This window comes from Ceratotherium simum, chromosome 21, assembly GCF_057802395.1.
Source record: "Ceratotherium simum simum isolate JZ-2026a chromosome 21, ASM5780239v1, whole genome shotgun sequence".
Classification (NCBI taxonomy): domain Eukaryota; kingdom Metazoa; phylum Chordata; class Mammalia; order Perissodactyla; family Rhinocerotidae; genus Ceratotherium; species Ceratotherium simum.
Genome location: NC_141920.1, coordinates 14,392,103 through 14,680,460, shown reverse-complemented (window position 1 = coordinate 14,680,460; position 288,358 = coordinate 14,392,103). Strand labels below are relative to the sequence as shown.

General features: G+C 47.2%; 1 protein-coding gene and 1 pseudogene across 2 annotated transcripts; both read left to right on the top strand.

Annotated features, from left to right (window-relative positions):
- The first annotated feature begins 95,299 nt into the window (after positions 1-95,299).
- Positions 95,300-273,690, top strand: EYA2 (EYA transcriptional coactivator and phosphatase 2). Of its 2 annotated transcripts, XM_087444873.1 has the most exons (15): positions 95,300-95,453; positions 108,545-108,590; positions 111,999-112,141; positions 121,197-121,313; positions 172,815-172,882; positions 174,095-174,272; positions 185,154-185,296; positions 191,196-191,279; positions 227,324-227,413; positions 250,697-250,755; positions 255,518-255,678; positions 259,429-259,543; positions 260,508-260,629; positions 265,204-265,304; positions 273,316-273,690. In XM_087444873.1, the coding sequence occupies exons 1-15, from the start codon at positions 95,300-95,302 to the stop codon at positions 273,394-273,396; spliced, it is 1,662 nt and encodes a 553-aa protein (XP_087300999.1). In that variant the 3' UTR covers positions 273,397-273,690. The 2 variants fall into 2 exon arrangements, with proteins under 2 accessions (XP_087300999.1, XP_087301000.1); XM_087444874.1 differs by lacking the exons at positions 259,429-259,543; positions 260,508-260,629 and having other exon boundaries at positions 95,345-95,453.
- LOC147914203 (small ribosomal subunit protein uS2 pseudogene) lies at positions 252,413-253,274 on the top strand (annotated as a pseudogene).
- Positions 273,691-288,358: the final 14,668 nt, after the last annotated feature.

Genomic DNA, 288,358 nt, shown 5'->3' with positions numbered 1-288,358 from the left:
AGTGTTAATGCCTTGTAGAATTCCCTCCCCTAGTGTAGGGGGCACTTGTGACTTGCTTCTAGCCAATAGAACTTGGCAAACGTGGTGGGATGTCACTTTCTTAATTAGGTTGCACTACATGGCAATGGTGACGGGAGTCGTTCCTGTGATTTTTATATATAGCAAATCTCATTTCTGCAATTTTATATATATATATAAATTATATATATTCAATAATATATATTCGGTAATATATACGTGTAATTTATATATATATCATCACAGGAATTTTATATATAATAAAATTCACAGGAATTTTATACACAAAATATGTATATAAAGATTTTATATACAAAATAAGTATATAAAGATTTTATATACAAAATAAGTATATAAAGATTTTATATACACCTGTGTGTGACCCCATCTCACTAGCATGCACTGCAGTAAGAGAGATTCTAGCCTTGAAAAAGCAAACAGCTATGTGTGAACTGCCTATGGTGAGTGTGAGCTCCCTATGGTGGATGTGAGCTCCCTATGGTGACTGTGAGCTCCCTGTGGTGACTATGAACTCCCTATGGTGGATGTGAGCTCCCTGTGGTGACTGTGAACTCCCTATGGTGGATGTGAGCTCCCTGTGGTGACTGTGAACTCCCTATGGTGGATGTGAGCTCCCTGTGGTGACTGTGAGTGCCCTATGGTGGATGCGAGCTCCCTATGGTGACTGTGAGCTCCCTGTGGTGACTGTGACCTCCCTGTGGTGACTGTGAGCTCCCTGTGGTGACCGTGAGTGCCCTATGGTGGATGTGAGCTCCCTATGGTGACTGTGAGCTCCCTGTGGTGAGTGTGAGCTCCCTATGGTGACTGTGAACTCCCTGTGGTGGATGTGAGCTGCCTATGGTGAGCTGAACTGCCTATGGTGAGGACCACATGGCCGGAAACTGCAGGTGGCCTCTGGGATCTGACAGCAGCCTCCAGCTAATGGCCTTTAAGGATCTGGGCCCTCAGTCCTACAGCCACAAGGAAAGAATTGTGCCAACACCCTGAATGAGCTTGGGGCTGGGTCCTTCCCTAGTAGTTAAGCCTCCGGGTGAAAACGCAGCCTGACCATGCCTTTACTGCAGCCTAGACACTGTGCAGAGGACCCAGGTAAGGTGCCTGGACTCCTGACCCACAGAAACTGTGAGCTAGTGAGTGTGTGTTGTTTTAAGCCACTTAGTTTGTGATGATTTGTTACAGAACAATAGGAAACGACTACAAATTTCATTTGTGAGGACTTTTGCAAAATGTGTCTAATCATAGAATTCTAATACTCAGACAGACTTCAGTCTTACTCCTTCCTTTTACAGAGGAGCAACTGGGAATCAGAAATGGGAACAGTCACACAGTAAGGTAGTGACGCCAACCTAAAAAGTAAATTGGCCAGTTGTTTTACCCACGAAATGAGTTTATTCAGGAACAACCAAAAGAATTGCAACTCAGGACATGCAGGCCGTGGCTGACCATAGGCAATCCAGAGACACAAAGGAAGGGACTTTCTTTTATAGAGGAAACGGGGGAGTTGGGAGGGCACAATGAACAAAGAGCCCACTGGAGGAAGCTGGGAGTCCTAAGTGTAGGTGTTACCAATTGAATTTTCTCCCCAGCCAGGGAGAGACCCGAGGAAGGGTCTCTTGTCCTTCTTCTTGGGGTTCTTCCTCTGTTCGGTGTCGCAACTTTGAACCCAGACCGAAGCTGAGCGTTCATTAGCACAAGCTTTATTCAATGGCCAAAGATTGAAGAAGTGGGAACTGAGTTCACAAATCAACTTCTCAGCTCTTGGGGTGATTAAGCAGCTGTTATAAGGGGTCAAGGTAAAGAAAGGGAGGAATATTCATAGGTGTTTGGGGAACTGGGTAGGCTTTTTGGGGGAACAAGGGTGCCACCTCTTTTCTTTCCGTCTGTGGTTATATCCTGCCCTTGGCACAGCAGTTGTAAACTGTCATGGCACCCATGGGTGTGTTCCATAATATGGTAATATATTACAATGAGCGTATAATGAGCTGCAGGGGGGGCTATGTCAGGTCAAGTCAGATTGCCTTGTTGCCTTCAACCGGTTTCAACTATATGTCTCAGCCATCTCCTCCTTCCTCCCTATAAAGAGAACGTGTTAGGCTTGTTCTGAGCAGGGTTATGGGTAACGTCTCATGGGGTGAGTGGGCCAGGTAACACAGGGGCTTCTCATTGGCTGAGTTGCTACAATCTCTCATTGGCTGGCCTGTTGTGACAGAGAGAGAAATCTTCCTTCCTCCTGCTGGGCAGGACAGTAGAAAACACCTTCCTGTCAGAGATGCAATCATTTGTCCCTTCCTGTTGGGAGTAATTGACTGATGTGTGGTAGGGCGTGAGGGCTCCCCCTACAGGCCCTCCCGACTCCAATTTAGTGCCCCTTTCTTTTGTTAATTTCACAGTGATAAAGCCAGGAACCTGGAATCCTGTCTCCTGGGAAATGGATTTTGTCAAAAATCACATACCTAAAAGTAGAATAATGATAGCTAGCATTTTATTATGTGCCGGATCTGTGCTATGTACTTTGCATATATTATATCTTGTAACCTAAAATAACTTCTTTTTAAAAAATGATTGGTTTTACAATTTATTTTTAAGTACCCCAGTAATATATTAATATATTATCATCATTAAAAAAATCAAAGAATACAAATAAAATGAAGTTTCTCTTGGCCCTTCTTGTACCCTTCCTCTAAAACCAATCCCCTTCCCTTTAAGTAACCACTGGTATTAACTTTATGTGTACATTTCCAGAGTATATGGTGGGCGGGGTGAGGGTGGGGGGCAAAAGGAGGGAAGGCAGGAGGGAAGAAGAGTTGTGTGTGTTTTGTGGGTTTTTTTTTTATGTAAATGAGACCATGTTTTTTTGGTTTTTTTTTTTTATTTCATTTATTTATTTTTTCCCCCAAAGCCCCAGTAGATAGCTGTACGTCATAGTTGCACATCCTTCTAGTTGCTGTATGTGGGACGCAGCGTCAGCATGGCCGGAGGAGCGGTGCATTAGTGCGTGCCCGGGATCCGAACCCCGGGCCGTCAGCAGCAGAGGGCGCGCATTTAACCGCTAAGCCACGGGGCCGGCCCAGCTAGTTTTTTTATTTTGTAATTCCTCTTCATTTACTGATATATCCTGGACATTTTTATGAACATGTACCTCTTCTTCATTCTTTTTAACTGCTGCATAGAATTTTTGTACTCTTAACTTATTTAACCAATTTCCTATTGGTTTAACTAGTTTCCAATTTTTTGCTATTATAATACTTTGATGAAAATCCTTATATATGCTTCCTTGTGCCCCATCTGACTTCTTTTCGAAGGTAGGTAAATAGAAGTTGAATTTCTGGGGGTGAAAGAAATTTTTCTTTAAGTTTATTTTTCTTTAAGTATATATGAATATACATAAAATTTCAAAAAAGAATATAAATACAAATAAATTTAAAATATACACACACGCACATATATATATATATATATATATATATATATATATATATATATATATATATATATATATATAGTGAGGAAGATCAGCCCTATGCTAACATCTGCCAGTCCTCGTCTTATTTGCCAAGGAAGACTGGCCCTGGGCTAACGTCTGTGCCCATCTTGCTCTACTTTATATGGGACGCCACTGCAGCATGGCTCAACAAGCGGTGTGTCAGTGCGCGCCAGGGATCCGAACCGGCGAACCTTGGGCCGCCGCAGTGGAGCGTGCACACTTAACCACTTGCACCACCGGGACAGCCCCATATATATATATTTTTATTGTTTAACTTGCCTCTAAGAAGGCTGATGTAGGGCCGGCCCGGTGGCTTAGCGGTTGAGTGCGTGCGCTCCGCTACTGGCAGCCCGGGTTCGGATCCCGGGCGTGCACGGACGCACCGCTTCTCCGGCCATGCTGAGGCCGAGTCCCACATACAGCAACTAGAAGGATGTGCAGCTATGATACACAACTATCTACTGGGGCTTTGGGGAAAAGAAAAAGGGGAGGAGGATTGGCAATAGATGTTAGCTCAGAGCCGGTCTTCCTCAGCAAAAAGAGGAGGATTAGCACGGATGTTAGCTCAGGGCTGATCTTCCTCACAAAAAAAAAAAAAAGAAGACTGATCTATCTCCCAATATTTTATGAGCATATCCATTTCCTTACAACTTCCCCCAAAACTGGTTACTATTAATCTTTTTTATGTTTACTAACCTGCAAGTACAAAAGGATATTCCAGTGTGTTTTATTTTGGATATTCCTGATTTTTAACAAGGTTGAGCAACTTTTTTAGTGTTTATTGGCCATTTCTCCTTCACAGTTTATCAATCGCATAGTCATACGTTTATTCACTAGTATACTGGTTGTGTGTCTTTTTCTTACTGATTTGTAGGAACTCTTAATAAATGTATCTGGAACTATTAATAGTTTATCTGTTTTGTATCTAACAGATGTTTCTTCTAAACTGTCCCTTGTCTTTTAATTTGGCTTCTTTTATCTTTTGGTATAAAAAAGTCTTAAACCTTTTGTAGTAAAATGGTTGATCTTCTTCATTATGAATTTGGGTCTTTTTGTTTGTTATGTTTGTGTTGTTTTATCTTGCTCAAAGAAGGCCTTCCTGTCCCAATGTTATAGAAATAGTCCCATGTTATTTTTCTAGTATCTTTATGCTTCCTTATTTTTTTAATGTGTATCTTTTATTACACTGAATTTAATGCCTGAAGAGAGGTAAGAATTAGCCTTTCCCAATAGGGAGCCACTTGTTCCAACAGCATTGAGTAATCATACTTTCCCCACTGAGCCACGCAAATTTGCATAAATGTGTGTTGTTCCTAGACTCTATATTCTATTACATTGATCTGTTTGTCTCTTTATGCCAACACTTCTCAGTTTTAATTATCATAGCTCCTTTATCTATTTTGATATCTGGTGAGGTAATTTGTTATTCATTTTCAAGATGTTCTTGTCAAACATTTCCTCTTTCAGATGAATTATAGGATCAGCTTATCACACTCATAAATACTGATGTAAGTGTCTGTATGTGTATATGGGTCTGTGTGTATATACATCTGTATGTATACATATATACGTATATGCATCTATGTGTGTATATGCGTCTGTATGTGTAAATGTGTCTGTATGTGTATGTGTATGTAGCTTTGTCCACTGAGGGGGTCTGAGAGCAGAGACACAACAGTAGCAATGAACACACTTAGTGTCCGGATCTTGGTTTCTAAAAATAATTTTCCACTGAAAGGCACCAGAGACTTTTGGAGAAATGACTAATTCCAGGACTGGGTCAAGACAAGTAGAAGACGGACCTGAACATCTTGTTGGGCCAGAAAGGAAGGAAGTGCTCAAAGAATGATGGGGACATATCAAATGGACACAGAAGCCAGCATGAGGGGGCTCCCCCGGCCGTATCTGGGACAATCTGGACGTGAAAATAAATAAGATAATAACAGATTATACCCATTGAATTAAAGAGTATGAATAAATAAGTTACTAAATGGAAAGTTTGATGAGGAACAGGATATGTACATAGTCTCAAAGTATATCCCCACAAAATGCTTATTAATTACTAAGGAAAAAAAGAGTAACTTGATAGTGAAGCCTGGCAGGCACCACCTTAATTAGGCATCATAGTTAATATCACCATTAATGGGACAAATAGAAAACACGTGCTATGAACTACATGTCATCACTTGTATGGTATTCTTGCCAAAGATGCATAACCTGAATTTAATCATGAGAAAACATCAGATTGATCTAAATGAGGGACATTCTGCAAATAACTGGTATTTTAATAGAATATTATATAATATATAATAACATTATAGTATTATGTATTATATATTATATAATATATAATTTTACATACAGTATATTATAGTATACAGTCTATATACTATATATTGGAATACATCATTGTTTTCTTTTAAAATACATATTATATTTTCTTTTAAAATGTATTTTTTTGTATATATGTATGTTTTCTTTTCTAAGATATAAATCCTCCTGGATCTTTTGTTTTGTTTTTTTTGGTGAGGAAGATTAGCCCTGAGCTAACATCCGTTTGCAATCTCCTCTTTTTTGCTGAGGAAGACTGGCCCTGGGCTAACATCTGTGCCCATTCTCCTCCACTTTATATGGGACACCGCCACAGCATGGCTTGATAAGTGGTGCATAGGTCCGCGCCAGGGATCTGAACCTGCAAACCCCGGGCCGCCGAAGTGGAGCGTGCGAACTTAACCACTACACCACCGGGCCAGCCCCCCTCTTGGATCTTTTTAATATACAAATTCTTCCAGTTCTCTGAATATTTATAAGTATGTGTGTATACACATATATTCTTTTAAAAATATATAAACACTGTTACTCATACTAGTTATGACATTCTACAAACTACACATCCCATACATATAGATTCTCCTCCTTCTTAAGTATTCTAAAATATGGGTACACCAGGTCATCGAGCCATTTCTGTTTGATTACCATTTAGTTTGTTTCCATCTTTTTACTCCTCTATGCCAGGCTTGATGAACATCTTGCACACGCTCATTGTAGACTACTTTATGTGTTTCTACACATAAAGAGGAGACAGGTAATAGCATTCCTGGGTCACACTTTACATTTTAACAGATATTTCCAAATTTCCCTCTTATATGGTCATACCAATTCAAGCTTACAAGGAATGTTTCACAAGAGAAATCATGATGCACACAAAACTCAAAAACCTGTAAAGTTTAATGTTGAAATTGGGAGAGACTGATAGCTGTCACTCAGTACCTGTTCTCCCTTTCTGCCATAGTAATAGAATATTTAGTTTGGCAGTGTCTGCCAAGATGAAGTGTACATTTCCCAAATTCCCATGCAACTAGGTATGGTCATATCATTAAGGTCTGGCCAATAGGATGTGAATGCAGACGATGTGTTCAACTTCTGGGCAGTTCCCTTAGGAGAAAAGAGTTAGCCTTACAGCTCTTTTCCCTCTTCCTGCTGGCTGAAATGCAGATGTGATGACTGGAGTTAGGGCAGCCATCCTGGACTACAAAATTGAAGCCACTTGATGATGGCAAAGCAACAAAACAGAAAGACCTTGGATCCCAGATGATTGTGGAGCCACCAAACTGGCCATTAACTGCCTACTCAGACTTTTAAGTAAGAAAAAAAATGTATCAAATAGAAGCCACTTTGGGAGGAGGTCTTTTTGTCACGGCAGCCAAACTGATGTCCTAAATAATACAGTCACTGAATGCTGAAAGAGAATTATCTGGTAAAGAAAGTAGTCATTTCAAATTGGGGAGATTATTAAAAGATTATTTTATTTGATCTTCCCAACAAGTCTATGAGGAGGCAAGTTTGTATATTGGTATTTAACTTCCATGAATGTTGTAGATTGTTAAAAATGCTTATTGTACAACTATTTTATTCCCCTTGGGATTCTTCTACACTGTTAGAGAGGGCAGGCCAAGGGGTTCAGCTCTGCTGAAGGAATCGGGGGAAAATGTGGTCCAAACCAACTGGGGTTTTGGCAATGAATGCACATTTGTTCACCAGTTTAGCATTTGTTTAGATTCCACTGTTTTGAAAAATTAAGTGGTTCAGTATTTTAAATTTGTTCCTAAGCCCAGTGTAACGAATGACCTTGCTTCTCCTTAGGTCACTGAAAAGAATTTTCTTGTGTTTGTGGCTAATTCCTCAATGGCAGAGGCCCAAATAAAGGCACAGGAGGGACACTGAGGTCAAAAATAAACACGAGATGACAGAAGGGTCCTGGATTTCCTGTGGCTTGTTCCATTTCCAGTCATCCACACTGTTATATGTGAGTTTGGGTGGTTTTTGTATACAGAATAAGCCGTACACAAATTCTAGAAAATAATTTTGAATTACCAAATGTACAATTTACCCAACTTAGTTTTCCCCCTTTAGTTTTTAAGTCTCCTTTTCGAATCTATTGTTCTATTTCTAAGAACAGAATAACAAAAATCAGCCATTGTCTTTAAGGAAATCATTGACTAATGTTTGGTCCCATTTATAAGCTTAGCTGATTAAAAGTCTTCAACGTTTTTAAACTGCATTTCTAAATTTGATATTCTGGATTTTCTTTGCAAGTACATTAACTGTCCAACATTTGTACTAACTCAATCCATTTTTATAAATCTAATAAATCATGCTTACACAGCAAATCTTAAATTCTCTTTAGTGTTCCAATGATTGCATATAAACCTAGTAAGACTCCCATTGAAAAACTGCACATTTAAGCAATGACTCAACTATATTTTAAATTATAATCAACAAGTCTGACCAACACGTTACTCTAACAGCCTAAGTCTCTTAAACGTGTCTCTTACAGTATGTAAATTACAGATTCCTTTTAACAAAAAAATATTAACATGATGATTTTGACCCTGTCAAGTATTTCCACATTTGTTTGTGAATCTTATCTCAGTTAAAATATGCTTACTGATAAAATTGCTTTCCCATTTAGGACATTTCTGTAATTAACTCTAGATATTCCTGGGGTTTAAAGATGCTTACCTTCTAGGGAAACTATTGTCTTCAGGTAGCTGAGGTCACTGCCAAGTAGACTTTTTAACCTGGGATCCGTGGTTACAATTCATGGGGTCTGCAAACTTGGATGGAAAAAAAGTATCTTTATGTTCACCAACCTCTAAATGAAATTTAGCATCCCCTTCAAATACCAATGTGGCAACAAACCACGTAGCATTAGCAGGACTTGTGACTCTGTCACCGACAGAAATCACAGGTATTTTCATATCACATTATGGGTGTTGCGAATATCTTGAAATATCTTTTATACTCATCACTACTTTGAAATTATGGAAGTGATTAGCCCTGCTGCTAGATCTTATTATTTAATGCATTAATAAAGAAGCTAGGGCCAGCCCCGTGGCTTGGCGGTTAAGTGCACGCGCTCTGCTGCTGGCAGCCCGGGTTCGGATCCCGGGCGCGCACCGACGCACCGCTTCTCCGGCCATGCTGAGGCCACGTCCCACATACAGCAACTAGAAGGATGTGCAACTATGACATACAACTATCTACTGGGGCTTTGGGGAAAAAAAAAAGGAGGATGATTGGTAATAGATGTTAGCTCAGAGCCAGTCTTCCTCCTCAAAAAGAGGAGGATTAGCATGGATGTTAGCTCAGGGCTGATCTTCCTCACAAAAAAAAAAAAAAAAAGAAGCTCATATGACTGTATCACAATATTTTAATATTTATTGAAGTATAATAAACTGGAAATATTTAAAGTGTTAAATTTTATTATTTTTGACATATATATACACACCACAAAAACGTTACTACAATCAAGACACTGGACTTTTCCATCACCCCCAACAGTTTCTTTGTGCCCCTTGTAATCCATCCTTCCCCTACACCCAACCGTGGGCAAGCGTTGCTTTGCTGTCTGTCACTATAAATTAATTTGCATTTTTGAGAATTTTACATAAATGGAATCAGGCATTGAGTCTTTTTCTTAGGGGGAGGGGGTCTGGCATTTTCATTCAAGGTAAGGATTTTGACATTCTTCCATGTTGTGTATGTATCATACATTCCTTTTATTCCTTTTTATTGCTGAGTAGCAATCCATCGGTAGCATATACCACATTTGTTTATTCATTTACCTGCTGATGAACAGTTACACTGTTTCCAATTTTTAGCTGTTACAAATAAACTTGCTGTTAATATTCATATACAAATCTTTGTGCGGATTTGTGTTTTCCTTTCTCTAGGGTGTCAAATGACTGGGTCTTACGGTAGGGAATTTTTAACTTTTTAAGAAACTGCCAAACTGTTTTCCAAAGTGGTTGTACCATCTCACCTTCCCACCAGCAGGGTATGAGGGTCTAGTTGCTCCACATCCTCGCCAGCATTTGGTGTGGTCAGTTTTTTTAATTTCAGCCAGTCTAATGGATGTGTGGTGGTATTTCATTTTAGTTTAGCATTTCCCTGATGACTAATGATGTTGAGCATCTCTTTATGTGCTTATTGGCCATTCATATATCTTCTTTTTTGAAATGAACCAAAAAATTTTTAAAATTTGGTTCAAAATTTTTGCCCATTTCTTTTTTGTTATTTGTCTTCTTAGTATTGAGTTATAGAATTTCTTCCTATATTTGTCATCTATTCCTTATATGTTTTTTTATATCTGTCTGATAGATGTATTACATTTCTCCCAGACTGCAGCTTGCCTTGTATTTTCTCAGTTTTGTCTTTTGAAGAACAAAAGTTTTACATTTTGATGAAGTCAAATTTATCACTGTTTTCTTGCATGGTTTGTACCTTTTTCTGTTCTAAGAAACCTTCACCTAACCCAACGTTGCCATGATTTTCTCCTGTGTTGTCTTCTAGAAGTTTTATGGTGTTAGGCTTTACATTTAGGTCTGTGATCCATCCTGGGTTGACTTTGTGTATAATGTGAAGTAACAGTCTATGTTCGTTTTTTTCTTATCAGTATTCAGTTTTCCAGCACCATGTGTGCATTATACACATTTTTGTGTATTAAGAGCATTATTCCGAGATGTCCTTAGGCTTCATCAGACTGCCAAAGAGGTCCCTGGCACTAGTTCTATTGTTCTAGAGATTCCAGCAGACTAAGAGACAAAGAACTGCAGACATCCAGGAAAAGTGTTCTCAATATCCACGTAGGAATCCATGATATCATCCCACCTGGTTTGGGGAGACCCTTTCTCAACACCATGAGGTTGCATAACAACCAGAGATTGGGCCAGAGCACGGACTGGAGTCTCGCCAGCAATGTGGACCGAACGCCCTGAACCGTACTGAGATGTGTTATGTGGATGATTTCATAACTTCAGAAAGGGCTGCTCACAGCCCCTTGTCCGCTCATGTAAGTTTGCAACTGCCTCCCATGTGATCATCTGATTAAATATCACGTCTTTGGTCATCCTGCTTAGGATGGAGTGGCAGGGAGGCCATCTGTCCCGGTTTGCTGGGGACAATCCTGGTTTATGCTGTATTATTAAGAATGTCCCTTTCCCTCTCAAAAGTGTTCCACTCACAAAAGGTCTCTGGACCTTTGAACTTGAGGGACTCCTACAGTCTCTTCAGATACCCTCTATGTCTTCAGGACCACAAACACTTTTAGAATTTAGAACAAGGTACGGTTGAATTCTGGAGCTCACTGATGTCTCTCAGTCAGCACTTCCAAGATCGTTCCCCTGATACATACCGATCATATGTATGTATCACCATCAACGATAATATATTCAGCTAAAAGCAAGGAGAAAAGAGAAGCCAAATGTATTTAAAAGCCATAAATCTTGTCATCCTATTTGCTTTTTCTCTCTAGAGACAAAAGAAAGCAAGAAGTGGCAGGTCTTTGAAGGAAATGACAAGCAGATGAGGGGTAGAAATTCTTGAGTTTAATGTTGGAAAGCCGGCCTGGCCCCCGCTTGGCTGCGAGAACCTGCTTGGAGCCATATATATGTTCTTCACGTCAGAATCGATTTGAAAGCTGCGCATGACTGAAAGATCTGGGCAGTCCCATCAAGGCTGTTGCTCCATTGTTGGATTTTATAATCAACAGGCAAGAGCTTCATCTCATTCTCCTCTCATTTGGCACCTTCTCTGTGGTCTCCTAACTGGTCCCTGAAGGGAAGAATGGACTTCAGCCATCCGGGTTACTCTCAATTCCCCATCTTTGAATAGTCAGGGTTTTCCTGAAGAACAAATAGAAAGAGAGAGCATAAAAGAAAAAGAGAAGAAGAAAATTTTGACCTCATCTTGAGCTCTTTTCTGGTTTTTAGAAGATTGGGCTTCTCAAACATCTTTATTTCTGTTTATTTATTTCAGGGTGGATGGTAAAGGAAATTAGAAAGGGCGGCATGAGTGTGGTCATTTTGTGTGTGCAGCATCAGAACCCAGACCGTGTTGTTTGTATCTGTCGTTCATTCATCAACTGTTGATTGAGGGTCTACTCATGCAGCGGACACTGTTCTAGGCACTGGGAATACAGCCATGAACAAAACAGTCAAGTCCCTGCTCACATGGAGCTGATATTCCAGTGGGGGAGACAAACAATGACCAGATAAACAGCTAAATATGTGATGTAGTGTCATGGAGGGATATATGCGCTGGGTGAGCAGGATGGAGGACAGCGCGACAAGGATGCTGTTGGACAGAGTGGTCAGGGCGGGGCCTCCCTGGAGTGGAGACATTTGCGCAGAGCCCTGAATGGAGTGAGAGTAAAAACCACGGACTGGGCTGCCCGGTTGCTTAGCGGACTGGGCTGCCCGGTGGCTTAGCGGTTAAGTGCGCACGCTCTGCTACTGGCCGCCTGGGTTCGGATCCCGGGGGCACACCGACTCACTGCTTCTCCGGCCATGCTGAGGCCGCATCCCACATACAGCAACAAGAAGGATGTGCAACTATGACATACAATTATCTACTGGGGCTTTGGGGAAAAAAAAGGAGGAGGATTGGCAATAGATGTTAGCTCAGAGCCGGTCTTCCTCAGCAAAAAGAGGAGGATTAGCATGGATGTTAGCTCAGGGCTGATCTTCCTCACAAAAAGCAAACAAACACGGGACTATGTCAGGGAAGGGTGGTGCAGGCGAGGGAACAGCCGCTCTCCACGTGGGAATAAGCATCTCCCACTGAACATTGGGGATCCTGAAATGCTGATGCTCTGCCTGAAAATGCACCCAAGAGTTGATTTCCTGTTATTTTAAATGGGAAAAATTATAATGCATGACATGTCACCCCAAGCCCCAAAACAATTTCCTAAAATGGAACTAAACACTTAAAATGCCTACCAACCATCAAACTAGCTTGTTAGGATAAAAAATGCTTAAAGCACGGCTTCCTAATCCATCATCAAACAATTCCTCAAGTTTTCAACAAATAGTTGATGTGTGCGTGGTGACACGGCCACATCAATTTCACATCCCCTTCTTTGCTTTGTGGTGGTTTTTTCAAAATGTGGTTCTGATGTTCTCTCAATAGTAGTTGAAATGTTACTTTCCCTGTGTGTTATTTTGATAGAAATGGTACATCGAGTCTTGGGGATACAGATATAAGTTTTTCTGTATAAATACTGGTCAGATGATTGTGAGACACATGCCTTCTACGAAGTTTGGGAATTAAATACAAAGAGGCAGTCTACTGGGAAACTATTTACCAGAGAGATGTCCAGATTGTGCCTGTATTTGTGTTCTTGGGTTAGGAAGGATGTGAGGCTTTTTGGCTTTCTTTTGGTTTTCATTTGGTGAAGGGGTATTTTATATTTCGTGTCTTTGCAACACACCCCCTGCCCGACCCCCATATCCCCACTGTATCACATACTGCCTCTTTTATAAGGACCATGGGGAAACTTTTCTCCTGTATCAATATCAGGCAAAGTTTTGATTTGTTCAATTAGTTCTGTTTGCTTCTATCTTATAGACATTGAGAATCATGAACACAGTGAAGCACTTTAAAATCCATGGTTTTCAATCTTGACTCTGAAGAGCTTTGGAAGTCTCTTCAAGACCCCTTACGAGTGCCCACAGGAGAAAGGTGTGAGGCATGAGGCTGGGGCTGGGATCCCTCACCTCCTTTTTCCACGCTGAGCTTCCGTGCATGCTTGCTTTTGAACAAAAGAAAATTTGAAAGCCACTGATGTAATTGATCGCATTTTCCTCTTTGCATTGGCTGCCAGGAAGCTCAGCATTTAATTCTCAGTCCACTCCTGACAAGTGCTCAGGACCTCCTAGCCCACATTTTGTGTGCAAACCTCACCCTTGACTTTCTTTTCTTTTCCTCCCCATGTTTCCCTTTCACTGCTTTTCTTGTTTTCTTTATTCTACAGCCATATATATATTTTTGCATGCTGCCTCAAATCCTTTTTGGAAAGAGCCAAGGTTTAAATGAATGCATTTTTAAAAATGGAATACTTTTCTGTAGAGGAGATCTTTCAGGTGGGAAAGGAATGTGTACAGAAATAAGGCATGATTTGACATGGAGAATACACGTGTGTTTGCAGGATAAGTATATACATGTTGGTTAGTTGTGAAGTGCGTAGTTTTCAAAGTTAAGCTGGTTTTCTGGCTTTAGAGAACATTTACTTGGAAGACTGTAGGGGGAAAAATGCTTTACCCCGGGGTAGGCATGTCTGTGGTCTACACTCCAAAGAATCTACTTTATGGTTTAGCATGTTCAGATCTTGTCTGGCATTATTTTGCTGGTCATTATGAAATGAGGGCAAATTCTTAACAAAAAGAAATCAAGATAAAGAAAGAGACGGAAAGGGGGCGCTCCTACATAGGAAGGTGGCTGGATTTTAAGCGGCCTTGAGTAAGAACCGGGAGCTTAAGTCCTATCTCAGTTTCTACCTCATCTGCTGTGAACCTGTAATCAAAGTCCTCCTTCTTCCAAAGATGGAGACTGACCCTCTGCTGAACACTGAAATCAACCCAGGAGCTCTGAAAAATACTGATGCCTCAGTCCCACCCCGAGAGCCTGGTTTAATTGGTCTAGGGTGAGGCCTGAGCATGGGGATTTTTAAAAGCCCCCCTGGAGATTCTAACGTGCAGCCAAGGTTGAGAACCACAGCCCTAAGAGAAGGAAAGAATAAAATTAATAAGCACCTGCCTCCTCGTATCTCTCAGGGGGCCTTGGGGTGTGGCTGCGATTTATGAGATTATGAGATAATGGGCCAGATTCTGGTGAAGGAGTCAAACGGTTTGAAGGAAACCGATTAACCCTTTGTATCCCATAGAGTACCCTTAGTTAATAGACGTCCTTCAACCTTTTCCCCAGGATCTGCAGGAAGAAACACGTTTCACATCCTTACCCCGCACACACACACACTCTCACTGCACACAATTCACTTGATATTTCCTAGTCCAGTCTCTTCCCTTAGGGAAAACAATTTTTGCTTACTACCATTGTTTAAACAACATTATATTAAGGCTCATGGGCCAAGATAAATTAGATACCTCTGGAGAGCATTAAGAGGCTCCATTTATAATGATTTGGAGCCTTTTGCAAAGACGCTGTGGGAAGTGAAGTCGTGTGTACAGTAATAGTATTTGTTGAGCAATTGTTGGTGCCAGCTACAGTCATAGCAGAAAGTGTTTTATGAGCAGATGTGAGGGAATTGTCACAATAATAATATTACGAGATGGGTACCGTTATCTCCATTTTAGAGATGAGAAAATCAAGACCAAGTACCTATGTTACGTTCTGCATCTAGAAGCAGAAGAGTCATCTTCAGCCAGGAGCAGCAGGTCTAACGCTTACCTGGCTCATGGGAGGAGAACAGCCATGTACCGAATACACTGCTTCCCGCTGAAGTTTTGGGATTAGAAAGGGGACAGAAGAAGCTACGACCAGAGGGGGATCCGGGTAGAGTGGGGCCTGCTGCATATATAATTTGGGGACCCTATTTAAGAAAAAGAATACAATGCTATGGATCCAAATTGAGGTCCAAATGTAAATATTTCTTTGAATTAAGAAATCACAACAAATTCAGATATTACGAAGCTGAAAAATACCATAAACGTTACAAAATTCCCAACTCAACTTTCCCTCAGCTGGATCCCCGAATGCCAGTGGCCACTCCCCCTCATCCTACTCAAGATCAAGGGCGACAGCGGAGAATCAGAGTGGCAAGAGAGGGTGCTCTCTGCTGATCGCAGCTCAATGTGGAAAGCAAATGACTTCGGGAAATTTTAGGTGAACAGGTGACCATGTGAACACAGTTCTAGGCCCTTTCTAGGGGCTACGCCAGGGCCTTATAAAGGGGTGCAGCAAGCGAGGGGCCGGGGAGCTGAAGCTTCAGCGGCTTCCCAGGCACCCTACAACTGGAGCTGAAGGCTCTGTATTTCATCTCAACCGCAAGCGCTTTGACGTCAGCTGGACCTGAATGTCAGCCCTGGCTTAGCCCCTCTCTGCCTTCGAGGTTGGACTCCATCACTTGTAAAATGGGCACGCTCAGAGCGTCTACCTTTGTGTCTCTTTTGAGGATTAAATGAGATAAGAAAGGCACGCTGGATGAGCTTAGGGTTGGCGGATTTAGCAAAGAAAAATATAGGGCACTCAGTTCAACTGGAATTTCAGAGAAACAGTGAATAATTTTTGAGTACAAGTAGGTACCGCCTATCGCACAGGACACATTATATTAACACCTATTTCTTGTTTCTCTGAAATTCAGATCTATCTGGGCGTCCTGTATTTTATTGAGCTTCACAAATGGCAGCAGTTGGTCTTATTTTTGGACTGAAGGATCCTAGGTGTTCCACCCACTGAGTTCATAAACATCAGAGAGAGGGTGAGAGGGAGAAAAGTATTTCAGACTCCAGTCGAGACAGTTTATTGTGGGGAAGATTGAAAGAGGTGGCCGTGAGAGGACGAGGTAAGGGGGTGCCTTAATTTGAGGGTGTGTGTGGAAGGGGTTGTACCACTGACTTTGGGAAAGCCAGTTAAATTCTTGGGACCTCAGTTTCCCTATCTGTAAAATGGGTGAAAGGTAGGGGGCGATCCCTGAACTCTCCTCCCGCAGATATCACCAGCAGTGGCACTTTCTCATAATACAGATGTCACCTCCTCAGAGAGGTCCTCCCTGACTACTCTAAGATTACCGTCCCCGCGCCCCCAGCACATGATGTTTTCCCCTCCACAGTGATCACCACTTTCTGAAATAGTCTTGCTTCTTCATTTGATTGTTTATGGTCTGTCCCCCCATGTGAACGTAAGTTACAGGAGGGCAGAAAACTAGTCTGTCTGATTCTAGCTGAATCTCCCATGAGCTGTACCTGGCACAGTGCATGCTCAATATATGTGGAATGGATGAATAGGTGGGTGAACAAATGAATGAATGAATGAATGAAGGCCAGGGTAATTGTTGAAGTTCCTTCCAGGCACTCTTTCTTCTCTCTGGGGCCATGCCCGCTCGCAGAGGGAGGAGGTGTGCGTGTCGGTGGGTGGAGAGGAGGCCGGGCCCTCGCCGCCTCCACGGCCGGCGAGAGCGAGCGCGCTCGGCTGGGCTGCAGGCGCACAGAGCGGCGCGGCGGCAGCTGCAGGGCCGGAGCCCCGCGCCCCGCGTCCAGCCGCCGGGGGTGTGCGCCCGCGGAGCCCAGCGCCGCGCCTCGGCGCCCCCACGCGCCCGCGGGGCGGCGCGGGGACCCGGGCGGGGGCAGAGGGAGGGCCCGGCCGAGGGAGGGGAAGGGGCCGGTCCTCCCCGCGCAGGCAGCGGCCGCGGCAGCCCAGGAGGCGGCGGCGGCGGCAGCGGCAGCGGCAACGGGCCCGCTGCAGTAGCCCGGCCGCGTCGGACCCGCGCCCGCCCGCCCGCACCGCGCCGGGGCGCCCTCTCCACTGCGCGCGGTGAGTACCTCCCGCGGCGCCCGCCCCGGGCGGCCCGCCGGGATTCGCCTGGCCCGGGTGGACGCGGACCCCTCACCTTGCGCCTGCCTCCCGCACTCGCCGAGCGGGGGCCTCCGCAGCTGTCCGGGCGCTCCGGCGCGCACGGGCCGGATCGGGGTGCCCGGGGCTCCCAGGGCCCCTCAGGCACACGGGCAGCGGGGACAGCGGGCAGAGCCTGTCTGGAGAAAGTCCTTCCCAGGCTCCGGGCCTCAGTTTCCCCGTGCGCTTGCGGGGGAATGACCCCGAAGTTTGCACTCCCGCGCGCGGGACAAGTGCATGGCGCGCAGGCGGTATAGACGCGGCTGGGTCCTCTGCCTTTGGTCTGTTTTATGGCCCGAGTGGTTTGCGATGGGGGACGCTCTCCCAATCGGACCGAAGAGGCGCCGGGAGCCGGGAGACAAACTCACGCCCTCGGGCGCTGTTTATGGGGTAACCGGGGAGCAGGCGGCTGGAATCCTTGGGATGGGGCTGGAACTGCCGCCGAGCCTTGTCTTTCCAGCTACATTTCTTTTTTAAAGCCCATTTGCGCTCGGCCTGCGCTGGTCCAGCTCTCCGGCTTTGTACCGGAGCCGGCGTCCTGGCGCTTGCTGAAGTTGGAGTCGAAACTTAAAAAACTTTACATCCCAAGGATGTTTAGAAGGAAGCGAGGGTTTTGTTGTGATGGGAGAAAGTGGAGAAGGGAATTGTTTTTTAGCCTTGCAGCCTGGAGGTTAAGCGGCCGTGCCGGCCCTAGGTCCTTAAATGTATTTCCTGCCCCCAAATAAATAGTTTATAAGCTCAAGGAATAATGGGAAAGCTTGACTGGTAAAAAATGCTCGCATCACAAAATGCTCCACGCGCATTTCTCAGCTGTTGCAAGTGGAGCGTCTGGTGGTGCGAGGTTCCTGCTTCCCCAAGGCGAAGCCTAGGCTAGGAGTTGACAGCGTGCACGCTGCTGCGTTCTGAATTCTTTCTAAAAAGCAAGACTGATATGCTGCATTTTTATGGATACCGTGTTCTTTTCTTTCCCCTTTCCCCAAAATGTAATGTAATCTTTAATTACTTTTTTTGTAACTTTGAGATATAAATCACCCCCGGTGGAGGTACCTTTTAATTACGAAGTGCAGTGAGACGAGTGAACATCGGGGTTGGGTGTTGTTAGCAAGACAGAGGGAAGTGGAATGATTTACAAACATCAAGTCGGAATTTGAGTGCTGAATTAGGTTTGAGTTAGGGAGCTCCCTTCCAAAGGAAATTATAACCAGCGGACAATTGTATTTCAAACCGAATTTATTAATTTCATGAGCCCCTTCTTGCTCAAGTGAATTTCTACTTCCAGAATATGAGTACTGAACAAGTAGCCGCATTACTAGCCTCTTGCCCTTTTGGAGAGAGAGAGAGAACCTCCTTTTAAAAATAATCCTTGTGAAACAATCTTTTGGGCAACTTTACCCAAGAAATGTTAATTTTTTTCCGCTTTTCTTTCCCCATCACCTTAAACCCCTTCATCTTTATACTTCCTTGCATTTAGACATCCTCAGACTAGGGAAAGTTAATAAATAATTTATATAACAAATGATGATTGTTTGAATCTTGCTTTATTTAGACTAAGCATAAAATCTTGTTTGTATTCAACATCGCCTTGCCTTTGGAGGATATTCTACATTTTTCGATTTCGACCAATGCAGCTAGATCTGAAAGGAACTGAACTTTTTCTAAGCAGTTCATATGTCCCATACATAGTTAGTAGTTACCCCGTTCTTCTCATGTAACTTTAGCTTCACAATATTTTTAACCATTTTGTCTTAAAGGAATTGGCATTTTTCCTTCCTCTCGAAATAGCTCACCCAGTGTAGTGGCTGTGTGTCTGAGAATACTCTATAAACACGTAAATCTCTTTCCTAATATTAAATAACCAAAGGAAATAAAATAAATAAAATAAAAAGATGTTATCCCAATACTTTGGGGTTTTTAAAAAACAGATGTTTTAATCACTGAAGTTTTAGAATCTTCTTTTCATGCCTTTTGTGTTGTATTAAACACATCATAAAGAGATATGATTTGTTGACTTGTTATAGGATTACCATTTGGCAAAAACACCCAAGACACGCTGTTTCAAATACGAGGTATTTCTTCTGCTTTAAATTGCATGGAAGAGATTGCAAGCCTTGTTCCAGACGGATAAATTGATAAAATGCTAGCTGCTGTTGGGAGAACGGAATAGTCCTTAGCAAAAACTCTCTGTGGTGGAGCTAAGTACATTTCAAATTAGGTCGAGCAAGCTGTTGAGACCCCGGCAGTTTGTGAGAAAGTATACACAGTCCAGGCACGTCCACTTTAAGACATTTTTGGTTCCCTCATGACAAGATGACTCCTTTCCCACAAGAAGAAACTGTTTCCTTATTTTTTCAGTTACTTTTCCAAAGATAACTTGTGTCGGGCGCAAGAGACCAGAGTTATGCAAAAATCCAACCGTAACCAGCTCAGAACGAGAACTCATTCTTGCTCCTTCCACCAGATGTTTTTTAGGTGTCCTCAGCTGGAATGCCCAGTTTGAAACTAATTAGACCAGCAATAAACTCCTTGTATAATAAAATCGCAGGCCGTTATGGTGCATAAGTGGGGTTCCCAGCGGCTCATGACAGATGCCTCGGCAGAGAGAGCCCGTGGCTGTCAGGGGAAAATGAAGGGAATGGAAATGTCTTGTTTAGACATTTGCCTGACCTTAAAGATCCACTAGATATCCACGCACAGCACATTATCTTCTGTAAGGGATGGCTGGGGTTTTGTCTTTGCTGGGCAGGCCTCCTTAACACAAAAATGCTTGGGGAAGAAATAAAAGCATAAAAATCAGGCAGTAATTAGACTCCACAGGTCTACAGTGTATATGCTGTGTGTTTGAGTGCTGAGTGTGTGTGTGTGTGTGTGTGTGTGTGTGTGTGTGTAGGCTGGGTGAGAAGAGGTTTCCTCTCGCTTAGGCACAGATAAAATGCAAGGCCGTCTGGCCTGACATGAATTCCTTGGGAGAGAGAAGACCTTTCTCCCCCAAAGATTTTTTATAAAGGAAGAATTCGCCTAATTATGTAGTTCTCCTTATCTGTGGGGTTGGTGGAGGTGAAGTGGCTAGTTATTCAGTTACCTCCAAAGGCTGAACCTTCTGACTCTTGCCAAGACTGGGTTTTGTTGATGGAAGGAAACTTTCTTTCTAGCTAGCTGCTCTGAAAAAGGAGTTGGTGGACTCCGCTCAAAAGGAATCTCTTTACAGAGAATTAACCCCAGAGTTGAGAAAACACAGCCTGTTGACAGAACACACACACACACTCACACACACTCCCCACAATGCCTCGCTCTCCCCACCTTCCTCCCTCACCCCTACCCCCCAGGATCACAACAGCTTCTGAATGGCCCACTTCTTTCCCCTTTATCGTTTGTGGCGGCTCACAGAGTCCCAACATACAAACAAAAAGAAGATTCTGGTAAGGAAACAATTAGCAGAGAATTCACTTGAGACAATGCTTCATTTTCGCTATTTGAAGATCTTAACTGGGCTAATGGTGTTTGAGTAACACCTCTTCTAATCCAAGGATAAACCCCCTCAGTCAGGTGGCAAAAAGTTGAAGTGACTGGCTGGGACCCACTTGTCTCAATGAGTCAGAGGGGCAGGTACACGTACTTCCTTGCGTGAGATTTAAAATCAGTTTCAAAGTGTGAAAGTACCTCCCAGGTGTATTTAGGGGAAAGAGGAGGAGGGAAGTCACAGGCTTTTAAATTCCTTTTTCCTGCTTTTTTTTTCCTTTTTGCTCACTTTCGTTATATTGGTGCGTTTGCCTATCTCTCCACTTACAAATGATATCTTTGTATTTAATAATGATGAAAATCGCTGCCATTTTTTGAGCACTTGTAGGCCAGGCCTGAAGTCAACTCTTGACGTGTATTTTTAGGATGGGTCCTCACAACAACCCTTTGGGTTAGGAATTAATGTTGTTGTTATTATCCCAACTTTGTTAACAAGGAAACTGAGTCAGGAGAGGCCAGAAAGCAAGTGAAGCCGGGATCTAAGCCCTCGGACTGCTAGACTGTGCCTTATCCATGTGCTAGGAAAACCTTGGCTTGGAGAACATTTCTGCTCTGTGTCCCTTAGAGAGAGATGCTGAATTTGGATGGTTTTAAATGCGGGGAACACAATTATTTTCTGACTCTGCCGTGATGTTTTTTGCTGTTGTTGTTTTAAACGAAAGAAAACTCGTATTAAGTATTTAGAAAACACAACTACAAGCCTTTGTGAGTCATGATAGTTAGCAGGTTGTGTGTGGTTCTGTAAAGGAAAATGACTGTTTATTTACCAGGGCTAATTTGATTTGTGCCTTCGATGCTCTAATGCTACGCATTTCAGTTCCTAAAAAGAGACAATAAATTTACCGGTAGTGGCAGGGCCCTAAAATGTTACGGTAGGCAGTCCAAGTCAAGTTTTCTGGAAGGTGCTGGATTGCTATGGGTGGGTTGTTGTTTGGGAGCTGAATTGTAAACATTTGGAGAGCGAAGAATAATTTGGAACAGGTGGTCCCAAGAGTCAGGTAACCAGAACAATTTATCTTCGCCACTTTGAAGGTTAAGGGAGGCCGCCGGTTGCCTGAATCTGGGACAGGCGGGCTGAGGGTCGTGGGGGCTGCAGGGGCCCTCACTTTGGGGTGCAGCCTGGCAGGATGGATGAGAGGGTCCCTGCACACAGTCCCGGGTCTACAGAAAGTGGGAGCTTCCTCATCGCTGTCATCGCCCCTCTGATGGTACTGGTGAGGGCGCAGCTGTGTCTGCTCCTGTTTTTTTGGAAAAGTCTGCCTCTGCTTTCAGATATATGCAGAATTTTAAAACAGGAATGTAGATGAACAGATAGCCAGGGAGACAGGTTTGCTTCTTACCAGTTTTGGGAATGTGCACATGGGCCGTCTGCCTGACAATGCCAATTGAGACATATTTAAATGCACAAAGGATTTAAAAGGGGTTGGAAATTATTTTGTCATTTAGTGTCAATAGTGTTGTGTCAATAACAAGAAAATGTGTGTGATTTCAATGGCATTGGATTTTTTCCCTCTATTTTCCTTTTGAGCATCTAATCAAGTTAGATTTTTAAAATATGTGTGTTCCCAGATGTAACTTATCCGTACATATCTACTCACAATCATTCCGAGGAGAAATGTCAACTCTCTGTGAATTTAACTAAAGGAAAAATGATAAAATCGACATATTTTTTTCCCCAAAGAATGAGGAACTGGCGGGTCCTCCTACTGTAGGAATATAACAACTTACTTTTGTCTCGCATCAGCTGAATCTGTCAGTTCAACTTTCTTTTCTATTCTTCTCCCAAGGACGGTCTTTCATAACTGAAATGTACAGTGTATTAGCCAAAAGACATTTTAATTTTGTAAAGAAAATTCATGCCAGAGACAGCCGGGTCTGTTTCAACCATTATTGTTTCTGTATCGTGCATACTTTGGGTTTCATGGTAAGATGTGGGTTTGCCAAGAAAGAAAATTACAGCAAGAAACTATGTTGAAAACATATACACTTCTGTTTAAGAAATGGGAAAAACACGGAGAAATTCCACACAGTAATTGCTTTAACGTGAGTTTTAAGTGTCATTGTTTGACTTATTTCAGAAAGTCCCTCTTAGCTAATTCTCACAGATGCCGTTACCAAATATCTCACCTTAAAAATGGCAAGCGTTGGTCTTAACTTGGATGATCTTTGAGACTTTAAGAGAGATCCTTAGCCCTAGTGGAAACATTCCAAATTTTTAGATTGTGCAGGCCGTTTTTTTTTTAAGGTTACTTAGATATCGATTTTATTTTTTTGACCCAAAATAAGAAAACACGGGGAATTCTCAAAAGCTTTTTACAGGCTGCTATTATGAGAAGAGAAGCCAAACCAACATGTATTAGGTCATGAGCTTAAAGTGCATAAATAAGCCCTATGAAGGTCACCAAAACAGGGCGAAAACCACCCGTTCTCCTTACCTCGGCCAAGTCTAAATTCCTGCCTGTTGGATATGTTTGGTTGGAGTGGACACAGAAAGGGGGATTCTGAGCCCACGGTTGAAAAATCTCGATTTGATTTGGGTCCTGGGGACAACTGAAGACATTCTCGGGGTAAAGTGAGATGGGAGGGCCAAAATCCCCTCCTTCAGATCACCCCCTCACTGCTCGGGAGAAAAGGCAGGTTCTGGGGCCACCTTTTACTCCAAAGCAGATGTTTCATTCCTGGTGTTTGGAAATGCGGAAGCCAGAGGTGGAAAATGTCTTGTGTTCCTTCTGGTCAATTTCTTCACCTCCCATCCCCTTCCTGTAGTAACTTTGTGGTTAAGGTATTAATAGTTTGCAAAACAATTTTTTATTCTAGCAAGATGTATGTGTTTTTAGCATTTGAGATGCACCGTTGTATGTGTTTTTAGCATTTGGGGTGCACCGTATAAGTACAGACCTTTAGGTCTTCCTTGCTTGGCAGCTCCCTGAAATACAGAGAGACGGAGAGAGTGCCCACTGCGTCCCCGAGTTTGGTACCAACTCCGGCGCTGATGGAAACTCCATGTAGGGAGAAAACCTCCATTTAGGAGAGACAGCAAGGGTGTCAATGCAGATAGGTTATTTTCTTTCGTGGGTGTGTATTATTTGCACGTATGCGGACTTTTTGTTTCTGGGTGTTCTAGAAATGTTTGTCTCTCCAGCAGAGGTCTGAATGCCCTTCTTGGTTGGGAAGGGGGTTGAGGGGAAGGAGCACAGGGGGTGGATTCCTGCCCCTCTGGCCTTTTGTGTGACTGGTGCTGTAGGGGGAAGCGGTGACTCCCTGCTTGGATGGTGTTGTGTGGTATAACAAGTTGTGACTTGCTGCTTGTGTTGTAAACAGAGTTTTGGCCCCATCAGCCATGAAAAACAAGGGGAGCCAAGAAGATTATCCACCTCGGGTCTCCGATGGGCCTGAGCTCTCTGGTGCTCTCCTCTTGCTAAAGAGACCACACTCCCTGCAGACTTTCATTTTGGGGTGTGGAGGAGGGGGGTGAGGGGAAGAAAGAATGTCTTAAAGTCAGCGAATGTCAGAAATGCTCCAAATATATTCCGCATGGCTCTGGCACCCACAAAAAAGACAAATGACAGAAGAATAGAGAAGCAGGCTTTTGTTTTGGGGGGTGGGCAGAGAGATTGGGGGCCTTGCTAGTGGTTTGATCTAGAGTGGAGAATTTTCTGACACCTTGGGACCCCTGGAATGCCGAGCTGGAGTGTCTTTAGGAAACTGATTTTGAAAATGTTGTCTTTTCCTGCAGCTTTGCTGTCATTTCTCTGTGCTTATTTTTACTGAATTAGAGTTTTTTTGGTTTATTTTTAAGGAAACACAAGACTTGGTTGGGAATAACAAGTGGCCTGTATTTATTGAACACCTACTATATCAGGCACTGTGCTAAGTAAACACTTATATTTCTGTCTCTGAAAACTTTAGATGGAACGTGCTATTATTGTTATTATTCCTGTTTTACAGATATGAGAACTGAATCTCAGGGAGGTGCAGTAACTTGTCGAGGGTTACATGGCTTGTGTCACAACCAAGACTGAACCCAGTTTTGATTCCTAACCACTAGGATATCCAGCCAGTCCCTCTACATGTCTGTCTTGGAGAACTAGATTTTAAAGTCAGTCTCCACTGGTTTTGCCTTCGGGATGTTAACCGATGGTCAGGTTCAAAAACTGGGCTCAGAAATAAGAGACATCCACCAATTCCCAGAATCTTCAGCCTGTCTTTGTAGAAGTAAGTGAAAGGTGAGAGTTGGAATCTATTGAAATGGGGGCTGCATCACTGCCGTTAGCTGGTCTAAGCCCTTGCCTGTGGTTGTTTTTGAGCTAAAGTAGCCGAGTTGAGTAGTTACTACAGAGATCTCATGGCCTGCAAAGCCTAAAATATTTTCTCTCTGGCCCTTTACAGAGTGTTTGCTGAGCTGTTGCAATATGACAAGACAAATTTTATGGACAAGGAAGAACGTGCACTTGGGACATTTCATATACCATTTCACTGATTTGTTATTTATCGAGTGCCTCCCATGTGCCTAATACATTGCACGGTGATGGGAGAAAATTACAGATGCATTCATTCTTTCACTCATTTATTCAGCAGTATTTATTGAGCTGTGTTCTAGGCGCTGGGCTAATTACTGGGGATTCAGAGGCAGGAAGGACCCAATCTGGCACCTCTGATGGCAGAATCCCAGTGTGCCTTCACCAAAATCGCACTGCCTCTACTTTCCCGTTGAGGATTCAGAGGGCAGTGACGTGACTTCTTGAACTTTCCAGTGTTCAAGCAGCAGGGTGGAGAAAAAGACCCAACTCTGCAGACGTCCACCCAAAGAAGCCACGCCTAATTCAATAAGAGCAGTACCTTGGCTTCTGTGCCTAGAACTGCATCAGGCAAAGCCCACGGCCCTCTCCCCCCTCAGACAGATGACAGCCTTCTGCCTCCCTTAGGAGGTGGCGGGGAACAAGTAGGAGTCGGGGAATCAGATTTCCCGAACTTAAGCCTTGGCTCTGACTTACAGCCTGGAGATTAATAGCATGAACCCAGGAGACAGGCTGCTTGGGGTCAAATCCCCGCTCAGCGTTAACCAGCTATTTAACTTTGGGCAAGTTACCAAACTTTTCCGTGCCTCAGGTTCGTCACCTGTAAAACAGGGTGGATAATAGTGTGCCTTCCTCAAAGAGTTACTGTGGGGGTAGATCAATTAATAAACATGAAATGTTTGAAATAGTTGAATTATATCAGTGTCAGTCACCGCTTGATTATTATTATTATTATTTACAAGCTGTGTGACCCTAGGCAAAGGACTTAGGCTCTCTGGATCTCAATTTCCCCTCTATAAAAGGGGGATGATGATAATAATAACAATGATAACTGCTTCAAAGGGCCGTTGTGAGAATTTAAATGAGGTAATAGCCGTAAAACACTTTGCTGTGCTAAGCCAGCTACGGTTACCGTTGAGGTAATGGGGAATTGCATACTGGGCCAGTGATGTAAATTAAGCTGTTGGTCAGTCGAGTCCCTTTTCAATATCAGGAGAATGGAGGGCGGTGGTTAATAGCACAGGCCCTGAACTCAGACAGATCTGCTCTGAGCCTTAAGTCTACCACTCACCGACTATGCCATCTCGGGCTAGAGGCTGACCCTCACCACTTCCCAGACTGTGGAAGCTACGGTGGCTGTCCCCTGGGTGGTTGTGAGGGTTGGAAGAGGTGGCCGGCATACAGCACATCCCAGGGTGTTTGGCACATAGTAAGCACTCAATAAATGGTAGCTTGTATTATTATCACTCTACTCCTTGCTGTACCCCCGCCCCCAAGAAAGCACTGAACATTAGTAGATTTTAATGTGAAAATAAAAGAACACATTTTAAAACTGCCAAACAGATTTAAAATAATATTCATTAAACAAAATTAAAATAGTCTATTAAAGCCAGACGTTGGGCTCAGACCAAGTTTTTATAACCCAAGCTTAAAGGCCAAAGTCCCCCAGCCACGATGGGGCCATTGTGATTGAACTTGAGACTTCGACGCTGCTATTGAGCCGTCTTGAAAATGTACATTTCCCTGTTAAAATAAAAGAGAAGTCATGGGAAGAAAAAAATGAGGTTCTTGCTCACCCCAACAAACCTTGATGAATTGAAAAAGAAAAACAAAAGATTTCTCATTTTCCTCCTGCTACCTTATCCTGCCAAAGACACATGGCCCCCTCCTAACCCCAGCGTTGAAATGGTACCCACTCAGAATGTTCCAGATCTACAAGCTAACCTAGTCTAAATTCTGGTCTTCACCGTTACAGATGGTGGTGTATCATGGAGAGCTGGGATTTGGGGGCCCAAATGCCCAGGTTCAAATCCCAGCTCTGTCCTGCCTAGCCGTGCCTCAGTTTCCCTATTCACAGATCAGAGATAAAATGCCTACTGCATAGGGCTGTGCCGAGAGTATGTAAGAGTTAGCTATCAATGTTTAAACCTCATGCTATTATCTAATGAATGAAACTTCCCCAGACTACTGGCACTTTGAAGAATTAAAGTATACAGATATGACTTTATTGGAGAGTTTTGAATCAAAATAATCTTGATATTCAGGGAGGGAAAATGGGGAGGAAAGAAGTGGATTTAATAATCTCTCACAGGAGTTATGATGTGCCAGACACTTTTAAAGCTCACTTAATCCTCTCCAAAAAAAAAAAAAAAAGTCCCGAGCCAGCCCTGATGGTCTGGTGGTTCAAGTTCGGCACACTCCGCTTCAGCGGCCCGGGTTCAGTTCCCAGGCGCAGAACCACACCACCTGTCTGTCAGTAGCCATGCTGTGGCGGTGGCTCACATAGAAGAACCAGAACGACTTATAATTAGGATACAGAACTGGGTACTGGGGCTTTGGGGAGGGGGAAAAAAAGAGAGAGAGGAAGATTGGCAACAGATGTTAGCTCAGAGTGAATCTTCCCCAGCAAAAAAATAAAATAAAATAAAATCCCAGACGTACATGTGTCTGGGATTTAACAAACGGGGAAGCGGAAGCTTGGACAGGTCATGTGGCGGCCCAGTGACCAATGACATTCTTCTCCAGGGCTCTCTGACCCAAGTCCAGCTGCATGCAGCCCTCCTGGAACAAGCACACGGCCAATCGCAGAGACTCCCCCTGAGCGACTGGCTATTTAGGGGCTATTCTCACATGTCAGTGGCATCCTTCGTCTTCAAGGAGCCTGAGTCTTTGCGGCCTTTTACCTGCCCGTCCACTGAGAATGAGTGGACTTCTTCTCGAATAACAAATGGAAAAAGTAACGGCGATGGGTTGTGATCTCCTTCTCTGGGTCACATTCTTTTAAGAGCCTCTGAGGTTTCTTGCCAGCCAGGGGGGAGTGACCTCCTCGGACCAGGCCAGCCCTTGGCTGTGAGGTGGGGCCACGAGGCGGAGGTGTGGGAGGTTGGGCAGCTGTTGGGGAGGGCGTGGGATGGGCTCTCCACTCCATCACCCACCTGCTGTGTGACGCTGGGCAGGTCACTCGAGCCCTCTGAGCCCAGACTCTTCACCAGCTCATGGGACCGATGTCGTCTATATGGGATTTGTCATACAGCCTAGATACACTGAGGGGTGGGAACACATTCTGCGTATTCTGAGAGTGGTGTTCTTGGGGTGTCGTGGAATTGCATCTGCTCCCAGAAGTACTCAAAGAAGGGGGTGTAGGTGCAGCCTACTTGCTCCTGGGAATATTCCTGACTGTTCTTCAGGTAGCTACAGTCTTGGGACTTTATACATTCTGGAAGAATCTATTAGTCTCTGAAGGGCAGTCTTTTTAATGGGATGTGTACCCTTTCGGCACTAACTTAAAACATGCATGAACATTTTTTTTAGAGTTCTGTCTTTATTATGCATATAAAGCTTTTCAAACAAATGGTTTCACATGTTTTTACTACTTAAGATAAAAATGGTTTAAAAATCAAGTCCATCAGGTGATTACTTACTAGCAGAGGTGACACACAGGGCAGAATTCATGAGTGAAGTTTGAGAAACACACATCTGAAGATGTGAAAATTTCCCCGAGATCTATTTATTTAAAGGAAATTGTTTACTTCTAAAGCTCGTCCCTGCAAGCTGCTTATAACAAATGCCCAAAATAACCAGAACCTTCTACAAACCAGAATTGCAATTCTGCACTCTGTTCTCAGGAGAATAAGATGAAGCAAGTGAGATCTCTCAAAGATGTCAGTCAAGTCGTCTCAGAGCACATTAGTGTCTGGGCACATTTATTTCATGTCTCATATCTTCAAAAGGAGAACGGCCAGCCTTTGAATGAATACAGTGTTAATAAAAATGACCTCTGAGTGCTTACTCTGTGCCAGGATCTGTGCTGAATGATTATAGACATCAACTTCTTTATTCCTCACAACAGTTCTATGAAGGAAGTGCTATTGGTATCCCCATTCTCGATGAGGAAAGTAAGGCACAGAGAGGTTAAGTGACTTGTTCAAGGTCACACAGCGAGTAAGCAGCAGAGCCAGGCTTTATGCAGGAGTATGGTTCAGAGGTTCTCTTCGTAACCCCTGCTCCCTGCCTCTTTAACCACCGTAGAAGGAATTAAACTTACCTTCTCTTTGACCCTCACTTAACTGGACAATTAATTAATTAGGGACAGGCACTAGAGGGAAACACAGAGACGTTAGTCTTAGCTGTAACCGTTCCTTTGCTGCAAGGATGTATTCACGTGTTCTCTTAGCTATTCGAGTATTCTATGAGCCTCAGGTGCAGCCCAGTGCGGGGTGACGAGCTGGTCTGTCCAGGGTCAATGCCAGAGTCCATGACGTACAAGCTTCGTGAGCTTGGGTTTAGGTGACTTCTTCCCGCCTCAGTGTCCTCGTTTGTGAAGTGAACCCGCATCCTAAGAGCTGACAACTGTGACCCGCGGAGGAGAACGCCTGACACACAGCGGGTGACTGTTAAATGCTGTTAGTACCTGCGGAGGAAGAAGTGACCACAGAAACCGTGTCGCCTGTCGGGGACAGATGCAGCCCGGTACAGTTTGGAGTGAAGAGACGGGAAAAGGACCTGGGACGTGGCACAAGCTGGACGAGAGCTCAGGCTTTTCCGATGACTTGAGAGAGGGCCAGAGACGCTGGCTGTCCTCGTCCCCACGTGAGAAGCTGCCAGGACACCGAGCCCCGGGAAGAGCTGGGGACTTGGGGCAGCGTGGCTCAGAGGCCAGGAAGAACGCTTGAGAAAAACCCCGAGCGCTTGGCTGTGCGAACGCCAACATCGCCCTGGGCTCTGATTCCACGATTTTCATTTCTATTCTCGTTCCCTTTCTTCTGTCGTGGAAAACGTCTTTTTCTCCAGAAGTGTCTGCCTGGTTTTCAGTGACAAGGTGGGCAGACTTTCTGGGTTTGCCTCATTTCATCTTCCTTGTCCCCCTCACCACCCTCCTCCTCCATTTCCTCTTGAATGTGAAAAACTGAACTGCTTCATTCATTCATTCATTCATTCATTCAAAAATAGGTATTGAGCACCAGCTGCGTACCAGGCATTATTCTGGACACGGGGAATACAGTAGAGAGAGGAAAAAAAAAAATCTACTGCTGCCTGGAGCTGCAATTAAGTGGAGAAAGACCCAAAATAAACACTGAAATATGTCAAGTACACAGGGTGTCAGATGGTGGTAAGCCTGTGGGGAAAAATCAAGAGAAGGTGGATAGAAGGTGCCTGGGTGGGGAGGCCTCACGAGCAGGCAGCCTCTGAGCACAGCGCTGAAGGGGTGAGGGGGCCCTGCTGATGTCTGGGGAAGAACATTCTAGAGATAAGAAACGGCAAGTGCAAAGCCTTGAGATGGGAGCAGCCTGGAGGCTAGTGTGACTGGGGAAAGGTTGAGGGGGGGTGAGGTCATGGTGGAGGGGCCCCATTGAGGGGGGACTTGCTCAGAATCTAGCAGCCATTCTGTGTCAATCAGACAAAAGTAGTATAATTTTTAAATGATTTAAAAAAAAAAAAATACACAGGACCTAAATCTGAACTCAATAACTGCAAACTCAGATACCCAAAGTGGCCAGATAGGTAACGAAGTTAATGAATGGGGCAGGGTAATTAACCCGGAGGAATGTGGGCTCTGTGTTCTGATTTTTCAAGACACTGAAATCTGGATTTTTGTAAGAAATGTCTCGGTTTTTAAATCACCACGAGGAACCACCACAATGCACGTCCGGCTCACGGTTTGTGACTGCTCTCCCAAATATCGCCAGAGACCCTGGGAATCTAATTTCAGTGAAAAGGCATTAATAAGCCTTTCTCTTACTTTCTCTTTTCTTTTCTTTTTCCTAATTCCTGACCAGAAGGATGCCAAGAGATGCTAAAAATTGTTTCCAGGAAAAAGTAGGACTTGAATCTCATGGGGATGGGAGCTGAGGCGTCTTCCAAGGAGCAATCAGTTTGCTTCATTTTTATGTCTTTCTCAGGCCTTTTCCCTGATCACCCCTCATCATGGGTAATGGCAGCATGGTCCAAATCCATCCTCCTTCGGGTTTTCATTAGCTTCGTGATGATTATTTTTTTGTCATCTGGGGTTGATTTAGGAGTGGTGAAATGTTTGCAGGTTTCGTAAATGGTTGTCAGCCACTGTTTAGAATGGCAAAGAACTTCTTGTGTTGTTCTCCTTGCAAGGACTGGGGTGGTAGTTTCCAACGGCCACAGACGTGAAAGGGGAGAAAAGGGAGGCCTTGAGGGATTCCACACAAGGGGACTGGAAAGTTGAGTAATTAGGCAGGGACGCTGGGGTACAAGGGTGAAGAAAGCTCTCAGAACCTGGGATGCTCAGTCTGACAACAATGAATTCATAGTCGGCCTTCTTGACCCCAAAGCTGGAGTTAAGCAAAAACCCAGCCAAGGGGCCACATAGCTGTTGAGATTGTTCTGGATTAAGTCACAGAAAACTTATTTCTGAATTGGTTTAAGTAAAAAGGAAATTCATTGACTTGGGGAAATGAAAAGATCTGGGGAAATCAAGTTTCAGGTATGGCTGGTTCAAGCACTCGAATGTAGGTGATGTACCCCTCTCTTAATTAACTCCTGTTCAGGAGGATTCTGTACTTTGTCATGGGCCACCTCTGGGACTAGGGATGGAGTGGGAGAAAGATAGATTCTCAAACTGAAGTCAACAACATTTGCTAGAAATAAGGGGTGGACTGGTTCCTTGTGGATCCCAAAACTGCATTGTAATGCCCCTCTAGATATGCTTTGTCCACCCCTCTTTTCTTGGACTACAGTGCCATTTGTGAAATTTGTAGTTTTTCCAGGCACCGTGCTACGCTCTTTGTGTGTATCATCTCCTTTTCTCCTCAAATACTCCTGTGAGCTTGGTACTTGTAAGACATGCTGCTATTGTGCTTCCCGCACGCTCTTTCCCACAGGCCTAGAGGATTATCTTTTATTTCAAGTAACGGTGTTCAGGGGAGGGTCGTGGCATCTCGTACACAAAAGCACTCAATATTTGGGACACTCCAGCCAAGTATGGGAGATGCACCGGACTTTGGAGGGAAAGTTGGAAATGACTCAGTATCACTTGGAGTGGATGGAGTGGTCCCCGCTGTGCTGTGCTGACATTCCTGGGCCTCTGATGATCAGCCTGTCTCCTTTCCTCCTCTGAGCTTTACCCTCCATTGTTACCTCCACTGGACTTTTTCATGTCCCACCAGTGGCACTGCGGTAACATCTGATGCAACACAGAGGTTGCAAGCCGGCTGCCAAGCTGCGTTTTGTTTGGTCTGCAGAACGTTTAAAATAGAAAATGGAGCCAACATTTGAAAATCTGAACATTTCACACAAAAATGCAGATTTCTGGCTTCCATGAAAAAATCAGAAGATCTGTCAACACTGTTGCCACATTTCCACGTGGCTGCAATTGACGGGAGCTGGGAAATGACTGTCCCTTTTAGATGGATGAGTTCTCCCTTCACTGCAGTCCCCATCGCTCTCTATTGTCTCCCTGACACTGGGGCTCAGGGTTAGTTGCCATTGACCATTGGGATGATGCTGTTGGCTGTCCTACAGTAGATTTAAGAGAGAAAGGAAATCTCTCCTATATCCAGGTCTCCATCAAAAGTATGGAAATGAATATAAACCAAGTTGGTCAATAGTATGAAGAAAAATGAGAGAAAGCGTGTGTCTTCGGGTAAGTCAAGATTTCTCGATCTCAGCACTATTAACATTCGGGGTTGAACAATTCTTTCTTGTGGAGGTCTGTCTGTGCATTATGGGAGGGTATTTAACAGGCCCCATATGGACCATACCCCTTTCAGAAGTAAATAGCTCACTGGGCTCCAGGCGCCCGCCACCAGTTTGGTACAAAGAGTTACCATAAGTGAGAAAAACCGTCCTTGCTCCGAATTGCGCCCTGGCGGGCCCGGCATTGGCAGTAAAGGTTATGAGTTGGCTGATTTTGATTTAATCATAGGTGAACTTGCCAACCATTGAGGCTGTTTATGACTGCCTGTCTAAGATGTTATAGAAGGAATTCAGCATTGGAGGAGAGGTTAAACCATCTTAAAGAGTCTTTGGAGAATTTTCTTAACTCTTAGCTGTGAGAGGCGGTGGTGGATGCTACTTTGAAAAGTCTTGCGAACAGTAGGTTCTGCTATGGAGTGTGGGCAGCGGTCAAGGCTTGTGGGAGAGCAGGGACCAGATGACCCCTGGATGCCTCCTCGGCAGTTCTCTGAGCTGCAGCACGAAGAGTGAATTTCCCCAAGGCTGGTTCAGTACGTTGCCTGCAGCGTCTTCGCAGCTGGTAACAGTGGTCTGCGATGGAAACCCAAGGGGGCATGAATGTCCGGGGAGGGCAACCAGCCGCCTAGGCTAGTGCTGTGTCCCATGCAGTGTTTTCCTTTTAACCTTTCACCTGTGCTCCAAATATGTTGTGTCCGAAATACTGTCCTTGACTAGTATGGTGTCCCATACTAACAGTCATAGGTGCCATTCATCCATTCAGTACATGGTTATTGAACACCTGCTCGGAGGCAGCCTCTGTTCCAGGCCCGTGGCAGGCAGCTGAGAGTAAAACTGACCAACTCCTTGCCCTCATGGAGCTGGTTTTTTTCACGGGAGGGAAATGGACCAGAAACAAGAACACAAGCAAATACGTATACATATAGCGTGTGACAGGGCGTTAAGTGCTATGGAGAAAAACAGAGCAGGGAGGGAGAATAGGGACTGTTGGGGTGGAGCAGGGAAGAGGGGTGTTTTAAAATTTCATTTAAAATGGAGTGGTCACCGCAGTGGTGGCTGGTCATGGGCTCTCTGGAAGTAAAAGGCGTTGATTTGTAGCCGCTTCCCGCGGTGTCGGTACACTCCCACCGTAGCCGATGTGAATGGCTTAACAACCAGCTCACAAAATTCACGCCAGTTTAACAGTCATCACGTGCAGGCTGGTCCAGCCGGGTACACCCCTGCCAGGAAGGCCTCACTGAACCGTCAGGCAGAAGAGCACACAGGAGAGCCCTGGGTGGGACTGTGTCTGGTGTGTTCGGGAACAGCCAGTTGTAGCTGGAGCAGCCTGGGGTGGGGGCAGGAGACATGACCAGGGAGGTAGCCAGAGGCAGTGATGCAGGGCATTTTATGATGGGGTCGGATTTTTGGCTTCTACTCTGAGTGAGGTGGGAGCCACCACCGGAGGGCTCCAAGCAGAGGAGGGACAGGACCTGACAGGTTTCGCGGAATCCCTCTGGCTGCCGTGAGCACAGACTGCAGAGGCGGAGCAGGGAAACCCATCAGGAGGCTGGTTAGGTCAGAGGTGATGGTGACTCGGCCGGGGGTGGCAGCTGGGATGGTGAGACATGGTTGGATTCTGGATATGTACTGAAGACGGAGCCAGTAGGATTTGCTGAGGGAATGGATCTGGAAAGTGATACCAAGGATCCTAGGGGACTCCAAGGTTGCTGGCCTGAGCTTCAGGGAGGATGGAGCTGCCGTTTCCTGAGACGGGGAGGCCGGGGGAGCAGCAGGTTGGGAGGGAAGGTTAGGAGCACCTTCTATGAGCCTGCCCTGGAGCAAGTGCTTAAATGTAGCACCTCCTTCCCTGCTCACACGTGGGCTCTTTCATAAGCATTCTAGACAGGCTGTCACAGCGACTCGAGGAGGTTCAACAGCATGCCCCAGAGGGCCCGCTGCAGCACAGCCAGGCCAGGACTCCCACCCCTCCACCACTCTGCTCTCCCACCATGCCTTCTTGGCTCTCCTGGCCCCACTTCTCCTCTTTGTTTTGAGGAAATGGAGGCAGAGGAAATGCGAAGGACCCAACCGAGGAACCGAGACCCTCTGCCTTGTTCAGACGGGGCTCCCCAGTGGTTGCTTCAGGCGCAGGTCGCTTCTACTCAGTGGATCCGTCGCCGCTCTCTTTCCATGACAAGTGTGTTGGATTAACCCCATGAAGATTAACATTCCATAGCAGAACTTAGACTTAAAAAAAAAAATTAGTAGTCAATAGCTTAGAAGGCTTTGGTTGTGTGCAGACATAGGTTTAAATCCAGACCCCTCACTTGATAGCTTTACCTGCCTGAGCCTCAGTTTTTCATCTGTGGAGTGGGTGTATTAGTGTTCCTCTCGATTAAATGAGATAATGCACATAAGGCGCTGAGCACTGGCCCGGCCCGGAGTCCACACTCGGCAAATGGGGGGCATCTCATGATCACGTGTCAACCAAGACAAAATCCAATATGGTTTACACTGCAGATATTTGGGCAGTTAGAACTGCAATTCGGGAGATGCAGATTCAGGTGGAAACCCAGAATGTGCTCCAAGGAGGACAAAGGAGGCGAGGGTTTATGAAGGCAGAAAGAGACAAATCTCACAGGTTGTTTTGCAGAATTTGTGATCGATGCCGGCAACAACTGTTACTTCTTGGCTATAGGTGATGGGTTGCTGAGGCTCTCTCTAAAGCAGAAAGTTCTTCTCTATGGGAGTAAGCATAGTTCTTGAAAGAAGGTCAAGATGGCAGCATGGTGGCATAGTTCGAAAGTGACATTCCATGTGAGTAGAGATGTGGTGTGTGTGCATGAGCCCCATTTCCTTAATGGCCTCCCAGCTCCGTTTTAGAAGGCTTGACATACATTACTCCATTTTGTTATGGCTGTCCACACGTGACTGAGAGAGGGAATTAGAAAGTTGGGTTTAATTTTAGGCAAAGGCTGACTTACTTTCGAGGCTGGGGTGGGGCCAGGGGGTCGTGAGGCACCTGTTCCCCGAGGGCTTTGTGGTCGGGCCTTTTGTTATTTTTTTCCTTTATTTCGGGTACTGGAGGTTGGAGGCCTCCATCTGTGTCCGCCGAGCTCACCAGGCGGCGGATCCCCGGCCATTCTCTGCTCCTCGGGCCCCCGGAGGAGCAGACCTCAGCCCTGCAGGCTCCCGTCCTGCGTTGTCACTTGTCGAAGGCGGAACGGCATGTTCTCTCAACAAGCAGATCCCCAGATGTGAGCCCATTCCGGGCTGCCACGTTTCTCCTGATGAAATTCCTCACTTGGTGTGTTGTGTTTTTTTAAAAACACGCCCACTGCCTCCAAAAACCTCAGCTGGGGAAGAGAAACATTTCTCGTTGAATTGCCGGTTTTTGAAATGGTGTCAAATTATGCCCCACTTTCGTGGCCTAGATACGCCACTCTTTCCACTTACTGCTTTCGTGGAGGGGCCTAGGTGGCAGAGCGTGGAGATTTTCTAGGCCAGCCCCTGCATTTTACAGGCGGGAAAACTGAGGCTCCGAGAGGCCAAGGGGGAGTGTCCCACACTAAGTTGGTCTCAGAGCCTGGGCCAGACCCAGATCTCTGGATTCCAGACCCGTTTTCTTCCTCCTTTATCAGAGGTCACAAACGGGCAGGCTGTGGCCACCTCTGCCCCACAGATGTGCTTTCTTTGGCCTGAGAGTGTTTTAATTTGAGTGAGTTGCCAGCATCTAAAAATCGGGAGATTCCATATAAAACCCCAGATTTCTGGCTTCTCTCGGACCATTGGGAGATCTGCCAAATGAGGTCTGCATTCCTGCATGGTGACAATCGAGGATCTCAGTAACAGCCACTCCCTTTAGCCAGCGCACATCTTCAGTTAGCCACAGTCCCCACCCCTCCCTCTTGTGTCCCTGGACACTGGGGCTGAATGTCATTTGCCATCATAGAACCTCCCTTCCTGGTTCTTTCATGGTGAAGTTAAGAGAAAAGTAAAATATTTCTTAAACTTGTGTCTTTATCAAATATGAAGAAACAAAAGATGAACCAAAATGGCTACTTATTTAAAAACTAATGGAACAAAGCATTATTTCTTTGTGACAAGGAAGAAAATTTCTATGGATTTAATATGCAAACAGAATACATCAGTGTCGAAATAGCTGGCCCACTTCACTCGCTGACGCTCCCTTCCCTTCTCTGCCGGCGTTACATTAGTGACCCCTGCATGCCAGGGCTGTAGTTTCCACTCATTTTTTTTGTTAAGACAAAATTAAACTTCTTTGACCTAAATCTGCCCCACTTCTCTGAAACTCGAAATGCTATTAAACCAAATTAAGAAGTTTAAAAAATTTTAAGTAATCTTTAATTGCTTAAGAAAGAGCGAGTATGAGTGAGTGTGCGTGTGTGTGTGTGTGCGTGCGCGCTGTGCATATATGTGTGTGTTCTTGATTTATGGGATTTCCCCTGAAGAGAACTGGATGAAAGTGTTTTTCCCTGGCTCTGGGAATGGCATTTCTGGACTTTGCTGCAAATCTAAGCCAATGTGCAAAGCCAGGGTGGTTTTAATATCCTTGAATGGTATATCAGTGAGTTGGGTTAAGGTCGGGTTAAGACCGACTTTCCTTCTCCCTGGGGCATTCTGGGGGGCTCCTGGAGAGAAGAACTGGGGATACCAGGTTTTAAAAATGATCATCACTCTCTTTCCAGGAGAGTTGACCAAGAGAGAAGAGACTGGCATTTTCAGAATACCTGCTGTGTGCCAGAATTTCATGTGCAGATTCTCTTTCTGCGAGCTCTGGGACTTTTAAAAATACTGATATGTTCATTTTAGTGTGTGTTAAGAAAAAACAGAGAGTAATAACCTATAAAGTACATAAATCAGTAGTTTTTCTTAGAACAAGGCTCAATTTATTTAAGGGGGAAAAGAGTCCATTGAAAGGAAAACATATAAACAGTATAGGCAGCTTGTGGTTGTGACAAAACCATGAATGACTGATTTGATTTAATCCTCACAATACTCAGGAGTGCTCAGGTGTCAGCCCACTCATAAGTTTGTAACCCGTCCTATGGTCTTGTACTTCCTCAGAGCACTTAAAGTTGTCATTAAATACTGAATTGTGTGATCTTTTGCATAATTCTTTCTGACTCCTTTGAACTAGGAGGTGCCCCCCATTTCGTTGTTGTATTCCCAGCATCCCGCAGAGTGCCAAGCAAACAGTAGGTGCTCAAGAAATGACAGGGGATGAATGCATGGACACCCCACAAGGCAAGAATTGCTGTCCCCATTTTATAGATGAGGAAATTGAGGTTCAGAGGGGCTAAGTGACTCGGTTCAGGTGTCGTAACAAGGATACAGCAAAGGCAAGATTCGAACTCATGACTCGCAGCTACACAAAGCCTGTGGACTTTTTGCCAAACACCGAAACATGGAACTCAGGTCAGACAGGACAGCTGACCCATAGCAGAGTGAGGGAAATGAAGGGGAAGCAGAGAGTTTCACAGAGCGAGGCTGGTTCAATTTAAAGAACGGTCTATTTGTATTTCCTTTCCATTTTAAGGGTCACGTGTTTTCTTTTTATGGCTATAAAACTTCTCATTGTTGTTTTTAAGCACTTTACTTGGCAAATGAAATGGCGGCCTCTTTGTGTGGGTTCTCCCAGTTTTTCTTGTTTCTGAGATTTTCTAGTTGGTGGGATCCTGGAGTCTGAGAATCCTCAGACAACTTCAGTTTCCTCTTGAGATGCTAACAGGTCAGTCCGCGAGATCCCTGACCCCTACTTTGACTTCCCTCAGATTCACTTCACATTTCCCCTTCTCGGGGCTGAGGGCGGGCGTGTCTCCCTCACTCCAGGCACCAGTGACACAAGGACAGAAACCAGAGCGGTGTCACCAGGACTTGTCCTCAGACCCATCCAGACGGCCAGAGCCTGCCCAGAGCCGGTTGTCCAGGAGGGCGTGACCCTCAATCCCTCTGGGGGAGACAGGAGCCGAGGGGGATGCCTGTGGTTGACACGGATTCTCTTCCTGGGCTCTGCTCACATGTTTCGGCTTCAGCACAATGCAGATTTTCTTTTCCTTTTCTAGACCAATCCAGAGCCTGCTCCATAACAGTTATTCGTAACTACCCGCTCTTCAAGGTTTCACCTCTGAATGTCTGCCCACTGTTGACCCCCGGTCACTTCTTCCCGGCTTGGAGCCTGGCCAGGTGCCACCTCTCCACACCCTGCCGGGACATTTAGCTGTGACCAAACCTTGGCTGGCTTTTTTGTCTTCTAGCCTTGTTGAGACATAATTGACATACATCACTGTCTAAGTGTAAGGCGTACAGCATCATGGTTTCATTTACATGTATTGTGAAATGATTACCACGATAGGTTCGGCTAACATCCATCTTCTCATACACATACAATAAAAAGAAAAGAAAAAAGAAAAGAAAAAAGGAAAAAATTTTCTCCTTGTGATGAGAACTCTTAGGATTTACTCTCTTAACTTTCCTATACACCATACAGCTGGCATCACGTTGTACATTACATCCCCAGTACTTATCTGTCTTATAACTGGAAGTTTGTACCTTTTGACCCCCTGCCTCCCATTCCCTTCCCCCTCAACTCTGCCTCTAGTAACACAAGTCTGATCTTCTTTTCTATGAGTTTGGTTTTTTTTTTTTTTAGATTCCATATATAAGTGAGATCATACAGTATTTGTCTTATTTGTCTTTCTCTGGCTGATTTCACGTAGCATAATGCCCTTGAGGTCTATTCGTGTTGTCACAAATGGTGGGATTTCCTCATTTTTTATGGCTGAATAATATTCCATTATATATATATATACACACACAACTTCTTTATCCATTTATCCATCAGTGACACTTAGGTTGTTTCCAAGTCTTGGCTATTGTGAGTAATTTGACTGGCTTTTCACTGGGCAGACTCCGGGGTGGGGAAGCTGTGACAACCGCTGTGGAGACTTGAGGCTGGAAATACCCTGGCCCTCCCCTCAAAGAGTATAGAGCCTAGTAGGTGAGACAAGACAGGCCCAGATATTAACTTGGGACTCGGTTCCAGGTCCAGTGCTGAGGGCTGGAGAACAACCTCTTATTCTAAGGACACCATAACTTATCTTCTCTCCTTTTTCAGTCCTCTGTCATGGATGATGCTGAGCACCCATTCTGTCTCCTGCTTTTCCTTTCTGGCTCCCACCACACGTCCAGGCCATCACCTTACTCCCCAGTGCCAGGTGGAGACCTATGACCCACGTAGAGTCTACCCCCAGTTCCAGGTGTAGACGCAGGCAATCACGGCATTCCACCCGCCCACCCTCAGGGACTGGGGCAGGCACAGGCACGTGACTCAGGTTGAGTGGAACCCCGTCCTGGGAACTTTGCTGGAGTAGCTAGAGAGGTGCCCTCTTTGCTCTGGCTGGCTCACCTAGTGGGATGTGGCCATCTTGCTGGGAGGAGGCAACTCGGAGGAAAACAGAGCTGAGACGTGGATCAAAAGAGTCCTGATGACATTGCTTGAGCACCTGGATCCAGCTGCTCCTGCAGCTGGATACCACGGGTTCTTCAATTATTTTTCGTTTACTTAAGAAAGTTTGAATGGACTTTCCCATTCAAATCCATAAATCCATTGAATGGATTTATACAGTTGGCTCCATTTACTGCGTTGCCCTGCTCCCTCTAATCATCATAAACTCCCTTTCATTTCCGAAGCCCTCTTGAAAGCCTTTCCATAGCGACTGGACTCACTTCCTCAAGACCGTGTTGGCCTGATTTTGTTGATGAGGGGTCTGAGGCACAGAAGGGAAGTGAAGCAACTTAGCTTTTTTCCCCTTGGAGCACCCTCACCAACTTTCAGTTTGGAAAAGAAGAAGAGTATTTTAATATTTTAATTTAAAATATTTTATTTATTAAAATATTATATTTATAATATTTTACAATTTAAAATATTTTAGTATTTTTAATATCCAAGGCACCTGTACCCCAGGGGAGGGGAGTGCATGAACAATCAGAGAGAGGTCGGCGAAGACCGTAACAGCATCACAGAGTCATAGTAAGGTAATACTAATAGTAATTTTAGATGCCTAGGAAACTTCTGGAAGATGGGAGAGGAAATAGTTAACTGTGATTACCTAAGGGACGTGGCATGGGGAGGGAGGAGATTTTTATTTTCCACCTTATATACTCTACTATACATTCTGAAAATGTTTACTAGGGGCATGCGTTGTTTTATATTCAAATAAACAGTGAATTTTTAAATGTGACCATGGCTGGCTTTCCTCTAGGACGATTGGAGCATTACATAGTGATTACAAACCATTGAAAAAATACGAATGCATGAGTCTTTGCAGATAATAAATAGATAAGTAAATAAACAGGAGAAAGGGAGGTTTCTTGTTTACAGTAGAATGACAGGGCCAGCTGGAAATGTGGAGGGAGGGCTGGGTTGAAAACTCACCGTGTTGCAACCATTATGGTAGAGATTGGCTCGTTCAAGGGTCAGCCATGGATTCTAAAGCCAGGATGGGGGATGTTGATGAGGAGCAGGATATTTGCATGCTCTTAAGGGATCTCCCCACAGATGGCTCATTAATTTCAAGGGGAAAAACAGTCACTGTACGGTGGCAAAATCAGACATCCATTGACTGGGTCATCGGTATTAACATCATCGCTGAGGGGAGGGTCGCTGTGTGACACCCTGAGAAGGGCACGCCATCTCCATGTAGTGTTCTGGCCGAGAATGCACGACCTGAATCTCATCAGGAGGAACAGCAGACAAACCCAGAATGTGGAACATTCTGTTTCAGTACAAGGCACCTTATTCTTCAATGTCAATGTTGTACAAGACAGAGGAAAGGTGAGGACACTCAACTGCAGTGTCTGATTCTAGACTGGATGCTGTGTAGGAAGGGGAACCCTATGAGGACGTTACTAGCTGACAGATTGTAGCACAGAGAGTGGATTAGATAAACTACTGCATTGGTGTTGCATTTACTGCCGTTGACAATTGTCCTGTGATTATGTAAGAGTGTCCTTATTCTTAGGGAATGCACACTGAAGTATTTAGGAGTGAAGGGCCGTGATGTATGTAACTTACTCTTAAATGGTTCAGAAAAAAAAAACATGAATGTGTGTGTGTGTGTGTGTGTGTGTGGAGAGAGAGAACAGTTGATAAATCAAATGAAATGAGATGCTCACAGCAGATGCCTCTTGGTAAAAGATATATAAGTGTTTTTTGTACTAGTAACTTTGAAATTGTTTCCAAATAAAAAGTATAAAAGATTACTACCAGCAATATATATATATATTCTCATAATAATAGTAGTGCCTGGCATTTATTAAACAGCAAGATACAGGCACATTATATCATTTGCTCCTCAGAGACCTCTAACATCAGGCATGGTTAACATGCTCATTTTCACAGAAGATGAAACAGAAGCTCAGGGAGGTGAAGGTGCCCCAGGACCCACGTGAGTCAGTAGCAAAGCAGTATCCTCACATAAGTCAATATCTTTCCAGAACCCACACTCTTATCTACTACACCAGTATGTCTCAAAGCATGGGACACCCATGTGATGGCTTTTCAGTGTTATACCAACAGAGCACTGGACAACGTTAAATCACATAGTGAATTTTAAAAATCAAATTTCCATTCACTTTCAAATCTTTTAAATCCAGAAGAAAGTTCCAAGTTGGTGCTAGGTGGTGGTGAAGACTGTGCACTTGCTGATTGTCCTTGAATAACAGAGTCCCCAGGCAGGCGGCGGGCTCTGGAGAGACTGAACCTCTTGCCTGTGGGTTCATCATATTTTTGTGTGTGTGTGTGAGGAAGATCAGCCCTGAGCTAACATCCATGCTAATCCTCCTCTTTTTGCTGAGGAAGACCGGCTCTGAGCTAACATCTATTGCCAATCCTCCTCCTTTTTTTTTGCCCCCAAAGCCCCAGTAGATAGTTATCATAGTTGCACATCCTTCTAGTTGCTGTATGTGGGACGCGGCCTCAGCATGGCCGGAGAAGCGGTGCGTCGGTGCGCGCCCGGGATCCGAACCCGGGCTGCCAGTAGCGGAGCGCGCGCACTCAACTGCTAAGCCACGGGGCCGCCCGCTCATCATATTTATTTTTCTAACTGCCTTCTTTTTTTGGCAGTGATTTATATTTGTGATTTAAAAACACTTCCTTTTTAGGTATATTAATTTAAGTTTATTTTTAAGTTTTAAAAAGCAAATCAATTTAAAGAAAATATTAAGGGAGTGACAGTGGCATGTGTCGGGGGACACGAATACGGCAGAGTTTGGGAAGGACTAAGGTTTGAGCAGCTGCAGATGAAAGCTCTTCTCAAGTTCATGATATTTGGGTCAAGGTGATACTTTCTCACCAGTGGTCCCTACTTTCTTAACACTATCATTTAGGAAGGCCCTAATTGGGTCATTTTCTCCATTCCTTTGTCCCTTCCTTCAAGGCTGTGACTGGAGTAACTGAGCCCTCTGTCTCTCGCCAATATATGACATTTCCATTGTTTCACATCCTTAATTTCCAGAATCTGGAGGAACGAGGCAGAGCAGTGTTAGACTGGAAATTCAGAGGGAAGACTCTGTATTAGTTTTCTAGGGCTGCTATAACAAAATACCACAAACTTAGTGGCTTAAAACAACGGAAATATGTTCTCTCTGGAGGCTAGAAGCCCAAAGTCGAGGTGTCAGCAAGGCCATGCTCCCACTGAGACCTTGCCTCTTCCAGCTGCCGGTGGTGGCCGCCCATCCCTGGTGTTCCTCAGCTTGTAACTGCATCGCTGTGGTCTCCGCCTCTGTGATCCCATGGTGTCCTCCCCGTGTGTCTCCACACGGCCATCTTCTTACAGGGACACCCGCCATATTGGATTGAGGGCCCACCCCACTCCACTATGACCTCATCTTAACTGATTACATCTGCAAAGACTCTATTTCCAGATAACGTCACATTCTGAGGTACTGGCGGTGAGGACTTCAACACACCTTTTTGAAGGACAGAATTCAGTCCCTGAATTTATGATTTATTCAAAAACTCAAGGGATGGGAAAGAAAAGATTGGTGACTGGCCCTATGTAAAAATAAAACACGTCAGCATAGCAAGAACGCCGTATGCAAAATTGAAAGACAAATGACAAACTGGGAAGAATATTTTCAGTTCTTATCACAGAAAAGAGGCGGTTTCTCTAACATAAAATAGAGTTCCTAGAATTTGATAAGAAAACAATAACAGGAATCTGTTAGAAAAATGGATGAAAGATATGAACAGGCAATTCACAGAAAGGAAATACAAATGGCTCTTAAATATGTGAAAAGATGTTCAGTCGCACTTAAAATAAGACATATGCAATTAAAACTGTACCCAGGAGATTGGCAAAAATTCCAGAATTTGTTAACACGCTCTGCTAGTGAGGCTGTGGGGAAACACGCACTCACATCTGTTGCTGGTGAGAGTGTGTATCTGTGGGGTTCTTTTGCAGGGCAGTTTGGCAGGGTCCATCCAAATTCCAAATGCACCCACTTTTTAACCTAGTCATCCCACTTCCAGGAATTTATTGCAATTGTCCATGTGCTGAGTAGCATATGGAGGTCTTTATTGTAGCATTCTTTGTAACAACAGAAGTTTGGGAACAATCCTAATGCTCACAGATAGAGAACTGCACAGATTGTGGTGTACCCATACGGTGGAATACTATGCAGCTGTAAAAATGACAATACTCTCTCAGCACTAATTTGGTAAAAACCTCCAGAAAAATATTACAAAGAGGAAGTGATACAGCATGCTACTTTTCATTAAAAGAAAAGGGGGGAGTGGAGTGAATAGGAATATATATTCGTATTTGCTTCTATTTACATAAAGGAATTTTGAAAGGATACACAGGAAACTAATGAAAGTGGCTATGAGGGGATAGCGGGATGGGAAGGAGACTTTTTTACTATTTTCCTTTATAATTTTAATTTTTGAATCATGTAAATATAGAATCTGTTTTAAAAATTCAATCAAAACTAAATACAAGGTAGGGGCTGGCCGGGTGGCGCAGTGCTTAAGTTCGCGCCCTCTGCTTCGGCGGCCTGGGGATCACAGGTTTGGATCCCAGGTGCACACTGACACACCACTTGTCAGGCCATGCTGTGGTGGCGTCCCACATACAAAATAGAGGAGGATGGGCACGGATGTTAGCTCAGGGCCGATCTTCCTCAGCAAAAAAGAGGAGGATTGGCAACAGATGTTAGCTTATGGCTAATCTTCCTCGGCAAATAAATACATACATACATACATGCATACATACATAAATAAATGTAAATATATATATAAGGCCTTGGTAGGGGAAAGGTTACCATGGTTGCTGCATGTTGTTGCTTTGCACGTCCTGGGTTCTTTATCCTCGGGGTGGTCCTTCCTAGCTGTTCTGGGAGAGAGCATGCGCCATGGGATACCTGAGACTAATAAATAAGTTCAGGTCATTTGGGGCCCGCAGTGGACCAGTTCACAGGGCATGCGATCGCTGTGTCTTGGGCAAGAAAGTGGGCCTCTCTTCAGCTACCATCATTTTGCTTTATTGTCGCCAAGCAGTGCCTCGGGGAGGGAGCCCCTTGACCTGTGTGTCTGCTGACGCACAGAAGGTCTGAAACTCGGTGAAGTCTGGGAGCAGAGCTGGCGCGGTGTGCTTGGTTGGAATCTGCCGAAGCCCATTGTCTCAGTCAGGAAAATCACCAGATGCTGGTGAGCAGATGGCCTTGCAGAGGAACAGGTGCCCAGCGAATAGTGTGACATCCGAGCCCCCCTGGGAATTCCCGCTGCAGCGGGGGAGGCTGTGTGGCACAGTGGGTCAGTGCTGTAGCGTCAGAGCTGAATTCCCTGCGTGCATACCCTCGAACTGAACGTGTGACCTTGGGCAAGTCACTTAATCTTGAACTCTAAGATGTATCATCTATAAAATGGGTGTGTTGATAGGACCTCACTCCCAGGGTTTGTGAAGATCAAGTGAGGTAATGCATAAAGTACACATAGCAGGTTTTCAATCAATAAACACTTACAATTATTACCAGTAATATTGACAGATAATACTTACCTTGCATTTGCTGTGCTGCAGGCACTGTTCTGAGCCCTTCCCGTGTATTTACTCTGTCCTGCAACTCCGTAAAGCAGGTACTTTAATTAGTGTCACTTTCCAGATGAAGAAACTGAGGTGTAGAAGGCAGATGTCTTGCCCAGGATTGCACAGCTCTGAAGTGGAGGAAGTGGCATTTGAACCCAGGCGGTCCAGTGCAGAGACTGCTCTTATTGGCTTCATCCTTCTGTTCAGTGAGTTCAGAGACATGAGTTTGAATGAATGGAAAAAGGGGAACTTGAAACTGTCAGCAGAAGTCTGCTGTAGGCGTGAGTCTCTGATCTTTCAAGAACTGCTTTAGCCACTTTTAAACCCCATGAGCTTTAATTTTGTCCTATATAAATGGGGATGAGAAGAGTAATAACATCGACTATTTATTGGGCACCTGCTAGGTGTCAGGCGCTGTGACGAGTGCTTTACATGTCTCATTAGCTCCTCACTTGAGTGCGGTCAGTACTGTTGTCGCCATTTGGTAGATGAGAAGACTGAGGTTCAGAGAGGTTCACAGTCTTAGGCAGCCAGTTCGTGGCAGAGAGAGGATTTGAAGCCCAGTCTTGTTGATTCCAGAGCCTGGATCCGTCACCACCCCCTGGCCTGTGCCCTCGGGGAGCTGTCTCCGGGATGAGAGCTGCGCTTTGTGGGGTGCCTGGCACACGGCACTGGGCATGTGAAATCACCAGCGCTCGGGGCGGTGATGTTACATTGGCTCATGAAAAATTGACCTCAGCTGTGTTGGGGTCTCCCTTTCCTCCTCTGCCAGGTCAGGATGCTGATGGGAGGGGCGCTTTCAGGGACGGCTTTGTGGAAGGGGTTCTAGAAGGTTGTGTGGCCCGGAAGCGGCACTGCGCTGATGTCAGGGGCCTCTAGCTCTGAACTACAAGCAAATTCCTCCCTCCAACAAGAGCACATTGTGTCCTGGCCCTGCTCTCCTACCCAGGCTGCTTTACATGCAGGTCTTGCTGCCAACAACTACTTTTAGCAAGGGCAGACTATCATAAGGAGAGAAATTTGTGAGAAAATAGCAAAATGGAAGCATTGTTCCTGAGGGTTTGGAGCAGGCTCAGGGAACGGTAGGGTGGGAGAGGCCTGGAGACGTGCTTTGCCATCACAAATAAGTTGTACAGAAAATAATAACAATAATAAAAAAGTCACTTAAAGGTTTCCCTTAAAGCTGAAAGGAAGAGAGGGCAGGCCAAACTACCCGTTGAAGGGTCGGGATCCCATAGTCCTCTGGAAGCTCATCTGAGGGAGCCAGGGCGTGTCTGGAGAAGGAAGATCACGCCTGGAGGCTGGAAGAAGTGCATTGCGATTGGTGGAGTGATCTTTAGTGTTGGATGTCAGGCAGGAGAATAAACTTGTGGGTGGAGAGTGTAAAGGAGAAAAGCCACTTTTTGAGGAAATTAGAGTTCTCAGGAATGAGCTAGGATCATATGATAAAAGGTTGCGAGGCAAGTTCCAGCTCCACAGGAGTTAGAGCTTTTAATGCTGCAAGGCGGCTCCCTCATGCAGCAGCGAGTGGACCGTCCCCAGAAGCATTCAAGCAGAGCCTGGGTGATGACACAAGTGTTCCAGCTTTGAGCAAGGACGCAGGACTTGAGCAGAGGTTCACAAACACTGGTCCGTGTGCCGGGGCACAGAGGACTGAGGAGTGAGGTTACAGTCCAAAAACTGAAATTGCTGTTTATTTCAAGGACTGTCCCCGAGACTCTGTCCTTCCTATATTTGGGTGTTCCAGTGTCCTTTATAAAATTGCCAGTGGGTGGAATGCAAAAGTCTGGAAATACCAGGATTAGATAATGTCCAGATCTTTTCCATTGCTAAGATTCTGTGATTCTAGGAAAATATGCTTCTGATTTGGGTGAAACAGGAGAGGGGAAGCGCCTGTAATATCAAACTTCTTGACACATCAAGAAATGGCTGCGTCAGCATAGTAGCTAGAGATGTGGAGCTCATTACCAGAAGGAACAGCTAAAAAAGTTGACAGTGGTTGCCCCTGGAGAACTGGGCTGGAGGTGAGATTTCTCTTAAGTATCAATTCTATATTACTATATGAATTTTAAAATCACATACCTGTATTATATGATCTTTGATAAAAATAAAAGACGGATGATAATAGCTGCCATTTATTGGGTTCCATGCTAAGAGCTTTTCATATATTATTGCATTTGATTAATCCCATCTTCCAGATGAGCAGACAGGCTCAGAGAGGTGAATTGACTTGCTTGGTCTACAGAGAGGGTGACCATCAGGTTTTGTTGACTTGAGAACCCAAGTCAGACTCATATGCACGATGCTCTGTGGTCCCTGCCCAGGGGGAGACTTCTGTGAGGTTTGAGGAGAGAGACAGGACAGAGAGTGAGTGATGCTGCAGGAAGGGCCAGAAGGTCACCGGAAGAGAGATGACGACGAAAAAGGAGGTTGCGGTTTGGTTTCTAGATTGTACATTGTTAGAAAATCTGCAGAGAAGGCGCAGGTGCAGTTTAAAAGAGAAAGTGATAAACAATTGCACAGGACACTTTTGTCCTTTTCGCCTTTCATTTTGGACTTGGTGGGAGAGAAGCAGACCAGGAGAAAGCAAACTGGTGAAGAGTCTACTCTGTGCCTGGCTCTGTGCCAGACCCTTATGTAAATATCAGCCCATCTAGTCCTCACCTTGACCGAGAAACAATGGTATTTACTCTAGAGCTCACTTGGGAACGCCTGCCACAGGGTTTCTCTGCCTCACACTGTGGACGTTTGGGGTAATTCTGTCCTGGGGGGCTGAGTACTGTTGGATATTTAGCAGCATCCTTGGCCTCTATCCACCTGATGCCAGTAGCATCTCAACCCCTCAAGTTGTGACAACCAAAAATGTTTCCAGGGCCGGCCCCGTGGCTTAGCGGTTAAGTGCGCACACTCCGCTGCTGGCGGCCCGGGTTCGGATCCTGGGCGCGCACCGACGCACCGCTTCTCCAGCCCTGCTGAGGCTGCGTCCCACATACAGCAACTAGAAGGATGTACAGCTATGACATACAACTATCTACTGGGGCTTTGGGGGAAAAAATAAATAAATAAAATTTAAAAAAAAACATTTAAAAAAAAAAATGTTTCCAGACACGGCCAAATGCCTCCAGGAAGGCAAGACCACCCCCAGCTGAGAACCACTGGCGTCATGTGACTGGGTGTGTCATATGTATTGTCTTTAATTGCCTGGCCAACTAGCAGTCATGATGTCCACTTTATAGATGAGAAAACTGAGGCTGAGAGAAGGGGAGGGATTCGTCCAGGGTCACGGAGTTGTTAGTAGTAAAGCTGAGAGTCGAGTCAAGTCTTTTCAATGCCAAACTTTCTAGAAAACCAGCTGGTGAAGATGTGGGCCTGGACTTGACCCCAGGCTGGCACTAAAATGCAGATTGAATCTTTTCTTTTCTTTCTTTTTTTTTTTTTGGTGAGGAAGATTGGCCCTGAGCTAACGTCCGTGTGCATCTTCCTCTATCTTGTATGTGGGACGCCACCACAGCATGGCTTGATGAGCAGTACATAGGTCCATGCCCAGGATCCAAACCTGCGAACCCCAGGCCACCGAAGTGGAGTGCACGAACCCAAACACTATGCCACTGGGCCAGCCCCTGAATCTTTTCTTTTTTAGCAGCAGTGGATGTCGTAGAGGAGGTGCTGGTGTTTCATTACGTTTTTAAAAGTAGGCTGGACAGCACCAAATGCTGGCGAGGATGTGGAGCAACAGGAACTCTCATTCATTGCTGGTGGGAATGCAAAATGGTGCAGCCACTTTGGAAGACAGTTTTGCAGTTTCTTACAAAACTAAACATACTCTTACCATATGATACAGCAATTATGCTCCTCGGTATTTACCCAAAGGAGTTGAAAACTTACGTCCACACAAAAACCTACATAATGTGGATGTTTATAGCAGCTTTATTTGTCATTCCCACAACTTGGAAGCAACCAAGATGTCCTTGAGTAGGTGAATGGATAAACAGACTGTGGAATATTGTTTAGCACTAAAAAGAAATGAGCGGGGCCGGCCCCGTGGCATAGCAGTTAAGTGCGCGCGCTCTGCTGCTGGCGGCCTGGGTTCGGATCCCGGGCGTGCACCGACGCACCACTTGTCAGGCCATGCTGTGGCGGCGTCCCATATAAAGTGGAGGAAGATGGGCACAGATGTTAGCCCAGGGCCAGTCTTCCTCAGCAAAAAGAGGAGGATTGGCATGGATGTTAGCTCAGGGCTGATCTTCCTCACAAAAAAATAAAAAAGAGAGAGGGAGGGAGGGAGGAAGGAAGAAAGGAAAGAAAGGAAGAAAGCAATGAGCTATCAAGCCATGAAAAGACATGGAGAAACCTTAAATGCGTATTACAAAGTGTAAGAAGCCAATCACATACTGTGTGATTCCAACTATATGACATTCTGTAAAAGGCAAAACTATGGAGACAGTACAAAGATCTGTGGTTGCCAGGGGTTGAGGGAAGGAGGGATGAATAGACGGAGCACAGAGGAGCTTTATGGCAGTGAAACTGCTCTCTGTGATTCTATAATGATGGGTACATGTCATTATACGTTTGTCCAAACCCATAGAATGTACACCACCAGGAGTGAACCCTAATGTAAACCATGGATTTCGGGTGATAATGATGTGTCAATGCAGTTTCATTGATTGTAACAAATATACCACTCTGGTGGGATGTTGACGGTGGAAGCGGCCATGCATGTGTAGGTGCAAGGGATATATGGGAAATCTCTGTACCATTCTCTCAATTTTGCTGTGAACCTAAACTGCTCTAAAAAAATAAAGTCTTTAAAAAAAAAAGAGGCTGGTAGCATGGTGGCTGAGAGCATGAGTTCTGAAGCCAAATGCCTTTATTCAATCCACTTACCAGCTCCGAAACCTTGGTGTGTTACTTAACATTGCTGGGCCTCAGTATTCTTCTCTGTAGAATGGGGCTAATGATATTACCTTCTCATAGGGTTGTTGTGAAGATTAAATGAGATCGTGTGAGTAAACAGTGCCTGGCAGGTAGATATTCAGCGTCAATAAATATGAGCTGTTATTCTTAATTGTAAGCTTTTAAATCCGTTCCACATACTCAGACCTGGAACTCGGACCCCAGTGACGTATTTCAGGGCACCATCTCTGAAGTGGCTGACTCTGCTTCTTTGCAGTTGAGCCCTGGGGTTGCAATTTGGGTCGATTTTTCGCTGACCACTGAGCAATCATCTCCGGGCTGTAGGAGTAGCCGGATTTGGCTTGAGTGTCGCCAGGAGAAGCGATCCAAGCCAATGAAGCGTTCGCCTTCCCCACCAATAGGAGTCTCAGGAGAATTATGGAAATATCTTTGCACATGGAAGAGATTAATTCATGTGGCCACAAATAGCTCGAACACTGTGTCCTCAGTGCTGTGATCTCGTATCCCCTGAAATTTACTCAAGGTGCCAGCTCGGCAGCCAGAAAAGCCACAGGGCTGCCTTAACTACCCAGTGTGCCTAGCTGGGGGACCTCTCAGGAATCGGGGGGGCGGGATGAGATTAAGTAGTTGGATTGTTTTTTTAATTTCACCCCCCCATATCCTACTTCTGCCCTCCCACACATCAGTCAAATGGACTTGTGTAGCCCCCTCGTTCCCACCTCCAGGGCTTTGTCCGCCTAGTTCCCACCTGGTATACCCTCTTTTTATTCCCATGACCACCTTGCAGTGTCCACGTGGTTAAATACTAGCATCCTTCAAGCCCGGTGCCACCACCTCTACCTCCCCCCAGCAGGCCACGCATGGTTTTAGAGGGTGTGGGATCTGGAATGGGTTTAAACCCCAGCTCTACTAAGGACAGGCAAGGGGCTTACGTTCTGGGAACCTCAATTTCTGCCTCTGTAGAATGGGAAGACTGATGGGTACCTTCCTCATGGGGTCATTAGAGATTTAAATGAGGGAGGGCGTCCTAGGTGCTTGGCTCTGTGCTGGGAGTGTCGTAAGGACTCAATAGACGTTAGCTCCCGGCAGGTGAGGCAGAAAGGGACCCGTTTGGATAGCTGGGGCGGCAGAAGAACATCGGAAGAGGAGCGAGGGAGTGCCCTGTGCTCACACAGTCCCTAAGCAGTGGCGCCGGCAGCTGCTGGTTGGCGGGCCACACCTCCATGAATTTGGCGGGTAAGGAGACAACGCATCACCGTGGATTTAGACAGCAACATCAGCATGAGGAGCATGAGGAGCGTGGGGTCAGCTCCGGCATGCCTCGTCCCACAGGGCTCTTCCTTTTCCCAAAGGCTCCTCCATAGTCACAGCGTTGACTCTCGCTGGTCCAGATTAGGTCGTGTGCCCCTCCCTGAGCCAATCAGATGGCCAGGAATGGGACAAGGCTCTGATTGGCCAGGCTTGGAACATGTGCTCCTCCCTGAACCAATCACAGTGGCTGGGGATGAAACAAGGAAGGCTCTGATTGGCCAGGCTTTGGACATGTGCCCATCCCTGAACCAATCACGGTGGCTGATGGGACAAGGCTCTGATTGGCCAGGCTTGGGACATGTGCTCATCCCTTCATACATGGTGGGTGATCACTCCATCCAAATGATGTGGGTGGAGAGAGAAGAAGAAGTGGTTCTCCAAAGGAAAGTTGTGATACTGTTAGACAAGAAGAGATGGATGGTAGACAGGTACAGACAACAGGTGTTTGTCCATTAAACCCTCAAAGAACATGGTTCATTTCAGCCTGTTATGTGGACTGGATGAGAGTTCATCCTGTGGGACAGAGGAACTGGAGTGGGGGAAGGGAATCTCAGGCAGAGAGAACAGCAGGAGCAAAGGCCCAGAGGCATAAATGGCATGTTAGGACACATCAAGGTGCTCACATGAGTGGAGCACAGGGAATTGGGTGGTCGAGCAAGGTTGGAGAATTGAGCAGGAGCCAGGACACCAGAGGCCTTGTATGTCAAGTGATTCAGCGAGGAAAGGGCTGTGGCCCAATTGGTGTTTTAGAATTTATTCATTCATCTGATACATATTTGCTGCACACCTTATGTGAATAAACAAAGCCCCTGGTTATGTTCTCATGATACCCAAGGGCAGTGGTAGGAGATCAGGCTGGAGACGCTGAGTTTGGAGGCAGGAAGGCCAGGGGGAGGCTGGTGCACCAGTCCAGGCGGGAGAGGAGAGACTTAGCTGAGGTGTAGAGCACGTTTCCCCTGAATCCCAGCTCTACTCAAAGCCAAACCTGCACTCCGTAGAGGGAGTTGCTTGGGGCAGAGTTCCAGGCTCCTGTTTGATGCCCCTCAGGGCAGCCTGCTGGGAACAGTTTGTAGCATCTGCTTGCAGAGGCTGTCACCCACAGAATTACTCAGCCTAGATTTGAATCCTTGCTGCTGCATGTGCTACTGGCTGTGTGACCTTCACTCTCTCCTCTGTCTGCTTCATTAAATGGCTTAGTGATAGCACCTATCTTGTGGGGTTGTTGTGAGGATGAAATGGGACTGCGCTTGCAAAATGCTCGGCACATAAGAAATGCTGAACAAATGGTAATGTTATTAATTACTGTTATTATTATGACTGTCTTCAGGGCACCCCCCCCCACATTCATCCTCCTGTCTTGGAAAACGGGGACCGTGATAGATAGCATGGACCTTAGCGGAGAGGTAAATCACTTAGTGGCTGTGTGACTTTGGGCAAATGACGTCACCTCTCTGTGCCTCGGATTCCTCATCTGTAAAAACAGGGCTAATATTAGTCCCTGCTTAAAGGGCTGCTATATGAATTAAATAAATCACGTTAAGTGCTTAGAAGAGTTCCTGGCACATAGCATGCTCTCAATATATGTCAAATAAATAAATAGTAGTAGCAGTATATGTTTAATGAGTAGAAGTGATAGTGATAATTAAGTGAGGTTGTGACATAATAAGGGCTTATTAAATAGTGGCTATTATCAGTATCATCATTTTCCAATCAGATACTTTGAGGGGAAATGACAGCATTTGGTTTTGGGGACAAAAGGGACACCATTTCCTCTCACAAAGGCTGATGCCTTTCTCCCCATGACACGTGGATATTAAATATTGCTCCTTGGGTGAGGTGAAAAGACATCAATTGAGGAAAACTGCCCCAAACCCTCTCCAGGCAAGATGGGAGAATGAGGCTGGTTCCTCCCCCGACCCACTTGTCCCAGAATAACCAGACAGGCATCCCCCACGCCCCCTGACAGTTCTGTTGCTCCCAGAATGCAACTCTAGCCAGTGTTTCAGTTTCCTGACTTGAGGATTTCTTTTTTCCCTTGTGCCTGGAATAATTTGTGGCTCTGTTTACAAGAGTAAAGCTTTTGTGATCAACCTCACTCGGGTCCCAGAAGCAGAGATGCTTGTAAAATGGTTTGGAAAGGTCAGTTGAGGGGAGAGTCCAAAGTGATTTTAAGTGGCCCAGCTAAGTGCCAGGCCGAATGGGGAGCCTTTTAATTTATGATAGTCTTGCTCTGTGAAGAAAAAGACAACACCGCTCTGGAGCAGTTTGACTGCAAAGTAATAAATCCCTTTGTGTATATAAAAAGTACAGACGTATCTAGCTCACGTTTCAGAAGGAAAAAAATCTCTGCTGGTTGGGGCATTGGGTTGAACTCATGTACATGAACCTATAGGAGGAACTTCCTGGAGAATAAGGATTTTATAATCTGTATACATTTTTAACTTATAAGGATTTGATCCGAGACTGAGATCACAACTTCCAAAGCTGTGTAACCTTAAGCAAGTTACTTCACCTCTCTGTGCCTCAATTGAAAAGAATAGTAATACTAGTTTCTAGGGTTTTTATAAGGATTAAACGGATTACTAGACATAAGGCAGTTAGAACAGAGCCTGGGACAGTGGACACACTTGGTAAGGTTAATTACTATTACCTTATACAAACTTTTGTTTGGGGATTGGTGGCAGTTTTCCATCTGACACACAGAAAACCAGTCTAGAGAACGACCTTGTTTGTAACAGAAACCTATAATTGTTTCTCTCTCCTTGGTTTTCTACACTTGAGAGTCCAATGCACGTATTTCATCATGCTTTGATTTTTTTTTTTCTTTTTTAATCCAGCCTTTTAGGACATGCTTCCAGGAAGGCATTTTGGAATTCTTGAATTCCAGAGAGATTTTTCTGGCCACATGAGCTAGCAGAGGAACTCTTCAAAACCAAGAGGAGCTTGCAAACCACTGGTTAGAAAACTGACTCTTTCATTCATCCATTTGTTCTACAAATATTTCTTGCAGGCTTACTATTTGCCAGGTCTCTGTGCTAGGCTCAGGTACAAAATGAACACGATGTAGTAAAGCGGACTCTTTGGGGAACCAGGCCCTGATTTAAGAGCTGTACATACGTCAATCCATTTAACCATCAGCACGATCCTATGAGATAGATGCTATTTTCCTCCCCATTATACAGATGAGAAAACTGAGACACAGAGAGGTGAAGTAACCCCAAGGGCACAGAACTGGTAAATAGAGTCCAGATTCAAACCCAAGCAGCCTGGCTCCAAAGTCTATACTCTTCTCTTTTTCTCTCCAGTTTTTTAATTGAGAAAATATCAAACCTACAGAAAATTTATCAGTATGGTACAATGAACATACACCTGTCCCATGGATTCACCAGTTGTTAGAAGTCTGCCACATTTGCTTTATCACTCTTTCTCTATAAATTTTTGCTGAACCATTTGAGAGTTACTTCCAGACATCCTGATTCTTCACCCCTAAATATTTCAGTGTGTGTAGTAGTTATCGATTGCTGCATAACAAATGACCCCCAAATTTAATGGCTAAAAAACCCCAAATGTTTATTATATCACAGTGCTGTGGGGCAGGAATCTGGATGCAGCTTAGCTGGGTCCTCTGCTTCAGAGCTTCTCACTAGTCTGGAATCGAGGTGTTGGCTGGGGCTCCTCTCATGTTGGGCGTTGTTGAGCTCACGAACGTGGCTGTTGGTGGGAGGCCTCAGCTCCTCTCCCCGTGGGTCTCTTTGTGACATATCAGCTGGCTTCCCCCAAAGCAAGTGATGAGAGAGAGAGGGGGGTGGGAGGGACAACGAGGCACCAAGAAGGCAAGATGGAAGCCACAGTCTTTATAACCTAATCTCAGACGTGACATATGTTCACTTCTACCAAATTCTATTGGTCACACAGACCAACCCTAATACCATGTTGGAGGGGACCTCACAGGGGTGTGAGGACCAAGAAGCAGAGATCACTGGGGCCTCTTGGATACTGGTGACCACAGTGTGTATCTCCTAAGAACAAGGACGTTCTCCTGCACAACCCCAATACTATTATCACACTCAGGACATTTATTATTAATACCATACTACTCTCTACTAATATTCAGTCCATCCTCAGAGTTCCCTAGTTGTCTCCATAATGTCTTTTTTATCAGATTTTTGATCATGTTCAGTCCAGGCTCTAGTTTAGGATCCTGCCTTGTACTTGCTAGTCATATCTCTTTAGTCTCCTTGAATCTGGGGCAGGTCCTCAGGTTTTTTTGATCGTTTGTGTGTTTTTGTTTTGTCTTTCAAAACATTGGCATTTTTTGAAGAATCCAGGCCAGTGATTTTGCATAATGTTCTCCTCAGAGTGCAATGGGCAGACTTTGGAGGGGACAGAGGAGGGACAGAGGGACAGTCAGAGGCTGTGCATCATTCCAGCAAGACATGAGGGTGTGTCCTGAACTAAGTATTGGCCTTGGGAGGGAGAGGAGGGGATAGATGGGAGAAAAATCTAGAAGGTGTAGTCTCCTTCTGATTGTGGAAGTGAGAAGGAGCTGGGGAGAGGGAAGTGGTCAGATTTAGGAACAGAAGGGTGCGGGGAGGACAAAGTGTCTTTAAGAAGTAGGGGTGTGGAGGTGGGGGCTGTTGTCTGGAATTCTGGGCATCAGCTCGTGGTACTTACAGCAACGTGAGGATGGGAACTGCTCCTTCATGGACAAGTTAATCATGTGGCTCAGAGTCTGCCTCTCCAGGGAGGGGTAATCGCTGTAGTGTTTAGGACTCGGCAGCCCACTGCCTGGGTTTAAGCTCCAGTGCTGCTCCACCGGGCAAGTTGTTCAAAGGGTCTTTGCGATGGGCATACCTTGCCTCATAGGAGTGCTGTGAAGGGAACCAGGTCATTGGTTCTTCCAGACGTGCCATTCCAGGCCAGGCCCAGAGAGACGGCGGAGGTTTGGGGCAGGCTGACATTCCTTCCTCTTCTTTTGGTCACTTGCCTTGGTTTCCCCTCGAGGAGCCCCTCACCCACTCTCATGGGTGCTCTTGCCTCTGTTGTCATTCTGTGTGTTGTACTGTTTCTTTATTTTTTCTGTTACCCCATAGTTTCATGATGAGCTCATACATCTCTCTCTGCTACTGGGCTGTAAGTTGCCAGTCCAGGTCCATTCGGCCTTCTTGACACGAGAACATAGTGATTTCCTTTTGGGAAACCCTCCCTCCCTACTCTCAGTCCCCGTGGTTCAGGAGGAGCTGACTCCCCTCCCCACCATAGACCCAGGCTTGACTCAGATCTGGCCAATGAGTGCACAGCATCACTGTGGTGACTGTGATTGGTTCAGGGATGGGCACATGACCCAAGCTGAGCCAATCAGAATAATTCCTGGATTTTAGCTGGCACTATTAGGAGAAAGGTACTATTTTACTGCTGGCAGGGGTTGCAGGGGGTCAAGCTGAAAGTGCCAAGGAACATCTTTCCCAACGGTCTGGAGGAGAGGATCCCCAAAAATGAAGGCAACATGAAGGAAAGCAAAACTAAGAGAGAGAGGGAGAGAGGTAATGAGTTTATTAATTTTCAAATCCCTTGATCAAGCTATGTCTGAAGCTAGCTACTCCTAAGGTTTCCAGTTATGTGAGTCAGTAAGCTCCCCTTTTTACTTAAACCACTTTGAGCTGAATTTCCTGTCATTTGCAGTGGAAAATGTCCTTACTAATACACGCATCTGCCAGGGAAAGAGAATGATTTACAGTAAATCTTTACCACAGAAACTAATTTGTTTGCAGCCGAGTTTGCTATGAGAAAGCAGGGCTGATATTCTTAGACATCGGAGTTCTTTGCTTTCTGCCTTCTATTTGTAAGAGATGGTGCAGCGAAAACTCTAGCCTTGCTACCTTGCATACTGGGTTTGCCCCCGCCCCGGGAAGTTTATCAATAAATGGGTTGTCCCATTTATTATTGCTAGGGTCTTGGGTAAGTCAGTTAACCTCTCTGAGTCTCAGTGTCCTCATCTGTAAAATGGATATATTGTTGAGATGTGAAGTTTGAGGGGAGAGTAAAATAAGATAATATGTGTTAAACAGGGAACAGTCCTGGATATATAGTAAGAGTTCAATAAAATTTAGCGATTTGTAATTATTATTAGATGAAAGATCTACTACGTGCCCAATCTTGTGCAAGGATCTATAAGAAGATACTCGGAAAGTATGATATGCCCACCCTGGTATCCCAGAAATCTTCATGGAGGAGAAAAGGCTTGATCTGGCCTGTTAGGGACTCACCCAAATTTAAAAACATAAGTAAATAGATAGAGGGCTTCCTGGACAGAATGGGCAGAAACACAAATCAATAGTCAGAGCTAACATTTATTGAACACTTGCTGTGTACAGGAGTGGTTGTAAGTGCTTCCCTCCGTCCCCTCTTATAATACTAACAGCCCTGGAGGGTGGGTCTCATGATTCACCATTTTACAGATGAGCACACCGAAGCACAGAGAGGTTAAATCATTTGCCCAAGATCTCTTTGGTCTTAAGTGGGGACCCAGGATTGAGTCCCCCCGGGGGTGTCTGGATCCAGAGTCCACATTCTTCACCACTCTGCAAATACTACTATTACTAATAAAAAAATAAATGAAAATAACAGCAATTACTGAGGTCACACAGTTTATAGGCACAAGTCCAAACCTCGAATGGTGGTAAGGATATAAAAGAACAGGCACGAAGATCGTCCATTTAGTCAGGGCTCAGGCCCAGCTGGCTCGGCCTCTGGCCCTCGAGGGGTTAAACGCCTTGTTCTGTGCGGGTGGCCAGGCCCAAGCCAAGGACTCTGGGCGGGGGAGGCAACAGGCCGTCAGAGGGAGCAGGGAGAGCTCCAGGCGGCTGGTGGCACTGGGGGCTGTGGCCGGCTGTCCCCTGCTGACCAGGCCGGAGCAGCCCAGGCCTCTCACGGGCGAGGCCCCCACAGCTGAGGGCGGGGAATGGGGCGAGCCGGTGACCCTGGGGGGAAAGCTCTGTCTGCCGGCCCCTCAGCCTCCTGACTCGCCATCTGCCTCGCCACCTGGCAGCGCCATTTCTGATGGTTCCCTTTGGTGTCAACAACTACGCAGTGAGCGGTGGGAGCTGGGTAAGACGTCCCGTCTTCCCCGAGCCCTGAGCCTGCCGGCTGCCCAGTGTGTTTGGGGGAGAAGGCCGGTCAGGGGGCACCAGCGGGGAGACCAGCATATGCCCCGTGGTGCGGTGGGAGGAGCTGTGGGTTCAAATCCTGGCTCTGGCCCTCCTCAGCTCTGTGGCCTGGGCAGGCTCTTTAATCCTTCTGGGGCTCAGTTTCTAAATCCCTAAAATAGGCTGATACTATCTACCTGCCAGGGCTGTGGTGCACAAATAAATGCATAGCGACGTGTCGAGCGCCCAGAACACTCCAGTAAGCAGTATAAGAGAAGTGGTTTAGCACAGTGGTTAAGAGTAGAGGCTCTGCCACCTACCAGCTGTGTGACATGGAACAGGTTGCGTCCCCTCTCTGTGCCTCAGTTTCCTCATTTGTAACATGGAGATACCCCTACCTCAAAGGCTTGTCCCAAGGATTAAATGAAATATTATGAAAGCCCTTGGAGCTTAGTGGTGAGTTCACGATAGACATCAGTTCTTAATGTTAGGACAGCGCTTGTCGATCCTGGAGTGATCGTTACTAGCGTTCTTATTAACATTCTTTCTAGAACGTTCCTCACCAAGGAGGGGGCAGTGGAGAATCTGAGGAAAAGTGCCATTTTATAACAGAAAAACCCTCTTAGAGAAGAGTTGGGGAGTGGAGCAAAGGGCCCGCTAATATCTGGGGACGCTTCTCATGTAGTCGAGAGAACCTGGGAGTTGAGTTCATCCAACAGCTCAAAGGCCTCCAGCAACCGGCTGCACAGCTTCAAAGATGTACCCACGCGGTCAAGCATAACACCCCCGGGCACTGGGGCGAGACTCGCTGGGCTCCAGTCCCCTCTCTGGCACTAGCAGTGTGACCTTGGGGAAGGGCCAGCGACTTAACCTCCCCAAGCCAGGTTCCCTCATCTGTAGATGAGGACACCGGTAGACCTGCCTCACGGGGAGGATTCCGTGAGTTAATCCACGTGGAGCAGCGCTCCCCAACCAGGGGTGGCTTTGCCCCCCAGGGGACATTTAACAGTGTCTGCAGACTTGTTTAGTTGTCACAACTGCAGGGAAGATGCTACAGGATCTGGTGGGTAGAGGCCAGGGATGCTGCTAAACATCCTACAGTGCCCGGAACAGCCCCACAACAAAGAATGATCCAGCCCCAAATGTCAGGGGTGTCAACAGAAATCCTGACCTAGCATACGGCCCTGAGCACAGTGACCATAAGCAGTAAGTACTTGTGTTTATCGAGTGACTAAATGAACTTGCTCTCTCCAAGTCTCAGCTTCTGCTGGCATGGAGAGAATGTATATACCTCACAGATTTGTCATGAGACTCGAGGAGAAAAATCCACCAAAGCGCCCAGCTCCAGGCACGGCCCTCTCTGGGCCTGGTAAGTGTTGTCAGCTGTTGAATGAATGTTGCAACCAGGGGCCACGGGGAGTCCTGGATCTGGGATGTGGGCAGAAAGGCTCACCCAGGAGGCCGGCTTGTGCGCAGCATGAATTTCTTCTAGTTCAAACTGTTTTCTCCCTGAAAGATTTCAAGCGTGACGTATACCCAAACAAAAAATGATGGCAGCAAAGTGCGCAGAGGGAAGCCAGAATCGATTTGGTCCCCGGTGACGCCTCCTTGATAATTTCCGAAGCTGTAAGAATTTTAAGGGAAACTTAATCCACATGTTGTTGCCTCATTTGCGCATAATTCGTCAAAATGCCTTTCTGTAACAGAACCTCTCGGTGGCTTGGAGCCCTCCGCACACTTTTATTTTGATCTTTTGCTGCTCACTCATGTTCTCTCTCTCTCCTTGTCTCTCATTAAAAAGATGCATTTTCTCTCAAGTACAGGAAGTGGGCTTGTGCCAGAAACAAACAGGGTGGATGCTGAAGGCTCCCGGGGTTGTCATGGAGCCTCCAAGCCCTGGGCCCCGAGTGAACTTGTGACTCGGAGCCTCCTCCCTGCTCTGTCGTCTCTGGCTGGCCCGGGGGAGCCTCAGGAGCAGCCAAGACAGGGAGGTGAGTGTGTGTGAGGACAGGGGTCGGGGCTGGGGACAAGGTGCCCAAAGGTCCCTTCCAGTGGTGGGCGTCTCTGATTCTGTGGCAGGTTTGTGAGGGCTGCACTAGCTTCGGGCCAATGGCAGCCTCACTCTCCTCATCTGAGCAATGGGATAGTGAGGGGGCTGTTCAGAGGGTTGGGCCCCTGAGGAGGGGGACACAGAGTGTGCATCGGGCACCTGGCACTGCAAGGTGAGGGCTCAGAGCTTCATGCCTGCTATGTATTGAGAAGAGATGTCAGCTAGGAAAGGAGAGGAGCATAAATGATAAAGATGCTGCATTTACCATGTCCTGGCTATTCACTTGGTTCTTAGAAAAGAACATGCCTCCTGCAGGTAGCAGTGGGAAGGTCCCTCCTTTATCTGGGGGCCTTCGCCTCTCTGGGCCTTGGTTTCCTCATCTGTAAAATGGGGATAGTTATGGTATCTGCACCATTGGGGATTGTGGATTAAAAGAGATCTTCTGTGTACAGCGCTTAGAACAGTGCCTGCTGTTTCCTCAGTGCGGTGGAAGTGAGCCAGCCCTGGGGGTCTAGTGGTTAAGATTTGGTGCTCTCACTGCCGCAGCCCGGGTTCGTGCCCCTGTCAGGGAACCACACTACCTGTCTGTCAGTTGTCACACTGTGGTGGCTGAGTGTTGCTGTGACGCTGAAAGCTGTGCCACTGGGGCTTCAAATACCAGCAGGGTCCCCCACGGTGGACAGGTGTCAGCGGAGCCTCCAGAGTAAGACAGACTAGGAAGGACCTGGCCACCCACTTCCGAAAAAATTGGCCATGAAAACTGTATGAACAGCCGCAAGCATTGTCTGATACGGCACCAGAAGGTGCGAGGATGGCGCGAAAAGACCGGGCAGGGTTCTGCTCTGCTGCCCACAGGGTCGCTAGGAGTCGGAATCCACTCCACGGCACTACCAGTAACAATGTACGAGTTGGCCGCGTCGACAGGGAGGCTGGACTCGCGGTGATCATCTGGTGGATTTTTAGAAAACCTCAAGCTCCCTGTTTTTAACCAGCTCCAAGCACCCTGGAGAGTTCAGCCACCTCTCCCACACCTCGGTGTTTCTGTTCTGTAGGAGGGGAGTTATCCCACCTGCCGTCCGCTGAGTCCCCACGGATGGCCGCCTGGTGTCGGCCGAGCCCCGGGGGCTCTGCAGAAGTGCTGACAGATGATCCACGTGCTGCAGTGCTCCTCGGGGACCTGGGAAGCTCGGGTGTGTGTAGACTTTTCCTGCCTCCACTCAGTCATCGTTTGGGCATTTGCTGATTTTGGACGGGACCCGCCAGGCCCTTCTGGGTGTGTTGCAGGAAGGGAATGCATCGTTGCTCCCATCTGCCTAGTCAGCTTTTGCAGCAAGCTCTTGATATGACGATTGTGTGTTTTGGTTTAGCTTTTCAGACCATCTGCAGGCTTTGCCACAGAGGGCGCAGCTGCTGGGACAATCTGATCAAGCCATCAGTTGCCAACAGTGGCCCTGGCGAGGTCTCGCAGTGTTGAAGACACTGGGCCGTTCCACTGTGGCTCGTGGTGGGACCAGCCAGCGTTCCAGGGGCTGACTCAGAACTCAGGCAGGGCTGGCACAGAACACCCTGAGCACTGAGGGTCTGGAGAATAAGTGGTGACCTCAGGATCTGGGTCCTGTTTCCCATGGGAGTTAGAGTCTCCATGGCCGAGGTTGTCTTTCTCCAGTGTCTGCTTGTACTTGAACTTCTTCCTGCTCTGGCCCTCGCCCACTGGGTCCCTGTAGGACGGTCAAACCCTTGGCCAAGTCGGGCCATCGGGAGTGAGAGCTGCTCCCTCCTTACTTCTAAGCTCAAAACCCTGGGAAGTCCTGCCCCTGGAGACGAGGTGCGTGGCTTTGTGTTTTATTACTATTTATTGTTCTTGTTATTTGAACGTTTATAGCGCACGTCTTAGCTGTGAACTCATTTCTTGAGCGTCACTGTGGTCAGAATCTCTCCAGGGTGCAGGGCCAGGGGTTACTTTGATTCGTTTTTGGCTTTCGTCCTATTTACTTTATTAAAAATATCATTCTCCTTGGGGCTCCCTTTGTTCTAAGGACTTTTCTGGATAAGGCCCTAGGTCCACCCTGAGCCCCTAAACACCATCGTTTGAACGTGAGCCTTGGCATGTGTGAGGCCGTGTCGGCCAGGAATCAGCAAACATTTTCTGTAAAGAGCTCGATAGTAAATATTTTGGGCTTTGCGGTTCGGATGGTCTCTGTTGCAACTGCTTGACTTTACTGTCAATGCATGAAATCAGCCACAGACAACATGTAAACGAATAAAACTTTATTTACAAACACAGACAGCAGCTGGAATTTGGCCCACGGGCCGTGGTTTACTGACCCCTAATGTAGATGATGGGAGCTTTGTTCTAACAGGAGCTCATCTTTAGTTCTCTCAGGGATCTAAAATGGAAGTCCTTCCTGTATTTCAGCCAGTTTCAACCTCTTTGCTCTACCCTAGAGCAGGCTTTGGCAAACTTCAACCCACAAGTCAACTCTGGCCAGCCACCTATTTTGTAAATAAAGTTTTATTGGAACACAGCCATGCGTCCTCACTTCTGTATCCTTTCCCTCTACATCAGTGGAGTTGAGAAGTTGCAACAGATACCTCTTGGCCCCCAAAGCCTAAAATATTTACTTTCTGGCTCTTTACAGAAAATGTTCACTGACTCCTGCCCTAGAGAGGTGGAGAATGGCTGGAAAACACCCTTTTCTTCCACATGAAGAACGTTCAAACTGACCCCTCCAAATTCACCTCCTTAGACCTTTTCTCCCAAGCTCTCTTGTCTTGTCATCCAAGTATTTTAGATGCTCTTTTGGGGACCCTAAGTTTTTTCCGAAGTTCTAGACCCCTGCATTTAGACACTTTTTAACCATGATTCTCAGTAAGAAACATATTTATTACAACATTGTAATGACATAAAAAAGAAACACATGCATGCACATAGACATACCCCCCCACATACAAAACACACACATAAATAAAAGTTTCAAGAAACAATACTTACTCTTACTGTGTGCAGCACACACTCATATTTTCTATTGATATCAGTCAGGATGGGCTTGACTCTGCTGTGGTAACAAATACCCCCAAATCTGAGTGACTTTAAAATAACAGACATTTATTTATTGCCCCTACTCTGTGTCGCTCCTGGGTCACCTGAGGACTCTGAAGCTACAGAACATCCCACGCTGGCTCTCCAAGCGTCTATCTAGAAGGGTCACTCATCATATCCTTTAACACTTCTTTGGCCAAAGCAGTTCATATGACCATAACTGTAAACAGGGTGAGGAAGTGCAGTCTTGCTGTGGACCCAAAAGATAAACCTGAAATATTTGGTGAACAGCATTCCTAACTACCATGTGAGTTATCCCAAAGACAAGGTTTTAAATTGCTGTTGACACTTGAGACCCTGTTTTTAGGGCTTAAGGATTCAACTTGAAAATGTACTGTAATGTGCTTTGGTATAAAGTAATATCAAAAACATACATGACCTAGCTTCTTTAATGGAAAAATCGGAAGTTAACAGTGAAATCAGGGAGTAGGGAGGGTTTAATACTTTAGAAACTGTCCTGCTAGGTATGAGAATGTTGGGCCAAACCTACTCTCATAGTCAAGACTTTTAGTTACAAGTGACAGAAAACCCAATTCAAACTGGTTTAATGAGTAAAGGGAATTTATGGACCGAAGGCCCTGAGTCCAGGATTATCTTCATTCAGGTGTAGCTGGATCAAGGCTCAGATGATGCAATCAAGATTCCACACTCACTCTACAAAAGTCTCATGCCAGGTCAGCCCCACTGATGTGGAAGCAGGGCGTCCTAAAACTTTGTGCCCCTCTGTTCATTGTCTGTGTCCTCCACTAGAATGTCGACTCCAGGAGGGCTGACACTTTGTTTTGTTTACTGTACCATTCCCAAACCCAGAACAGTACTTGGCACGTAGTAAAAGTTCAATAAATACTTGTGGAAGGAGGGAAGGAGAGAGAGGGGGAGGGAGGCAGGCAGGAAGGAAGGAAGGAGGACAATTAAGAAAAATAAAATCAGTAAATTCAGGAGCTTACGGTAAAGGAGCAATCTTGCAACCCACACAGCTGTGTTTCTCTCTAAATTCCAACTCATTTTGACTTGTGGTTTATGGACAAAAGATTTGCGTAGCAAACAGGCTCCAGGCAGCCAGCTCCCTTTGAGGGAACACATTAATATGATTTTTATGCTGCCTCTTTCCAGAAATACCGTGCTGATGAGTGACCTATGTTAAAACAACAGCAATAATATAAACAGATGCTCCTTCCTCCAAGCTGGTGAGCAACCACAGAAACTCTTATGCGTTGTTCCTCAAACGCCAAGAAACACCCAGAGCCCACCTCTTCCTCCTCATGGTCTCGTTCCAGCCTTGAACAGAGCTCTGGGTTCACATCAACCCTGAGCTGGCCCCACAGGGCAGTGGGCTGTGATGACGCTCAGTTCCTACTATGAGGCGTGCGCGGTGCCAGGGGGAGGCTGGGCTGGTGGTCTGTGGGCTGAACATTTTTGACAGAGGACTTACTCTAGGTTTTTTTGTTTGTTTGTTTGCCTTGATTTGGGGGTGGGGAAGAAGCAATAACAGTACCTTTGGTTACTCTAAAGGTCAGAATGGAAAGTCGGCATGTCCTGCGGGCCTGTTCTGGGCCTGGGTTGATTTCCTGGTGCCTGCTGGATGAGCAGAGGGCGGTGGGTTTTTCTTTTTCGTTTCTCTTCTTTTCATTCTTTTGCTGTATTTTTCATGTTCTTCAACGCTTGTTCATGCAGTCATCATACATTTAACGAGCACCTACTGTGTGTCAGCCAGGCCCCAGCCTGGCATTTAGAGTCTGAAGATGCATAAGAACTCCCCTCAACAAATTCCACTTCACCAGCACTTTTTTTTTCCTTTATGGGTTTTATTTTTCATTACAAAAGTAATTAACATGTTTATCCTAAAATGTTAAGATGTCACTGAAGGATATAAAGTAAAAAGTGGATGGTCCTCATGTCCCCTCTTCCTACATGATCTCCATTAACTGTGGGATGTGCACACTTGCAGATGTGTTTTAATATATACACAAGCCATCCTACAAATTCATATCGTTTTCTTTTTACAAAAATGGGATCAGACTTTACACACCGTAACTTACTATTTTCCACTTTTAAATCGTGGACGTTTTTCCATGTCAGCGCATCTCGCTCTCATCTGCCTGATTACTAATAGTGGTTTATTTGTGGATATAGCGTAATCTTTATTTGTCCTGTGTTGGGCACCTAGTACAAGGATCAGCACACTTTTTCTGTAAAGGGCCAGATAGTAAATAGTTATGGCTTTGCGGGCCGTACAGTCTCCATTGCAACTGCTCCGCTCTGACACCACAGTGTGAAAGCAGCCATAGATGGTATGTAAACCAGGGGCGTGGCTGTGTTTCAATAACACTTTATTTACAAATTAGGCAGTGAACCAGATTTGACCTTCAGGCCATAGTTTGCCAACCCCTGACCTTTTAGTCTCCTGCATCTTTCTCTATACTCCTGTGTTCCTAAACAGAGGATTTTGGTTTGGTTTGAGTTGAGTTTGGTTTGATTTGGGTTTTTTTGGGAGAAAGGGTGAAGGAAAGGAAGAATCACTGATTGTTTTTTTAAAATAATGTGTTACACATGCTTAGCATCTTTTTTTCCCCCTTCAATGATATTATGGAATTGCCTCTAAGACAACTAGAATAACTCTTACTTATTGTTTTCAAGGGCTGCATAAAATTCCGTTGTGTGGAGAGACTGTCTGTATTGGTTAAGGTAATGCTAGCTGCTGTAACAAATAAGTCCTATAGTCTCAGGGCTTAACACAATCACAACTGATTTCTCACTCATGTAAAGACCAGTAACAGTGTTCCTGGTAGAATAGTGCCCTGCATGTGGTCCACCAGGGACTCAGGCTCCTTTCATTGTGTAGTTGTGCTTCCTCTAGTGCCTCAGAGGCGAGTCCAGTCAGCAGGTAGATGAGAAAAGAGAGGGAACAATCAAGTGTTAGAGTCTTTACAGGCCAGGCCTATGTATTGTGAATGTCATTTCTGCTCGTGGTCCATTGGCCAGAACTCAGTTATTGGCCCCACCTAACTGTGATGGGGGGCTGGGAAATAGTCTAGATCTCCGTTCAGAAGGAAGAAAAGCTGGATTTTGATGAGCACATAAGCATCTCCTCCTCAAGAGTTAAATGACTTAGTTGAGATAAAGCGGTTACCCCCCCGGCCTGGTGTGGAGGACGCCCTCGACGAGTGCTACCCCCGTTATCACAAACATCTCTCCCTGTGCTGTTCTGATCCTGTGATGCTCTTAGACCGATCGTGGGCTCTTCGCCCCTGCACACAGCTGTGCTTCTCCCTCCTTCTCTGCTGCTTCTGGTCATTTCTCAACTGCGAAGCTGAATTGTTGAAACCTGTCAGAATTTCACTGTAAAAATTAGTCAGTTCCAGGTGTAGTAGACTGAATATGCCCCCAAAGATAGCCGGTCCTAATCACTAGAGCCTGTAAGTGTTACCTTATGTGGCAAAGACTTGGCAAACGTGATTAAGTTAAGGATCTTGAGAGGGAGATATTATCCTGGATTATCTGGATGGGCCCCAAATGCCGTCACCAGTGTTCCTATAAGAGAGAGGCAGAGGGAGATTGCACACACACACACACACACACACACACACACACACGAGAAGGCAATGTGAAGAAGCAGCAGAGAGTGGTGTGGGGATGCTGGCCTTGAGGATTGGAGTGACGCTGCCGCAGTCCAAGGAGCACCGGCAGCCCCCAGGAGCCGGAAGAGGCAAGGAAGGAGTCTCCCCTGTAACCTCCAGAGGGAGCATGGCCCTGCTGACACCTTGATTTTCCCCCAGTGATCCTAATTTCAGACTCCTGGCCTCCAGAACTGTGACAGAATGAATTTCTGTCATTTAAGCCACCGAGTTTGTAATACCTTGTTATAATAGCCACGGACAGCTAATATATCAAGAAGGTTTCTGGGGGTCTCTTATGAACAAAATACATAAGCATCTAACTTGGATCTGTCCCAAACCGGATCCCCTGCCCTCCCCACGCAGTGTCCTCCTGTGGGCTGTGAACTCACCATCAGCTCACGGCTCACGCTGGAAGCCCTGGAGTCTCGCTGGCCTCCTCCCACCCCCTCGCCTCTTGCGTCTACTTGCATCCATGGCTAAGTTTTGTCAGAGTGGCTCAGAGACAGCTCTAGATCCCCCGAAACTTTGTTCTCACCATCACACCCTTAGTTGCAGTGTTGGCGTTTTTTGCCTGAACTAGAACTTCAGTCTACTAAACGGGTCCCCCTGCCCGCACCCGGGGCCTCCCTGCACGCCACCCGCCACGCTGCTGCCTGGGTGCAGTTCTCCAGAATTGCTCCTCTGCCCAGCATTCCCCATGGGCTCTCCGGCTCCCGGGGGAGAAAATCCAGGCGCCCAGACAAGCATCGGAAGTGCCCTCATTTCTCGCCAACTCCCAATCGTGACGGAGATGAGCTAGGCAGGGACACAAAACGTGCCTGGTTGCAGTAAAACTTCATGATTTTTGATGCATCTGAGCCCATGTTTTCTATAATTATCAGAAAAACATGAATGTATTTAGTTTTTCACTGACGGTTGATGTGAAGGCAGTAGCCTTATAGAAATAAGAGATAACATTCCCATGGGGGCCCCTCCTTTCTTCCTTGCCACCCAACACGTACAGTCACGTGTCACTTAACGATGGGATCCGTTCTGAGAAATGAATTGTTAATCAATTTCATTGTTGTGCGAACACCATAGAGTGTACTTACACAGACCTACGTGGTAGAGCCTACTACACACCTGGGCTACATGGTGCTAGTCTTATGGGACCCCCATCATATGTGCAGTCCGTCCTTGACTGAAATGTCCCTGTGCGGCACATCACTGTAGTAGATGCTCAAAAAATAAGTGTGGAATGGATGAATAAATACATGAAAAACGGATCTGACCGAGTCAAGGAGATTTTCTAATTACATTTGCATCTGTCACTGTGTACGATAAAATCCTTCCCCTTAGCTCAGAGTTTCTCGGCCTCAGCACTAGGGAGATTTGGGGCTGGAGGATTCTTTGTTGTGTGGGGCTGTCCTGTGCGTTGCCAATGCCATGCTGGGTGCCGGTAGCCCTCCTCCCCAGTCTGACAACCAAAGATGTCTCCAGACATTGCCCAGTGTCCCCTGGGGGCACAGTCGCCCCCATCACTGCTTAGGTGATGGTAGTGAGGTGCTGTCTCTCCATCCCCTGCCACAGGGTCCTCTCCTTCCTCCTGCGTCACTCTGCTACCTGTACCCCCAACACACACACACACACACACACACACGTGCGCACACATAGCTCCCTCAACTGCCCCCACTCTGACATATAAAAGTGTCAGAGAATAAAGGGTCTTTCTTACCCTCCCCCACCGTCCTTTTAGTGAACCCAGTCCCCGGCTGCCATCGAGGGCGTCTCTTCTCTCTGCAAGTCCCCAAGCATCCCATCCCATTGAAGTCAGCAGGAAATCCAGATGCAGAGGGGTGTGGCGCCCGGAAGTGTCGGAAAGTGCGGCCTCGAGTTTTTCTTTGCCTTCTGAAATCTTGGGAAGGGGTTGTGTGGAAAGAGTTGCAAGAAGGCAACTTTAAAAAGGGCCCTCGGGCCGCACCTGCCAGATTCAGGCTGAGTCAGGCAGCCCGAGCTCAGGGCCAGGGCTGCAACGCGCCCAAGGTCTGTTTTGATTTGTTTTGTTTTTCTATCGGTATTATTCTGGGGAATAATAATATTGAGTTTGGCTATCGAGCACTCACTGTGCACTCCGGCAAATCACTTGGCGTGTATTCACTCCTTTCACCCCACAACAACCCTGGAGGTGGGTACTTTTATTGTCCCATTTTACAGCTGAGGAAATGGAGGCCGAGAGAGACACCTTGTCCAAGGATGCTCCGAGGAGGAGGAGCAGCTGGGATTTGATCTAAGGACTGCCTTCTTCCAGATGGTAATAATAAAAGTAGCTAAGATTTACTGATGTATTTACCGAGGGCCAGGTAGTGTCGAGCGTGCTTTCTGTGCGTTAGTTTATTTAATCCTCCCAGCCACCCTATGAGCTAGATACCTTTACGATTCTCATTGTTGGGTGAGGGAACTGAGGCACAGGGAGGTTAAGTGACCTGCCCAAGGTCACATGGCTGCACTCCAATAGTCCAGCTCTGAAGCCCTACACTGTAGTGCAGGGGTGGGCAAACCGTGTCTCAAGGACCGGATTCGGCCCACTGCTTGTTTTTGTAAATAAAGTTTTATTGAGACACGGCCATGCCCATTCATTTACATGTAGCTGCTTTTGAACTACAACCACAGAGTTGAGCAAGTGCAACAGAGACGGTACGACCCACAAAGCCTAAAATATTTACAGAAAATGTTTGCTGACCTCTGCTCTAGGGCCTTCCCTGATTACCATTCTGCCATCTGAGCTGTGAGACCCCACAGCCTGCTGGATTTGGAGGGTATTTTGTAGGTTTAAACAAGCGAGCATTTTGGCAGCTGCTGGAAGAAAGCCAGCATCCTTGGAGGTGCTGCGGAGGTGCCCTGGGAAGGCCGACCTCTCATCTCCATCGTGTTTCCTGGAGGTTTGGTTTAGATTGAGCCAGCAACATGTGTGCAGATACCCTCCTCCGCCCTGCAGGAAGGGAGAGGGACATAACGATGTCTAAGACTCTTTCCCCTCGGCTCATTTAATTTCAGGCAAGCAAACAAATAAACAAGTACAGGAACTACTTTAGATCGTCTTAAGTGCTCTGGAGGAAATGAACAGGATGACTTGTTAGACCTAGGAGTTCTCCATACTCATTGGAGATTTTTTTTTTTTTTTTTTTTTTAATGCTGATGTTCAGACCTCACCCCCAGAAATGTCTAATTCCGTTGATCTGAAGTGGGGCCTGGGTGTTGTTTTTTTTTTGTTGAACTCCCAAGGTGGTTCTAATGTGCAGAGAGGCCTGAAGGTGCCTCAGTGGTGATGGCAAGGCAACGTTCCGTGGATGAGCAGGCAGCCTCCCTGAGGAGGTAGTCTTTGGCTAAGCCAGATGGACAAGCAGGGAGAGTGCTCCAGCAGTGGGAGCAGCATGTACAAAGGCCCAGTGGCAAGAGGGAATATGATGCAGGAGGTTCAGCATGACCAGAACTTGGGCTGAGCGGAAGAGGTGGGGAGAGATGAGGCTGAAGGGCTGCCAGGGCCTGGGTCTGAGAGCTCTTAAACCAGTGTTGTTCGGACTACAGGCCTTAACGCATCAGTGGGTCGTGAAGTCAGTTTGGTGGGCCACAGCCAGCACTGGGAAGAAAACAAAAAAGAATAGAATAGAAAATACTTGTGTGTGTCGCATGTGAGGTCAATGTGGTTTCTTGAAACTTTTATTTCAAGTTTTATAAAGGTGAACCCTGCACTGCGTTGTAAATGTGTTTCTTACCGTGAGTCTCAGTCAGAGATTTTGAAAGCCGCTGTTTTTAGCCCCTGTGAAAGTTTGAAATTTAGCCAAAGGCAATGGGGAGCCATTAAGGAGGTTTTAATGGGGGCATGACAAGGTCAGATTTATGTTTAAAAATCGCACTCCCGCAGCGTGGAGAACAGAGTGGGGGAGGTGGGCAGTGGAGCCTGGGGGGTTCCCCGGGGGTGCTGGAGTCAGTCGTCGGTCATCAGGGAGTGTTGGTGAGACCTGAGTTGTGCCGGTGCACAGACGGCCCGCAGGTAGCCGTTGAAGGGACTCATGTCCCCACAGGAGTGCCAGGGAGTGGAGGGGCTGAGGGTTGAAAGCTTGAGTTTCAGGTTCTGCCTCCCACCCTCCCTGGGGAGCCCTGCCCCCGACTCGTCACCTTTCCTGTGGCCCAGGTGCTGCAGGCACGACAGACACTGGGCTCTTCTTTGAACACCTGCTCTTTGCCAGACACCCTGCGAAATGCTTCCAAGTACTAACTCGTTTAAGACCCTCACGACAACGCCATTGGCAGGTACTATTATCCCCATTTTACAGATGAGGAAACTGAGGCCCAGAGAGGGTAAAGGACTTGCCCAAGGTCACCGCTGTCGTCAAGTTGCATTGCTGGGACTCCAGCCAGGCAGTGCGCCTCCAGAGTCTAGCTCTCCAGCGTCTGCAGTGGTTACGTGGGAGCCAAATTGCCTGAGCGTGAATTTAGCCAGTAATAGTAGCTGAGGGTCGTCACGAGGGTTCCGTGAGCAGTACGTTCAGTGAGTAGTTCACTTAGAACAGTGACTGACGGGAGCTTAGTAAATGCTAGAAAAATGATAGCTATTGGCACTGCTACCTCCCCCAACTTGATACAGCAAGTAAGTAGCAGAGCTGGGGCTCAAACCACATAACTGGTGAACGAGACGGCAGCTCCAGCTGCCAGGGTTCGAATCCCGCCTCTGCCACTTGCCCTCTGGGCAGCTCTTGTCATGAGGCATCCATGTCTAAGTCCTTAGCACCGAGCCTGGTGACCCCTTTCTAAGCGTGAGCCGTTGGTCCTCCTGTTCAAGGTCAGATAGGAGTACAAGCGCCAAGACCGGAGCTCGAGTCACAGCCAGCTCGGACCTGAGCAATGAAAGCCCAGTTTAAAAGGGGCCAAGGCACCCAATTTGGTTTCTCTTCTGGCCTCTCAAATCCTCCGTCTTTTCTCCCCACCCCTACCCCCCAACAGTGGGGCCAAGTTGGAGTGTCAGGCCCAGTGGGGCCGACAGGGGCCCGGGGCGCCCCGGAGCCTCGGGAGGGGCAGCCTCGGAGAAGGCTGCAGAGTCCCAGCCGCCACACGGCCGCTCCGCTGCCGGGGCCCCCGTGCTGCCCGGCTCCCGAGTGTGACCCAGTGTGCCTTCTTCCTGTCGCGTCTCAGAGAACTGTTTTCCTTGGCGTGGGACGGAGACAGGTGACCCCACCTGGTTGCTTCGGGCCCAGGCTTGTTCAGCCTCCTAGACACTCTTGGTCTTGGCCTCTTGACTTCCCCGGGTTGGCACAGCCTCGCCCGCCTTGGCTCCCGCCCGCCATGCCGTTCCCTGCGAGTACGAGTGGCCCTTTCTAGAACGTGTTTGTCCGGTCAAGGTTGACGGACTTCCCAAGCCACCATCTGTTGACTTTTGTGGGAGACTCTGGCTGGTTGCTGCGACGTTTCTCTCAAGACTCATCTTCTCTCTTGGGGTGTGGAGTCGGCTCAGCAAGTGGGGAAACGGGCCGTGTTCACAGGATCGTGTCGGAAGAGAAAGCCAGCCAGTGCCTGTGTTGGGACTCGGCAAGTGAAAGAATTATAATTCCATAGACATGGCGCTGGTGGCTGTTTAGAGAACTTTGAAACACAATATACAAACAAACTCCTTAACAACCAGGATACCAACAAGGCAAGCTCTTGCAGTCTCTTAAATTGTATTCATTCATTCATTCAGCAAACATTTATCCCGCACGTATGCCGTGCCAGGCGCTGTTCTGTGCACGAGGGAGAGAGCAGGAACGATCTAGCTATGAACTCTCTCCTTGGGGGGCGTGTTAAGGTCTCGAGCAGCGCTGTTCTATAGAAATGGAACGTGGGCTAGAGATGTGAGCCACATGTGTAATTCTAAATTATCTAGTAGCCGCATTAAGAAATATAAAGAGAAACAAGTGAAATTAATGTTAATAATATATTTGAACCCAAGATATCAAAAAATATTATCATTTCAACATATAATCAATATTTTTAAGATTACTAGTGCATTATTTTACATTTTTTTTTGTACTGAGTCTTTGAGATCTGGGATGTGTTTGGACACATCTCGATTTGGATGAGCCATGTTTCAAGAGCTCAAGAGCCTCATGGGGCTCTTGGTTACTCTGAGGGGCCTAACAGGAGAGGTGAGCATTACACAACTTAATACTCAGCTAATTATTAATTGCAATGGTAATACATGCCATAAATGAAAAGTTCAGGGTGTAGCAAAAACTGCTCCAGTAAGGGAGGGTGGTGGTGGTCAGGGAAGACTTCCTGGAGGCAGTGACATTGTGACGTTTATGCAGAAACCTAAAGGTGAGGGAGTGAGGATGAGCATCAAGGGCAGAGGGAACAACTGTGCATAGAGCCCAACGCGGCAAGGAGCTTGCTGCTTTGGAGGGGCCACAGGTAGAATGCTGGTGTTGCTGGGGGGTTGAGACATGAGGGATGTGATGTGACAGTGACAGGAGCCAGGTCACCCAAAGCACCCAGCGTGTGTCTGTGCAGGGTGAGGCTGCGCTCAGAATGGCAGCTGGCACTGGAGAGGCGGCCACGGCTCGCAGTTATTTCACTCTCGGGAAGGTTGGCGTGGCCGGGTGTGTGGGATGCCTCCAGCACAGCCCTTGCCGATGGCTCAGCCAACAGCCATGGCTCCTCTTCCCGACCAGCAGAGCCCCGATCTTCTTTAGTTGGCCTTGTACTCAGGCCAGAGGGATGAAGGATGATTAGACTCAGCCCCTTTACCATGATCCAGTTCTGACCCATGAGACATAGGGGATGTCTGCTGGAGGATGCTGGGAGAGATGTTCCTCTGAGATAAAGTGAAGGGGGCATGTGAGGGGAGCCCTCTTTTCCACTTCCCTCCTCCCTGCTTTGGATAGGGTCATGTCAGGTTGTGTTGCTTGGAGCTGTGGCTCATGACGTCTTGGGACCATAGGGGAGGCCAAGAAATACGCAGAGATGTTCGCCTGGGCCCTTGACATTGTTGAGCGTCCTGGGCCACCACTGCCAGAGGCCTTGTGAGTCGCAATAATGCGTGTCTGTACCGTTTACCGTGATGTGCGTGGTGTGGATGAGCAAACATTTACTAACACTGTGTGCCAGGCATTCCTCAAAGCGCTTGATTTCACGCTGTCCTCTCAGCATCTCTTACCCGTGTCGTGCAGGTGAGCTGGGATTCACACTCAGGTTTTTTGGCCGTTTTTAACCACCATGCTATCCTGCCTGTCCGTTTTTTTTGTTTGTTTGTTTTTTGACGAGGAAGATTAGCCCTGAGCTAACATCTGTTGCCAATCCTCCTCTTTTTCCTGGAGGAGACTGGCCCTGGGCTAACATCCGTGCCCATCTTCCACTGCTTTACATGTGGGACGCCTGCCACAGCATGGCTTGGTGAGCGGTGTGTAGGTCTGTGCCCCGGATCTGAACCTGCCAACCCCGGGCTGCTGAAGAGGAGCACGCGAAGTTAACCTCTACACCACCAGGCCGGCCCCTGCTTCTCCGTTTTTCAATATGTTGGTTTGGAAAGTTTATTTCTCCCCAGAACAGCATTCCTCTAAAGCAGGGTTTCTCAACCTTGGCTCTTTGGACATTTGGGGCAAATGATTCTCTCTGGTGGGGCCGTCCTGTGCATTGTAGGATGTTTAGCAGCATCCCTGACTCTGCCTGCTAGATCCCAGTAGCACTCTCCCCCAATTGAGACAACCAAAAATGTTTCGGAAAGTTGCCAAGTGACCCTGGAGGCAGACTCGCCCCCCACTGAGAACCTCTGCTCTGAAAGATATTTCACGGCCAGCCACCTGGGAAGCCCTGTATCCTTGTGCAGATCGGTTCATCTTTCTGGTCCTCAGTTTCCTCTTCTGTAAATTGGGGGGGGGGGGGGCAGTGTTATTTACCTCATTGGTTGCAGTGAGGACTAAACTAACCACTATATGTAAAGCACCTTGGCGTACAAAGGGCTTGGCGTACAATGAGCCCTTTCTTAATGTGGAGATTTGGCCCAGAGGGCCCTCTGTCTTGTCTGGCTTCAGCTCACAGGAACTGTGAACTGGATTTTACCGGCAAGAATGAATTCCATGATCGCAGTGAAATCTACCAGGATGGTGGCTCTGGGATCAGGGGTGCCATCTGTCTTGCCCCCCACCGGATTCCCAGGGTTTAGATCAGTGCCTGGCACATAGTAGGTGCTCTGTAGTGTTTATTGCATGAATAAGTGACTTAAATCTTTGTGAATATCTGTAAAACTATTGATTTTAGGTCTCTCTTAAGGTGTCTCCCATTCTTTCTTGTCTTCCTTTATATTTGTTTTCATTATTTTTTGCTTTTTACTTGTGTTTTTTAGTGTGTTTTCTGTTTTTTGCTTTGTTTTTGCTATCGCTGTGTTTTTGCTACCCTAGAAATTACAGATCCTGAGGCTTCGCCAGCGTTGCTGTCAGCTGAAGCATCATCAGCTGGGCCAACCTAATTCGGAGCCTCAAACCTGTTTTAGTAATCCCCTTGGCCTGTTTCAGCCCCATGGTATGCCCTGTTGGGGTTTGTTTAATTTTTCCCAGCAGGTTCTGGCTGGATATTAAACCTGGCCAGGGGCAGATCTCAGCAGAGAGAGTATGCTTAAGGTTGTTGAGTTTAGGCTTCACTGAGAATTTGGAAGTCCCTCCCCCTTTTGTGTACAAACACCATATAATTTATTATTAAGTGTAGGAGAGAAGGGGAATGCAGAGGGTCATGCACGTTCCCGAAAATATAACCTACAATTGAAAGTATGCCAGACCATAAAGGTTAGCATGTTGTTCCCATCTGTAAGGCAGTTTTATAAAGTATGTCTCATGTTCTTCTGTTGGATCCCCTGATTGGAGGCACGATGTTAAAAAAACAGATCAACTCAAGGGGTCTTTGATTGACATGGTAAATTTACAGTTACTAACTACAATTTATTGTGAAGAATAATTCTCAGGTTTTCAGGGTAAGCGTGATTGAAGCACAGTGAAAGTATTTACCAAAATCCAGAGTGGCCGTGAACTGATAGTTTTCTCAAGTGGCTGCCATTTTGAAAACTCCTCTTTTTTCATTTCTCTACTGGCCTCCGCTGTATAAATTAGAGTTTTCTACTTGCTTACGCATGTATATTCACAGGAGAGTTTCTCGACCAGGGTGATGCTAACACGAGGGGACTTTTGGCAATGTCTGGAGACATTTTGGTTGTTACAAGTGGGGGAAGGGGTGCTACTATTATCTAGTGAGGACAGGGGCCAGGGATGCTGCAAGACAGCCTGTAATCTGCAGGCCAGCCCTGCACGGCAAAGAGTCATCCAGCCCAACGTCTCGAGAGTGCTAAGGCTGAGACGTCCTGAGATAGATAGAGGTTCATTGCATTGTTGATTAAAATAGCAAAAAAACACCCTGTAAATAACCTGAAAGTCCGTGAGTTGGAGAATGGCTAAATAAACTTTGGTACATCGTTTCAATGGAATACTATGCAGCTATTAAAAAGAATGAGGTGGCTCTAAGTGTACTGATGTTGAAAATTGCCCATGGTGTATTTTTAAATGGGAATAAACATAGTTGTTATTAAAATAAATTAATATCTGCTTTTGGTAATATTGAGGTATTTTGTAGGGATGATAATGGTATTATGGCTATGTTTTCAAAAGAAGTCTTTGGTTTTTCTTTTTTTTAGAAATTCATACTGCAATATTTACAGATGAAAGTATATTCTGGCTGGGATTTACTTTCAAGGACTATGAGGGGAGAAGCTGATGGGGTGGAAATGGGGCAGGACTGGCCATGAATTAATGGGTGGGTGGGGACTGGGTGATGGGCATAGGGAGATTCATTTGATGAGTCTGGGTGTTTTTGTGTGTTTAGAGTTCCCCATAATGTAAAGTTGCTACAAACACATGGCCACGCTCACACACATAAATACGTTGAAGGAAATCTGGTAGGAGATGATAGATGATAGACAGATAGAGAGGTAGATACAGACAGACAGACAGACATTGATTTGGCTCTGTGTAACAGAGAACTGAAATCATTGTGGCATAAATAGCCTAGAAGTTTGTTTCTCTCTCCTATAGAAGTCTGAACTGACACAGCAGCTCTGCTCTGCGAGGTCATCGGCGGCCCAGACTACTTTCATCTTGTTACATCATCCTTGAAGTGCTGCCCTTTTCCTTGTGGTCCAAGATGGCTCTCTATCATGTTGCGTTCTAGCAAGTAGGAATGGGGAGAAGGGGGGGTTCACCCCTCTCCTTTAAGGACGTGACCTGCATGTTGAGTGCATCACTTTTGATTCCATCCTGACTATAGTTTAGTCACGTGACCACAAGCTCACGTGACCACAAGCTAACTGCAAGGGAAGCTGGGAAATTCTTTCTGGGTGGTACATGCCCTGCTAAGAATCAGGAATTCCTTTACTGTAGAATAAGAGGAGAAGAGAAAGAATACTGGGGACCACCCAACAACTGCCACGGTGTCCCTCAAACTGAGTGATGGTTAGTATAGACCAGTAGGACCACAGGGGACTTGATCTTTTTACATTATATGTTGTTCTATTCAACTTTTTACCATGAGCATTTATTTCCTTTTCTTTTGTAAAAAAGAACTAAGTATAAAAAATTGCTATTGATAGATGCTGCATGCATGATTCTTGTGTATAATGCTATGAGGCTGTAGGGTCCTTATTCAATATTCGTTTAACTGCTACTGGCTGACAGTTTAGTGCCAGTTGCAATGACTGTACTAGATGCTGAGGATACAGCAGTGAATAAGACGAAGTCCCCACTCCCTCAGAAAGTGAGCAAATAAACATGCAACATGTTTTAAGACAGTGGTCAGACATGTAAAGACAAATACAGCAGGGTCAGGGGATGGAAAGTGGAGGGCGGCTGGAGAAATGGGGGAATGAGTTTGATAATGTGATCAGGAAAGGCATCTCTGAGGAGGTGACATTTGAGAAAACACCTAAATAAAGTGAAGGAGCAAGTCACGGAAAGATCTGGGGAAGAAAGTTTGTGGTGGACAGAACAGCAACTGCAAAACCGTGAGATGGGAACCAACTCACTTGGTTTGAGTGACAGCGAAAAGGACAGTGTCCCTGCAGGAGAGAGAGAAAGGGCGGAACTTCCAGAGACGAGATTCGAGGGGCGCTCAGGGCGCACATCGTGTGGGCCTCGGATTTAGGTGTTCTTTTGGGCTGTCTGGGTGTTACTCTAAGTCATTATGGCCAAACGGTGTTTTTCCTAATTATTTGCAATTATTTTCAAAACGTGGAAAAACATTTCATTGACACAATGTAATGCAGGGGAACGAGATTTCTGTTCCAGCTCTGTCTGTCATCAGCTGTGGGACCTAAGCACATTTATTTAGCCTGTTGGCCTCTCTGTTTCTTCACTTGTAAGGGTGGAGACGGAGTTCACTCTGTGTCCTATTCTGTTCTAAGAACTATCCGAGTAGTACGTCATTTCGTCCTCACAACAGCCCTAAGCCGTGGGTACCATCTTTATCCCAATTTGACAGGTGAGAAAATTGAGGCAGAGAAGTTAACCAAGACCCCATACCATCATAAGTAGTAGAGCCGGGATTTGAACCCAGGCAGCTGGACACCCAACAAGGCCTGCTTAGTCACCCCACTGTTCCAGGTTCCTGCTCGCTCTGCCCACCTCACAGGCTGGTTGGGAGAGTGCAGTGAAAAAAGATTTGTGGCAGCAATTTGTAAGAAATGTAGATGCTAAACAAAGGTATTAATATTATTGTAATACTCTTGAATCTCTCTCTTCATTAACAAATATTTTCAAAAATTTCTAAATCCCTAATGAAATAATTGATTCAGACCATGAGCATCAATGGGTGAAACCATTAGATCAAAGATGTATGGGGAACTCCATAATGGAGGAAGCAGGGTGTTGCCACCTGGGCCCACTGACCCCTATTAGTATTACTAGAAGGGGGACACCTGGACGTGGTGCCCCTTCCCCTCCAGGAAGAACCCAGCACCAGTCTGAAGCAGTCGTGTCTCCCCCGCATTAATCTAAACCTAATCACATTTTAAAGTGAATTTATGGGAAATACGGTAGAAAGAGAAATAAGTTAGCACCACCGTGAAGAAACAAACAGAAAAATCCAGAGCATAAGATATTCTGCTAGACAACTAACCTAGTTTCTTCAACATGTCAATAGTCTATATAAAAAGCAGGGGAAGGCTATTCTAGATTAAATTAAAATAAGAGACACAAGAAGCAAATGTAATATGCAGATTTTATTTAGATCCCGAATCTTTTTTTTTTTTAAGATATTATTTATTCGTTTTTTTCCCCCCAAAGCCCCAGTAGATAGTTGTATGTCATAGGTTCACATCCTTCTAGTTGCTGTACATGGGACTCGGCCTCGGGTTGGACGGAGAAGTGGTGCCTTGGGACGTGCCCGGGATCCGAACCCGGACCGCCAGCATCAGAGCGCGCGCACTTAACCGCCAAGCCACGGAGCCGGCCCTAGATCCCGAATCTTATAAACCAACCTTGAAAGGGCATGCGGAGATAATTGGGGAAGATCGAATATGGACTGTGTTCAAGATGGGACAAGGAATTATTGGGAATTTTGGTAGGTGTGATAATAGAAAGTGTCCATATTTTTAAATGAAGTATGGCAGAGAGAAGAGACTTCAAGTTCAAATTTGTTTTAAAAACTTTACCAAAGAGAAAAATAAATCCAAGAGCTTAGAAAAGACACGTGCGGTAAAATCTTGAATATTGTTGAATCTGAGTGATAGGTGCTCAGCGATTCATTTCCCTATTCTGCCTGTTTTTGCAAATGTTTGAGATTTTTCATTAAAAAACCTTCTAGCCCTCACCGTGAAACCATCTTACAAAAAAAGGAGGAAAAAAAATCACTATGAAATTGCATAAAATTGAGCCAACCTCAAAACAAGAAGAAGAACGTTTAAAAACTCATGAATCACTGCATGGCCCATTCAGTTTCAGGGTAACGATGTAATTAGAGGAGATCGGTCATTAGGAAAGATTAATTTTAAGACATCTGCTGCTGTGGCAGCTGGCGGGAGAGTAGAACATTCAGAGTCAGACATCCTGGCTTTAAATCCACCCCTGCTGCTTACAGCTGATTTTAGGCAAGTGACTTAAACTTTCCGTCCTCACTTGCTTTATCTGTAAAATGGGGTCTGAGTTCTGCTGATCTCACAGAGGCTATTGGGTAGACTAAGAGACTCAAACATGAAAATCACTTAAAACAGTGCCTGGCTCCTAGACAGCGTTGACTGCTTGTAACTATTATTATTTTCAGTTTTGTAGTGGTCACTGCTTCATGGGGGCACAAATAAGGATTTGGGTAGAATGAAGATATTCTAATCTTCAGTATTCCGTTTCTCTTACCATTTCTCCAGGATTCTTCTCCCAGCCGTTCCCCGCACTGAAATTAATATGCCCTTGCTCTGTAGCCTCAGAACCAGTCTCTCCGTGGTTTAAAATGGTTTAAAGTGAACCCAGGTCCTTGCGGTGGGCTGTGGTTGGGTGGGCCAGAGGGAGGGAGACGGTGACAGGCAGTGATGCTGGTGTGGGGTGTACTGAGGGGAGAGACCGTAAACTCAACACAAAATGCCTTTGCAACTGGAGAGAATGCTGCCTCCCACCTGCTGTGTGCTCGCTACCTCTTGGGGGATGGGAGGGGTCCTGGGGCTCCCCGTGGCCTCCACTTGACATTCTCCAGCCATCACTGGCAAGGGCAGGCCTTCCCTTACAGTAAGAGTCCGTGGTGTTTTGCTCTGTGCCTTGTTTTGTTGGTTGTGGGTTGGGGTTTTTTTATGGCTCTGCATGAGAAATATTCTATAAAGTTCTGCATTTTGCTCCAGGGCCCTGCTGAACCCAACTTGAAATCAGCAGAACGCGTGTGGTCCTGTCGTGGTCTGTCGCCGCACATTGGGTGCTTTTCTGAAGGTCGCCTCCTGTGGGCCTCGAGAATATTGGGAAACGTGTTGTAAAATGCGGGCATCAGAACTGGAGTCATTTTAAAAAAAAAATCTCGAGAGGTCGTATACTGTATGATTCTATTTATATAATGTTCTCAAAATGACATTATAGAAATGGAGAATGGGTTCGTGATTGCCGGGGCTTAGGGGTGTTTGGGGTGGGGAGGACGAGGGTCGGTGTGCCTGTGAAGGGGCAGCACAAGGGAGACCTTTGTGGGATGCAGTAGTTCTCTGTCTGGATTGCAGTGGTGGTTACATGTATCTACACACGTGGTATAATGACGCAAAGCTACACACACACACACACACACACACACACACACACAGCACCAATGTCAATTTCCTGGTTTTGATATTGTGCTCTAGTTATATAAGATGTAATCACTGGAGGGAAATTGAGTGAAGGGTACCCAGGATCTCTCTGCACTGTTTTTTGCAACTTCTTGGAATCTATAACGATCTCAAAATTAAAAGTTAAAAAAAAATCCCCTGGACAGCAAAACTGGATTAGCCAAAACAACGGGCCCTTGTTTTACGTGGTATCAGGAATGAGGGAAGCGTGGCAAAACTCTCCCATCGGCCTTTTTTATTCTGCAGCAAGTTCATGTGAGGGAGAATTTATCAACCGAGTGCGAGAGCTTAGTCTGGGCTGAGATTCTAGACCCAGGCTGGTTTTCCTTTCTGACATAAGACTCTCTAGAACTTAACCTGCTCGGCTGAATGATGGTGCTGAGGAGCAAACTGCTGTGGAGGCGTACTAAAATAATTGCTTATGTCTTCCTCAGAGAGCTTTGGATAAAAGCTTGCAGATCAGGGAGTGGAAACAGTGCAGGGGTGAGGACGAGACATGGCCATGGGGCATGTATGTAGACTGGATCAGCCGCTCGGAGCAGCAATTTGCAAGTGTGCTTTACAATTTTAAAAGCAGACCCAGCAGTTTTACTTTGGGGTCTCCTAGAGAACTCCATGTATGTGCACCCAAGACCTGTCCTGGGCAGTGTGGCGTTAGTTATAATAACAAAAACTGGGAAACCTGGGGACTGATCGAAAGAAGCGTGGTGTGGACATACCTGTGAATCTTATGCAGCAGTTGAAAAGAATAAACTAGATCTCTCTGTCATGATGTGGAATGAACATCAAGATATTTTATTAGAGTGAAAAACATCTTAGAACAGGATGTACATACAGATCAATGACTGATAAAAACACATTTATAAAACAATACTGTATATTTTTAAGGATACATGTAGGTGTTGATGATTAGAAAAAGGTCTGCAGAGCTATTCATTATATTAGTAATTGTGGATACAGCTGATGAGAGAGAGTGGCCAAAGGCAACTTTAATTTTATCTAAATTTTAAAATTTATTTACAAACGTTTTGAGATATTACTTGGGTAGTTAAAATGTTATCTTAAGAAAGAAAGGGTAATACAGTTCTTTTCTCAGCGAGAGACACATCTGTGTGACTCTTTCTATATCCCAGCTAACCAGGGTCACCCATTGATGAATGCCACCTAAGACTGGACACCAAATCCTGCTCTAGAATGTCGACTTCATGAGAGCAGGAACTTGTCTGTCTCATTTGACACTGTGTCCCCAGTGCCTGGAACAGTCCCTGTCCTTCCAAAACACAAGTGAAATAAATTAGTGAATGAGTAGCAGCCTTTCTTTTTGGTATGCCATACGAAGACTCAATGATTCTGAATGATTGGCAGCCTGACTCAATGAAGGAATCAGTGAATAAGTTTAGCGTCAACTCTGTCCCTATTTTATCTGCCTTCTTCCTAGCCTTTGGAGAGGAAACTGAAGTACGTTGTTCATCTGGGGAGATGGTTCTCTATGTGTCCCAGCCCTGCCCCCACAACTTCTGTTAAGTGACACCTTCCCCATTGTAAGGGAGACGGGCTGGGGGATGGAGATGTGGACAGGAGGAGGGGCTTGTGACCTCGCCAGTGTAGCATGTGGGGTCCTTCTGCCTGGATGTTGAAGCCAGTTGCAATGACAGCAGCCCCTGAAGTTCACTGGCTGCACCTAGTTTATTCCTACTTGAACTTTCATGCTGAACACCAAAGACGTGATGAGCATGTATCGGATTGGGGGTCACAGGCTTCTAAGACTGTGCTACTCCGAGGTCGTCTGGGGACCTGCACTGCCAGCAGCTCCTGGTAGACACCATCCCAGGTTCATGTCCCGTGGGAGAGAGTATCTCTTGTCCGGGGGCTCTCATTGGCCCCTGTGGGATCATGTGACCACCGCCCTGAGCCAATCACAGTGACCCAGGGATGGGAGATGCTAGTTACATCAGGGTCTATTAGTAGGGTCAGCCCCACCCAAGCCACATGGACAGAGATGCGGGGAGAGGCAGTTCCCCCAAAGAAAGAAAAGATGCTATCGCACAAGACCCACCAGGCCCAATGCCAGGAACCCACTGCTCCCACCATGCTCCTTCTTAAGTGATGACTTTCTCCTCCGTGCTGGGCTCTGGACATTTCCACTTTCTCGTCCTGCTTTCTTAGCTCAAAGCAGGACCCCCAAAGTCATTTTGCAACATACACATGTATCAGATCATCTCATTGTGCATGTTAAACTTACACAATATGTCAATTATATCTCAATAAAGCTGGAAAAAAAATAAACCTAAGCCGGGCAGGGGGGGTAGGGGGGAGCAGGATGGCCAAGGGCATGACAGCCAGGCAGAGCTTAGTAGTGTAATCACTGTAATTAACAAGCACCTTGTGTCATTTGGCAGGAGCTTTGGACCACTGCTCCCTTCTGGGAAGGCCTGGGGGGCAGTAGCATCCGACATCCATGTACCTCTGATCATGTCCTACATACGGGGCTGACGCTGGAAAGAACAGTAAACCAGGGGTCTCAGACTCGATGCCCAGAGGGGCCAGGCAGGGAATGTGAGTGAGTTCAGTGTCCAGGATGGTGACAGTGGCAGTGACTGGCACATATAACAGGCACTCGGTAAATATTGGTTGAATAAATACATTTTATTTATACAGTACATTCATTCATCATACAACAGATATTTATTAAACAGCTACCAAGGGCCAGGCCCTGCAGATTTGGGGAATGTGATGGTGGACAAAATAGACGAAGTCCCTGCCATCAGGAGCTTGTAGGCTGGTCGGGAAGACATATGGAAACTCAGTAACATACAAACACCCATAAAAATTGTTGTAGCGACTGGTGTGTGAAAGAGAGGGACATGGGCCAGTGGAAGCTGCCGTTGGGGAACGGGCTCTGCTCAGGGAGGGCCTGGGGAAGTCGTGATAGAGCTGAGACCTCTGAAGGGCAAGCAGGAGAGAATGGTGTTCCAGGCAGAGGGAAAAGCATGTGCAAAAGCCTCACGGCAGGAGGGAGCGTGGAGTGAGAGAGAGGCCGGTGCAGTGGAATGAGACATCGAGCAAAGGGAGGCCTGATCAAGGCTGTGTTCAGAAGTCTTGCCTTCACTCCACAAACAAAGGTTATAAGCAGGGATGAAGTGAGGGGGGCAGGCCCCTCAGACCACCCCACAGAAAACAAACTGGAGGGAGGCCAGGGTGGCTCTAGGGAGATGGGCCCAGAGGTCGTGGTAGCCGTCCAGGGCAGAGAGGGTGGTGGCTTGGCCCTGGGCGATGGCCGTGGAGGTAGAGAGCAGTCAGTGGGTTCCGAGGATATTTAGGAAGTGAACTTGACAACACCGAGTGATGGACTGGAGAGTGTGAGAGTTGAAGGAGAGGGAAGAGGCGGGATGATCCTGGGCTTTTGATGTGAGCAATTACCCCCTCCCAGGATGGGGGAGACTGAGGCAGAGCCGGCTTGCAATTAGCAGATGCGTTTTGAATGAAATCAAATGGGGGTGCTGGAGGCGGCCAGAAACGTCCAGGTTTGGGCCACAGCTGTTGTCTGTCCCGAAGCCTGTGCTGGCTGTTGCAGGTTTGGATTTCTAAGCCCATGAAAGATGCTGGGAGTTGGCCCTCTCTAAAGCCCCTTGGCCGACTGGCCATCTGTCCTCTCCATCCAGCAGGCAGGGCCACTGTTCTCAGCCAAGGTAGCCAGTGCGCGCAGGGGGTGTGGAAAGGTGAGCTGCCCACCCGCCTGGGACCCTCCATCTGCTTTTGATCCTTCCCAGCCTTTGAAGTCGCCCCCGACCCCCACCCTCCAGCTGTCATCTCTCAGGCTCCTCCAGCAGCCCTGTGCTCCCCCAGTGCTTCTCAGTCCCCGGGGACAGGGGTGGTGACAAGGGTAACAAATGGTGCAAGCCGCTTGCAGCAGCAGGCCAAGGAGAAGGCCAGAGGGCGAGGGCTCTTGAATGCCTCTTTCTTCCAGCCCCTCTCAGCCCCGTTCGGAAGCAGCAGGGGCATCGGGGTTTTGCAACAATGCAACACAGGAAAAAAAATTTTTTTGTAAATGAATCCCATGCCTTTGCTTCCTTTCCCTGCCTTCATGAAAGAGAAGCTAAGTCTTTCTCCTTCCCCCAGACTCCGTTCAGACTGTCTGATTTCTCTCTTCCCTCCCCTGCAAAAAGAATAAGCTGGTCTCCTATTTCAGGTAACTGTGAGCAGAGGAGAAGGGGAGAACGTGAGAGAAGCTTCCCCCCATATTGAAAGAGAACTCAACTCTGCCCATCAGAGCACAGTAGGAACCAGTGGTTTCCGGATGATTCTCCTGACAGTTCCCAGTGTCCACTTGGAATGAAACTAATTGTGTGTTTCAAGCTTTTCTCTGTGTGCATGCAAATAATGTCAGTAGCTACCCAGTGTGGAGCACCACTCACTCCTGCCTCTCCGACTTAATCTGCAGGATAACCTGCAGAGGAGGGTACTATTATTTTCTCCATCCTTATGGATAAGGCTCAGAGAAGTTAAATAACTTGCCCAAGGTCGCCCAGCTGATAAGACATGTAGCTGGGATTTGAACCCCAAAGGCAGATGACAGAGCTGGTACTCGGACCAGGTGGCTTAGTGGACCTTGGAGCTGGATGGACCCTGGGTTCAAATTCTGACCCAGTTCTGCTTTCAGGCCGTGGTTAAGAGCACAGACCCTGGAGCCAGACCGCCTGGTTGTGAATCCTGGTTCCACTACTAGCTAGCAGGTCACTCTCTGAACCTCAGTCTCCTCGTCTTTACCCACTCATAGGATTAAATGAGCCAATATACGCAAAGAGCTCTTGGCCTTAGAGTAAATGCTCTTTAAGTGTTAGCTATTTTTATTTCTGTTATCTGTAAAATGAGCACTATAATTGGCCAGGTTAAGACTTCAGAGGCCTCAAAACCAAAGAGGTCAGCTGCCCTCCTCCACTGCCCTGTGTAATTCAGTAATAAAACAACATGACCCATAAACACAAATACGAAACTCACCGTGTGCTGAAATTTAAAAAGCTTCTTTTTAGATCCTCCTGGCAGAACAGGGTAAGTTCACCAAACAAGAATGATTCACGTTTCCTGGGGCCTATGGTTTGCTCAGACCTAAATCTGTGTTGAGTCGGCCTGTTGGGAAATAGAATGTGGATAATTGTATCTCCCAGAGTGGTTGAGAAAATTAAAGAGGATGATGTAAAAGTGATCGGGAAATTTACCTGGCACGTAACAGGTGCTTGGAGGATGGGAGATGGATTAGAATTTTTGGAAGGATTTTTCACCTTCTGAGTTGCCTTGAACTGTTTATATTGCTATACTTTGTGGTTAATAGTTTGCTTCTGCAAGATGGCAGTGCCTGTAAGCTACAGCTGGCAGCAGGAAAAGAACAGTTGTCAGGTTCTTAAGTCAGGGTCCTGTTTACTTTGTGATCAATTTCTATTGCTTTGGCTTTGTTAGCAATATTTATTTATTTACCTCCAAAGGATGATTTGTTTGAATTGCTATAGGTGTGTGTGAATTTTAGATCTTGCATTGCCTAACAGAGACCTGGATTCAGTCAACTGTCTTTATTTCTTTTTGGAGTCAATACCATGCAGATTAATTTGGGGAAGGACAAACTTTTTAATTGTTATATCTTGATTCTTCTATCAATAATATACGTTCCTCTAAATCTCTAGTAATAGTTTTTATTTTCAAGTCAATTTGAAATTATGTCAGCTTTCTTTGATTTGGTGTTTGCATCATACGGATTTTTTCCAGTATTTTGCTTTGAACCTTTGTATGTCTTTATATTTAAAAGGAGTCTCTCTTGTAATAAGCATGTAATTAGCTTTTTAATCCAGTCTTGTAATCTTTATCTTTTAATGGGAATATTTATTCTGTTTACATTTAATGTACTAATTGTAATGTAATGTAAATATACATTAAATGTTTATATTTAATGTAATTATTGATAAATTTGAGTTTAAATCTATCATTTTATTTTTTTTTCTGTTTGTTTCGTCTCTTCTTTGTTTCCTTGTCTCTACTTTCTTGCCTTCTTTTGGACTAATAAAGTATTTTTATTATTCCATTTTTTCCTCTGTTAGCCTATTGGTATAAATTTTTTATTATTCTCTAAGTAGTTACCCTAAAGATTATAGCATGCATCCTTGATAAATCTTAAAGTTTGCTATAAATTAGTACTTGTATCACTTCCAGGAAAACACAAGGTCCTTAGGCCATATTAACTTCATTTATCCTACCCTACTCACATATTTACTCTTTTGTGTTGCTCTCAATTCCTTGCTGAATTTTCATGCTTCCAGAACAATTCTTTTGTAGTGCAGGTCTACTGGTGGCAAATAATCTTAATTTTGGTTTGTTTCATTTTTGTCTTCTTTTTCAAAGGATTTTTTTTTTTTTTTTTTTTTTTTTGCTGGCATAGAATTCTACGTTGGCAGATGAAATTCCACTGTTTTCTAATTTCCATCATGTCTTTTGAGAAGTCTTATTATTTCTTCTTTAAAGAGAATTTGTCTTTTATTCACCCTCTGGCTGCTTTTAAGCAGTGTGTACAGTTTGACTATGATATGTCCAGGAGTGTTTTTCTCTGTATTTATCCTGCTTCTGATTCACAGAACTTCTTGATTCCATTGGCTTTATGTCATTCATCAGTCTTAGAAGGTTTTCTGTCAGTTTCTCATTAAATATTGTTTATGACTTGTTCTCTCTCTCTTCTCCTTCTGTTGCCCCCATTACATCTATGTTAGATCTTTTCTCCATGTCCCATATTTCTTTTATGGTTTTTTTAAAACCTATTTTCCAACCTTCTTTCTGAAATTTGTCTACTGACTCATCTTCCAGTTCATTAATCTTTTCTTCCGCTATGTCTAATCTGTGGTTCAACTGCTCTGTTGAGTTCTAAATTTCAATTATTGTATTTTTCAGTTTTAGAATTTCCATTTACTTTTTTTTAAAGATTCTAGTTTTTGAGCCAGCCCTGATGGCCTAGTGGTTAAAGTTCGGTGTGCTCAGTTTCAGTGGCCTGGGTTCAGTTCCACACCACTTGTCTGTCAGTAGCCATCCTGTGGCAGCAGCTCACACAGAAGAACTAGAAGGACTTACAACTAGAATATACAACTATGTACTGGGGCTTTGGGGAGGGGAGAAAAAAAAAGAGAGAGGAAGATTGGCAACAGATGTTAGCTCAGGGCAAATCTTCCCCAGCAAAAAAAAAAAGAAGATTCTAGTTCTTTAGTAGCATTCTCCATCCTAAATCTATTTTCTTGATCATATTATCAAAGTTACTGGGAGCTCCATGTTTGATAGCTCCAATATCTGAATCTTATATGAGTTTGGTTTTTGTCCTGGTTTTTGATCATTTGGTCTTGTCTCCTTGCATGCCTGGTAATTTTTTATTAAATGCTCAACATCATCTGTGAAAAATTGTGGAAACTCTGGAAGAGGACATCTTCCCCAAAAGAAAAATTACTTTTCTTCTAGCGGGTGGTAATAGTAGAGGCAAATCACTCTGATCCAATAAGGGATTAAGATGACTCAAGACAGGATCTATTTGGTTTGCCCTTACTCCAAGGGAGTAACCTTTCAAGGATCTCAGTTAAAAGCCTGATGTGTTTACCAAGGATTCTTATCCTTGATGGGCCGTGAACTCCAGTCTTTGCCTTCCTAGTACTGGGAGAAAGTACTTGCCAAAAGCTCAGCTTTGTTTCTTGCCTTCTTAGCCACCCCTTTCTGCTTGGCTTCTCTGCCTCTCACCGTGCCCAGCTCAGGTATCAGCAAATGACTCAGAGATAGTGACTGTCAACAATATCAGCTCAATTCTCTGTGGTTCTCACACCACTAGGATCTTTGCTTCTTGGGTCCTAGCTGCATTAGTAGCCCTGAACTCCAATTTTTATCTCCCCAGCCCAGAGACTGGAAAACTCTAAGCTGTTCCTTTTTTCTTCTGTGCCTGTAAATTGGCAAATGTCTTGAGGGGAAAAGTGGTGGAGGTCAGACTTAACTCAGTCCGTGTATCATCTCTCTGGGATCTTGGGCCCTCAAGACTGCCTTGGTTGCCCTCCGATGCCTTAAAACAGTGTGTTGTAGCTTTTATTTTTTATTGTGAAAGTGAGATTGAACCAAAAACACAACTATCCCATCACAGCTGGGAGGTGAATTCAGTTGGAGAATTTAATACATATTAGGAAAAATGGCTTATTTTCATTTTCTCCAATATTGGAGAAAAACGCAAATTAAGCCATATTAAAAGGAAGACTCCAGATGAATTAAAGACTTATATGAAAGTTAAAATTCCAAGTCAATAGCTTAAAATGTAGACAAATTTTAATATCCCAGGGTGAGGGAAAGAATTTTTACACCTAGAAAAAAGTAAATTATTGGGCAAATATGTAAGAATGCTTTTGTTCTATAAGATACCATAAATAAAGTAGAGAGACAAATGGAAGATTAAGAAAAGAAATTTACAGCATCTAAAACCAACAACGAACTAATACCTAGACTCTACAAGGCACTCCAGCAAATCAACAAGAAAAGAAAGAGAGAGAGGGAGGAAAAAAAAGAAAACCCAGGAGAAAATGGGCAAGGATAAAAGATATAAATAGACAGTTCCCAGAAACTCATGCCCCACCATTATGTATTCACATAATGGTTCAAACTCACTAGTAACCATAGAAATGCAAATTAAAACAACGAAGAGATATCATTTTCCCCCCATCAGTTTGGCAAAAATTAGAAAGCTGGACAACGCCAAGTGTTAGCAAGAATTTATGAGAATAGATGCTTATGCACTCCTGGTGGGAATCTAGATTAGCACAAGAATTATGAAGAACAATCTGCTAGTGCTTGGTCAAGTTCAGTTCACATACACCAACGACACAGAAACCCTCCTCAAATATATATACATTTTAAGAATGTGTGTGTGTATACACACATATATATGGATACACATAAATTTATATGTATGTGTGTGTATATATATATGTGTGTGTGTGTGTGTATATATATATATATATTTTTTTTTTTTTTTTTTTTTTTTGCTAAGGAAGATTTTCCCTGAGCTAACATCTATGCCAGTCCTCCTCTATTTTGTATGTGGGTCACTGCCACAGCATGGCCGCCACCAAGTGGTGTAAGTCCACGCCCGGGAACCAAACCTGGGCTGCTGAAGCAGAGTGTGCCTAACTTAACCACTAGGTCACAGGGCCGGCCCAATATATATATATTTTTTAATGAAGATGTTCACTGCAGTGTTGTTTATGGTGGCTGAGACGAAGGTTTCCCAGACATTCATCACTCGGGCAATGCATATGGAATCCTAGCTATAAGCTAGATAACCATCCAGCAGTATGTATGCATTTTAAAATCATACTGCAGACTGAAAAAATAAAAGCCTAATAAACAGAATGAGATCTCATGCACAACATTATTCATGTAAATTAAAACACACTACACATAAAACAACGTGGCATCATTTACAAAGACATAGAACACGTTAGAGTCATTGTCTAGGGTGGGGTGGAAAATATGGATAAACGGGAATTTTTCAAAATCTTGTTGCGAGAAGCTAATCACTCAATTATAGATCTCCTCCCTCTCTCCGTCTTTCCCAGGCCCTCTCTCCCTCCATCCCTTCCTTCCTCCCATCCCTCAACAGATGTTAATCAGATGACAGGGTGAACAAGATTCTGTGTCAGGTGCTGTGGGGGAAATAAGATGATTTCCACGCCGGCTTAGCCCTCAAGGACCTTAGGCAAGAGTGTAAGGTGAATGCACCGGAAGCTTTAGTAGCAATACTCTGCCCCAGCGTTAAGGCTCACAGCCACATTCCTGCTCTGCTGTGAGGTCAACAACTGCTGTTCATATGTGCTAAGAGCTCTTGAGGATGACAGCAACACTCAGTAAAATAAATAAGCTATGTGACCGAGGCCAGAAGTGTCACGTTGCTGTGTCTTTCCTCATTGGGCTTTCCTGATGATACATATGCCATGGGTCTCAAATGCACAGGGGGACCAGGAGGAAATACAAATGGCAAAAGAGCATCAAATGTGAGACACTAGGGAGTGGCGGGGACTGTGGCAAACTGGAGCTCCTATGCCTTGACCAAATTGGGCGGCCACTACTCAGCTCCAGCTAATTGTTGCCGTACAGGAATGTAACAGTATTCTTCCATTTTCAAGCGAAGCTGAAAATCTAGATTTTTCTGTGAAATTGCCTCATTTTTAAATATTGGCAACTACTTCAAATATTTTTAAACCCTGAGGAGGAGGAAGAACAATTCATTTTGTTTATAACTGGATTTGGTCATTTAGCTCACAATTTGCTGCCTCAAATACGCATACTCGGAACATCTGGATATTTAGAGACCAACGCTATTTTTTTACATCACTGTTTATTTTTTAACCTTAAATTATTTGCACACACCCAAAAGGATGAAAGGAATGAGTTTGGATAAAATGCAAATTTCTGGCACCTACAGTCAGACGACAGGTTTGGTGTCTGCTCTTTGCCGAGCTCCATACAAAATGCTTTGATGTATTAAAGGAACGAGACACCTAGGTCTCTCCCCTGGAGGGCCTGATGGCAGTTGAGGGACAAGAAAACAGGCATTCAGGATGCATATGTGGGAACATTTAGGACCCAAACCTTTATCAGCTAATATAAAGATATAAACGTTAGAAGCTGATTTGTGTGGAATTCTCCCATCAGATTACAAAGTACGTATAAAGCACTTCCTCTGGGCAAGTCTTGGAATAAGTAAGCCCTTTTTAAAAAATTATTAAGTGCTTCAGGCATACAAAGGTATATAGTAACCATATGACAGTTTTATGCCCACCACCCTGCTTACAAACTCAAACACAGGTTGGCAAACTTTTTCTGCCAGATAGTAAATATTTCAGCTTTGGGGGTCTCTATCGCAACTGCTCTACTCAGAAGTTGCCGCGTGAAGGCAGCCGTGGCCAGTACAGCAGCTAGTGAGCAGGGCCATGTTCTGAGAAGACTTCACTGTGGATACTGAAATTTGAATTTCACATAATTTTCATGTGTCATGAAATGATATCCCTCTGGTGACTTTTTTCAGCTATTTAAAAATGTGAAAGCTATTCTTATCTCATGGGTCACACAAAATCAAATGACAGGCTGGATTTGGATGGGCCAGAGTTTGTGTCAACCCCTGAACTAAAATGTTACAAACACAGGTGAAGCCACGGGGTACCACTTCCCAAATTGCATCCCCCTGATACCCCCAGTGAGCCATTCTCCTGAAATTGGTGTTTATCATTCCTATACATACTGTTATCTTTTTATTGCTTGTCTGTGTCTCTAAGCAGTGTATATCAATATAATATTGATTTGTGTAGTTTGTACTTCATGGAAATTGTGTCATGCCTTGGCTACCCTCTGCCTCTTTGCTCGGTACTTTGACAATCTGTCCGTCATGCTGTGTGGAGCTGAGTTCAGTCTTTTTCAGTGCTGTATTGTATTCCATTGTGCACGCAGACTGCCTGTGGTAGTGAATGGCATCTAGATTGCAGCCTACTAAGTCCTTTCTTTACGTGTATCATCTCTTTTCATCTTCACTGTGACCTTGTCGGGTCACAGGTAACCCTCATTGTCCAGATGAGAAAACTTCTGACGTACAGCAGTGTGGTAACTTGCTCAAGGTAATGAGTAGCAAAACTGGAATTCGAATCCATTCCCTTTTCACGATGGAATCTGAGTTTATAACCACTTCGCCGTAATCAGTACGTTATGTTTTATTGACATAATGAAAATGGATCCTGCCAAGGATGACCTGGCGATGCTACGTGCTGTCAATCGACTTAGCCTTCCTCTGAGGTCAACTTGAGTCCATGTCAAACGTTACTGGCTGTAGTTTTGTCCTTTGAAAACTGCCGGGTGTGATATTGTGCACATTAACCAGAAACCTCATTTCCTAACCATGGTGGGGAGGAGTTTAGGAGAAACAAGTGCTGACATGGTGCAAGAGTTGGAAAAGTTTTCAGTGAAAAATGAGACAGACCAGGAAGACTCGTCCCTCTTCTCACCTGCTCCCCATAAGGTGTTATCAGAGTCGTGAGTGATTCGGGAGCTAGTGTTTTCTTTCTTGGTAGGGACCACAGTGATGGGCTGTGCAGGTTTGCCGCCTAAGGGACCTGTTAAATATTGCTGATGCCTTTTGAACCTTTCTCTTTCTGTACAAGTCACATCATGTCCGTTTTTCTCTTAACTGCAGTCAACTCCCATTTCTCCCCAAGCCTCTGGCTTTGGAGAATCCAGATCCAAGCTCTCCCTCTCTACCTGTTTCTCCTGCCTCTTCCAGGAAGTCTCCCTGGCTTGCTCCATCTTATTCAGATGACGTTAAAAACAGACCCAAATATAATTTTTTAATGGCAAAATATAGTACGCAGGAGGGGCACGTTTCAATCAAGTGGGCGGATTCTCTGGAGGGGAGCAAATACTTCATTTTAATTCCTCACTTCCCTTTGATGAAAAGTTTAGTGAATTTTTATTATGTAGAATTTATAAGACGGCTGGGTTTAGGTAATCAGCTTTAATATTTATACTCTTAGGGAAAGAAATAGGAATCATTAGTAAGCATGCATAATTAATGAATAAATTATATTTCCCTTTGTTTTCTTTCAGGTATAAGGAAATGCTAGAGCTAGTGATTTCACCCAGCCTCAGTGTCAACAGCGATCGTCCGGGGAAACTGAAGCTTAACTGCGCCGTCGCCGATGTCTGGACTCTGAGAGACGGAGCAGGTAGGCCTCCCGGTGTGAGTTTTGGTGGACCGGCGGTGGTCCCTGCTCGCCCCGCTGAGTATGTAGGGGACTGATGGCCTAGACATGCGTCCTTTTAGAAGCACTGCCGTTATGACAGATTTTCCCCCCGCTGTTTGGATTGTTGCCTCTGGACCAAAACTTTGGTTTTGTTGCAACAATTTTGTGTAGTCATTAGAGGTAAAAGTGTGCTCATGTGTGTTCTGAACTTCCCGTCTTGGTCTCCAGTTCCAAGAAACGCTGACACCTCCACAGGCCGTAGTCAGTTTCGGGTGTGTTCCAGGCCCGGCCCTGGGCGTGTCTGCGGGGCCTCAGTCTCCAGCTGCGAGTTCCCTCGGCTCCGTCTGGCCGTCGCCGCATCCAGGCAGGCGTCTTGTTTACGGGGTTTTGACTCTGGGACAAGAACTCATCTGCCTGTTGCTTTCAGGTCGGGTTGGAGTCAAGGAAGCAGAGGAGAGTTAAGCTTTTTAAAAAATTATTGGCAAATGATGCAGCCGGACTAGTTTTCGCTAGAACAATCCCAGCTATTGTTTGCTCTGTTTGGGATCTGTCAGCCTTCCTGGTAGAGCTGGCGTTAACAAAAGGCATTTGAGCTATTATGTTTAACCATTGGGCTTAACCCTTTATTCGGCCGGCTTTGGGATTTGCTGCTGGTGTTCTGGAACCAGAGGCTGTCTCTCCTTGGCTGTGTTTGACACCCGCTCATGGGCACAAATGCTCCGTAACTGTCGTGGAAAACCGGAGAGACATGTGTCTAGTCGAACCTAACATCGCAAGGAATTTGCTTTCAGCAGCTCCGGGGTTCCGGGAGTAATTATTGCTGTCACCAAGACGGTGACATTTCCCTCGCATGCTGGTAACGAAGCTGGAACAGCCAAGAGGGTCTGGGCTCCCGTGCCAAAACCACATGGCAGAGAACACACCCTCGTTCTTCCTGCCTTTGGAGCATCCGGTAAACCACCCTGGGCTCCTGGGGAGTTTGAGAAAATGTATCGAGCCCTGTTCAAAGACAGTTGTCCTTTTCTTTCTGAGTAGAGGCACACGCTGACTTAAGATGTCTTCATTTCAGAGCCAGTGGAGATAGGAGAAGGCATGGACTGTCGAGTGAGGAAGATCCATGTCAGAATCCCAGCCCCACGGCTTCCCAGCCAAATGGTCTTGGGCAAATTCTTTAACCTTTCTGAGCCTCGGTTTTGTCACCTGTCAAATGGGGGCATAATCATGACCCACGTCATAGGGTGCTTATGGCAAGGATTAAATGACTTCATGTATGGAAAGCCCCTGGCACACCACGGGGGGCATGGTGCACCAGTTAAACTTATTATTCCATTGTCCTTCTCCTCTGAATCAAATAACCACAGTGAATTCAAAACCACAGTTGCAAACTGGCAGCTCATAGCCAAGTCTGACCCTCAGGTATGCCTCTGTTTGGTTTATACCACGTTTTAAATAAAAGTGAACTTGTAAAAATCGGGCGACTTCACATAATAATCTGGGTTTCTCTTGAACTTGTAAAAATCGGGCGACTTCACATAATAATCTGGGTTTCTCTTGAAATGCTGAATGCTTTAGAAACGCTGGGCCCACCTTCCCACCTGGCTGCCACTAGTGGGCGCTGAGGGGCACTGTCCTTTAGATGAGTCCCTGCCTCTTGTCTTTAATTTATGTGAGCACGTACTTAGTGCCAGGCCCTGCTCAGAGCAATATGTATCTAGATTCATCCTCCTCCATCACCGTCAGAGCAGACACTTGGCACTTGCTATGTGTCAGGCATTAACAAATTAACTCATTCAATTCCCACAACTCTGAGAAGTGGATACTGTTACTAACCTTTTTACAGAAAAGGAAACTGAGGCACAGAGAGGTTAAGTGGCTTGATCGAGATGACACAGTTAAGTGGTCGTCAAAATTTGAACCTGGGTAGTCTGACTCTGAAGTCTTCTCCTCATCGGGACTGGGCTGCTTCTCCTTGAATTATTAGATTCCTGTTACATTAGGAGCCCATTTTACAGATGGGTAAGTTGAGGCATGGGGGAATTAAGTAACCAGCCGAAAGTCACATGACTCATGGCAGGGCCGGGAATCAGACCCAGGCATTCCACTCCAGAGTCCCCTCCTCTAAACTCAGCAGTCACTTCTGCCGAGATCTTAATAGTGTCCAGACCCCAGATGCCCGTCCCCCACAGTGGTGGCACCCACAAACACACTATCTCTCTCCTTTTTTTGTGACTGGGAGCTGTCCGCGCCCTTTCCATTGCCCTGGAGCAAGCTGGCTGCCAAGGGGAAGGCTTTGGGGTGGGAGCAATGGGGCAGAGAGAGGTTGCTCCCAAATTCAGAGCAGGCGGGGCCGCAGGGTCAGGTTACACGCACACACACACACACACTCTCTTTTCCTTCTCTCGAGGTAGGTGTGGGCTCCGGGACTCTGCAGGAGACGTTCCACCCTGGCTGTGGCCTCAGGTGCCAGGCTCGGCTGCCCTTCCTGCCTGGCCTCCTGCTCTGCCTCCTCCTGGGCCCTTCCCTCTGTTATAGAGTCTTACTGAGTGACTGCAGGGCCCAGCTCCAAGCAGGACCCCAGGGAGGCTGAGCCACGGGGCCTACACCCCTCAGGGCGACTCTGGGGAGAACGTGGACCCAGAAAGCCCCCAGTGGCTCGCACTGCATCCACCTCTGCCTCTTACCAGTCGTGGGTCCCTGGACTAGTGGCCTCACCTCTTTGGAGTTCATTTGCCTCATCTGTTAAATGGGAAGAGTTATTCCACCAACCTCATAGAGCTGATGTGAGGCTGAGATGAGTTAAAACATGGAGACGACTTAGTGTTTTAAGAAAGGGTGGACTACGATCTGAATTCCTCCCCCCGGCCAGCAGGCTCCGCTTGTGCATCCCTGCCAGCCTCTCAGACTCGTCTCCCCTGTCCCCTCTGCTCACGAGGCCCGGCCCCTGGCCTTGTCTCCTCTGCTCTCACTCACAAGCGTGGGTCAGCCCTCAGGGCCTTTGCACTTGCTGTGCCCTCTGCCTGGACCAGTCTCCCGCCCCCAGGCTCTGCAGGACCATCCCCTCATCCCTCAGTTCTCATCAGAGAGGTCTTTCCTAGCAAAAGTAACTGTCCGTTCACTCGTTCATTCATTCACTCAATAAATGTTTATTCGGCCACATGCCCAGCATTGTTTCAAGTACTAGAAAGAGAGCACAAACCCCCGTGCCCTCCTGGAGCCTATGCTAGGATGCTGGCAGGGCAGGAGGCTGATGATAACAATAAATAAGCAAAATAGATAGCGTGTGGGATGGTGTTACATACTGTGGGTGGTGGGGGGAACAGCAGGAAGGAGGATAGGAATGCAGGGGCGTGGGTTGCCCTGTTTGGTTAGCGTAGCTAGGAAAGATGTCACTGGGAAGGTTACGCTTGAGTAAAGACCTGAAGGAGATGGGGGGACACTTCATGACAACATGGAAAAAGAGCCTTATGAGCAGAGGAAACAGCAAGTGCAAAGGCCCTGAGGCAGCAGTGTTCCCAGAGCACTTGAGGAGCAATAAGGAGGCTGGTGTGGCTGGAGCCCAGGGAGCAAGAGGGCAGCGGGGCAGGTGAGGTCAGAGAGATAACCGGGGTCAGACTATGCCAGACTTTGTGAGCTGCTGGTAGGACTTTGGCTTCTACCCTGAGTGAGATGGGAGCCATCAGAGGGTTTGGAGCCGATGAGGGACGATCTGATCTACATATTGACGGGATCCCTCAGGCTGCATGTGAGAATGGACTGGGAGTGGGGACAGAATGGGAGACCAGTGAGGAAGGCGTTACAGTCACCCGGTGAGAGGTGATGGTGGCTCAGATTGGGGAGGGAGCGATGGAGCCGTGAGAAGGGGTCAGAGTCTGGATCAGTTTTGAGGGCAGAGCCCACAGAACACCCAGCCATGCTGTCCCGGGTCCTGTTTCATTTTCTTCATATTCCTTCCCTCTCCAGAAGTCGTGTGTTCGCTCGCTTGTTGTCTGTCTGTCTCCCCCACGAGAACGCAAGCTCTTTGCATTTAAAGATGTGAAGGCAACGTTAAATCCTACGTGTCCCCACTGCTGAGAGCAGGGTATGCACATAGTAGGGACTTAAGAAGGACTTGTGGGATGAATGAAGACAAGACAAAGCACTCTGCAAGGCCACAGAACTGAACCACTGAGTGAGCACTGCCATCCAGGAGCCCCGTGTAGTTTCACACCCCACAGCCTTTGCACATGCTGGCCCTCCCTGGATGGCCCTTCCTTTCCTCTTTTTTCCTGTGACAAATCCATTTCCCATTACCAGGTAATACATAAGTACACGATCCTTATAAAAACTTGAAATGTTAGGCCCATTCTTCTTTGCTGCATCCACCAATCTTCGTCTCTTCCTCCTTTCCCCAGAAGTAACCACTGTTATTGCATTTTGTGTGTGTTATCGAAGACCTTGCTCTATGCAATTGCATATGTATAAATGTATATTGATATAATTTATGTAAATATATATTTATAAACATATATTTACTATAGAAATTATAGTACTGCTGGAAAAAACTTGAAACACAAAAGCTATCCTGCAATACGTGTTTTTTATAACTTGCTTTGTTCACATCAAGATGCAGTAAGTAATGATCTACCTTTTTCTTTTAACTGATATACCACAGAATGTCTGTGCCCTCATTTTGTCATTCCCCTGCGGATGAACACGGAGGCTATTTTTAATTTTTTGCTCTCACAAGCAGTGCTGCCAGGGGGATCGTCACACAAGCTGCTGTATGAAGATGTGCACTGTCTCTAGGGAAGATGCTGAGAGGTGGCCCCGCAGCGTTAGAGGGTTCCCTTCCCCTTCCTTTCTGCCTTACGAACTCCCCCTTATCCAGCATCGCCTGCTTGTGAAACCCCCTGAGCCCCTCCAAAGGGAGATTTGGTCGTTTCTCATTCATCCCGTCCTTTTTCCAATCATACAGTCAACAAATTGTCCCCAGTGCCTGTCGTGTACGAGGCACTGGGGATCCGGCGGAGAACCAAGCCCGCCCACTGCCCGCCTTCAGGAACTTTGCATCCTGACGGTCACTCTGCTCCCAGGGGCACTTTTTGTATCTCTCCATGGTCACTGCACGTCACATCTTACAGGGTTTGGGCTCAGCTTGGCCACATGTGTATCCCAGCCCTGTCACTAGCTCACTGTGTGAACCAGGGCAAATTCCTACCCCTCTCTGAGCCTCAATCTCCTCGTCTAGATAATGAAGATTGTGTTTGCTGAGTGTGTTTGTTCAGTAAATAGTTCCCGAATGCCTGCCGTGGGCCAGCCCCTGGTGCAGGTCCAGGAAAATATAACGTGAACAAGACAGACAAGTCCCCCCTCCCACAGCTTGTGTTCTAGTGGAAGAGGCAGGTACTGAATTTTTTAACAATTAAGAGGTTTCAGACAGTGGTGATTTCTCTGGAGAAATCAAGCGGGAGTGTGATGGAGGCTGACCTGTGTGCGGGCCAGTGGTTAGGAAGGCGTGAGGGTGATGATGTTAAAGGCTTTACAGATGCTCCATGCTTAGAAAACACTCAGGAGAGGTTAGCCGTGTGTCTCTCCCTCTTCAATGTGCACAGAATCACCTGGGGACCTTGTTAAATTGCAGATTCTGGTCGAGCCTGAGAGTCTGCATTTCTAACAAGCTGCTAGGTGATATGCCGATGCATTTGGTCCACCACCCACTCTAAGTAACAAGGTGCTAGCTCTGTAGTTCTCAAATTCTCTTGTGTATCCAAATCACCTTGGAAGTTTCGTTAGCACATAGATTGCAGGGCTCCGTCCCCAGTATTTCTGATTCTGTAAAGGTTTTGGCTGGGGCCCAAGAATCTGCATTTCTAAGTCCCAGGTGATGCTGCTGGTCCGGGGACCACACTTTGAGAACCAGGCTCCATTGCTGGTGTTAAACCTGGCTGCACACCTCCTGGGAAATTTTTTAAAAATTTTTAATGCTAATGTCCAGATCCCACACCCAGAGAGTCTGATTTAGTTGGTCAGAAGCGTGACCCAGGCAATGGGATTTTTCAGAGCTCTCCAAATGAGTTTACTGTGCACCCAAGTTTGAGAACTGTTGTTCTAGATGGTGAATTCCTCCAAGACAAAGACAATTTTTTATCCCTATATATGTATTTAAATTTCTGTTTCTAATTAGCACACAGCTCAGTGCATGGCTCATAGTAGATCCTTAAAAATTATTTATGGATGGATGGGTAGATAAATTAATGGATGAATGGGTAGAGGATGGATGGATGGAGGATGGGTGGATGGATGGTTGGGTGGATGGGTGGATGGATGGAGGATGGGTGGGTGGATGGATGGGTGGATGGATGGGTGGATGCAGGATGGGTGGATGCAGGATGGGTGGATGGATGGAGGATGGGTGGATGGATGGATGAGTGGGTGGATGGATGGGTGGATGGGTGGATGGATGGGTGGATGGATGGATGGGTGGATGGATGGATGGAGGATGGGTGGATGGATGGAGGATGGGTGGATGGATGGATGAGTGGGTGGATGGATGGGTGGATGGATGGGTGGATGGGTGGATGGATGGGTGGATGGGTGGATGGATGGATGGGTGGATGGAGGATGGGTGGATGGATGGAGGATGGGTGGATGGATGGATGAGTGGGTGGATGGATGGGTGGATGGGTGGATGGATGGGTGGATGGATGGATGAGTGGGTGGATGGGTGGATGGATGGGTGGAGGATGGATGGGTGGAGGATGGATGGATGGAGGATGGGTGGATGGATGGACAGGTAGATAGGTGGGTGGGTGGATGAATATAGAGTGGTCTTGAGGAATCACAGATAACTTCAGATTGATATTGGCTTTGAATCCTTAGTCACGTTTCCTTAACTTCCCCATGCCTCATTTTCCCCATGCCTCATTTTCCGTATCTGTAAAGTACAGATAATAACTTCCTCATTGTGTTGTTATGGGGAATAAAAGAGATAAGACTCATGCAGTCCTTAGCACAGCGCCTGGCTTGTAGGGACCACTTGAGAAATATTAGCTATGGTTCATTGCTATTCAAGGGCAAATTGGATTTGAATTGTATCCCATCTTCTGGAAGGAGGGAGAAAAAGTTACGGAAGTAAGGAAGCAAAGCTGAATAGAAAATTATTTTCTCTTAAAATGCAGAGATGTTTTGCAGAAGCCAAGCCTATAATCCCATTAAGTGTTTCCTGGGAGAGGTGAAACCACTGCCCCATGGAACAGGCCGGGCTGTCTGTCCTCTTCTCTCCCTGCCTGCACCTCCTCTGCCCGGGATGTGACGAGGTCTGATTTTCAGTTTCAGTCTCTCCGGTTCCACCTGGGCTGGCAGATGTTCATTCGTTTCATCCAAGCCAGGTTGAGCTGCCCAGAGCTTTGCCGGGCCCTGACCTGGGGAGACACAGATGAGCGTCACCTTTGCCACCTTGAAGCCTTTCTCAGCTGGCATCCTGGGGGCCTTCCCACCCAGAACGACCTCTACCTGCACGGAGCAGAAATCACACTGTGCGGGGGATTGGTACAGTGTAAAGGAAATTGTCAGTCCCCTCTTTATGAGAAAGGCACTGACTGTTATTAATATCTAGCCCTCCACGGGTAAAGAACTTTCACCTGTGGCTGTGTCTCACAAACATCACACATTCTCAAGGCACTTTCTGCTGCATATTCACACCACGTATAAGGTCGCTTGCTTACTAATTTTTCTTTAAAACAACTCCCTTTCAATAAATTCATTTTAAAAGGAGAACTTAACACCAGTTCCAGAAATGAAAAGTTATGACATTGACAGTCTTGTTATGATTCTAATATGCATTACAATAAATTTGTGATGATTTAAATAGAAGTGTGTATTTACACATCCTGTAAAATCCTCTGGGATAGTTCTGGAATGTGCCAGCCTATTCCTTTCAGTCCTGAGGAACACCCCCACAATGGACAAATGACTGATTCCCTGTCACAGAGCCACTCAGTGAGAGTCGAAATTGGGGTGTGCCCTTCTGGACTCCTGTTACAGTGCTCCCTCCTGCTGTCACTGTCCCTGCGTTGGGAGCAGTTTAAGCCACTTACTCGAGGGAGATGAGCTGCTACCTTTCATGGCACAGACCTGCCTCAAGACACCACACACTAGAAATTGTCTCGTCACACAGGGATCAGTTAGAAGTGGCCCCTGGGATCCAATTAGGCAACATAATAGCAGTTGCTGCTCTCAGAATCATTAGCTTCTTAATCCTCCCAGTGAGAGGTAAAAAAAAAAGTGTGAACATTCAAATTGGGCTCACAGATTTAAGCAGCTTAAGCAAGGGCCCCGGGAGAATGGGAAGGTAATAATAGCTCCTGTGTGTTGAGCGGTTACTACTCGGCAGGTACCTGTCTGTGTAATCCTTGTAGCAGCCCTGGAGGGGGCGGGGGGTGGGGTATGAGATATTGTCCCATTTTGCGGATGTGGAAACCGAGGCTCAGAGAGAGGAAGTGATGGGCACAGGGTCACACAGTTGTATTGCAGCAGAGTCAGGATTTGAATTTGGGTTTAACCCCTTAAGCCCTCGTGCTTTCTTTGGAAAGAACGTGAAGTTAATAAATCACGAGACTTGGGTTGTAGATCTGGCCCGCAGCAGGTGCAGGATAAACGTTTGTTGACTGCATGAATGGATGAACCAAGTGCGTGTGTCCCTGGGCAAGTCACTTCACACATCACACACACACAATCACACTTAAGTGTGCCCTCACATACAGACCAGCTTTAGTTCCTCAGATTAAAACTGGACCTTATGCTTTGCTGATTTATATCCCCTTCTTGTCCCCAATATGCGTTTGAGCTTGTGACCTCTGGAATGGAGATTTATTTTTGAACCCAGAATTGTGATACTTTTTAATAATTTGCAGTTATTAGCCCGTGTTCTAAACTCTCGCTACTTCAAGTATGGTTTCCAGACCTGCCGCGTCGGCATCACCTGGGGCCTTCCTTGACCTACAGACTCCAGTCTGCATTTTAACAAGCCCCCAGGCGAATCCCGTGCACGGTAAGGTTCCAGGTGCACTGCTCCCTACAACCTGCTATCTTCCTTTGCGCTTTGTTGTAATTGTCATTAAGTACTTATTTGTGTAATTATTTGTTTGCCATCCTCTCCCCCACTAGACAGGAAGCCCCATAAGGGCTGGGACTCGACTGCTTTTGCTCACCAGCGTCACCCAGTTCCTAGCACATGCCCGGTACGTGGTAGGCAGCAAATGAATGACTGAATGAGCTCATCCAGATACTCTGGCTGTCTAGCTGATCCTACTCCCTTTGCCCATAGGGAGCTGGGGAGGAAGAGGAGGCTTAGGGTTTTAAATTCAGAAGTAAATGGAGGAGGCTCTGTGCCCCTCCCCACTTGAGATTAGCTGCCCAATTTTACGTGCTAGCCACCTCCTCCAGAGACGTGTGGAGAAGCCTGGAGCAAATAGATTTGGCCATGTTGAGTCAGGTCACTAAGGCGCTTTCACCACTGGCAACGTGGGTATAAGTTGCCGTCTGTGACTCCTCCATTGACCTGAACCTCGTCCATCATGGCAAGTTCGGTGGCACTGACAAGGTCGAGAACAGGAAGCTGTGGTCCATGGGAAGTCCATCTCCATCTACCAGGCACCAGATCCCACCACTTTGTGGGGGGGCGATGCTGCTGCTGAATATGGTGTCCTCACCGCGCTGAAGATGCTTGGAGCTCCCTTGAAGAGTGGAGTCAAAGGGTCATGTGCCCCTTGTGCTGATGGCCCCATGTTTGTGATGGAGTGACCGTGAGAAGTATGACCACACCCCAGATTGCCAGCACGCATGCCACCCCCCCCGCCTGCCACCAGCACCAGGGTCTGTGACACTTGGCATCATGGAGGGAGTCATGACCATAGCCACACCCTCTCTGCCCCTCTGGCGAGCTGTGGTACGATGGCCATGCTGTGTCCAGAGCATCTGCCTGCATCCAGTGGTGCTGCCAAGGCTATAGGGAAGATCATTCCTGAGTCACATGGCCATGTCTCCGCCCTCAATGTGTCTGTCTGGCTCTGACCTGCCATCTGGAGAAAGCTGTCAGACACAGTGGCATCTGAAAGTGGTGAAGTGGGCATCCGGGGGGATCACTGAAAGACGTCCTGGGCTGCACTGAGACCAGGGTGTCACCTGCCACTCCAGCAGTGCGGCCCACTCCTCCACCTTCCACAGTGGGGCTGGCGTTGCCCCCACAGCTGCTGTGTCAGGCCCACTTCCTGGTGTGCAGGCGATGTGCCGCTCCAACTGCAGGTGGGCCTCCTGGTCCTCGTGACCTCTGAGGACTAACAGCCCTGGACCATGGACCACAGCCAGAGCACCAGAGGGAGAGAGAGGCTCTGTGCTCCTGGGGAGCCCCTGCCCCACCCCTGCACCCAGAGCACTGAGCATCCACATCCTTGACACAACCCCCGACAGGATTCTCAATGAGGTCTGCACCGTCCTCACCAGGGAAACAGGAAGAAGGAAGGATGGGGGGGGAGGAAGGAGAATAATGGGAATAATGCACCCATTTTCCGGGTTCTCGATTCCCCCAAGTCTCCTAGATGAAAAAGTAAAATGTGATACCAGTTTTTTTAAAAAGATAAAAGCCTGTGTTTTTCAGAAGTCACACAATCTGCAAACAGAAAAGCTCTTTGACTGAAGGCCTGTTTCTCACTTGCACAGTCTTCCCGGGGGTGGCTGGGGTGGGAGAGGGAGACATTATAGGTCTGCACGGCAGGAGAGGGAGGCCTGCCCGTGTGGGAAGGCAGGTCGCTCAACAATTCAGAGGAACAGAGGAAGCCAGAGGGAGCGAGCATGCAAATCCTGGCACGGAGGGGCAGGACGCTGACTTCAGATTTATAGGATGCCAGGTTAATCGGAGCCCATAGGAATGTTTCCATAGATTTAGATTTTTATGAATATTTACATATTTATTAAAGGAAACATATTCCAAATGTTTAATTCAGTAACTTATGTATTACTAAACACACTCAAATCAAGGCCTTAACCAGTAATGAGACTGCGGCTACTTCACTCTCCAGGCCTGGAGGAGATGGAGAAGGGGATGCGGGAGGCCCTGCCTGGGGCTGCAAACCCCGAGTAGGGAGATGAGCATTGAGTGAGCACCTGCTGTGTGCCAGGGGCGTTAGACCACTGCCATTCCAAATTTCTTTTTAATCGGATGCATAGTAAGAAATATGTTTTTATACCGCCATTCAGCACACACACACACACACAAGACACACAGACAACGCATTCTTGTATTTATAACTGGAACAAAAGTTTCACACACTTGCTTCATACTGTGGACAATACATGCTGATATTGTCTGGTCTATTTTTTAGTTCTAGTCGTAGCTCTCTAAATGGACTTCGGGACTCCCACCCCCACCCCAGTGATTTGGGACTCGAGCAGAATTGACTCACCCTGGGGAAGGGACATGGGACTCAATAGCCCTTGGGCTCAAGTCCCAGTTCCCAGGCGCACAGGCTGTGTGGCTTGAGCAAACTGCCTGCCTCCTAGTGTTGTCGTGAGGACCGAATGAGATCATGCGTATAAGCAGTTAATGCGGGGCCTGGCACATAGGGACCCTCTCAGTGGATGCTAGCTGCTATGACAATGACGATTGTCATTGTGGGCTGCAGTGTCGTGGTGGAGAAGACAAACTCCAGAGCCAGAACACCTGGGTTCACATCACAGATCCACCCTTATACCTGTGTGGCCGTGGGTGAGTTACTTAAACTCTCTGTGCCTCCAGTTCTTCATCTGTAGCATGGGGATGAGACTAGAACCCCCCTTGTGGGGTGAGGATGAGGATTACGGTAGTTAACCCAGGTAACATATCTAGAAGAGAGCTTGGCTCGTAACAAGCGCTGGGTAAATGATGGGTATCATCATCATCGTCTTATTGAATCCTCATCCATCCTTGAGAGTTGAATACTTTTCTTCATTTCCCAGGAGGGAACTCTGAGGCCCAGAGACTCCAGGCAGCCTGCCCGCAGTCCCATTGCTCCGGAGTGGGAGTTGAGATTAAAGCTGGTCTGCTGAGCCGCCAGCTCAGGGGCAGAGAGAGGCTCGGAGCTCTGGGGCCTCGGGGCATTTCTCAGGAGGCACGAGGACACCCAGGCACTGCCCTCCATCCCAGGGAGTGTGACCTGGCAATCAGTAGACACGTTATCTCGTATCTGCCAGGGCTCCACGGTGAGGACGTTGAGTTGTGTTGTTAAAAATGACATAGCACAAAGTACTCCCCAGTGAACTGTCCATCTGTAAAATGATCCTCTCGCAAACGTCTCTCCCAGCTTAATTCTATCACCTTTTCATCACCCCCCGCATTATTGTCTCCCACCGGTGGTTGGATGCAGGGTGCCCGGGGGTACAGTGTATACAGGGATACAGTTGCATCAGGAGTTCGGGCCTCTTCCATCTCCTTGCTCCACACCCCAGCTGGAGCCTAGGAGATAATCCAAGATGTGCCCTCCCCTGAGTGCTGGGGCCAGCCCCACCTGAACCGCATGGACTGATTTTGGGAGAGAGGGGAGGAACATCAAGGTGATGTCACTGAAAGAAGGGAAAATGGGTGTTGGATAATCAAAGCCACCCAGTGCCGGCCATTCTGAGGTGCATGGGGTCGCCTTTGAGGCAGGGAAGGGAGTGGGTCCCCAGCTTGGGATTCAGGAAGCCTGGTTTAGGTGCCAGTAGTGCTGCTGTCCAGTCAGCTGACCTGGCTTAAGCACATCCGTTCTGTCCTTTGGCCTCAGTTTCTCCATCTGTAGAATGGGTGGGGGGGATGAATGCCCCTCTGATGTTTCAAGATGCTCTGTAGCATCTTTGCGTTATATGTATCCTTCGATTAGCACCTGGAGACAGAGTGCACCCAGAAAGGGTTTTCGAGAGGGAGAGGGCTCAGATTGCTCCTCAGATAAGCTTTTGTGGTTGAGAAAGTCCCTGGCAGGAACTCTCTAAGTTTCTTCCCACTTAAGCTGGCGTCTAAAGTCACAACTTCTGCGGAACATCGCTCTGACAGCTACAGCCCTTCAACTTTGTCTCTTCCCCTCCAGGCATCACGGCGTCGGCCCCTCCGAGTGCGTCCCAGCTGTTCGAGCGGTGAGTACCGGGCCTTGTCTCCTCAGCTCTCTCTTTCTCTTTCTTGGAGGGCAGGGGCTCTGGCGCCGGGACTCCCCGGAGAGGAGTCCCGGCGCCAGCACTTACTGGCTGAGCGACCTGGAGCAACTGACTCCACCTCCCTGGCCTCAGTCACCCACTCTGGAGAAGGGGGACAATCATGATGCCTGCCTATGAAATGAGCTAAAACATGTAAAAAGCGCTTACAGTGGGGCCTGGATCGGTGTTCTGAGAGTGTTGGCTGTGGTTTTCTTCTTTCTTCGTTTTTTCAGTCTTTCCTTCTCTTCTTTCCTCTGATGAGACTCTTTCTCAATCCCTCTCTCCCTCCCTTCTTCCCTGTCTCTCCCTCCTGTCTTCCTCCTGCCTTTCCTCTCTCTCCTCTTCTCCCTCCCTTCTTTCTCTCCCTCCCCCATCCTTCTCGCTCTACCTCTCTCCTCCCTCCTTCCGTGCTTTCTTCCTGCTCCAGCACTCACCCAACGCTCCTGGGTACCAAATCCCATACCAAGCCCTGGAGAGAAACGAGTGAGACACAGTCCCTGCCCTCCGAGAGCTTCCAATCTAGTGGGGGAGACAGACCAGTACATCAGAGATCGCAACACAGCAGGCGGCGTAAACGCTCCACCACAGGCGTGCTTGGGGGCAGTGGGAGCTCGGTGACGGGCGCGGCTGACCCGGGGTCCCCCCCGGTGCCTGCCCTCGGGGAGCTGCCAGTCTGCACCCTGCACATGAGAAGCCCTGGCTTTGGTCTGGCTGGACGGTCAGCGTGGCCTGGTCTGGATGATCAGCCCTTCCGTATCTGGACATGCTCCTCCCTTGACAACGCTGGGGAAGCTGTTTATGAGGAACACACTTTCTCTGCCTTCATTTCCCTCCAGATGTTTTGGGGGTTGTTAGTAGCAACTGAGGTCTGTTAAATCTACTAACTTCTCTTTAAGGCCTCAGGGTTAGAGAGCTCCTCTGTCCTTTCTCTGGGTTTTCATTTTAGCCCTGTTTAATCCGAGTGGGTTAAATTGGTTTTGATGGGAAGCAGGAGTTGATCATCTCAGATTTCCACCTTCTGCTTCTCAGGACAGGTGTAAATTGGGAACATTTTCAAATAAGGTTCTCCTCTCAGCACTAAGTCCCCACGTACCGGCTGCATTTCCAGGCACCCCACAGAGCGGGAATATTGACTGATAAAACGCCTTCCAGGGTTGCTTCTGGCATCTCCCACCCAAATGAGTTTTTTATGCATTTTGGAACAAGTTCCCTAACCCTTGATCACAGTAGTAGTCAAAAAGAAAGAGGGTATAAGAACATCTTTTTATGATTCCGTAAACTTTTGTGCCCGTCTCACACCTGCCATGAGGCTTCAGATGTACAAGGATCTCTGGGAAGGAAAAGGTTTTCACTAAAGTTATGTAACCACAATGCAATCAGACACAGATTTGGGAATCTCATTAACATTTGCTAGTAAACATGCCGGTTAGAATGGTTACATTTGGGGTGTCCAGTGCACGTGGGGCTGGTGTCCAGGTATGTAATCCGCAGGATGAGAGGGCAGTGGTTAAGGGCGTGGCCTCTGGAGCCAGGGTTCAAAGTCTGCACCAGCTATGTGCTTTCAGTGTGTTACTTAGTCTCTCTCTGCCTCAGTTTTCTTATATGTAGAATGGGGATGGGAACAGTCACTGCCTCCCAGGGTTGTCACATTGTTATGAGGATTAAATGAGCCAGTCCACCTAAAGTCATTAGGACAGTGCCTGGCATATAACAGGCACAAGAATTGTTAGCTGTTTTTGTCACAAAGTGAAGTGGGCCCTGTAGAAACTGTTGCAGACAGAGTGTGACAGTCTAAAGAGGTGGCCGCTACTCAAATCCAGCTGATGGCATTACACAGGAGGACGGGAAGACAGACGCAGGCTTGCCAAAGAGCTTGCTAGGAAAGAGAAGGGGGAAATAAGGAGCACGTGTGTGTATGTGTGTGTGTGTGAGAGAGAGAGAGAAACCACCTGGTTTTAAAATATTGGTGATGAATTCAAATAAAAATAAATAAATAACTGTACTGGCCAAAGAAATTCTATTCATAGACCCATGGACTGTGTGTGGCCCCTGGGCCACCATCTTGCCCTCTTCCTATTAGAAGAGCCCACCTTGACTTTATTTATCACTGCCTGCGAGGCTGGGTCAATTTCCGTCCTATAAATGAGAAGCAGCAAAGCTTCATGGTTCTAAGTGTGGGCTCTGGAGTCAGGCTCCTGAGGTCAAGTTCAAGATTTCCCACTTTCTAGCTGTGACTTCGGGTTTCTTCATCTCTAAAATGAGAGTTATAAAAGCCCCCACCCCAGAGAGCTGATGTGAGCGTCTGATGACGCTCATGCACACACTAGGCCTGAATGACACAATTCCCAGCCCGTGGTGAGAACACAGTGATCGGTGGCAGTCATTATATTACAGATGTCTTAGGTAAGTCGCCCTTCGAACCCCAGCCCCTCGTGGAACCTGTTATTCACCATGGAGTCAGAATCCATTTGAGTTCTTTGGTTGCAAGTAACAGAAATGGACTCCAGCTGATGTAAGCCCAAAAGGACTTTTTTGGGGAAGAGTTGGAGTAGCTCCCAATGTAAGTGAAAGTGGACTAATCCGGCCTCAAGAAAGACCAAGAACAGGATGGCTTCTGGGATCCAAGCAATAGGAAGGAACTAAAAGACAGGCTCTTCAGAGTGTGGGTGTTGGGGTGAATTAGTCAGCCCAGGATTTAAATTCCCAGGGCGGAGTCTGATTGGCTGATCTTACATCACGTGCCCACCCCTTGGCCAAGAGCAGGGCATCTTGATTGACAGCCCTACCAAGCTGCAATCAATTGGGAAGGTGTCTAAATTAGGATAGATAGTCAGGGTGGGATAGGCTATCCTGCAGGAATCAATAAACCCTGATCTCATGGCTTAACACAACAAACAACAGAGGTTTGTTTCTCACTCACATAAAGTCCAATGTGGATCAGATGAGACTCTCCAGGGCAGCTCTCCTCCACAGGCTGACTCAGGATCCAGGATGTGTCCACGTTATGGCTCTGCCATCTCACCATGTGCCCTCCGCAGTTGCTGCCGAGAGAGGAGAGAGGGCAGGAGGGTCACAGAGGATGGTTTTATTGGCCAGACCTGGGAGTGGCTTATACCTTCTGTTGGGCAGACCCCAGTCCCATGGTGGAATCTGACGGCAAGGAAGACAGGAAATGTAATCTTCCTGGTGCCCAGGAAGAGGGAAAATGAAATGGGATTTGATGAACACGTAACTGGTCTCTGCCCTAAAAAGAGTAAATATCCAAAGGAAAATGGTGGTGTTGGTACCAAAATAACAGGGAAGGGATGCTTGGCTGTGCCTGGAGATTTCATCTTCTCTCCTTCCCTGCAGACCTTGCCCACGTATCCTGCCCAGTCAGCCTCCCTCTGCCATGGCAGCCTACGGCCAGACGCAGTACAGTGCGGGGATCCAGCAGGCTGCCCCCTACACGGCTTACCCACCTCCAGCACAAGCCTATGGAATCCCTTCTTACAGTGAGTACCAGACCAAGCCCTTGCTTTCCCCCAGGGTTCCCAACATCATGGTCTTTACTCTGCCCTATTGCCTCAGTTAAATGCAGCCAGCCTAATTTTGGATTAGAGATAGAGGAGAAGGGCAGACACTTTAAATATAGTTCAAATTCTGCAGACTGTATCAAGTCCTCTGTTAATTGCAAGAATAAGAAAGTTAACCCAAGCTGGCTTAGGGAAAACAGCAATTTAATGATTCACATACTGGGAAATCTAAGGGTACAACTGACGTCAGGTATGGCTGGATCCAGGTGCTCAAATGATATCAGGAGGAAGATGTCTCACTCCATCTTCAGATGTTTTCCTCTGAGTTGGCTTTACTCCCACACAGGTTCTTCCCATGTGGCAGCAAAGGTTGTGCCTATCAACTCTGGGTTTTCATCCTTTCAGCTCAGCACTCGCAGTGGAAGGGGCCCTGATCTTTCCCAGTAGTTCCACCGGAATCCCATGTTGACCTCATTGGCCCAAATTGGGTCACATGACAATGCTCAGAGCAAGGCAGGGAGGTGGGGGTGAGGGAGAGAAGGAGGCTGAAGCATATGGATTGTACATGAGGGAAGGATGGTTCTCTCGGAGGAAAACACAGTGGTGGCATAGAAGGAGGAGAAGTGGGTGCTGGGAAGGCAAAAACAACAGACCTGCAGACCTGGACTGTCAGAATCTTACCACTAAGAACTGGAGACTCGGTGAGCCCGGCCCGCCATCCACTGCTCACCTGTCCCTCTGCATTAGTCAGGGTTCTCAGAGAAATGGAACCAATGGGATGGATGTAGATTCATATATCTCTAGAGAGAGATTTATCATAGGATTGGCTCACCCTATTATGGAGGCTGAGACGTCCCAAGATCTGCAGTTGCCACGCTGGAGCCCAGGAGAGCCAATGGTGTCATTTCTGTCTGAGTCCAGAAGCCCGAGAACCAGGAGGGCTGATGGTGTGAGTTCCAGTCCAAGAGCTGGCAGTCCCAAGACCCAAGAAGAGCTGACTTTTCAGTTCAAGCCTGAAGGCAGGGAAAAAATCCGTGTCCCTGCTCAAGCACTGGGGCAGAGGAGTTTCTTCTTACTCAGCCTTGTTGTTCTATTCAGGTCTTCAACTGATTGAATGAGGCCCACCCACACTGGGGAGAGAAATCTGCTTTATGGAGTTTACAGATTTAAATGTTAATCTCATCCAGAAACACCCTCACAGACACACCTAGAATAACATTTGACCAAATGTCTGGGCACCCCGTGGCCCAGTCTAATCTAGTCAAGTTGGCACATAAAATTAACCATCACACAGCCTGTGGTTTTTATTCCTGCTATTTCCTCCCGTCTTAATTTATGTATCAACCAAAGCTCTTTTGGTAGCATATGACAAAAATCCAATGGTAATTAGATTAAGGAGATAAAGGAGTTCGTTGTAAATTTAGCTGAAAAATCTTAGGGGAGTGGCTTCAGGCAGGGTTGGATCCAGCTACTCAAACAATAATATCAGGAATTAGTCTCTGTGCTTCCCTTTGTGTGGGCTTTAATCTCAGGCAGTCTTTCCCACTGTGGTGCTGAAGACAGCCCTAGCAATTCCAGGCTCTAACTCCCCCCAAAAAGAGAGGCTCTCCTGTCTAGGACTTCCCGCACAGTCCCAGGGATTTCTCTGACTGGATTCCCATCGCCATCCCTGACCCAGACACTGGGGCAGAGAAGATGGAATGCTCTGGATGGCCACATTTGGCCACATATCCACCCGTGGAACCAGGGGTCAGATCAGGCTCACCCAAGAGAATTGCTCTGAATATGGAGAAAGTGTACATCGGGAGGGCTCCCCGAAGGAGGAGGGGCAGGCAGAAACCACAGACGGCCACGCAGACAGCTTTCCCATCCACCCACATCCATGGCGTCCGGGGAAGAGAATATAGGATGGGAGGCAGGAGACTTACCTTCCAGACCCAGCCGCCGCTGACTCCTCCAGCCTTCAGTTTCCTCAACTGGAAAATCAGTACGTTCCTCTCGTCTTCCCAGCTAGACGGTGTGGCTTGAGCGCAGAGACTGGACGTTGTGTTTTTTTCTCGCTCTTCTCCCTCCCTGCCTCTGCTTTGCTCTTTCATGGGTTCCCTCGTTCATTCAGCATGGGGTCACGTGCTGGGCGTGCAGGGGTCAACAAGCAGAGTGGGCCCTGTGTCTGCGGGGCTCACTGTCCAGAACAGAGGCTGACAAGTGAAAGCTGGTGGGTAATGTGGCCTTTGTGTTGTTTTTTAACCAGGAAAATATACTTGACATTTTTTAAATTAATTGCCAATTTTAAAACAAGAAAGGTTTACATAGGAATTCATGTTTCTAATGCCTTTAAAAAAACCAGATGATCGGGCAGCACTGGGCCCATATTTTTTGTGTCTGGAGGAGGTGGCTCTGAGTAGGGCTGTCCCCGTTAGCCTCGGTTCACCATGGTCCCCACCCAGCCCACATCACTTACTTGAATTATCTGCCTGTCCCCTGAAGACATTTGAGTTTGCAACCCTTGGCCTAGAGGGAGAAAAACTTTTTTTTACTTTTTAAAATGTTATGTTATTTCAAATTATCATGCATGATGTAAAGGAAGAGAAGAAGGTCGTGAGAGAGAACAGAACAAGGAAGAATTAATTTAGGTTCGAGTGCCAGGGAAGGCCTTTTAGATGAGCGGCTGATCCAGCTGAGAACCGAGGGATGGCCGTGTGCAAGCGCGGGAGGGGGAGCATCCCGGCAGAGGGCACCGCCTGTGGGAAGGCCCGGGGTGGGAAGGCATCTGGCAAGTCCAAGAAGCCGGTGGGGGCTGGAGCACAGTGGGGGAGGAGGTAGGAGAGGAGGGCGGAGCCTCAGAGGCCTGGGAAGGATTCTGGGTTTTATTCCAAGTGAAACAGAAACTCAATGGCAGGTTTATAAGCAGAGGGCTATATGATACAATCTGGGTGTTTTAAAGATGACTTTGGCTGCTCTGGGAGGTTGGGTTGGAGGGAAGCAGAGAAACGGGAAGGCCAGCTGGGAGGCTGATGAGGCCTGGAGTTGGGCGGTGGGGGGGGCCTCGGGCAGAGCAGTGGACGGACAGAAGCGGGCAGATTCAAGAGCAATTCGAGAGGTGGCGGTGACAAGTCCAGTGGGACGTCAGGTCAGGCTTGGTAATAGTCACTGTCGTTGAGTTGCTGCCACCCATGGTTCTCAGTGCTCCATGTCCAGTCACTCTTTTAATGCCCCCCAACCCTACAAGGAAGTTCTCATCATTATCCTCTTCTGAGGGATAAATCAGTGCAGGCTCAGAGAGGGTAAATAACTCGCCGAGGGTCACCGCAGCTGGTGGGCGGCAGAGGTTGAATGAACCCCGGGCAGCCTGGCCCTGGAGTCCAAGCCCTTACCCGCCGAGCTCCCCCGCCCGAGCGTGCATTCCGTAAATCCCAGGGGATTACCTATGACAGGCCTTGGCCAACAGGTGTGAGCATCTTTGCTAACTTTCTGTCCCTCCTGTGCTGGAAGACCTGTGACACAACCACCTATAAGTTACCCCGCCTGGCTGACAGCCAAGGAAAATGAAGCCCTTGTATTCTTGAGCATCAAAGAGAAAAGTAACCCTGTTCCCAGACAAAACATGGCATCGGGTGGAAGTTAATCTGGTTCAAAGTCATTTTACGGTCTTAGTTACTGTCAGCGAGTCTGTGCCCTGACCAGACAGCGTAGGTGGTAGGAGAGCACGTCCTGGGGTCGCACCCCACCTCTGCAGCTGGTCCTAAGACCCTGGGCAAGCCACCTCCGTTTCCTCGTTCGTACGGTGGGAGTGATACTAAGTCTGGCCTCCCCACAGTTGTGAGGATTAAATGAGATCATCTCCATCAGAGGTCAGCTACCTTTCTCTGTAAAGGGCCAGATAGTAAATATTTTCGGCTTTGTGGGCTATACGGTCTCTGTTGCAGCTGTTCAACTCTGCCACTGTAGCGTCAAAGCAGCCAGACGCTGTGTAAACAAATGGGTGTGTCTGTGTTCCAATAAAACTTTATTTACACAAACAGGCAGTGGCCAGGTTTGGCCCATGGACCTTACCCCTGATCTATATGAAGGGCTTAGCTCACAGGACCTGGCCCAAGGGACATGTTCGATCAATGCAGCAGAAGCCAGGCTGCCACACACCCCCGGAGTGTCCGTGTCACTGGATAATGACAGGTGGGATGAAAAGCCATTTCCCTCTCATATGCCTGTGCCCGAGCAAGCAGTGTTTGCTCATTGTCTGGACAAACCCTGTTGAATCTTGTTAGGAAATGTTTCTCATTGCTTCTTGGCAAGTAGTAGTATTACCCTTGTTTAAATAGCTGCAGGGAAGTAACACAATTGAGCAAACTAGAGGCAAGGAGGTTAGGAGTACTGAGCACTTTTTCCGTCAATTTATTATGCAACATTTAAGACATATGTAAAAACATAAAGAATAATAAAACAAACCGTCATGAAGTGACCATCCAACTTAAAAAATAAAGGGAGGTATAACTCCCTTTCTTCTCAGAGACACCCACACCCCTGCATTTGGTGTTTATCATTCCTCTGCATTTCTTTATGTAGAACAGGGGTCAGTAAACGTTTCCTGTGAAGAGCTTGATAGTAAATACTTTACAGAAAGTAGTGGTTTCTGTGTTGGTTTTGCAGACCATACAGTCTCTATTGCAACTACTCAAGCTGCCATTGTAGCTCGAGAAAAGCCACAGATAATACATAAATGAGTGGTATGTCTGTGTTTCAATAAAACTTTATTTACTAAAACGGGCAGCAGGTCACATTCGGCCCCTGGCCTTGGCTTGTCAACCCCTGATATAGAGAATTATTTTGGGTGTTTGTGGAATGAAGGAATGCCCAGAATATCTCCACTGTTGACACGCTTTCTGAAACGCACATGCTAACTTGAGTGTTTCCGTGAGCTAAGACAGCGAAACCTGTAGGTAGTTCCTGAGCATCTGTGGAGGCCTCATTCTCTTTGCCGCAGAGATATTCAGGAGAAATTCTTGGGGAGGAGGAGATCTGATGCAGTCAGACTGTCCCCAAATTCACCAGATTTCCTTTGAACTCAATCTCTTAGAGCAGTGCTTCTCGTCTAGGGTAAAAGACCAATTGTTTTCTGCTTTTTAATTTCTAGTTCATCATGGACTGATACTTTGGTAAAATGCAATAAAAATGAATTACTAGAAAAATGAAATTAAAGTAACAAAATAGGGGCCAGCCCAGTGGCGTAGTGGTTCAGTTGGCATGCTCTGCTTCGGCAGCCCAGGGGTTCGCAGGTTCGGATCCCGGCACGGACCTATGCACCACTTATCAGGCCATGCTGTGGTGGCGTCCCATATAAAGTAGAGGAAGATGGGCACGGATGTTAGCTCAGGGCCAGTCTTCCTCAGCAAAAAGCGCAGGATTGGCATAAACGTTAGCTTAGCGCTAATCTTCCTCACAAAAAATAAAAATAAAAAAATAACAAAACAAAATGATACAAAATAGAAGCCCAGAGATATGACCTTAGATGTCACAGCAATGTCACATTGCTATGAAATTTTCTAAATGCTTACTTCTCAGTTTCTGTACATTCTCGTCATGAGCTGGTGACTGGTCCGTGGACCACAATCTGGGCAGCCCTGATTTATAGGACTAAGCCTTTCATGTGCCTGCCATGTTCTCTCTCCTTTCTCACGAATTGGAATTTTATGATCCAACTTCAACAAACAAAAGGAGAGGTGAAAAACTTTATTTTGTTTTTTTCCATATTCGTCCGTTTGGCAGATGCTTACTGAGCACCTACTGTGTGCCCAGCAGTGAGCTAGGTGTGGGATGCCATAGTGGACAAGACAGGCCCTGCCCCCCTGGAGCTCTCAGCCTAAGGAGGGAACAGATGGTAAACGAATGAACTTGATGAGCGCCATGAAAAGACCTGGGTGCGATGGAGGGGGTCAGGGGAGGCCTTTCTGGAGAAACAACGTTTAAGCTGAGAAATTGAGGATGAGAAGGCACTAGCCTGGCAAAGAAGGGGGTGAGAGGTAGTGCATTCCAGGGCAGAGAGAACAGCATGTGCAAAGGCCCCGAGTCTAAATATGTATTCTTGCAGTTTTGTCTGCATCTATTTAAAATGAAAAATGTACGTACCCTTTGACTCAGCAATTCCACTTCTTGTAACCAACCTGGACAGACATTCTAACACTGCATGAGGAAGCACGTCCGTTCCATCATTGGCTGTGATAGCAGAAAAATTGGAGGGCCAGCCGCGTGCCCAAGTGATTAAAGTTCCACATACTCTGCTTTGGCGGCCTGGGTTCGTGGGTTCGGATCCCGGGCACAGACCTACACCACTCATCAGCTGTGCTGTGGAGGCGACCCACATCAAAATAGAGGAAGACTGGCACAGATGTTAGCCCAGGGAGAATCTTCCTCAGCAAAAAAAAAAAATTGGAATCCACCTAGAGTTCATCATCAGGAGACTGGCTGAATAAGCAGTGATATTCCATACTGTGGATTTCCATTCAGCCACTAAAATGAATGAGAGCGGCTGAGCACGCAGCTTGAGAAGGGTGAGCGAAGGAGCCTGAAGAAGCAGAGGTCTGAGGCGTGAGCAGAGCCCATGTAGGACCGGGTCACCCAGGGAGTTTAGATTTTACTCCAGGTGCACCAGGACGCAGACTGCACTGAGGAAACCATTAACCATTCCAGCAGACTGAGCAAAAGAAGATGCCATATATATATTGCTTGTTGCTCTCATCATTATTGTTACTGAAGTCTTGTACCATCTACTGCATAAAATCCTTTAACACCCATTATTGAGAGGCATCAAGAGAAGGAAAGGAAAACCTTGACTTCAGAGTTATCAGCTAATTGCGAGACCCTGATGCAGTGGCCTGGCTTTCTGAACCTCAGTTTCCACATCTTTAAGATGGAGAAAACGATATTGCCTGTTTTGTGGGATGGTTATGAGGGTGAAAGAGATGTGTGTTTGTAAGTACCTCATTCAGAGCCTTTTATGTTCATTCTTTCCCCTTCCTTCAACCTCCCCACAACCCTGCCGGCGGGATCAGCATCTTATCTCATAAGGGAGGAGACTTTCAAGCTGGGATAGAAGGAGAAACTGCCCAGGTCACCAAGTAATGAAGGAAACCATCCAGGACTCCAGCGCAGAACTCCCAACTCAAAATCCATCATTTTTACCCCACTAAGCATTCTCCCCATTTATGGGGGTGAATGGGGGAGAAGGAGGAAACCACAATTACAAAACCATCCCCAGAACTAGAAATGTTCTTTAAAGAAATGCAGATTTAAACAGTATTGAGATACTCTCTACACCTATAAGATAGACAGAGAGAAACAAAGTTTGATCTTGCATTTGATGCAGGGGGTGCATTTGATGCAGACTCTCACTCATCGTATGGAGAGTATGTCCATCTACCATCCACGGAGCGCCATTTAGCAACATCCATAAAAATCCAGGAGCTCTTGCCCTAGGACTCAGCAGTTCCAAATACTGGGATTGACAGAAAGGTATACACGTATACAAGGGGTTAAATGATGAGGCAGTCGCACAATGGAATACTGCACAGCCCTAAATACAGAATTAGAAAGAACTTTATAAGTTGATGGAGAATGATCATAATCACGTATTGTGAAGTAATAAAAGAAAAATGCAGAACAGTATTTAGAGAATACTCCAGTTTATTTTTTAAAAAGTGAAAAAATATATATATTACACATACATACATATTTATGCGTAAGTTTGTATTTGCACAGAACATGTCTGGAGGTAAACACAAGAAACTTGGTAACAGCGGTCGCCTGTGGGGAGGGAAGCTGGAGGTTTAGAGTCAAGGATGGAGGAGAGACTTTTCTCTATGCCTTTGGTCCTATTTGTATTTTCTACCGTGAGTTTATTATATTGTCAATAAAAATACAGTGTATGGGCTACTGATGGTTGATCAGCCCCCCTCCCTGAGTACAATCCCTTCTCCAGCCAGTTGCTTGTGGAATCAGTGCCTCTGCTTTGGGGAAGCATGTCAGATAAGCAGGACCCCCACAAGAAGGGTGGAGAGTGTGTCTTTGGGTTGAGTGGCATTATCTTTACAGAGGAAGGATGGTTCACTTAACACCTTCGCTCAAAATCCTGATGGACATTTAAGCCATGCATGGCTTTCCTCGGTGGAGTAGGGGGTCGTAAACTCGCTGCCCTCAGAGACAGGCAGAAGTATGGAGCTGACCGCATGTGCAAAATACAAGACCCTCTTGGCCTGCCTTTCCCTTCCCCACTTTTTTTTGTGTGTGTGTGAGGAAGATCAGCCCTGAGCTAACATCCATGCTAATCCTCCTCTTTTTGCTGAGGAAGACCCGCTCTGAGCTAACATCCATTGCCAGTCCTCCTCCTTTTTGTTTTTCCCCAAAGCCCCAGTAGATAGTTGTGTGTCATAGCTGCACATCCTTCTAGTTGCTGTATGTGGGACGTGGCCTCAGCGTGGCCGGAGAAGTGGTGTGTCGGTGCGCGCCCGGGATCCGAACCTGGGGCCGCCAGTAGCACAGCGCGCGCACTTAACCGCTAAGCCACGGGGCCGGCCCCTCCCTTCCCCACTTTTGATAGTGTCCTAGGATATTAAAAAAAAAAAAAAAAGTACAACAGCAATGAAAAATAGCATTGTAAAATGAGCCTCAGTGTCTCAGAGACCGTACGAGATCCGTGGTGACCTGGGAAACATACAAACTGAGGAGCCTATGGGGCAGCCTGTCGTCACGTGGGAACACAGGTTTGGTGTTGCCCGACCATCCCGTTGCTCAAGAGAGGCCATAAGTCCAGATTTTTGGTGAAATCTGCTGATTTTTAAACAAAAGCAGCTAATTCAGATTTTCCTTAAAAATATGCAGGCCCAGCAAACTATGTCTGTAGGCTCACTTCCGCTCCCAGTTTGCAGCTCCTGGTGTGGAAGCTGATAAAATCGCGTGCTGTCCTGTCTCCGTAGCTCTCCTGCAGGTGACAAGGAAGCATTCTAATCACGTGTCCCTGGTGCTCCTTTCTCCCCCTTCGAAGGCATCAAGACAGAAGACAGCTTGAACCATTCCCCCGGCCAGAGTGGATTCCTCAGCTATGGGTCCAGCTTCAGCACCCCAGCCACTGGACAGAGCCCGTACGCCTACCAGATGCACGGTCAGTGTGGCGCTGCGGCCCCTCCCCACCCGGCTCTAAGGCACCTCCTGAGTTGAGTGTCCAGTCATTCATTCATTTATTCAGCAGATTTATTGAGCACCTACTGTGTGCCAGGATCTATCTTGAGTAGTGGAGTTACAGCGGTGGACAGAATAGATATGAGATCTGCCCTTATGGCAGTTACGTGGCGGGAGGGAGAGATTGACAGTCAACAAGGCAACAAATAAACTGGCTAATTCTGGAAGGGGTTGAGTGCAGTGGAGCCACCAACGGTGGTGTTTGGATAGCGAGTGATGAACAGTTGCCGGGTCAGGGGAGGTGGGATATGCAACTTGAGCCATCAGGGAAGACTCTTTGAAGAGATGACATTGGACAGAGACCTAAAGGGTGAGGCAGAGTCAGCCATGGCAGACCTGGGGGAAGAGCATTCCAGGCGGAGGGAACAGCCAGTGCAAAAGCTGTGTGGAGGGAAACGTCTTGATGTGTTTGAGGACAGAATGAAGGCCAGCAAGGCTGGAGCAGAGTCGGGGGATGGAGGAGAGAGTCTTGGAGAGAGAGCAGGGCCGAATCATGCAGGCCTTGAGGGCTGAGGGGGAGTTGGCTTTGATGCTAAGTGTGATGGGCCAGGCAAGTCCATTGTAGAGTCAGAGAAGTGCCGGGTGGTGGGAATATTAGGCAGGCAGGTAAAGGAGCTCTTATTCCAGGCAGGAGGTTCAGGGCTCTGCATCCCCGGAGGGTGGCCTTAAAAAGGGAAGAAAGAACTCCAGTGTGTAGCTCCCACCCCACAAACACTGAGAGACTGGCGTGCTGGATTCTCCCGTGCCCACTCCACTCTTGCACCATCCAATGGCCCCTTCTCTTCTGCGGCGCCACTGGGAGCATTTTGGGGCTGATGCATGGAGCAGAGGGCTGGCGGCAGTCATTTGGGGGATCCTCATACTGGTAACGAGGACCACCAAGGGTCTGAGAAGTAAAATGCAAAAATGAAGGGCTAATCACAAGGTGGGGGGCTAATGAGTGATTGTACTTTTCTTTAAAAAAACTATTTGCAAAAAGATATCTTTTTTTAAGATAAATTAAAATTATTAAATTAATTTATTAATTTAAATTTTTTTATTAAATTAAAACTAAAAATTAATTTTTAATTTAAAATATATCACTTCATCTTTTTAATGAAGAGAACAATAAAAATGGATGTCAAGGGCAGCCTTTCAGGAAAAAAACACTGTGAAGGGACAGAAAATGATCTTAGGAGGGTGTAAGAGAAAGGGGGTGATGAGCATTAGTGCCCAGCCCTTGGACTAGCTTCCATGTAAAGGTCTGCATCAGAATCTGTTGGTGACAGCATCAGCTGACATTGACCAAACACTCGTCGCCTGCCATGTGGTGTTGCTGGATCTTGTACAATCTTCATGATGCTTCAAAGCATTGGTGCTGGTATTATGCCCATTTTACAGAAGGGGAAAGTGAGGCATAGAGGGAATGACTGATCTGCCCAACATCAGGGCAAAGGATTTAGATTTTACTGCAATGAAGTGGACTGAGTGGAGTCTCTTGGGGGTCTGGTAAAACCCCAACCCCCAGCCTCACCCAAAGCCCACACTCTTAGCCATGGTACTCTCCTGCCTCCTCTGCCTCTGCTATCACCTCTCTCTCCCCACAGTGGCCTCTGAGTTCCACTAAAGGGTGTAAGCTGCCAGGACCCACCTCCAAGTGGGGAGTGAATTATGGTACCAAGCCCAATAATAAAGACTTTGAAGACGCTGAACTTGAAATTGCTTTTGGGTCAATCTCAAGCCAGTTTTTTCCAGCTCTGCCAATAGAAACAGATTTTACTGCCTCAGAGCCTCCAAGGCTACAGAGGTTGAACAGCAAACACAGTCCACCCTCCCCCATTCTGACACAAGCCGCCCCCGCATAATAAGTGAGGTGAGTTATGTAGGAGTGGCTCCCCATCCATTCATTCATTCGTTGTGTATTATTGAGCACAAGCTCTATGCCTGGCACCCTTTTGGGCTCTGAGGGCACAGCAGTCATCAGAGATAATTAATTCCCTCATAAAGAGAGATGGACAACAATCGATTAACAAATAAACAGATGGTTACAGATTTTGATAAAGCTTGTGAAGGACAAAAACAGGGCGGTGAGGGCAGTGGTGATGGACATTACCCACGTGGGTAGGGAGACCCGAGGGATGAAAAGGAGCTGACCATGTGGGCAGCTGGGGACAGGGCAGCCCAGGCAGAGGAAACAACAAGAGCCAAGGCCCAGAGGCAGGAGAAGGGCTCCAACAGAGACCCATGAATCTGGGTGTAGCGAGGAGTGGAGACGAGATTGGGAAGTGATGCAGGAGCCCTTCCTGGACCAAGATGTGGAGAATAACGTTATTTCTTCTCTGGTCCTGACAGCAACCACCTGAGGTGGGTACCAAGCCTGCTTTTTACAGATGATAAAAGTGAAGCTCAGAGAGGGGGGGTGACTTGCCCAAGATCACAGAGCCATGGTGTTCAGAGCTGGGATTCAGACTTAGGTTTCTAGAATACCAGAGCCTGCACTGACCTTCAAGTGCCATTTCCTGGACTCTTTCAGGACTCCTAAGCTCTGCGTATATGCCATTCCCCTTAATCCTCCCAATAGCCCTGTGATGGAGGCTCTAGCATTACCCCATCCTACAGGTGGAGACACCGAGGCACGCAGTGGTCAAGTGACTTGCCCAAGGTCACATGGCTGGAGCAGTGGGATCTGAAGCCAGGCAGTTGCACTCCAGAGTCCGGGCAGGTACCCCACACCATCCTGCCCTCCACACTCTATCTAGAAGACCATTCTCCGTGGGTGAGCCCTGGCCTAGACGCGCCCCCTCACCCCAGTCCCCACCAGCCCCTCACAAATAGAGAAACATCCCCTGCTCTCTTCCCACCCGCCCACGGGAATAATTCAGGTTATTTTCTTATCGTCCTCGTGGCCCCAATGCCAGAAGGGCTACAGCAGCAGCTGGACTTTGTCCCAATTAACTGCCTTCCGTCGAATGCTAGTGGCCGTAAACTGCTCTTGAGACAGCCCAGGCACTTTGCAGGCCTGACATAGTCCTCCTTAAGTATTTTTTTCAAACACAAACACGTAGAGCCCTCGCACACCGTGCCCATGTGCTTCCTATTAACTTTTTTTTTTTCAAGTTGCTCCAGAGGAGAAATAAACTCTCAGACGACTCTCTGTGCGTCTCAGAAGGGAAGGCGTGGGTCGGGCTTAGTTTTTTAAGGGGAGAAGAAATGAAGAGGGAGATTGAGACTGGTTGAGCTTTAGGCCTGAAAGCACTGAGCTGGAGGGAGATTGGTCCACGTTTAGAAGCTGGAATGACTCTTTTCTCCTTTCTAAGAATTAAAATCATAATTTTGTAGAGGCAAAAAAGAACTTCAGTAGGGACCACCCCATCATTTTACAGATGAGTAAACTGAGGCACAGCAGCGGAGTGGCTGGTGTATGGTCACAGAGCAAGCGTTAGATCAGCCGGGATGCCTCCCCCTAGGTCTTTTACCTGATCTCAGAAACTTCAGCAGAGCCATGGCCCCTCGACCCCGAGTTTGAGATCTGTGTCTGTTCAGATAACACCTGCCCTCCACCGAGTATACAATAAACGTAAAAGAGAAAAGTTCACAGCCCTCCTTCAGCCTTTGCATGGTTGTTTATTTTCTTTTTTCAAGTTCATCCAGGGGTTTTTATAGCTGAAATGTATTTCTTATGGGTTTGATTTTTTTGTTTCTTTTTTGGCTTCTCCCGCTAAAACACTGCGGTTCACAGAAATGACCACAAAGATTAAAAAGAGAAGAAAAAACACCTTGAGAACGTGTTGTAAGAACTCACTGGTGCCGTGGAGGGGTTGAGAGCCCTGGACCTGGGCCATAGGCGATCCTGGATGTGTCCCCCACCCCACAACATGACTTGGTTTCCTCATCGGTAGAACTGGCATCACAGCAAGAGATATGACCTCATGGGACTATTGTGGGGACTAAATGGAATGATTCATCAGATGAGGTCCAGAAAGACAGGGCGTCCTTTTTATTATTCCTCTTATTCCTTTGGTAACGTAGTAGTTTAAAGCAGTAACTCTGAAGTCAGGCTGAGTTAACTTCCCAGTCCTGCAGTCTACCCGTGTGTGACCTTGAGCCGAGTTACTTCTTAGTACCTCGGTTTCTTCCCCTGTAAGATGGGGACATCAAGTGTACCTGTGCAGGGGGTGCAACGATCACTGAATGAGTTAAGGTGTGTGAAGGATTTAGCACAGCCCCTGGCACAGACTGAGTGCTCTACAAATGTTACCTGTCATTATTGTCATCCTAATTTCAGGTTCAGGGTCTGTGTTCTTCCCAAATCCACTTCTCTTTCCTGAACTCTCAGTGCTAGTAAGTAGTCGTGGTAAGAGGAAAGAAGAAGACTCATTTTAGACTGTTGAGCCATCCACACCAGCATAAAGCCCCCGTCTGGTGAACTCTGCATTATAGGGGGCCTTAAAAACAGTGGGAGCCCTCTTCAGTGGGAATTCCTTTTGTATTTACCAAAGGCCAGGGAATGTTAATACTGAAGCTCAGAACCCAACATGAGCCATTCAGGAGCAACGTGGAAACATGTTATTCGAGGATGTGTAAAAAAATTAAAAGTCCAGCCAAAACGTTTGGAAGCCGGTGATCTCAGCCCGAGACCTCCAGGGTTGGTTTGTGTTGGATTTATGAGATCTAGCACCATCTCTGGCACCAGTGTGCTGGGTGACTTTGGACAAGTCACTGAACTTTCATGATCTGTGTTTCACAGCTCTAGCGCTCACAGATGCTCATTGAACATAGAAAGAGGTTGGAGAATGTCACGGTCAAATACATTTGACAAATGGCGTGTAGCACAAAGTTCAACAGATGTCTTCACTGCAGGATTTTTCAGAGTCTTTGCAGACTTATGTACCTTGTGACTCTCCAAGAACAGAATCCAGTAGTCAGTTTTCCCAGGTAGATGTGAACAGGGACCCTCTCTCCAAACCAATGTTCTGTGCTCACTGGGATGCCTTGGTTGTGATCATCTTTAGGCTCCTTCCTGTGTTAAAATTCTTTGATTCTCTAAATTTTTTTTAATGATGAACATGTCTGTATTCCTTTTTCTGTATTTTAGTTAATTTATTTTTGGCTGAGATATAATTCACATACCATAAAATTCATCCTTTTAGAGTACAATTCAATGATTTACTATATTCATATATTTGTGCAGCCATCACCACTATCTAATTCTACATTTTTATCACCCCAAAAAGAAATGCCATGCCCATTAGCTATCTCTCCCTACTTCCTCTCCCACCAATACATTTCCTTTTGTAATAAGAAAAAAAGATAATGTAAAGTTACTCTTCCTTTATATTTATTTTTGAGCAGGTTATGTATGCATTTATCTAGTTTAAACATCTACAGAAATCTTTATCCCACCCTCGTCCCATATCCACTCAGTTTCCAAACCCCCAATGGTTAACCACTTGTACTAGGTTCTTGTGAACCCATCCAGAATTTCCTTTTGCAAACATAAGCAAACACGCACATAATCTATTATATTGCATATTTCTGTGGCAAGAATTAACTCATACATGATTCATAAATATGGAAATGATGTCAGTGTAACTATGAAGTTGCACTGGTTCATTTGCTTTTAAGATTTTCTCCTTATCATGGGTTTTAAGCAGTGTAATTCTGATGTGCCTTGGTGTAGTCTTCTTCATGATTCTAGTGCTTTGCATTCCTTGAGCTTCTTAGATCTGTGAGTTTATAGTTTTCATCAAATTTGGAAAATTTTCGGCCATTATTTCTTCAAATATTCTCCCTCCACCCCCATGTCTTGAAGTTCACTAGTCTTTTCTTCTGCTGTTACCTGATCTGCTGTTAATTACACTTAAGACATTTTTTTCATCTCATACATGGTTTTTATCTCTAGAAGTTTGATTTGGATCTTTTTTAATATCATATCAGTACTTAACATGTCCAATCTTTTTTCCAGCTCCCTGACTGGACAGAATACAGTTGTGTTAACTGTTTTAATGTACTTTTCACTAATTCTGTCATCTGTGTCATTTCTGGGTTTTCATTGATTCTTCTCCTCATCGTAGGTCATATTTTCCTGCTTCTTTGCATGCCCAGTAAGTTTTGATTGGATGCCAGACATTGTGAATTTTATCCCGTTGGGTGCTAGATATTCCTGTGAATATTCTTGAGCTTTGTTCTGGGATGCAGTTAAGTTACATGGAAATAGTTTGAGCCTTTCAAGTCTTGCTTTAAACTTCATTTGAGAGAGCAGAGCAGCATTTGGTCTAGGGCTCTCTCTACCTAACAGTTTTCCCAGCACTGAGATAAACCTTTCTGAGTATTCTACCCAGTGCCCCATGAATTATAAGGTTTTCCAACCTGCCTGGTGGAAACAGGAACTGTTCTTGACTCTGTTTAGCTCTGAGGATTGTTCCTTCTGATCTTTTCAAGTGGTTCTCTCCCAGCCTTGAGTAATTTCCCCACAGGCATGTGCTCATCAGCACTCAGTCCAGGGGAAATGTCTGCAAATCTCCAGAGCACCCTCTCTGCAGATTTCTTTTTTTTTTTTTTTTGGTACCGTGCTCTGCAAATTCTAACTACTTTGGCCTCCCTGGACTTGTGGCTCCATCTCCTCAGCTCAGAGAGACCACTGGGCGCCACCTGGGTCTCCTCCTGGAAACTCTCCACACTGGGGCCTTCATAGGGCTCACCACTTGTTTCCCCCCTCTCGAGGATTAGTGGCTTTCATCGCTGGATGCCCAGTGTCTTGGAAATCTAGTGTGTAACTGTTTCACGTGGGAGGGTAAAGCCACCCCCTGAGAAGTACTGCTACATTGGTTCATCTGCATATTTTCCCAGCTCATAGGGTAACAGCAGCTGAATGCGAAATACATAACACGGGTAGAGGCAACAAGCCTGGTAGGAATAGGGGTCTGTCCCTGGGGCCCCACGTTCTTCCTCTGACCTCAGTTTGGCCACATGTTCTGTTTCTTCCAATCTTTGTGCATTTTTCCCTTGTGTCCATAATTCAACACCTCCATCGTCCTTACATCCCCTTCCATCAAGATACCTTCACCTCCTTTTTAAAGCAAAGTCCTCTATTTAATGTGGCACGTCTCTGTATATTACTTATTTGTTTTTTTCACTGTGCTATTATTTTTATTGGGATTGTTATTGCTTTTGTCATGCTGTGGTTACAAAGTTGCATTGTTTCAGAGCAGTCTGCCCCAACCCTACTTTTCCCCATGAGCCCCATTATTTTAGTGCACGATTTTGCACAACACGTGGCCTTCAGGAAGGCGTTGTCACATATGGCAGAAACACTTGTATATATTCTGATTTTCATAGGTAACACACTATACACACTCTTATGCACTTTGCTTTCTTCCTTTAGCTGTATACCTTGGAGAACTTTCTGAGTCGGTATATAGAAAGAGCTTCCTCATTCTTTTCGCAGATGCCTATTACTCTGATAGGCATTGAATAATGTGCTGTAAATGATTTGACCAGTTCCTTATTGGGTCTTTCCATTGTTTTCACAGATGCCTATTACTTTGATAGATATTGAATAATGTGCTGTAAATGATTTAACCAGTTCCTTATTGGGTGTTTCCAGTCTTTTGCAATTACCACCAATACAGTTATGAACAATCCTATATGTGTATCATTTTGTTTTTCTGCAAGTATATCTGAAGGGCAGGTTTGCAGAAGTGGAATTCAGGGTCAAGGTAGATATCTCCAAGTAACGCTCCATCGGGAGTCTACCGATTTAAACTCCCGCCAGCAGAGTCTGAGAGTGCCTGTTTCACCAACGCAGTGTCATATAATAATTGGAGTTTCTGCCCATCTGACGCACGAGAAACAGTATCTCAGTGTAGTACTAATTTGTAAGTGTGTCTTACAAGGTTGAGCATCTTTTCAGATATTTGACCGATTTGTATTTCCTTTTCTGTGAACTAGGAGATTAGACTTGAAAAACTATGCCAAAGAAGAGTGATGAGGTACTAGGCATACCAATATTTAAACATATTATAAAGTTTTAATAATCAAAACAGCATGGTTCTTGTATAGGAATAGACTGATTGACTAATAGAAGAGAATGTACCATGCAGAGAGAGACAAAACGTATCAAGGAATTTAGCATTTAGAGCAGACGGCGTCTTAAGTCAGTGGGAAAAGATGGAATATTCAGTGAATGGTGTTGGAACAACTGGTTAGCCATCTGGGGGAAAAAAGATCCATTCCTATTACTATATACCAGGAAAAAAATCCAAATGGATTAACAGTTCAAATGTCAAAAGTAAAACCATAAAAGTATTAGAATGAGAATGAGCACAGTTTTTATAACCTTGGCGTGGAAAAGGCTTTTCCAACCGTGTCTCAGAAATCTAGACTCCATCAATGAGAAGACTAAGTTTGACTATGGATTTTTTTTTTCTTTTTTGCATGGCAAAGAACACCAGAAGTAAAGTCAGAACAACAAAAACAACAAAAAAACAAATGGCAAACTAGAAAGAAATATTTACATCTCAAATCAGGAAGAAATCGTTCTTCTTTTTAAAATGATGCTATGGTTCTATGGATTGAGTTCTTCTATGAGTTGTATGGATGTGAGTCTTCTGAATTAAAGAGAGAAGTGAGCTAGATATAGTGTTACAGGGAGTGGTGGGGACTGTGGCAAACTGGAGGGTACATGCCCATCAAAGTCAGGGGGCAGGTGTTACTCAGCTTCAGCTCATTGCTGCCACACTAGAATGGGGCCCCAGAGAGGCCAGATCTTGCCATTTTCAAGGTAATCCTCAAAACTATATTTTAATGTAAAATCTCATTCATTTTCAATATTGGCAACTGATTTAAACACTCTCTTTAAAAATACCTTGTGACACAGACAAACTTGTATAAGGCTGGTCTTTATGCCTCTGTCTTGCATCTGGTTCCATGTTTTCTTAACCAAACCACAGGTCATGGAATGAGACCAGGAATGGAAGGAGAAAATTACAAGCCAAGTGCTGACCTGGGGAGCCAGAAAGATCGCCCCTTTTGGTCCCCACCTCTGGCTTATTTCATCAGTGAGGCATGTCCCAGAGGACTTGAGTGGTAGGCATGGTTATAACTGAGTCGGAGCCCGGTGGCCTTCTCCTGGTGAAGGAGAGTTATTTCCCCATTGCTTCTTGGCAGCAGTTACTTTCAGGCTGTCCCAGCCCAGTCAGCTTTGAGCAGGCTAAGCCTGCCTGGTCTCACTATGTCAGTCAAGACAGGAGCCAGGCTTGGCATCTCGTGGGTTCCTGGCCTGAAGTCAGGTTTGCTGGTGTGAATCAGCAGCTCTTCTGCACATGATGAAGTGGGTAGGTTTTCCAGCACATGTCAGCACTCTCGCGCCTGTGCCACCTCCATCCTGGTGGTCACCTTCTCATCACCTTCACTTGTGTTGGCAGGCTTACTGCCTTCTGCTTGAGCTGAAGTCTCTGGATTTAGGACATATAGAGGTTAAATGAATGGTCTCTTCCTCTGGTTATATAACAAGTTTGATTTGGTCACCCCCATCTCCAAAAGCTGCTGGAGATGACAGATGAAAACAGCTGGAGAGATGGAGAGAGAGTTTGGGGAATCAGGAGGGAGTTTAGTGAACAACAGTTCACTAAGGCAGCGCTCTCCTGTAGACCTTTCTGTGGTGATGGAAATGTTCTCTATCTGTGCTGTCCAATATGGTAGCCACTAGCCACACATGGCTATTGAACATTGAAATGTGGCTAGTGCAACTGAGGAACTGAATTTTTAATTTTGTTTAATTCTAATTAATTATAGCATAAACATAAATGTGACTACTGGCTACCATATTGGGCAGCACAACTTTAAGGGATGATTGAAAGCCAACTCTTAACCTGGTTACTGCAGGGGTAATTAGGTAGAGGTAGAGGATAATTAGTAGGTATTATGGACTAAATGTTTGTATCCACCCAAAATTCTTATTTTGAGGTCCTAACCCCCAAGGTGATGGTATTTGGAGATGAGGCCTTTGGGACGTAATTGGGGTTAGATTAGGTCATGAGGATGGGGCCCTCCTGATGGGATTGATGTCCTTATAAGAAGAGGAAGAAAGAGAGATCTCTCTCTCCCTCTCCTCATGCACACAGAGGAAGGGCCATGTGAGGACACAGAGAGAAGGTGGCCGTCTGAAGCCAGGAAGAGAGCTCTTATCAGGAGCCAGGTCAGCTGGCACCTTGGTCTTGGACTTCCCAGCCTCCCGAACTGTGAGAAAGCAATTTCTGCTGTTGAAACCACCCGGTCTGTGGTATTTTGTTATGACAGCCCCAGCTGAGACAGTAGATTTTTCTGAGACATGCAAAAGCAGAGGTGGAAAGGCTGAGAGCTCGCAACAGTTTCTTGTTTCTCTGTTGGAGATGCTTCACCTCTTTCTTTTCTTGCCCCGTCATGAGAGGGGTTTTCAAGGCAAAGCTACGGAACGGAGGGCATAAGAAGGCACCCTAGGGGTCTGCATGTGGAGTTGAGCGCTTGTGAGGGACAGAGGCTGGTGCCTTCACACGGCCGTTATTCCAGCAGATATCAGTGGAGCATCTTCTCTGTGCCTGGGGCTGTGCCAGGTGCTAAGAACACAGAGATGAGCAAGACAGATGTGGTCCCTGCCCCCATGGAGTTCACAGCCCAGGGTGGGGAGACGGACGATAATCAAATGATGGCACAGCACATGTAAAATTGCACCTATAAAGTGCTGGGAAGCAGGGCCAAGACGGACTCTGGCTCCAACCCTGTTCTCTTCACTCTGCCGCTGGTCACAGACCAAGACGCCTCGGGAGCCCAGCCCACCAGGTCAATGTGTGGGGCTGACCGGAGGAGGCCTATGATGAACTGGGAGCCCCAGCCTTGTTCTGCTAAAGCTGATTGCTGCCATGCAGTGGCTCAGTTATTCCAAATTGTGGGGAGGGGGGGGGAGAAAAACGGGCCGGCCCCGTGGTGTAGCAGTTAAGTGCGCGCGCTCCGCTGTGGCAGCGCAGGGTTCAGATCCCGGGCACGCACCGACTCACTGCTTGTCAAGCCATGCTCTGGCAGCGTCCCATATAAAGTAGAGGATGTTAGCCCAGGGACGGTCTTCCTCAGCAAAAAGAGGAGGATTGGCAGATGTTAGCTCAGGGCTGATCTTCCTCACAAAAAAAAAAAACCCACCACCACCACCAGAAATCTGGAACTTAAGATATTTCCCAATTTAAAAAACTTAAATTGGTGACAACAAATTAAAAGAATTACTGTGCAGACCAAACAAATCACGTCTAGACTGGAGTCTGCCCAGAGGCCGCCATTTTACTAACTAAGCCTGTCCTACATCGTGGAGAGAACTGATGTCAGTGACTGCCAGCACCAGCAGACAACTCCTGGTATCTTGTCTCTGGGGCTGACTCTGAGGTGCTGGTGGAATTAGTTCATCGATTCATTCAACAAATATGTGTGGAACAAAACAGAAGATCCCCACCCTCCTGAAGCTGACGTTCTGGGGTAGGAGACAGATCATATATAAGAAAAGCAAGTCAAATGTATATGTGAGATGGTGAGGAGAGTTAAGGGAAAGACTAAAGAAGCAAGTGTGGGGGTTTGCAATGTGTTTTTAGATAGAGTGATCAGGGAAGGCTTCATGGAGGAAGAGAGAGTTGAGCAAAGGCAAAGGAGGGAGCTATGTGGCCGTGTGGAGGAGAGTAGGCCAGGCCTCATGTGCTTGAGGAACGTCAAGATGGCCCGCCTGGCTGGAGTAGAGTGAGCGGGGAGGGAGAGAGGTGGGGAGAGGGCCACTCAGGGAGGATCTGCAGGCTGTTGAAAGAACTTTGGCTTTTGCTCTGAGATGAGGAGCAGTGGAGGGTTTTGAGCAGGGAAGTGACATGATATGTCTCAGTTCTAACAGGCTCCCTTGGGCCACCATGTGGAGAATGGACTGTGGGGACAAGAATGAAAGCCGGAGACCAGTGAGGAGGTGACTCCACTAGTCCAGGCGAGAGATGATGGGGGCTTGGCTCAGGGGTGGTGGGGAGGTGGGGAGAAGTGGTTGATTCTGGGTGTATTTTGAGTGAAATTGATGGGAATTGCTGCTGGATCAAGTGTGGGGTATGAACGGAGGTATGTGGAGGATGGGGGAGATGGAGCAAGGCTGGAGGGGCACCGTGACTGTGGGCATGCTCCCTGTCCAGCATCCAGACTGTGAGAGAGGGAAGCTCCTGGTCTATATCTCTCCAGGGCCCAGGCATTTTCAAGCCCAGTTTCCGTCGGAGAGTAGTTTGGGCCTGGAGTGGAGAGCAGTTGGGACACCAGGGCTGTTTACACTCTGTGATTCTTAACCCCATCAGACCCAGTGCCCCCTTTTTATAGCAAATATCCTAGAAAGTGTGCCTTTCCTTTCTTGAAATTTAATTCATATATAATTTAACCTACTTACATATTTTTTTAAAGTCAAACGGAATGCCTTTACTATAAAATAAAGAAATATGGTAATTTATAAACTATATTTTTGAACATGTAACTGCCCAGACATGACCACACTAGACCACATGGTGAAATAGTCAGACACACCCATGAGAACCCACGAGAACGTGACTGACGAGTTGGGCTACAAGGGCCACACAGACATCACCAGCCGTGTGGCCATCGGCACCGTGACTTTCCATAACAGTAGACAGCTCTTGGTAAAATCCAAACAGAACAAAGGACAGCCATCCTTCTGTGACAGTGGGGGTGTCATCGGGAAATTGCCCTGATGCAGTGACAGCCTCCAGGGACATGTTATCCCAGAGGTCACAGGGATAAGGCTCACAGAACAAATTAAGATGCTCGGATATCATGGTTTATTAAACCGATTTAAAGCAAACTGAGAAACGAGGGGCGCAAGGCGGTGAAAGAGCCACACGGCCTGGATCCTGGGCTCTGCGTGTGTCCTGTCTCTCTCTCAGCCCCATCAGCCTTCCCGATGATGGTGTGTGGGGTCACTAGGACCAGAGCTGACGCTGAACAAGGGGCTCAGCGAGTGAGAGGTGCCTGGAGCCCCCCACCCCGCCCTACGGGAGACACACAGAGGCAGCTCTGCCTGGCCCCGCTGCAGCGCGCCGGCTACCCTGATGGGCAGCCAGGACGTTCAGCCATGTTTCCAGGGCAGAGGGCACTTGGGGCCAGCATGGCACCAGAATGGTTGTCACCAGTGGGTGGCCAATTTGGGGCTGACATAACTGTCAGTGTAGAGGTGGCGTGAACGGGTTCTCCTTACTGTTTACAGTCTCCCTGCTCCTTCCACGCCTTTCTGTCTAAAGGTAACACTTGTGTCTCTTCCATCTTTTTTATCGTGTATTCCATTTATTCTATTTTTAATAGGTCACACAAGGTTACTAACTTTCTTATTCTCTGTTCTTAACACATCTTTAGAATTTTGCCCATATCTCACAAGTTACTTGCTTACTACGTTTATATAACACTTCTTATGAGTTTCACCCATCCCATCTCTTTTTCTTGTTTTCTACATAGCATAATTGAATACTGTTGAATATTCAATTAAGAATAATTGAATACATTCTGGTACAGTACATTGGCAGTTGAACTTATTGCAGTAGTGTTCCTGCAAAGTTGAATGTCAAAACTCTGAAAAAAATCCTTTGTATTCATGTGTAAAACAGACTGATGTGCTAGGACAGGGTTAGTAAACTTCTTCTGTGAAAGGGCCAGATAATAAATGTTTTAGACTTTGTGGGCCATAGGTCTCTGTCTCAATTACTCGTAACTCTGCCATCGTAGCTTGAAAGCAGCCATAGACAATATGTAGATGAATGGGCAAGGCTGTTTTCCAATAAGATGTGATTTTCAAAACCAGGTGGTGGGCTGGATTTGGCCCTCAGGCTATAGTTTGCCAACCCCTGTGCTGTAGAATCAGATCATTAAATCAGCCACCTCGTCACCTGCCCGAATGTCTAGTCAGATATTCACAAGCCAGGTGGCACCTGGGAAAATTCTCCATTGTGCTGGACTATTCCATGAATTGCAGAATGTCTACCACTCCTGTCACCTGCCCACTAAATGCTACTAGTGTCCCCAATAGAAGTGTCCCCACAAGTTTCCAGGCACCCCTAGTAGCACAATGCCCTTGAGAACCACGGGTTTACGCAGCAGCAGGTACAGGCATGGGGAGATATGGCTGTGTGTGTAGGGAAGACCGTCTGTCATTCACTCAGCAAACACTCATAAGCACCAGCTCTGTCCAGGCAGCATGCCACATTCCGGCCATACAGCCCTGAGCTGGCAGTCAAGCCCCGCCTTTATGGGATTTATATCCCAGTGAGAGGAGGCAGACAGTGTATTAGTCTGCTCCAGTTGCCATAACAAAATACCATGGACTGGGGGCTCAACAAGAGAAATTTATTTGCTCACAGTTCTGGAGGCTGGGAAGTCCCAGACTGAGGTGCCAGCAGATTCTGGTGAGAGCCCTCTTCCTGGCTTGAAGACGGCCACCTTCTCGCTGTGTCCTCACGTGACCTCTCCTCTGTGCACATGAGGAGAGATCTCTTGTGTCTCTGTTCATGTAAAGACGCCAGTCCTATTGGATTAGAGCTCCACCCTTATGACCCCATTTAACTTAATTGCCTCAGTAACGGCCTTTCTCCAGATACAGTCACAGAGGGGTTAGGACTTGAACATATGAATGGAGGGAGACACAATTCAGTCCGTAGCAGACAGTGAGCGAGGAAATGAGCAATGACAAGATGGTGTCGGCTGTGTTGAGTGCTCTGAGGAAAATAAACAGGGAGATTAGCAGAGAGAAATTGGGGAAGAAGGGTCTAATTTGGGGGCAGGCAGGGCAGGGCAGGGTCTCTGAGCAGGTGACAGTAGAGCTGGTACGTGCATTAAGAAGAGCAGCCATGGGTCATGAGTGTTCCCTGCAGACAGGAGGCCGAGTGGCTGGTGCGTGAAGGGGAGATGGGTGGAGGATGAGGTTGGTCGGTGGGTGAGGCCAGACCTTGCGGAGCCATGTGGCCATGTGGAGGCGTGTGGATTTTGTCTTGAGAGCACCAGGCAGCCATCGGGGCTTCCAAAACAGGGCAGATGATCTGGTTTGCATCTTAGAAAGACCAGTCAGCTGCTGTGGGGTGAGTGGAGTATAGGGGGGTCATGGAAGATGCCAGGAGACCAGGAGGAAGGTCTCTCCTGTGATGCCCCATCCCTGGTCCTCCCTTCCCTCCAGTCCTTTTAGATGGGGCACAAGGCAGCCAATATTCACAGAACTTGCCTGTAACAACACTTACCAGGTCCCTGGGACTCCATTCAGAAAATTCTAGAATCATCTCAACTTATCCTTTCACTCTTAAAGGAACAAAGACCAGAGAGGGGCTTTGATATTGTCTGCTCTGGTGTCATTTGTTTTCATTTTTATTTCTAAAGTGTCAGTGGAGTAGGAACTGAGCCCACACCAGGTCCGTGTCTGAAAAATTTGTTGAAAATTTGTTGAGAATAAATCTTTCTGATCGTTGTAGGGGGGTAGGGGGAGGAAGAAAAGGAAATCAAAAACAAACCCAAAAACAAAAAACTACAGACAAAAATGGAGGGTCCTATTCCAGGTACAAGTCCCTGCCAGGGCCACTCCTTAGAGATAAGGGAGAAACCAGTCTGCTCCCAGCCCGGGCAGTGGGCCTTCTGCTCAGGAATTGAAAGAGATAATTAAGGGGTGAGCATCTGGGGAGAGGGGAACACAGCCTCAGGCAGGGAGCCATTGATTAGGCGAGAGACACAGACAGACAGACAGACACTGCAAATCCATCTTCACTTTTAGAAAAGCCGCGGTAGGACTGAGGCCAGGCTATGGGACACATAATTTGCACCCTTAGTGCAAGTCAGATTTTGTCTGCTCATAAAAGTTCAGCTGGTAAAGGGGGACCAGAGCCCAGATCCCCCTCGAGACCTCTAGCCTTGATCCGAGGGAACTTGCAGGGAGTTTGTCTGATTCTTTAGGGTCTTATTCTCTCTCTCTGCCTTATTTCACATTCAGTAGTTTCCGCGTGCCCCAGGCAGGCAGCGTAATCCTCCAGACCTTAATCCACCTGCCTTTTTATACTCTTTTTAATTTTTCATAAATTTATTTTAAATTACATTCAGTAATATTAGTGTGTATTTTTCTGGAACTTGTGTGTGTGTGTGTGTGTGTGTGTATTTTTCCTCCCACAACTGGAAAATTCCCCCCTTTTTTTAACAAATAATCTCTTGCTGTGCATCTTGTTTTATAAATTGCCTTTTATATTTTTCACTAAATAACATGTTTTGGAGATCTTTCCAAGTCAGTTCAAATAAACCTACCTTATTCTATTTTCCGGCTTCCTAGTACTCCGTAGAGAAACAGACACCTGGGTATGAATCCCAGCACCACCCCTTACTGGCTGTGTGACTTTAGGCAAATAACGTCTCTAACACTTGATTTTCTAATCTGTGAAATGGGTTCTATAGAAGTAGCTGACCTCATGGGCTATCGTGGAGCTGCTAATATGTGCATAGGACTTAGGACAGAGCCTGGGACAGTCAGAGCGCTTCATGAGTGTTGGCTATTGTTATTCTTATGGATACACTGTGGTACTTAGCCATTCCCCTTTGGATGGGCGATTAGATTGTTGCCAACATCTCCCTGTTTTTACCTGCTCTGAATCTCCCTTTTCTGCCCCTGGGGTATGGTAGCTGCACTGGAACTTTGATTGTTGGGCCGTTTGCTGTCCCTGCTCCTTTGTACTGGGACCCCCATCTCTCTGTGTGTTTGTTCCCGTTGTGGCAACCAAGGCGCCCTGCCCGTTTCTGCGGCAAGCCCGACGGGTCTCACCAGACCTTGCGTCTCTGCTACTCCAGCACTAAATTGTGGTCTCCAAGAACCGGCTGCTCAAAAGGAGTGTGTGACCCCCAAAACCATAGGCCAGGGCTCTCCCAGCTGCTGCTGCCCTGGGGCCCCAGTCAGCTGCCTGACCTATAAATTCTCCAGGCTTCTCTGACTGGTCTCATTACAGACCCCTGGGACCAGAATAGGGATGTGGCTTCAAAGATGCGCAGCAGGACTCCGCCTTGGGTGAGGGGGTGGGATTTGTGACCTCGGAGGCCCAGATTCTTCGGATTTGCTGTTGCTGAGGCTTTAACTTCTCTCGTGCCTTGTGACCTGCCCTGGGGTCATTGATCGTGTGGACTGTTGATATTACACGTTGGAACGGCTGACCAATGGCCCTGGCCTGGAAGGTTCTTAAAAGGGGCTGGCAAGCTCATCTTCTGGGGTTTGCCCAGTGTGGGACGATATCAGGGATAACTTACTCTTCTCTCTGGGACTCAGCTTTCCCATCTGTAAAATGAGACAGTTGGCCTAGGAATCGGTGACTTTCATCCTTTCTTGATCCCAGTCCACGCTAAGGCCTTCTACATCACAGCCCAGTATATACTTCATGTGGGGATATTTGTGTGCACAACTAGTTACAAAGGGTCTACAGAAACAACACTCGCTTAATGTGTGTTCTGCACTCTGATATTTTCTCTTCTATTTCTCTGAAGAAAAACAAACAGAAACATCTACAGCTGACCAGCCAGCAGCCTGTATTTATTTATTTTTTTTTATTTTTATTTTTTTGTGTGTGAGGAAGATCAGCCCTGAGCTAACATCCATGCCAATCCTCCTCTTTTTGCTGAGGAAGACCGGCTCTGAGCTAACATCTATTGCCAATCCTCCTCTTTTTTTTCCCCAAAGCCCCAGTAGATAGTTGTATGTCATAGCTGCACATCCTTCTAGTTGCTGTGTGTGGGACGTGGCCTCAGCGTGGCCGGAGAAGCGGTGCGTCGGGGCGCGCCCGGGATCCGAACCCGGACCGCCAGTATTGGAGCACACGCACGGGGCCAGCCCAGCCTGTATTTATGAATAAAGTTTTATTGGAACACCACCCTGCCCATTCATGTTCGTGTTGTCTCCAGCTGCTTTCTCACCACAGTGGCGGAGCTGGGTCGCTTCAACAGAGACCTCGTGGCCTGAAATATTTACTCTTTGGCCCTGCACAGGAAAAGTGTGCTGACCTGGGTCTAATAGATGATGGCACAGCGAGTATATCTGCATTCACATCATTATGCCATGTCTGACTATTCCCTCCTTCTTAAGGACATATATTAAATGTATAAAATGTTATTTGGTGAAACTCTGAAGTTTCTGACAGAAAGAAATGTCAATGACAAGGTTAAAATGAAGAAAAAAGACATTTCTTTCTTTGTAATAGTGCTATGGTCAGAGTGACCCATATCATTTATTGCCTGAACCTGGACATTTTTTTAGTCTGAAACGGAACACCATTAATAATTATGCCCAGACAACAGCATGATCCGCCGTGGCCATGGGTCCACAGGCACATCATAGCCATGGAGAATGCATGGAATCTTGTAGAAATCATGCTTGAATTATGATTCTGGAGAGGATGTGGGTCCTGGTCTGCTGCTAACTGCTGTGTGACTTTGGACAGATGAGTGTACTTCTCTGGTCCTTCATGTTCTCCACAGTCATGCCAGCTACCCCAAGACTCTTCTGCAAGTTACCAAAACCCAGTTCGAACTCCGTTAGGATTTAAAAAGGCACGTGTTGGCTCATGGAAGCAAACCGCCTGCCGGGTGAGTGCAGCTGGCCCCACGTACCTGGAACCAGAGACGCAAACCTCTCACACCTGGTTCTTTCTCCTCATCTGAGTCCTTCCAGATGGTTCCACAAGGCTGGAACCACTGCCTTCTGCACCTTGGGGCGTAAAGCTTCTCAGTTTTATGACCAGGGAGGAAAAGAGGCTTCTCTCTCCCAGCTCCAGTTTTAACAATCCCAGAGAAGATCTCTGATGGGTTCTGAAACCAGCCCCTGTGGTCGGGGACTGTGATTGGCCCAGGCTGGGTCACGTGCCCATCCCAGTATTTGGTCCCTTCTGTCTGCCAGTGGGCTAAGGAATGGAGCTGGCTTTTCAAGATGAGAAGAGCCTTCTTAATTGATCTCTGTAAAACGTCCTCAGGACGTAGAGTTGCTGTGGAGAAATCGAACAGAGGCAGGGGATTCACACCTGAGCGTTCTTTGGGGAAATTTTCTCATCATTTATATAGGTTCCGAGAGTTGACTAGACGTGGTAGGTGTTTTATTCACTGTTCGTAGCATTAACGGGGAGTTCTAAAGACTTCAGTCTCAAGAAGCAGAACCAAGAGTGGCCAAGTGAGTGTGTGGCCTCTGCTGCCTGACTGCCAAGGTCTAGATTCCAGCTGCGCCCCCTTCAGAAGCTGTGGGACCTTGGTGAAGTTACTTAACCTTTCTGTGCCTGAGCTCCTTCAGCCAGAAGGAGAGTAGTTCAGACTTACAGGATTGTTGTAGAGGTGAAAGAAGTTAGTATTTATGAACTGCACAGAATATGTGCTGGATAAACATCAGCTGTCGTGTTGGACGATTTCTGTAATTTTTTTTTGAAGAGTTATCTCTAATGTAAGTTGAGCACTCAAGTCCATGGAGTATTTTTGGTCACTCAGGGACAAAGGAATAGAGGCCAAGAAAAAGCAAATGTCAAAACCAACTAGAGATAATCCGGAATCCCAAAATTGTATTCTAAAAGGGATGGGAGGATCCTCTAGGTCAGGGGTCAGCAAGCTTTCTGTAAAGGGCCAAATAGGAAACACTAGGCTTTCCAGGCCATACAGTCTGTCACAGCTACTCAACTTTGCCATTGTACCGTGAACGCTGCAGTAGCCAATGCATACACAAACGGCATGGCTGTGTCCCAGTAAAACTTTGTTTACACAAACGGGGGGCCAGCTCCCAGGCCGTGGTTTGCCCGCTCCTGATGCGGGCTGATATAGGTCGGCCCATCCCTAGGTCTGGGTGAGTCACTGTGGCTGCCATTGGTAATATTCTTGACTTTGAGTGACCCCAAATACCCAGAGTGGCAGGATTGCATTCCTTGCCCTTCTTGTGGTGGGCAGCGCTGTGGGGAGAGGCAACTTGATTAATTCTGGCCACTGTGTTGAGAGTGGAAATGACCATGTCACTTCCAGGCCAGGGCATTCAATGAGAATACAAGACCCTCCAAGAGCTCTTTTCCCTCTGACAGTGTTCAAACTGGAGGGTGCTCCTTTGGAGTCACCACTGGATGTGCCTTTGGGTGACCATTAGAATCACTGGTGCCCCTGAGTGACTCCCATGACCAGAGACCCTGCTCACCCTCAGTGGACATATAGCATGAACAAGAGATCAACTTTGGTTGTATCTAAGCCACTGAAATAGTGGGGATGTTTGTTACCACAGCATACCATAACCTCTCCTGACTGATTTATTGGTACAGAGATTAATTTATATGGTCCATGAAAGTGGCTGTATAAGTCGTTGGTTCACATAGTGAGGAAGCCATTCTCCTTTCTCTTCTCTTTCGGTCTTTCTGATTCAATGGTAACGCGAGTAAGAAAGTCTCCATTTTGTGCTAGTCTGTCTTTAGCGCCTCTCTAATCCTTGCAAATATTTATTTTTAACCAAATGAGTGCAAACCTCACATTTAAGGCCTTTGGCAGACAATGGTATTTAGCTAGAACTAAAACCATTTGTTTTCTATGTATTTTCTATTTTTCTGTTTTCATTATTAATGGCAAGTGGCATTGGCAAGATTTTGTCTTTACAGTAGTGATATAAAGTTTTTCTCTCAAATTTATTTAAGTAAAAATAATGAGTGATTTTATAGATATTATAGCTTAGGACAAAGCTAAGTTTTACAAAAATGTGAGTCAGTCTAAAGTTGATTTAAGGGAAATATTAAATAAAACAAGTACAGATGGTTTGAAAATATGGTAAAAAGCATAAAGGAGTAGGGATATGAGCAAAGTCTAGATGCGGGAATCTAGTTTGGTATCTTCCTTGCATGGATGTGGAGGCTCAGAGAGGGGACATGTTCTGCCCAAGGTGATCCAGCTTCCCAGTGGCAGGGCCAGGAGGCAGCCACAAATTTTGCAGTTCAGAGGTCAGGCTGCCCTGTGCCCACGGCCCTGGCCCTGCCATAGTTGGAAAGAAAACTGATGAATGAAAGCAAGTCAACAAGATCACCCGTATTCATTTCCTAAGGCTGCCATAACAAGGTGCCACAAACAGTGGCTTTAAAAACTGTAAATGTATTGTCTCGCAGTTCTGGAAGCTAGAAGTTGGAAATCAAGGTGTTGGCAAGGTTGGTTCCTTCTGGAGGTTCTGAGGGAGCATCTGTTCCGTGCCCCTCTCCTAGGTTCTGGTGGCTGCTGGCAATCCTTGGCGTTCCGATGTCTGCCTTAGTGAAGACGTGGTGTTCTCCCTGTGTGTCTGCCCAAATTTCCCTCTTCTTATAAGGGCACCAGTCGTCGGATTAGGTCCCACCCTTATCCAGTATGACCTCATCTTAACTTGATTACATCTGCAAAGACCTTATCTCTAAATAAGGTCACATTCACAGGTCCCAGGGGTCAGGAGTTGAACATATCTTTTCAGGGGACACAATTCAACCCTCAACATCACTCACCCGGGGTCCCTGCCTGAGCAGCAAGAGGCTTGGATCTGAGAGCTGTGTTCTGCCCCTGAGATGGCCGGGCTTTGCAAAAATTGAAACCACCCAAGCGAGGGAGGTGGGTCAAGGCCCCTGCTGCTCAGCTGGCTTGCATTAGTCTCAGTCTCAGACTGCAGCGGCAGAGGCAGTCCAGACCCGGCAAGTTCCACAAGGAGAGGCGGGCAGCAAAGGTCAGGGCTCAGTCTTTAGGGTATAAATACAGCCCCTCCTGCCGCCCCCCCCCCCCCCCCGGGCCCAGAGCCACACAATGTCTCTTTCAAAGATCTGCAAACACCAGAACAGCCCATACCAAATTGACTTTATTGTTTTAAAACCGGCCCCTTCTGTCGGCCACCACCCGCCACCTCCTCCCTGAGGGGAAAAAAATTCATAATAGATGTCTTTCCAGCGTGCGCCTCTGTTCTCTTCTGTCTGACAGCAGCTCGGAGCCCCGAGGCGGTGACTCTAATAGTGTGTCCTAATATCCAGCATTTGACAAATATTTAGTGTCCGCCAACCTCATCGTGGCCACCCTGAATCCATGGCCAATTTAGTGACAGGTGCAGGATAATCGTAAAAATAGCTAACGCTGGATGAGGGCGTCGGGGCCGGGCGCCAGGCTGAGCACTTTGCCTGCATTTCCTCCCTCTGTCTTCACTCCAGCGCTTGGGGCAAGCTCATTGCCATCTGACAGATGAGAAGACTGAGGAAGGAAGTCACAAACTGGAAAGTGACAGAACAGGATTAGGGTCAGGATAAGGTGAAGCAAGCAAGGCATTCGCCGGGGTGCAAAATTTAAGGGGATACCAAAAACTCAGTAATCAAGATAAATATTTTAATGCAATATTTTAAATAGTCAAAGTCAGTGCAAAAAAACTCTGATGCACAAAGTAGCAAAATTTTAAATAAAGACAGACTGTTGAATATTGGTTTGTTTTGCAACTTTGCATTATTGGGCAAGGGACACAGTCACTTCCAATCATCCCATGGTTCCAGTACACACAGTCATTGGGGTCCTGCCAGCTGGGTCTGTGGGAGTGTACCAACAGATTTGGCAACAGAGGGCTTTATATATAGTCATGCTGTTTGATTGTAGGGTGTTTAATAACTTTCCCAGTTGGTTCAAAATATAGGATGATATTTTGGTAAATGCATGTAGGAGCCTGCATTTTTCCTTTTGCCTCAGGCCCAGCACTGCCCAGGATTCTCCTCCAGGCAGCCTGAGTCAGAAGTCCTTGTCTTTAATTATTCCTTCTGGTAGGTTCTAAGGCTTTGCGCACAGGACCTCATGGAACCCTCATAACCAGGTGTGGGGGCTCAGACGTGGCCTCTGAGCCCAGACGGCCTGAGTTCAGATCCCCGCTCTACCAGGAGTCACTGTGGGACAGGCAGGCAGCCTCACTTTTTCGGGCCTCAGTTTCCACATTTGTAAAATGCGGGTCATAGGAGTCCCTCCCTCGTCAGCTGTGTTGTTATCAGGTTGTTGTTAGGATCAAATGAGTCCGCATACGACACTAAGAATAGAGCGTGGCACAGACAAAGGGCCGTGTGTTCATGAGTGCTATTATTATTATTTATGAGGATTATTAAATTAGTTTTCTATTGCTGCTGTAACAAATTACCACAAAATTAGTGGCTTAATTTGATGTCTTACAGTTCTGGAAGTCAGAGGTCAGATATGGGGCTCACAGAGCTAAAATCAGTGTGTCGGCAGGGCTGCCTTCCTCCTGGGGCTGTGGGCGAGAATCTGTTTCCTTGCCTTCTCAAGCTTCTAGAGGCTGCCCGCATTCCTTGGCCTGTGGCCCCTTCCTCCACCTTCAGAGCCAGCAACAGTGAGTCAAGTCCTGCTCACATCGCATCACTCTGATCTGGGGTTACATCTCTCCAACTGTCCCTCCTGCATCCCTCTCCCACTTTTAAGGACCCTGAGATGCATTGAACTCACCTGGATAATCCAGGATAGTCCCCCTATTTTAAGGTCAGCTGGTTAGCAACCTTGATTTCATCTGCAGCCTTACTTCCCCTTTGCCCTGTAACCCAGCATATTCACAGATTCTGGGATTAGGATGGATATGGGGGGAGGGCATTATTCTGCTCACCACGTACGCTCATCAGTCAACAAATATTTATTCATAGGACCCACTATGCGCCAGGTGTGGGGTCACAGCAGTGACAAAACAGAGAAAAACTCTGTCCTTGCAGAGCTTACATTCTAACAGGGGGATAGACAATAAATAAGCTTCTTTCTTTGAGTAAAATTCATAGTGTTTCGGATAGTCATGGATTCATGTGGAAAAATAAAGCAGTGGAGGGGGGAGGGACTGGGCTGGTACGGAGCAGGTGGGATGTTAGGTAGGGGTGGGGGTCGGGGAAAGCCTCGCTGAGCAGGTGAATCTGAGCAGAGACCAAGGAGAGGAGGGGAGCCCACCAGGGAGTTCTGGGGAAGGGCATTCCAGGCAGAAGGAACTGCACCTGCAAAGGCCTGCAGATCTGAGCAGCAGCGAAGGGACCAGCGTGGCTGGAGGGGGAGAGGGAAGAGACGAGGCCAAGAGCTGGCGATGGGCCAGGTCGGGTGGACCACGGTGGGGGGGCTGTGGCCTCGCCTTGAGTGAGGTCAGAAAGGGCAGGGGGAGTGAGGTTGGAAAGGGCAAGTGACACTTGTGTCTGTGTCACTTTCCTGTGGCTGCTGTAACAAATTACCACAAGCTGAGTGGCTTAAAACAACAAAAATGGGGGGCCAGCCCTGTGGCCTGGTGGTTAGGTTCAGCACGCTCTGCTTCAGTGGCCCGGGTTGGGTCCGGGTGTGGATCTACACCACTCGTCAGCAGCCATGCTGTGGCGGCGTCCCACATACAAAATAGAGGAAGATTGGCACAGATGTTAGCTCAGGACTAATCTTCCTCAGCAAAAAAAATAATAATAATAATATTCTCTCGAGGTTCTCGAGGCCAGAAGTCTGAAATCAAGGCACAGCAGAGCTATGCCCCCTCTGAAGGCTCTGGGGGAGGATCCTTCCCTGCTCCTCCAGCTCCTGGGGGCTCCGGGGGCTCCTTGGCTTGTGGACGCCTCCCTCCAGTCTCTGCCTCCATCCTCACATGGTTTCCTCAGCGTCTCTGTGTCCTTTTCTGTCTCTCACAAGGACACTCGCATTGGATTTAGGGCCCACCCTAATCCAAGAGGATCTCGCCTTGCTCCTTACCTTGATTACACTTGCAAAGACTCTGTTTCCAAATGAGGTCACATTCTGAGGTTCTGGGTGGACATGAATTTTTGGGGGGACACAATTCAACCCACTGAATGTTCTAGCAGGATCCACTGTGTAGAGAGTGTTCTGTAGGCAGACGAGGGCTGGGTGCAGGGAGACCAGGGCCCAGGCGACTGTAGTGCTCCAGGAGAGAGGAGGGACATGGACCAGGAGGAAGGGGGGGCTGGTGAGCAGCCCATTTGTGACCCTGTCCTGACCAGACTGGGAGATCATGGCTCCTGTGGCCCTAGGCAGGAGGGTCAGAGGTCAGGGAAGGGCCTCTTCTGTCCCCGGCCAAGCAGCGAGACAGATGAACTGCTGCTTCTGCCCCACAAATGCTCCTGGGACAAATCCACAGAGGCCAGAAGAAACCCTGGGCGGCCTGTGTGTGTGTGTGTGTTTATTGTGGTAAAAAACATAAAATTTACCATCCTAACCATTTTTAAGTGTACAGTAGTGTTAACGATATGCACATTTTTGTGCAGCAGATCTCCAGGACGTTTTCATCTTGCAAAACTGAAACTAGATCCATTGCACAACTCCCCATTTCGCCCTCCCTCCAGCCGCTGACAACCACCCTTCAACTTTCTGTTTCTAAGAGTTTGACTGCTTTAGATACCTCCTAGAAGTAGAATCACGCAGTATTTGTCTCCTGGGGGGCCTTTTTAAAGAGAATAGAGACTTCTAGAAACGGGGGCAAGTGTGGACAAAAGCTCTGTAGCCAGGAGTTTCAAATGTTTGTGACCTAGACTAGGTGTGGGCCAACTACGACCCTCGGGCCCAGTCTTACCCACCGCCTGTTTTTTGTACAACCCGAGAGCTAAGAATGGTTGTTACACATTCAGACGGCTGGGGGGAAAAAATCAAAAGGATATATTTCACAACACATAAAAATGATGTGCCATTCAAATTTCAGCGTCCACAAATAAAGTTTTATCGACACACAGCCCTCCCATTCATTTGCATATTGCCCATGGCTGCTTTCGAGCTGCAGGGGCAGAGCGAGATCGTGGGAGAGTAATTGCAACAGAGACTATATGGCTAAAGCAGAAAATATTTACTAGCTGGCACTTTACGGAAAAATGTTAGCCTGTCTCCTGTTCTAGACCCACAGAAAGGAATACAGTTTATATTTTAACACCATACAGGCGCTCACACGTGGATATGGATATACACATAATGGAAAGAAAGTATCAACACAATAACACTCCCCCTACCTGAGAGACAGCTAGTATTTTCAGTTCTCTTCTCTTCTCTTGGGGCAGGGTATCCTGTAGTGATAAAGGATACAGATTGTGGAGCCAGCCTGCCTGCATTCAAATCAGGGTTTTGCTGTTAGCTGTGTGACCGTGGGAAATTGATTAACTTCTCTGTGTTTCAGCTCCTTCATCTCTGAAATGGGGACACTATTTCCTGGGGTGGTTGTGAAGATTGAATCACTTAATAGACGTGCAACATTTAGCCTGGTGCAGACTGGGCCCCAGACCAGTGTTAGCCATTTTAAGTCCTGAAGTTCATCTTTCTTACAGTGGTGGTTCCGTCTGCTAGATTCATTTCGTGGCCCCCAGTGGGTCTCCCCAGTTTGTAAATACTGTTCCGTAGAGGAGTGGAAACAGTGTGGTCTTTGAAGAAGGATGTGCGCGGGTTAGAACCCGTCTCCAGGACTTCAGGCAAGTTTCTTCCGCGTCCTGAGCCTTGGTTTTCTGATCTGTAGAATGGAGATAGCAGCCCTACCCTGTAGAGCTGACGTGAAGACTCATGGGAAAATGCAGAGTCAGGGGCTCGGCGCGGGGCCTGGTCCTCCGAGACCCTCAGGACGTGCAGCCGCCATGCTTCTGTCCTTTCCCTTTCCGTTACCTGCTCTGTCTTCACACAATACAAATCACAGCCACGTGGCAGTAACTGTTCTCGGTGCACTACACTGTTAACTGCAACTGTATCAACAGGTAGGTACTGAAATTAGCCTCATATGACAGAGGAGGAGACTAAGGCACAGAGACGTTAAGCAACTTGCTTGGGGTCACACAGGTAGGACGTAGTGGAGCGTGCGTCTGAGCTCAGGCTTTCTGGTCAGGATTCAATGCTGTTATCACTGTGCTGAAATGTGGCCAGAAATGGGAGTGTCTGGGGGGCAGAAGGAGGGGGAGATCCTGGGGCTTTTCACTGAACAGCCAGGGTCCAGCTCAACCCTTGTTGTGCCGCCAGCTGTGTGCTCAGAGCCGGAGGGGGCAGAAACACCCATGGCCTCCTGCAGGTAAGCAGCTTAGGCCTGGCTGGCGGCAGAAACCACCCCCCAGGGAAGTCAGATAACAACAAGTGGACACTACCCCCCTCACCAGCTGCTGGAGCAGGACGGGAGCTCAGCTGCCGCTCTGACCTCCGGGAGGGCAATTCTGCACAAACCCACTTTCAGTTCTCCAGTGTTTAAAGGACCCTCTGATCCTCAGGAAATCCAGAAACTTTGGCAACTCCAGCTCACCAGAAAATCCCCCCTCCTGGTGCCCTGTCCTTTCATGACATATTAATTGAGTTTTTTGAATAGTTGATACAAGCACATGGCACAGAGGTAACAGTTAAGTCTTCCTCCCCCAGTGTTCTGCAGCCAGCCGCGACTCTTCCCCAGAAGCACTCTGTCACCAGCTCTTGGGCGTCCTTCTCGAGATAGTCTGTCTACATCTAAGGGTATATGTACATTCGACACTTTTTATACAAATTGTAAAAACCCAACCCCAGGGCCGGCCCGGTGGTATAGTGGTTACGTTCGGTGCGCCCCATTTCAGTGGCCTGGGTTTGCAGGTTCGGATCCCGGGCGTGGACCTTCACCACTTGTCGGCCCTGCTGTGGTGGCATCCCACATATAAAGTAGAGGAAGATGGGCACAGATGTTAGCTCAGGGCCAATCTTCCTCAGCAAAGGAAAAAACAAAACAGAACAAAAAACCAACCCCAAACCTACCAGGACTCCTAGCCTTTCAGCTGCTGCCATCAGCCCGCTCGGGTCTGCTCTTCCCATCACGAGGCTGCAGCGTCGGGTTCTGGATTCTGTCCGAGAGCACTGGACCAACGAGGAAGCCATTGGTGAATTTCATTCAATAAACGTCTGTGGCCTTGTCAGCCTCAGTGGGAGGGCGTGCGGGGGTCAATTAGTGGTGTCTGCTCTGGCCGAGGGAGGGGAGGGGACGGGCAGGGTGGGTGCTGCAGAGTTTTCTCCCTGGCTTTAGAAAGTGTCTCCCAAACTTCAGGCCCTCAAATATCTTATTCACGATTTTGTCACGTCTAAGTACCACCTGTACTATTATTTGATTTTTTTTTAATTTACAGACTTCTGTTGGCTTAACATAAATCCATCTTAAAAGGCAAATTTATAGCACAAATTTTTCCACTGCCTTTAGTGGAAAACCAGCATTGTTTGCCATAAATGGAAGGAATTGGTAAAAATAAATTCACTGAAAATAAACTGGTGTTATTAAATTCTAGCCAAGGCTCCAAACTTGAAGGCTGTGCTTGCTCACCTATAAAGAGAGATTAGTGAGTGTTAGAGATTTTCTCCTTGACCTGGCAATAATTAATATGTATTTAATATTTACCCTGTCCAGGTCCTATCTCATTGAATGCTCGCAACTACTGTATAATACAGAAATTATCATGTCCATTTTATAGAGGAGGAAACTGAGGCTCAGAGAGGGCCCATAATATTTTCAAGGTCACTCAACTAATGAGTAGTGAAGCCAGGATTTGGATCCAAGCAGTCGAGCTCCAGAGTCCAGGCTCTTAACCTCTGAGCTAGGCTGCCTATGAGATGGGTTAAAAGAGAATAAAAAGGGAAACATCTAAAATTATCTTTTATACCACCCCTGGGGATTTCTCTCACACTCGGGAACCCCTTGACTAGTAGAAGGAGCAAAACGAGACTTAGGACATAAGTCTGGGTTCTAATCTTGTCTCTGTTACAAATTCATATTTGATCCTGGTCATTCAGTCTCTGATCCTCAGTTTCTCCATCTATAAAGTACAGGAGTTGGGCTGTATTTGAGCTTCTAGATGGTGGGAACCATCCCTTATCTCACAGGACCCGTGACATCTGGGTCACAGTATCAGTTAGAGTTCATTCAGTCACAGGCAACAGAAAACCCGGTGCCCCAGCTTCCCTCTAGCTTTCATGCTAATTCTTGTCACTTAATAATCGCAAGATGGCTGCTTTACCTCCAGCCCTTACCTCTATATTCCAGGCAGGCAGAAGAAAGGAGAATCAAGAAGCAGTAATGCCATGATTAGGAAAACTGAAGTTTTCAGGTTTTGTTTTATTGACTGGATTTGTGTCATGTGGCCCACCTTGGCTTCAGGGGAGACTAGAGACGGGATTCTTTTTACCTGGATGTGTTTCTATTCCAGGTGGATTCTCTTAACAAGAATAGGGAAGAAATGGATATTGGGTAGGCAACCGTCAGGCAACTATAAATACTTAAAGAAGAAAAGGAGAGAGAGAAGGGTGGGAGGGTTAATCCCTCAGACCCCTTCCAGCTCTATAGAGCTGTGATAAACGAATATTCGTCCTCCTCTCCCTTACGGAGCTCAGTGCCCAAAAGCTTGGATGTTATATTTTTCCATAAAAGGGCTTCTCTGTGAACTTCTACATGTTGAGGCCACTTTTGTTTTTACTGGCAAACTTATTCCAGGGGAATGAAAGTTCACCACAGTACAGATGTATATTTAAATACAACAGGAGGCAGAGGCAGGGAACCCATGCAAAGGGAATGTTTTAAAAGGGGAAGGCAAGCGTTCGGCCTGGAAGGTCACATAGAAGTCTCAGGAAGAATGTGTCAGGTGCCCTCCAGCCACAGCCGAGGACAGGAAGTGGCCTTGGAGCTGGCCTTACTTCTCCCCAGCTGCCCGTGGCCCACATTTGTTCCCGTAGCCTGCCAGCCTCCTTCCTATGATGCTGCGCTCATAAGGTGGTGTTTCTCCTTTCATTTCTTTTTTTTTTATAATTTTATTTATTCATTTATTTTTTTCCCCCAAAGCCCCAGTAGATAGCTGTATGTCATAGTTGCACATCCTTCTAGTTGCTGTATGTGGGACGCGGCCTCAGCATGGCTGGAGAAGCGGTGCTTCGGTGCGTGCCCGGGATCCGAACCCCGGGCCGCCAGCAGCGGAGCGCGCGCACTTAACCGCCAAGCCACAGGGCCAGCCCACTCTCCTTTCATTTCTGACCTGGCCTGACTTAGCATTTTTCCCATCACTTTCTAGCTGGGTGGCCTTGGACAAGTTTCTTAACCTCTCTGTTCCACAGTATTCTCATCTGTATAGTGGACTGAGGATATTACCCACTTCAGAGAATTGTTACGAGGGTTAAATGAGTTAATATACACAAAGCTCACAGAGACTGTCCCGGTACATGAGAAGCTCTCTCTTATGGTTATTGTATCAGCGCCTGCATCATTGTCCCACATGAGCGTGTCAACAGAAGTTGACACCTTCCCGATCCATGTTGGGCAGATTTTGAGTAATGGTCTCATTTTTGCAAGTCTGGAGGTTTTTGGATCCCAGTGAAGTTGTCCAGAGATAGAAAATCTCTTTAACCACAGACCTAAATCCGTGATTTTGGAGAGAGGGCCTTGGGAAGGTGTTCATGGTCCCTGCTGGTGTGGAGCAGAGCTGGGCACCATTATCAGCACAGCCCTCCCCGTCGGGGCTTTGTGTTTGGTTTTGTACAACTCCAGGGGGTGCCATCACATCAGGTCTTCGTAGACTTATGTCGTCGTCAGGGCCATTCTCAACATACAGTGCTCAAGTGTCTCAAGAGGATGAAGGGCCTTCTTCTAATGGGGCTGCTTTCCGTGTGCTCGCGTCCACGCTTCCAAGAGCTGTGGACCCCCGTGAACACTTCTTACGTTTATTCATTTGTTCGACAAATGTTTGTTGACACCTGCTGTGTGCTGGGTGTTGTTCCCGGCACTGGAGATGCATCAGGGAACAAAATGGACAAAACTCTATTTTTGTGGAGGGAAAGACAGACAGAAATCAATGGAGGTAATAGAATAGGTAAGTACATCATATTGTAGGGTGATAAACGCTGCGGGTGAAGAACAGAGTAGAGTAGGGGGATTAGGGATGTGGCAGTGGGGACAACCAGTGCACCTTTCATTGGGTGGTCGGGCCGGGTCCTTGCTGAGGTGACGTTGAGCAGCTGCATCACTCAGCCGTCGCGCATTTGTAGAACTCTGTTATGCCGAGGCTTTCATTCCTTCACTCAACAAATATATATTGAGGACGTGCTGTGTGCCAGACTCCGTGCCAGGTGCCTGACTGACCTTCTCGCATTTCATCTCACAAAAGCCCCGTGAGATAAGTACTGATAGCTCTCCCATTTTGTAAATGAGCAAATTGAGTCCCAGAGAGGTAAAGTGACCTGCCCAAGGCCACACAGCCGGGAGTGGCAGAACCTGCTACTGAGTCCAGGTCTGAGGACCTCCCAAGAGCACACTTCCTGCTACTTAAATGTGATGTCAGCAGACATCCACTAATTACATCATTGCAATTGTGGGGGTTGCTGTGAACGAAGAGCACAGGGCCGTTGAGGAACAGTAACTGGGCCAGGGAGATACAAAGAGAAATAAAACAGTGCCTGCGTGTGGATTGGCTATTGCTGTGTAACAAAGCGCCCCAGCAACAGTGTATTATTTCTCTGCTTCTTGGGTTGACTGGGCTCAGCTGGGTTGACTTCTGTTCTCCCTGGTGATGCCTGGGGTCCCTCATACACCACGTCCAGATGTGATGTCCAGGAGGGCCGTGCTCGCTTGTCTGGCAGTCGGTGCTGCTGGAGGCCGGGCACCTTGATTCTCCAAAGGCCTCTCCTCCTCCAGGTGTCCGGCCAGCTTCCTTGCAGCATGGCGGCTGGGTTCCAAGAAAAAGAAAGGGGAAACTACCAGCTCTCTTAAGGCCTGGGCTTGGAAGTTCCGGAACATCGCTTCTGCCACATGTCATTATTGGTCAAAACCAGTCACAAGGCCAGCCCAGATTCAGGGAGGAGGGAAAGAGGCCCGAGCTCCAGACGGGAGGAGTAGCATCCACATACAGGGATGGGAGAAACTTTTGGCAGCCGTATTTGAAGGCAGCCCACCACCTTCTGTCTTCAAAGCTTCTTACAAGCTTCCAGAGTAGCTGGAAGGCAGTGTTCCCGTGAATTTGTCACTGGAAGGAACTTTTGTCTGGGGCTGCCCTCTCCTTTTCCTCAGCTCCTTTTCCTAGACGTCTACGTGAGCAGTGGAATTGCTGTAGAACCAAGAGCACTTTTCTCAGGAAATGGGCAGGGCCCCGTCTTTGAGAGCGTTGTTTGGCATCAGTGCGTGTGAGGATTTGGGAATTTAGGGTGTGTGCTCAGCTGCTATAACAAAGACCAAAATTAACAAAGGTTCAAGGCAATAGCAGTTTATTTCTCTCTTGCGTAACAGTCGGATGTGAGCAGCTCTGCAGAGTTAGGGACCCAGGCCCCTTCCATCTTGTCGCTCCACCATCCCCATTGCTGCCTTCATCCGCATGACCCAGGACAGCTCACACCAGTCATCGTCCAGACACAGGGGAGGGGGCGGTGGGCTCACACAACCCAGGTGTTGCCCACCACACGTCAGCTCACGGGACATTGGCCAATCTAAGACACTTGGCCACACCGAGCTGCAGGGGAAGGTGGGAGATGACGTATTCATGGCCGTGGGCCCAGTTCAAACTTGTGAGCTTTGTTACTATGAGAGAGAAGAAAAGAACAAACACTGGGGGCAGTTATCAGGCTCTGCCCTCATGGTTGATGAGGGGAACCAGCATGTGGACATGCCCGAGGATGACAGCAACCGAGTCTGCCATCATCTCTGCACAGAGCAGTTGGCCGCCCACTGGAGTGCCCTCTCTTGCTATAAATGTCCAGTGTGACGGAAGGCTCGTGTTGGGGGTGGATTGGGTCCAAGTCCTCCCAGCCAGGTGTGGAGTCAGTGGGGATCTGCTTTTTCTGGACCAGGCCTTTCCTCTGCTCAGAACGTGTCACCAAGTGGCTGCAGCCACCAACAGCCCGAGCTAGAGCCAGGTTTGTCACTGTAAAATGTGCCACTGCTTAGGAGCAGACTGTTAAAGTGAGTTCAGGTGTTCAGCAGCTCAGGGTGTTCCTGGGGGACGTTCCGACAGATTTGAGCTGTTCGTGGAGAAACGGACCAAGCACAGGCTCCTGTTGGAGCTAGCTCGCCGCTTACCAGCTGTGCAACTGTAAACACGTTACTTAACTTCTCTGAGCTTCAATTTCCTTATTTTAAGATATCTACCTCCTCCCCTCGCGCCGGGTTATTGTGAAGATGAAATGAAAATAACCTTGGGGCAGCTTGTCCATTTTCTAAAATTTATTTTGTGCATTTCTCAAAAATGCAATTTCTCTCTTTTCAAAGCTTAAATGTTGTATTTAATCCCCTTGAATATCCGCTTAGACTGTGCGATCCTTAAGGGCAGAGACTCTTATTCCCCACTGTATCCTCAGTGAGTGATTATCAAGCATGCATGAAGGAGTGAATGAATGAATGAATGCATGCATAATATGAGGCTCGTGGTCCAGGGGCAGCAAATACAAATGCCCACGGGAAGAGGGCAGGTTACCCAAGTGAGCAAAGTGGGCTGAGCCTAAGAAAAATTGGGTGGCCCCTACTGTATTTTTCTCTTTCTTATTTTTGGTAGAGACATGAGTACAGTGTTAGCATCCTATGGTCCTGTAACAAATTACCACAAACTTAGTGGCTTAAAACAATGCAGATTCATTATCTTATAGTTTTGGAGGTCAGAACTCTAAACTCAAGGTGTCAGCAGGGCTGCGTTCCTTCTGGAGGCTCTAGGGGAGAATCCATTTCGTTGCCTTTTCCGGCTTCTAGAGGCTGCCTGCTTTCCTTGGCTTGTGGCCCCTTCCTCCGTTTTCAAAGCACATCACTCCAACCTCTGCTTCCGTCATCACAGTGCCTCTCTCACACTGACCCTCCTGCCTTCCTCTTATTAAGACCCTTGTGATTACATTGGGCTCCTTTGGATAATCTAGGATAATCTCCCCATCTCAAGATCCTTAACTTAATCACATTTGAAAAGTCCCTCTGCCATGTAAAGTAACATATTCACAAGTTCTGGGGATTAGGACATAGACATCTTTGGGAGCCATTATTCAGCCAACCAAATACACGGAAACATTTTTTAACTGTAAGAAAGATATCAGGCCAAGGATGATAGGATTTATCCTCAGTGTTGGGGAGACAATAGGGAGGGGTGGGGAGTGTGGTCACATGGAGAGCACATGCTCCATGTGAGAGGGGCAGCCACTACTCATTTCTAGTGTGTGATTGCATGTGAGAAAGTGGGCCCGGTTTTCCAGAGCTGCCTTCCCTTCTTTGTTCAAATAGAAGCCCCAAATCTGGATTTTTATGTGAAATTATTAAGTTTTGTCAGTTTTAAAAATACTATGCAGCAGTTCCCTGACAGACGTTATGAAATGTACCAGCTTGGGTTGCTGTTAGAGGAAACTGAATTGCCGTACATATTTCACCTTGTTCTCTCCCAACAAAAGAGAAGCAGCAGAAAGTGAGGGCAATAAGAATCATGATACTAACAGTGGATGACACGTGTTCCAGCATTTCTGAGCACCAGTTATGGTTCTCAGCACGTTCTTTGTATTAATTCATTTGATTCTCACAATGACCCTGTGAGGTGGGTGCTGTGTTTAATACCCATTTTACAGATGGAGAGACTGAGGCACAGAGGGGTTAAGTAACTTGCACAGGGTCATGGAGCCAGTAAGTAGCAAATTCAAACTCCAGCAGTCAGAATCTGAGTTCTTTTTCTTTTCTCAACTTTTTGTTTTAAAGTAAGTTTTGAGTTTCAGAAAAGTTCCAAAGATAGGGGGAGAGTTCCCGTGTACCCTTCATCCAGCTTCCCCTAATGTGGCGTCTTACAAAACGGCAGTGCAGAGACCAAAATCAGGAGATGAACAGTGGCTCAGTGCTTTTAATTGAACTATAGACTTTATTTGAAATTCACCAGTTTTTCCACAAAAGTCCATTTTCTGTTCCAGGATCCCAGTTTGCATTTAGTTGTTATGCCTCTTCTGGTCTCTAATCTGTGACTGACCTGCAGTCTTTCATGACCTTGGCACGTTAATGCACGCTGGTCAGGCATTTTGTCACATGTCCGTCAATTTCGGTTTATCTGACATTTTCTCGTGATTAGATTGAGGCTGTGCATTTGGGACAAGGAGACCACACAAGTGATGTCGTGCCCTCAGTGCATCTTATCAGGGCTGCACGGCATCGGTCTGTCATATTACCGTGATGTTAACCTTGATCAGCAGAGTCCATGCCCTATAACCCCTGGGTTTAAATGCTTTCGTTGTGTAGAGAGAGGAGAAAATGTAAACACAGAATATTCAGGACAGGTCGGCAGGCTTCGTCCGTCCCTTCGGCTGACCTAATACATAGGATGTGCTTTGTGAATGTGAATGACCCTCCGAGTTTTAAGACGGGCTTAAAAACACCCACTAGTGATGGTGGGAGTGGGGACGAATGTCACCTACATTCTGGGACTTTGGAATCATTTAAGCTGCAAAGATTGGAAGAGCTGGCCAGAGACGGGGAAATAAATCCAGCTGAGGTGAAAGCCGAGGTCGGCAGCTGCTCAGACCATCAAATCTTTAAAAGCAGCGTGAGGTTTTAGGGCCGGGGGTGAGTTATGGCTCTTGGGACCGAGGACGAGGTGGCTTTGATCTCGACGTGGGAGACATCTGAAGGGAAGCTGTGGCTTTTGCCTGAGTTATTCCCACATCCTCCTGGGGTACATTAGATGGACCCCGTTGGAATTTACAGGTCTGTGGAAGGAACCTTACTCCTGATGGTAAACACTTGAAACAGGCAGCATTGTAAGTAGAGGAGCGGAGTCGATGTTCTGAGGGAGCACGCCAACGCTCCTGCAGGTACCTGAGAAGGATGCGCCGTTTTACGAGGCTCTTTGCCCGTTAAGTGGGACAGATGAGGGTTTGTGATCTTACGAGGCGTTCAAGGATTGCCGTGGGAGGTCGGTTTGGAGAGCACTTGACCTCTATTTGAAGAAGTATCAATTTGGAGAAGGCTGTCTTTACTGGCAGGAAACTTTAGACCAGAGGCCTTACCGTGGCTTTTTGGATGGCCACCCTGTCACAAACCAGATGTTGGCCTCTGTTTGCCCCAGGACAAGCCCCTGGCCTCAGGCAGACTTTCCCTCGATGCTGAGCGCTGGCTGCCAGGGAGTTATGAAAGCGCCTCTGCGGGGCCTCACCATTGCAGCCTGGCCACGGTGCACGCGGCTGGCATTGCAAAACGTGACCCCAGCCCCAGCAGGCAGCCACCTGCTGTCGAGGAAGCAGAACCTGGGCAGCGGGTACGACATCTGGGGGTGCACGGGGGGGGGGGGGGGAAGGGACTTTTAGCTAGGTTAAATCCAACACCCACTGAAACCGTTAATGCACCTTCTGGTAGGATGGAAACTCCAGCAGATGGGAGGTGGGAGAACATTGAGATGAAAAACAGCAGGCCCCAGAGTCAGATGAGTCCCAGCTCTGCCACTTCCAATCTCTGAGTCGTCGGTTGCAAGTGGCTTAACCTCTCTGGGCTTCGATCTCTCACCTCCCACAAGTCTTTACTGAGATGTGGAGCCTTCCCTGACCCCCGACCTGTACCCACGTTCCCCAGCCCCCTCCTTACGTTGGCTGTCTCCACCTCCCCTCACCACCACCACGTTATCTTACGTATTTGTTCCCTTCAACCCCTCCCCGCTAGACGGCAGCTGCCCCGAGGCGGCGGTTTCCGTTGTCTTGTCCGTTGCTGGATCCTTAGTGCTTAGGACAGACTGGCACATCGTGGGTGCCCAGAAAACATTGGTGATGATTGAAAAGGGGCCCCAGTAGCGCTCCTCTGTGGTTATGCCCCTTGTTGGCTGGGGCGTAAACTAGGAAAACCCAGGTAAGGGGCTTTGCAGAGTTCCTGGCACACGGTACATGCTCGACAATCAGAAACTATCACCAAGGTCGGTTCATTCACTTTTTAATTTCTTCATCCAATAAATAGCTATTGAATGTTCATTGCCTGCCAGGTACTGTGCCAGCAGCTGGAGACAGTGCCAAGAACAAGACAGACTTTCTTTTTCTTTTCAAAAATTATTTCCAGAGAGCCACGTGCTGCGTCCTCTTCTAGAAACTGAGCCGAGACAGTGAAGAAGGGACGAAGTCCCTGCTCCCGCGCAGCTCGCGTCCTGTGGGAATGATAGAAACAGTCATGTGTGTCTGACACATAGGACGATTCCCGAGGGTGTACGTGCTTCCAAGGGAAGTGTGTGAGGTGTGGCTGCGGGGGGACAGGGACACTTGAGCTGGGCTGGTCAGGGGATGTCACTTCTGAGCCGAGACCGACTGAGAAGCAGCTGGCCATGGAGGGGTCAGGGCCTCCACCCTGGTCCCCAGTGTGGCAGCATCAGTCCCACCTGGGTGAGTGTTAGAACTCGCAGGCCTCACCCGGAACCTGCAGAATCTGCTTTGTAACAGGATTTCCAGATGATTGCTGTGCACACTAACGTTTGAGAAACGCTGGGCTACGAGATGGTATTCCAGGCAGAGGGAGGAGCACAGGCAGAGGTCCTACCATGATGTTCTAGACGGCCAGGTGGCTGGAGGGAGGCGAAAGAGGGTGTCTTGGTTTGCTAAGGCTGCTGTAACAAGGTACCGCAAGCTGACTGGTCTGAAACAACAGAAATTTACTCTCTCACAGTTCCGGAGGCCAGAAATCCAAAATCAGGGTGTTTGCAGGGTTGGTTCCTTCTGGAGGCTCTGACGGACAAACTGTTCCCCGCCTCTCTCCCGGCTTCTGGTGGTGGCCAGCAATCCTTGGCTCGTAGACTCGTCACTCCAAACTCTGCGTCCGTCTCCACATGGCCATCCCCTCTGCGTGTCTGCGTCCAGATTTCTTTCTTCTCAGGAGGACTGATCCTAATCCAGTATGGATTATGGCCCACCCTAATCCAGTATGACCTCATCTTAACTTGATGACGTCTGCAAAGACCCTACTTCTAAGTACGGTCACATTCATAGAGAGTGGGGCTGGGACTTGAATATATCTTTTGGGGGGACACAGTTCAACCTACAATAAGGCGGAAAGGTGGGGCTCAGTGAAGTCAGAGAGGAAACAGGTCACCCTGCGCCTGTGGCCACAGTGAAGGGTGATAAATGCAATGGGAAGCTAGGGAGGCTGTGGCTGATCTGGAAAAGAGCTCTGGGCAGCTATGAGGACAGTGGGTTGAACCAGGGTCAGGGTGGATGCAGGAAAATCAGTGAGGAAGCTCTGCAGTCCCCAGGAGAGAGATGGTAGAGGCCTGGAGGTGGTGGTGGTGATGGTGGTGGTGGAGATGGAGAAAGGTGGATGGACTTGCAGGGTATTTAGGAGGCCCTATTCACAGAAATTAGTGATGGCATTTAGATCTGTGAGACAGGGAGGAGCATCAAGAATGATGATTCAGTCATCCATCTATTCCTTCAACAGACAATTTTTGCATGTCTGGTCAGTGAAAAATGGGTATGTTACCTCTTTGGGGAAGAAGGCAGTCATGTAAATGCCAAGTGCCCTCATGGTGAGCAAGTGGCTGCAGCAGCTCCAGCCTCTTTACCATACAAGATCTTGAGATTCCCTCTCATTTGGATCTGCTTAGTTCAGATGCACACTGCTAAAGCAATCGCTATGATCAAGGGAATGTGATGCACTGATTGGTCCAGGCTGGGTCACATACTCCATCCCCGCCATATTTCCACCAGGGCAGTGTAAGTTATGTCTACCGTCATTGCCTTCCCTGGGCACTATGTCAGTGCAAATCTCTCTCCGACATGTATGACTTGTCTCAGAAACTCTGATCTTTTTGGGTTACCGTTCCCAAAAATCCCTCCAGAGGAGACCCTCGGCAGTAAGAATAATGCATCTGGTCTTGAGATCCAGTGTGACCCCCTGATCTGTTTCCACCACGCTGAGTGAGGAAGTCACACAGTCAGTCCTTCCCCGTGTTGTATCAGATCATGTCACTCCTGCTGAAAAGCCTCCATCCAGGGCTTCCCATTACAATCAGAAATAAATGCCAATGCCTTGCTGTGACTTGGCCACCAAGCCTTGCCTGACCTCTCTGACCTCACCGTGCCTTCTGCCCCCCGCATCCTCTCCACTTCGCTCACACTGGCTTTCTGTCCATTCCTCCCACCTCAGCGCTTGCACTTTGCTGTTTTGCCCAACCTGAAATGCCCTTTCCCCAGATCTCCATGTGGCTGGCTCCTTCCCATTCGGCAGCTTCTGTTCAACTGCTGCCTCCTCTAAGAGGCGATCCAGCTTCATCAGTCCTCTGTGTAACTGAAATGAACAAATACGCAGTTCAGTCTCGTGTGTGCTCAGAGAGGCTCACGACCCTGCCCCGTGCCTTTTCTCACCTGGCTCTGCGTGTTGGCCATCTTCCCGCACCACACACGTGGATCCACACGTGCTCGCTTTCTCATCTGCAGCATCAGTGCCCTCCTTGGCCCCGTCTCCCCCGTCTCTGCCCCGGCGTTATTCCGACTCGTGTGGCGGAGACGCAGTGACAGGGCAGCCGATCTGAAATGGCATTCTCAGGAATGCAGATCGTTTTATTAGCAGTTAAATATGCTTTATGCTACCTGTGAATGAGGCCATTGTGACATTTAGCAACTGATTTGATTAAACACAGATGTGGGCTGGACTCCACGTGGAGCAAAGATGCAGGGAGACAGGCTCTGCTGCGTGTTTGGATTTTTTAAGATGGCAAAATGGGCTAGACGACTCAGTGTCAGCAAGATGGGTAGGGACACCACCCTTGCTGGCATATGGACCGTGTGTACTTGTTGGTCTCAGAGCCAAGAGCTCCATCTGGGTCCCCCAGAATCCTTTGTTTTCATTTGGGGTCTGCTGTTTGGCCCTATCCGCGTTGTTTTGTGTTTGTTTTTTTTAAATCTTCCCCAGATGTTTTTATTTCCATGAACATTTTCTTTAAATGGAGATCAATGAAATACTGGCATTGTTGATATCTCCAGTGGTGACTATTAACACGCAAAGAATAATAATCCCAGCTACCATTTGTGAACACTTACTCTGTGCTAGGCTCTGCCCTTTGTGTGCCTTATCTCACAGAATCCTCATAATAAACCAGATAAACTAGGCTTAGTTCCATTTTACAGAGGGGGAAACTGAGGCTTGGAAAGGTCAACCACTTGTCCACAGTCACCAGGGCACGTAATCAAGTATGTGCGGATTCTCTGTTGTCTTCCCTCCCCTTCTAGGCTCTTAGATCCAGAAAGACAGGACCCAGCTCTTTCTCAAGATAGAAATCTTGACACATACTAGGCACTCAGCAAAAGTTCATTGAGTAAATGAGTGACTGAATGAATGAACACAGGTAGAGGGTGGGGCCAGGTGAAGAAAAGAAAAAGAGACATCAACCTGTGAAGATCTGTGACTTGTCCCTTTCTGGAGCCTGGGCCATGGTTGGGGGACATGAGTGGGTGGGGTTTCATAACCGGCTCACCTCTCTCTACCTACTTGTGGCTTTTCCATTTTCTACTTTATCTGCTGATGACTTTTTCTCTCCTCCCCCATTACATATCCAGACCTTTTTGACTTACAGTCCTGGTATGTTTTCAGCAGTTTTATTTTAATATTGACATCATTAGGACTTAATTAAGACGAATGAATACATGTTCTTGAGTGTCGCTGTGGACCAGGACGGTAGGTCCCTTTGCTGCGGGGAAAGAAATTGTAAGATGGATTCCAATGCAGGTAACATGGTGAGCGGGATCATCCGTGAGGCCTTCTCTGCGCTGCCTGGGGTGGCACGTCAAATCTGCGAGTGACAGTGAAGTCAGGCTGGCTGCAGTGAACTACGGCGAGCCGTGACTTGTGCTCTTTCACAGCTGCGTGCAGGCAGGGCTGCACAGTGGCTGGCGGGGATCCTGGGCTTCGGGGTCAGGCTCACCCCTGCTCTGCCACTTCCTAACAGGACCCATTTCCTAGGATTGTGGTGGAGATTAAACAAGATAACGCGTGTAAAATGACTAGCCCTGGGAAAGGTAGTAAGTGCTCGATAAGTGGAGGCTATCATTATTATTGTTTTATTATTATTTGTCTAGCTGCTAATGCCAGTAACTGAGAGGCTTCCAAGGGCTTGGATGGAGGACATGCAGAGGCCAGCAAGCCCCAGAAGGGATGTACAGAGTCACCAGGAATCAGAGAAACGTGAATTCAAGACAACAAACGAGCTGTCACGTTGGTCCTAATGGGATAGGAAAAATTAGCACGTGGGATTATGCCAACTGTTGGCGGGGATGCGGGGACGTGGGAACTGTCGGCACTGCGAGTGGGACCGTGCACCTGCAGCCATGCCGAGAGCTGTCACCCAGCCCTCGGGGAAGTTAGGTCTGTACAACCTCAGGACCCAGCTGTCCCACTCCTGGGGATACATCCCTAGGAAACTCACACGCAGGCCCACAAAGGGACAGGTCCGAGGATGTTGATGGCAGTCTTGTGAGTAGAGATGGAGGAATCCCAGATGTTCTTCTGGAAAAGGGAGCAGAAAAGACATGGAGAACGCACATGAGGGAGGGCGGGGCACCTGCCAGGGTGACAGACGAGACACACCCACAGCAACAGGGACAGAGCCAAAGAACTTGATGCTGGGCAAAAAAACTGAGAAACCATGTGAAATATAAAGTAACGAAATGTAACAGACAGACATTCCCACAGCAACATAGATGGGTCTTAAGAACTTAATCCTGGGTGAAAAAACCAAGAAACTTAAGAAATGTAACACATAGAATATACAGAAATTATATACCTGCCCACAAAACATAGTGCACCTTTTGCAAGAACACATACAAACGAAAGGATGTGCACCAGACACACTAGAATTATTGCCTATGGAGTGACAGGGAGTGAGAGGAAACATATTTTTAAAAAGAGAAGTCTTGGGGGGCACTGATGAGGAAAATGTGCCATGAACTGAATTAACTCGACGTTAGCACCTAACATTTTGCAGGATGACAAAAAGGGATGCTTTCCACACAGGTTCCCTGACAGTTGGCGGAGGCACAGTTCCAGGGACATAAAGAAATCCTCTGTCCCTTGTATAGTAGGTATAAATCTCAATCTGTGAGCTTAAGGGGGTAAAAAAATAGAACTGACTTTATCTTTGGTATTTCAACATAATTTCTGTTTTGAGCTACCATTCCCCTGGGCTGGTGGGTAAGTTTCATCTTAGTCTTTTGGGGCTTTCCCCAAACTGTCCAGAATTTTGGCCGTGGTTCTGGAATCTTACCCAGTGCCGACGTGCTATGGCGTCGGGGGCTCATTGGGTCCTCCATCTCTGAGACCCTGGCTGCCCCTGAGTCGTCCACTCTTGGTCCTTGAGGCCCCTTCTGTCTGGAGCTCATCATTGCTGTGTCTTTGCCACACCGTGGGCACAGGAATCTTTCACTGTTCTGTCTTCCTAGACCAGAGGTCATAAACTGGAAACCCATAGGCCACATGCACCCTGCAAACATGTTTTTGTTTTGCCCAACTAATTTGTATTTGTTGCCTACATTTAAAAATTGGGAAATTTCATGTACAAATCCAGATTTCTGACTTCTCTTGAAAAATCAGAATCCCTGGCTACGCTAGACACACATTTCTAGGAGTATTGCATCAGTTAGGAATGCTTTTGGCTGCAAGTAACAAAAAGCCCAGCGAACTGGCTTCAACCATAAGGCATTTATTGTGTGTTTAGCAAGAAGTCTAGACCCCAAGGTTGGTTTGGCAGCTCGTGTCCCAAGATGGCTGCTGTAACTCCAGGCATTACATCCTCACATGATCCAGGGGAAGAGCCAGCAGGGAAACAAAAGAAAAGTCTTTCCTAGAAGCCCCTTGGCCAGAACTAGGTTACATGGCCATCCTGGAGCTGTGAGGGAAACTGGGAAAGCAAGGAGAGAAGCTAGCAAGGAGAAAGGAGTTGGGAATGCCTACTGGGGAATAGTGGCTGCCACAAACTGCTGCCTTCTAAGATAGAAACTATGCGTTCCAGTTTGCCACAATCCCCACCACTCCCTTTTGTCCCCAACACTGAAGCTCTGTGTCAGTTGCCATTTATCAGTGTGGCTGCACCAGCTCCTCCTCTCACCTCCCTCAGCTGCTGGCCCTGTAAGGTTTGGAGCTCTGCCTATCTCCGACTCAGCGCACACAGCCACTTCCAGTTTAGGGGTCTCGCTGCTTTGTCAGCAGCTGTGCATGGATACAGAGACCGGAATCCCTCTGCCCCAGGGCTCCCTGCTCATTCTCCTTCTCTTTCTCTACCCACTCCTTACCCTTCCCTCTTGCCCCACCCCATTTCTCTAGCCAAGAGAATTGCTGCCCACTTAAGAAGATCCCTCTTCCTTCGTTTATCTTATTAAGCCATTTTATAGTCAGCTGCCACCTGGAGTCAGTCCATAAGCTATTACTGGCCTGCAATCACATAAATACGGAGCTAAGTAACAGTGAGAAACTTTCACAGCAATTAGATGTTGCCCCAACATTGGAGCTCGTGATCACAGACTCGTCTTGTAGCACAGGGTGTAGACCAGTTCTGGAGTTCTTGAATCACGCGGTGAATTGCCTGTAGCATGGGTCACATGCTAGCCACGTGCCTCGAACCACATCTTCGTCCCCAAAGCATTAACAATTTAAAATCTCGTCTTTCACAGAAAGTTCCGGAAGCATTAGCCTGCACCTCAAATCCTCCCAGACTCTGGGGCCTAAACTTTGGAACACAAGAGCCAGGGTAGCTCATTTCTGCTATTTCTTCTGCCCACTTGTGCATCCCAGCACAGGGCCTGTGACCCAGATGTGACTGTCTGGGAGGAGAAGTCCCCACGTGCATCAAAATGTGGCCCTGACACGCTCTCCTTCCTCCCCTAATCCCAGACTCGCTTCCCACCTCCCACTTGTGATTACGTGGTGAGGAGTCCCCGGTGGAGGAAGGAAGAGTGAAATCAAACCATCCACCCTGGACCACCGTGGGAGCGCTTCCTCGGCAGACGAGTTGAGGGGGAACGTCCAGAAAGTGCACACCTCTCGGCATTTTCTTTCGAATCTCTCTGTTAAACATCCCCGTATAGATGTGATTTCTGTCTGTCTAATCCACCGTGTCGAATCTGCTCTGGAATTCGGCAGGCCGCTCCGCAGGGCCCTCTTGATTGCACATCTGGTGCGGGGTTGGTGGCAGTTCTCTGGTATCACAGGCGGGCGCCGACGCTTTTATGCAATTACCTCTGATCGTTGGGCAAACAGGAAGGCTCAGGGTCGTGTGCAAATATCAGTGCAGTAAACATGTTTGCTTCCCAATTTACACAGAGTGTGTCCCCCTGGGGGCCCCCGGCCCTCCTTCTGACTGCCGTAATAAAGGAGGATGCCTCTTTTCGAACTGACAGCGTTTGAAAGATCCCAAATCTCACCTGGATTGTAAGCGAGCGGCCCCTGCGTGCCAGAGCTGTTTTGTGATCTGAGAAAGTGGGACATGTGCCTGGGAGACCCGGCCCAGCTTGTCTTCCCTCTGTTCAGAAGAGCCTTCTGCAGGGAATCTCAGCAACCTGGTTAGATGAAGCTATAATGTCACCAGCAAAGGGAGAGAAAAAGATGGAAAGGAAACGTGAGGTCGGTGCCAAAGGAGTAGGGGCACAGGTTGTTCCCGAACTGGGGGTGGGATGGAAAGAATCTCTGATACTCGGAGATCATCTCTTCTCTCAGGGCTCCAGGTGCAGATTGTCCAGGAGTGTGGCAGAGGGAGGGGTCCTGATCTTTCTGGGCCTCTCTGGATCCTTCCTTTGCTGTTGCCTGGGAGATAGGCTGTGGAGACAGTACTGGGAGGCAGCAGGAACAGCAGTTTTGTTTTGCTTTTAATTGAGGTAAAATTCACATAACATAAAATTAACCATTAACCATTTTAAAGTGTACAAGTCAGTAGCATTTACTGCATTCAGAATGTCATGCAACCTCCACTTCTATCTAATTCCGAAACATCTTCCTTACCTCAAAAGGAAACCCATTAAGCTGTCAGTCCCAATTCCCTCCTCCCCGCAGCCCCTGGCAACCCCTAGTCTATTTTCTGTCTCTGTGGACTTGCCTATTCTGTATAATTCATATAAATTATGGAAATGATACAACATGTGGCCTTTTGTATGTAGCTCCTTTCACTCGGCGTGATGTTTTCGAGATTCATCCATGTTGTAGCGTGTATCGGTACTCCATTCCTTTTTATGGCTGAATAATACTCCGTTGTATGGATATGCCACATTTTGTTTATCCTTTCATCAGTTAATGGACATTTGGGTTGTTTCTACTTTTGGCCACTGTGAATTGTGCTGCTGTGAACATGGGTGTGCAAGTTTTTGTTTGAACACCTATTTTCAGTTCTTTTGGGTGTATACCTAAGAGCGGAATTGCTGGGTCATATGGTAATTCTACTTAACCTTTTGAGGCATCATCAAATCGTTTTCCCTGGTGGTTGCACCATTTTATACTTCCAGCAGCAAAATACGAGGATTCCAATTTCTCTGCATCCTTGCCAACGCTGGTTACTGCCCGTTTTGTGTTCTTTTGGGTTTCTTCATGGCCAACCTCGTAGATCTCAAGGAGCAGTAGATTTCAGCTCAGATGTTATGGGCAAGTTACGGAACTTTTCCGACACCGAGTTCCTGTAACTGGATAACAATATCTTCCCTTGGATGGTGGACCAGCAGCATCAAACAAGTCACTATGCACAACGGCACCCAATGCTGGGAACTGCTTTACTTGGTACCGAGGTCCACCTCCAGGTGCAGAATCACCCAGTACTTCACATACTCACTGTGGTGAAGGACCAGAGTTTTTTCTTTAACTTAGCATAAAATACAATAAAAATGAATCACTAGAACATGCATTCTCAGTGGAGGCAGTATCACCCAAAGGGGGCAAAAAATTGTTCTCGGGAGCAACATTGTACAGCGGGGGCAAAAACATCGTACGCTTTTTGTTTTAAACACAAATATGTATAATTACCTAAGCAGATATACAGCATATCTGCAATATTAAAATTTCATAGGGGGAGGGGCAATTGGGGGGAAAAAATGTCAAAAAGGATGGGGGGAAAGAATGGCAATAGAGAAAAAAAAGTTGAGAAAAAATGAAAAATTTTAAAAGGCATACAAATGACAAGCCCTGATTTTTTATTATCAGATTCAGCAGACGATGGATATTCTACACACTGGCTCTTGATTTCTATATTTATCTCGTCACAGACTAGTAATAAACAGTGTGCGGGCACACTGCAGTCCATGCTTCAGTAGTGCTGCACTAGTGCATCACTGCATTTTCATCTGTCGGGAATTATCTTCAGTCCTGTGTATCTATGTATTCACTTGATTGTGTTCTGTCTCTCCTCTCTGAATGTAAGCGTCAACTCCTCGGTTACTGTAATATCTAGAACAGTGCCTGACACAGTAATATTTGGCACATCACTAGGAAATGAATTGTTGAATGAATGAATATCCACTTAAAAATTGTTTTATTGAGCCAGGCATTAGGAGTCTACTTTTACTTAAAACCCAAGAAAACCAATAAACCAAAAGAAAAGATGGCACTTCTTCGTGTGTCACACAAATGCACAAAATAGCAATGTCTTCAGTAAGAAAGAAGCTTATTCCTTTCTTACCTAAAAGTCCAAACTGATGTGGCAGTTCTCATCTGCAGATGTGACAGGGGCCCAAGCTCCTTCCATCTTGTTGCTCGGCTGGGTGATCCAAGGTGGCCCCATCCCTCAGGGAAAGGGAAGACCCAGCCCTGCCCTCTAAGGGCACACCTGGGAAGTTAACACATTAATTTACCCCTCTTCCCTCGTCTAGAACTCTTCACATGGCCACACCAGCCACAAGGCAAGCTGGGAAATATAGTGCTTATTCTAATTAGCCATGGGCCCAGCTTAAAATCAGAGATTCTGTTCATCTGAGAGAGTAGAGGTGAATGGATACTGGGAGGCCACTAGCAGGACCTGCCTCCATCACCTTAGGAGAGGATGTTTTCCTCATCTCGTCCTGGTCTTCCCCAGCCCTCACTGGGCATTCCACCAGCCAGACCGAGGCAAGAAGTCGGTGTTTAACATTCCAGCTCAAGGTGGGTCCATTGCAACACCCTCTGGAGACCACATACTGTGGCACAAGATTTCTGGGGCTACGTGCCCCCTTTCTCCCGGGTCCTCTCTGGCATGGGATGGATGTCCCTGCAGGGGCTCGTGACTGCCCTTGGCACACTACAGTTTGTTCAGCTGTCCATTCTTCAGATGACCCTGGCTCACGAAATAAAAACAAACAAGAGGCTATTTTGGAGAAAGGAGACCAAGGGACGAGTTTGTGGCCTGTTTGTTTCCAAACCTGCCCTAAGTTGTCACTGAGAAGGTTGACACAGTAGACAAGAGAAATCAGAAGAGAAAACATGGCATCCAAGAGTCTTCCTCAGGCAGGCGTGTTCCTAAGCTTCAGTGGGTAGGGTTGCCATGCTAACCAGGGCCCAAAAAATGACCTTGAATGGAATAGGCTGGCCAGAACCTTCTGCCAGCCGTGTCTGGACCGGCCATCGAGGACAGAATGGGATCCTGGCATGCCACACTGGTGTGGACAGATTCTGTGGTATCTGGACCTTAGGCCAGGTAATGGAGATCAGGAGAGAATGCTCAGATGTGGCCGTGTTCCTGGTTCTCGCTTTCTTCACCTGGCTAGGTCCTCCTCATCCTTCAGAGATTAGTTTAGATGTCATTTCCTCCAGGAAGCCTTCCCTGGTCCTACCCCCTCCCCACTTGGCATTACGGAACCCTACCCTGTGTCCCCCGACTCCTAGTGAAAGTGCTTCCCAGCAACTTGCTTCTCCAGTACCTTCCCAGTGCCCAGCACATATCCCCCTCACCCCTGGGTTGGGGATATAGTTTATTTTGTAGACTGACTTTGTAACCATTTCAATATTTTATATAATTATAAAACATATTTGCAAAAGTAATTCCTAAAATTTGATAGTACACTCTTATGAACCTAACTGTATGTTGAGTTGGTGGCATAACCACACAGAGAAAAGAATTTATTTACCTATATTTTTACTCTTTTGCTTTTTCTGTCTTCCTTCCTGATATTTCAAGATTCCTTTTTTTTTTTTTTTTTTTACCCCCTCTCTCTTTCAAGAACTTCCTGGACCCATTCTTTCAGGGTAGATCTGTTGTGACAGGTTCTCTTAGTTTTCCTTAATTTGAGGATGTCTTGATTTTCCCTTCATTCCTGAAGGATGTTTTCACTGGATATAGAATTCTGGGTTGACACACTTGAAAAATGTGCCACTTCCTTCTGGCCAATAGAAATTGACAAACTTATTCTAAAATTGATAGGTAAATGCCGAATTTATACATAGAAGCCAAAACAATCTTGAAAAAGAAGAACAAAGTTGGAGAACTTAGATTACCTAATTTCAAAACTTACTGTAAAGCTGCAGTAATCAAGACAGGATGGAGTTGGTTTAGGATCAGTACATCAGTGGAACAGAATAGAGAGTCCAGAAATAAACTCTCACATTTATTGTCAGTTAATTTGTGGCAGAGGTGCCAAGTAATACAGTGGGGGAAAGGATAAACTTTTTACATTGGTGCTGGAACTATTGGAGACAAAATGATTAATTAAGACCTTTACCTCACACCATACACAAAAATTAACTTACGTTAAATCATAGACCTAAATGTAAGAGCTAAAACTATAAAATTTCACGAAGAAAACATAGGAAAGAATCTTTATGACCTGAGTTAGCCAGCAAAAGCAAGATCCATGAAAGAAAAAATTGATAACTTAAAAACTTTTGCTCTTCAAAAGAATCCAGTAAGAAAGTGAAAAGACAAGCTGCAGACTGGGAGATAATATTTGCAAATCATATATCTGACAAAGAACTTGTGTCCAGAATATATCAAGAACTCTTACAACTCAGTCATAAGAGGACAGACCTAACTTGTTTTAAAAATGGGCAAAAGATTTGAATAGGGGCCAGCCCCATGGCATAGTGGTTAAGTTTGGTGCGTTCTGCTTTGGCAGCCTGGGTTTACGGGTTCGGATCCCAGATACGGACCACACCACTGATCAGCCACACTGTGGCAGCGACACACATATAAAGTAGAGGAAGATTGGCGCTGATGTTAGCTCAGGGCTAATCTTCCTCTGCAAAAAAAAAAAAAAAAAGATTTGAATAGATCTTCATCAAAGAAGATACATGAATGGCTGATAAGCACATCAAAGGATGCTCAACATGGTTAGAGAAATGCTGCTTAAAGACACAATGAGCTACTACATACCTACTAGGATGGCTACAATCAAAAAGACTGAAAATACCACATGTGGGAGAAACGGGAACTCTCATGCATTGCCAGCAGGGATGTAAAATGACACGGCCACTCTGGAAAACAGTTTGGCCGTTTCTTAAAAAGAAAGACATACTCTGACCACATGATTCCACAATCCTACTCCTAGGAGTCAGCCCAAGAGAAATGAAAACATGTATCCACATAAGGACTTGTACACAGATATTTATAGCAGCATTATCCATGATAGCCAAAAATTGGGTGTGGTACATCTGTACCATGGAATACTACTCAGCAATAAAAAGAAATGAACTACTGATACATGTTACAACATGCATGAGCTTCTTAAGTGTTATGCTAAGGGAAAGAGGCCAGATCATACGAGTACCTTTTGTATGATCCCATTTCTATGAAATTTCTAGAAAAGGCAAAACTCTACAATCAGCAACAGCTCAGTGGCTGCCTGAGGCTGGGGGGAGGGGGGGGTCGGCTACAAACGGGCGGGAAGGAACATTGGGGATGATGAAGATGTTCTCAAACTCCATTGTGCTGGCGGTTGCACAGTTAGATCACTTCACTTAAAAAATCATCCAACGGACACTAACAGTGGAGGAATTTTATAGTATAGAAATTATATCCCAAAAGACAATTTTAAAAAGAAGCAGCAACAGCAGCATAGAGTGGTGTTGAAAACACAGACCAGAGCCGGGCTGCCTGAGTTCCAGCCCCAGCCCTGTCACTCACTGTCTGTGTCGCCTAGGGCCGTTACTTGACTTTTCATGCCTCTCTTTCCCCATGAAGAGCTCAGAGTGGCACCTGACACAGGCGAGGTCACTGCTGTCGTTGCTATAGCCACTGTCTCCTCTCTCTGGGCTCCTGCCCCATTGGCCCTCTTTCTGTTTCTCTAACCTGTCAAGCTAGTCCCTACCCCAGGGTCTTTGCACTCATGCTTTGTGAATACTCCTCCCCCCAGATGTTTCCATTGCTGGCTGCTTCTCATAATTCGTGTGTCAGCCGACGTGTCATCTCAGAGGCCTTCCCTGACCACCGTATCTTAAAGGACACCCCACTCTTTCATTCATGTACTCAGTCACTCACTAAATCGTATTTTCTATTAGTGGTAGTATTTATCTTCCCAACTTATAGATGGGACAACTAAAGCTCAGAGGGTAAAGTCACTTTATTCATTTATTCAAAACATAATTATTACCACCTCACCCCCCTTAGGATGGCTATTGTCAAACAAAAGCAGAAAATAAGTGTTGATGAGGATACAGAGAAATTGGAACCCTTGTACACTGTTGATGGGAATGTCAAATGGTGCAGCTGCTGTGGAAAACAGTATAACTGTTCCTCAAAAATTAAAAATAGAATTACCATGCGACCCAGCAATTCTACTTTTGGGTATATAGCCAAAAGAATTGAAAGCAGGGTCATGAAGAGACATTTGTACACCCATTTGTTCATAGCAGCGTTATTTGCAATGGCCAAAAGTGGAAGCAACCCAAGTGTCCATCAGCAGATGAGTGGATAAACAGAGTGTGGCATACACATACAGTGGAATATTATTCAGCCTGAAAAAGAAAGGAAATGCTGACACATGCGACAGCATGGATGAACCTTGAGAATGTTATGCTAAATGAAATAAGCCAGTCGCAAAAGGACAAATACTGTAGGAGTCCACTTATAGGAGCTTCCTAGAGTAGCCAAATTCATAGAGATAGAAAGTAGAAGGGTGGTTTCCAGGGGCTGGGGGGAGCAGGAAAACGGGGAGTGCGTGTTTAATGGGTGCACAGTTCCAGTTTCACAAGATGAAAAAGGTCTGGAGATGATGGTGGTGATGGTGGCACAGCAATGTGAATGTGCTTAATGCCACTGAACTGTGCACTTAAAAATGGTTGAAATGGTAAATTGTTATGTACATTTACTACATTTTTTTAAAATAATTAATTTTTAAAGCATGATTATCGAATACCAGAAACTGTGTTATGTGCTCTGTCTCATTTATTTCTCACCACAATCCTTTGATGAAGGTGTCATTTTATTCATTATTGAGAGCACTGGGGTTCAGAGACGTTTGGTGACTTGCTAAGGCCACAGGTTCCATCCCAGCCTGTCAGACCTCAATGACCCCCCCTCTCTGCTGCATCCTTCTCCTCTGCACCCCCTCTGACTGTGAGAAACCTCATCTGTACCCCTGTCCCTCCTTCCCGCAGGCACGGCCGGGATCTATCAAGGAGCCAATGGACTGACCAACGCGGCCGGATTCGGAAGTGTGCACCAGGTGAGCATAGCTCCCCACCAGCTGTCTCCTCGGTTCTTTCCTTAAATGGTCCCCTTAACTCAGGGCGCCCAGAGAGCCCATTTGTGCCCACGACCTCCGCCAGAAACACAGCCTCTTATTCCCTGGGTTTGGGGGCTACAGGGGCCAGATTGTACACAAAGCCATTGGAAAGGTATAAATCCTCTATATTCCTAGAAGATTTCCAAGAGGACATAGACGACATTATATGCTCCATCTTGACCTGAGCCCAAGACACCCGTTGACTGTTGACTCTGCAGTATATGAATGCAAAGGCCACGTGCTCTTTCGCCAGGCCATGAGCTGCTCAAGGGTGAAAATACATCTTCTTCTCTCTGCATCCCAGTGCCGCGTGCCCAGCTCACAGTGGGGGCTTTATAAATGCTTGTTAAATCGAACTAAGTCAAGCATGTCAAGGTGAACGCTGGCTTAATAGTTGGATTCTCTTGGTTTCTCTTCGAGAGTGAATTAAGAATTAACCTGCTAAAGGTGTAGGGGAACTCTGTACTGTTTGTGTACCTTTCCTCTCAGTCCAAAATTATTTCAAAACAAAAGGGTAACATGCTTGCAGGCTAGTGTTGAAACAAAACTACCCCAAGGTGGATGGGCTTTAGGAATAGTTAATATATTTAAATATGGGGAATCCACTATTTCTTTCTTAGTGAGCTGAAGAATCTAAATAATTTAAACCTTGGATTACATGAAAATTGTTTCCTATAATTTTGTATTATGCCGGTGTACTCTATATTTTATCTATGTATATAGTACCCCTGGGGGCAGCACTAAACAGACACTGGCTGGAGTTGGTATATAGACACCCCAGCTGCCTTGCCCCTCGGACAGGTGGTTCTGAGATGTGTGTTTTATACGATCCCAGCATTTCCCCAGTAGAATTCCGCTCCAGTCCCCACTTAGAAGCCCCTGTACCGGCTGCTTTCCCTCCTTCACTGTCTCACTTCCCCACGCCCCAACCGGTGCCCCCTTTCCTCCCAGATATGCTACTCGCACTTGAATCCTTGTCTCAGATCTGCTCCTGGGGAAGTCCCCGCCTTCGCACAGCTTTTATTCTGATGGGAGAGAGACAGAGACAGACACGGGAGACCAGCCCACGAGGCCCTCTGCCCTCATTCACTGACTGAAGGCCCAGGCCCAGACAGGCCTCCTCACTCACCGCTTGTGTGCTTCCCTTTCCAGGACTATCCTCCCTACCCCGGCTTCCCCCAGAGCCAGTATTCCCAGTATTACAGCTCGTCCTACAGCCCTCCATACGTCCCTGCCAGCAGCATCTGCCCGTCCCCCCTCTCCACGTCCACCTACGTCCTCCAGGAGGCATCTCACAACGTCCCCAACCAGAGTTCTGAGTCGCTTGCCGGTACGTACAGTCAATGTCGCACAGTCATTTGTGGCTGTGGTCTGCGCTCTTACGTGAAGGGTAGACTGGACGCAGGTCCCATTGTAATGAACTGGTCACCCAAGGGTCAAATCCAGCCCTCGGACATGTTTTGTTGGCCTTTCTCTGTGTGTGTGTGCGTGTGTGTGTGTCTAATTGCACCCATGTTTAAAAGTCAGAAATTTTTAGCTAAAAATTCTCATTTCTGCCTTCTCTTGAAAGAAGATCTGATCACTCTAGGTCCACATTCTAAGTGATAAGCTTGGCCAGAGCTCAGTAATGTCTGCCCCGTTTGGACAGGCACTCGCAATTCCACGTCTAGCCAGCTCACCTCAAGTTCCTTACCTGCCTGGCCCTTGTAGGAAGTGGAGTTTGTGAGCCTTGGTCCTCTAGGAAAGGAAACTAGTATTTATTGCCCATCTACTATGTGCCAAGGACATACCTGTGTGGTCTTCTCTAATCTCTTATTTATGTACTGATTCAACAAATATTCACTAAGCATCCGCTGTTTTCCAGGTAACCCTTAATTTGGGAAATAAAATAAAGTATAGACTTGATCTTTGCAGATGGTAATCAAATGACCACACAAATACATAATTACAAGCTGTGATAAGGAAAGTCATAATCCTCACAAAAATAGGTTCTCAATTACCCCCTCTTTTCCAGATAAGAACAATGAGGATCAGAGTGATACGTGACTTGCTAGTAACTGGTGGAGCTGGGATTCAAACCCAGGCCCGTTGGACTCCATAACCAGTGTTCTGGCTACTCGCTAGCCACACACAGCTGAGACTATGTTATCTAAAACCCATTTGGGAACAGAAGAGCAGAGCCTTCAAACCTTGGTTCTCTCTCTAATCCAGGTCCTTGAGAATTCTAGAATCCTTCAAAAAATCCTTAAGTGCATGCCTTTCCAATGACACAGCAGTTTTAGGACACCCTTTTATTAGTCAGGACTTTTTGGCTTCAAAAGACAGAAAATTCAGGGCTGGCCCGATGGTGCAGCAGTTAAGTGCATGCACTCTGCTTCAGTGGCCCGGGGTTCGCAGGTTCGGATCCCAGGCACGTACTGATGCACCACTTGTTAAGCCGTGCTGTGGCGGCGTCCCATATAAAGTAGAGGAAGATGGGCACGGATGTTAGCCCAGGGCCAATCTTCCTCTAGAAAAAAAGGGGAGGATTGGCATCGGATGTTAGCTCAGGGCTAGTCCTCCTCACAAAGAGAAAAAAGAAAAGAAAATTCAATTCAAACTAGTGTAGGCAAAAAAAAAAATAAAAGGAATTTTTAGATGTATGTAACCAAGATGCACAGGAGTTCAGGGCTGGGTCCAGGGGCTCAGATGAAAATGTTGGGACTCCATCACTCTCTTCCTTCTAGCTCTGCGTTTTCCTGGGTTCATTTCCCTCTCAAGCAGGCTCTCCCTCTATGGTGGCAAAGATGGCCGCCAGCTGCTCCAGGATTCGGTCCTGCTGCCTGCTGTCCACCCCAGCAGAGAGAGTTCCTCCTTCCTGATGGTTCCTGCAGAAGTCCCAGCTAATGCTCCCATTGGCCTCGCTTAGGTCAGATGCCCATCCTCAAACCAGTCTCTGTGGCTGGTGGGATGGCTGCTGGGATGGGTTCTCATGAGAACAGAAGAGCTGGTTCTCATGCCCACAGCTGGAGGCAGAGTTGGGGTCAGCCCCACCCGGACCACAAGGACTGAGAGTGAGGGGGAGGTGGTTTCCCAAAGAAACCCAGAGCACTGTACCCAGAAAAAGACGGAAGAGACACTGAGAGGGCAAAAAGAACAGATGTCCACAACCTTGATATGGATCCCGCCTAGATTGTGAGCAACATGTGGCAGAGTCTGTGTCCTGGCCCCTTGGTGACGTACATCTCTGTGCAGCTCACCAGCCTGTGGATTCGTTCATTCATTCCACAGATCTGCTGTGCACGTGTCTCCTTTTATGACGTGGTTTGGGCTTATCAACGTTAAATGACATGACATCAGTAAATTAGAATGTCCAAAAGAAAAGTAGATATCATTGTGTTTTGTTCTTTTCTCTTCTTTTCTGAAACCTACTGACGTGCTGGAGCTTTGTAGAAGCTGAGCTAGCGTGAGGGTGTGTGGACATCCATTCCATAAATATTAATTGGTTGATGGTTAGACAAAGAACAATAGTGGAGACCCACCACCTTTGTTCCTGGGGTTCCCTGTGCAGCCATTGCCTTTAGCCCTCGTATTTTCCGTCACTGGGGGCGAGTTAGTTATCCTTGTTTGGTGATAAGTGGAGGCAACGTGGCCAAGCATTTTTCAGTCAACTTTTGAGGAAATTTAGGGCTTGAGCATTGATTTTGGTCACTGTGATCTCATCACAGAGTATTTAATGAGTGCGTAGTACCTATTTAACAACTTCCAAAGTGCTTTCTTTGAAGGGTATGAAATTTAACAACCTCTTCTTTGTCGTAGTCCTGAATCATCTTTGACTATCCTGCCTTTCAGAATGTGGCCTCTCCAAATTGGTTTCAGCAAAAGAAAAACAAAAAACTGATGAAAAATTAGGGCAGAGAGGAAATAATAGGCAGGAAATCTTCAAGTAGATGCTGCTATCTATAATTCAATGGTGAACCGAATTCCAAAGACTTACTTTCCAAGAATTTGGGTTATGTGGGAAGGTCGTCTTTGTTCCCCGTCAGGAGCGAATATAAAGGCTCCTTGTGTCTCTCTGAAATTTTTCTTTATTGTTTCCCCCTGTTCTTCTTTTATCCCTTGGTCTAAGGTTCAATAATAAGTGGTTGAGATGGTTTTTACTGTGTGTCTAACAAGCTCACATAAAATCTAATGACATAAATAATTGTCAGCTATAACCAAGGTCTATTGCCTCTTTTCCCCAGTGTCCATTATAAAGGAAGAGCCTGTAAGACTACGTGTGCACGCACACACACACGCACACACACACTCATGCACTGTCTTAAAATTTCCCATAAAAACTCCATTTTTGAAATTATCCAGGGTCTCCTTGAGTGGTTGGTTCCAAACTCCTGAGGCTCAAGAGGTTTCTGTATTACCGACAGATGATGCTCACTCTTTGTGTTGCCGGGATACAGTGTCCTGATGCTCCTTTCCCTGCCCAGCCCCCAGCCCTGCTGCAGTACAGTCTGCATTGACGTGCATTAGCAGCTATATGAAGGCCCGGCAATTTGCAGATGATTGCAGGGCAATTTGCTGATGGAGAGGGCAAAATCTGAACATCTGACACCGCTCAAGAAAAAAGACAAATTAGTAGTAGTTGTTTAAGGTCATTTTTCTTTTTAAATTTTTAAGTATGATACAAATTATCTGAAAAGAAGTTGTAGGATTTTTTTAACTTCTTAGATCGTCTGCCTCAGTCAGTAGAAGGAGAAATTCTTTTAAATCTCTCCAGAAGAAACATGGAAGTCTCTTCCATGCCATATGGCAACATCTAACACCATTAAAAATGCATGTCCTCTTTAACCCAATTATTCTACTTCTAAGAATTTATTCTAAAGGTAAACTCCCACATAGGCACAAAGACGTGACTAAAAAGAATATTTATGGCAACACCATCACAGCAAAAGACTGGAAACAACCTAAATAGCCATTAACAGGAGTCAGGTTAAATAAATTATGGTGCATCCACCAGTGGCACACTATACATCTGTTAAAAAGAGTAAGGTGGATATATTTACGCTAATATGGATCTCTCTTTGAGCTATTGTGTTAGGTGAAAAAAGAAAGATGCAGAACTATGTGCATAATATGATCTTGGGGGCTTTTTAAAATAGAAGTATAGTTTAATACTCATATTTGTGTAGGAATTTTCTGGAAGGATGCAAAAGCAACTGTTAATAGTCATTTTCTCTGGTGAGGGAACTAGAGTGAAAAGAAAAGACTAGATGTAGCAGACTGTCTATAAGCCACTCCACTCAGCAACAGCAAAATACACCTTTTTTTCAAGTGCACATGAGGCATTTACCAAAATAGATATATTCAGGCCCATAAATCAAGTCTGATTACATTTAAAAGGATTCAAGGCATACAAAGTGTGCTCTCTGAAAACAGTGGAATTTTAAATTAGAAATAAAGAACAGAATGATTTCTGGAAAATTCTCAAATATTCAGAAGCTAAATAACACACTTCTAAATAACCCATGGGTCATGGTTATTTTTATTTGTTAACTTGACCAGGCTAAAGGATGCCCAGATGGCTGATAAAACATTATTTCTGGGTGTGTCTATGAGGGCGTCTCCAGAAGAGTCTAGCCTTTGAATCAGTAGACTGAGTAGAGAAGATCTGTCCTCACTAGTGTGGGCAGGCATCATCCAGTCCATTGATGGTGCATATAAAACAAAAAGGCAGAGGAAGGGTGATCTCTCTCTCTCTCTCACTCTTCTTGAGCTGGGACATCCATCTTTTCCTGACTTCAGATATTGGAGCTCCTGGTTCTTGGGCCTTCAGACTCCAGGACTTACACCAGCAGGGCCTAAACCTCCCCCACTCTGCCCTTCTGGTTCTCTGGCTTCCAGACTCAGACTGAATTATACCACCAGCTTTCTTGGTTCTCCAACTTGAAAATGGCAGATTATGGGACTTCTTGGCCTTTATAACTGCATGAGCCAATTCCTATAATGAATCTCCTCTTATATATATATTTCTATAGATCTTATTGGTTCTGTTTCTCTGGAGGACCCGGACCAGTACACCATGGGTCAAAGATGAAATCAAAGGGAAATGAAAAAGTATGCTGAACTTAATGAAAATAAAAATACAACATATCAAAATTTACAGAATGTCACTAAAGCAATACTTAAAGGGAAATTATAGCACTAAATGCCTACATTAGAAAAGAAGAAAGGTTTCAGACCAAACGCCTCATCTTCCACCTTAAGAAACTAGAAAAAGAAGAGCAAAGTACACCCAGAGTCATCAGAAGAAGGGAAATAATAAAGATCAGAATGGAAATCAATGAAATCTGAAAACAGAAAGACAATAGAGAAAATCAGTGAAACCAAAAGCTGATTCTTTGAGAAGAACAGTAAAACTGATAAAACTCTAGACAGACTGATGTGGAAAGAGAAGACATAAAGAGAAAACATAAATTACCAATAAAATGAAAGAGGTTTTATCAAATAAAAAAAATCTTTTCATGAGAGAGATGACATCACTACAGACCCTACAGATATTAAAAGGATGATAAGGCAGTTTTATGAACAACATCATGCCAATGAATTTGACAACTTAGATGAAATGGACAAATTCTCTGTAGGATAAAAACTTCCAAAGCTTACTCAACAAGAAATAGATAACCTAAACAGGCCTATATCTATTAAATAAATTGAGTTTTTTGTTAAAAATGTTCCCACAAAGAAATTGTCAGGCCGTGATGGCTTCCCTGATTAATTCTGCCAAATATGTAAGTAAGAAATTCAGTTCTACACTTTCTTTAAGATAATTTAAGAGGAAGGAATACATCCCAACTCATTCTATGAGGCCAGCATTACCCTGACACCAAAAGCAGACAAAGACATTGTAAGAAAAGAAAACTACAAACCTATATCCCTCATAAACATAGATACAGAATTTCTGAACAAAATGTTAGCAAATCAAGTCCAACAATATATTAAAGAAGGATAATGACCAAGTGGGGTTTATCCCAAGGATGCAAAGTTGGTTTAAAATTTGAAAATCAGTATAATTTGCCATATTGACTAACTGGAAAGAAAAGAAAAAATATCATCTCAATAGATGCAGAAAAAATACTTGACAAAATCTATCATCTACTCCTGATAAAAATTCCAAATTAGAAGTAGAAGGGAGCTTCCTTTATCAGGAAAAGACATTCAATGGACTGAATGTTTGTATTTCCCCCAAATTCGTATGTTGAAGCCTTAATCTCCAATGTGATGGTATTTGGAGATGAAGTCTTTGGGAGGTAATTCAGCCATGAGAGTGGAGCCCTCATGAATGGGATTAGTGTGCTTATAAGAAGAGACATGAGAGAGATAATATCTCTCTCTCCACCATGTGTGAATACAGCAACAAGGTGACTATCTGAGAACCAGGAAGAGGACTCTCACCAGGAACCAAATGGCCAGTTCCTTTATCTGGGACTTTCCAGCCTCCAGAACTGCGAGAAATAAATCTCTGTTGTTTCAGCCACCTGGTCGATGACATTTTTGTTATAGCAGCCCAAACTGACTAAACCAGGACAGCTACAAAAGACCTACAGCTATCCCCCAAGATCAGAAACATGACAAGGATGTCTACTCTTACCAATTCTGTTCAACGTTGTTCTAGAGCTTCTAGCCAGTGCAGTAAGCCAAGAAAAAGCAATTAAAGTCATCCATGTTGGAAAAGAAGAAGCAAAATCTCATGAAGTAAAAAGAAGTAAAATGATGTGATTACCTATGTAGAAAATCAGATACAATCTACAAAAAAGCTACTAGAAAAAGTTTAGCAATGTTGCAGGGCAGTAGGTGAATATATAAAAATCGATTATATTTCTATATACTAACAACAAATAATAGCAAATAGACTATTTTTAAATGCCATTTACAATAGCATCAAAAAATATGAAATACTTGGGGATAAATCCAACAAAAGATGTGTAAGACATATTCTTAAAACTACAAAACACTACTGAAAGAAGTTCAAGAAGAGACATGGGGAGATAAGCCTTGTTCACAGTCAGAAGACTTAATATTGTTAAGATGTCAGTTCTCCACAAATTGATCTATAGACTTAACACAATCTCTGTCAACATCCTAGGCTTTTCTGTAGAAATTGGAAAGCTGATTCTGAACTTCATATGGAAATACAAAGGACCTAGAATAGCCTCAACAACTCTGATAATAGAAGAACAAAGTTGGAAGGCTAACACCATCTGATTTTAAGACTTGTTACAAAGCCCTAGTAATCAAGAGAGTATGGTATTGGCATAAAAATAGTGGTTCACTGGACCAAAATAGAGAGTTCAGAAATAAACCCACATGTAAATGAACAACTGACTTTTTCAAAGATTTTATTTATTTATTTATTTTCCCCCCAAAGCCCCAGTAGATAGTTGTATGTCATAGCTGCACATCCTTCTAGTTGCTGTATGTGGGACAGGGCCTCAGCATGGCCGGAGAAGTGCACGCCCGGGATCCGAACCTGGGCCGCCAGCAGCGGAGCGTGCGCACTTAACCGCTAAGCCACGGGGCCGGCCCTGAACAACTGATTTTTGACAAAGGTTCAAAGGCAATTCAGTGGAGAAGGGATAGTCTTCCCAACAAAAGATGCTGGAACAACTGGATTTCTATATTCAGAAAAACTACTACAATCTATACCTCACATTATGTACAAAAATTAACACAAAATAGATCATAGACCTAAATATAAAACTATAAAACTTCTATGAGAAAATCTTTGTGACTTTCAGTTAGGCAAAGAATTCTCACATATAACACCAAAAGCATGATCCAAAAAGAAAAAAATGATATAAATTGGACTTTATGAAAATTTAAAACTTTTGCTCTTCGAAAAACAGTGTTAGGAGAATGAAAAGGTAAGCCACAGTCTTGGAGAAAATAACTGCAAAACATATATCTGATAAGATAAGTTGTATTAGTCAGACTTCTCCAGAGAAACAGAACCAGTAGTATATATATACATATATATAAGAGGAGATTTATTATAAGAATTGGCTCATGTGGTTATGGAGGCCAAGAGGTCCCACAATCTGCCATCTGCAAGCTGGAGAACGAGGAAAGCCAGTAGTGTAATTCAGTTCAAGTCAGAAGGCCCGAGAACCAGGAACTCTGATGTCTGAGGGTAGGAGGAGATGGATGTCCCAGCTCAAGAAGAGGGAGAATTCACCCTTCCTCCATCCTTTTGTTCTATTTGGGCCCTCAAGGGATTGGATGATGCCCACCCACATTGTGGAGGGCGAGCTTCTCTACTCAGTCTACTGATTCAAATGCTAGTCTCTTCAGAGACACACCCAGAAATAAGGTTTTACCAGCTGTCTGGGCATCCCTTAGCCCAGTCAAGTTGACACGTAAAAGTAACCATCCAGAATATATAAGGAACTCTCAAAACCCAATAATAAGAAAACAAATAGCCCAATAAGGAAATGGGCAAAATATTTGAACAGACGCTTCACCAAAGAAGATATAGGCATGGCAAAAAAACACGTGATTAAGATGTTAGTCAATAGTCATTAGGGAAATACAAATTAAAACCACAATGAGATACTACTACATAACCCCTAGAATGGCTATAATCACAAAGGCTGACCATACCAAAGGTTGGCAAGGATCTGGATCAACTAGAACTCGCTTACCCTGCTGATGGGAATGTGAAATGATACAACCACTTTGGAAAACAATTTAGCAGTTTCTTAAAAAGTCAAACATAGACCTAGCAAATGACCTAGTAATCACGCTTGTAAAGAGAAACCTTACGTCCATACGAAGACTGATAAGTGAATGTTCATAGCAGCTTTATTCCAACCAAAAGCTAGAATCAACCCAAATGTCTATCCACAGGTGAACAGATGAACAAACTGTGGTATATCCATACAATAGAATAGCACTCAGCAACACAAAGAATGAACTATCAATATATATCTAACAACATGGATTGAGTCTTGGAGTAATTCAAGTAATTCCCAAACTCTAGAAAATGCAAACTAATTTTTGGTTGAAAGAAAGAAGATCTGTGGTTGCCTGGGGAGGGGAGCAGGAGGAAGAGACCACAAAGGGATTATAAGGAAACTTGGAGGTGCTGGCTTTGTTCCTTATCTTGATTGCAGTGATGGTTTCATAGATGTATACATATGTCAAAACTTATCAAATTGTGTGCTCTAAATACATATGGTTTACTGTGTGTCAATTATACCTCAATAAAGCTGTTAAAATAAATAAGAAAAAACATAGAAGGGGAGAAAGAAAAAGAGTGAAATGACTCCAAGAAAGGTTTACATAAATTGCTGTAGCCTGTGTACCTCTGACTGTGACCTTGAACTTTGAGCCTTCATTCTCAAGAATGTGTAAGGTTGGGAACAGGATTGCTTTTTTTTTTTTTTTTTGGGCACCCCTAATAAATTGGCTCTCCGTACACCTTATTTAGACATTTCTTAGGTGGCTGGCATTTTTCCTTTTTTAAATATTTGTCTGGATTTTAATGGGGTCAACCAATGTTTTCTAAGCCCCCATAGCCTTAGAATTACCAAGTGAATCAGGATAAACCTTATTTATGATTCCTGAGCATCTGTGAATTTGTTTACTGCCTGTTCCTCATCCTCCAGAAGAAAGTTTCTCTAGATTAATGTTTGGGAATCTCTAATGCTGTATCCTGAGAATGCTGGGGAGCTGGAGATGGCCCAGCGGTCCTGACAACTCAAAATCACCTCTATTCTGATTATGTCCTTAGTCTAATGAGAAGTTTTATAAATATTAAATAAACAAAGTTCAGTCCCTCGGGTTTTGGAGGGAAGTAGTCCTTCCAGGGTAGGAAAAAGAATCGGTCTATTGCCAAGTATTTTTAGACAAAAGCATTTCCCTCAGTGATCCAAGAACTGGCGATCATGGAAGGAGAGGTGGAGTCCACAGGGTACGTTTGGAAGCTACAACAAGCAGCTGTAAAATGAGAAGTGGGATGGGATATCCCCTAAGGTTCCACCCTGGTTTACAGTTCTGTCACTCTGGTGACAAGGGCAGACCCAAATTTTAGTTCTGGCTCTACCATTAATTTTCAGGGTAACAACAGGCTTACGTCATCTTGATAAGCCTCAGTTCCCTCGTTAGTTAAAGATAGTAAAGCCTAATAAAAAGCTATGTATTTAAAACTTCCGTGCCTTAAAAACAACACGACTTGGATGCTGGCTTTGGGACCTGAGTCCCGGGAGGGTGCTGCTCACTTGTTCAGGGTCATTAGACAGTTGCCTGAGGGCATGAGCGTGGGAGCCTCTCAGCGCACCGAGTCCAGAAGCACCACCTCGATGAGAAGTAGCAGGTGCCCGCCCTCTGCCCTGCATCTTCTCACTGATCCTGTGTGTGGATCTAGTCCGGCCAGAACTCGATTCAAATCATTTATTGACATCTCCTAATTGCCAGCCCTGTACTGGATGCTTTCGCATATATAACCTCATTTAAGTCTCAAATTGACAAATCTCTTAACAAGCAAAGCTTGAAAGACTTGCTGTTAATAGAGAACAGCGCAAGCTGCATAGAGACAGGAACATAGAGAATTCTCCCCACCCCCCATTAACTCCACAGGAGGGGTCTCTTAAAGGTAGAAGAGTTGGATGCCCAGCTGTGTATAAATATTTATTTTCTTCATCTTGTTAGTCTAGGGAGTCCCAGGCTTTAGGATATATAGAGAGTTGTAACACAAAACTCTGTTCACCATAATTATAGCTCCTGCAGTGGCCCCGCCCTCACTGCTCTAAGATCCCTGCTCAGGTGTCCGCTTCTCCAAGAGGCCGTCCTGACCAGCCCACTTCTCCTGAGGACCCTCCCCAGCACTTCCTGTTCCCCCATCCGATTTATTAATTCTCTACAACACATGTCCCCACCTGCCATATTATGTATTTACTTGTTTGTCTGGTGTCTCCCTCCTATCTCTAGAATTTAGCTGCTGTGAGAACCAGGGCTTGGAACTGTGCCTGCTCAATGAATGTTTGTTGGGTGAATGAATGATTATGGATGGGTAATTAAAGGGACTCTCAGGAGTAATTTTGATTCCGCATGGTCTTCGCTTTTGGTGCTGCCCTTGGGACCTCCCACTGTGTAGCTAGATGGTTCTGGTGGGATATTTCCCAGGAGGAGACACGCAGCAAAGCTTCTGACACGTCCACCCTTCCCTTTCCTGCCCCAGGTGAATATAGCACACACAATGGACCTTCCACACCGGCCAAAGAGGGAGACACAGACCGGCCGCACCGGGCCTCCGACGGGAAGCTCCGAGGCCGGTCTAAGCGGAGCAGTGACCCCTCCCCAGCAGGGGACAGCGAGATCGAGGTAAGCCACACCGCCTCTCTGTGACTTGGTGAATGTACTCTCCATCTGTGGCCAGAACAGGAGGATGGGACAGAGTCCTGTCCAAGTACATGGAGGAGAATGGCTCTTTGTGTTCAAAGTAACAGAGAAAAGAGCACTTGACAGAAAAGTAGGGAAGAATTACATTGGCCCTGTGGAAGCGCTGTTGACTGACCCAGCTGGGAAAAGGGACCTGGAGAGAATGAAGAACAGTGGTTCTCAGACTTAAGCAGCAGGATCACCTAGGGGCTTGTGAAAACCCCTGGGCCCCACCCCCAGAATTTCCAATTCAGTAGATCTGGGGCGGGGCCTGAGAGTTTGCATTTCTAACAAGTTCCCAGATGATGCTGATGCTGCTGGGTTGGGGACCACACTTTGAGAATCCCCGATAAAGACGACAGTGGGCTGTGGACCTTCCCAGCTGCATGTTATAGAATCACCTGGGATGCTTTTTAAAATACTGACACCCAGGCCCCATCTCAGACTAATGAAATATACACTGGGGGAGGGAGTTCTAAAAGTTCCCCTAGTGATTCTAATATGGCCTCAGTATTCATCTGCGTGGAGACAGGAGGTTGGCTCAGATGAGTTTGCATCATTTGTGTGATTCTGTGTATCTCAGATGGTGGTTCTCAACCTGGGCTGCACCTTAGAATCTCTTGGGGAGCTTTGAGAAACCTTCGTCTCAGGCTGTACCCCACATCAATTAACTCAAACTCCCTGAGAGTAGGAGCCAGGCAGCAGTATTTTTAAGCTCCCCAGGTGATGCCAGTGTGCAGCCCAGGCCGAGAACGGCTGGTCTAAGGGATGCGCCAATCTTGATTATAATAAACCACGTGTAGGATTAGTGGTCAGGCACTGACATTTTCCCAAATGAACCAAAAAGAACAGCACACGTGAGGGGGCAGGGAAGGTACTAGTGGGGACAGAGGCAAGATGGACACCCAAAAACAGATATAAGCAGCTGTTATCCATCAACGGAGAAAAATGGACGTGTGCACTAGCTCAGACTTCTTTGCAGAACAAAGTCAATCATTCGTTGGCTTGAGTGTGCTGTGGGGACCTGGATAGCGTTGGCAAAGCCTGTGTCAGTGCCACGAAACTGGAATGCATCGTCATCGCGTCCCTGTTCATAATCCTGTGCAATTTATGCAGCAACTGCAAAGCTCAACCCACAAACTCAGACCTGCTAAGAAATACCATTTTCATCGTTTCCTTAAAATCAACGTAATTTGACTCTGAGTCCCACATCCCACCAAGGTGGTAGGAAATTCCGTCTCATTATTGGGGCCCCACCCCTCCCAGAATTCTGTGAGAATCTCGGAGTGTGAGTGTCTCAGAAAAGAGATTACGAGCCTCTAATGTCCAGTGTGGCGTGGTCCCTGTTGCCTTCCTCGCTGTCAGGGGCTGCAGTGGCCATTGCAAGGCCAGCCATTCCCCGGGGTTTCCTTGCCACGCATCCGGCGTAGAAATCCTTATTGAGCATGAGGACTTTGGAGTATTAGCTACAATCCTTGGGTTGCAAGCAACAGAAACCAGTTCTGGTTACTTAAGCAAAAAGGAGCTTACTGGGAGGGACAACATGGAGAGGTTAGAAAGAACAGTAACAAAGCAACAGTACCCTCCAGGGCGCCAGCCCCTGCCGGAGAGTGAACTATTTGAGATTCTAGCGCCACTTCACTCGGTGTCCGATTCCAAGGAGGCAGCATCCCGTTGGCCTGGCTTGGCTCTTAGGCTTGCCCCTGATTGACCGTCTCACCAAGACAACACACGATGGGCCAGAAAACCAGGTGCTCTTATCAGAAGAGGGTGGATGCTGGCGGCACAGACAACAAACGCCCACCACCAGGGCATTTGATATTGAGCCAGTATTGACTAGTCGGGCTATACTAGTTAGACAGTGTTCACTAGTAGGGCTGTAACGGATGTTTATGGCTGGTGTCTGTTCCAGTCATCCTAGAGGTGTTAAATATTTTGAAGATCACGCTTATCCCCTACACTCGGTCAACCTCCTGAGGATACAGCAGCCGTCTCCTCTGAGAGGTTGACCATCCTGGGGACCTGCCACGGAGCAAGTGTTTCCACTGCTCTTGGGACTATTCTCAGTCCAGAGGATTCTGTTCTTGCTTTTCCTCTAATTCTTAAAGCTCTCTGCCTTCCAAAACCGAGGAGATTTTGCATAATCCCTTCAGTGGGATTAGGCCTTTGCAAAAGGCCGGAAGAAAATTTAGTGACCTCAGGTTTTCCCTGCTTTCTGTCCTCCCGTATTCCTGAGGATTTTCTACCAGCTTGAGGTTGCAGAGCTATAGAAATCACAAAAAGCAACACATCCTTTAATATTACAAAAAAAAAGAGAAAAACTATTGGGTCATCTAATGTGCTTTCTGCTCTTGGTGGGAGTGGGGGTGGAGAGACATTTTTCCATTAAACTGAGAAGGTGGAGGTGGCATGGAAGTCAGGGATTATGGGGTGATATTATTCTGGAAACATCTGCTTCTTGATTCCAGGGTAAGTACCACTGGGCAAAGCACACTTGCAAAGGTGTGAGCTGTGTTTCACTTCTGTGCTTAATGTCAGTATGGAGGGTTGCATGGGTCGCACCTCTTAAGTCTTTGGCAGTTTTGCTAATGACTGAGCCCACGAGAGAGAAATTATGTAAAGAAGTGGAAAGGAGGAAAATGCTGAGTGTGTATTAGTCAAAATCCCTTGACTGCAGGTGCCAGAAACCAACTCGAGCTAGCTTAAGCGAAAAAGCAGAATTTAAAGGATATGGGGATTCTCTCAGAACCCAAGGGCAGGGGTGCACTGGAGTGTCAGGAAGATACTGGAATTAGAAGGTAGTCGGGGCAAGGAAATGCATTTATACCTTCTCTCCCCACATGCCACAGTGAAGGTGCTGGAATCCCCAGACAAGAGTGTCTTGCAGTGTCCCCATGCACAGGTTCCTGGGCACGGCTCTCCTCCAGGAGCCTCGCTCTGCTTCTCTCTGAAACCAGGTCCTGCAGAAGTGTTAGGTTATCTTTCCGTCTTTCACCCCTCTGTTCCTCTCTTTCTGCAGACTGGCCTCCCTGCCCTTCAGATCATGTGGCCACCAACAGCCACCCAAAGACAATGAATTTCTTTCTAGGTCTCAATTCTTTAAGTTCCCAAGGAAAGACCTCTGACCCAACCGGGGTTAGGGGCTCACCTTGGCCCAAACCATGGTGGGCTACAGAGTAGGGTCATCTGCAGAATGGCCATCAGGAACTCACCCATGAAGGATCTAGGAAGCGGGGATAGAGTGGTGGGGTAGTGGGGGTGACTTTCTTCTTCAGAGAGGACGTAATAGATAAATTAATGGAGTCTGCATTAAATTTGAAAATATTCGCTGATTTTTGAAAATTCTCTTACCAAGATTTCTAAGTTTAACTGATCCAACCCACTTAGTTCAGATAAATTAGAACTTAGTGTATTTAAACCCCAGAAGCCCTCTCCAAAACAGTAGTTTTCAAACATTCTTTTACCATGACCCATCATAAGAATGATACTTAATATTGTGACCCAGCACATACACACACATAAATATAACTAGACTAAAAAACTCACAAAATAATACTCAGGTCTGCTAATTGCTTTGAAAATCTCTGCACTAATTGACCTTTTTCCTTCTAGAAACCACCTTTCTCTACTTTTAAGGGCATGGTCAATGCCAATGTGTAAATAGAGCCACTGACTTACAGAGAATTGTCACAAGTGGCCCATTCAAGATGGTAGACTGAGTAGGTGCCTCTGCCCCCGCCCCCTCAACACCGACTATGTAAATGATTAGTCGGACCCTTTGTTGTTAAAAATAATGATTGCCAGAAAAATGAAGAAAACCAACAGTATCAAAAATAAAGGCCAAGCTAAATGAATAAATGACAAGAAAGGTATTTTAAGAAACATAAAAGAACTTAGAAGAATTCTGACTGGTTATCTTGTAAAGATTTAAGGAGATCTTGCATCCATAAAATAAGAAGTGGAGGCTATTGGGAAAGGAACACTCAGAGACAGAGAAAGAGCTTTTGGAAATTTTAAAATGATAGAATCAAAAGTTTAATAGAAGAGTTGGAACAGAAAGTTTAAGAAATCTTCCAGAACATAGATCAAAAAGACAAAATTATAGAAAATATATTTTTTAAAGGATAAGCAATATCAATCTGAAAGGTCTAATTTGACTATTGGGAATTCCAGAAAGAGAGAACAGTGGAAAAGATGGGAGGAAATTATTTAAAGAAATAGGATTGAAAATGCTTGAGTGCTGAACAGTATGAATGAAAAAAAACTACCTCTAGATATATCCTCATGGGATTTGAGGATACCGAGTATAAAGAAAAGATCCAAAAAATCCTATAGAGAAAAAAGGGAAACCTACAAAAGAGTGAGAATCAGTGAAACAGATCAGACTTCTCATCAATCATGCTGGACACTATACGATAATGGAGGAATTCTTTCCAAGATCCAGAGGACATGATTTTCCAATTGGATTTCTGCACCCAGAGGAATTGTAGACCAAAATAAAGATATCATCAGATTTTCAAGAATTCAGGAAGATTGCTTTCTGTGATCCTTTCAGAAGAAGCAACTTAAGGATGTATTCAAGCAAAACAAGGAAGAAAACCAAGAAAGAGAGGGACTTGAGGAAACAGTGGATTTGACCCAGAAATGCGGTAAAGGGAAGTCTCACGATGCTAGCTATGTAGGAAGCCTAAAAATGATCCAGTCCACACTGGAGCATGCAGTCACCAAGGATGAACATCTCTAATAGAGGATGTGGCTGATTTTGAGATCATAAGGAAGGCACATTATTGCAAACAAGAAAATAATTAAAGCGATTAATAAACTCCAACAAACACAAAAAGTTATACCAGACAGGCATGTTTCCTATGTAACAGAGATATGGCATGATTTTATTTGGGATGGTGTGCAGGAAAGGAGAATACACGTGGACCTTGATGGAAGGAACAGTCTCCTTAAAGTGACTCCAGGGTAATGACATTGGGCATTAGAGAAGCAAGTGAAGCCCTAGCACGTTACTTGGCTCTGCAGTGAACAGTAATCACAAGATGTCAGTGCTCTTTGCTGGTTACCAGCTCTTAAAATCTATGTATGGACAGAGCACAGAAGACTTAAGTATAGTTATAAAACCAAATGCACAAACCAGTTGACCCACATTGACAATGCAAAAGTAAAGGCTGAAGTTGATAGATGTTGGAGAGGGGAGGAGGCGAGGGAAAGGGTGGGTATCCATATCTTTACCGTTTTAGCCAAGGGAGATGTCCAAAGCTGATGGAATTGGCAATAGAAAGGTTCACATATGTGAAAAATATAAAGTTCCGGAGACATGAGAGAGATCACCATGAGCTAAACCCTCATCTTTCACATTGCCCAGTCAAAAGATCTTGTCTAAAGTTGGCAAATCAATAACGTATAAGTGTGTTAGAGTTATGGAGGTAATCACCAGAACTGCTAAAAATAGAAATGGTCAGAAGTAATTGGACTTATGGTGAGCAGTGAATGCAGAATGGTAGTATTTCATTTCGTCAAATGAGTTATGTGACTTTTATTGTTGTTTTTGGCCTGAGCTCCTTTTTTGAGCTTTTATGTGGAAGGCAAGAACAGGCTTCTTGGTTCTGGCATCTCTTGGGTTGATAGGAGCTCAAATATTGGCCATCAGAATACACTTTACACAGCTGAGGTTGGATGGAGACTCAAGGACACATCAGTGAGTCGCATGTTTTATAACTTAAAGATGATGTTTTTCAAGACTTCTTTTTCCTCCCAGGGAGTTAATTTCTGCAGACATTAAGTCAGGTGCAAGCGAGCCCATTTGTCTCCATTCTCTTCCTCTCTCTCATCACAGCGCGTGTTCGTGTGGGACCTGGATGAGACAATAATTATCTTTCACTCCTTGCTCACGGGGACTTTTGCATCCAGATACGGGAAGGTAAGAATCCATTTTGTCTCTCCTCTTTTTTTTTTTTTTCCAACAAGACAGTCTGTCCAGCTGGTTTGTCCTGGGAATTGTGGGGGCAGTTTATGAGGCAGCTTCTCCAACAAAAGCTGCCCCACTGGATCAGCCCAGGTTTGAGAACTCCTATGGAATTTTCCCTTGACATGTGAAAATTTAATTAGCTCCCCTACTATTGTCTCCCTTGCCTTTTCTTCCAACACATGAAGCATTCAACATCCACTTGATAGGATATAAGCTCATAGTCTTTGGCTGTCTCCCTCCTAAGAGGGCTAGGATACACTGCAGCCAAAAACAGTCATCTTAGCTAAGAAACAAGGTAAAGTATTTTTCTTCTTCCCTGTTGTTTATGTTAGTGTCTCCGGCAGATGAATTTAATTTTCCTTCCGTTTTTCTGAGACGAGGGGGAGGCATTTTGTCGGCCCCAGCGTGGATCTTAGCGACAGCTTTGCAAATATATCATGGGCGGATTATGTTGGGGGAACCACCCAGTTAGAATTCTGGGCAAATGCTATCAGCTGATTGGTGGTAAATGGAAGAAACATGGAAACCACCTTCATAATGCAAAAACGAACCCAACTGCTAAAACTCAAACACTGCCGAATCTTTGCATTCATCCTGTGGGCTTTTCAACAAACCCCAGGTGGATGCTCCAACCATCTGCTCTCTCTTCAGGGAGACAGGTGGGGGTGGAGGGGCGGAGCTTTAGAGGATTGGCGAGTTATCTTCTCATCCGAAGGGAGCGACCTGTTGGCAGCCACTTCCATGCCTGGGTAGGAACCATGAGACTCACCAGCGCCTGGAAAATATTTCTGTTTCTGTTTAGAGACCGGGAATATGATTTGACATCACCTCATGGCTTTTCCAGCTGCTCGTGTTTTTTATGGGGGTTATAACAAGCTGGATGTGTAATTAGCAAGATAGATTTATCGTCTGCCATTATGTTGTAAAGAGTATAAAAATGGTGTTGGTGGTGCAGAAATCTCTTGCCGCGTAGGAATGCCGTTAATATGTCTAGCAGTGCCTGCGGGAAATCCGGCGTGCGTTTTTGGCCCGTGCACAGCTTAGGTAAAGGATGGCAGAGTGGAGAGCTGCTGAAAACACCGAAAAGTGGACTTGGCAGCCATTGCGAAAAGTTGGGCTATCCCAAAGGGGCCACAGTAGTGGGTTGCCCACTAAGTCTGGATGTTCTGTGGTTTTTCTAACCACCCGGTAAAGTCACCTCCCCTACAAAGCATTCCTTCACTCTCCTTGTCCTTAGAGATAGCCCTCTGAAGTTCTCCAGCTCCACGCGACAGTTTGGGTCTCACGGGTTCTGTGTGGGGCATGGTAATCTTGGGGATGATTCCTGTGTCTGTGTCTCACCAGTAGTCCTTAAACCGAATTGTGGGCTCCCTGAAGACAGGGACAAAGCCCAGAGCTTCTTTCTGGGCACCATGCATCTGGTCCATGTCGTTCCTCATTGCCAGCTGCCTCTCTCCAGCCCCACCACCTAACTCCAGCTATCTGGTCTCGAAGCTTCCACTTTTGCCCTTCACAGCCCCCTACGGAGGGGTCATCCTACAGTATAAGCCTGATCATGTCACTCCCCCACTGAAAAATCGTTAGTGGCTTCCCCATGGACAAACCCTGACCCAGCCTCCAAGGTCCTTCATGAGCTCTGCAGCTCTGTTTCCTGCTATTTGTCCCAAGTTGCTTTCTGTCCTCCAACCTGCCACGTTCTCTCCCATCTCTGCTGGGTTTCTCCCAGAAGCAGAGCCTGAGACAAGGAGCGAGTACGGGTAGTTTCTTTGAAGGGTGATCCCAGGAAGCACCAGGTGCAGAGTTGGGGAGTGAGACAGGGAAGGGAAGGCGGCCAATGCAGAGTGCGTAAATAGTTATGCTGCGGGTCCCTGGGGCTCAGTCCCACCAGGGACCCCTGGGAGACTCTGTAGAACACACCTCAGAGTTGACTCACCCGAGGAGTGAGGGTGCTGGGATATTGATCTACAGATCCCCTTCCATCGTGAGTTGAGGGCTTCTCCCAGGGGCCTTATCTCCCTGCCCTTCTGGCCAGCCCCAAGAAAGCCCTAGGGCAGGGAATCACAGGTGCTAATAGTAGAAAGCCTCTGTGTGTACAGGAATGGCAGCACCTGAGGGGACGGGGGAAGGGGCACACTGGAAGCCTCTGCTATAATCTAGAATGCTCTAGAAAATTCTTTTACTAGATTAAATCTTACTTTGCTTTCAGTTCTCATTTTAAATGTAGCTGCCTCCAAGAGGACTTTCCTAACCACTCTCCTCCGTGTAAATTGCATCCCTCCCCATAACTATATTTTCCATTTGTATTATAATTATGCACTTATTGCCTGTCTTCCTTCCAGGCCATATGTACCATGAGGGCAGGGACCATGAACATTTTTTATTGGCCCAACTAAGCACAGCACATGGGCCAGAATGGCTCAGTAAATACTTGTTGCCTGAGTGAATCAGGACAGTCCTCTAGAAGGAAAGCTGTATGTCGACAGGCATGATTTTTTTTTCTGTTTTGTTCATTGCTTTATCCACAGTGAATAGAACAGTGCCTTGCACTCGGTAGGCGTCAAATAAATATTTGTTGAGTGAAGGAAGGAAGGAAGGAAAATAGTCTTAAAACAAAAAATTCCTAACTGGTGGCCACCGGCCAAATTCAGCCTGCAGACATTTTTGTTTGGGCCCTAGAGTGTTTGGAAAAATGTGAATTTGTCGCCAGCATTTAAAAATCAGGAGATTACACAGACCAAAACAATCTAGATTTCCAACTCTTCTTGAAAAATTAGGAAATCTGGCAATCCTGCGATCCCATGTGGCAGCAATCAACAGGAGCTGAGTAGTGACTGCCCTGATAGAGGGGGTGGATGCTTCCAGTCCACCCACAGCCCCCACCTGGCCTGTTTAACCTGTTTATGGGACCCTCCTGTCCCCATTGGCATCTGGGTTTCAACTGTCCTAGAATTTCAAAACCACAAAAGGTCACAGCTGGAAGAACCATGATAGGAGACCATCATGCCCAGTTAGTCTCCGCAGTGCATAAGGAGAGAGCAAGATCACGCAGGAGAGAATGAGAGTCAGACCTCAGGCTCACTTGCCTCCTTGTGTGTTTCCAGGATGTCCAGGGGAAACTGAGGTGAGAAGCTCTTAGAGCCCCCAGGTCTCCTGGGCCATCTTCATTCCTTTTCTAGAATGTTCCACTCCCTCCTCCAGCTCTCTTAGGTGAGGAATGAGTATTTTTTTATTTGCTAAATCCAACCACCCTAAGAGAGATGCAAAATACCCATGGCTTAAACAAGATAGAAATTTATTTCTCTCACCTAGCAGTCGAGCCATACGTGGTTCAAGCTGGTAAGGCTACTACACAGAGCCAGAGACCGAGGCCCCTTCATCTTGTTCTCTGCCATTCCTGGAGCATTGCCCTCATTGGCAAGATAAAACATGCCAGCCAGCGAGAAGGGGAAACGGGAAAAGGGGAGTTTACCCCTCTCTTTTTTTATATTTTCTTTTTATGTTTTTCCCTCTCTTTTAAGGGCCAGACCCAGAAGTTGCACATATCATTTCTGCTCACATCCCATTGGCTGGAACTTGATCACATGGCCACATCTAGCTGCAAGGGAGTCTGGGAAATGTAGTCCAGTCACATGCCCCATTAAATTCCAGGGATTCTATTACTCTGAGAGGGAGAAAGGAAGAACGATTACTGGAGGACACTAGCATTTTCTAGCACAAAGTATCATGTAATACAAGGAAGATGAGGGAAAGAGAAAAATGTTGAGGAAAACTAAAATTAGTTCTGTTCGAGAGACCTAGAGGGCAACTGTATTTGTGGGTCTGAAGCTCCAAAGAGAGATCTGGACTACAGTTATAAACTTGGAAGTTGGAAAAGTATAGAGGATCTTGAGGAGCAGGAGTGTGAGTCCTGTTTTGCAGACAGAGTAACTGAGACACAGAGAGGTCATGTAGTCAGGGTATTCATAACAGAACTAAAATACATGACCTTGACTTTTGGCCCACAGCTCTTTCTCTTTGTGCTTTTCCAGCAGCTGCAGCCATGTAGAACTCCATATTAATAGCTGGTATCAAGTGGGACTCTCAGTTTGAAATATGTAGTATTTAAGCTACAAAGGGAATTTATTGGATCACAATAATTGAAAAACCCAGGGATATCTGGGATTCAGGTCAGGCTGGATCCAGGAGCTCAAGCAATGTTCTCAGGGCTTGGTCTTTTTGCATCCCTCAGCTGATTTTCTCCATGTAGTGACTCCCTCTCTGCAAACCCAACTAAAAAAGGAGACCTGTGCTTCCCAACTTCCAGCACAACTCCCAGGCGTGAATCTCATTGGCCCAAACTGGGTCAAATGCCTGTACATATGCCAACTTCTGTGGCTCTCATTGGCTAGCCTAGATCAAGAGCCCATTCCTGGCATAGAGAGAGTGGTGGAGGAACAGGTCAGCTTCATCCCAACCAAATGGATAGAGTGGGGAAGGGATGGTCCCCCAAAGGAAACTGAAGTACTCTTTCTAGAAGAGGGCGAGGACCGTAGAGGTCCACGCCAAGGACAAAAAAAGAGCAAAGCAGCTCTGCTTGTGGCCATTGTACTGAGCACTGTCCAGGAAGCAGAAATCATATCAATTGTGGTCCCAGCCAACGGAGCGACTTACTGTTGACTTAGGGAAATAAGACCAACAGAGCTCAAGTGATTAAGGAATGATTCAAAACAGAGTGAGTTTTAAAACAGACACTGGGCTCTCTTCCTGTTCCCAATCAAGACATGTGCTGCTCGAGGCTGTCGTCTCTCCACTTCCTTTCCATCTCTTCCTCCCCAGTGCTCAGAACCAGAGCATCCCTTTGGTAGCTGTACCTCCTGCATCTTGTAGATCCATTAGAAATTCCCTGGAGAGCTGTAGCAGCTGGCGATCGCCGCCTCTTTCCTAACCTCTCCTCCCACCCCGCCTCCCCACAGTCCCTGAACTCAGTTTTTTCCAGCCGGGATCAGTCAAATGCAAGGTGGTCGAGAAGCCTCTGCCTGTGGCTGGGGGTGGATTGTAAGAAGGATTAATCAGCCCTCCTCCCGGGGTTCACAGTGGGTCGGCCCTGCCTCCTCTCTTTGTGCCTTGCCTTCCAGGCAGCTCAGTACCAAATGGAAGCTCAACTCTAGGACCAGTTGTGGTTTTTTTTAATAACAGCTTCACTAAGATATAATCCACATACTGTAAATGTACCGTTTCAATGTATACAATTCGGGGGGGGGGGTTTAGTATATTCACAGAGTTGTGCGACCGTCACCACTAATTTTAGAATGTTTTCATCACCCCAAAAAGAAACGCCACACCCATTAGCAGTCTCTTCCCGTTTCCCCCCCACCAGGCCCAGCAACCACTAATCTACTTTCCCTCTCTGCAGATTTGCCTCTTCTGGACGTTTCTTATAAATTGAATCGTACAATAGGTGGTCTTTTGTGACTGGCTGCTTTTACTTAGCATAAGGTCTTCAAGGGTCGTCCCTGTTGTAGCATACGCCGATAGTTCATTCTTTCTATTGCCATATAATCTTCCACTGTGCGGATGTACTACATTTTGTCTATCCATTCATCAATTGATGAACAGTTGGGTTTCTGGCTGTTATGGATAACACTGCTGTGAACATTTGTGTACAAGTTTTTGCGTGGACACATGTTTTCGGTTCTCGTAGGTACATACCTAGGAGTGGAATTGCTGGGTCATATGGTAACTCTACGTTTCACATTTTGAGGAACTGCTAGATTGTTTTCCAGAGTAGTTGCACCATTTAACATTCCCATAAGCAGGGGCCGGCCCGGCGGCATAGTGGTTAAGTTCACGTGCTCCACTTCAGCCGCCCAGGGTTCACAAGTTCGGGTCCCAGCAGGGATCTACACACCGCTTATCGAGCCATGCTGTGTCAGGCGTCCCATATGCAAAATAGAGGAAGATGGGCACAGATGTTAGCCCAGGGCCAGTCTTCCTCACCAAAAAAAGAGGAGGATTGGCAACAGATGTTAGCTCAGGGCTAATCTTCCTCACAAAAAAAAAATCCCCATAAGCAATGTACAAGGCTTCCAGTTTCTCCCCATCCTCACTAATTCTTGTTATTGTCTGTCTTTTTGGTTCTAGTCCTCCTAGTGTGTGTGGAGTGGTATCTCATTGTGGTTTTGGTTTGCATTTCCCTAATAACTAATTATGTTAACTAATGACTAATGATGTTTTCGTGTGCTTATTGGCTGTTTGTAATATCTTCTTTGGAGAAATATCTATTCAAATCCTTGCCCATTTTTGAATTGGTTTATTTGTCTTTTTATTGTTGAGTTGTAAGAGCTCTTTATATATTTTGGATACCAGTCTGTTATCAGATATGTGATTTGCAAATATTTCCTCCCATTCTGTGGGTTGTCTTTTCACTTCATTGATGGTGTCCTTGAAGTATTGCAGGAGAGGGGGTTGAAATTAAATTTGAGAAAAGGTGGCCAGGGAAGAAGACATCATGGAGAAGCTGAATGTTTTTTTATACACACAGTTTCGATTTTTTATTCACTGTATTTTGATCTTACCTCTAATAGTTTTCTTGAGGAGAATCTGCATACAGAATGATTAAATTACATGGTGACAAATACAATAATCAACCTAAAGAGACAAAAATACAGAAGGGCACAGAACAGTAGTCTTTTCCCTGACAGATTTTAAAACTTACTTTCACATGCTTAATCAGAGGAATTTAAGCCTCAATTAAATTATTTTTATAACTACAATTCTATAAGCTTTGAACGTTATTTTTAAAGGCCAACAGCTAAATATTATCAACATGCTGTATTTCAGATCACGAATGCATCTTTTGTGTGTGTGTGTGAGGAGATCAGCCCTGTGCTAACATCTGCCAATCCTCCTCTTTTTTTTTTTTTCTTGCTGAGGAAGACTGGCCCTGGGCTAACATCCGTGCCCATCTTCCTCCACTTTATATGGGACGCCGCCACAGCATGGCCTGACAAGCAGTGCGTCAGTGCGCACCCGGGATCCGAACCGGTGAACCCCGGGCCGCCACAGCGGAGTACACGCTTTTAACCGCTTGTGCCACCGGGCCGGCCCCCACAAATGCATCTTAACCTCTTTGATTCTAAAGACATGGGCCAACTAAAATCACAGGCAAACACACACCCCTGCCATGGAGTGTTAGATTGTCAAGCTTTGACAGTTATTTTAGTTAAACAGTAGGCAAATTCCAGCTGATACACATCTTAATGAAAAGTAAGCAGCCAGAAAGAAACCCATTTAAAGAACAGGTTAAGGAACAGTGGAGACTTAAATCTTTGTGTCTTTCTAAGGGAAGGGAAATGGTTCCATCTATGCCTTGAGTAGCAATATTTTCCAATTACAAGAGATTAACATCTTTCCCCACAAGAAACTTCTCATTTACCTTGGCATGGTCTTTTAAAAGGGTGGGGTAAAGGAAGAATTACACAGACAGGATTCAATTTCTTTTTTGTTAAATCAAGCTTTATTGATAAAAGGGAATTCAGAATATCTTACTCTGAACAGCAGCAGACCCAGCCAATCATGAGAGCAAAAATGTGGCGGTCTCCTCCTATATGTAGGAAGCTGCCGCTTACCAATTAGTAATTAAATGTAAGGACTCGTAAAAGATGCAGAGAATCAAGGCATTTTAGCCTCAGGATTGATAATCTTATGAATATACTGTATTACCTGCAATACTCATGGCAACGAGGAGAGAACAACCTAAAATTCAGTTAAAGGAAGGGACTGGCTTTATCAGCAATGCCAGTCCCACTGCCGAGAACATTGATAGTTTTCAGTTAATTCCCTGGATGTTCAGCCTTGTAGGACTTTGGAATCCTTCTCCATAATCACCTGCACATTTGGGCGTCCAGCTGACCTGCTGCCGTTCTCTCGTCCCAACCCCAAGTCCAAACACAACGTGACTTGACAGGGCTGTGCATCTGTTGCATCACCTACGAGGCAAACATTTCCTGTAACTTTGGTGGTGATTTAAAGCAGTTCATAATTAAATATGAGCGTTTTGTACAAGGACAGGTACCCTCCACGAAAAACAAAACCGTACAGCAAAAATTCTGGAGTCTGAGTTACATTTTGAAATCACATTTACCTAAGTCTCAAATTTACAAGAAAAGAAATCAGTTCCAGGGCTGGTCTGGTGGCATAGTGGTTAAGTTCACACGCTCCACTTCAGCGGCCCGGGGTTCACAGGTTCGAGGATCCCGGGCACAGACCGAGGCACCGTTCATCAAGCCATGCTGTGGCGGCGTCCCACATACAGCAACTAGAAGGATGTGCAACTATGACATACAACTATCTACTGGGGCTTTGGGGAGAAAAAAGGAGGAAGATTGGCAACAGATGTTAGCTCAGGGCCAATCTTCCTCACCAAAAAAAAAAATCAGTCCTGGGCTAGCTGCTGTACTGCTGAAGTTCTCTGGTGTAACCACTCTCACCCATGTCATGTGCCCTTCTTTGCAGTGGAGGATGGATGTTTGTAGCTGGATGAGCAGTTTTACCACCTATCATCAGTTGATGGACTCAGTGTCATCATTTTTGTAAGGATTCAGTCTATTGTAAACGGCTTCACGTACATTCCACTTGCTTGCCAGTTCACCACCTGGTGGGAGGCTGGAGATGCTCTCACTCACTAATGTGCCCATCACATGGACTAAGTCAGGGACGCCTTCCCCCTGAGAAGCTGAATTTTGAGTAAAGACTTAAAGGAAGTGGAGGAACAGATATCTGGTAGAAGAGCAGAGGCAACAGCAAGTGCAAAGGCCCTGAGGCAGAAGTTTGCCAGGTGGATTTGAGGGACAACAAGGAAGGTAGCGTGGCTGGAGCAGAGTAAGCGAGGGGGAGAGTAGTAACTGAACTGGCTTTACTCCAAAGTGGGAGCTGTGGAGGTTTAGAGTAGAGGAAGGTCAGCGTCTGAGTTATATTTCTAAAGAATCCATCTGACTGCTGCGCAGGAGAGTAGACTGTAGAAGGGCAAGGTTGGAAGCAGGGAGACCAGTCAAGAGACTACTGCAACAGTCCAGCTGAAAGATGATGGTTGTTTAGACAGGCAGAAGAGAGGGGGTAGTGAGAGGTGTAGCAGTCTGGATATATTTTGAAGGCAGAACCAACCACAGCGATTCCTTATTCTCACCTCCTGGGCTGCAGAGATGTCCTGTCTTCTGCCCATGGTCTCCCTCGGAAGGGACCTGATCTCTTCTCCCTCTACTGCCAACTAGCAAATTCCTCTTGAACAAATTCTCCCATTTTCCCCACATTCACTGTATGCCAGGTACTCTGCTGTGAACATTATTATTTTTTTGAGTTGGTCCTCAGGTACACAAGTTGAGTCATTCACGGTCTTTGTCCACACAAGGCCCCTTTCTCGTTTCACAAATGGGTGTTTCCTTTTGGACCCGTTTGTGCTCGTCTCTCTCCCCTCCCCCTAGCTTTTTGTTTTCCCATCAAATATGTGTGGTCTTTCTGTGTGCATTTGTTTCTTGTGTTTGTAAATGGCATTGTTTAAATGCCCCGTGGTTCTCACTTTTCTCCCTCTGCTCTGTGGTTTTAGATCCGTCCACGTCGCCACACGTCCAGCTCCGTTGCTCTAGCTGAGTGCTTCTCCACTGGAGGCGATCTTGCCCCGCAACGGACGTTTGGCAGTGTCATAAATATTTGGGGTTGTCACGATGTAGGGGTGTGCTCCTAGCGTCCGGTGGGTGGAGGCCAGGGATGCTGCGACGCATCCTGCAGTGCACAGGACAGCCCACAACAGAGCATTATCCGGCCCCAAACACCCACAGGGCTGTGACCGAGAAGTCACCCCTTAGGGACTGCTCTGAGCTTTGCCCTTTCTCTCTCGCTAAATCCCCACGAACCTAGAAGGCGTGGCGGCTCCTATTGTACCCCTTTCTGGAGAAACTGCGGCTCAGAGAGGTGGTGTGACTCAGCCAAGGGCACCCCGCTAGGCAGGGACGAGAGCCAGGATGTGGCCCACTGCTCTTAACCACGGATCTAAACCACATCCCCAGTGGCCCCGTGAATGTCCTCGGGGTAGAAAGAAAAGCCGCTGAAATGAACTCTTCCGCTGCACTGAGGGTCTGCTGTGCTCGCAGCTTCGTCCCCTGGCACCCGGCGGTGCCTGGCACATCGCCTGATAAATATTGCTTGAATAAACAAATCGGGCAGGGAGCTTTCAGCGTATGTGGTTGCGAGCACTGTAGAAATGAGATTCCAGGGTGCCTGCCCTCGAGGGAGCACGTATCCACACGGGGACCGAGACAGGGGCCTGTCAGCCGGTCTCCAGGGCTGGGATGCTGGCTACCAGCCTGGCCTGGCCTCACCCAGGGGTTGGCGCCCAGCAGGGGCTCAGCAAAGGCTGTGGAGTGTTGAACAAATGGCCCTCTGGGCAGGCCTGGGGCCAGGGACACTTTGGCGGGTGGGGGACCTGGGGTGGGGCCAGGGGGCCCTTGGTGCCTGCCTGAGCAGAGTCCTATCCAAGGTTTCCATCCCTGTCAGCCCTGCAAGGGCCGGGCCCTGCTCAACCTGAAGAGATGAGAGCTTTCAAACTGGCAATCTGGAGCCGAAAGACAAGGTGTTTGGCCCCTGGCATTTCCTTAAGTTCTAAATTCCTTGCCAATATTTTAAAATCTGGATGTTTTATAGAAAAATCTGGGTGTCTCCCTTCTCCTGGAAAATGGGACAGTCTGGCAACACCAGACCTGAATTTTCTTTTTTTTTTTTTAAAGATTTTATTTATTTTATTTTTTCCCCCCAAAGCCCCAGTAGATAGTTGTATGTCATAGCTGCACATCCTTCTAGTTGCTGTATGTGGGACTCGGCCTCAGGATGGACGGAGAAGTGGTGCCTTGATGCGCACCCGGGATCCGAACCCGGGCCACCAGCATTGCAGAGCGCGCACTTAACCACCAAGCCACAGGGCCGGCCCCAGACCTGAATTTTCAAAGGGGCCCTATGACAGGACCCGTGCTCTCAGGCTCACCTCAGCCCCCCTCACTCCCTGGAGTGGAGCCGTACGCATCCCACCTGGGCTGTGGGGTGTGGAGCTGTTCTATTCATGTGTGGTGCCTCCTCCGCCCCCAGAGGCATTTACATCTGTGACCCACCAGGGCCAGGGTGTGCCCAGAGTATGTGGGAAATGTGGGGCAGAGATCACTGGTCCCTAGCCCTCCCCGGGTCCTCTGTGTGGACTCTGGGACACAAGGGTCCCTGGTTCCCGCCAACTGGACTCCAGGCTTTGTCAGGTGGTTCCATACTGTGCCTCTAGGGTCCTTCAAAAAATGCAGGCTATTCATTTCCTACAGATCTCTGCCTTGGGCATCGATGATCAGGCCTGGGAATTCTGTTCCCTCCGTGTGGTTTAAATCCCCACCCCCACCACCGCAGCCTCTCCCTCCTCCAACGAATAGAAGAGAAGCAGGAAAACGCTTTCTGAAGGGACATCATCTTCTGGAAGTTTTAGGGATGTCCAGATCTTTGTAGGGGGAAATTCACACATCTTCCCAGGTTGGGCTCCCTGGAAGCAGGACCCTGAGGCGAGGATTCCTGAGCAAGTTTTTTCGGGAAGAGCTGGCAGGGAAACCTGTGAGGGAGTGGGGAGCAGGACAGGGCGGGGGGAGAGGCAGGGGTGCGATTCCAGGCGAAGCCCCAGCCTCAGCCTGATCCTGCAGGGAGCTCTGGAGGGTGCAACACACCCACCGGAGAGGCTGTCCTGCCTCCGGGGAAAAGAGCCGGGCATCCACACCCCTGCACCGTCCTCATTGGAGCACACTTCCCCAGGGGCATAAACTCCCAGGTGCTTCCGGGCCTCAGCAGGTCCAGGCCAAGTGGCTCCAGTAGCCCGAGTGTAGCCCTCAGAGGAGGACTGCAGATCCCAGTCCCCATGTGGGCACAGGCTGGGGGATGGGTGCCCAGAACTGGAAAAGGGGATCCAAGATCTGGATGGAGCGCCAGTAGCGTTCACTCCTCCATCCCTCCATCCATCCTTCCACTCATTCGTCCATCCATTCGTGTTCCATCCATCCATGTGTCCATCAGCCCATCCATCCATCTCTCCGTTCCTCCATCCGTCCATCCCATTCATTCATTCATGCAGTCCCAAACATTTTATGAATATTCATGAGTCCAGCCCTGTGCTGGGGTCCAGGCAGGGGTATGGCAGTGAACACACAAACGAGGTCTCTGCTCTCTTGTCGCTCACATTACAGGGAGGGGGATAAGCACAGGCAAACAAGTCATTGAGAATCCCCTGCCTCACTGTTATCTGGGGGACTGTGTGGCCCACCTCTCCAGCCGCATCTTTCACCTGTAATGAGCATCCACGCACATGTTTGTTCATTCTACGCTGTTTGGGCGCGTGAGCACGAGTCGGGGCTTTTGTGGGTGGAGAACTGAGCAGAACTCGCAGGGAGCCACGAAGTTCCACGCAGACCCAGGCATCGTCCCGCGCGATCCTCTCCACCCTGGGGGCAGGGAGGAGAGCCGGGCCTGTATTGTGCCCACTTTACAGGCAAGAACCCTGAGGCTCCCCATGCTTACATAGCAGAACCAGAAGCCTCTGGAAAAGGTCCTTGGCACAGGGTTTCTTGTCCCCTTTAGGGTTTACTTTTTAAGCCTTACTGCATTTTTTTAGCTTAAAACTTAGTAGTTTTATTTTATTTCCTAAATAAAATTTGTATATATTTAAGGTGTACAACAAGGTGCTTTGATATACATCTAGAGCGGCATGAAAGCTTCAGCCTCTGTTGAAGATAAGTTCAGGCATGAGTGGGGAGCCGGGAGACGGGTCTTCGTGGCTGAATTGGCTCACCACCTCCACACTGCCCTCCTCCGAGCCCTTCCCTCGGCAGCCAGAGGGATTGCTTGAAAGTGCAAATCAGAACTCGTCAACTCCCTCATTGACACCCAGCAACGATTCCTACTGCTGGGGGGGAAACAAACTCCTCACAGTGGTCCACGGCCCAGCTCACGGATGCCATCTCAAACCGTCTTCCCTAGCCACACGGGACACCTGTTAGTTACTCAGAGGCACCCAATTCCCCTCTGTCTCTGGGCCTTTGCATGTGCTGTTCTGAATTCTTGGAATATTGTTCATCCTCCTTCCCCACCCCTATTACCCATTGGGAAACTCAGCTTATCTATCATAACACAGTTCAAAAATCACTTCCTCAGGGTTCCCCAGACTGAGTCAGGTCCCCCGTTACATGCTCACATAACTCTTTTCACTTTTGGCCTGTACGCCAACCATCATCATTATCATTCCTAAATATTTCTGAATTCTATCCCCTTCTCTCCATCTCCACCACCATCTCCTTCATCCCAGCCACCATCTTCTCTGGCTGGACAGCTGCCTCTCTGCTTTTCCTCTGCCTCCCATATTCTGTCTATTGGGCAGCCAGAATGATAGTTGCAAGAAGAAAATGTGATCGTGTCACACTCCCCCATTCTCACTCCCGTTGAAAACCCTTCAGTGGTGCCCACTGCTCTTAAGACAAACTCTTCACCGTGACCCTCCAGGTCCTTCAAGGTCTGGCCTCTGCTGGCCTTTCCAACCTAATCTCTCCCACTCTCCCTTGAGTGCTGCAGTAGCCTCCCACTCACAGCGCTCCTTCCCACCACAGGGCCTTTGCACATACTGTTCCTCTGCCTGGAACACTCTTCCCACCCTCTCTTAGCCTAACCAGTGCTGCTCATTGAGTGTCACATCCTTAGAAACTCTCCTCAACCTTCGTAAGAAGGTCTAAACGCCCTGTTGATGGTTCATAGCACCACGGGGCTTGTGATAACATGGTTGCAATTATTCATTGCTGGGTGTGATGATTTGATTATAGAATAACATCAGCAGCATCATTAGTAAATGGCAAGATTGAATTTTTATTATAGCCACCCCTTCTCCCTATAGCCCTCTCCATTCCCGTAGGCATGATGGCTCCTTCTGCAAGTACCTGTGACATTCTGGAATGTTCTACGGAGTCTCCCAGATGTCCCCAGAGGGATAGAGTCCAGTTGGCCACAGCAGTGACCTGCTCATTGACCTACCCATGTTGACTTCCTTCCTCTCCGCACCTCACTTCCATCCTCTGTCACCAGTGCTCCCTGGGGTCACCTCCCAGATGAACTGCTTGCACCTGAATCCTAGGCTCGGGGTCACCTTCAGGGGAGACCCCAACTAAGACCCTGAGGAGGCCTGAATGCTCAGACTTCTGCATGACTGAGTCTTATGGGAACTGAAACTCCTCATTGCCAGAGCCCTGTTGCCACATAAGCCCTCTTGGCCATCCAAAGTGTGGTCCAGGGACCAGCGTCACCAGGGAGCTGTTAGAAATGCAGGGTCTCGGGTCCCACCCCAGATGTCCTGAATCAGAATGGGCATTTAAACTTGACTGCCAGGTAATGCCTTCACACGTTAGTCTGTGAAGCGAGACGTAAGCCGTGCATTCACCTGGTGATGGCTTTTCTCGTGGATCCAGCCAGCCCACCATCCTCTTCAGTATCTAGAAGAGGCTGGGTAGAGAGAGCGCAGCCAGATCTTGGCTGTACAGCGCGCCCCCCCATGGCTCCTCTGCCCACTCTGACCAGCCCCAGCCCTCCCCCATTCCCCAGCCGGTGTTATTACGTGATTCCGGCTCGGATTCCGGAATCCAATACCCAGCACAGTGCCATCAGGATTCAATCAGATCCAGTTGGCGATACACAGCTTGGCCTGTCTGTTACTGCTTTACAAACTGAGAAGAAATAAAAAACCCCGGTTTTATGACCCAGCAGTTAAAAACTATTTGTAGAAGTTGCTAAGGTTCAAATCAAAAGTGCCTTCCCCGGAGGACTATTAGTTAATTCAGGGGACCACAGATTCTTCCCTCTTCTTTCTCTGTCTCCCCGTCTACCTTGAGATGTAGTTCGCATTCACCCCGGCCATTCAGACATCTAGAGCTTTCCATCCTTGGACAAACACAAGCCAAAGTGCTTAAGGACATCTGTTTATTTTATTTCTTTAATGAGAAAACCTTTCAATTTCTCCGGGCTCAGCTGTGTTTATTGACACTGTGTTAGCTATGTGAGGCAAGCACCTTGAAGTTTAGAGGCCTGGCCGGGGCCTCGCGGCGGCCTCCAGCTCAGAGACGGAGTCAGCCCTGCCCAAGGAAAACACAGTCCTTGGAACTCTATAAAATAGGTTTTCAAAATAAATACTGCCTAATTCACTCGGTAGATGTGGATTAAGTCAAGATGAATACAATTTGGAAAGGATTTTCTGAGGAAGTCGGAGATTTCTTTCCCCCACTGGGGGTTAAACCTTGTACTGAAATCTTTTTTCCCCCCACTCCAGCTCTCTTTTCGGTTAAGTAAAAGGTATTTAGTCTTTGTGGCCAATAAAGAAACGATGACTTAGAATGGCCTTCTCGAGCCATGATTATTTTCTTTGTAGGACGAGCGAGGGAGGTGAGTTACCCAGTCACTTCATTCCAGCCAGTAACGGCGAGAAGTGAATCTGCAGCTGTCATCCTGATGGGGGTGGATGAGGAAGAGGTTGGAAAGGCTTTGAAAGATGTCCTCAAGGTGAATGACAGTTGGAGGGGCCGTGGGCCGGGGGTGGTACCCTTTGTAGGTTTAATCCCCTGTAATCGTGCTTCTCTGAGCCAGTGGGCCGCCATGCCAAGCACCTCTGCTTATGTATTTTAGAGCATTAAAGGATTATTTCCAACATAAAATATATTTCAGAGATGGTTTGGGGTTGTCAGCAAAGTGCTCATTAGCAGAGGCTTTCTTTGAAGCCCCGCGCGCTCTGCCACTCAGAGAGAGACCATTTCCTCGCAGAATCGCCCGACTTCAGCTGAAGGTTTTGAGCTAGTTAAGACCCCTGAGTACTTCTAATTTTCCGCCCACAAATTTAACAAATGCCGGCTGCTTCCCCAGACTTCTTTTGCCAACTTTTTTTTTTTTTTTTTTCCTTCTCTGGTCCCACCTTGCAATGAATGCTGAAGGGCATCTGAAAAAAAAAATAATCATCAGAAGAAGGATTTAAATCTCCAGGCAAAACCTGCGACAAATTGTCAGTTGGGGTAGAGTGAGAAGCTCTTTTGTCTTCTCTAAATATAGGGGTTGCTGCTCACAATGATAAGTGGTGAAAAAAAATCCGAGGCGACCTGCGAACCTGAATAATGGGACCGATTTTCCTTTACGCTTAACTAGCGGGTGGAGAAGCTGTCTGCCCCACACCGCACCTGCACTTTTACGGTACTTATGTCCCAACAATGGGGCTCTTGAGCTGTGCAAAGATCGCTGGAATTCCCCTGAGCCTTTGGTGATGAGGGTGTCGCTCGGTGAATGGCAGGAAGGTGTCAAGGCGGTCGTGTTGCAGGTTGACTTTGACAGGGAAAGAGGAGGTCTCCCCCACCCTGCCCGCTTCCCACACTTCCTCTGCGAATTAGTGACCTTGTGGGCCCTTCTGATGGCGGACTCGGGAGAGCTCTGACGCAAGTCCCCGGATGGGGCCCAGTTCAAGGTAGAAATATGCAGTTTAAGAATCTCTTTGGAAACGTCCATCAGCGGATGAATGGATAAACACATCCTGAGATATTCACACAATGGAATATTTGTCAGCCGTCAAAATGCGTGGAGTACTGAAACAGGCTATAACGCGGACGAACCCCCAAAATGTTATGCCAAGTGAAAGAAGCCCGACACGACAGTCATACATTGTGCGATTCCATTTGTAGGAAATATCCAGAGTAGGTAAATCCATAGAGAAAGAATACAGATCAGCGGTTACCAGGGACTGGAGAGAGTGGGGACTGGGGACCAGCTGCTCCACGCGGACGGGTTTTCCCTTTGAGCTGATGAGAATATTTTGGAACTAGAGAGAGGTTTGCACATCTGTGAAATTGTAATAACAGGTCCTACTCCCGTGACCGAAAGAGACCAGAACCGTGCGTTTCCCAAGGGCACTGTGGGTACTCTTGTGGGGACACAGGCTGCCTGGAGCTGGTCGAAGATGAACGTTTTTTGCTTGAAAAATTAGGGTGTTTTTTTTTTATACTCTCTTCATCTGGTTTTGGTGTCCGGGTAATACTGGCCTCGTAAAATGAGCTGGGAAGTGTTACCTCGTCTTCCATTTTCTGGAAGAGCTTGTGGAGAGTTGGTGCTAATTCTGCTTGAAATGTTTGGTAGAATTCTCCAGTGAAACCATCTGGGCCTGGAGGTGCCATTTTTCAGGAGGTTTTTAACTGTGATTCAACTTCTTTAATACTTGCAGCCATTTCATCCTGGGTGAGTTTTGGTAGTTTGTGGTTTTCGAGGAATTGGTCCTTTTTAGTCATTGTCAAATTTATGTGTCTAGAGCTAAAAAAAAAAAAAAAAAAAAAAAGAAGTATTCACTTTTATGGTGACTTTCAGTTTGTAGCATCACCCACACCCCAAAGCCTTAAAAATATAAATCTCGAGGCCGGCCTGGTGGCCTAGTGGTCAGGTTTTCACGCTCCGCTTCGGTGGCCTGGGGTTCGCGGGTTCGGATCCCAGGCATGGACCTGCACACCACTTACCAAGCCATGCTGTGGCGGCGTCCCATATAAAGTAGAGGAAGATGGGTGGATGTTGGCTCAGGGCCAGTCTTCCTCAGCAAAAAGAGGAGGATTGGCGACAGATGTTGGCTCAGGGCTGATCTTCCTCACACACAAAAAATATATATATATAAATCTCTCCCCATGTGCATGGCAGTAGGTCATGAGTCCTCAAGACATCTCCTTAGTCCTCATGACAAAGCTACAAGGTAGCCGTGGTGATCCCCATTCTACCCAGAAGGACACTGAGGCCCTGCCCAAGACCACCAAGCTAGGAAATGGCAGAGAAGGAATCAGACCCAGAACTCCAAAGGCGATTCTAAGCCCCTCTGCCACCTGACTGACCACAGCCCATCACAGGGCCCCTAAGTTCCATGGCCAACTTGCTAACCTCAATCCAACCTCAGTTCCTCCCTATGCCAGACATCACACTGGGGGCAAGGGGGGTTCTGCAGGCCACACTGGACTCTAAAACATATTTTTTCATTACTTTTTTTAATTAGTTGTCAGCTTTTAAAATTGGGAGATTCCACATAAAAATTCATATTTCTGGATACTCTTGAAAAATCAGAAGATCTGGCCATGCTGTACCCCCAATCCCAAATGGCATACTTGGCTGGAGCTGCAGAGCCTCTGCCCTCTTTAAAATGGGGCAAGTGGTCTCCAGTTTGCCACAGTCCCCACCACTCCCTATTGCTTCTCTAACACTAAGGCCAAATAGCAGTTGTCCTTACTATCTCACTTGCACTATTGTCTTTCTCTAAGGAGAATTAGGGAAGAGTTAAACGTTTCTTGTATCAAGAGTTGGAAAATGAAAGACCAACAAGGCCGTGTGTCTCCCCGGGGCCATTTCACTCATTTGAGGGAGCTGTTTGGTCTCTGTAAGTCTTGTCTTTTGTGCCTCATCCGCAGAATAAAGTCCAAACTCTCTGGGCTGGCTTCCAGACCCTTCATGACCCGGTTCCTTCCATCCTGTCCTGCCTCATCTCTCAGACTCTCAACTTGATATTTCAGGCTCCAGCCTTGCCGTAGCACCAACAAACTCCAGGCCTTGATCCATGCTGTTCCCTCTGCCAGGAATGTTTTCCTCACTTGCCACCCATTTGCCCAGCTAATGCTTACTCAGCCTTCAGGTCTTACCGTAGACGTCTCTGCCTCCAGGAAGCTTTCCTTGACTGCACTGAGCTAGGTGTCCTCCTGTGTGTCCCTCAGCGCCCTGTGCTTGCCCCGTTCAGCATTTGTCCCTAAGGATTTTATCACCTGCTTACTTGTCTCTCTCCCCAGCTAAACCCGCACCTCAGGTGCAGGGACCATGACTGTGTCTTAGTTCTCTCTCTGTCCCTACTTTCCAGCACAGCACATTCTATGTGCCCCGTAATTCGTTGTCAAATTAATTTTCTTTCAGTTATAAGTCACAGAAACCCAACTCAAGCTGACTTAGGCAGAAACGTGCATTTATTGGCATTTATAACCAGAAGGTTGGGGGGCACGGCTGAACCCAGGGGCTCAAGCAGTGCCAGTAGAACTCAGTCTGTCTCCATCTCTTTGCTCTGTTTTCTTCTGGGCTGGCGTCATTCTTTACGTCTGGGATGGAGAGATGCCCCACGCAGCACAAGGTCAACCTCCTGCCAGCTCAATAGCCCGGGGCGAAGAGTGCCTCCTTCCCCCTAGTGCCAGCCAAGTGCCGGGTGCTCCCCTTGGCCTGGCGGGAACCAGTCACTCCAGGGGGCTGGTGGGGGTGAGCCCCCCCAGAACTACACAGATAGAGGGGGGTGAAATTCTCGTCCCCCAAAACACTCGAGGTGCTGTTACCGAAAGGTGGGATGATGCTGGGCTGACAAGACAGCAGATGCTCACATCCACATGCGTGGTGTAAGCCACATGGGGGCCAGGAGCCTGCATGGTTTTACCCAGCACACAGTAGGTGCTCAGCAAACACTTGAAGTGTAGTCTTCAGCTCGTTCCTCTTCATCTCTGTTACCAGGGTCTGTGCCCTTAGGTGTGGCCCTACAGGGTCTGGCCCCTCACCTCTATGCCCTCATCTCCCAGGACCCCCTCCCTCACTCTGCCCCAGCCACACTGTACTCACACCTGCTAGACACACTCCCAGCTCAGGGCCTTTGAACGCTTGGTTCCCTCTGAAATGTTCCTCTTCCCGCACGGCTTCCTCTCTCTTCTCCTGAAGATCTGCTCAAATGCCACCTTCTCAGCAAGTACCTCCCTGACCGTCGTGTGAAATTGCAATGCCTCCTACACAGCCTACACGACAAAAGTTCTTTGCTATGTTTTTTGTTTGTTTGTTTGTTTTTTGTTGCCAGCTTTCTTATTTATTTATTTATTTATTTATTTATTTATTTATTTATTGTGAGGACGATCAGCCCTGAGCTAACATCCGTACTAATCCTCCTCTTTTTGCTGAGGAAGACCGGCTCTGAGCTAACATCTATTGCCAATCCTCCTCCTTTTTTTCCCCCCCAAAGCCCCAGCAGATAGTTGTATGTCATAGTTGCACATCCTTCTAGTTGCTGTATGTGGGATGCGGCCTCAGCATGGCCGGAGAAGCGGTGCATCGGTGCGCGCCCGGGATCCGAACCCCGGGCCGCCAGTAGCAGAGCATGCGCACTTAACCGCTAAGCCACGGGGCCAGCCCTTTGCTATGTTTTTGGTGTAACATGTATCGCTTCCTGGCAGGGCATACTGTTGTGCAGAACGTGCACTGCCCCAGTCTAGGAGGTGCCACTTTCGTGGTGGTCTATGTGAATAGTGCCCCTGGAGTTGTGCAGTGCACAACCTGTGCAGCCATACACAGCAGCCTTGCCACCAAACATACATTTCTTGCTTTATTCATTAATTTATGACTGCTTTATTTGCTGCTGTAACCCAGTGCCTAGAACAGTGCCTGGCACATAGAAGATGCTCAGTAAATATTTGTTGGATGAGTGAATGAATTTCTGTCCCTTTCAACCATGCTTCGCCTTGACAGCTAAGTTGGGCTGTGAGGGAAGAGGAGCCCTGTGTCCTGATGGACGCCTGTGAGAACATTACCCTCGGGACTGGAAGAAGCCCCATGCAGTGACACTTGCTCCTTCTCAGGCCCCTCCGTAGATGCTGGGGAGTCCAGCTGACAGTATGATGAGTGCTCTGTCACCATTTAAGAGGAAACTGATTCTGCTACTCAGAAGGGTTGTCTGTTCTCTCCTACCGTCCTCCCATTCTTCAGGTTCCCTGGTGGCGATGATGGGTCACTTATCACTGGTCATCATACCAGGACACGCCATCGCTGTGTTTGTAAATTGTTAGCTTCTCTGCAGACTAGAATCAAGCCAGTATCGGCTTAGGCAAAATGCCCTGGCCTTTCTGATACTCAACACAAAGAAGCCTTTGGGCTGAGAGGTGACAGTGGTCCAGGCGGCTGCAGTTTCATCCTCTAAGGCTGAGTGGCATAGGGAGGAAGGAATGAGATTGCAGCACACTGCCCTGGAGCTGTCTCAGTCCTGCCTCAGTCTCCATCTCTGTAGCATGGGTACAATAGCAATAAAACTTCCCTCACAGGGTCACTGGGGGAGGATTAAATGAGCTAATCCTGCTGCTATGCAGTGAACAGTTTTTTATAGAATAAATGAATAATAAATAAATAAATGTCTTTGAAAACGCTGCGTCTTTAGAAGCATGCTGCTGGTTGAGTAAGAAGGTCCTCTCAGTGGAAGGGACGCTGAACTATCTCTACTACTAATAATAAGGATAGCGGGAGACCCACGGCGTTGATGATGTTGTCGGGGCCCGCAGAGCAGGAAGCACATGCCGGGTGTCGGGCCCTGTTCTGTGCCCTGGTATGAACTTCCCCAAACACACTGGTCTCGCATGCCCTCCGGTGCCTCTCAGTTCTGGGCAGTGACTCACCTTAGGGCGAGCATCTCACCTGGTCTGTCTGGAACTTTCCCAATTTCAGCACTCAAGTCCCGGGTCCCAGGAGCCCCCTCCGCTGGGGCGCATCAGGACAGTTGGTCCCCCTACTCTGCCTTCACAGCCCCATTTATCGATTTATTATTTTTTGCCTTTAAATTTACATCCTCGGAAAATGCTTTAAAAGCTGCTAGACACCTCCAGCTGAAAGACATTTTTCGAAGGATAAAAAAAAACGAAGAGGCTGAGAAGTTACATAAAACCCCAAAAGAAGAACCGATTTAGACGTCTTTGTTCCCTTAACTTGGCCATGATTTTATCGTTCGTAGTCGGTTCGACTCTTTGTGATTCAGTGATGATGAGATTTATGCTCTGGTTTTTTTGGTCAAGTTCTTGTTAGTACAAATAGACCCACTTGCTGAGCTGAGTAGATATTATCTATTTTCTGTGTTCTCCTATGAAACGGCCAAAAACGCCAAGTGGTTTTTTTTTTTTTAACTTTACTGTTTAAACATGTGAATCAACCTATTTTTTCTTTACAACCATCATTTTCTTGTCTTCCTCTTTTAAACAAGCTGATCTGTTTTCCAGGAGTTTCCAAGTAATTAAACCCAATTAAAACCATTAAATTCTTTCTTTTAATGACAACTTTATTATTAAAAGCCAACCACAAGGAGGAGATTTAACTGGCAAAGCCCTCCATTGTGTGCTAATCCGTCCCTAACCTCTGGCTGACACTTGCAAGAGATAAACCCCACAGAATGGTGAGGCTGGTTTAATGAATAGCTTTAATTAATACTTTTCTTCCTTGTGGCAGAGTAATTATTTGTTCAGCTTGTAAACGGCTACTAGGCAGTGATTTTTTAAAGGCCCAGTTGGCTTGCATGGTGTGATGGCTTTGATTGCTTTTGTGTGTTTGTGTGTTTTTTCTTTGAGAGAGAGAGACAGGGAGAGAGGTCTCGAGTCCAGGATAGGCACAGGACAGCGTTGTCCTCAAATTTGGGACATCAGGTAAGCAGCACAGAAGAAAAGCAAGGCCAACACAGGTGGCAGGCTGCCTGTGTTTGTGAACCATCTCCAGGGTGCGCAGGTCTGCCCTTTGCAGCAAAAGTCTGCAAGCCCCGACAGGGTCCCCCACCAAGACACAAGCCTGGCTCGAGGCAGTCTGGGCGCTGAGAGGAGGAGGAAGGGGCTGGGATAGAAAAATGCCAAGCCGAGTTCCTACCCCGTGATCCCCTGACCTTCCCTTCAGGTGGCGCCTGAGAAAGGGCCAAGTGCTGGGTGTGGCCACTGAGGCCCCGAGAAGTGATTCTGTCGTGAGAATGAGTAACCCCCCAGGAGGGCTTCCTTCCTCCCAGCCCGGCGCCCATCTAGTGCTTTCCGTATATCAGCTCACTTACTCTTCCCATCACTTTAGGAGGTAGGTGCTATGGTTACCCACATTGTACAGATGAGGAGACAAGGCACAACGACTTGCCCAAAGTCACGCACCTTCTGGGAAGAAGGGCAGAGCCCGGGTTCGCAGACAGGTGTCTGGCTGTAGTGACGGTTCTCAACTACTGGGTCACACTGCCCTTTGAGACAGGAAAGCAGCTCCTGCCACTCAGCTAGCTGGGAGATGCAGAATTTTTTTTTTATTGAGCTCATCACTTAGTTAGAAAGCTAGTTTCATTAACAAGGTTGCCCACTCTGTAATGACAAAGTTGATTGACTAACGCTAAGGACCAAGCCTTTTTGTTATTTTTAAATGATTTAGAGGAGTGGGTCTCTACTGGGGGTAATTTTGTCCTCCTGGGGACATGTGGCAATGTCGGGAGACATTTTGAGTTGTCACAGCTGGGGAGGGGGTGCTACTGGCATCTAGCGGGTAGAGGTCAGGGATGCTGTAAACACCCTACAATGGACAGGACAGCCCCACGACAGAGAATGATCTGGCTCCAAAGGTCAACAGTGCCGAGGCTGAAAAACCCTGATTTATGGAATGCTCGAACTTTTCATTCTAGAGACATTTTGTAAACACACAAAAGCGATGTTAATGCCCCCACCTGTCAGTTTCCCTAATGAGCTGGGCAAACCTCTTCTTTAAAAATAATTAAGTAACTAAATGTCTTAGTAATTTTGACTGTTAACCACGCCACCAAAAGTTTTTCAAAAATACATCTAAGGAGCTAAGAGTTCTCACCCGAATGTTAGCTATTGATGAACTTGCTAGTGCATGAATATTTGAAAACCACGCCCCAAATTCCCAACTGCCTACCTCTACTTATTCATTATACAAGTGTCCTTAAGAAAATGCCTCGTGAGGAGCACGAAGCGGGTTGACTAATTTCATCACCCAAGCAGCTTCGTGCTGAGAGAAGTGTTCAGAAATCCCTGGGTGCCACTTTGGAGCCACCGAGACTTGCCTCCCCTGGGGGCACTCGGAGATGCGTTTGGAGCAGGAAGAATAAGCCCACAGTCCGGGAAGGCTTCCACCTGGGAGCCGGCCGCTTAGACTGGAACTGGGTTAACATAGGATGTCAGAATTCTAGCACCCTGGAGTCAAGACTGTGGGTTTCTCGTCCTCCTCTCGAAGGACTGGCCATGGCATTCCACCTGAGACACCCTCGGGAAGGATGAACCACACGGCCCCTGGGAAGCAGCCCCCCTTAGCTCGGGGTGAGAACAAGACAGCATTCACAGAGTTGGTTTTTGGTTGGTTGGTTGGTTGGTTGGTTGGTTTTTTTCTGAATATTACTTTTGGAAACGTTGCATTTGATACCATTAATGGGTCTAAAGAGCCCTAAAGTTGCTTATCAAAATGGGTCTTCCACAACACACCTCTTTTTGACTCCTATGATGACGTCCTAAAAAGTTATGGGCTACCAATAAGGGAGGCGTGCATTCGGAGCCCTGCAGGGCCAGCTCAAGTCATCTGATCTCAAGGTGTCTGGTTCCCGCAGAGCCACTCCGGCCTTGGGGGTGGGGAGAGGGCAGCTGAGAAACGAGAGATTTACCATTTACCAGGGAACTTTGCTTTTCCATATCAAGTCCAGGAAATGAAAGGCACAAATGCTCAGAGGCAATAAGGGGAGATCCTTTCACACCCCCGGGCCTTTCTTTTATCCTCTCTGAAGCCCAGCCCTTGTTAGAAAGGAAAGCCAGCCTGAGACCTGAGAAAAGAATCAGGGCTGGTTTTTGCATGGCAGCCGCTGGTCATTTCTCCCAACTTTGGAGGTGTAACTTAATTAAATGAATCATTTATTTCATTAAAAGTAGACATCAACAGTTTTAAATCAGGCATTTACAAAAAAAGAGGAATCTGATTATAATCTGCCTTAAGCTTCTTTTCCCTAATAAAAGACTTTATGTTGTTAGCTCCTGCGGAGACATATTCTGTGAGTAACATGGTTAAGATTTTGGTTTCTTAGATAGTCCTGGGTTTGAATCCCAGCTCTGCCACTTATTAGCAGTGTGACCCTGGACAAGTCACTTCATGACCTTGAGTCTTGATTTATCTGTAAAATAGGGAAGAGATATTTTGAGGAGGAAATGTGCTAATGTATATGAAGCTTACACTCATATATTCATTTAAAAAATGTTGAACTGAGCGTCTGCTGTGTCCTGGGCTATGTGTCAGATATGAGGGACACAGCAATAGCTCTGACAGAACTTGCCTTCTGGTTGAGGAAGAGGCACCAAAAATCATAAATAAGAAAGATCATTTCAGATAATGAAAAATGCTATTTCTGTAACAAGGTAATGGGATGCAGAGTGAGTGGGGGGTCGGCATCTGGGTTACTTTAGATGGAATGGTCGGAGAAGGCCTGTCTGCTCCTGAAAGTGGGAACCGAATGTCACAAAGGAGCCAGCCATGACAGCTCCTGGGGAAAGGAAATTCCAGGCAGAGGGAACAGCAAGTGCAAAGGCCCTGAGGCAGGGGTAAGTTTGGCAAGTTCAAGGAGCAGAGGGGTGGGTTGGAGTGGGCAAGTAGGTGGTAGCTGCTGAAGGACGTTGGCTTCCCTCAGAGAGCCAGGGGAAGCTGGTGGCTTTTCAATGAGGAAGGACAGCTCTGATTTTTGTTTTAAAAAGGGCACTCTGGCTGCCGTGTAGACAGTAGATTTGGGGCAGGGGGGAAGCTAGCCGTCTTTAGACATAGCCCAACACACAGCTATACTTGTTCTCTTCCTCCCTCCCTGTCACCTTCTCTCAATGATGAACTAAAGGCCCCTTGGAAATAAGGTAAATGACCCGATGCAAAGAGCTGAGCATGGGGCCCAGCACACAGCAGGCGCTCAAAACCCGGGAGGACTCAGAGAGTGAGGAGTATTATTTGGGAGAAATGTCTCTTCATCGCTTGCTTTTGAAGAAATTAGGAAGTTGAGGTATAAAGACCAAGTGACATGTGGGGGCGGACAGGGTGCCTCTGTGAGCTGCAGTCACAGGTGCTCTGAGCACCGCCACCCCACCCCCCCACAGCCAGAGAATAAACTGCCACGAAACAGATCGTAGGGAAGGGTTGACAGTGGTGGCCCTTGGCGTCAGGATGTGAGTCACTGCTGCCAGGTTTTCCTAAAGCACAAGATTTCAAGTTTATCACACACATCCAAACCCCTTTTTAAAATAAATAACTTAAAATCCCCCATTTACTAGTCTAAAATGAAAATCTAGATAACATAGCCCACCCACTCACAACTTTAAAAAAATAAAGAATATCCTAAGTGTAATTTAAAGGGAAGAAATAAAAGAAAATTTGGGTTTTTTAAATATGTATTTCAATACGTGAATGCTCAGGTATGACCACAAGAGAATCTGAGGCATGTACCTACTTCCCATGTAAAAGGCTGCATTTAAGAAGAAAATCTGGAGCTGTTCTGTACTAGTAGAAAAAGTGGGTTTTTATGGAGGCTTCCTGACAGACGCATGATTGATGAACTCATTGGCCACTGGTGATTGAACTCAGTCTCTAGCCCCTCTCAGCTCCCCAGAGGTCAGGGGGCAGGACTGAAAGTTCCAACCCTCTAATGACGGCTTGGTTTCCCTGGCAACCAGCCCCCATCCTTGGGGACTTTCCAAAAGTTACTTCATTCGCATAAACTCAGAGTGGTTGGAAGGGGCTTGTTGCCAATAGCAAAACACCTTTATCGCTCTCATCGCTTAGGCAATTCTGAGGGTTTTAGGAGCTTTGTCCCAGAAATTGGGACAAAGACCAAATATATATTTCTTATTATAAATCACTATATCACACCCCCCCAAATACCACTACCCCCCAATTATTATGACAACCAAAAATGCCCCCCCTAAATTTCCAAACTCCTCTCTAGCAGGAGGTGCCACCTCTGCTGAGAACCACTGCCTTAAAACCTGGTACGTGAGATATACCCAAAAGAGCAGCATTTTGGAATTTTGTCGTTGCACGCTGTGGGAGGCAGACCAGTGGCCCCCGAACGATGTCCATGTCCTCGTCCCCAGAACCTTGAATCTTGCCTTACATGGCTAAGAGACTAGGCAGATGTGATTACGTGGTCCCAGTGTAATCACCAGTGTCCTTAGAAGAGGGAGGCAGGAGATCAGAGTGGGTGGTAGGAGATATGAGGACAGAAGCAAGAGGCTGGACGAAGGGACCACATGCCAAGGAAGGCAGGGGGCCTCTAGAAGCTGAAAAAGGCAGCCATGGGAACCGAATACACATTTTCTTCATGGTTACCTTCCAATTATGGTGAGTGGAGCAGGTTTGTCATTTATGGTCATGATAAATTTCTTTTTAAACTAAATGCATTGAAGCTTAAAAAAGGCAGGGGAGGGGTAACTGAATTAAAGGAAAATATTAAGTTAACATAGCTGCTCTGCGGTGTGGCAAAACTTGCAGAGGTGTTATGAGAAAGGTCATGGTTTTGAAAATACCAGGTTAAACTATGGCATGGGAATAACCGCAGGGGATTTGTTCCCCCCACCCTCCCAGGATACCACAATCCCCAGATGCTCAAGTCCCTCATGTAAAATGGCGCAGTATTTGCATATAATCTGCACACATCCTCCTATATACTTCAAATCATCTCTAGATTATTTATAATACCTAATACATTGTAAGTGCTATGTAAATAATTGTTATACTCTATTGTTTAGGGAATAATGACAAGAAAAAAAAGTCTGTACATGTTCAGTGCAGACACAACCATCGTAGGCCTTTCCATCCGAGGTTGGTTGAATCTGTGGATGCAGAACCCGGGGATACGGAGGGCTGACTGTAGTACCTAAGCCCAGGAGCGAGTCACATCACGTGCATTATCCTACAGGAGCCCTAGAAGGATTCACTGCTTGTATTCAGATGAGGAAACTGAGGCGCAGGGAGGGTGAACCTCTCATCCAAGGTCATGACCTTGGGGAATGGCAGCCTGGGGATTTGAACCTGGGTCCTGCTGACTCCATGGTTGATGCTCTCAGCCACGTTGCTTCATGGAGCTTCTTGCCTAGGGCCACTTTCGTGCACACCTTGTGAAGGTGGAGGCGATTTGTGGAGGTCATCTGGGGGAAGCCATTTGCCCCATTAAGCAATGCTTGTGTGACAAAGAGATTGTTGCTCTAAGACCAGACAATATCTCGGACCCTTCTGTGTACTTGGCTTACATCATCTTCGGGTGGAGGGAGTAAGAGGTGCCATCAGAAGAGAAGACATCCCATCTTTCTAGAGTGCTGCCTAGCAAAGCTCGATCCTTGTTGAGATGTGTAGAATCACGGAGCCTGCCCTCTGCACATTGCCAGTGTTGGAAACGCCTGTTTTTGCATGGACATGGGGAGGTGGCAAGCAGAGTCAAACTTTGGATTATGAGTGACAGAAACCCAACGCACGTTATTTTAAGCCAAAAATGAAAATTTGCTCATGTAACCAAAATGTCCAGAAGCAGACTGCAGGAACAGTGAGATCCAGTCCCCAAATAATTTCATATGGATCTGTGTGCATTGTCAGGGAGGCTCTCTCTGTAGTGACAAAGACGGCTAAGGTTGGGTTCTACCAGCTCAGCCACCCCAGGAGTAAGAAGGTGCCTCTTTCCCAGTAGTTACAGCTGGAGTCCCAGGGCCAATTCTCATTGGCTCCACTGGCCACATGACCATCCCTGAACCAGTCCCTATGACTCTGCTCAGGCCTAGGTTATGAGATTGTCCTAGAAGGCCAATAATGGGTATTATTTTTACTAAAAATTATTACCTGCTAATTTACAGACATGAAAGTTCATTCCCAGAGAGATCACGTGTCTCCACAATATCATGCTGCCTCTTTTGTTAACCAGTTGGAATTTTTTCAAGGTGTCTAATAAAGATACTATGTTGGGGGCCCCCAAGACCACCCAATGAGTTGATGAGTCACCAGAAAGACCCACAGGACTCAGAGGAGCTATTATACTCATGGTTACCATTTATTACAGTGAGAGGATACAAATTAAAATCAGCAAAGGGACAGGCACATGCAATAAAGTCCAGGGGAGACCAGGCACAGCCCTCCAGGCATCCTGTCCCAGGAGAGCACAGACACTCCACTTAATTCTCCCAGCACTGATGTGTGACACCACCTGCCAAGTGTTGCCAGCCAGGAAGCTCACCTGAGCCTTGGTGTCCAGGGTCTCATTGGGGTCAGTGATACAGGCATGCAGCATCTCAGGACTGACCTCAGCTACTCAGACTCCAGCCCCCAGAACAAAGACAAACGTTCACCATAAATCACGTTGTTCACATAAACCATCTGATCAGCTGGGACTACATAGCCCAGGAGCTCAGAGCTCATCTACCAGGAGCAGCCAAGGGCCTGTCTTAAAGACAGACCTTTCTTAGGAATGTGCAGGGTTCCAGCAGCCCAGGCCTGCTGAGTTAACCCTTTCCTGCACAGACAGCTCTAAATCTTCACAGCAGGGACTCCAAAGGAAATCAATTAAATGGTTGAGCTCAGGTGGAGACCACCAGATACCACAGAGGCCTGGTATATCTGGATATTCTGGGGGCGGGGGCGGGGGGGGCGCCTCTTCTTTCCCGTCATGCAGCTGAGCCATGGAAGGCAGACACTCCCTCAAAGCAAAGAAGCCATAACGAGCATCATGGCATAACCAGAGGATTAGGGGATCTGGAGTCAGATCAGACCTGAGTTCCAATCCCAATACTGCCTCTTACAAATTGAGTAACCACGAATAAGTCACCTGCTAATAACAGTAACAGCAATAAAAATAGTAGCTGTCATTAAACTAACATTTATTCAGCATTTGCTGTGTTCCAGGCATGGTTTTAAGCTCTTAACAGTCACTGACTCACTGTTTTTACATTTTTTTTTAACACAGTCACAGTAAGAAATACATTTTACATCATGACCCAACTCACACGCACTCCAACTGAAATAGAAGTTCACCATTACTACATATGACTCACTCGGAGATTTTACCATCTATTGTAGGGACTGGCAAACTTTTCCTATAAAGGGATAATAAATATTTTAGACTTTAGGCTAGACTCTGTAGCGACTCTCAACTCTGCCATTGTAGCACAAAAGCAGCCATAAACATTAAGTGAACAAATGGACATTGTTGTGTTCCAATAAAACTTTATTTGCCAAAACAGGCAGTGGGCCATAGACACCAGGACCCCTGGATTCTATTGTATTTCTTGCATTCTTTTTTCTTTTTGGATGCTGGTCATTAAAGTACACTTTCACTAAGAGGATTATTAGCTGCACTTTGAAAAATTCACTTAATCTTTATAATAACCCTATGAAGTAAGTAACTCCATTTTACAGATGGGAAACTGAGGCACACAAAGGTTAAGTAACTTGTACAAGGTCATCGAGCTGCTAAGACGTGGAACTGGCCTTGATCATAAGCAGTCTGTCTCAGAGCCCACCCTCTGAACCTCTACTCCAAAGCACTCAAAGATTGGCTATTATTATTATTATTATTATCATTCAACCAACTGTGAAAGAATCCAAAAGAGCACAGTCACATAAGCCAGTTTGGGTTGAAGTTAGGTTGTGCCTTTTGTTCAGAAGGTTGTGATGCTGGATAAATAGTGTGGAAATTCCATAATGGACAAATACAGTTGCGATTCATTAAAACAACTTTGTGGTAAAAACTTGGACTCCTTTTGAAACGGCAATGCCTGCCTCCTAATCTATGGGGATTGGGAAGTAAACCTCTAAGAATGTGGTTTAACTTGGGGAGCTCGTAGAGTTGGGGATGGTGGAGACACTTGATAGAAACTGCTGTCGTCTTAATTCACCCTGAATAACTTCTGCATTCAGATTTTGAAACCTCCAAGAACACGCACACCATTTTCTTCCTTCGTGTTTATTTGACGTCTTAATTTCCTTTTAGGAAAGACTTTCTTTTTTTATGCTCTTACCGTCTCTCCTCCATCCAGGAAATACAACTATACATCACAAGATAACTTTCTGATGCGCAAGGCAGATCTTAGTGCTGCCCATATGGCAAAAGGCCCCTCCATCCTCCTCTAATTAAGAGAACTTCACCAAGAATGCGTAATAATTAGGTTACAGAACTGCATGCAGATCCACAGCGTCTGCCTCCAGGGGGTTCCAACGCTCAGAGCCTCCTCATCAGCCTCCTAAATGAATGCGTGCACAGCCCACCTCACCGTCATCAAAAGAGAACCTTGAGAAATCTGTAGAACATTAGAGCACATTGAAAAAATCTACAGGACCTTAGTCTGATTTGTACCTACCCTGGGATTCTGAGAACCACCCACAAACTCTCAAGTCAAACAAACATGACGTCCCCTCCACCCAGCCCCACAGCCCCCAGCACCATCCTTCAACGGGCAACTTACAAATTGAAGCCTGTTTTGGAAAAACCCCGTTTTCTCAGTTCTCCCTTCTGGTTTAAATTGATCATTTTTTAAGAGCAATCTGTTTCTGCTGGTGCTCATTTAGGAAATTAACCACTGATTTTTTTTTTTTAATCCAAAGGGTATGTAATGATTAAGAAAATGGTTTTCACGTGAGATGGTACTTGCAGAAAGTACCGTCTGATTTGGGGTACTTCTGCTAGGTTTACAGAAGCAGGTTCTTGGCTTAGGGTGCAAGGAAGTGGATTGGGGGATTTTAACGATAACCAGCGCTCGTGGAGTGCCCACGGCACACCCAGGTAGGTGTGTGCTCTCTCGTTTAATCCTCACTGCAACGTTAGGTGGTAGAGGGATCGGAGCGGATTTGAATGGGTCAGTGGCCTTTTATTAGCTGAAGACCATGGTGTGAAGGCTCCCATATTTTAGGCTTTATTTGACTGGGAGACATGCGAGGTCAGACAGAGGGTCCTTCCCCCACAAGCTGCACAGGGTGACCGGAGCCAACGGACCAGGGGGGTGTGTTTATGGAGTATCTCAGGGACACGTTCCACAGGCAGCGGGAGATGCAACTCATGGCTTTCGTCTTGCCCTCACTCCAGATGTATTTCACATTAATTAATGCTGCGTCTCCACCAATTTTTTTTCATAGTTTCTCAGTCTCTGCAACCCTGGAAAAACATTTTCTACTTGGATAAAGTGGTCTGGCCTGGGTAACCCTGTGTGTTACTTAACTCCTGGGACAGTTGTGCTGTTCTTGGGCTCTTCCAGACTTTTCCGCCTCTGTACAACTAGTTTTTATCAAGTTCCTTGAAAAGAAGTCCCACCTACGCAGTTTAAAACAATCTAACAGGCAACGTGAAGGCAGATTTTAGGGAAACCTGACATAATGAGAAGGCTCAAGGAGTAGATGGGTATTCTAAAGACTCTCCTCAGAAACAGTCTAGTGTCTTTAAAATTTTGTTTTAATTTTTAATTATACAATAAATATTTGAATCTCTTCTCCTTTAAACAATTTTTAGAATATTCTAGATAATGCTAAAGTTCACTTTGATCATCACTTCTAATTCCTGTTGCCTCCTCTCTGCCTTCCAGAAGTAATTACTGTTCTGACTCGGGATATTTATAATGTATAAATGCCCATGGAAAATGTGTAGTAACATTTTATGTGTTTCTAAAAAATGCTAATAACATGCAGTATATAACTTTCAGAAAACTGTTGCTTTCACTCAATTTTTTTTTGATGTGTTCATGTTAATACATGGAGATCTGGTTCATTTCTTTCAACTAAATTTAGTTTTCTGTATGAAAATATAGTCATGTGCTGCATAAAGATGTTTCAGTCAACGGTGGGCTGTGTATACGATGGTGGTCCCATAAGAGAAGTGCCATATAGCCTACGTGTGTGGTACAACATGTCCCTGTGCTTAGGCAACGCATGACTGTATTATCTTATTTAATCTTCACAACAAAGTACAAGTTAGGCCCATTTTACAGAAGGAGAAACCGAGGCTTTGAAATATAACTTGCCTGAGACCACAGGGCCAGTAGATCTTATAGGCGGTGGGTCATTTATATGAGGGATGTGTGTGGGGGCAGCTAAGGGGCTGGATTGTGCAAGTTGTAGTTAACGAGGGGGGAGATTTACTCATGGGGTAGGTGGTGATGGGTGGGACATGGAGGGAGTACGACATAGATTTTATTATATTTACATTTTATATTACACTTTTTATTTCTCTAGTCTCCTTTGGCTGAACAGTTAAATCGTTTCCAGTCTTTTGCAGTTTACAGACAATTCTGTAATGAACGTCTTTTGACATGCCCCTTGTTCACATGTACAGATTTTTCTCTAGGGTAGAATAAGAAGTGGAATTACTAAGTATGTTCCCTTTAATTTTAATTTCGTTTTTTTTTTAATTCAAGAAATATACGCATATAGTTTAAAACTCATATAGTTCTACGAGGGCAAGTATTGTGAAAAACAGCAGCCCCCAGTGGACCCACACCCACACTTTCTTTCTGCCCAGAGGCAACAGCTTTCAACTCTTGCTGCGTCTTTTGGTCCTTACCTCCCGATTGCTAAGCAACCTGCTGATGTTAACTACTTCTTGCTTTTGTTCTGTTCTAGGCATGATCTCTGGCTTCCCAAATTAGAGGATAAGAAATAGCTCTCTTTTCTCACCCCAGCCCCCATCACACACATGCAAACTTCACATCCTCCCAGGGTCAATAAATCATAATTTCCGCTTTATCAATATAGAGTACTTGCCTTCTTATAACTAGGCAAAGACTTTTTGCCGATAAGCCATTCCGTATACAATAATTACTTTTCCTGTTGTATGTGCTGGCCTGGGAGTTGACATTTTTCTAAATAAATCCTTTCAGCAGATGAGTCTGGATGACAGCTTCTTGCTTCTTGTCAAGTACGTGGAGGGCCGGTCATGGATGGTGAGGTGTTCAGACAGCCTCGCCAGGAAGGAATGTGCAGTTCTGCAGGGGTGAAATGGTCCGGGCCTTGAGTAATGCGTGGAAACACCCCCAAAACCTTCCCCCAGGTCACACAATGATTCCCTCCTTGGCCCTGAGAAGTTTGCTTTCCTCATTTTCTCTTCATTTTTCACTGAATTCTCTGCCCTGCCGCCTTCCAGCCGGGACCTGGAGTGCTCAGCTTTGGCGGCTGGGGCCCTGATGAGGTGTTTTGCCTAATGGCTGCGTTCCTGGGTGTGATTCTTCACGGTTAGGTGTGTGAAGCTGAGATCACCAGCTCTTTTTTTTTTTAGGGTCAAGAAGGGTTTATGTTGTTATTTATTTATTTTTGTAATAGAAGTAATTCAGCCTCCCGGTGAAAAATTCAAACAGGAAAAGAAGTGTGTGGAGTGACAGTAAACGGTCCCCTTCACTCCTCTCTGGACCCGGGCCCCACTAAGTTCCCCTCAGAAGCAGTGTTGCTCTGGAACCCAATTACCTGGATTCAAATTCCAGCACTCACCAGCTGTGTGTCCTTGAGCCAGTTACCTAAGCTTTGTGAGCCTCAGTTTTCTCATCTATAAAATGGGAAAATAATAGTGCTCCCCTCAAAGCGCTCTGTGGGAATTAAATGAGTTAATACTTACAAAGTGGCACAGAGAAAGCACTTAATCGATATTAACCAGGAATATTAGTACGTGTTGTATATCCTTTTAGATCAGTGGGTCTTAACCTTGGCCGTACATTGAAATCATGTGGGGGAGCTTTAAACATTCCTAATACCTGGACGCCACCCCGAGCAATTCTGATTTTATTAGTCTCCGTGCGACCTGAGGGTCAGGATTTTTAAATGCTCCCCAAATCGTTACAGGGTGCACCCAGGGTTGAGAACCACTGTGCTACGTCATTTCCACACGTATCAGTTGGGGTAGCCGAGGTGATGCTGCAGCAACAAACATCCCCAGAATCCTGTCTACCCCTCATTTATGGTGCATGTCCATCGCGGTCTGCGGCTCTGACCCATACCATCTTTCCTCTAGGACCCAGGCTGACCAAATAGCTTTTATCCAGAACATTTAGTCTCGTGACGTGGGAAGAGAGAGCGTGGGGAATCAGGCACTAGTTCTTAAACAGGCGTGAACGTCTGCTCGTGTATCATTGGCCAGAGCAAGTCTCGTGGTCACACCTGAGTCCCACAGGGAGGCCGTGTACCAGGGGCCGGCAGACTTTCTGCCAAGGGCTAGACAGTAAATATTTGAGTCTTTGGGGGACATATGGTCTCTGTCACAACTACTCACGTCTGCCTTCAGAGCACGAAAGCAGCCCTAGACGATACCTTGTCAAAAAATGTAAAAGTCATTCTTAGTGTGTGAGCCGTACAAAAACAGGCAGCAGGCCAGATCCGGCCCGTGGGCTGTAGTTCGTGACCCCTGGCAGGTATCATCCTCCTACAGGGAGAAGCTCTTCAGGAAGGGACCCCAAAGATGGGCGAAGAGTAATACAGTCTGTCACACCACGTATATAGCAAAGAGAGGGCGGGAGAAGGGACCCTTGCACGGCCCGCCTGCGTTTCACACGTCGTCCGGTGCTGCAGCTGTGCTGTGCTAGTTGATACTGTGTTTCTCCAGGATAGTTTCACATCAACAGCTCTTGCGGGACTTCAGTTTTTTAATGGCTGCCTAGTTTTCCCTGGTATGGATGTCCCATCGTGGGTATTGTTTGTGTCTTTGTTTTTATCATTAATCCCCCATTGTTAGATAAGAGTGATTTTTTAAAATATCAGGAGAAAGGCAGCATGCATAGAGAGATCTTTGTAAAGAGAGAACCCACCTCCGGCTCTCCCAGCGATTTGTGCGTGTTTACACTGCTTTCCCTGAAATCTTTCAGGCCTTTCTGAAAACACGCATTTGCTGAGAGGCCCTCCGTTATTACAGCCATTTCTGGTCCTTGCAACTCTGAACACAGTTGCAGTTGCAGGGGCGTTGGGGGGAGGGTTCAATACTGGCGAGGGTAAATGGAAATGAGGAAGACTAGACGTGAAATTTCAGAAGCTGCGCCACCTCGTCACCCTGACCCCACACAGAGACACGTTGTAGGCCATGTGCGAGCTGTGGGGACGAGGAGGGACCACACCTGCCTCTCAGAGGTGGACGGGCAGGAGGGGGAGGCCGAGATGACCACGGCAGCAGGCTCCACTTGCGTGAGCTTCTCCCGTTTTCTTTCTTCCAGGACACCACGACGTCCGTGCGTATCGGCCTGATGATGGAGGAGATGATCTTCAACCTCGCAGATACGCATCTGTTCTTCAATGACCTGGAGGTTTGGCATTGCTCGTTCCGTTTCATATTTGCCGTATTTGATCACCTGCATCTGCTGCCTTTTCTTTTTTTTTCTTTTTCCTCGGGAGGCTAGCAACTTTTGCTAGCAGACCCCAAAAAGGCACAAAACTGTGGCTAGCGACGGTTGATTGGAAACACACTTGACCAGATTACCCCCCGCTTCCACATGCAATTAATGGGCTTTTCTCCCTGCTCTAGTGGGGATGTCCACTGGCAGTTTTACTAATCCAATAAAGGCTGTGTAGTTTCTTCCTCCTGAAATTTGCTATTTAATAAGTTTATTAAGGCAAATTAGTACAGATCCTCCTGGGTCAGTAATAATTAGCAGTGGGCCAGGATGGAAGCTTTTAAAAACAATTTTCATTCCCCTGAAAACATGTTTTACAAAGAGAGCGAGCGAGCAGAGGGACTATGCTTATTTAAAGTATCTGCTCCTGTGCCCCTAAGCAAGTGGCAGGGGAGATGGAAAAAAGAGGGAGAGCAGCTTCAGAAATAAATTTAATTCATTTGTTTATACCCAGCCTATGTCAGAAAGATTTTGGAAGAATTTCAAATGGAAAACATCTTTAAAATAGAGCTGTTAAAGCAAAGGCAAAGGAATAAAAAGCTATGTAATGAATAAGGATAAGGCATGGGACCAAAAATTTTGGCTCAGGTTAACTACTACACTTAAGTTCAGAGTTAATCTCTGAGCTTCCTGGTAGCCAAAGCAAGATGGGAAATACAATGCGTTACTTACCTCTAATGAAAGAGCGAGCAGCTTTCTCCAAGGTGAAGAAGGGTTTTTTTGGCTGATAAGAGGATTAATGTGAGGATCTTCTGGCTTTATAAATTACATTGACATTATTGGTTTAACAGATTGAAAAATAAAGATAACCTCAAATAAAACTGTATGTGAAAGACCAATTCTATTTATCCCAGTAGGAATATTTGTTCTCGGAATTTAGGAACTCCCTGGGGACTAAACTGTGAAGTAAAATGAAGACTATAAATTCCAAATCTGTCCTGGCTATCCCAGAGCATTATTAATATTTGTCATCAGCAAAGGATACAGGTTTTGCTTTCCGGTCTGTAGTCCTAGAGTTACAGAGGAGGAAATCCTTGCTGAAATGATCAATCTTGTGTTTTGTCCAGGTAGGCAAATCATTTGGGCCTCAGGCCTCCTGTCTGTGAAATGCAATCAATGTTCTCTGCCCAGTGGCTGTTTCAAAGAGAGGATCTGTGCAGAAATTTCTTGATGACAGAAGAGAGCTCTGGAGCAGTGGAGAACACCACTAGCATCAAGGCCCAGGACTGTCTCTTTAGCCAAAAGTAATGTGCAGGCTCCGTTTTCAGTGATCTCTCATATCTTGGGGAAAAAGAGACAGAGAGGGAGGAGGGGAGGAAGGGAGAGAGGGGGAGAGAGAGAACTTATGAGCAAACCAAAACAAACCTGGCAGTTGAATTCAGCAGATATTTATGGATCCTAAAGTAGGGGAGACTCAGCTGACGGCAAATAGCAAAATCCAACTCACTTTAACAAAAATTTGAAATTATTGGCCCTTATAGTTGAAAAGTACAGGGTCGACTTAGTTTTTCTCTGTCTCCTCCTTAGAATGTTAGTTCCACAAAAGCAGGGACCACAACTCTCTGATTCACCCTAAATCTGTGGGGCCCCAGCAATCAACAACCAAATAAATCCATAACTGAGAAAGTTTGTGATAATGAAAAGGATGTGAAGAAAATAAAACAATGAGGTGTGATAGTGAGTGATAGGGAAGGGGGTAGGATGGGGGGTGAGGGAAGGCATCTTGAGGAGGTGACACTTGAGCCAAGGCCTGAATGACGACGGGAGCCAGCAGGGTGGAGATCTAGGGAGGTGGGATCAGCAGGTGCAAAGGCCCTCAGGTGGGAACTAGTGTGAAGACCGCAGGGACTGGAGTGAGTGAGTGAAAGCCCGGGGGGCTGGGATGGATGCGTCTGGAGGGGGAAGCGTAGGCCAGACACGGGTACAGACATCCGAGTCTATTCTAAGTGCTGTGGGTGATCGCGGGGCGAGGGAGCGTTAAACAGGAAAAGCCACGTGATCTGGTTTATGTTTTATAAAGACCACTCTGGCTGCTGTGTGGAGAACGGGCACTAGGAGGGGACAGGTGAGGCAGGGAGACCAGCAGGAGATTACTGCAGTCGTCCAAGCAAAGGAAGAAACATGGATTGGGTCGAGGTGGTGAGAAGATGCGGCTTTGGGGTGGCGGTAAAGCGCAGGGGACTTGCTGATGGGTTGGATGTGGGGGTGAGGGGAGAGAGGAGTCAAGGAGAACTCCTGGGCTTGGCCCGACCCAGGCGGTGGTGCCATTCTCCGACACGGCAAGACAGAGAAGACGTGGGAATGCAGCAGGGACAGCCACCCTTCTGCCGTGGGCACGTGCGGTCCGAGATGTCTGTGACACCCCGGTGAAGATGCCACGTCCACCGGCAGAGATCTGAGCTTGAAGCTGCTGTGTAGTAAAAACGCCAGACACGTAGTTGGCGCCTTGTCCATCTTGGTGGGACCTGAGGCTGAGAGCCGGGTTTTCTGCAGGACTGGCGTGCGTTTCAAGCTGAGGTCTTCTGAACCCCCCACCCCTGCGGTTCCTCGCTGGCCCTGGAGTCGAAGTCGCGCCTCTTGGAGAAGGATCTTAATTACCAGCTGGACCTACTCAGAGGAAAACCAGTTTGTTTTTATTCTCTAAATGTTTTCCAAAATGTCCCCGATGCCAGAAGCCCCCAGGGCACCTCTGCAGAATTGAAACCACGTTACACGATGGAGAAGTTAAGACTCACAAGTGAAAACATATTGCTGGCTGGAGCAGGGAGCCCCGGTCAGAGTCTAGAGGGCAGCCTCCTGTGGCTCCCCAGGGAAGCCGCTGGGGACCGGCGGGGGGGGGGGGGGGGCAGCCGGCCTGCGGGAGGCCAGCGCAAGGCTGGCTCGTGCCTGGATGATCGGATGATCGGGTTTAAGGAGCAAAGTCAGATCCCCTTGTGTGCCGAGCCTGGAGTGCATCTGTAAATAGGGGGGTTAGCTCCCCTGTGCAGGAGCGGTTTATGGAGAGCTTACCGTTTGCCAGGCCCTACTCCAAGTGCTGTGAGTTCAGTGGCAACACAACACAGCCAGATCCCCGCCCTCAAGGCATTGATCCTCCAGTTGGAGAGGCAGACCATAAACAACTGAACATATAATGTCAGATAAAGAGCTCCGAAGAGAGACCAGCAGGGTCAGGGCAGAGACGGTCACAGGGGTGGTTATTTTACTCGGTATAACCAGGTAAGGCTTCTCTGACATCTGAGCAGAGACCTGAAGAAGGTGAGGGAGTGGGCCATGTGGGTATCTGGGCGAAGAATGTGCCAGACAAAGAGCAGTGCAAAGGCCCTGAGGCAGGTTAAAGTTGGCAGGTTCCAAGAACAGGGAGGAGGCCAGTGCAGCTGGAGCAGAAGGAGGAGGAAGGACTGTGGTGGGCAGTGGGGTAGGGGGTGGGGGAGATCACACAAGGCTTCGGATAATAGTCTAAGGGTGACAAGAAGCTGCTGGAGAGTTTTGAGCCGAGGAGCAACATGATCTGACTACGGTTAAGTGGCTCCCTCTGGCTGCCGGGCGTAGAACAGACCAAAGGAGGGGGCAAGGGTAGAAGCAGGGATCTGCGTGAGATCAGCAGTTCCCAGACTCCCAGGTGAAAGCACTCACGGAGAACCCGTGAGTGTAAGGACCAGTCGGAGACAAGGTGGGCACCGAGGTCAGTGGTGTCTCCCGATTTGGGCCGTGTGTCCTGAGTTTAGGGCAGGCACCTTCTAATCAGTTCCCTCTGCCTCTGAGTCCCGGCGCCACCATCTCCCAGCTGTGTGACGTGGGCAAGTCACTCCACCTCCTTGAGCCTCAAGTGTCCTCATCTGTTAAATGGGCAGAAGAAAAGCCCCTACCTTCCCGGGTTGTGATGATGATGGGAGATGGAGGAAAGCCGTCAGCATGGAGCCCGGCACCAGGCCGATGCCCAGGAGACGGGCCTCCCCACCAGAGGGCTCCGTGTGCCCCGGGACTGTGCAAGAGGGGATACATGGTACAGGGGCAAAGTGTTTAAATCGTTAGATATTTATTTTACTATGAGTTACAAAAGTATAGCTAGCTTGCCCAACCCCTGATTTTACAATAATTCAATAACAGCACGTAATACAGAGACGCGGCCAAGATTGTGACAGCGGTGGTCAGCCTGCCCCAGTCACAGCCGATTGCTGGAGCTCGGGCGTAAATAGCCACATAAATATTCGGGTAATATTCTAAGGGAATAAATATCGGGCATACATCTCCCGCTCCCTGCCACCTTGCCCCGCGCAAGAGCTGCTTGTTTTGCAGTAAAATCCAGGGCAGTGGAACGGCGTCTGAAATGTCGCTGGGTTGTGGGGCGAGGGTGGAGGCTTGATGCACACTCACGCGCCGGCCGCTCGAGCGCTGTGGGAACCATCCTCAGGGCTCACTGAGCTGCGCCTGCTCCGGAAGCCCGTTCGTGGGAAGCCTCCCAAGCTTCCTAGAGGCGTGGACGAGTCACCGCCCACGTGGGTGCTGGACCCAGCTCTGCGGCCTCCATCCGCTGAGCCCCCTTGGGAGCACAGCCCTCTTGCGTTTGAGCCCCGGGCTCAGGGTCAAATGGCGGCAGGGGAGGAGAAGCCATTCCGCAGAGGTGGATGGGGAGAGCATGCAGACGCCTGCTAGAGACACCTCCATCCTCGCTCCCCGTGTTCCCTCTCCCGTTCCCTCCCTCCCCTGCTTCTGTCTTAGCTTTCCTCTCTTTCTCTTCCAGAACTCCCCTCGCTTCTTCCCTCTCACTTCCCTTCCCCTCCCACCCCTTCCTCTTTTCCCTTCCATCGTTTCCATCCCTCTGGCCTTCTCTCCGTCCATCCATTTTTCTTCCTTCCCACCCATTCCTCCAGCTGTCCATTCATCCATCTTCCTGTCCCTGTATTTTCCATCTTCTTTCTTTCCTTTTGTCCCTCTAGCTTCCTTTCCACTCTGTCCTTCCCTTCCTTTCTTCTGTCTATCCACCTAGCCTGCCTTCTTTCTTCTCTCTGTCTTGTCCTTCCGTCTTGCATTCCTCTCGTTAACATTTGTTGCCCATCTGTTATGTACCAGGGGCTCTGGTCACAGAAATGAGCTGAGTGTGGCCCCTGTCCTTTGAGGAGCCCACCTCCTGGTAAGGGACACACATCGTCATAGGACAAGTGACTAGAACTGCTCTGATGGACAGTCCCAAGGTCGTTCAGCAGAAGCCCAAAGTAGAAAATGAGTAAGTAACCTTTCTAGTCGGGATGAGGGGGAGCAGGGGAATGGGGGACGCGTCAGAGGAAGAGATGCTTTAGCTGGGCATTACAGAAAGAGTGAGGACTTGCTAGGGGACTGGGGAGGAGGCACAGGAGAGAGACAGGTGGGAGACGAGTATTCCCAGGCCAGGGAACAGTACGTGCAAAGGTGAAGAGGCAAGAAATTGATTGGTATGTTTGGGGAACCTACAATACAGCAGTAGTTAATCCTCCTGCTGGTAGATCCATTTTTATTAACTTGTCTCATGTTCTTGGAGGGAAATGCGTATCAGAAGTGCCAGGCAGGCACTTCAGCAACTTGGAGACCGAGTCTGGCCTTGCCGAATTTACAGCTTGAGAGTCATTGCTCAGGTCACCCTCCATCTGTTAGGGGTGCATGAACCCCTGAAATTGGATGCAGCATATGTGTACGTGCACAAGTGTATGTCTCCAGAGGAGGGTCGGATCCAGAACCTGGATCCTTTTCCAGAGGATCCCGTTACCCCAGGGCTGAAATCCACCCCAATGTTGAGCCTTGTAGCCTCGGGAGATGCAACAGCTCGTTCTGCTTTACTCTCCCCCGCGTAACCCCAGCAAACCAAGAGAAGGCGAAAGAAAGTGCACTTGGAGCTGGATTAGACCGCAGCTCCTTCGTGAAAAGGGATTCTGGAGTGAATGGAGCACACAGAGCTCTCTGACCGGGGCAGGCTGTCCTGCCCGGACAGCAGAGCCTGTCCCCTTGGCTGGTTCTATTGTGTGGCCAGTAGCAAGAAGAAAGCAGAGCCCTGACAGTTCCCCCACCCCCACGCACATCCCTGCAGGGGACGTGAGCACCCGGGGTGCTGTCAGCATCTGAGGAGGCCCTGGCATTTACGCTGAAGCCAGCCTGTCCAAAGACTGGGTTAATGCGGGAACTTCCAGCAGGAACAGAGACGTCTCCTTCCTCCATCCACCCCAGAATGTATGTGGCGGTTGGAAAAGCGAGGTTGGCAGAGCACCGTGATATTCACAGCCGAGAAGACACTCGAAGAATAAGGTAGTGGTTGAGGCACAGCCTTTGAAGTCAGATGGATTTTGAATTAAACCCCGTTTTACCACTCACTGGATGATTTTAGACAAAGTTATTTAAACTTTATGGGCCTCAGTTTCCTCTTCTGTAAAATGGGGATTAAAATGCATCTTGTAGACTGGTGTTAAGATCAGAGATGAGGTGTGTAAAGCCCTTAACCTGGGCCCGGCTCCTCCTCGCTGTACAAGGATTTCCTGCGCTGATGCATGCAGAGCCTGGCCCATGGTGAGCGCTCAGCCGTGGCGGCTGAGATCATGCCATTTGTAACCAGGCCTGCAGGACTGACAGTAGTTTGTCCTTTGTCCCTAGAGACCCAGGGCATGAAAGGTCTCCATCAAGCCTTAGAAACACCCTGGGAAGTGGGAGGCACAGGAGCAAGGCCAGATGCAAACCTGAGAATGGACCTGCTGGGTGTTTGTTCCCAGACCCCTGAGGCTCTGCCTGGGCCCACTTGGCTTCAGAGGCCGTGGGTCCTTCCTTGCTGACAGGTAGAGGAGGAGACCCGTCAGCCCAATGCAGCCGACTTCATAGGAAGCATGGAGCACTCCTTCTCAGTGCCCACCCAAATGCCTGGCACAGAGCTAGTGTGCTGTGGATACTTTTTGAAATGCCTTTGATGGGTACAAAAAGCCAAAGGATGAGCTGCAAACTTCCCCTGTCCAGTGGCCCTTTATCAGAGGCAATAGAGGTAATGATTGCCAGCAAAGGCTCTGGGGCCAGATGGCCTGGGTTCATATCCCAGCTCTGCACTGATAAGCCGTGTGACCTCAGGTAAGTTACTTAACCTCTCTGTGCCTCAGTGTCCTCATCTGCAAAATGGGAGTAATAATACCTGCCTCGTAAGATTACTATGAGAATTAAATGAATTAATATATAAAGCACCTAGAACATAATAAGCACCACATAACTGATCATTATTAGTGTTATTTTATTATAATAATTTTCATTATCATTATTTGCCGATAGAATAAGCACCTGCTAGGTGTCAGGAATCTGTGCACGACCCTGGCCGTAAATCCTCTTTATTTTCCCCCATTTTACAGATGAGGAAACTGAAGTTTAGAGAGGGTGAGGGATTTGCCCAAGTTCACAGTAGCTGTAAGTATTAAGCCCAAGACTCAGACCTGGGTTTGCCGGACTCCAGGGCCTGCACTCTTAGAAAATGCAAATCTTTAAAACAAGAATTCATTATTTATGTTTCAAGATTTATATAACTTTGATTGAAAATAAATAAAAAATCTAGACCATGTCGAATGGCTGAGAGTTTCTAGGCAGTGTGATTAGGCGTGTTTCCAGATTCCTGCAAAAGGATGCTCGATTTGGGCGCAAAAAAGCGGTAAACAAAGGTGATTATAGGCAAAGGCATTATATATGGACTAGAGCTAGAAGAAGAAGATCTAAGGGGAAGGAGCAGGTGAAGCTGACTCTCGGTTGCAGGATGTTCATTATCGGCTCTTCACACCGCTGAGGCTCTCTGGGGATTGGTCATCCATCCATCAAGTTTGGCAGCCCTGTAGCGCGTCCCCCGTTCTCTCGGTTAAAATGGCAGGTGTGTTGACAAGAACTCTCCTGGGTACCTCTTGCCCACCGGCTTCCACTCTCTTCTCGGTATGTTTTAAAAACACAAAATTTGCAGGCGAGATGCAACAGGACCCTCGAGGGGACCTCCTCACTCTCCGTTGCCTTAATGGGCAGGCTGCCCATGTCAAGCTGAGTGATGGGTGGGAGGTGCTGTCCCTGCAGAAGATGTCCAGGGTCTGGCACGGGGAGGGCAGGAGTGAGAGGGAGGCAAACTGTTTGGCCCCAGGAGGGAGGTGGCAGGGCCAGTCAGCCCGGGGGTGAGCTCAGTCAAGCCGGGAGAAGGTGGTCACACAGCAGCGGCAGTTTGAGGTACCTGGCATCGTCCTGCCTTGCCTGAGCTCCTGCGGCATTCTCCAGACTCGCCTCTGGTCCTGACCCCTGTCCGCTTCTCTCCACCTCCTTTGCTACCTCTGTCATCCAAGAGAGGTAGCAAAGGAGGCTCTGTGACAGTCTCCTTGATGTCTCCCTGTCTCCACGCTTTCTTGCTCCGTATTAATTAGGATCCAAGCTCACCAACGTAACTGTGGCTTAAGCAAAATACAAGTTCATTTCTCCGTCATGAGAGAATCTGAATGGGAGCACTCTAGGGCCAATAAGGCACGTGGTTCCCCACGTGGTCCACCACCGAAGCTATCACATGCACATTCAAGGGCGCCACCAGAGCTTGCATTTATAACTTCTGCTCACATCCCATTGGCCAGAGCTTAGTCACATGGCCACACCTTCCTGCAAAGGAGGCTGGGAAAGGTGGTCCTTATTCTGGGCAGTCACGTGCCAGTGAAAATTCTGATACTATAGAAAAAGGGGAAAATGGATGTTGGGGGTCAGCTTGCACCAGTTCTGTTCTCATCACAGTAGCCACAGTGGTCTTGGGGAAGGGAAAATCTGAACGAGTCACTTTTGGCTTAAAGCTCTTCAGTGGCCTCTCTGTGGTCTTAAAAGAAAAAGACATAACCAAGCAAAAAGTAAATAATAAAATGTTCATGGATTGGCCCCAACTACTTCTCCAGACTCCCTCGTTTACCCCACTCCAGACCCACTAGGCTTTAGGCTTTTTTCAATCCCTTGAACATAGCATGCTCCCCCCTACCCTAGATTCTGTGCATGCCAAGCCCTCTTCCCAGAACACACTTCCTGACCATTCCCTGTCCCCTCGTTCTCAGCGTCCAAGATCCAGCCAATTCCTCTTCGTCTTCCAGATCTCTGAACCAGCACCACTTCCCCAGGAAGACTTAACAGTTCCTCCATTATATGCTCCCAGGACACCCCTCGCTTGTATGGTGCACTTTGCACACTTGTAACCATTTCATTAATTGCAGTAATTTATGTGAGGTTTGTCTTCCCTCCGCGTGTGTTCCCTGAGGACAGAGAGCATGTCCACTGTCTTCTCTGCTACATCATTGGCAGAGTAGGTGCTCAGTAAATCTTTGTTGGTTATTGACCAAGGTGGCGATCTCGTCCTCTGACCTTGTAAGTGCTGACAGCTGCCTGCTGGAGTTCCCGACCTTCTCTCAGGAAACTGACGTTGTTTATGCTCCTGACTTTGACTTTCTTAGAAATAAAATAGACTAACAGTGGTCTACACAAAATAGAATGTATTTCTCTTCTGCGTAAAACTCCAGGGGTAGGCAATCCAGGGGGCTCTTGATGAAGAACTCAGACACCAGTTCCTGCCAGCTCACCCACCAGCCCTGGAGTGTCCGTCTTGCCCTCAGGTTCCAAGATGGTGACATCTAAGTTCCAGGTAGAAGAAGGGAGGAAGGGACAAAGAACTGCCTTTGGCCTTTCAGACACCTGTTAAAGAAGGTCATTCCCCAGAGCTGTCATACAACACTTGCGCTTACATCCCATTGGCCAGAAAAAAAAAAAACTCATGGCCACACCCTCCTGCAAAGGAGGCTGGGAATTGTAGTCTTCATTCTGGGCAGCCGTGAGCCTCACAGAAGTTCTATGACAACGGAAGGGGGAGAAGAGATAGAGAAAACTGGCAATGTGCTGCAGCACCTAATTCTCCTCTCCTATTTTGCAGACCTCAGTTTCCATTTACTGCATTTTGTCCTTCTCAAATCCTAGTCTCTGGTTCACCAACCCCAGCCTGGTGCCTCGACCCTGGACCCTGACCCATTCTCCTCTTTTGCCAAATGGTTTGGTCTGGTCTTTTGCCCCTGGATTATTCCTTAACTCTGAGCACACCTCCCACCACCTCTAGTGTGAACCCGCAGCCCTGTTCCTTAGTGGTGTCATTTGTGGGAGAGATTGGGGGGTGTTTCCATTTCTTCTTTAAGAAGAAATTTGGAGTCAATATTTGCATTGTCGATATTTGCAACCTCATTACCCAGTGCGTTTAACTAGACCCGAGGGCAGTACCAGCCCCACAGGAGGATGCGTTTGGAAATGGGAGGATTGTCAAATGAAGGGGAAGCTCTGTTGGCTTTTAGCGTACAGGGCCAGGGGTGCCAAATAATGAACTACGTTGGACAGCCTTGTCCCACCCCAAATGCCAGCAGCACCCCGTTGAGAAACACCGCACTGAGCCCTTGAGAGCTGTGGATCAGCTGCACGGCGTGTACGGATCGCCTAATGTACAACACACCCAGGCTTCCTGTGGCTTGCTTTTACTTGGAATACAAAAAAAAAAAATTGTTAAACTTATGGGTTTTTCTTAGTAGTGTTTTAGGGGGACAATGACTAGCACATGAAGCCAGTGATTTCTTAGGTAACAGTTGCTGAGGAGGGAGCTAAGGTTTGAAACGTTTGAAAAAGAGAGTCGATTGAAAGATAGTGAGAAATACACAAGGGTGGGGCTCCTGTGTGGCACGATCCATGGAGGTGCCACATGAAGGACCAGAAACTTGGGAACCACTGCCCTGGGGCTGCCCCTCCACCAAGAGGCCTCACGTTGTGCAAAGAGTGAGGATCCTATTCGAGGTCAGAAGACCCAAGTTCAAATCCCAGCCTCGCTCCTTCTTAGCTCCGAGACCTTGAACAAGGTATTTAATTTGCCTGAGTCTCCACGTCTTCCTCTGTGAAAGGAGGGAATTGGCAATCCACAAGGCAGCTGTGGGAACTAAGTGAGGACAGGTGTTGAAAATATCCCGTTCCTGGCCTTGGTAATTACTCATTCTCTCCTTCTCTCATCCCTGCTTCTGGCCGGGCAGGGAATGCTAGCATTTTTCAAATAGCAAACTATGACCCACTTAAAGGGTCAAGACCAGCATAATTTCTTAAATAATTAAAGAATAAGGAATAAAATAGAATATGATAGGGTGCAACATAAATAGTAGTGGTGAATATTGTTTTAAAAATTGTTTCAGTGGATATAAATTATGTTTCAGTAATTTAAATCTCTGTGCAGTACAAAATATATTTCTACCAAAGGGCACAGTCAAAACAGTTTGAAAGCCAGTGCTCTCAAGCAGTGCTTGAGAATTTTCTACAATGATGTAAATGTTCTATTCTGCACTGTCCAATGTGGTAGCCACTAGCCACATGTGGTTCTTGAGTACTTGAAATACGGCTGGTGCAACTGAGGCACTGAATTTTTTATTGTATTTAATTTTAATTAATTTTAATGTAAGTAGCCACATGTGGCTGGTGGCTCTCGTATTGGGCAGAACAGAACATTTAACTCATTGTAGAAAGTTCTGTCAGACAGTGCAACTCTCGAGTCCTAAGTTTGTAAGACGTGGGTTACATTTTCAGTTATGATGATGGTGATGATAATAACAATAATCATAGCTGATGCCTGCTGAGCGCTGACTAGGGCCCAGGCCCTGTTCTGACCGTTTACATATATCAGCTTGTTTAATCCTCACTATTGTTATCCCCATCGTCTCAGGCCGGGCTGCCATAACAAAATACCACAGACTGGGTGGCTTAAACAACAGAAATTAGTTTTCTTACAGTTCTGGAGGCTGCAAGTCCCAGACTGAGGTGCCAGCACGTTTGGTTTCTGGCAAGGACTCTTCCTGGCTTGTAGATGGCCACCTTCTCCCTGTATCTGCAGGTGGCCTTTCCTCGGGCGTGAACGTGGTGGGGGGGCAGGGGAAGGAGAGAGCACACTAGGTCCAGTGTCTCTTCTTACAAGGACGCTAATCCTATTAGATCAGGGCCCCCCCCTTATGACCTCATTTAACCTTAATTATTAATTACTTCCTCAGAGGCCTCATCTCCAAATACAGCCACACTGGGGGTTAGGGCTTCAACATATGAATTTTGAGGGCAACACAGCATTCAGTCCATAACACCCATTTTACAAGTGAAGAAACCGAGGCACAGAGAGGTTAGTGAACAGCCTGAAGTCACACAGTTATCAGTGACAATATTCAGACCCGGGCACCTGGCTCCAGAGTCCTTGCGCTTATCCGCTGGGCTATGCCGCCTCCCAGGGAGAGGGATTGCTATCTGGCTTGAGAAGGAAGATTCCCAGCAGGACATCTAGTGCTGCGTATGGTGGGTTCAAAGGAAGAGAGAGAGCGGGGAGGGTTGGAGTGGCCGGGAAGCCTGGAGGAAGACAAGGAAGTTCTGACAGCCAGAGGAGGAGACATTCCCAGTGTAAACAAAGATGATGATGCTGAAGAACTGTCCACTAGTTGGCGCATCAAATCCGCACTGTTCATGCAAAACAAAAGTCACACAGACAACCACCAAAACCACAGTGAACCCTCGACAGCACCCACGACAGCACCCTCGCTCCCCAGCCTGAAGGGGAACAGCAATACGCAAAGGATCTGAACGCATTTCTAGAAAGAAGGATGTGGACCATGGTTGGAGCTGAGTGGAGGGCAGAGATAGGAACAATAAACATAGTCACAGCAACAGCTGACACATCTGCACGCTCACTGTGCCAGGCAGTGACCCGAGGGCGTCCTGCACTCGTTCAAGTAACCCTTACAACAGCCACGGAAGGGAAGTGCTGCTCTGTGTCCCCATTTCAGAGACGGGAAAACCAAGGACCCGAGAGGTTAACTTGCCCGTCGCCGACAAGTACTGAGCTCTTACCCCGTGCCAGGCACCACACGTGCATTTTCTCACTGAAATCTCACACACCCTGCAAGGGAGGTTTTTTTCATCTCTCTCATACGGATGAGGAAACTGAGGCCCAAAGAGTCATTCTGTCAGGGTCACGTGGCCAGTAAGAGTCGTGTGGAGATTTGATCCCAGGCCAAGCTGACTTCTAAGCGGGGATGTTTATCCTTCATGGAAGATGCAGTTTTGAGATGAACTGTGGAGCGGAGAAGGAACACGGGTCAGCAGAGTTGATGGAAGGAAAGAGTCCTTCGTAAGAAACTAGGTTAACCTGGAGGCTTTGGCAGAAGGTGTCCCTGGCCTGATTCAGGAGGGGCCAGGCAGGCAGGGGGGCCGGAGGGGAGCATTTCCACACTGCCAGAGCTCTGGGAAGGATCTTTCTGGAGGGACTCAGAAGTGGCTGGAATCTGGGCAGGCCGTGGCTGTGCGCCTGACACACAGGCCTGATTGCTCAACCTCTGATTTACGGTTCTGCAGGAGCTATCAGGCAGAAGAATATTTCACCGTGTCAGCGCCGAGCAGCTCTCCAAGGCGTCCTGCCCAACTGGCCATTAATGCAACGCAGCCCACGGCCTCTTGAGTGCTCTTCAGATAAGTTAAACATTTAGACAACACAAGAAAGATGGCCTGGGTTTCCCTCCCGGGGAGCAGGCCCCTCTCTGGCTAGTCCAGAGGCAGCATTAAGCAATCTCACTTTAAAAACATACCTGCCTCGGAGGAGAAGTGGCCAGGGAGTCCATCTGGGCTCTGACGAGAGTCATTTTTCTAAAGCAAATTTGTCAACAATTTCCTTTCTGCATTCATGTCTCCAGGCAGCCAAGGACAAAAAGTAATGGGATGGGACCACAGCAGGGCAGGCGGGGAAAACCCCGGCTGTCACCAGCTTAATCAGAACGGGATCAATGGGTATTTGTCACTGAGCTTGTTGTTCAGAAATGAGCAACGGTGAGAATACTAAGTATCAAAGCCTGTGGGCTGCAAGTGAAGGATGATCCAGACAGCCACGTACATCCTTAAATTACATTTACTAGAAAATCGAGAAAATTAATAAGAACTGGTCATTGAAAAGACTAAGGTAGATGAGCCTTTGGCAAGCATGAACAAGAAAAAAAAAAAAACGAGAAGAAGAGATCAGTAAACAGCATCCAGAATGAAGCATGGACATTACTACAAATTCAGGAGAGATTCATATTTTTTTTTACTAATGAGAATACCGTGTACAGTATTATACCAATGAACTTGAAAACCTAGATGAAACTGGCACTTTTCAGGGAGATATAAATTACAAAATTAACCCAAGGGGAAATTTAAAAGCAAATAAAATAAACCAATGACTATGAGAAATTGAAATGGTAGTTAAGGATGTACATCCAAAAAAAGGCACCAGGTCCGGCTGGTTTTAAACAAGAGCTCCACCAAACATCCAAGGAAAGGATAAATCCTATCCCGCACAGACTACCAAGCAAAGAAGAAGATGAGACGCTCCCCCACACCTTTTATGAGACAAGCATCACCCTGAAACTAAATCTGGACTTTGAGCACGTAACAAATGGACAGATGGCAGCCATGGCTGATGAGAGGCAGGACGCTCCTGCAGTCCTGTAGATACCTTCACCCGTGCTCCGGGACTGTGTCAGTTCCATCTGGGCCCTGTCTGAGCTTTAGTTTCAGGCCCCTGGCGAAAGAGCGGTCTGGACTATAATTGGTACCATTTATTAGGCCTGCCACAGGCCTTGTAACACACCTGCAAGTAGGTGCATTAACCACGTTTCATAATTTAAAAAAACACTGAAACTTTGTTGCCTGAGAGGGCTCAGAAACAATGACACCGCTTGTAGCAACAAGCACGCTCAGCACCCAGCTCTTGGTTTCTAATCCTATTTTCCAGTAAAAGGAACCAGGGCTCCTTGGAGAAATGGCTGATTCTAGGGCCGGGGCAGGGAAGACACGTGGTAAAGCATGGAGTATCTTATAGTACCAGATAGTAAGGAGGCACTCAACAAACCCCACGGTGACGGGTATGTCGAGGGGACACAGGAGCTCATTGGAAGAGTCTCCAATGGCCAAAGCTGGGATAATTTGAGTACTGAAATAAAGAGCATAGTACTGGAGTCTAAGTATAAAAGAAGTACCTGTGAGTCCATCCTGATACAGATGACTGATTGAAGAAATGAGTAAGTGGGAAAGAACAGACAAATTCTCCCATACAGAAAAATTCGAATAATTTACGCAGATTCTCCATCCTAACTGTGAGCTTTGCGTAGTGACTCCCTTCCAGAGAATGCAGTATGGAAAGTGGGGAAAGAGTAACTTTACAGGGAGAGACCTGACAAACACCACCTGAGCGAGGTGATCCAGGTCAGTGTCCACAGTGATGTCGTGTTGATGGTGTGGACCTTTGACCTGATGTGACGAGAAGGGCACTTTACCTCCGTGGTCTTCCTCACCAAAACCCATAACCCCAGTCTAACCACGAGAAGAACGTCAGACAAATCCCAGCTGAGAGACGTTCTGGGAAATACCTGCCCACTACTCCTGTGAACGGACAACAAAACCAAGGAAAGTCAGAAACTATCACAGCCCAGAGGAACCAAAGGGACAAGACGACAAAATGTAACCTGGGACCCTGGATGGGACCCTGGGAGAGAAAAAGGGCATTAGTGGAAAAACTAAAGAAACCTGAATAAAGAATTACATTCATTAATAATAATATAGCAACGTTTGTTTATTAGTTGTGACAAATGTACCATACAAATATAAGATGTTAACATAAGGGAAACTGGGTGTGGTGTATGGAAACTCTCTATACTATACTCACAACTTTTCTGTAAATCTAAAACTATTCTAAAATTAAAAATTAATTTAAAAAAAACAAAACTGAAGACACAAAGGTGTTAAGCAAGTTACCCAATATCGCACACCCAGAAAGCGGCAGGGCTGGGACTGGAGCCCAGGGAGGGGCATTTGAACACCAACTGCAACATCTAGGACGTGATCTGAGGTCTCTCCCCAGTTCCCTTCTGCTCTCGTTCCCTGAGACACATTAATGCATAGCATCCTGATGTGTCCACGGAGTTTGGACTGAGGAATCCAGTTTCCTGCCTTGCTCCTAATTACCTCATCAGCAGAGTTGACCATCCATGAGCCTCTCTCAATGGTGAACTCAATTCAATTTGACCATTACTGTACCCGGCACAGAGTTTGGGCCAACAGAATTCAAAATAGTAATAATATCAATAATTATGGCAAATGTGCATGTGGCATTTTCTCTGGGTGAGGGACTTTTCAAAGTGCTTTACCTGTATTGATTCATTCAATCCGTACAACACCCCCTGCGGTAGGTACTGTTCAGTCGCTCAGTTACAGATGAGGAAGCCAAGGCTCGACAAGATTCAATACCTTCTCCAAGGTCATTCAGTTACTAAGTAGCAGAGCCAGCACTTGAACCCAGGACCCAGAGTCTGTGCTTTCAACTGCTGTACTCTCTGACCTTGCAAAAATCAGCAAAAAATGGGCTCTACCTTCAGAGCGTTTCCCAATTTCGTGGATGAAAGAAGAAATTGACCATTATATCAGGCCTCGGTTAGTCCTAGATGCCCCACAAAGTGGGGAAACAGAGACAGAAGCCATTTGTCCTGATTCGAGGTGGAGTTAGGGCAGTTTTTACAGGACATGACGTCAACAGAGCCTTTGCAGGCTTTTGACAGATGGAAAGAGAAGGGAAAGGCATTCAAAGCAGAAGGAACAGCAGTTGCAAAGGCCCTGCAGCAGGAGCATGCAGGTTGTTGAAGGAACAGCGGGAGCTGCTGTCTCTGCAGTGCAGTGAGGAGGGGAGGGGAGGTTGGGGGAAGGGGCGATGAGTGGGGGGTGCAGACGTGTGGGGCTGGGGTCTTTGTGAGGACTGTGCTTTTACTCGGAGGGAGGTGAGAGCCACTGTGGGGTTTTGAGCAGGAGAAGGACAGGATCTGACTTAGATTCCAGGATTTCTCTGGCTGCTGGGTGGAGACGAGGCTGGGAGGATGGGGGCAGGCAAGGCAGGAAGCAGGGAGAGGGAGGAGGTGACTGCAGTAGTCTGAGTCGGGGATCAGAAAACTTCTATAAAGAGCCAGATAGTAAATATTTTAGGCTCTGTGGGTCATACTGTCTCTGTCTCAACTACTTAGTTCTCCCCTTGTAGCCCAAAAGCAGCTGTAGACAGTACATCAATGAATGAACATGGCTGTGTTCCAATAAAACTTTATTTACACAAACAGGTGGTAGACCGGATTTGGCCCACAGGTTATAGTTTGCTGACCCCTGATCTAGGATGGAGATAATGATGGCTTGGACCATGGTGGGAGCAGTGGAGGAGGTGAGACTAGTCAGATTGTGGATGTATATTGAAGGGAGAGCCAGCAGGATTCGCTGATGGATTGGTTGTGGGATGTGAGGGAATGCAAGGAGTCAGGGACGACTCTGAGACACATGCAGGGTCCAGGCTGGTGTCGGGCGCATAGTAGGTGATCAGTACATACGTGTATTGAATCAGCGGTTCAGGATTTCATGTGCGTTTACCTCATCTTTTCCAGTGACATGTAAGTTCCTTGAGAGCAAGAGCCAGATTTAGTCCTTGAAACCTCCCCTCTGTTGACCCATGCGTTATCTGATGTGGTTCTGGGCCTGTAGTAAGTGTTTTTATAAATAGTCTTTGGGTGGATGGATCTTTGCGAGCACAGGCTCCAGAGGCAGACGGACGGCCTCCTGGGTTTCTCCTCTCCCTCACCGTGTAGCCTTGGGCATTATGTTAGTTTCCTGGGGCTGCCATAACAAAGAACCACAGACTGGGTGGCTAAACAGTGGAAACTTACTGTCTTACAGTTCTTGAGACCAAAAGTCCAAGATCAAGGTGTCTGCAGGGCTGGTCCCCTCTGAGGGCTGTGAGGGAGAATCTGTTCCATCCTCTCTCTCCAAGCTTCTGGTGCTCTCAGACCTTCTTCACCCTGTCTCTGTCCTCATGGACACATGGTGTTCTCCCCTTGTGCACATCTGTCTCTGTGTCCAAATTTCCCCTTTCTATAAGGACATCAGTCATATTGGATTAGGGCCCACCCTAATGACCTCATCTTAACTTGATCATCTGCAAAGGCCCTATTTCCAAGTCACATCCACAGGAGAGGTACTGGGGGTTATGACTTCCAACATCTTTTAGGGGACACGATGCAGCCCATACCAGGCCTTTTCCTGCACTTCTCCTGCCTCATTTTCTCCTCCATCAGATGGGATGACAATGGTATCCCCCTTAATGTATGTAAAGTGCTAAGCACAGCCCCAGCACGTTGGGAGCAAATAAATGTTAGCCTCTGTCCTCCAGTGTTAGAGCCTCCCCAGTGAGATATTTTCAATTAACTTATTTTCAAAAGCAATACATATACACATCATCTTTGTAAAAAAAGAAAAAAAAAAAGAAAGAAAGCATTTCAATTAGTTTAAAGCCTCTTTTGACCACTAACCCAACCCCAGCGCCTTCCCAGATGGAACTGCTGTTTCCAGTCAGATGTGTGAGCTTCCAGATCTTTCTTCCTCCACTTATGTATATGCATGTATCCATATAAAATATCTTGTTTCCTTTTTAATGGGTTTTTATAAATGTATACATGATATGGTACTGGATGTATCATTCTCCAGCCTGCTTTTTGCACACTATAGGTGGCCTTGGAAATATTTCCATGTGCTAACATAAAAATCGACCTCGTTCTCCTGAACCACTGAGAAGGACTGCCCTAAATGGATATACCACATTTCATTTAGCTGTGATCCCATCGAAGGAACTTTCGGTCTTTTCTTGCTGGGATGATGGACACCCTTGCCCAAGGCTCTTTGCAGGTGTTTCTCTGGGTCAGAAAGTGTAAATTCCTTGAGGCCAGGTTTGCGCTGGGGCCCATGGACACCCTTCCTCTGTCCTCGGTCCTGCTCGGATCCCCCAGGATAGTCACACAGACCCAGGAGAGGCCAGAAGGCCCCTGGGCTGTGAAAAGCCGGCGTCCTGTGCCTTAGAGGCCTGCCCCCCCGTGCAGCAGAGTTGAGGGGCATAGGATCCTCCTCCCCAGGAGCTCGGTCCCCTCCTCGTGTCCTCTGCGTTGTCCCGCTCCCCATCGCCGGCTCAGTGGGTAACCCGAGCCGGGTCAGCTGGTGGAGTATGAGGTAGCGTCTAGCAGAGCGTCACGGTATTTTATTAAGTCCGAAATGTGATCGCTACTGTTGTCACAGTTTAGCGCCCCCAACAATCCCCTTGCAAATGAGAATACCAGGGCCTCCCCACATACCTTTCCCCTGACACCAGGGGAAGCACAGGAGCCCTGCCCAGGGACCTGAGCCTGTGTGACCCCCGGAGCGGCTTTCGAGCTTGAGGGAAGGACTGGGGGGCAGAGGGACGTGTTTTTCCAATTTCAGGCAAAGTAATGGACTGGGGAGAAATCTGCTATTAATTTTGTTTTCTCTGTGCCTGAGTCTGTAAGGGCAGCGTTGGCTTTTGAATACAGTTGTCATCAGCATGTCGGGATTGCTGGTCCCATCTCTAAGGTGGCCGTGGATCAGATGTCTCCAACTCAGGTGCCCACGGGGGCCACGTAACCCGGCGATGTAAAGTGAGGAAAACCCCGTAGGCACTGTGAACGACTGGAAATGGAGATCGAGGCTAAGGATTCTCGGGATAGAAGAATGCAAGCCCTCTATTGCCAGAGCGTGTAAATCCTCAAAATAGCTGAAAATCTGGAGAGACGGAGAAAGAGAGAGAACAAGAAGAGAGAGGAGGGAGAGAGAGAGATTCCCTGAGTTTACGTATTAGATATTGTTCCAGAAACTTTTTTAAGCACAGTGTGGGTTAAACGAGATATGTCTCCAGACCAGCTTGCAACCCTTCCCTAATTGAACTTATCAACGTAGAAGCGAAGTTGTCAACCTAGTTCCTTTATCCCTCTAGAGCAATGATGGAAATACATGCACCATCCAATATGGTGGCCACTGGCTACATTTGGCTATAGAGCACTTGAAATAGGCCTAAAGAACTGAATTTTTTATTCTGTTTTATTTTAGTTAATTTAAATGTAACTATAAATAACCACATGTGGCCAATCACTACTGTATTAGCGTGACTACAGAATCTTTACATTGGGGGCGCACCTTCATGCTCGACTGCTTTAGGAAAGGGCACTCCAGCTTGGGGAGGGGGATCAGGTATACCTGAAACCCCCCCAAGCGTCTATGAGAATCCTGGGTACGTGGAAAGAAAGGAAATATGGAACAACAGCAGAAGAGGTTTAGGTGTAAGCCAGATATCTACTGACTCAGGAGTGGTCACTCAGTGTCCCCCCAGTTTTTTTTCCAGCGTTCTCCGAAGAGTTTTTCAACTGGGGTCACCATTTAGCATCCGCCATGTTCTTTGCCATCTGCTCCGACGCCCATGTGCCCATGGCTGACCCCTGGGGAACCATTTGGTGGGACTTCCCTGCTGCCATCACCATCCAGGCCCATCAGAGCACACCACTGCCCATGCCCAGGCACTGTCCCCAGCTCACAGCCGTGCGAGGTCCTGTGCAGCGGGGGAAGGGTGGCTCCCGGACTCTGAGTCGTACTTTGTCACTGCCACAGAGCTGTGGGCCAGAGTGTGCCGGGGACTCTGGAAGCAAACTTAACCTTCCAGCAGACCCCTTTCCAATCCAAAGCCCCTTCAGGGACCAGCGGCCACACCACTCCTTCTCCCTGGTTCCAGCCTCGACCCCCAAAAAGCAGTCCAGGCGGTCCCTAAATGCCACTATCCCCACCCCCACATCTCCATGACAACAAAGTTACCTCTATATATCTTTTTTTTTTTTTTTTGGTGAAGAGGATTGGCCCTGAGCTAACATCTGTTTCCAGTCCTTCTCTTTTGCTGAGGAAGATTGGCTCTGAGCTAACATCGGTGCCCATCTTCCTCTATTTTATATGTGGGACACCACCACAGCATGGCTTGATGAGCAGTGTGTCAGTCCACACCCGGGATCTGAATCCGCGAACCCCGGGCCACCAAAGTGGAGCATGCAAACTTAACCACTACACCACCAGGCCAGTCCTATATATCTTTAAAAAATTAATGAGAGAAGGAGCCATCATCCCCCAGCAAAGCTCCTGTTCTTAAAGATAAATTTAAGCCTCTTCTTGTGTAAAAAGAGATCTGCTCAAAATGTTGAAAACACTATTTTTTTTCCAGCTTCCAGCCTCCCGTGAGGGGTCAGGAGATGTTACAACCAATTTTTTTCTCAGAGGTGAAGGTCAGAGTTCCGTGTGCCTCTTCTCTCCCCAGTAGTCTTTGCGAGGAGATATCCGCCTCCTGAAATTACCTTGCAACCAAAATGTGAACGTTTATAAATCTTAACACAGTAATAAAAACTAACATTTATGTAGCGCCTACTGTGTGCCGGGTGTATGCTAGATGTTCTCAGTGCAGCATCTCACTTCTCACATCAGCCCTCTGCGGTGGGTTCTGTTATTATCTCCATTTACCAATCTGACCTCTGAGGTTCAGGGTGGTTATGCCACTTACTCGAGGTCACACAGCTGGGAAGTGGTTGCACCTAGGATCCAAACCCAGGTGGTCAGATTCCAGAGCTCTAGCAGCACCACGGGGGCTGGCACAGCACACTCACAATTCTTGCCCTATCAACCTATCATCCAAATGTACTTCAGGATGGAGATGGAATTGACAGGGTTGGTGTGTATTTCGTGTAGCTGCCATTGAGGGTGTCGCATCACTCTTGACTCTTGGTTTCAGAGTGACTGAAGTCCAGCTCCACTAGCTTAAACTGGAAAGTCCGTGTATTAGTTTCCTGTTGCTGCTGTAACAGATGACCACACACTTGGTGGCTTAAAACAACACGAGTGTGTTCTCTTACAGTTCTGGAGGTCAGAAGTCCAAAACCAGTTTCACTGGGCTGATGATGTTGGCAGAGCTGGTTTCTTCTGGAGGCTCTGAGGGGAGCATCTGTTTCTTCGCCTTTTTTGGCTTCTAGTGGCTACCTGTATTTCTTGGCTTGTGGCCTCTTCCTCCGTCTTCACTCCAGTCCCCTTCTCCTGTCTATCATCAGATATCCTGCTGCCTCTTACTTATGAGGACCCTTGTGATTACATTTAGGGCCCACCTGGATAATCCAGGATAATCTCCCCGTCTCAGGACCTTTAATTTAATCACATCTGCAGAGTCCCTTTTGCTATATAAGGTTCGGGGGATTAGGATGTGGACATTTGTAGGGGGCTGTTATTCAGCCAACCACAGTCAAGGTGGCCTAGTTTCAGCTGTGGTGGGATCCAGGGGATCAAATAGTGTGATCAGGGCCTCATCGCTCTCTCCAGCTCTCAGACCTGCTTTCCTCCAGCGGCTCCAGGCTTAATCCTGCCATCCAGCAGCCCCAGTGGAAGGAGAGCGCCTCCTTCCCAGAAGTCCCAGCCAACGTCCCAGGGCTGGTTCTCATGGGTCCGGCTTAGACCACATGCTCATCTCTGAAGCAATCACTGTGGCCAGAGGGATCCTGGGTCTCTCTGATTGGTTGAGGGACCAACTCAGACCAACCAATCTGAGTCATGTGCCCACCTTTGTCATCCCCTCCCCTCGGTCTTAACTCACGTGTGTTAAGATGTTTCCCCAAAGAGAACTGAGAGATGTGTGGGTTGTAGAAAGCAGGATGGCATTGGAGTCTGTTGAATGGGAAGCCCTTGGAATGGTGCCTGGCACATAGTGTGCTCAATAAATGATGATCACAGATCATGGACACAGAGGGGCCTTGGGGAGGGGCTATCTCCAGCTCATACTTGGAGCATGCAAGGTTCACTAAGCGGCTGAAGGCAGAAGAGCATTCCGAGGCGAGGAAACACCTTGAATGAGGCGAAGGCTTCCACCGTGTGGCCGGGGTGACCAGATGTACCTGGGGCGGAGGGCGAGGGCTCCGTTTTGTGCCTGTCCTCCCAGTGTAATATTAATAGCAGCCCCCTTTACTTGCAAAACTAACTTGGTTTGCATGATAAATGATATGGTCACCCCCCACCTTATAGCCAACCTGCTCATTTATAAGGAAACCAAAGGCAAAAGAGGGGATGAGACTTAACCCAAGGTCATTTCACCGTTGGTGGCAAAGCTCAGACTGGAATTCAAAACTTCTGACTCCCAGTCCAGTGCTCCTTCCCCCCGCAGCATATGAAACCAACTGTTAAAGCCTGCATCAGATTAACCAGTCCCGTTTTTCCGTTTTTCTCTTCTTGCCAAATTCTCCATAGGATTGTGACCAGATCCATGTCGACGATGTCTCATCTGATGACAATGGGCAAGATTTAAGGTAGGACTTTGGGGAGTCAAAAATGCCCCTTTTGATTGGTTATTGAGCTCGCCTTTCACTAGGAGGTTGGAGAAGAAGGGCGGGCTGGTTATCAGGACGAGACGTACCAGCCTCCAGCCAGAACTGGGATGTGTGTTTCTCTGAACTCAAAACTCACAACCCGCCCCCACCCCACCCTGCAGCCTCTTCCACATCACCTCATATCACTGAGGCTGAGATTTCCACAAATTCTCTGTGACTCGGCTTATGTTTCTCTCTCTATGGGTTTTTTCCTGCTTACTAAAGTAATACATGTATATTGTAAAAAATTCAAACACCACTTCTGATCTTGCCTCCCAGAATCACCACCATTAAGAGTTTGGTTTATCTTCTTCAAAGGTTTGATTGCATTTATTAGCACATATATATTGTTTAATATAAAAGTTGGTATAGTTGATACTCAAAAAAATATTTCTTGAATGAACAAGTGGTATGTCTGGCTTCTAGAGGAGAACACTCTTGGGACATGGATTCTGGAAATAAGGTACCCAACTGCTCAAAAGGAGACAGCTGTCAGAGGAATGTGGCTGGAATGTTCCGAGCCTGCCCCTGGGGAAACTTTATAAAAACGGAACCATAATTAATCGGTGTTTATCCAAATTATCACAGTTCAACACCTCCAGGCCCATCAAAAATATTAGAACAGATGATGTTTTGCTTATGGGGCCAGTCATCGTAACTCCGTTTAGTGTTTGCTTCCTGGGTGTGTCTTCCAGCTTACTCCAGGAAAGAAATCTAAGTTCTGTCACCGAGCCTGCAAGTCTTTTCACAGCCCAGCGCAATTAGAAGTGATAGGTGGACAGGCGCCTGCTTCATTTTAATTAGCCATTCCAAAAATCCCTTCTGTCACCAGGACCGGCAAGGAGCAAGCCTTCAGGGCCAGACAGGATCTCTCAATTTATGGAGTAAATAAAACTCAGATCAAGGTTAATTATGCCCTTTCCATGAAGTCATCGCTGGGAACCACTCTCCCTTTCAAGGCAATGAGCAACCAGGGTTCCGTTTTTGTGAAGTCTCCCCTGTAACTGGCTGACTTGGAATTCAGAGCAATGTTCCTCTGAATCCTGCCTCAGGCTGAGCTGTTTGGTACCTCACGTCAAAAATCTACAATCCAATAGGAGTGTCTTTTACCCCTACAAACCAAATTCCTCATTTGTTCATTCAAGAAATATCTACTGAGTCCCTGCTGTGTGCTAGGCATCCAGTGCCCCTTGTTTTGTTTTTTTTTCTGTTAACAGTAAAAACCAACCTTGGTAACGCCCTTATTTTGTGCCATGCCCTGTTCCAGATGCTTCACGTGGATTAACTCATTGCATCTTCACAGGAACCCTAGGAAATAGATGCTCTTATCATCACCCCCATTTTACAGTTGGGGAATGGGAGCACAGAGAGGTTAAGTAACCTGCCCAACCTCACACAGCAGGCAAGAGGAGGAGGCAGGATTCATGGACGCCCTTCCCTGCCCTCCGCCTCTTGGCAGAACATCCCGGCACTCCCCGAGGCATCCTCTGAGTTTATAGTCAGTGTTCTTTTTTAAGAATCAATTATCTAGCCTTTCTGCACTGCCCAGAGAGGGATCCATGGGTTCCCCATTGTAACTCAAAGGGAACCTTTCACGATGTCCGGAGCCCTTGATGTCCTGCAGATGAAGGAGGAGGATGTCCTCACGTTCCTTGCAACAGGAACCCAGTTAGGTGGCACCAATCTTGACTTCCAAATGGAACAGAACATCTACGAAAGGGAAAGTGTTGGCATCTACATCATAAATCTGAAGGAACCTGGGAGAAGCTTCTGCTGGCAGCTTGTGCCTTTGTTGCCCTTGAAAACCCGGCTGATGTCACTGTCACATCCTCCAGGAATACTGGCCAGTGAGCTGTGCTGGAGTTGGCTGCCCCTGGAGCCAGTCCTATTGCTGGCCGCGTCGCTTCTGGAACCTTCACTAACCAGCTCCAGGCGGCCTTCCAGGAGCCACAACTTCTGGTGGTTACTGATCCCAGGGCTGACCCCCAGCCTCTCACAGAGGCTGTTATGTTAACCTGCCTGCATTGCTCTGTGTAACAGACTCTGCTCTGTGCCACGTGGGCGCTGCCATCCTGCAACAAGGGAGCTCAGTCGGTGGGTCTGATGTGGTGGGTCCTGGCCCGGGACGTTTTGCACACAGCTTCCGTGAACACCCACGGGAGGTCATGCCTGGTCTCTGCTTCTGCAGACACCCTGAAGAGATCAGAAGGGACGAGCAGGCCCCTGCTGCAGGGGCTGTGACCGAGGAGGGATTTCCAGGTGGATGGACTGCTGCAGCTCTCAAATTTACTGCTCTCCACCTGAAGTCGCAGAGCGGCCTGGAGGCGCGCAGGTGCCCTCGGCGCCGTCCAGCAGCTCCCACTGAGGACCGCAGGGCCCAGCCCACCACTGATGACTGGCCCACGGCTCCCACTGCTCAGGCCACCGGATGGGCAGGAACCACCGCTGAGTGGTCCTAAGCTGTCTTCCACAGACGCCTAAACAGAAAACGAAAATGTTTCATTTTCTTGATGGAAGATAAACAGTTTCTAAAAAAAAAAAAAGAAAGAAAGAATAAATTATCTAGCAAGATGGGAACCTTTGCAGTAAAGAGGAAGGACCCCGTGGCAATTAAAAGTGTGGGTTCTGGAAACAAGGGGCTGTGATGGGATAAGGTCATATAGCCGCTTTCTCATTGGGTTAAGAATGTGCTGGAAAAGTGCCCAGCACAGTGAGTCCTTGGTAAATGGCTGTCATACCCCTGTGATTCCATGTTGTCCTCTCTTTTACCAATTGGGTATATTTCACTCATCTTTAGCCCGTGGTCACCACCACCACCCAAGGTGGGGGTGGGGGCGCTGAGAAGGAAAAAGCAGCAACGTGTCTGTGTAATAAACCCATTGACATCTTTCGTGGGAAAGGGGAAGTTTTTGTGCAAACAAGTTATTAGAACAGTCATATCGTATTCTCCTTGGGTCTTTTTAAATTTGGGTAATTCAGTAAAGAGCAGAGAAGAAACTATAATGATTCATATTCCCCCCATCTCGAACTAACCACTTTCTGGCATTACGAACATTACTTGCTTCCAGTTTTATACGCACTCACACAAATGTCTGTGAAAAATGACACAGGTGCCTGTGTGTGTTAGGGAGTGTGTGTGTGTGTGTTTACATGGACACACGGGTAAGAATTTAAAGACATCTAAAGAACAATTTCTGTGACTGTCCACACAACCTGCTCTGGAAGGAACAGCAGGGTCTACATCTGAGGCCTTTGGGATTGATTCACTGGGGCCAGTGTCTTCCTGGCCCGTCTGCCCCAGGGAGCCCCCAGGGTGAAATTTGCTGTTGACTGAGACATGGCCCAAGGCCTGTCTGTGGCTCCTGTAGGGTGCTTGTCACCACACAGCCTCTTCCTGGGAGGAGTCGCACATCCAGGCAGGAGGCCTGGCCTGCTCAGCGTGAGGCTGAGCCCCAGACACAGATGGTGGGTGACGGCAGCACGCCACATCCGCACATCGCACGCCCACAGGGAGGATGACCCGGCGCTCCACACTTCTCAGGCTCCCTTTTATTGTAAACTGTAGCTACTTAAGATATAATTTTCGAGTGCTGTTTCATTCCTGTTGCGTCACGTCATTGTAAAAAATAAAACGTCTCTCTTTTTCCACTCTTAAACTTGTCCTAGAAAATCCAGAAACACCAAGTAGTACAAAGAGAAAAAACTCAGCGAAACCCACACCCTGAGGAGGCCACAGAACCATGCTGACCTGTCTCCTTCCAGTCTCCTTCTCCCTGAAGAGACTTTCATTTGGAGGCTTTTCGCAGACTGGACACACACCCCTTGTTACGATCTGGTTTTCCCTGTGACCTTACAGCCTGGGCGTTACTCCCTGATTTTGCAAACCTTCCCCAAAGCTGATCGAGGGACAGAGAAAGGCGTTCTCTGGAGGGCTGGGCTTTTCATCCTCACACTGGAGTTGCTGTCGGTGGCGAATCACACTCTCCCCTTCTGGTTCCCAGCTGTCATTTTGTCACTAACTTTGTGTGACACTCTGACTCATCCCCCGTCCGCGTGTAGAACTTCGTAGCCCAGCGTGCTTCAGTCAGGGTGGCAGGTTATCCAAAGCACTGGCAATCAACTCTGCCTAACTTAACAAATAAGAAAATCCAAATCGAGAATTTCTGTGGAAAGATGTGGGGTTGCTCACAGAATGGGAAGAGAGGGTCAGCAGCCCGGCCTTGAGGTGACATGAACCAGGGCAGATTCGGGGATCAAAGTAGCAGGGACTAATAACATTTTCTTCTGGACTCTTCTGTCAGGAGGAACCAACTCCATCCATTTTTAGGAGTTCCCTTCCAGCTTCAAATTCTAAAGAGAGAGAGAGTCTTCTTAGCTTGGGCACTGCATGCAGAGGACAGGAATAGATCCCCCCACCCCCCGCCAAAAAAAACAGAGATGCTATTTGATACCAAAAGAAAGAAAAATGGATGCTGATTAGGCGAGAGCAAAAGATGCCACCGTTCTTTGGGAAGCCAATAAAAGCTGTGGTCCTGCTCCTCCCCGAACACACATACACACAGCACCTTGCACGCTGGGGGGTTCATGGGTGCCCTACGCCCCATCCGTGATCCCGCAGGGCCTGTGGTCTCCTGGTGAAGAGCCCCCACCTCCCCACTTTAACCCTGTCTCTTCTCCCTCCCCCGCCCCTCCCTCTCCCCAGCACGTACAACTTCTCCGCTGATGGCTTCCACAGTTCGGCCCCGGGAGCCAACCTGTGCCTGGGCTCCGGCGTCCACGGCGGCGTGGACTGGATGAGGAAGCTGGCCTTCCGCTACCGGCGGGTGAAGGAGATGTACAACACCTACAAGAACAACGTGGGTGGTGAGTGGGCCGGGAAGAGGGCCGGCCGCGGTGCTCAGGGCCTGCCTGTGCTCAGGCCGCACCCCTGCACCAAGGGGCATTCCTCAAGGATGGACGCTGTCACTTACGTCGCCCCTGCTCTGTGCCAGGCACGCTTCTGAGAGGTTGATAAATGCTGGCTCACTCAGCGTGACCCTCATGATGCCCTCGGGAAGAGGGCACTGTTTATCATCCTCATTGGAGGGGGTGGAAGCTAAGGGGTGGATGAAGCATCTTGCCCGAGATTCCACAGCCCACACACAGTGGGGTGGGCGTGGGGGTTGACCTCCCCCATGCTCTGAGTCACCCCCAGTGGTTCTCAAAGTGTGGTCCTCCGCCAGCAGCAGCAGCAGCACCTGGAGACTTAGAAATGCAGGTTCTCAGGCCCCCAGGCCACTGAGTCAGAGTCTGCATTTTTAACAAGACCCCCAGGTGGTCTGCAGAAGCGTTAAAGTTGAAGACGCCCGGGAGTCACCACTTCTCGAACTTGGCTCCTGTTGGAACCACCTGAGGCCTCTCTGATTCTGGTTTTCTTAGTCTGGCCGCGGCCTGGGCATCGGGATTCATAGGGTGCCCTGGGTGGCTCTAGTGTGCACCCGGGTGAAAGCCGCCGGCTTGGGTGGCAGGAGAGCCAAACAAGAAGTCTGGAAGGGGCTGGAGGCAAGGTTGGCCCGCAACGGCCAGGCCCTGGATCTATTTCTGGAATTCTCTAGGCTGGTGGTTCTCAACAGGACGAGACACTGCTTCTCCCCCAGAGGCGTTTGGGGGTGTTTTTGATTGTCACAATCTCTGGAGCAGCTGCTGGCCCGTAAAGGGAAAAGGTCTGAGTGGGCGGCTGAGAGTGTCTGCCATGTACACCTCGGCCCCAAACGCTGCCAGGGCTCTCTCCCCACCCCAGAAAGAGTCGAGTCCCAGGAAGAATTGAGGGTCTCAACCTGGACAGAACCCACTTCCAGCCCTAACTGCCACCCTCTAGCTCTCTCTCAGAGCCTCAGTTTCTAAGCCTATGAAATGAGGATAAAAATGATTCTGCTCCCCGGGGTAACAAGAGGTTTGTAGTTAATGCACAGGAAAGGCAGACTCCGTGCCTGGTCTGTGGCTGGCACCCAATAAATGGTGACATTCATCACTAGTTCCTTTCAGTGTTGCTTGGCTGTCTTTCGGGTTCCCTTGTGTCTTCTGCTTTCCCCGGACAGACCATCAGTTCTTCAGGACGGATTTTCTGTCTTGTCTGTGGCTATGGTCCTAATGCAGTCCTCGCGTAGCTAATGTTTATTGCACACTTACTCTCTGCTGGGCTCTGTTATGAGGTCTCTTCATCTAATAGCTTATTTGCTCTTCACAGCATCCCTATAAGGTAAGTGCTTTTACCATCCGTATTGTAGGAAGGTGGAAACGGAGATCAGAGAGGTTAAGTAACCTGCCCAGCATCACACAGCCCAGGCGGCAGAACCATGGTGGTATCCCAGGCCACCACTCCACCACCTCTGCCTACACTCCATGGCCTCCACATCCCAGTCTGTTGACTGCAGGAGTGAAGCAGAGAGCTTCAGGGTCGGCCCTGCTTGCTCACCGCCCCTATGCAGAGAGAGGACGGGAGCAGTGTGCTTGGAGTCAGGGAGACAGGGATGGACTCAGCCCACTGGGGCCATCTGCTCCCCATCCAGGTTAAGCCCCAGGAAATGCCCAGGGCTTCTGTCAGGCGCTGTTGCTTTCTCACAAGCTGAGAGGAAATTACCCGGTATGTCAGCAGGCGGGAGCTGGCAGCTGGCCGGAGGCTGGTGGGCAGCCCCCCACCTCCCCGTTGTAGCTTCTGCGTGCTACCCCCGTCCCCCTGCTGTTTGTGCATCACAGAGCTAGCCTGGTGAGGGCTGCGGCCTCCAACCTGGGGGTCACCCCAGACCCCAGGATTCCGAGAGTTCTAGAAGGTTGCTCGGAAGAAAGACATCCGCAAGATACAGGATAAAGAGAGAAAACACCCAGGAGGCAGTGGTTGGGTTCAGAGGCCTTTACCTGACTTCACATCTCCCTCTGCCATGTCCTGTGTAACCCTGAGCAGGTCACTGGACCTCTCTGTGCCTCGGTTTCCTCAAGTGTAAAGTGGGAATAATGCTGCTGCCCATCTCACAGGATAATGGGAATTAACACATGGACGGCGCTTGGAGCAGTGTCTACTGCATAGTAAGCGCTTCTTAAACGTTGCCGTTGTGATCGGGGGACGGTGGGACCCGGCCTGGAGGAAAACCCGGAGGGTAGGCAGCGAGCCGACTGTAGCTTGAAGCAAACTTCCTACAGGTGCAGAGTAGGAGTGGTTGACCAGCTAGCTACATGGCAGCACGCATGGGAAAGCCTGTTGTAAACTGTAAAGTGCCCTTGTGAGTTTGTGGTGTTGTTAAGGGTCCCAGCTAAGGGGCTGTGGGGAAGGTGCAGAGAGAAGGGAGAACCAGAGGCCGCCTGCTCTCAGTTTATGGAGTAATGAGAAGACGGGACGTGTAGCGATAAGAGATCCATTCATTAATTCATGTGTCCATCATCAAGGACCTACTCTGTGGATACAGCAGTGAACACGAGGTCCCCGCCCTCAAGGAGTTTAGATTCAATATGTGGAGGAGACAGACATAAACCAGTGCACAAATAACTTCAAATTCTGAATTCACTCATTTCAGAGAGTGAGAAGACCCACAAAGGAAATACAAGAGAGGGATGTAGCAGAGAGAGCCTGGGGGTCAGGGCTACTGTGTAGAGGGGACCACAAAGGACATCTCTCAGGAAGGGATATTTGAACTTACTTCCAAATGGTGGTAACAAGATGCATGGTGTTGAGGGCTGACCAAACCAATACAGGCAGAGAGGGAGTAAATCAGTTACGGTTATATGAGACAACAAAGAATAACAATGCCTGAAGCCAAATAGAAATGCATTTCTTTCTCATATACAAGACCTGCAGGAAATCCAGAGCTGGCAAAGCACTTCAGTGTTTGGAGCCCAGGTTCCTTCTATCCTGTTGCTCTGCCATGTTCAGTCCCTGGCTTCTGCCTCACAGTCCAAAGTGGCTGCTCTAGCTCCAGCCATAATATTCCAAACAGCAGGAAGGAGGAAGAAAGCAAATAAGGATAGGCCTCCTCTCTTTGAGGACAATTCCTAGAGGTCACACACGACACTTCCACTTCTCAATGGCCAAAGATTTAGTCCCATGACCACACCAGCCGTGATGAATATGGAGGAAGGGAGCCTTTTAGCCTGGCAGCCATGCACTCACCTAAATCAAGGTTCTTATTACCTAATTACCTTATTACCTAGTTCTTCTCTAATGAGAAGATTTTTGATATTTTTATTAATTACTAAAGAGAAAAATGGATAGTGTCATCTGATATGAAACCTCAAGGTGCAGTAGCTAGACTCCCCTTCCCTTAACGCTACATGCCCAGATCTTTTTTTTTTTTTTTTTGGTGAGGAAGATTAGCCCTGAGCTAACATCTGTTGCTAATCCTCCTCTTTTTTCTGAGCAAGATTGGCACTAGGCTAACATCCATGCCCATCTTCTTCTACATGTGGGACGCCTGCCACAGCATGGCTTGATAAGTGGTGCGTAGGTCCGCGCCTGGGATCCGAACCTGCGAACCCCGGGCCGCCGAAGCGGAGCGTGCGAACTTAACCACTATACGCCGCCAGGCCAGCCCCCAGACCTTTTCAAAATGATAGTGACTACATCTTTATTTCCTTTGTCCATAGGCTTGATAGGGGCTCCCAAAAGAGAGACCTGGCTACAGCTCAGAGCTGAGCTGGAAGCTCTGACCGACCTCTGGCTGACCCACTCTCTGAAGGCACTAAACCTCATCAATTCCAGGTAAGTGGGAACCCTCATTTTCCTTTGTGCCCCTAAACTTTCTTCCATTTGAGGTGGCGTCTCCTGCATTTCCACACTTGAGTGAATTGGACTCTCCAGATTCTCACTTGCACACTTTCCGGAGATTTGATAAGCTGAGGTGTGCAAGGCACCATGGACACCTTGTGCCATAGCTGAGAAGTTAGCCGCAGAGACTTATCAGGGTCCAGCAGAGCTGAAGACCTTTGTACATAGGTCCGTCTTGTCCCATCCACTCGCGCCCACAACACCCAGCACTCACAGTGTCACCCTCGGGAAACCATTTCCTATGATGTCATGGACCATTTGGTGGGTATCTAGTGAGGAGAGGGGGTCCGGCTTCATTCTAGGCTTCTTAATAAGTTACCTCTTGCTCTTTAATAAGATCATCTGAGCCAGAGAACAAATGACTCCCCTGCTCTAGCATCAAAAAACCTTGTGACCCAACACGTGAATGGTTACAGAATGGCAGCCCGTGAGCTGAGTCTGTGCTACTGATGTGTTTTAATCGATAAACATTTTGTCCCAAAGACTGGGAAAATTGATCCATAGCGCCCAGTTTCTAGGTTCTCTCAAAATATCAGAACTGGCATGTGCTCTCCGGTTTACCCCAGTCCCCGCCTCTCCCTGTTGTCCTACACGTGTTCTATATCACTCATTTACATTGCCGATAGGCCCCTGCAGCTGTTTAGGTGTGTGGTCCTTACCATAAACATTTGCTTTTTAAATAAGGAAAGGATTACACCCATATTACATTTCAACATGTCAGGCAGCTTCAGGCTTAAAAGAGAAAACCAGCTGGAGAATCTTTGGGCCCTACCTTCACCTGAAGATGCCCTCCAAACCCCACGCGAGTTCCCGCCGACTCCTGGCTCATGCTGCAGGCTGAGGAGGCCGGGCCTTGTGGCACCTTCGAGTTCTGATCCACAGTCTTCTTTGTCCTCAGGCCCAATTGTGTCAACGTGCTGGTCACCACCACTCAACTAATTCCTGCTCTGGCCAAAGTCCTGCTGTACGGACTGGGCTCTGTGTTTCCTATTGAGAACATCTACAGTGCAACCAAGACAGGTAGGGGGAGGGGGAGGTCAGCCTTCCATCCTGGGGATGGGAAGTTTAAGGAAAATGGCACTGGGGAAGTTAAAGAACTTGCCCACAGGCATGACTCAGATCCCCAAAACAACCCCCACAACCCACTTGCTTCAACCTCTGCTTCTGGGACAGTGGTTTTCCAAAGTGTGTTAGTTAGGATACCTGCAAAACTGCTCTAACAAACACCCCAAATACAAGGGCTAACATCAGAGTCAAAGCTTGTTTCTCCCTCACACGTCAGCAGACTAGAGGTGAGTGATCCAGAGTGATGGGGTCACCCTGACCTCATACTCACCCAAGAACCCAGGTCCTTCCCATTTTATTTTTCCACTGTCCTCTACGGTTTTAGTCTCACATATGTGGTCAAATCAAAGTCCTGCCACATCGTCATTCCAGCTTATGGGAAGGGGGACAAGAGAAAGCAGTAATGCACATCCAGTATTTTTAAGCCAAGCTCAGAAGAGGGGTGCATGTTACTTTAACTCACCTCCTATTGGCCCAGCTTAGTCACGTGGCCACAACTAGTTGGAAGGGAAGCTGGGAAATGTAGTCCACAGCTGAGTGACTGTGAGTCCAGGTTAAACTCATGGAATTCTGTTACTGGGGAAGAAGAAGAAAACAGTTCCCAGTACAGCATGGTACGAGGTGATTTTAATTTAGGTGGTACAAGTCATCAAATAACCTTGAATCTCACCTTGAACCACACAGAGAGAAAATTACTGTTTTTAAGATTCTCTTTCAAAGAGAGAGTCTCAATTTGGTGCTAGCCTGCTTTCACACCTCTAATAGTTGCTAATCTCCCTTGTTAACAAAGAGAAGAGCCTTAGGCTCAGAGCTTTCATCAGATAAGAGGATTTAATAACTAGAAAGTAACAGTGCCATTTATCATCAGGGCAGATAATTTTGGTTTTCTTTTGTGTGGGGAGAGGAGGGCTGCTGTTTTTTTTTTATTCTTATATCACCTAAAAATGTGTAATAATGCAAAATAAATGTGGCTAGTTAAGATGTTTTCAATTATAAATTTTTACCTTATTTTTTCCTGGAGCAAAAGACCATTTTATATACTTTGGAAGCATTTTCTTGAGCAGTTTTTGCATTTACTGAAGTTCTAGGTCTGAACATTATATAAAAGCACCTTTAGATTTTAAAATCATAGAAATTCAGGCCCCAAATGGCCATTAGAGATTCTGTAACAGGACCTTGTGAGTCTTTGTTTTCTTCCTGCATACCTCTAGTTATGTGCCTTTGTAGGCTTATTTCTGATCCTCGTTTTTTTAATGATTTTTTCTTTTTAATTATGGTAAAATATACATAAAATTTACCATCTTAACCATTATTAAGTGTACATTTCAGTGATATTAAGCCCCTTCACATTGTTGTGCAACCGTCACCCCCATCCGTCTCCAGAACTCTTCATCTTACAAAACTGAAACTCTGTCCCCATTAAACAACAACTCCCCATCCCCTCTCCCCCAGCCCCTGGCAACCACCTTCTGCTTCCTGTCCCTGTGAATTTGACCACTCTAGGTACCTCATATAAGTAGAATCATACAATATTTGTCCTTTTGTGACTGGCTTATTTCGCTTAGCATAACGTCCTCAAGGTTCATCCACGTTGTAGCGTGTGTCAAAATTCCCTTCCGTTTTAAGGCTGAATAGTGTCCCATTGTGTGTAGACCACCTTTTGTTTGTCCATTCCTCTGTCAGTGGACACCTGGGTTGCTTTCACCTTTTGGCTGTTGCAAATAATGCTGCTGTGAACATGGGTGTACAAATATCTCTTCAAGACCCTGCTTTCAGTTCTTTGGGGTCTATCCAGAAATGGAAGTGCTGGATCATATGGTAATTCTATTTGTAATTTTTCAAGGAACTGCCATACTCTTTTCCATGGAAGCTGCCCCATTGTACATTCCCACCACAGTACACAAGGATCCCACATTCTCCACATCCTCACCAACACTTGTTCTTTTCTTTCCTTTTCTTTCTTTGTAATAGCCATCCTAATGGATGTGAGGTGATTGGTTTTCTTTTTAATTTAGGGATTCTGTTCTGAATTTTTGTGTGTGTGTGTGAGGAAGATCAGCCCTGAGCTAACATCTGCCAGTCCTCCTCTTTTTGCCGAGGAAGACTGGCCCTGGGCTAACATCTTCATCTACTTTATATGGGAGGCTGCCACAGCATGGCTTGACAAGCAGTGCATCGGTGCGTGCCCGGGATCCAAACCCAGGGCTGCCACAGCAGAGCGCACACACTTAACTGCTACGCCACTGGGCTGGCCCCTCTATTCTGTATTTAAATGGATTTATTTAAGTAAAAATAAAAGTGGGAGTTGATTTTAAGAGAAAAAATTAAATAACAATGGTTCTCAGATTTGGTCACAGTTGTGAAGGTAGTTCTGGAATGTTTGGTCCAGGATGGCATTTCTCTAGAGATTATTCATGAACCAAGTATTCAGTCAGTGGTCAAATAAGTTTGGAAAGCTCACAATGAACATGAACATGTCAAAAACCTGTGCTAAAACTTTTTAAAGCAAAGTTGCATTTGACAACAGAATCTTCTGTAGATTTTGCACAAAAGGAATCTCTAACCCAGACACAGCTACAATTTTCATTTAGCCCATTGATTCTGTTTCCATGTCAAAGGAATCACATGCCATCAGGGAAATGGAGAGTGACTCATTTCCATCTTGGGGAGCCTGAAGATCAAAGAACTGAGGTTATTAAAGTTGAGATAGGACAGAAATTTGGCCTCCAGCTCCCTGTTTTCACTTAAAAACCATATTTTTTTCAATAGTCAGGTTTCTGCTCTGATAATGCCACATAACAAATATCCCCGACACTCAGTGGCTTACAGCAACAGGTTTTTATTTCTCACTCACGGTGTGGTGAGTCAGCTGTGGCTCTGCTGGGCTTGACTCCAGCTGCCCGTTGCTTCTCATGTCCTCATTCTGGGACCAGCGGCCATCCAGGGGCGCATTCTTCTCATGACAGATGGCAGAAGGGAAGGAGGCCAAAGCAAACCACCCACACTCATTTCTTGTGGCAGGTCCCCAGCATTCCACTGGTCAGAGCAAGTCACATGGCCAGCCCAGTATTAGTGGGGTGAGGAGTAGGCTCCACCTACTGCAAAGTGGGGTGGCAGAGGGCGAGGATGTGTAATTTTATAACTCAGCCTGTAGTTATGATCCACTGCTGTGACCCAGCCTCTGCTCCCACAGGGGAGGAAGCAGGCACAGAGGGAGGAACAGTCTACAACAGAGCTGGTTCCTACCCAGAGCAGTCTAACGGGGGGTTCAGAGCTCAAGTGGCAGCCTGGGTTCGAATCCCAGCTCTGTGCTTGCTAGCTGGGTGGCCTAGGCAAGTGGCTTCCCCTCTCTCTGCCTCAGCTTCCCAGTCTGTAAAATGGATGATCACAGTACCTCTCAGCACATGATAAAGTGAAATGGTGCAGGTAAAACCTGTAGCAGTTCCCAGCAGAGCACAAATGCTCAAAAATAGGAGCCATTTTATTATTATTATAATTCCTCCTCCTCCTCCTGCTACGCCACTCATCTTCCAGGCACTTCACCAACCCCGAGCCTCAGTCTTCCCATCTCTAAAATGGGGATTATATTCACTCACAGGATTGCTGTGATAGTTAAATGAATTAGCGTAAGTCAGTGGCTCCCAATTGGGGGGTCGTGGGCAACTTGCCTCTCAGGGGACATTTGGCAACGTCTGGAGACATTTTTCATTTTCACGACTGGAGGAGTTGCTACTGGCACCAGTGGGTGAGACCAGGGAAGCTGCTAAACATCCTACAATGCCCAGGGCAGCCCCGCAGCAAAGGATGATCCAGTCCCAAATGTGAGTAGTGCCGAGGCTGGGAGATCCTGATGTAGGTGACGCATTTAGCAGAGCCCCTGGCCTGTAGTAGACTCAGTGAGTGACAGCTACTATTGCTGCTGTTATTATGTATTGCTATTTTCATTGTTTGTATGGTTACTAAACTGGCTGACCCGATCAGGATGAACCAACATCTGAATCCAGTGTGTCTGGATTTATGCTGCTGCCCAGACACCTGAGAAGAAGAAAAACGCAAAGAGGAGTCATCGACAGGTGGCAAGGAACAAACATACGGGGGAGTTGCCATGAGGGCCAGCTCTGTTGCCAGGCTGCCCATCCCTGAAAATGTGACTCCTGCCCCTCTGCTTCCTAACTCTGGGATCACGAGCAGACACTTCACCTCTCAGCCTCGTGTCCTCATCTGTCCGATGGCCCAGCGCTGCCACCAGGCAGCTGCATAGACTGCAGAGCCTGCCTCACACCCCTGCGCTGTCTCTTCTGCTCTGTCACCCTGGGCAAGCCACTGAGCTCCCCGCCCCTCCGCGTCGTCATCCGTCACATGGGGATGGTGACGGTGTGCACCTCGAAAGTTTGCTTGAGGATGAATGATTGACACCTGGCCCTTAGGAGGACGGCCGCACAGCACAAGCACTTAACCCTTGGTTAGTATTTGCCGCAATCCCAGGTCCTCACCGAGCTTCTTTTCTCTCTCCTTCTGCGCGTGTGCAGGGAAGGAGAGCTGCTTCGAAAGGATAATGCAGAGATTCGGCAGAAAAGCCGTCTACATCGTGATTGGCGATGGCGTCGAAGAGGAGCAGGGAGCGAAAAAGGTAGTCCTTCCCTGTCTCAGGCTGCTTCCTCCTCCTCTCTTGAGCCGCCTCGTGGCTTTTGGGGGCTCTTTACACAGATTTCCTCCACCTCCCCGTCGCTGGCTGGGTCCCCGCCTTCCCAGGCTCTTTGCTTGCAGGTCCATTCCCATTTGCAAATCGCAGAAGCATCCTGAGTAATTTCCGTCTGCAAATCCCCCCCGGGGTGCCTTTGGCTGCTGCCCCTGGTAGCCCTGGATTGTTTCTGGGACAAGGGCTCAGGAGCAGAGGCGCTGTGTCAGGGCAGGCTAGTGGGGGCCAGTGCACGTGTGTGTGTGCTTTATTTAATACTCACCGATCATATGTTCCAGCAACCCTTCCCAGTTAATAAAGACAGCATTAAACTAATGAAAAAGAAAATCCTGCATTTGTGATCTCGGGCCCATGAGGAGAGGGGCAGGGGGTTCTGGTGGCCACAGCTCTGTTCTTGGAGAAGAAACAGCTGCCAAAGTCCCAGGTCTGGACCTGTCAACAGTGTCCCAGAGAGCCTGACGCCCCCCACCCTGAGGCCTGGGAAGTGGATTGTTAATGTCACAGAGCTTAATTTGGGAGACCTGGTTTCCCCCTTCCCTCCCTGGCAACAGATTCCAAGGAAATGCAGAAACGTTTAGGGTCTCAGCGGAGGAAACCCACAAGAAGAGGGAAGGTCCTGAGAGAGGGTCTCAGGAGAGGGGGGCTCAGAAGGCTTGGCATATGCTGTTGCATCCACCTGGAAGGCTCCTCCCTTACCCCGCTCTTCCGGACTCATCCTTCAGCAACACTTCCGGTGGGAAGAATTCCCTGACCAGCTCCCACTCTGCCCTGCCTGCTAGATCAGGCCTGCCTGCGACCCCCTCCCTAAGCTGTCCACATCCACATCGTCCCTTCTTGTCATGAAAGAATCGCTGTGTGATTGGTTGACTAATCCCGGATCCTCCAGCTAGAGTGTAAGCTGCCTCTGTGTGCCAGCCACTGTCACAGACCCTGGGGATCCTGCAGTGAGCAGAACAGACAGGGCCTGCACCCCTCACTCAGCTCACAGCCAGGGGACAAGCAATAAACACACACGTGTAACATGCATTTTACGTGGTGACCAGAGCTTTGGAGAAAAACAAAGCGGGGAATTGCACCAGAGGGGACTCTGTGCGGGGGGGCAGGCCACAAGTGTAGGCAGTGGTCAGGCTGGCCACTCTGTGAGGTGACATCTGAGCCAAGATGGGAGGACGCGGGCGAGTGAGCCAGGTGGATATCAGAGGGAGGGCATTCTCCGAGAGGAACCGAGAAGTTCCACAGTCTGAGGCTGGAGCTTCCCGCAGGGAGCCGGCGTGGCCACAGAAGCGGGCCAGGCACTGGGGAGTGGTGGGAGGTGAGGTTGGGGAAGGGCCCAGGGCCCTCGGGAGGACCTCTTCTTAAAGCGTATTTCTCTAACTTTAACAATGAATTGACTTAGAGGAAAAAATATTAAGGAAATAATAGTAACAGAGGTGATACACAAGGATATGGCCCAAACTGCGGCATGAATCACTTGAAATATCACAGGAACTACTGGGGTTCCAGAAACACCATGCCAGGTGGAGAGCGTGGTCTCTGAGGTGGCCTGGAGCCCACTGCCGGGGTTCAAGGGGGCTTCTCGAGCCCCTCCCTCCTCTTCCAAGTTCAGATCTAGGGGAAAACTCTGCCCTAATCACATGACAGTGACCAAGGTAAAGCTTTGCTCCTATCAGCACTGGACTGGGAACCAGCTCAGGCCTGTGGCCCCGGGCGTCCCCGACCTGCCCTCTCCTTCTCACTGGAGGATGACAGGGACGTCCACAGGGCAGTCTCTGCCACACGCCCGCCTTCTCACCAGTCAGAGAGGGTTTATTAGGGCGGCGTAGCAAGTGTTCTAAAACAACCCCTTTATGATCCTGAAATGAAACACTAATGGATAATATAACCTACTGATAACCAGAGTGTCCAAAAGATCGATATCTCATCCAAGAGAAATAAAGGGCAAGTCATCTATAATCAGAATAACATGTGCTTCCATACGTAAATGTCTGGGCACCAATCCCAGTGCTGGCACCCAAACATGCCGTCACTGTGGATGTCACCTGGCAGACGCAGATGGACATTAAGGACCGTTCACAAATCAGGGGAGGGGCTGCGGCCGTTACATGATTTCTCCAAACTGCGAAGCAGCTCATGGCGAGGTTCTGGATAAAACAAAATACAGACTCCCCTTGATTTACAGAGCAGTTGCTCCCCTGGAAATTCAGGTTTTATTAAAAGCGTGCAAAAGATACTCTGTATTTCTATGTGACGTGTAAAGTGGGGTCAAGGCTCTGGGCTCGGGTTATTATGAAGAGTTTGTACTTACTTGAATGTCTGGCCGCACATTTGAAAATCATTCAGGTTGAAAGTGTGTGGGATGAGACAGGACAGCTGCCCCACCCACAGTGGCCCCAGATCATTGTGATAGTCAAAGTCACAGCTCTAGAAATTTCCATGGGGACCCCTGGAGGGCAGGCTTTTCCTCCTTTCAGAACTGCTGGTCTGGGGTCACCTCCTGTACGGGACCAGGAGGAAGACGAGCCGAGGGAGGTACCTGCTTAAATTCCATGTCCCAGGCTCCTGCCTCGCCTCACCCTATGCCAGCTCTGCTCCCACAGAAACACGCGGCCAGGGGAGCGCATTTGCCCTAAATCCTACTAGCTGTGCCGTTTTGGGCTATGTGGCCTTGAGCAGAGGACACGCCCTCTCTGAGCTGCCCTTCCTCATCTGTGACAGCTGCTGAGAATATGCCCACAGGGCCCAGCAGAAGAACCGTGCAGACTGAGCTCTCAGAGCCTGTAGCACTGGTGTTATTACTCCCCGGGCCTGAGGGTTGGGCAAAGAAGGATAACTCGACCTTTAGAAATTCAGAGGAGGGTCTCTCTCCTGTGGAGCCAGCGGAGAAAGAAAATGTGAATGCTAATTCACACATAACACAAAAACTCACCCAAATCTCGTGTTTGCTCCGAGCCCGCCCTCGGGAGAAGCACGTTGCTGAGAGGCGGCAAAGGGTGTGGATGGGGTGGCCTCTGGCAGGGGCTCGGTCCATGGGTCTCAGCAGGGCCAGTGCTGCCAGCTTCTGCCGAGTGGGGTCTGGGTGACCAGAGAAGCCAGGCAAACAATAGAGAGAGTTCTTCGTCTCTCACCTAAAGCATCCGTCAGCCGCCAGGACGGCTGGACCAGCACCAGGGACCCAGGCTCCATCTAGCTTGTTGCTCTGCCTCCCAGTACTGCTCTGTCCACAAAGTCTGAGAGGGCTCCCCACCACCCCGCGTCCACACTCCAGCCACCAGGAAGGGGAAGGAGGAAAAGGGGGAAGACCCCTCTTCCCTTTAAGGGCACGGCTGATACAGGTGGACATCACTGCTGCTCAAATCCTATTGGCTAGATTTTAATGACATGATCACACCTTGCTACAAAGGTAGGTGGGAGATGTGGCCTTTATTCTCAGCCACCATGTGCCCAGCTGAATAAAAGGAGCTTTGGGGCCGGCCGGGTGGCGCAGCAGTTAAGTGCGCACGCTCTGCTTCGGCGGCCCAGGGTTCACAGGTTCGGATCCCGGGTGCACACCGACACACCGCTTGTCAGGCCATGCTCTGGCGGCGTCCCATATAAAATGGAGGAAGATGGGCACAGATGTTAGCCCAGGGCCAATCTTCCTCAGCAAAAAGAGGAGGATTGGTATCGGAGGTTAGCTCAAGGCTAATTTTCCTCACACACAATGAAAGGGGAACTTCTTCTGAGAGAGAAGAGGGGAATGGATGTTGGGAAACAGGTGGCAGTCTGGCACAGCTGGCATGTGGCAGGCCTGTGACTGGCACCTGGGGGTGCCCGAGCTGACCCCATGCCTTTAACCACTGCTCTTCATTACTGACGTCGTCATTTTATTTAATCCTCAAAACCCCCCTGCAAAGTGGGTATCGTTCCACTTCATTTTATAGAGGATGGATTTGAGACTCAGAGAGGTTAATTAATTTACCTCAAGTCACACAGCTGGTACATGCAAACTGATGTGTGTTTTGCTCCAAACACCTGGCAGGAAGGGGGTGGACTTAGGAGTCTCAAACGCTGTCAGTCTGTGCCCCTGAGCGGGTCAGACAAGAGTGGAGTCCACCAAAGAAGACTAGGGCACCCCCCCCAACATACACACCAAGCTCCCCTAAAAACTTCTGCCAGTGTCTGAAGCAGCAGCCCCAGCCCGTTAGTGAGAAATTCTGTGCACCAGCCGCTCTGGCGGCCTGATGGATGGGAGTCGTTAACCCGGGCCGCCGGACACCTGAGCAGCGTGAAATATGGCGACAGGGCAAGGGGCTTTGTTTCGGCTGACAGTGTTGTTAATATCTCCATTTTAGTGGCTCATTTGTCTCCAGCTCTCCACAAGTGATAAATCCACCTGCGCTCTGGAGCCGTCAGGCCTGGGATGGAGGCGTCTGAGACCTTCTCCTCCAACTTCGCTATTTCCTCCCGGAAAAATCAATTACACTCTTTAAAGGGGGACAGGATGGGCTGGGCGGCGACCAGAATCCGTCTTTGCAGAGAAAGGGAGGCTGGGCGGGGGGAGGGGGGTGGGGGAGCTGGGACAACAGGAGGTCGTTGAAGAGATGGCATCTGTGGCCATGATGGATAGTGTTCTGCTTCCGTTCAGCAAAAGAGAACATTCTAAATGTTGAAGGCTGGTTCTGACAGAAGCTAGCAGTCCACGGTCTACAAAAAAAGAGAGAAAAAGATGTGCCTGTTGATGACTTTGCTTGAGAAGCCCACCTTTCCCTCTTCCTCCCTCCCTTCCTCTTTTCACTCCTTCCACAAATATTTCTTGAGCACCTGTGTGCCAGGAGTCTTGCGCGGCAGCAGTGAACATGACGTTCCAAGCTCGAACCCTCCTCGGGGCCTTTGCACTTGCTGTGTCTTCTGCCTCAACTACCTCCCTCCCCACGTCTGCACGGCTCCCCCCTTCTCAGGCTCTGGGGCCCGCTTACTTATCACCCCCCAGAGGAGCCTTCCTGGAGCCAGTTGTCAAAAGCAGACACCCTCCCTGCAGCTGCTGTCTACCCTCCCCCCTCTTCTGTTTCCTTCATAGAACATACACGAAATGACATCATCTTGTTTATTTCTTGTCTGTGGAGGTGTTATCTGTGACTCCAATGAGGACCCCATGAGTGTGTGCCACCTATGCAGAAGGGCCCGTTGGGGACACCGCAGTGGACAATCCAACAAAGTCCCTGCCCTCTGGATACTCTCCCCATCTCAAGATCCTTAATTTAATCACATCTGCAGAATCCCTTTTGCCATGTAGGGTCGCATAGTCATGGGTTTTAGGGACTAGGACGTGATGTCTTTGGGGAACTATTATTCAGCCTACCGTAGGCCAGAGAGGTGAAGATGAATGGTGATATGAGGAGTTGGCAGAATAATAAGCACAGAGCCCCCCAGAGGCAGGGCAGGGTTGTGTGTGCTCCAGGAACTGAAAGGACACCGGTACAGTGTCTACCCTGTGGGCACAGAACCGTATGGGGCAGCAGAATCACCACAAGAACTCTGGCATCCGTATGTTCATCAAGCACCATCTGTTCACGCAGTAAATGATTTAAGGCCCATGACTGTCTTGAGGAAGCTCAGTATCTTTTAGCTGCAGGGAACAGAAAACCTGTGTAATGATGACTTAAACACTTGCCCACCTAACAAGATTAAAAGTTGGTGTACCCTAGGATGTTTCAGTGGGTCAAAAATTCATCCCTTTCCATCATTTTGCTTTACCTCTCTAACCATCTTGGGCTTTTTACTTTCTGGTTTGTTGCCTCATGATCTCAAAAGGGCTGCCACAACTCCAGGTATCACATACTAATATGACAGCATCCAAATAGGAAGAGAAAGTAAGGAGGAAGGAGTTCTCCTCAGGTGCTTCTCTCTAATCATGGAGGAAAACCTTTTCCAGAAGCCCGTAGTCGACTTCCTCACTGGCTTCAACAGGTCACAAGTCAGGAAAGATGCAAAATAAATCCCTGGCACACAGGGCTGGGGTTGTCATAGCTCACTTAGACAATCATAACTCATCCCCTACGTCTGGGCATGGCGCTGCCACATTCAAGGTTCTGGAAGCCAAGAAGGAGGGAGGATGGCTACTGGGCAGGCAACAACTTTAGCCAATGGTTAAATTTTCCGGTGATAAAAATGTAGTCAAGTTTCTTCTCTGGAGCCAGACATGACTTCCCTGTGCCTCAGTCTCCTCATCTATAAGATAAGATGGACGTAGTGCCGCTCTCTGAGGGCTGTTGATCAGGTTAAATGGAGTAATTAGTGCACGTGAGTGTTTAGACAGGACGTGGCCATAACAGGCACTTAATAAGTGTGAATGGTTGTTATGACTGTGACTGGCTTACCAGTAATTCACTTTGGTTAAGTCAATTCTCTTCTTCTGTCTCTCATCCCCCACTTGAAAAAGATATTTTGTTTTTGTTTCTGGGTTTTGCTTGTTTGTTTTGCTGACTCAGTAGATGATAAACCTCAAGTGCCCAGCACGGTGTCTGGCTCCATAACGGTAGATTTAAAAGGTTATTATTTAAAATCTCGGGCATCACAGGCTTACACAATGAAATCCACGCTCTGCATCACGAGACGCGGGAACTTGACTCAGCCAGCCTTTCTCCACTCCCCACCCCTACGCACACACGCCCACACACACCCGTGCACGCGCACCAGGCCGTGACCACCCCGCGTGACTGCATTCCCAGTCCCCCTCCCCCTGTGTCCTCGCATGTCCCCATTGGCTCACCCGGGGAGGCCCTGCCTGGGACGCCCGTCTCTTCAGCTCCCTGCCAGCCGTGAAACCCTCATTCGTCCTTCGAGGCTCGGTTCTCAAGCACCCCTCCTCCTCTGGGACACCTGTCCCGGCCCCATCCCATTCTCTGCCACCGAAAAACAGGCTGCCTCCTCTTGTTGGCTCCCATAACATTTTATTTACGCCTGCCTTAATGATTTTTTCAAGTCTTCATGTTGTAGTCTATTTATCATTTTTTAAGCTACTGAAAACCCCCACAATTCATCCTTCCACATACGTATACAGTTTGCCCTGCATCCTTCCTGACTTTGTCCTGTCTTTACATGGATATGTCCTTGTGGACACAGATGTAATCGCATTGGCAGCTAATATTTACGGAGGCACCATGAAGAGCCACAGCAATTGCACACGGCACGTATGGCCCCATGTTACAGACAAGCCACAGAGTAAACTCCCTGAGGTCCCCCAGCTGCTGACAGGGGAGCAGAGTTTTCACAGGGCGCTCTTGCTTTGAAGCCTCAAGCTATAGAAATACTTCACAGATTTCTCTCCACGTGAGTGATTTCTTGCCACCATCAATATACCGCTCCTTACACCAGTCACAACTTTTGTTGTATTGGCATACTGCCTCTACTGTTATCTACTTAATGTTTTCCTTTCATCACTTAGATTTAAAATTGAAAACTTGATATCATGACAACACTGAGCAAGAAAAAAAGGAAAAGATGACACTCCCCAGGACCAGCTCTGTCTGTTCGACTGGAGATTCGTGATTGTTAGGGAGGCGTTCACGATACACCAGCACCCGGCTGAGACTTTCTTCTAGAAGTAGCAGGATTGAGAACACACTTGTAAAAAGGAATAGCTTTCTCGCTGCGTGATTTAATTCCACGTCAGCACATCGCCGAAGACCATGCTGGTCCCAGCAGAGGGGAGATGGTCAAACAGGTGACATGCCTGGCAGTCAGAACAGGCTCAGAGGGAATAGAAACGGTGTGGCCAGTCTGGTAGGTTCTGGCCACATAGGGGTCTGCCAGCAACGTTGTTGTGCCTCCCGGTTTGGGAAATGCCCACACGCTATGCTGACTCGGTTGACCTCTCCTAGGCCCTAAGCTCGGGCGTGGGATCCAGGGGCCGCGGGAGGTGCGGAGCGGGCCCTCACCGCGTGGCTGCTCTTCTGTGTTCCAGCACAACATGCCTTTCTGGCGGATATCCTGCCACGCTGACCTGGAGGCGCTGAGGCACGCCCTGGAGCTGGAGTATTTATAGCAGAAGCCGTGACATCGCCACCTGCCATCACGGCGGCATCCCACCCACCCAGGCCCCTCGCCTTCCCCGCGCCCCGCCAGATGCTGGACACTGGGCCGGGTCCCTGCAGCCGAGAGGACGTGTCCCGTGACCATCTCAGAAGCCGTCCTTTCAGTCCACACGCGGGTCCGGAGACGCAGAGTACCCACCCGTGGCTTTGGGATATTTAACTTTGGGGAAAAGGGCTGGCTCAGAGTCCAGACTTTTCTACAAGACTCACAGAACAAAAGCAAGGAATTGCTGATTTGGGGGAGGGCAGGTGATGAGGAGGGGACAGGCTCTTTTTTGTTTTCGTTTTAATTTATGGACTAATCTCATCGCTCCGTATTAGGCTCTCGTATCTGTGTCGCTGGTTTTCTTAGTCGTTGGTTTGGTTTGGTTTTTTAAACTGGCATGTGGGGTGGCGCACAGTTCTAATTTAAGCACTCTCTGCTCCAAGTTGTGCTTTGGGGGGACAATCATTCTTTGGACATTAGTGAGGGAGGCAATTCGGGGCTGTCGGGAAGACTGTTGCTCATTTTTGTTTTTAAGGACCTAACCTGACGTCGTGTGGACAGTGCACGTGCCTTATGCTGCCATCTTGTTTTCTAGGAAGAGGGGACCCTGGGGAGGAGGCGGTACTTTGTGATGGAAAAAAGGCATTAAATAAAACCACGTTTACATTTTGAAATGGGGTAGGGTGTTGCTACTTTGTTACCACTCTTGAGGCTTCTGAATGTGTTGGTCTTTTCCAGAACCTTTTCAGTTGTAAAAGAATAAAATCCAACTCAAACTGGCTTACACCAATAAAAAAGTGTCTTCAGGAACTTAAGGTGAGACTGTCTTCAGGCATAGCTGGATCCAGGTGATCAAATGACTTTCTCCTGTGTGGTCTTACTTCTCAGGCAGGCTCTTCCCTGTGTGGCCAAGATGGCTCTAAGAATCTTTTAGCAAAACCACACCAGCAGAAAGAGAGCACTTGCTGCACAAGGGTTCTGATAAAAGCCCCAGGACTGTGTTTCATTGGCCAAAACTGAGTCATGGGGTACCTGTGGAGCTGGATTTAGGGTTTGATCCCTCATGAACAGAAAGTGGGGGAGAGCTGGTCTCCCAAAGGAAACATCAGTGGGCTATTACTAAAAGAATTGGGGGAAATGGAGGTTGGGCTGGAAAATGCAGCCGACTTCCATTCCAATCATAAGACTTTATTTTCCAGTGGGTGAGCCAAGGATCCTGTGTAGGGGGCAGGAAGAGACATCTGGAGAAGTTCCAAGGACATCTTGAGCATTGTTGCTGCCCAGAGAGTTCCAAGCAGGCCTGGATCCATCTGATTCGATGCTAAACATAAGTATAGACTCCTCCCTCTATCCATGTTGGTGAAATCCAGGGTTATCCATGTCAGTGGAGATGGGAGATAACTTGGTAGTTGGAGTCTCAGAGCTAGAATCTCTGATGGATAGAAAGCCATCACCAAGGGTGAGATAGACTCCCCAACTAGACTCGGAGCTCCCTGGGGGCAGGTACTGGCAGTTTCATCTCTATATCCCCAGAATCAAGCACAGAGTGAGGTGCTTGGAATCTGTCCACAGAGTGGATGCTGACACAAATTGGAATCCCATTATAGATGAGATGGAAGGAAGGATGGAAGTATAATTGGAATCATAGTCCAATGGGTGAATGGACATTTGGACAAATGGATGAATGGATGGTTAAATAGTTGGGTGTGTGGGTGGATGAATGATTGGTTAGGTGATTGGATGGTACAGCGATTGGAAGGTGGATGGCTAGCTGGGTGATTGGAGGGGGGATGGATAATTATGTTGGGATGACCATATGGATGGTTATATAGATTAGGGGTGGATGGATGATTGGATGAATGACTGAAATGGTGACCTAATGGTTGTGTGGTGAGATGAATGGACAGATGAGTGAACGGTTGCATGGTTTTATGGAAAGATGGATAGATGGTTAGTTGGGTGCGCGAGTGGATAAATGAGCGTGTGGACGTTTGGATGGGCAGATGGATGGAATCCATGGATGGTTGATGGGTGGTTGATAGTAATGCTATGATGGTTGGATATGTGGATGTGAGAATGGTGTGGTTAAATGGAGATGAAGAATCCCTAAAGTTGCCTTAAAAAGCTGGGTCAGCCTCACTATCATCTGCCAGCTTAGATTTCTTCTAGAATGAGTAGAGGAGTTTTGCAGGATGAATTGGCTTCTGGCTAGAGTGGAGAAAGAGACTGGAGCAGAGCCACCCTGGAAGTCAGTGATGTGACTACTCCTGGATCCTCCCTGTCTCCCCATGGTTTAGCACTCAGGCACCCATTTGTAATCATGCTCTTTCCATCCTCCCTGTCCTGCCACCATCAAAACCTGCTGTTGGGAAGAATTCTGTTTAGAGTTGAACAAAGAGTAAATTACTTATAAAAAATAATTTTTATTTTAATAGGCTTCTATTAGAGGCACTAATAGTAGACTTTCAAGCCTTCCTTTACACAGGAAGAGGTTTGGGGTGAAACAGATAGACCTTCTCCTTAATCCTGAAATTAACTACCGAGGTGGTCAACTACTTTTCTTTTGTGATGACTAACTGTTGAAGGCTGGTTCTGACAGAAGCTAGCAGTCCACAGTCTGTAAGGTAAGTGTTTCAGCCTGAATTCTAGATGACTCAGAGCTGACGCTGGGCAAGGACAGTGTCTTTCCCATTCTGTATACTCAGTGCTTATAATAGAGTCTGGTACAGAGATGGCACTTAATGAATGTTAGAATGATGGATGGATGGATGGTGGATGGGAGGTAGATGGATGGATGGTGGATAGGTGGTGGATGGATGGATGGATGGATGGATAGTGGATGGGAGGTAGATGAGTTGATGGATGGATGGTGGATATGTGGTGGATGGATGGATGAATGGTGGATGGGAGGTAGATGGATGGTGGGTGGTGGGTGGGTGGATGGATGGATGGATGGATGGATGGATAGTGGATGGGAGGTAGATGAAATGATGGATGGATGGTGGATATGTGATGGATGGATGGATGAATGATGGATAGGAGGTAGATGGATGGTGGGTAGGTGGTGGGTGGATGGATGGATGGATGGTGGATAGGTGGTGGGTGGGTGGGTGGATGGATGGATGACTGGATGGATAGTGGGTGGGTGGTAAATGAATTGATGGATGGATGGTGGATAGGTCGTGGATGGATGGATGAATGGTTGATGGGAGGTGGATGATGGATAGGTGGTGGGTGGATGGATGGATGGATGAATGGTGGATAGGTGGTGGGTGGATGGATGGATGGATGGATGGTGGATAGGAGGTAGATGGATGGTGGGTAGGTGGTGGGTGGATGGATGGATTGATGGTGGATAGGTGGTGGGTGGGTGGGTGGATGGATGGATGACTGGATGGATAGTGGGTGGGTGGTAAATGAATTGATGGATGGATGGTGGATAGGTAGTGGATGGATGGATGGATGGATGGTTGATGGGAGGTGGATGGTGGATAGGTGGTGGGTGGGTGGATGGATGGATGGTGGATAGGAGGTAGATGGATGGTGGGTAGGTGGTGGGTGGATGGATGGATGGATGGTGGATAGGTGGTGGATGGGTGGGTGGATGGATGGATGACTGGATGGATAGTGGGTGGGTGGTAAATGAATTGATGGATGGATGGTGGATAGGTAGTGGATGGATGGATGAATGGTTGATGGGAGGTGGATGGTGGATAGGTGGTGGGTGGGTGGATGGATGGATGGATGGTGGATAGGTGGTGGATGGGTGGGTGGATGGATGGATGACTGGATGGATAGTGGGTGGGTGGTAAATGAATTGATGGATGGATGGTGGATAGGTAGTGGATGGATGGATGAATGGTTGATGGGAGGTGGATGGTGGATAGGTGGTGGGTGGGTGGATGGATGGATGGTGGATAGGAGGTAGATGGATGGTGGGTAGGTGGTGGGTGGATGGATGGATGGATGGTGGATAGGTGGTGGATGGGTGGGTGGATGGATGGATGAATGGATGGATAGTGGGTGGGTGGTAAATGAATTGATGGATGGATGGTGGATAGGTAGTGGATGGATGGATGAATGGTTGATGGGAGGTGGATGGTGGATAGGTGGTGGGTGGATGGATGGATGGTGGATAGGTGGTGGGTGGATGGATGGATGGATGGTGGATAGATGGTGGCTGGGTGGGTGGATGGCTGGATGGGAAGTAGATGAATTGATGGATGGATGGTGGATATGTGGTGGATGGATGGATGAATGGTGGATAGGAGGTAGGTGGATGGTGGGTAGGTGGTGGGTGGATGGCTGGATGGATGAATGGATGGATGGTGGATGGGAAGTAGATGAATTGATGGATGGATGGTGGATAGGTGGTGGATGGATGGGTGGATGGATGATGGCTAGCTAAGATTCAGTGGTCCCAAGTTGCTTGCCTTCACTATTTCCCCAGCAGTACCTTGCTGCTCTCTAGAACACTCTCAGAAGTAGAGTAACTGCACTATTCAGCACTCACAAACAAAAGCTTTTGTCCTACCAGAAGTCTGAGCATGACTCCAGAACTTCCTGACCAGCCCAGCAGAAGGATAGAGACCCAGAGAAGTCATCAGGTTAACCTCTGGGGCTGAAGGTATTTGCCTATCCAAGGGATTTAGAAGTCAGAGAGCTACCACTGGGATTTTTTTTTCTGTTGCAAATGACAGAGACACAAAGTGGCTTTAAACATAAAAAAGAATTCTTTGGCTTACTTGACTGAAAGGTACAGGAATGTGTGACCTCAGACCCCCACCCCCACCCCGAATGCAGAATTCGAGATATGTCTTTAAAATTTTAAATTAAGTCTCTCTCTCCATCTCTGGATTCTGTTTCCGTTAATTCAGCTTCATTTATAGGCAATAGTCCACGTGCTTAGAGTAGAAGCTGTGGAGGGAGTAATTCAACAAAGATCCCCACTGTTACAGCATAACTTAATTCTTACAAGGATAATTGCTTAGGAAAGATAGGTTAACTTTATTACGTGAGTTAACAAATGTCCTTATGGTTTAAATATTTTGAGTTGGTTCTTCCTTAGTTATTTGCAGCCAAAAGCATCCCAACTTATATAGCACATAATAAATAGTGTTATCAGCAGTATTATTATATCACATGGGCTCGGATTTCTATTCAGGAAATTGGTCATTTGTGTTACCAACAACTGGAGCAGGGCATTTTTCCATCAGATATTAATCAAGCATCTAAAACGCATTGGCAGGGGCGGCCCTGTGGCTTAGTGGTTAAGTGCGCGCACGCCGCTGCTCGTGGCCCAGGTTCGGATCCCGGGCACGCACCAAAGCACTGCTTGTCCGGCCATGCTGAGGCCACATCCCACGTGCAGCAACTAGAAGGATGTGCAGCTATGACATACAACTATCTACTGGGGCTTTGGGGGAAAAAAATAAAATAAATAAATTTTTTTTAAATAAAATAAAATGCATTGGCTGTGTCCCAGGTGCAACAGACACAAATTTGCATAAGACATTGTCCAAAGAAAAACACTGATAAATTTGACCACCTTAAAAAAAACTTATTAAAAGAACGTAAGCAGAGACAAAAGTCAAATTGAAATGCAAATCACAGACATGAGTGAGTCAATTCCCCTTAATATATAAAGAGCTCTTAGAAACCAATAACAAGCCAACAGCCAAATAAAAAATGGTCAAAGGCTGTGAACAGATTTTTTTTTAATACAACTGGTTCTTAAACTTATAAAAAGATGCTCAATCTCGTTCATAATAAGACAAATGCAAATACATTGAGATACCCTTTTCCACATCAGATTGACAAAAATCTGGAAGTTTTATGACTTGCAGTAGTGGTCAAGCTGTGGGACCGTCCGTGCATTGCTGGTGCAGCTGAAATTGGCACAACTCCTAAGGAGGGAAAGTTGTTGGCAATATTTAGCCAATTTGTAAGTTTGACCCAGCAATTCCACTTCTGAGAATTTATCTATAGATATATTTACATAGGTATGAAAATTCTGTACAGAGTTATTTTCTACAACGTTGTTTGTAATAACAAAGAATGAAAACAACCCAGATACCCATCAGTAGCAGACTGTTGAAACGATGGTAACGGCCAAACAACAGAATACCATGCAGCCATTCAAAAAGAACAAGAACATCCCCTACGTACCAATTTGGAAGGATTTCCTAAACTTATCGCTAAGTGTAAAAGCACGGTTGCAGAACAGCCTATGGCACATGCCACCTTTTGTGTAAAAATGAGAAAAAAACAAGAAATATCATATTTGCAAAAAGAAACTTTAGAGAGCTATGTAAGACATTAATAAAAGCAGTGACCTACGGGGGCTAGCAGACACGTGGATGCAAGTGGGAGAGTGCCTTATCTATATATTGAACTTTGTGAACGGGTTACCATAAGAACATCTTAAAGATCAGGTGTCGATTCTGGAGACTTCTCTGTCAATAGCCCTTTGTGCTAGGGAGCTTGTTTCTAGCCACTTTCTCCCAAATGGCAACACCAGCCCTTTCCCGTGGGCCTCGTGGTGCTGGTGCGCAGGCTGAGGAAGACTGCTGTGTAAGTCGGGCGACCCCCTTCTTGCCCCACCCCGGGCAGCCTCGCCCCCGCTGAGCCACCACTGCCGAAAGCGGGGCAGTGGTGGTCTGAGTGGTCCGAGTCGGGGCCACCTGGGAAAGCCCTGCCACGTTTCAGGGCAGTTGTGCTCCGTCCATTCCTCCACTCCACCAGGCTGAGCCAGGGTCTGCCCCTTGCCAGGCGCTCTCCCCGACTTCTGGATGCAGAGGTGGAAGGGACAGGGGCGGGCCCGGCTCTCCCGGAGCTGACCTTCCGGCGCAGGAGCCCGACAGAAAGCCGGCAGATGACCGGGGAGACCAGGACTTTGCCCCTCGTCTCCTGTCCCGGGAGAAGACAGGCGGAGGGTGCGGGCCAGCCAGCGGCAGGAACCAGCACACACGGCCCGGGTCCTTGACACACCCGGGCACAGGCTGCTTCCCCACTTGAGCTGCAACCTAAGTCCCCTTCCGAGAACCGCCTCGAGGTCGGGTCGGGCCGTGTGACCCTCAGCGGGGAGCGAAGGTGGATCGTGGAGGCCTAAGTCAGCCAACTTCAAAAAGACCAGTTGAAAGGGGTCCTGAGGACATCCGTGAGAAGGCAACGGCAGGATCTGTCCAGTGGGAGAGTCAGCGTCCAGAAAGCCGCCCCTGGCTTATTTGGGGATAAACATTGAGGGACTATTCATTGGCTGAGATTTTGACTTCCAGAATACACGGCGGGCACTGTTCCCTCAACAATGGAGGCTGCTCGCCTCCTCAGACCCTGGCTGGAGTCAGGAAGGAAGCATCGGGTGATGGGGTGACAGCATGGGGTGCCGTGGGCGGGCTGGTCACCTCTGAGGAGGTGGCATCTGAGCTCAGGCCCGGATGATGAGAAAAGCCTGAGAAGCATTCCAGGGAGCGAGGCAGGAAGTAGCAAGCAAGATGGAGCTTTCCAGCTGGAGGGAAAGGAGGGAGGCCATGGGGACAAAGGCCATGGGGTCAGAGGGCAAGGCCCCGCCAGATCTGGTTGGACCCTTTTAGTCATGGATTTGTGATTTTATTGGAGTTTGGATTTTATTCTAAATCCAGTGAGAAGACACCCAGGAGTTTAAGTAGGAGAGTGGCATAGTCTGATTTACATTTTTAAAAGTCACCCTGGCCGCTGTGGGGAGAAGCGTTTGGAGGGGGAAGGATGGAGGCAGGGCGTCCAGTCAAAAACAGCTGGTCCTGGGATTCCTCAGGAGCTTAAAGGAGATTTTAAACTTTATTTTGTAATCTACGCACAGTTTACTGCACGAAGCTCAAGTAGGCATCTTGATGTATTTTTACATACGATGACACTTGGGTAACCACCGCCCAGATCAAGAGAGAAGATGTTTCCCCAGAAGGCTCCCCCATCCCTTCCCAGCCTCCACTCACATCCCACCCTCTCCTGTCACCAAGATAGTGTGGTCCCTTCTAGAAGTTCATGCACACAGACCCATAGAGAATGTACCCTTCTGTGCCTGCCTCCATTCACCCGCAGCGTTTCTGAGGTGCCTCCAGGTTGTTGCACGGATCTGTGGTTCATGCTGGACAAAGGAGAATTTGAGTTGAGACTGCGCGACCATTGTCCCCACACGCTTGAAGCCCCTGCTGATGCCACCTCCGTGCCGGCGAGGCTGTGCTCACCAGTGACCACCAGAGGGCAGTGCAGCCCCGCAGCTGGCCCAGCCACCGCAGGGCCTGGAAGCAACGATACAGGGCTGGCCTTGTGAGGATTCCGGAAGCATCTCCTCCAGGCCGTGCCCATGCGTCCGAGATTGCTTCCATGAAATGGCAGCGCCATCCACAGTGTGTTCAGGGCCAAGAGTTAAGCTGACCCTCTGCCGTGGCCACACTGGGGATCCCAGCAGAGCACTGTCTATGCCGGGAGGCAAACGGACACCATGGTGGTCTCAGAGCAATCCCGCCACCACAGGGCCGGGAAGCCTGTTCCTGCACTCTGCCCAACTTTAAAGGTTAGCTGCTCTAATTTTTAATAACACAATTGTAGTGATAGTGTAAATTGTTTGAAAAAATGTTGTGATTTATTTTTATATCCACGAGTTCATTCGCGGACGATAAACCGGTTGCAGCCAAATACTGATTTTACAATTCATCCATTAAGTATCTGGCCCCAAATGAGTATTCGGTAAACTCTGGCCGTAGGCGAGGTGGGCGTCTCCCCTTGCAGCCCCGCCCCGACTCCGGGGCTGCAGAGACCCAGCCGTCCTCTCTCAGCCCGAAGCCTAAGGCCTCCTGGTGCCAACGAATGGGGAGCTGCAACCACGAGCCCAGCTTCTGACATTTATTAAGCCCCTGCTATGTCCCAGGCCCTGGGCCAACCCTTGACCTGCATTCACTCATTTCACCCTCACAGCCACCCACAGCCCTGTCTGGAGAGGCAGGAGAGCGTGATGGTTAGGACATGGACACTGGTCAAATCCCAGCTCTTCCTTTTACTGTCTGTGGGAACTTCGCCTCTCTGAGCCTCAGCTTTCTCAGCTGTAAAATGGGGTCATCATAGAACCAACCTCACAGATCTGTTGACAGCACTGAGTACAGCCAGGCGTGAACCACACTTTTTGACGGCACTCCACAGTAAGAAACACATATTACATGGAGACCCGGTATCACACAGATATACGTGTGTGTGTAAATACAAGTGTATGTACATCGTGTGTATCAATTAAATATGTTTCACAAAGCAATGCCCACCTTCACTACTCTGATACATCCTGTTATTTTCCACCCTGTTCTATTTTATTTTTAAATGATGCAGGTTGCAATCCACTAAATCAATTTCAGATTGTTTGGAAAATACTAGTTTAGAAAAGGGCTTGGCAGGGGCCGGCCCAGTGGCGCAAGCAGTTAAGTGCGCACGCTCCGCTGCAGTGGCCCGAGGTTCACCAGTTCGGATCCCGGGCGCGCACCGACGCACCACTTGGCAAGCCATGCTGTGGTGGCGTTCCATATAAAGTGGAGGAAGATGGGCACGGATGTTAGCCCAGGGCCAGTCTTCCTCAGCAAAAAGAGGAGGATTGGCAGATGTTAGCACAGGGCTGATCTCCTCACCAAAAACAAGAAAAGAAAAGAAAAGGGCTTGGCAAACAATGTTGTTTTTAGAAGCCCCATTTTACAGAGAGGAAGACTGAGGCCCAGAGAGGGGTTGTGGCTTGCCCGTGACCTCACAGCTGGAAGGTGGCAGAGCTTCGACTCCAACCCAGCATCTCTGACTCCTAAACGAATGCTCTTCAGCCCGAGGTTGCAAACGAGTGCCTCGCAGGCCAGATCTGGCCCACAGATACGTTTTATTGTTCTTCACATTATGTTTTCAAACTTTGATCCAACTATCTAAAACTTGAGAGATTTAACTCAAAATGTAAATTTTCAATTTCTTAAAAAAAAAAAAAATGAACAACCTGGTGAGAGTTGGCCTGCATTTGCACGTGATCAGCAGGTGCTCTCCAGGCTCACCCAGTCTCCACCCCGCCCTGCGGAAAGCTGAAAAACTGTTCCTCGGACTGCCTTACAGCCAGGGATCTGGGCAGTCAAGGGCCCCCCAGTCAGCTGCGTGCACAGGAGACCTGTGTTTGGGACTAAGAGGGGGTGAAGGAGGCTGCACGCAGGGCACCCAGCCTCCAGGTGCAGAACAGAGCGACGCTGGCGCGTCTGCTCCTCCAGTCAGCAGCGACGCTTCCTGATTCTGGGGCAGCAGCAGCCCACCCCCACCCCATCCCACCCCTGGGGGCTCAGTCCTGCAGTGTGGCTTCCTCAGCCCTCTTTGTGATTCTGTAAATACTCGGAATGTGTCAATCAGATCCAATCAGGAAGGCAGCCAGATCTGGCCCATGAGTCTGGGGTAAGTAATTTATTATGGGGATTATACTTCCAGCCACCAAAGTGAGCGTGCAGAGGGGCACTAGTAGAGACGTCGATGGGGAACCATTGCCCCTGCAGCCAAGTGTCCAGGGCTGGGCCAGGTGCCGATGTCCAGGGGTCAGGAAGAAGACCTGAACTCAGTGTGGAGGCCAGCAAGGACAAGACGGAGCCTGCTGGCCTCTCCGCACTGTCTGTCGCCACGTCCAACCACAGCGACCTTGCAAGAGAAGACGCTGCTGCTTCCCTGCCACCTTCAAAATCTCCCGCAAGTTTCTCTTTTGGTCAGTTCTAAGTGGGAGCCATTTGTGGAAAGGGATTCTGGGAAATGTAGTTCCAGCCTAGCCTGTTGACAGTACAGATTAGAGACCAGTTCTCTTACTAAACATTCTGCTTTAACTGGCTGAGTGGATTCTGCTCTCTACGACTGACCTGACTGACAGAGACTTTGGACAGTTCTGCAGTGGTACTATCACCATTTTTGTCAACGCAAGACCTTTTGTTTGGACAATTTCCCACCTTAGGAGTCTGCACCAGAAGCAGCCTGAATCTCACTATCCCAGCCTCCCTTGCAGTTAGACTGTAAACATGTGACCTAGCTCAACCAATCAGATAGACCCAGATGGTACCCAGGCTCAGCCAAGCAGATAGACCCAGATGGTACCCAGGCTCAGCCAAGCAGATAGACCCAGATGGTACCCAGGCTCAGCCAATCAGATAGACCCAGATGGTACCCAGGCTCAACCAATCAGATAGATGCAGGTGGTACCCAGGCTCAGCCAATCAGATAGACCCAGATGGTACCCAGGATCAGCCAATCAGATAGACGCAGGTGGTACCCATGCTCAGCCAATCAAATACATCCAGTTGGTACTTAGACTCAGTCAATCAGATACACCTATGTGGAACCTAGGCTTAGCCAATCCAGATATACCCACATGTGAAAGCAACGGAAGTGGATTCTGAGGGAATCCAATTTAGCAGGGAGGCAGAAAGGACATGCCCAATGTCGTTAGTGAGAGTTGCAGTGTCTGGGCCCAGTGGTGGTGACAGGAAGGTCCTGCGATGTAATTTGGACATTGTTGGTGGCTGTGCAGTCTCTGGCCCTCCCCCCACCCCAGAGGTCTGTGAGTCACTTAATATAATCTTTAATAAATTCCTTTCCTGCTCAAATTACCTAGACTGGACTCAGTTGTTTGCAACTGAAAACCTGACCTCCTCGAAATTCATTTCACCCTCGAGTCTGGGTCTCCTACGCTGTACAAAGAGCAGAACAATACCCACCCCCATGGGCAGTTGAGAGGAATCAGGGAAAGGGTACCCAGGAGGCATTTTAGAAACTTACCTGGTGCAGCAGACCCAGAGGCAGTGTCATCTGATGGGTCACCGCACTGGCTGGGGAATCAGGTGGTCTGGTTTGAATCCTGGCCCTGGCACAGACCTGATGTGTGACCTGGGGCAAGTCACTTTCCTCATCTGGAGAATGGGACTGTGGTCAGTGCCCGCCTCGTGGAGTTGTCATGAAGACCAAAAGATTACGGCATGGAAATCCCTCAGCACAGAGCTCGGCATAGGCAAAGTGCCCACACCAGTGACACTGGGAGGAATCGGGGGCACCTTTGTTTTGATGGATTAAAGAAAATAAGCAGTAATATAGGTGGTGTCCTGATGTATCCTGATAGGAGGGTGGTCCATGAATGCTGAAGTTTGGGAAACATTTATATGTTCAAAACACAACTCTGATTAATGCCACTGAACTAACTGCACACTTAAAAACAGTCAAAAGGGAAAATTTTATGTTATATATATTTTACCACAATTTTTAAAATTAATATGTATTATATCAAACATCATTGAATTATACACTTTAAATGGGTGGATTGCATGGGATGTGAATTATATCTCAATACAGCTGTTAACAAAACCACCCACCATGGCCTCCCATCTCCTTCGAAGCACAATGCAATCCCTGACCCCCCTCCCTCTCTGTTCTCATCAGCCTCCCCCACCCCCAATCCCTCCATCCCGCCTCACTAGCCTGCCTCCTCCTCCTGGAAGATGCAGGTCCCCGCCTCTGCTCTCCTACCTAGGATGTTCTTCCAACCAGGTGAGTGGCTCTGAGCTCTGCTGCCCATTAGGATCACGGGAGGAGCTTGCAAAAGCCCAGACGCTGCAGCCCCGCCTCAGACAGTAGGACGTCATTATTCAGGGAGGGGGTGGCATCTGGGCATCATTGGCTTGTTGTTTTAAATCTTCCCAGGTGCTTCTCATGTTCAGCCAGAGTTAAGAATCGCTGCCCTAGACATCACGGCTCAGTCCCCACCTCCTTCGGGTTTCTGCTTCTTTGACACTAGCTCCTCGGAGAGGCCGTCCCCAACCCCACCATCCACTCCCTCCGGACCCTGCTGGTCCACCTTCAATGTGTCTGTCCCGCCGGGATTCTATTATACGCGTATTGGACTCCTTCCCAGTGAGAATGTCAGATCGACGAGGACAGAGGCCACGATTGTTCTGTTCGGTGCTGTGGCCCCCGGCTTGGCTCACACAGAGTGCTCAGTAAGTCGCCCGAACAACGTTTGGCCCATCTTCTCCCTGTGGCCCGTGGTCCAGCTCCGGCTGTGTGGGCTGCAGTTCTGCCCGGGGCCACCAGGTGGCGAGAGTGCCTGATTGCATGAAAGGTCGCCAGCCCTGCGCGACGCCCAGCCACTGCTGACAGAAAGGAGCAAGGAGCGTGACAGCGTCTGCCGGGTTCACCAAACTCCAAGGTGTCCTCTTTCTTCTCTTCATTCACAGAGTCAGAGTCACTGTGCATCTGACAACACTGGACCCGGACTAAAGCCAGACGGAGAAGGCCCTGCTGCCCTGTCTGGAACCTCCCAGTCCTTCCCTCTTTTCTGGCCACTCACTGACCCTCTGGTGTAGCCACTCGGGATGACTCCCACGGGTCCCCTCACACAGCTCACGACTCGCACCCCAGGCCAGGTCCGTCTGCCCTGGCCGGTGTCTGGAGACAATCTGAATATCCGACAACGGGGCTGTGACACGCACCGTCCTCTTCCACGGCACCCGCTCAGAGGAGCGAAGACGGGCTGGACCTGTGCCAACATGGGACAGCACCCTGGACTTCAGGGCAAGTAAAAAGGGGCCAGAAGTGTGTGTCCAATGCTGCCGTTTATGTACAAAAAGGGGGAGAAAACTCCCTGTCTGCATTGGCCTGTGAATGCAGAGACTGAGAGATATGCAGGAAGGGGGCCCGAAAGGACCAGGGAGGCTGGGAGGACTTCACAGTGGGGGCAGCTCGCATCTTGTCACGTTTGAGGCACGTGACTGTATGACCTAGTCAAATAAATAGTATTTTTATAAACTTTTTTTAAAAGCAACTATTTCTCTATCACTGGGTCAGCCACTTCTTCCCCGATCTTTTCTTCTACGGGAGGCTGCAGCTGAGGCCGGGAGGGGCGGGAGTCGGGTGGGCAGTCCCAGGACGCCTCAAGGTGAGGAAGACTCAGGGGCTGCCCCACCACCTAGGAGGCGTGGACCTTCATCATCGGCTCTCCCAAGCCGAGGACGTGGCAGTGAACAGAGACAGCCATCCCCTCACACGCTCACATTCGAGTGGGACGGGGACACAGACAAGATCAAGTCATAAATACATACGAACTTTGCTCAGGAATACGAAGAAAACTAGGAAGAGGCTGAGACAGAGCACGGGGAGGGTGGCTACTTCAGACGCGACATCTGAAGGACAACCTGAAGAATAAGATGCCAGCCGCGGAAGGGGGTGCCAGGCCAAGGAAGCAGCAACTCTAAGGGCCTGGAGACGCACAGGGGCCTGGCTTGCTGGAGCTAAAGGACGACAGCGAGGCAACTGTGCCTTCCCTCTCGCAGCCTCGGCCTCTTCCCCTAAAATGGGGCTGTGTCCCCCTTCCACTCTGTGGCCTTCAGGATAAAATGAGGTGATACAGAGAAGGGGCACATGTGTGCCCAAGAAAAGGAAGCTAGACACAACTTAAAAAATGACAACGCCCCATCTACTGGAAGGAGCACTTACACAGGAGTCCAGTTAGAATCTTTCAGTAGTTCTGTGGCCTTGAGCTAGTCACTTTTGGGGCCTTTTTCCACAGCAGCCAGTGGGAGGTCACAGCAGGCTGGCATGCAGCCCTTTCTGATTTGGCTCAGACCCAAGGATCGAGGGGAAAATCGTAGCCCACCACGAGAACACCTTAGACCACTGTCCCCTCCACCTTGCTCACTCCTCCTTGCTGCTTATCAACATGTCCAGCTCACAGTACCCCAGGGCCTTTGCACTTGCTGGTCACTGTCTCGATTGCTCACCTACTTTATCTGTCTTCTCACACCCAGCTCTTAATTCAGGTTTCAGGTCAATGTCCCTTCCCTACATAGTCTCAGCTAGAGTAGATGCCTTCACCCTTTGGTCCTGCTCTAAACTATCCCCATTTTGTTCCTTTCACAGCA

Excerpts from the sequence above, each read along its gene's own strand:
- EYA2 (XM_087444873.1), top strand. The coding sequence starts at position 95,300 with ATGAATAAATTATATTTCCCTTTGTTTTCTTTCAGGTATAAGGAAATG. Across the intron at positions 112,142-121,196 it reads CTATGGAATCCCTTCTTACA|GCATCAAGACAGAAGACAGC; the intron begins GTGAGTACCAGA and ends CCCCCTTCGAAG. Across the intron at positions 121,314-172,814 it reads GTACGCCTACCAGATGCACG|GCACGGCCGGGATCTATCAA; the intron begins GTCAGTGTGGCG and ends TCCTTCCCGCAG.